The following is a 218375-nucleotide window of genomic DNA, read 5'->3' as shown; positions in this document are numbered from 1 at the left end:
CATGTAAATAGATATATAGATTTCCATTATCTCCATATTACAGTCAGAAAATGACCAACTATGGAGTTATAGTACTGATCTCAAAGCAGCCTTAGGACTCATGTCCACCAGATTCTGCATTCGGGAGCCCGCAGCGGAATCTGACCCTGCCTGCGGCCAAGGACAGTGCGGCTCTTCTGCTTACTCGTCCGGGTCTTCTATTTTCTCCCCTGGGGTAGTGCCGGCCAGCGCACAGCCGCACATGCACAGTTTTTTTTTCTCGTTTTTTTTAAACGTCACCTTTCCCCCAGTATCCGCGGCCCATCCGCAATTGAATTGCGGATGGGCCGCAGATTGTATGGCTTCCATTGACTGCAATAGAAGCAGTCCGTGCGAGATTTGTACTGAAATGGAGCATGCTGTAATTTTTTTTTCCGGACCAGAAGGTCTGCAAATCACGTCTGCATGCTTTTTCATTTGCGGATGCCCATGTATCCATATGGGCGGCTTGATTTGCGGATCGTCTGCAAATCAAACCCACCGGTGGACATTGGGCCTTAAACTGTGGGTGTTTGCAGAGGCTACTGGTTTTGAGGATTAGGAACTGTCGCAATATTTCTCTTGCAGGCTGTAATGGTTTGTGACATATATAGCACTTACACCTTTCATTAATTTGACCATCTAAATGCTTCCTGCAGTAATATTTCATGATATGAGATGCCAGCAAGCATATATCCTATTTAGTTTTATTTGTATACTTGTGCTCCGTTTGTGGCTTATATTTCTATTTATAATCTAGTCTGATCCTGTTCCTAAATTGTATCTCAAATGTGATTATGTAACTTTTATTGACTTGTGTTAAAATGAAGAAAATCTATAATTTTTACTTGCACTGCCCATTTTAATCCTATACTGCACAAAAAAATTGAGGTCATATGTGGCTTTTGATTGTGGTCTGCGTTAAGAGTAGCTGCTGTACACCACTGCCCTCTGGTGGCATCTGTGTAGGAAGCACATCCCACACATATTTGATCAGATTGAGATCTGGGATATTTAAAAGCCATGTCAACACCTTAAACTCTTCTCATGTTCCTCACACCGTTCCTGAACACTTTTTGCAGCGTGTCAGGGTGCATTATCCTGCTGAAAGAGGCTGCTGCGATTAGTGAATACCGTTGCCTTGAAGGGGTGTACTTGGTCTGCAACAGTATTTAAGTAGGTGGTAGATGTCAAAGAACCGTCCAGTGAATACCAGGACCTGCAATTACTCAGCGGAACATTGCCCAGCACATCACACTGCCTCCACTGGCTTACCTTATTTCCACAGTGCATCTTGGCGCCTTCTCATCCACAGGTAGGTGACACACACACACCCGGGCATCTACATGGTGTAAAGCAAAATGCAATTAGACAGACCGGGCTAGCTTTTTGCATTGCTCCATGGTTTTGTTCCAATGTTAGCATGCGCTTTGCAGGCTCTTTCAATGATGTACAGGGCTCAGCATGTCCTTTCTAACCAAACTGCAATGCAGGGCCCTGACTTGTCTTACCATAGGGCATCTGATTTGTCATCTCTTTCCCAGGTAAGTGGCACACTCCCCAACTGCTCACATGATGCAGGGGCAGAGTGTAGTTCATTGTTTGCTCTGCCCTCTTATTTTGATAGAGCGGTTCTATTGTGGTTCCTATAGAGCTGTTCGCACGGCAGAAACACGTTGAACCAGCTAACTGTAGAACCATACACTGCCCTCAGAGCCTACACTGTATAGGCAGCATAGTCTTTTAGGTTATTTACCATCATTAATGCGTGCATTAACCCCTTCCCGCTCCTGGACGTATATTTACGTCCCGGAGCGTCGGGGTACGTATGCAGAGAGGTCGCAGGGCGTCAGCTGTTTACTACAGCTGATACCCGTGGGAATAATCCGTGATCGGCGGTTTGGCCGATCGTGACTATTAACCCTCTAAATGTCGCTGTCAATCCCCCCCCCCCCCCCCCCCCCCCCCGCAGTGAGATTGGGGGAGCCGTGCAGGTGTCATGGCTGCCAGGGGGCCTTCTGAAAGGCCCCAAGGCTGCCTTAAGAGACTGCCTATCAAGCCATCCCCGTGGGGCGGCTTGATAGGCTGCTTGTCAGAATGCAGTATAGCATTACGTCATACTGCAGGAGTGATCAAAGTATTGCATATTATAGTCCCCCAGAGGGACTTAAAAGTAAAGTGAAAAAAAGAGCAATAAAGTTTTTTTAATAGTAAAAAAAAAAAGAATAAAAGTTTAAATCACCCCCCTTTTTGCCACATGTAAAATTAAAAAGTCTAAATGATCAAATAAAAATACATATTTGGTATCGCCGCGTCCGCAAAAGTCTGACCTATAAAAGTAGCACATTACTTAACCCGCACGTTGAACGTCGTCTGAAATAAAAATGAACAACGCCAGAAATGCACCCTGTCTCCCAGAAAAAATGCAATAAAAAGTGATCAAAAAGTCGTACATATTCCGAATTAGTACTATCGGAAACTACAGGACATTCTGCAAAAAATGAGCCATCGCTGAACTAAGTCGAAAAATAAAAGTTATTGCGCGCAAAAGATGACTGCAGAAAATAATGGAAAAAATTTGAATGTCTTTGAAAATAAAAAAAAATAGTACAGTAAAAAAAAAAAATAACTATATAAGTTTGGTATTGTAATAATCGTACTGACCCATTGAATAAAGTTATCATGTCGTTTTTGTTGGTTTGTGCGCCGTAGAAACAAGACGCACTGAAACACGACAGAATGTCTTTTTTTTTTTTTTCATTTTACTTTACTTAGAATTTTTAAAAAGTTAAGATAAAGAAAGGAGTTATGATTTTTTTTAAGGGGGGGAGGAAAAAACAAAAATGGGGGGGGGGGGGGGGGGAGTGCTGCGTCATGAAGGGGTAATGAGTGCTGGGCACCCATAACTGGCATCTGATCATTGGATACCCTTCCTTGGACCACTACATACCAGAACAACCCAGAAGACTTGTCATATTGGAAATGCTATGACCTAGTTGTTTAGCCATCATGGCCGCTCAGATGTTTCCAACACATCGATGCTTGACCTACCGTGTATATAGAGTGTATATTTTGTATGTACTTGAAAAACACAGTAACAGAGTGTGTAAGGCTGAAAAAATGTTGATCCCCAATGCTGATCAAGAGGAAGGCAAAAGAAAACCCATTAGAGGAGACAAAAAATCCTTCCCGACTCCAATCGGAATAATCCCTGCATCACCGACCATTCTGAAGTCATTAGCAATTAGAACATGGAATACTGTTACACATGTAGTTGGACAGTCAAAATTACTTCGCAGGTCTGTCTCCCTGCTTACAATCTCAGTTTTTAGTTTCTAGTAAAGCATTATAAACCACTGTGGACCTTATTTTATGACTAAGATACTAGAAAATGTATTTGAACTGTATTTGAAAGTCTTGTATGCAGAAAGTTTATAGCTTACTGAACACTGGTTTTTCCAAGTTGTCCTCATGACAGCACCGCTTAAGATTTTCTCTATCTTATGAGGGGGCAGAGGCAAACTACAGAGAGGTTAAAGGGGTTGTCCCGCGAAAGCAAGTGGGGTTATACACTTCTGTATGGCCATATTAATGCACTTTGTAATGTACATTGTGCATTAATTATGAGCCATACAGAAGTTATTCACTTACCTGTTCCGTTGCTGGCGTCCCCGTCTCCATCGATTAGACACGCTTGCGCAGTCCGGTCTTCTTTCTTCTGAATGGGGCCGCTCGTGCCGGAGAGCGGCTCCTCGTAGCTCCGCCCCGTCACGTGTGCCGATTCCAGCCAATCAGGAGGCTGGAATCGGCAATGGACCGCACAGAAGACCTGCGGTCCACCGAGGGTGAAGATCCTGGCGGCCATCTTCACAAGGTAAGTAAGAAGTCACCGGAGCGTGGGGATTCAGGTAAGCACTATCCGGGTTTTTTTTTTTAACCCCTGCATCGGGTTTGTCTCGCGCCGAACGGGGGGGCTATTGAAAAAAAAAAAAAAAAACCGTTTCGGCGCGGGACAACCCCTTTAAATGCCTGCCTAGGGCTGATGCTAGCACTGGAGCTCAAGGGCACGAGCCCTGAAATTCTAAACTAGTGCATCAAATGCTCAGGTGCACGCCGCACTCAACTGTATCAGTGTCCAATAGACATTGATGCAGTCGATAACTGTGGTTGGGGGTAATACGCGGGCTCCCTGCCCTACCATCTTCTGTCACAGCAAGGACTATTGATTAAAAAAAAACAGATACTTCCCTAATCCCTGATCAGAGCAGCACGTTTGTCACATCCCCTTCATATGTGAATGTCAGTCATGGTATCACATCTGCTCGAGTCCCAAACACCCCAAACACTCACCTAGCACACCTGCATGCATAAACAGATGGAGTTGCTATGGTACGTACCAGGTATTGGTGTGTATTTTGGCCAATATTCTTAAGCCCACGACATGGGTCACAGTTGTCTCGTGGGTCCCTACTCTCACAAGACAACTTACCCCATGAATCCTGCCTGCAGATGGGGCGATCATCCCAATAGGGACTGCTGCATGCTGGAACCTAAGGACCTGACCCTACAGAGAAAACGATCCAAGCAGAACAGGACACAGCTCACACCTACAAACAAGGGAATGCATACAACACTGAACAGGACTGTTCATACCACTTTGGGCCACCTGCACAGACACCAGAACACATCGCTGTTCACACCCATACACCCTGAATAGGACTGTTCAGCTCATGTCTGGCCACTTGCACAGACACGTAGAACAAATCGCTATTCACACCAGTACACCCTGAATAGGACTGTTCAGCTCATGTCTGGCCACCTGCACAGACACGTAGAACAAATCGCTATTCACACCAGTACACCCTGAATAGGACTGTTCAGCTCATGTCTGGCCACCTGCACAGACACCAGAACACATCGCTGTTCACACCCATACACCCTGAATAGAACTGTTCAGCTCATGTCTGGCCACTTGCACAGACACGTAGAACAAATCGCTATTCACACCAGTACACCCTGAATAGGACTGTTCAGCTCATGTCTGGCCACCTGCACAGACACCAGAACACATCGCTGTTCACACCCATACACCCTGAATAGAACTGTTCAGCTCATGTCTGGCCACTTGCACAGACACGTAGAACAAATCGCTATTCACACCAGTACACCCTGAATAGGACTGTTCAGCTCATGTCTGGCCACCTGCACAGAGACGCAGAACACAGAACAACATGCATAAATGCAAACAAAATGGTACTGGAAGTTTAATGAGGAAACCAGCACCCTCAAGCCAGAGGGACTGGTATTTATGTGCAGCTAGCTTAAACATTCCACACCTGTGGAAGTGTGCTGCTGGAAACCCGTAGAACTATAGGTCCCAGGATGCACAACCTGACAGTCTTCCTTTCTTTCTGCTCAGCACAGGATGCGCGATGTAGTGATGTCATAGCGCCTCCTACGCCAGGCTGGTAAGAGTGCAGGAAGGAAGGAAGACGCTGCCCTGATCAGAGATTAGGTGAGTAAATGTTTGTTTGTTCTGCGGCACTATTATTCCAGAAAGGGTACTCTCCTAATATAATGGACACTTAATGGGGCATTATTACCTTGCAAGGGGCACTCAAGGAAGGCATTATTACCATATAAGTGGGCACACAAGGGGGTGGCATTTATAAATGTATAGGCACTCAGAGGTGGAATGATTACCTTAAAAAGGCACACAGGGGCATTACTAATGTCTAGAGGAAAAAGAGGGCACTTTTTCCAGGAGTCACACTGGGCATTATTAATATCAAGGAAGCGCCTATGTGGCACAAATAAGAGCATTAATAACATGTTGTAGCATAAAGGGACACTTATTGGCATGTATGGGAATATATACTGCCATTGAGTATTTAACCTCTAATATTCAGTCCCTTTCTTCATTCTCGCAGCTAGATTAATCATTCCTAGACTAGGGCATTCCAACGCTGCCCCTACCTGGACGATGTGGATAGAGGACATGAAAATCTTCATGCGATACGAGAAATGTGGGCAGACGAAGATAACAATTCTACAATTTTTTTCAACACATGGCAGCCATGGATATCCAGACATCCTCCGATTTCAATGAGTGGCTCTCTTAAATCCTAGAATCTACAATACCCTATAATAACTGAGTCATGGTTAGTGCTGCGACAGAGCTTTTCTGAAGCTGCATAACTTGTTTGGCAGTATAAGTTCTCAGGTGTTTCTGGGATTTTAATGTTCCATAGTAAAACAGCAAGGCAGGCTTCTCAGTTAATGTTAAACTAGTTTAACATTAGGACACATAGACTTCCTCGCACCAATCAATTATAAAGTCCTGCAATGAACCCTCCAGCAGCAGTATTTCCATCAGTTCAGAGGCGGACTCACTTTCTTGAATCTCTGAGAATTTTATGTTATGGCATGATCTGTTTTCCAGATCCGCCATTTTGGCTTTAAGTGGATCTAGTTCCAATTCTACAGTGTAATGCGCATCACTGATGGAATTGGGCGACACTGCAAGCTCTGCCATTCTAGTTTCCATGTAGTTAATTCTATTTTCTGGTGCGGTAATAGTAAATGGGATGCATTAGGATAGCAAAGTCAGATTGCAGAGATAGTTGCAAAGCTTTCAGTATGGCTTTCATGGTAGTATCGGTGAGCGTCAGAGAAATAGATGTCATCAAAAATGTCCTCCATTGACGTAGTGTTAGTAGGTGGTTGCTTGGTTGTCCCTTCGGAGAGTCCATCCTCTCTTAGGTTTGCTGGGCTAGCAGAAGGAGAAGAGGGCGCTGCTGCCATGAGACCATGTAGATAATGATGAGGTTGCTGTTGTAGAGACAACCGCCTCGTTTCTGCGGGACTGCTCTCTCAACTGCGGGGTACAAGAGCCATTGGAACAGCGTGGCTTGTATGTAAAGCCTCGCTACTCAAGGAACGGGGCTGTCTCCCCATCTTAACTCTATTAAAATACAGAAAATAAACCAGCGCTCCAGTGTTTTGGAAGGTAGCAGTCAGAAGATGCAACTATTTGTATTGGAATTTTAGTTGTACAATGAGTATTACTTACTTCACAGGGGTGCTCGTTGGAAAGCACCCCTGGGTCCGAGATGGCAGGCAGAATTCAAACGATGTATAAGAAAATCTTTTATTTGCAACGCGTTTCGGCCGTGATGTCGGCCTTTTTCAAGCATAAAACGCACAGAACATACTAACAATTTATAGTGCATGTAGTTAAAGGACAATAGGTCATGGCCTGCTTAGATGACGTTGTAATAGGTTGGCTGGAACACATGAAGAGGATTGCACATCATGGAATGGAGCTGAGTGGCTGCTCGATGTATATGTGTATATATACATCGCTATGTAATAGATAGTATAACAATCTATATAGCCAAATGATGTTTGTGTGAAGGACACTGTAAAGTAAGTGATGTAGCGGTCCGAAGGTCCTGCGATGAGTATTTTAGTTTAACAAAAATTGCCGTCATGTCACGGGTGACGTGGCATATGGGGCGTTACTCTAGCGAGGGTAACGCCCCATATGTCACGTCACCCGTGACATGACGGCAATTTTTGTTAAACTAAAATACTCATCGCAGGACCTTCGGACCGCTACATCACTTACTTTACAGTGTCCTTCACACAAACATCATTTGGCTATATAGATTGTTATACTATCTATTACATAGCGATGTATATATACACATATACATCGAGCAGCCACTCAGCTCCATTCCATGATGTGCAATCCTCTTCATGTGTTCCAGCCAACCTATTACAACGTCATCTAAGCAGGCCATGACCTATTGTCCTTTAACTACATGCACTATAAATTGTTAGTATGTTCTGTGCGTTTTATGCTTGAAAAAGGCCGACATCACGGCCGAAACGCGTTGCAAATAAAAGATTTTCTTATGCATCGTTTGAATTCTGCCTGCCATCTCGGACCCAGGGGTGCTTTCCAACAAGCACCCCTGTGAAGTAAGTAATACTCATTGTACAACTAAAATTCCAATACAAATAGTTGCATCTTCTGACTGCTACCTTCCAAAACACTGGAGCGCTGGTTTATTTTCGGTATTTTACTGGTTTGTTTCCTATCCCGTGGTGTGGTTTTCTCACCTCAGGGAGCAACCATGACGCTCTCTTCAAGATGTCCCTGGTGACCGGTGCAAGGAAGCTCCATTCATACTGTGGATTGATACGCCATCCTGGATTCTGACGTACCGGAGCCCAAGCCCCGGCCCGGCGTCACGGGGTGAGTCATCTCTCTACAGCATTCTATATTTCACATACTTTTCATTTTTTTCCTTTCACTCTCTATCCACTTCGTGGAGCGCTACCCACTATATTATTCATCTTTACTCTATAGAATACGAGCGGTCTACACGCTCCAATTCTGAAGCTGCCTCTTAAATTTTGCAGCTCATGATCTTGGTCGTGCTCCGGCAAATGGGAGAAGTAAAAATTAATAAGCTTCTTCGGCTTGGTAGACGTCTGCTTCCTCCTCCTCCACATCCTGGAAGTCAAAGCCCGAGGAACTTTAGAATTCATTCCTGTAAAGTCACTTTGGGCCCTGGTGGATCAGGAGATCTGTACTAAAAAGCCATTCACTCTAGCGGACAAATCATGCCCCCAACGATGATTTTCTTTAATGCACACAAGATGCTGTCATTGTATGTTTTTCCGGAGTATTTTTTACCTGTGGATTCCAGATTGTATTGACTGGCATCTTTTTCTACAAACATTCTCAAGGGAGTGGTGCTGTGAGTCATGACGTCCAGGTCCCAGAGATACATACCCTTCATACATGAAATCAGCTGGTTAAGAGGGAGAAATGTTCGTCCGGCTTTCTACAGGATATATTCTCGTCGGAAATCGCGCGGTTTGGCCGCAGTGAAAAAAACGCGAAATTTCCGCTGGGAAAGTGCAGCTTCAAAACCCGTGGCACTCAGTCGTGGGTTTTGGAGTGGCTTGGCCACATGCTTTTCCGTTGTGGCTGGCTCCTCCAATAGAGAGAAGCGTGGCCTAGGAATCCGCGCTGCCTTTGCCGTGATGGATTGGCCGTTCTGTGTCGACAAAATTTTTGAAAAATCTCGTCCACATGGCTGGCTAACCTGGGGATTAGAGGCCGCAGGCGGATTTGCCACAGCGAAATTCCGCATGGAATTTCCGTGGCAAATCTGCCCTGTGTGAACCCAGCCTTAAAAAAAAAAATCTGTGCTCACAACCTTTTTGTTTAGTTTTTATATGAACTTAGAATTCTCTGCATGTGATACTTTTTTCATGCATTTTCAATAGGCTTCTCTACAGGACTGGAAAGATGCATGAAAGGGACATCCAAGAAATGCTTGTAAATGCATGAACATCGGGGTATTTTGTACAAAGCAAAAAAGTTCCTGAAAAGACTTGTGTGAAGGAAGCAAAAATACTCTTATTGCGATATAAAGAGAAAATCGTTTATTGAGCATTTCCAAACACAGAAGTGTGATCTCCGGGATCATTGGTAAGCGTTGAAAATATATTTTTAGTGGCTCAAGGCGGGATAGAGGTGATGGAGGTGATGGTAATGAATAAAATATCCAGTATGTGAAGAACATATAGCGACACATTTATAAAGGTTTTTACGCCAGTGTCTGGTGTAACAAATGTGCAAATGTTTTTGCACATGTGTATGTACGCAAAAATTTGCAACTTCTCTTTTTTGCGCTGGCTCTGTCACTTTTGAAAAGTGGGCGACGGATTTAAGTATAATTTATGGCAGAAAGTGGCACAAATCATACCACAAGTGTCCACCAGGTCAGACCTAGTAGCTTCTGCTAACATGTCTTTAATTTAGGTACGCAGATACAACTAGAAGCGCGTACTGGCAACAGAAATGCGTCAGTAGAAGCTGCCATGTTGTGGCTGCAAACGGATATTTTTAACGTGGATTAATAAAGTTTAGGATTTTAACTTTCCAAGCTGCGAGTGAGCTGGTGTTGTCTACCTCACATGGAACACCAAGACATTAGGATCCTATCCCTGTGGGGGGGGGGGTGTACAATCTGCCAATACATGGAGGTCACTAATCCTGTTGCTTCATGCTCTTTTAAGCTTAGGTTATATCACTTGCAAGTCTTGCAATGTTGTTTATGAATTGCTTTGTTCCTGCTCCAAGCTGTTTATTGGACAAATGAGCCAAAAACTGCCTAAGAAGGTCCAAAAACACCTGTCTACAACTGCTTTAGCAAAATGTGACCAGCTGCAACAGAAATCTTTGAGGTCAGTGGCATCATATGTCCTCCAATATCATGATGGTAAGTGAAGGCACCTCAGGGTGGATGGCTTGGAGCAAATCAGAGACATTGAAGGGGGGAGGGGGGGGACTCCACGGGACTACTTTTCAGAAGTGAATCCATGTGGATTTTCCAAGTTGCTTCAGTTGCTCCTCGGGGTCTGAACAAAGTGCTACTTACTGCACACAAAGTTTTTTTTTTTTCTGTCTAAAAGCTAATCTTGGTTTCAAGTCATTATTTCTTGTCCAAGATTCCTGGCCTGGTTTTTCCTTGGTTCATCCCTAATTCATCCTTGGCCCATTTGAGACCAATTTGCCTGGCTCGGTTTTGGCCCTTAAAGGTTCTTAAAGGATCCTGGAAATGAACTCCTTTGAGAAGTTTTCCTCTATGCAGGATCATTTGGGATTTTATTGTTTTTCTTTTTTCCATTGAATGGCATTATCCATGTTTTATTTCATCTATTCATCTCTTTTGAATATGTGTATAAATGCACATAATGGACATTTCTGAATATGGATTTGTGATCGATAGATACTCCAATATACATAAATGACCTTGCAGAACTCCCTAATGTCTTAGGGTTTTGTTGCCTTACTATATTCGATATGATGATTTAGTATGGTATTGGTTGACATAATTATGTATCTTCGAGCATGTGACACACTTTCTAGGCTGTACGTATAATTATTTATGTGCTGCTGAGCCCTTTGTGCATTGTGTGGTGTAACGATATTCTACTTTTAGATATGACGCTGCTCAGGTACATATATACATCTTTTATGCCTCCTCACGTATTGCATCAGTGTACAACTAGCATTCATTATGCAGACTGCGAATACCAACATTTGGACTGTTTATTCATCTATGCATGTATGTGTCAATGTCATTCGTTTCATGGATATAATGCCACTCTGTATTTTTTGTGCATGTTACTGTATGAGTGTATTGCACTTCGCATTATTATTGTGCTTATTATGTGCACCGCAAAGTGGTGACTGATCCCTTGATGTTTCGCCATTGTGGTTTTTTTTATGTTCTGTGCAACAGCACTAACATTTTTCAAACCTCTGCAACTTAGTATTTGGTAAGTGTGCTACTACATGTCGTTTATATGGGGTGTTGGACATGGATACTGCCGTTCACTGTTTCATATTCATAACCTTACATCTGTGCCAGCCATGCCATTGATTGGTTTGTGCTTACATTCACCTCTATTTAGGGGCCACACACCCAGGAACGTGTTACCTCCCTGACGAAGCTGCTACCAGCAGCGATACACACGGGGACTCCTCTGCATCAGCAGCCTCAGGCAATGACTTTACATTGGTTTGTGTTCGCCTCTGGCTATGCCTGGGTAATAACTCAGCCTTCTCATTAGGTTACCTGGATGTCACAAGCATTTGTTTGACGCCTCACTTATTTAACTTCTGAGCTCTGTTTCATGAGATAGGTGCAGCATTTTGGCCTCCTATTTTTTTGACATTTCTTGCATTGGAATGGTGTTGTCCTTAAAGGGGCTGTGCCAAGATTGTAAGTTATCCCTTATCCAAGGGATAGGGGATAATTTGCTGATTGATAAGAGTCTTATTGCTGAGACCCCCATTGATCTCAATATTGTGGATCCCGTGTCCCCCATCCTTCTCACTGTAAGGTTTCTACACCCTTCACAATGAGGAGGAGACTGAATAGAGCACTGGTCGAACAACCACACTAGTGCTCCATTCACTTTCAATGGGACAGCGGAGTTACCAAAGCCGTATGCTTGGCCAGTGCTCCCTTCATGCAGACATCACTGCTGGGGGTTAGAATGGGACACAGGATTGCTGTTCTGTAGATCAGCGAGGTCTCCCACCGACCAGTAAGTTGTAGTCTATCCTATGGATAGGGGATAACTTGCAATCTTGGTACTAGCCTTTTATGACAGTTTTTATGCCCATTTACTCCCGTATCTGTTTTGGAGTTTGCTTGACTTATACTGGGTTGCTCTTCCTGCCTTATATTTTGCACAGTAGAATCAATCCAGGATTGGACCAAAATGTCACATGAAACTTTGTCATTTCTCACTGACGGATTGATTAATACCTTAGATTTTGCATTAATTTTAGTGCTGGCTTCATTTTTTTCTATTGTTGTGCAGTAGGATCCTATCCATGAACAACTAAGGCCGTTTCCATTGCCGACAATACGTTCCCTGTGGGCATAGTGTAAAGGTCCTGTGTTAATGCACACATGCCAGGACCCTTGTCATGACTGTAAGGAGCCACCGGCCAGGTATGTATATATACTGTACTGCTGTATATGTAGGTATATAGGTCGCTGGCGGTTCATTTTTGGAATATCGGAATTCCTATGCTTGTCTATCAGAATTTCACTATACAGACAGAATTATGTATTTTCATTTGTCACATTATGTACTTTTACAGTATGTACAGCTTTATTAGAATTTTACCTTTAATACATAGCCTAACAATGTGTTTATAGATTGTCAAATAGACACTTCCTCAATTACAGGCTCAAATGACTGGGTAGACTAAAACTGTGTGGCATTATCATGTTTTCATAATGATAGTTGTAGTCATACATAGGCCCTCCGCATTATGGAGGAAACTTTATACTGTGCAAATCCAATTTGCTGTCAGTAGATGGCAGTACTACAGTCTGAAGCAATAAGTACTTTCTGTAACACATTTTACAGCATCATGTTAGTTTTTAGATGAGAGTATAACTTTACATGCAGTGTCTAATGTGCAAGCATAGGTTAAACATCCCACCTCGCACAACCTTCAAGGGTATTCCTGGATAGATTATCAGTAGTTGATGGATGGGGGTCTGCTGCTCGGGACTCCCCATCCATCAGCGGATCAACCGGCCTGCTACACTCTGCAGTCGACCGAATGGTCATCATCAATGGTCAGAGGAAGCAGGGGGAGAGCCAGCTTCACTCCCATTGAAATCAATAGGAATACTGTGCTGCTTCCCACTCCTCTCATGGTCAGGAAGCCGCATGCTGTCCTGAGCAGGAGGTGTAGAAACACAGCGCTCCTACTGATTTCAATGGGAGTGAAGTCCATGATTTCTCTGATTATTGATAATGACCTCTGCAGAGGGCCAGACAATCAGTTGATGGACGGGGTCCTGAGCAGCACCACCCCGCCCAATAGCTATCGATGATCTGACTAGGCGCATACCCATTTAATACCTAGAGTAAGATTTATAGGCCAGTTCAGTGGCCATTAGGTGAGATGTTCAGACCAGAGCAAGTTAATAGGAAGGCAACAGTCCGTGTGATTTGTGGAAGACAGTCTGAATGAACAGCATATCAAACTTTCTAGGGGCAGAAGAACAGGAAGCTGCGGCTATAGCGAACATGGACTTACCCCAAGTGGAAAAATATTCAACAAGTTTAGATATCTGCTGCTACTTATGTCTAACAGGGTCAGAATTTCATCATCTTGTGTCAACGGTGCAGGCTGTTGTTGAAGAATGAAGATGTAATGGTGTGGATAATGCCCTCATATAACACATGAAGCTCCTTAACAACTGAGCAGCATTCAGATCCCATAGACTAATGAAGTATTGTGTCTTACCATGTGTATCACCGTCTAAAGCCCCATTTACACGCAAAGATAATCACTCAAAAGTCGCTCAAAAGACACTTAGAGTGACTGTTTTGAGCGATCATTTTGCATAGCAACTAATGGGCACTAATGTCCATTAGCAGCTAATTAACATCATTTGTATGCTAATGTGCTGCCAGGATATGTATTTACGGAACAGCAGATGGTCTGTTCTTTAAATACATGCCCTTTGTTCTGCCACGGACTGCTGGCTAATAACAATGTTATCAGCGCTGCCCATGGAGTACTCAGTGTGCAGTCCCTGCTATCAGGAATGGATTTCATGCTTACATAAAAAATCCATCGTTTAGCAAAAAAGCAAACGATGATAGGATTTAGATGCAACGATTATCGCTCAAAAGCTATTGTTTTGACGAATTTTGAGTGATAATCGTTGTCTAAATGGGCCTTAAGGCTCCATTCACACGGGGCAGTTGGTTCGCAATAAAAACAGCACCAAAAAGTGTATTGGTGAAACCATGTATGTTTTTACTATGTTTTTAGTAAAATGTGACCACGAACGCACGCAGTTTTGCAAATGCACTTTTTGGTACGGTTTTTATTGCAACCAAACTTCCCTGTGTGAATGGAGCCTAAGGCTGCGCTAACACAGGTAGCTGTAAAAATGTGGCGTTCGGTAGTGTACCCCATCATTGCAATGGGTGATGAGGCGTGTTAAAAATCACTGAAACGCACTAAAGTAGAGGAGTCGGCATTAAAAAATTGTGGCGTTGGACACAGCTGCACTCGAACGCTGTCTGAGCAGCTCCGTTGAAATCAATAGAGGCGTTGTACAGCTTTTAAGCTCTGTAAAAAACAGCCTGTGTGAGAGCGGCAGAAGGGTGCTTTTACACAAAACTAAATTGTTCAAATCTGAACAATCCAGCGATCTTTTTATTTATTTTTTAACAATAATCGTTCCGTGTAAACAGCGTGAATGTGAACAACTGAGCAATTTGCGAGCGAACAAGCGAACCATTTATCTGCTTGTATAAAGGGGATGAACAAGTGAACTCTGTCATCATTCAGTCGTGTAAACAATAAATGGTTTCGGCTATAAGCACCGTGACAATCATCTTATGGCTTCTTCCAGAAAGGTAATGCATCACATCAGAAAGCAAACATCAACATCAAGGGGAAACTTTCAGATCAATGGGCTCTTTAACTCCATCTCTGGCAGTCTCATTGATATGAATGGAGTGGCAGTATACATTCTTTACCATTGGTCTTCTCATGCAGGCATCTTCGAGAACCCCATTCTGAAGATCAGTGGGGGTCTCTGCAGTTGGACCCCATTGATTTGTAAAATATCCTCTAGCTAGTGGATAACCTTTATTCTTGGCACGGCCCCTTTTAAGCTGGTTTCACAATCCCAGTAACGTACAGTAGATATAAAAAGTCTTCACGCCCCTGTTAAAATGCCATGGTTTTGTCATTTTAAAAAATCCGTCAAAGATGAATAATTTCAAAATTCTTTCCACTTTCAATTTGACCCGTTATCTGTACAATTTTGGTGAAAAGAAATGAAATATTTTAAGGCCCTTTTACACGCAACGATTATCCCTCCAAATTCATCCAAGCGGCCGAAGTGAGTCATAGCTTTAGTTTCACACGTAACTATTATCGCTCACTTCTTGTTAGCAATTGTTTAAGCTGGCTTTTCTGTCATCTTAAACGACCTCGTTAGTGATCGCGGGCTTCTTTTGCCGTCTATAGCTCCCCGCACAGCACTTCTCATAGGAAGCGCTGAGTAGGGGAGCGAGAAGCAGACAAGAAGCCCGCGAGCGACCAGCAAGTCTTTCATTGTGAAAGCACTGCACAAGCACTAACGACCTTAGCAGTGACATCAGTGCTCACACAGTCACTTCACAGACTGTCGGCCCGTGTAAAAGGGCCTTAAGGGTGGAAAAATTTTTTTAAAAAAGCTAAAATAATTTGGTTGCATAAATATACACACCCTAAAACTAATACTTCGACTTTATGAGAGAATTCAGCAGTAGAAAAATGGCCCTTAAGCCTAATGCTGCCCCCACCATCTTCACTGCGGGTTGGTGGTCTTCCGGTGATGCACAGTCGTGGCTTTACACCAAACATTCCTTTTGGAATTATGGCCAAAAAGTTCCCCCTTGGTCTCATCAGACCGTAACATGCTCTCCACATACTTCTGGCAGACTTGATGTAGGTTTTGGTAAAACATAGCCGGGCTTGTATGTTTATCTTTGTTAGAAAAGGCTCTTTACCGACCATGGCTTTTGCTGAAAAATGCAACTAAGAAAATATTAGGAAAATCCTAATAGAAGAGCTGAACTGTATATAGGGTTATCAGAATCACTAAAAAATATCCATGTGTATAGCCTCCTACACTATAATGGTGCCAAATCCCCAAAATACGCTAGTGTGCACCTAGCCTAAGTCCTATTTTTGATTTTCGATTATAAATACTGATGCAAAAGCCTGCATGGAAGTGGCCTGAGGTAAGACATTAGTTCTCCTTACACTTTAATGGGTTAAGTTTTATTACCCCAGCACTCAGCATGAAAGACAGATGGGGCAAGAGCTTGGTTTTGTCCTGCTTTGACTTGTCTTTAGAACTTTACGAATGATCATTTAAATGCATTGCATTTCCCAGATTCAATTACGATGTTGCCACGTTTATGCAGAAAGTAATAGGAATGGTTTTGTCTACTTTCTGTTCCGCTGCTGCCTAGAGGGCAAATACAAATAATGTGGACAACAGGCACAGCATGTAGGGCTGAAATGGAATTCTGCAGACTACTGACTGTGGAAAGTCACCGAGAAAACACAGAGGCTTTACAGGCTTGATTTATACATTTATAAATGAGCACAAAGAAGCAATATGAAAAAGATTTATTAAATGGATTTTTTCGAAACTTCCAATTACACAGAAATTTTTTTTGTTCAAATGAGGCTTTTTAGGAACAATTCTTAAAGAGGTTTTCTATTTTTTTTTTTTTTTTTTTTTTTTTTTTAATAAAGCTCAATTTCTGTATAAAGGAAAAGTTCTGCAACTTTCTAATATACTTAGCAGGTCTTGCTATGTGCAGGCCTGCAGCTTTCTAATTTACAATGCCAATTCCAAAAAAGTTTGGACGTTGTGTAAAATGTAAATATTTAGAAAAAAAAGAATGCAATGATTTGGAAATATAATAGAACCATATATTATTTACAATAGAAAAGATATCAGAAGGTGAAAAATTAACTCCTTTGGAAATTAATGGCAGCAACACATCTCATAAAAGTTGGGACAAGGTTGAAAAAGTCTGGAAAAGTAAGTGGCACTAATGAAAACCAGCTGGAGGGGCAACTCTCTACTTAGTAACATGACTGTATAAAAGAGCACGTTAGAGAGGCAGAGTCTCTGGAGCATTATGAAATGAAAAATCTAGCAAAGAGCGAGGGAAGGTTGAGCAGCTAGATTCCTACATAAGACAAGAATGAGACATTTCTTTCTCGAAACTCCAGCGGTTAGTCTCCTCACTTTTCAGACATTTACAGACTTGTAAAAAGAAGAGAGCATGCTCCACAAGGGTAGACATGGGCCTGTCCCAAATTTTGTAAGATGTGTTGCTGCCATCAATTTCTAAAGGTTATTTTATTACTAGAGATGAGCAAACCTACTCGTTTCGAGTAATTACTCGATCGAGCGCCGCGATTTTCGATTACTTCAGTACTCGGGTGAAAAGATTCGGGGGGTGGGGGGAGGCGTGGCGGAGCGGGGGGTAGCAGCGGGGAACAGGGGGGAGCCCTCTCTCTCTCCCTCTCCCCTCCCCGCTGCAACCCCCCTCTCACCCACGGCGCCCCCCGAATCTTTTCGCCCGAGTACGGAAGTACTCGAAAATCGCGGTACTCGGGCGGAAAAGGGGCGTGGCCAAGTAGGCTCGCTCATCTCTATTTATTACCATTTCATTAAAAAAATATGGTCAGATGAGATTTCCAAATCATTGCATTCTTTTTCTCTTTCCATTTACATTTTATACAGCGTCCCATCATTTTTGGAATTGAGGTTGCAAACAAGAATATTCTCATTTACTGATCGGAAATGGTGAGGATTTGATGCAAAGTATAGTATATTTAAAAATCTGTGGAACTTGGTTTATAGTGAATAAGCTTTAGTGACATAAAACTGGAAAAGTTAAATTGTTTATCAGACTTTCTAATGAATACATATTACATATACAATAATTCCCTAATTTCTGTCTGTTATCAGCTTGCTTTGAGCTGGTGCACTGTTGCTGACATGGCTTTTTATAGGTTTATCTGGACCCTTACGAGTATTGCATATTACACCAGTGTATTGGTACTATCTGTACAATGCATCAATGCCCAACTGCAAAGGTTTTAGTAAATAATACCCATTCCCCATGGTGAAAGGCAGGGGTGCTCCACTTTGAGTCCTCACAATAGAGACTCTTCAGGTAAAAATTAAGCACCCTCTGTAAGAGTGTTCCATTTGGCAGCTCCCAAAACTGTCATTCTACTGTATACATAATGGATATACAGTTGCAAGAAAAAATGAATGAACCCTTTGGAACTGCCTGCATTTCTGCACTGGTTACTAATAAAACATGGCTTGCTTATTATGTAAGTCACAATCCTAGACAAACAATCTAAATGAACAATATGTAAACAGCTATAGTGATTATGTCACACGGGCGGAAATTCCACGGCGGGATTTCCTGCAGAATTTCCCTAGCACACAGCGCAGAGAGGAGACACTGGGAGCGGATGAGCCGCAGGGCTGTGCAGGGGCACGGGACCGCATCCCGCTGCTAGAATTCTCGCAGCGGGATCCGACCCGGGCGTCTGTCGGCGGCCTTTGGGTGGTTTCACACCAGCGTTTGGAGTAATTTTAAAACGAATCAGTTTTTAACTGAATGTGGACTGATAACAAACTGAAGCAGAACTGATGCATGCATGGAAATACCTTTTTTGGGGTAGAGTAGCTGATTATTGGATATGCAGATATTTGCACACTCTACAAGTTTCTCTCTGGGAGGTCTGCCAGAGCTCTTCCTGCAAGCCAGCACAATGCACACAATACACACTCCTGGCTGGTGGGTGGTGGCTTAGTTTTTCCCTCCCCCTTCCTGTCCTATTCCCTCTCCTTCCCTCTGAGGTCACCTATTGTTTTGCTTTACAGTCTGCTGATAAAAAGGATCCATCTTGGAATATTCTGCAAGACGCTACCTAAAAATCTACATGTCTAACATCAAAATTCTGCATCAAAAGGCAGATTTTGATGCAAAATTAAAAATGGCAAAATTCTGTTACTAAATTCTGTGTCAAAATCTGCATTTAGAACAGCAGATTTTGGTGTGGATTTTGACTGGAATATTCTGCAGCATCCTGTGGAATAGTCTGACCTGAATGAAGGCACCCTAAGGCCTCGTTCACACAATGCATGCCGAAGTTACCCGCGCACAAAAAGCGCGGCTATTAAAACCCATGGTTTCCTATGGAAACGTTCAGACAAAAGAATTATAAGCACGTAAAAGAAGTGCACCTAAATACATAGGACATGCGTGATTGGAATTCAGCAACTGACATTACCAGCCGCGTAAAAAGAAAGGACCTGCCCTATCTTTGGTGTGCTGAGCACAGGAGTCTCCATAGACTCCTGTGGGAGCTGGAAAACAAGGGGGAGGTTGATTAGGTAAACATTCCGATTGTTTAGTGTCAACTTCTAAACAATGTGAGATGAAGGGAGATAAGGGGGAAGCCAGGCCGCCAAACACAGAAGCACATTTTAAATGTCCTGCTGTAAGCTGTTATTTCCCCCGGGGAGAAAAGGGCTAAAGGCCCATTTACACCAACCGATGATCGCTAAAAAAAAAACGCTAATCGGCGATCGTTTTAGCGATAATCATTGTGTCTAAATGTGCGGCAATCGTGTGTTTTTCAGACACTGCTAGCTGATCGTTAAATTCATTCCAACCTAAAAATAGTTCAGTCTTATCAGTTCTCCACGGGGAGTGCTGATAGCATTGTTTCCCGTGGAGAACAAAGGATCTGAGCACAAATAATAGCCTCCAGGTTCAGCTAAGGCTTCATTTGCACACTTAATTGCTACTGAGTAGCTACTTAATACTTTATGCAAAATGATCGCTCAAAGCTGTCACTCAAACTGTCGTTTGAGCGATCATCTGCTGGTGTAAATGGGCCGTTACAGGAGTTTACAGCGAGACATTTAAATGTGCAGTTCAGCTGTCGAGGGGAACCTATTTCTCTGCAATAGGGAGAGAAAGAGATGAGGGATAGCCCTGGGGGGCTTTCCGTCACATCTCTCTCTTTTTCCTCTCGGAGCAGCATCACCCATTTCCTGTGTTGTGCTCTGCTATGTTTTTAGCCACGCAAATTCGCTTGTGTGAATGGACGAATTGTAATGTGAAGCAACTTCAAGGAAAAACGTCCATTCACACTATTTTGTTGCGCAGGTAACTCTGGTGTCTTTTATGTGCGCATGTGAATGAGGCCTTAAGGTATGTGGACAGCTTAGTAGTAGAATATCTGTTGCATCATAGAGTGTAAGTTCTATAGAATGGAATGTATATAGCACAGCTCTTGGGAGCTTAAAACAAAGATGGCAGTTATGATGACATCATAAGACACATGCCAGTGACAGGATGTCAAAATTGGTGCAGAATGCCAAAGTTGGTTTTCTGCATGCCCGATCCTTTGTTCCAATGGGAGATAATTCACTGACAGCGGGTTTGTAAGCAGCTTATATCCCTCTCTGGGTATGGCTGTGTATGGGGGATGGGGAGGAACAGCTTATATCCCTCTCTGGGTATGCCTGTGTAGCAGAATATTTATTGTGCTATTACACTGTAAACTCTTCACAGCAAAGTTTCTTCTGTAATTTGATTGCAAGCTCTTAGGAGCAGGTTGTATAATATGTCATTTATTTTTATAGGGTTGGCTCTGCTGATCTTATAATTATATGGACATATTAAAGACAGCGCAATCTGATTGCTACATCTGGGATCAGGAAGGGCTTTTTTCCCCACGGAGGTAGAACTTTCCCGGGTTCTCTTCGCCTTCCTCTGGATCTAGGGTTTCGGGAACTTTCATTTCAGAACAATGGAGGACTTGTGAGCAGGCTTTGTATTTTCCACAAGGGTTGACCTGTGAGTCAGTGTGGTCCTTGTATAATTTATTAAAGGGACAGCAATAGTTGATTACAATGTTGCATATTAAAAAAAGAACATTATGGTGTTTGTTTTTTGTCAAGCTTTCTTCCAGTGACCATCATTACAGTAATTGCTTCACTCAATATTCCAATATTAGAAAAAGACTTGAAGGTCCTTTCCCCCTGGCTGAATTTTCTAGCCTCTGTAATAAGTGTTGATCAACATGCATGTTAATCAGCACTCGTTTAATTAATTAATTTTTTTACATGTGCCTAAAATCTGCTTACATCCAATACATAGGGGTCCGGCAGCACTCAAACACAGCTTTCCCAAATGGGCGAGGTAGATATATGCACAGCCACCAGTCAATGGGATCATGGACCTCCAATCCCAGGTCAATCCATAACAGTAAGGCAGAGGCGGCAGCATCAAAGGTGTAGAATAAAGTTGAAAATCCTTTTATGGCTTCCATATAGTAAAAGGCAAAGTTTCAACTACATGTCTTTTTCAAGGCTTGAAAAAGACATGTAGTCGAAACGTTGCCTTTTATTATATGGAAGCCATAAAAGGATTTTAAACTTTATTCTACACCTTTGATGCTGCCGCCTCCTCTGCCTTAGGGCGCCCACCCACTGGCGTTTGCGATTTTCATGCGTGAAAAACGCAGCGTCTTCCGCGGCGTTTTTCGCGCCTTTTCCATTAATTTCCATTGACATTCATGGGTGCATTAAGAGAAAAATAAGGACACATATGCAACTGACAGTTCCTATGTTAAAAATGGCAACGGACTGAAAAAAAAAACGCAAGTGGACAGGAACACATTCGATTCTAATTGCTCTTGAGAAAAACCGCAAAACGCAAAGGAAAAAAAAATCGCCAGTGGGTGGGCGCCCTTACTGTTATAAAATCTGCTTATAGGGACAAATTAGCATTTGTACAATCATTCATCCCTGTATGCCAGCTGTACATCTCCCTGTTTACACACAACTGATCCAAGATCTACAAATGTTAGTTGAAGATCAATGATTAACCAATAAATGAGTGTTTGTTTGTTAGCCCTTTACAAACAAATGTTATAAGGAATGTTTGTGCCTGATAATCGGCACATGTGAAAGGACCTTACCTCTCCAGTGCACTGGAAAGTGGAAAATACATACAGAATAGAAAAACTAACCCACTGGGAATGTAGAAACCAGTAGATACTCATTGAGCAGTTGGAACCATTGCGTTTATGTACATCCTCTACCTATCTCAACACTCACCTACATCGTCCACTCTACATGTAAGTCCCTTACTGCTTCCTTTCACTTGAAATTCCAATTCGCTACTATACCCCCAGTTTTCTTTCTACACTATGTATTGGCATATATGTGCTACTATAATATGTAAGTAAGGCTGGGCTCACATTTGTGTTGAAGGTCTGTCTATAATTCACATCAAATCGGATGGAATTTGCAACTAAAGTGCAACATTCATGTCAGGATGATAGAACTGCATCGCGTTCTAAGTCAAGTGCCGGTGGTATCAGCAGATCAAAGGTACAATCGATCCGTCAAATGTGACTAGAGCCCCGGGAAACTTCTATTTTGTAGGAAATCTATTTCCACATACTTTGAACTTGTACAGTCTGAAAATTTTACCATTTTGTACATTTTTTTTTCTAAAATGAATGTTATTTGCGTACAGCACAGAAAAACATGAAGCGATCCGGATCTTTGGGCCGTGGATTATAATTGATAGAAAACCTGACTGATCCTTATCGAGAGCAGGAAAACGGCAGCTGAGTGTATACAGGAATATGCATCAATGTGGATGAGTGTTCATACTACAAATGTGCTTTTCTGTTTTGAGGACACAAAGTAGTTTTTTCGTACTACATCTGGCACCCGCAGTAGAGCAGCAGCTGTGAAGGTAATGGTCCTGCAAGCAAAACACATGGAAGGACTCAAACATTTATCTACATTGTAATGAAGCTTGTAGCAGGTCAGCAAATGATACGGCACGGGACACACTACATTGTCTTTATTTTGTATATTTAATTACAATTATTAACAATCCCAGGCTGCACTGGTTGCCTGGTTCATTAAAAACTGTACAGTTGTACTTTCATTGTGTCAAAGTGGTAAAAAAAACATCCATCGCCCTCAAAGAAGTGAGAACATTCAGAATGGCTCACGATAGGATCAACAAGTGATAAATAACTGTACACCTTATAGAACTGTATAAAACAGAGTGAAATAACTGGCAGACCCGAAATCAAGCCTCATCGAGTTCACTTAGCACAAGGCCAACGGTATTTGTATAGTCATTGGTTCTTCTACAGGAGCCTTCACTTTTAATGTTAGATTTGCTATGCTTACAACCAAGTCCAGAACATAAAGGACATAATATAGAAAACAGTAACACACATAAATGGGGCCCTACACGATGGTGCAGGATTTTGGCACCAAGGACAGAGGGGCCTGGCATATGTTTTTCCCTCCACCAACTTTCTATGACTCTTATATTTGCCATCAATGCCGTTCCTCTAGGGAAGGGACATCCTGTGCAGGTTCTCGCCTCCTAATAGCAAAGGGCATGGGATCAACCAGGACTCCGCCCCCTCGCTCCGAAGGCCCCACAACAGCCGCATGCTGTGCCTCTATGGCCTCGGTATAAAATAGGAGTCATTCTCTGCCCCCTCCGCTCAGGTGTAAGCACAGGAAATGTTCATTAGCATTAGAGACGCGTCTTTGCACTTGCTCTACCAATACTAGTCTTAATGGAGTCCCAAAATGCATCTATAGGATCCCCTGGAGGTATAGAAGATATAAACTGTGTAAACTGCTCTTCACATTGCCTTTTGTTGACCATGCACTCCTCATAACGCAGTGTAGTGTTTTTGGTCTAAGATCTGCTCTTACACGATGCAGCATATTGCAGTCACGGTGGTCAGATCATTCCTTTATTACGAACATTCAGAATCTAGACGTTTTGACTGACAGACACATGGATATCTTCTCCTTTCTGTAGGATTCAGAATCTAAAACTGTTGCAAAAATTGGGTCTTTGTAGTTTCACACAGGTTTTTTTTCTTTTTCAGCGTTTATGTGGCAGTTTTTAATGCAGTTTTTTGAGCCAATGCCAGACGTAGATGCAAGAGATAAATGAAATAGAAGGAACACGAATATGACCTTCCGTTATGAGTCCACTTCTGGCTTTGGCACACAAAAAAAATACATAAATCCTGTCTGTAAAACAACCCGTAAACTGTCAGTCTCATACTTGTTCTTAGCTAGATTTGTCATGAAATTCTTGTATTTTGCTTCACAAATCTATAGAATATAATGAAAGAATCAAATAAATACTCTTTTTAGAGTCCTGAAAACTACATTTCTCACCAGGCAAGTTGATTCACCCAATGCTTCCCTATGGCAGGGGAAGAGATTTGCAATCTGGAGAAAATAAAAATGGGCAAATTTGCTCATTTTTAATGGTATTATTCTCAGTTAAGATCACGCAGTAGATTTACCTGCAGTCCTATGTAAAAGCACAAAACATTCCCATCTATAGAATATTTCTCCAGTGCAGGATAGAGCACATCCTAGTGAGCATGTCAGGGGCTGTTGGGAAAAGGCAGAGAGCACCGTACAGAGGAAATTGAAACTGCCTGCAGCCAGCGAAAGTGAGTACAGAACTGCGCTACAGCAAAGATGGATCGAAACCCAAAGAGGAGTTTGTTGGCATTGGGTCGTAAGTGAGGGTAGCCTCAGTAAAAGCAGTAAGTGTGCACACCACTGAAGACAAAACAGTCAATCAGCAGGCCCGCAGTGAGTATTTGAATGTTGGTTATTTGGACAGTAGTGGTGAATGCTGGCTCGAGTAGTCAGAACTAGATTATTAGGGACATTAACTGGAATTGAGCCTTGTTCAAGTTAAAACTACGTTCCTGCCCTACCAATCCACAAGTGGTGAAGTGTTACTACTTTGGTGACAAGACGCATTATTGTCTTTTATAGGCATTATAATTGCTTCATACTAAGAACAAAGTATTACTGTTTTATCATTGCGCATAAACTACTAATCTAAAGATTTAGTTAGCCATAGTCGGCAAAGGGTAAATCTACAGTAAAAGGTAAACTGTTTGTCATTATAATATTATTGATTTTCATTCCATTGTTCGCAAATAAATATTGTATATTTTGTAATTCCATCTGTGCATCATATTCTGAACCTGCATCACAATAGCATCTCCAGACACTGTTAATACTAGACTTGTCCCAGGGACTCCCCAACTATCCTAACCTATTACAACTGCAGTCAGAAGGAAACTTCTATGGCCTTGCAGCAATAAAAGTGGAGTTCTGCTTCTGGCTATACGCCCATTTACACGGGACGGGTGTCGGGCAAATGATGCCCAACACTCATCCCTGTGTCTCCGTGTTCCCGTGCTCCTGCAGGGGGCTAGCAGAGCTGGCTGGGTCATGGAATGGCCATCAGGGGGGCAGGGCAGTGCAGGATATTTCTCTCCTCTCGCTCCCCGCCCCTCTCCATTGAGATAACACAGCGGCCGTTCACTACTGAACAGCGGCTGTTTAAACTGCACGATGAGCTCTTTTATGCTGCATGAAATATCAGCAATGAAGGAACGATGAAGCTCATCGTGGAGTTTAAACAGACACCATTTAGTAGTGAATGGCTGCTGTGTTATCTCAATGGAGGGGGGCCTGGGGAGCGAGAGGAGAGAAATCTCCCGCACTGCCCCGCCCCCCTGCTGGCCGCAGCATGAGCACGGGAGCGCAGAGACACAGGGCCGAGTGTCGAGCATAGTTTGCCTGACACTTGTCCAATGTAAATGGACCTTAAAAGAATCAGTAATTTATAGTATCTTGCAGAAGGATAGAAGTCACTGAACAGGAAGCTGTAGTGTTCCAAAGTAACCTAAAGTTGTCTTTTCATGTTTCCAATTAAAACCTAGTTAAATTTTTCATCCTTCACTGTAGGATACGGATTCACAAGGAAATACATTTAATACATTTGATATGTCAGATATTAACATCAAAGTCCTTTTGAAGATTTCTGATTACTACAGAAATAAGGAATTCAATGTTTCCACTTTATTATCTGTCAACCCTTACCTGGCCAACTTCAAGTAAGTCAAATAACCACCAAATTTATCAAACGGTGATGTGTATTTTCCCTAAGAATTTCTCCGTTCCTTCCAATTTAGCGATTTTTGTGTGTGTGTGTGTGTGTGTATGTGTGTGTGTGAAGATAGTATGTGTTTCATACGAATACAAGGACGGGCACAAGGATCACATAAGCACAGAGCTGCTTCTTACCATTGGTGAATTGTTACACTGCAGAAAACACCATCAAAAGCACAAACAAAATTGTGAAGTGTGCAATCTGTGATCTAATGGGGTGTAGATCAGCTGCTAGCTGTGATACCAAGTGCCTGTGTTTTCTTGCTCTCAGACTATTCAACTAGACTGGAGCCATAGACTATAAAATTAGAAACAACATACCATTTGCTGACATCTCATGTTGTATATACAAGACAGTGTTACCATGTTAAACATAGCAGGCCTATCAAATGTCTGACCGTTGTGCTATCAAGAAAGGAATTATACATCTGCCAAATAGTGTGCATTCATTGTGTGCTGCACCATGGTGAGATAATGTTCTTTTCACAAATATTCTGTAGACCTTACCACATGCAATCAAATACACAATAAAAGCTCTGGGATTGTCTGTGTTCACAATCACTTCTCTGTAAATTGACCTAATGCTTCGTTGCATGGAAAGATCAGAGCTATTAGCTTGTGCCATTAGTTATGAAAAAAGCCGCCAAGGAATTCTCCTACATCTCTCAAAAATGGGATGTGAACATTCTTGGCCCTGAACCACGGTATTGAGCTGCTAGGCTGAGGATCTGCTTCCAGTGTCTTCTACAGAGCTTGGTCTCTAGAGGAATCGCTTTACCAACTGGCCCTGACAGCTTCAATGTCACTCACCAAATTCTGAGCTAGACATATTCCAAAGATCTGTGGGGGGAAAGAAAAACAGAAATTCTTGTATTAAGTGAAACCAATAACGTTTAACCTATTTGTATCCATTCTACTGAATAACATGTAGCGATTGTTTATATAGTGCCATCCTATCTCACAGCATTGTACGCAATGTAATCGCTCACATCAGTCCCTGCTCACTAAAGCCCCATTTACACACACAGATGATCGCTCAAAGTTCGTTCAACAGATGGGGAGAATAACAGTTTGAGCGATCATTTTGCATAACCTGCTCATGGGCACTAATGCCTATTAGTAGCTTATTGGCTTAATTTGCATGTAAATAAGCCTCCCTATGCTGTATGCAGAGAACAGCAGGTGGTCTGTTATCTGCATACAGCTCCATTGTTCTCCCAAGGGACATCAGCTGAAAACAATGTTATCAGCGCTCCCACAGAGAATCACAGCGTGAACGATGGATTTTATGCTGAACTAAAAATCATCCTTAGGCCAAAAAACAAACAATGGCAGCATTTACACTGAACCAGTATAGCTCAAAAGCCACCGTTTGAACGAATTTTAAGCAATAATTGTTGCAAGTAAATGGGGCTTAAGTCATTTCCCTCATACACACACACCCAATAGGTTTATTTGCTTTATATGACATCAGCCCTATCTATATGCTTTTGAAGTTAAAATTGGAGAGCCTGGTAGAAAGGCATACAAACATGGGGACAACATACAAACTCCAGGCCTTCTGCACATGAATCTGAGAAATCTGTGTCTTTGTACCAGCACTGAAATGTGTCGTGCCATTTTTGGAATAAAACTTCTGAGCATCATCATCTTGCAATCTTATGTTCTTCATCCATCTGGGGAATCTTAAAGCAGCGCCAGAAAGCATTGCCTCATCCTTTGCTTTTGGCTGCATACATATGTTTTTATCTGCAGAATTTGCTCTTTACTGTTTCCAGATGTTTCTTGTGAGTGAATTACAACGGAGGAAAATCTCATTCACATTCTACAACTGAGAACTACGAGGTTTAAAGGGTTTGCTACACCGAACTTAAGTGTATCTTATATATTACATTCTCGTGACATTTCTTGTTAACCTACTGGCCGAATATAAAATGCAACACTTTCCATTAAGACATGTTGAGGTTTGGGATGCAGCAAATATTAGGTGTGATCCTTATAGGTCAGTCGTGGGGTGACTTTGCGCCCCATAACTGCCCGGAATGAACGAGTAAACAGATAATGGCCATTGATTCCTATTTGGTCCCGTGTTCTGGCAGCGTCTTAGCTCCATCCTCCTACTGGGATAGACCTACATCATTGTCCCAGCGAAGTAAGTGTGTTTATGGTGGAGTGATAGCCGTCAGTCAAATGGACAAGTTGGAGTAGTTGAAATGAGTGATGACCAGAGCATATGTCTGGTTACGTCCCTGTTCAGATGAGCAATAGAGTAGCTAATGGCTCGGAATACTGCTGAGTGTTATGTACTAATTATTGTACACCCTTGTGTGTTCAAGTCATAAACATATATTGAACATTTTGCCTTTACACAAGTACCTACGCCTCCATCCTATTAATATGGATGGTGCTCTCTGGTGGGGATACCTTGATAATAAATGAAAGAAAACAGCTGCTGGAGGTCTGTCACTATGTGACTTACTCAAAGCAAAGTCACACTTTGAAGATAAACAGGGGACTGATGACTAATGCATTTCTTTGCAGCACTGAGTTTGTAATTCGCAGACTGCAGTGAACAAAGAGAATTTGATGTATAGTATGTGTTATACCACTGGCATTCATCCATGCCCAGCTGTAGCAGGCTTGAATCATAGTTTAACCGTTCACACTACGGGGTTATGCTGCTTGCCAAAAGCACACAGGAAGGGTGCTAAACGTGACTCCAAACTGGCAAGAAAATACACAGAATTTTGTATTTTATCACATGCGGGTGATACATAAATCCTCAATATACAAAGTATATTGATGCAGCATTAAAAAAGGACGGGTACAAGTAGACTAGTTGTCAAAAAATATCCAGCCCCTAGCAGAGGTCATCGTTTTACTGCAAAACTTGGCATGCAGTTACATCTCAGGCAGATATACAAATGATTAGAGTTGTGGGGTGATTAGGTGAACGGTCTTGTCACCGGAGGCCAAAAAAGTGGTTCCTCCTTGGCCTATAAAGGCTCTCGGAGGCTCTTCTTCTGCTTGTGTGGAGCTTGTTGACCACTAGACGCCTCTATGATCTCAGAGATTTCACTCAGTTAACAGATTTGAGAGGGGGGCGTATTATCGGAATTCGAGAAGCTGTATGGTCATATGGACAAATTATCCACAATCTGGACCGTTCTAAAGAGACTGTTAGGAGGTGTTGGGAGAGGATGCACAAGGGCATGGACACGCTCAATAGACAACCCGTATTGAGGATCGGCTGATCATCCGACAAGAAGCTCTAACTGTTTAGTTGTCCGACAACCAGAGTCAGGTATCGCCATTGTTACACACCTGTGTTTGTTGGAACCATTTCCAGGCGCTTGTCTGAAAGACATTTGGTCTCACTGTGCCCATTACATGTACTGCCTTTGACACCAACCGTCGCCTCCATTTGCAGTGGTGTCATGAACGATGAAACTAGACTGCTGTTGAGTGGAAACGGGTTGTCTTCAGTGATGAATTCAGGTTAAGTTTGGGCACCTACAGCAGCCGTATTAGTGTCTGGGGCCCTGGGCTGAGTGCCTCAATCTTGTGCTTGCTGTGGAGCTGCACACTGCCCCCTGCTGGTGTGATGGTCTGGGAGGCCATTGCATACGACAGTCAGCCACCACTAGTAGTGGTACGAGAGACAATGACAGCTCAGCGATGTGTTCAGAACATCCTACACCCACACATTGCCTTTCATGGCAGGACTTCCAAGAGGCATTTTCCAACAAAATAATGCTCGGCCGTGTGAGGAAGGTCTCCATAACATTGTCACACTTCAATAGCCGGCACCGGCACTAGATTTATCGCCAACAGAGCATGTATGGGACTATCTGGGACACAAACTTTGACAGCCTACGAATTTGTACAATCTAGAGGCTCAATTAAGCAAATGTGGACCAATATGCCTTATGATACCATACGGAACTGGTATGCCTGCATGCCCGACTGTATCATATCTTACATCCAAGCTAGAGGCGGCCCAACAGGATACTAGAGCCTCATACCCACCTGTATCACATCTTACATCCAAGCTAGAGGTGGCCCAACAGGATACTAGAGCTTCATACCCACCTGTATCACATCTTACATCCAAGCTAGAGGCGGTACAACAGGGTACTAGAGCCTCCATGCCCACCTGTATCACATCTTACATCCAAGCTAGAGGCGGTACAACAGGGTACTAGAGCCTCCATGCCCACCTGTATCACATCTTACATCCAAGCTAGAGGCGGTACAACAGGGTACTAGAGCCTCATACCCACCTGTATCACATTTTGCATCCAAGCTAGAGGCGGCCCAACAGGATACTAGAGCCTCATACCCACCTGTATCACATCTTACATCCAAGCTAGAGGCGGTACAACAGGGTACTAGAGCCTCATACCCACCTGTATCACATCTTACATCCAAGCTAGAGGCGGTACAACAGGGTACTAGAGCCCCCCTTTAAGTGTTCACTTTTCCACAATAAATTCTCCTTTTGCTCTGATATTGTAATCATTTAGTTATATCAACATTACAATCACACAGAGAAAGTTTTATTCAATTCCAAAAACTTCTAGGGGCTTTTTTTTTACACAATGAGAATACCTCAAAAGCAGTGAACGAATGCTGGATAGTTTATTCCAGCTATTGTTTAGTACTAATGCATAGAGTTAATGGTTACCATCCTGCAACTGCAGAGTAGACCAGGCAACAAGTCTATATTGTTTTACTTCAGAGCGCTCCTGCTTCATCAGCCATTTTTGTCTCCTTCTGGCAGCTGCAGACTGCCCCTACAGCACTCATATAACACTCTGTGGGGCTGTCCGAAAATTGCCGATTGTAGCTGGAGAGTTCCGAAGTAAAATTGCAGGTAGTCTTTAAGGTAAGGCGCTACTACAACAGTATTGTCTACTCCTAATCGGATGCAGGTTTATCCATTCATAAAAATATGGAAGTTTTTTTCCACCATCTTCAAGAGAAAAAAAGTTATGCGCCGCAAAAACAAAAAAAAACATTCTTTCAAAAATTAGGAAAAAAATGCCTATAAATGTAATTCCTGTTGATATTTCTTGCTGTTCTCCCACATACTAGTATAACAGCAGTAAGCTCTCATGCAGCGCCGTCATCTAACAGCTCCGCTGCATTCTCCCTGCACTGATGACTTCTTTTATACAATATAAGTTTTCTTATTACAAAAAAGAGAAAAAAAATCATTTTTTAAAGTAATTCTCAGGAACGGTTTGTGTTTATATTCTCTACGTTAATCATGCCTGACTAGATGATGTCTCCTGGCCAATTTCTTTGTTTCTACCATGCTTAATGATAAGTAGTTTCGGCTCTTGGAAGAAAAACCAAGTATCCAACTTCTTTAAAGTCCATCAGCTTCCAGCACTCAATATGCATTCGGTTCCTAAGCCAATCAATTCTTTCTGAAGCAGCAGGCGATCTAAGTAAGCCTCCTTCACATCTTGTTGGAGACCTTCATTTACCATATAAAGCAGGAAAGCTCCCAGCAAATACTTTAACCCCTTCTTCCTGCAGCCAGTTTTGGCCTTCCTGACCAGGCCCCATTTTCCAAAAATCTAACGTGTCAATTTAACCCCTTAGTGACCACCCATACGTGTTTTCATGTCCTGGGTGTCTGGGCTGTAATTCCCAGGGCCGTAAAAACTCGCTCGCCCTGGGGATTAAAGTTACGGGGTCTGTGTGGATGACAGCTCTCTGCTGGAGCTATCATGGAGGGCAGCGGTGTGCGACCCCCCCCCCCCCCCCCCCTCGCTCATGCGATCACCATTATCCAATTGATAATGGCGATCGCATAACAGTAAACAAAAAGTTAAATAAAAAGTTTCAGCTCCCCTCACAGACCGTACCCCGGCCGAGGCTTACCGAGGTAATTTAAAATCTCCCTGCTCCTGACTACCAAATGTAGCCAAGACCCTGGACATTTCATGGTGGGGTTGTGGTATGTGGTCCTTGGTCACATGATAACCGTTATCCATTAGATAATGACGATCATGTAAAAGTAAAAAAAAAAAATTAAAAGTTCACCTCCCCTCATGAATCTGATCCGTGAAGGAAGGTGATGTTGAAATTACTTACCTAAGGCCTCCAGCGATGCCCCCAAGCCGATCTTTATCTGCGGACTTTCCCCAGCTTCAGCGCATGCGCCCATTGGCAAGATAGTGGACTTAAGCGCAGAAGCTGGTTAGGGCCCTGGAAATTTAAAATCTCCTGGCTACTAAAGGTAGCCAAGAGCCTGGAGCAGTCCCCGGTCACGTGATCACCGTTATCCAATGGATAATGACGATCACGTAAAAGTTTTTTAAAAGTTGAAGTTTAATCTCCCCTCACCGATGCGATCAGTGAGGGGGGAGATGGAACTTCTTACCAGAGGCCACCGCATTTGAACCCTGATGCGATCATCCTCCCGCTAGCAAAATGCCCCTCGTACCAGGACATTTTAAATCTCCTTGCTCCCGGCTACCAATGGTAGCCAAGAGCCTGGAGCAATGACCCGTGGCCTTGTTGAGTGGTCCCCGACTCGTGATAAAAAGGTAGCGATCTACCTTAGGCCTGGCTCACACGACTGGATAGGAATTGCGGATTCCGCAAGCGTTTAATCTGCAGTAATATGCAGAGCAATCAAATGCACTGGATTACACAATTCCGCTCACATTAGCGGGTCGGAATTCCAGGATCCACTTGCAGAAAACAAAATGCAGCAGGCTCTATATTACCGCGAATTGTGCACTATGGTCGCTGTTATACCCGCAGCCCAAATGCAACTACATTGTGTACGGGCTGCGGGTACCCGTGTCATCGCTAAGTGACAGCACGGAAAATATAACCAAAAAAAGGTGTACTGCGCATAACAGTCTGCATGAGTACGCAGTACATTACGCGGCCGTACGCAGGGCCACAGACGGGCTCAGAGCTGGTTTCAACATACAGCGGTTTCCACATACGACTGTGTGAGCCCGGCATTGTTCAGACCGCTACCTGTAATATGTAATTTACAAGAAGTCCCGGGAACGCTCGCCTTCCTGCAGTTCCAGGAGCAGCTTGTTGAACATCTCTTGTTTGAGACTGACGCACTTCTTCCCCTTATAATCTAATAAAATGATTCAGTCATTGTATAGTGGTCTTGATGTGGTTATTAATTGGGCCTAGTCACATGGTAGAAAAGGTGTGGCCTGCCTAATAGATGGTTTACAATAACCAGTTTAAATCCATGGCATTGCAAATGCCTGATCTGGGGAAAAGCCTGTACCATTCTGTCACTGCATGGGAGTGGGTTTATGGTAGAACTATATAATGTGAGTATATGGTATAAATGACGGAAGTAAGTACAAAATTAAATACAAGGAAGAAAGTGATTAGGTTATTGGGTGAGTATCATTTCGTAAAAGGCATATATCTTACCAGGAAGAGCCTGCCCTGCCATTCAGAAAGCAGGCAAATCTACTATGCAAGGAAATGGGTAAAGATCCAAAATAGGCAGGTTAGATATAACATTTGTAGGTGATATGTATGCTTAAACTCTGACAGCAATGATCCCAATACTTCATGTAGAGTGAACAGTAGAAAGTTAGGAGCACCATGTATGGAAGATACATAGATGACGTTCTCAGCGCCATTTTTGAAATTGAGCCTGAATTTTCATCTGTGGTATTTATGGTCCTCACAACTTTGGTTTTATGTTCTATTGAGAGCATCCTGCGTACTATTCACACATACCTGCAGTAATGCAATGCCTATAAACACCCCAGCCACAATGGTTAGATTATCTTGCAGCCACTTCTCAAACTGAGGAACACAGCCCTTGGTATGTATGGTCGCTTGCTGGTCAAGTTCCTGCAGGACAACAAAACTCAGTTACATGTATAAAGGAATCCAAAAACATTTCCACAATATAAACCGTGTACAATGTCATATACTCTGGCCGATTACATGAGGCCCAACCCTATTCATTACTGTAATAGAAGAACTTTATACACGTAGATCCAAGAGAAAACCAGAACACACTGGGCCTCCGACTCCAAGTGCTTCTGTCTTGTTGCTGCAGCTAGTTGAGAAAATGACAACAGGAAGTGCAGCCATATTGGTTGTCACAGTGACTTTTAAATGGACCCCTCCGAAAGAAACTGCTGATAAAAGTGTTATTACTAGGGATGAGCGAGTATACTCGCTAAGGCACTACTTGCTCGAGTAATGTGCCTTAGCCGAGTATCTCCCTGCTCGTCCCTAAAGATTCGGGGGCCGCCGCAGCTAACAGGTGAGTGGCGGCGGGGAGCAGGGGAGAGCAGGCGGGAGAGAGAGATCTCTCCTCCGTTCCTCCCCGCTCTCCCCCGCAGCTCCCCGCCCCGCGCCGGCCCCTGAATCTTTAGGGATGAGCGGGGAGATACTCGGCTAAGGCACATTACTCGAGCGAGTAGTGCCTTAGCGAGTATACTCGCTCATCTCTAGTTATTACGCTATTAATTAACATGCTGGCAGAATGACAATTTCACCATCAGTTTCTGGGGCACTAAAAAATGAAAACACCCAATATGGCGGCACTTCTTGCTGTCACTTTTTGAAAACAGTTGCTGCAAGTAAATAAAAGAATTATCAAACTTTTACTTCTAAAATATGGCCATTTTATACGTATTTCGGGGTGAAATCCTCGTAAAATCTTTACCTTGTATTTTAGTCAGTGTAGGCTACATTAGCGAGGCGCCGTTACGCAATTTCAAATCTCTTCTGATTTCCAAGTGCAAGACTGCAATATTTGCAAACAGTTAACGACTTGTACTTACTGACTTTTGCCGGACGTCGTAGCCGCACTGAGTGTTGATGACATCTTCCTATAAGGGATTAAACAAATGAACACCTTAATGTCAACAAGGTAACACAAAGGTTTATTTTCTTTCTGCGTTTCATCTAAAACTTCGTTTATCCCATTTTCAGCTACCCTTGTATTCCTATAGTCTGCAGGAGTACTGGGAAACCATCTGTAACGTTGGTACCGCTCACACTCCATCGTCAGAAGTTATATAGCGAGAGAAATGAAATGCCAAGACTGGCCCCAGTATAATGTATTGCATCCAGTCAGTAGGGTGTGAATGACTGACGCCCTACTTATGAAGAATATGGGATTTATTAGAAGGGACGTACGGCAGGATCTTTCGTGCAGCAGGAGAACGGCACTCCGCAGCGCTCTCGGCTAGCATTGGCATCGGTGCAGTTGAAGTAGATATTCAGATTCCAGTCGTCAGCTCCAAACGCCCCACAACACTGCCACTATGGAGGGAAATGGGAAACAAAGCAGAGGTTACATGATAATGGACTACATGCCTTAATGCATTATTTTTATTCTCTTGTATGATGCAGGACGTATGGCTCATACGCAAAGCATGGACTTTGTACATTGGCACCCAGAGTCCCTACAGGTTTATATTATGGAGCCACAGGCATTCGGAGTGCCACTATGTAGTGCCTCTGTGACTCACCATATTCCCCATAGAAGCAATGCTACAGGTCATAAACTTTCCTCATGGCATTTATAGTAACATAGTATGTTAGACTAAAAACATGACATATGTCCATCCAGTTCAGCCTATTACCCTCCAATGTTGATCCAGAGGAAGGCAAAAAAATATAAGCCTTTAGAATTCTACACTTATCATATTACTGATCCACACCACATGGATGTGTAAGGCTCTGTTGAAGTCACACTTCCAGCTTCAGTTGGAGGTATATGTCTCGAGGATCTCCCTCCCCAATATAAACCCCCTAGGAAAGGCAGTGTTGTATCCCACTATAAAGGCATATAAACACTGCATAGGCATAGAGTGTGATATGTCACTTATAGCTCCCGTTCTAAAAAAAAAACAATTAAAAAAAAAGCCTATAGAGTAGTCTACTATGCTATGCCATTACGAATACATAAAGGATACCGATGTTTAACAATCCAATGGAAGGCAAAGGGACTCTTGACCTCCGTTAGATGAACGGAGTATTATGGAAACACTTGTATACACCAGGAGTTATTCCTGATGTACATGCCAAATGTAGCCTATTAGGGCCTACACACATGAACGGGTTTGTTTCCCATTATGCGGCCATAATAATCACAGTAAATACGAAATCAGGTAAAATGAAATCACCGATTTCAATAGTTTAGCTTTCAATATCGGGATTCTCGCCTGTTCGTTGTACGGGCGAGAAAGGATAGGACCTGCCCCACCTTTCCGGCTGTTCATGCTGCTTGGACCCCATGATATTGGTTCAGGCACATATACCTGTAGGTGTTATTCTAAAATGTTGCGGCATTTCAGAAATAACAGAATTTGAAAATCGGCTTAGAAAGAGGTCACGGAGACGGAGGTTTGCTGGCTTCTCCCGGCCGGATCGCCTAGATTGACAGGCCCGGTTTGTGTATTGGGAGGAACCTGTGAGTCTCAGTAATGCCAGGTGAGGAGGAGCCTGCAGGGTCCCACCCAGTGACTCAGAGACCCGCTCCAAGCCGATTTTCAAAGCAAGTTTTTTATGAAATGCCGCAGCATTTCAGAATGAAACCCGGATAGTTGCACTTTATGTGTTTGTCCTGAATTTATGTGCCCGTCCGGGTAGCATGGAGATGGTGATAGGTTCCCTTTAACCGGGGGATCCGGCACTAAAGGCCACGGTAGACTACAGTCCGACTCATATCAGTGGGTGTTCCCAAATATTTCTGATCTGCAGCATTTGCTATTCTGCTTTGGGAATTGGCAAGAGAAAATGTGGAAGCTGTGATCAGATTGCATATGGCACATATTTTCTATGTGAATTTCAATGTACAAGATGAGGTCCCAATTCCTCTGTATGAGTATACCTGCAGTGTTCTAGGTACCCCTCCTCACCCCAATAATGACGTCCCTGCTCCATCTGAACAATATATAACACATCATTTTAAGCCATTTTCTTCATAAAACAAAATTGGTGCATAGAGATAGATACATTCCTGTTTTGCCCTCTTTTATTAGTCTAGTCAATGGATTCTAATGATCCTACACAATTAGCAGATGCTAGCTGACAACTATTAATGGGAAGTCATTACAAGGCCCACAAGGGTTGTCACAGAGCTTTACATAAACTCTGAGTGGCATATAATTCTGCAGATTTATTCGCTCTGGGAAGCTGGGTGACACGTCGTATGGGCGCTGTAATGGCTGCCATTAGTAGTTATCACCCAACAGCTGTTATACATGTAGAAGACCAAAAAAAAGAGTTAAAAATATTTATTGACTCCTCAGGGGAGGATATGTCCGCGCATTTTTTATTGAGTCTTCCATATAACCCCGACAAAAGCCAATCTGTACAATTTAATATCAGCTCTGTGAACCCCGCAGTAAATTCTATCTTTAATTAAAATTAGTTATATAGTCGTGATGTAAAATATTATTCTCTCTGCAGTAGATGCCTAGAACAACATGATGATACCTGGATGTATACTCTTTGTTATACATAGACTTCAATGCGGTAGACAATGTAAGGGTATGTGTTTGCATATGTCAATTGGTTATGAAGGAAAAAAGGCGAAAAGACTTCTGTCAAAAAAAGGTATATTGTTGGCATACGGTTCCGTATAATTGACAGATCTATCAAAAAGGTGTACAGTTGCAGTTTTGGAAGTTTCCTTTTTTAAATTTTCTTTTAACCCCTTAATACCCAAGCACTGTAAATTTACCGTGTTTGGTCCTGGACTTTAATCCCGGCCAATAGCAAAAATACAGCGCTGGATTAAAGGGGTTGTCCCGTGCCGAAACGTTTTTTTGTTTTTTTTCAACCCCCCCGTTCGGCGCGAGACAACCCCGATGCAGGGGTTAAAAAAGATCACCAGAGAGTGCTTACCTGAATCCCCGCGCTCCGGTGACTTCTTACTTACCTGATGAAGATGGCCGCGGGGATCTTCTCACTCGGTGGACCGCAGGGCTTCTGTGCGGTCCATTGCCGATTCCAGCCTCCTGATTGGCTGGAATCAGCACGTGACGGGGCGGAGCTACACGGAGCCCCATTCAGAAAAGAAGACCCGGACAGCGCAAGCGCGGCTAATTTGGCCGTTAGACGGCGAAAATTAGTCGGCTCCATGGAGACGAGGACGCTAGCAACGGAGCAGGTAAGTGAAAAACTTCTTATAACTTCTGTATGGCTCATAATTAATGCACAATGTACATTACAAAGTGCATTAATATGGCCATACAGAAGTGTATACCCCAACTTGCTGCCGCGGGACAACCCCTTTAAGGCTCCTGCAATCTAGTATGAGCAGGTCGGGTCCTCAGCTGCTACAAACAGAGGACCCAGAGGAGAAGGCATAAGCAGTTTTAACCACACTTCTGCCTTCTCCTTTACAGGCTACATAGTTGTCAATGAGCGCCATGTAGTGGAGAGAAAGCAGAAGTGTTACTTCAGGTGTTCGACCTGGTGATCACATAACCGCTGGGTGCCCCATTGTAAGGCAGAGCTGGAGGATCTTAGCAGACCCAGACCAGCTCTGTTAGGGACTACAGTCACTACAGGGGGATGCTTTCCCCTGTAACTGCTGCTCCTAAGGACAACTCCGTTACAGCAGAAAAGTTTAAAAAAATTAATTAAATAAGCCCGACGTCTGTGGGAGACCAGGCTGGGGTACGGCAACAAGTCTGAGGGGGAAGGACGCCTCCAGACTGACACTCTGTTGGGTACGTGTAGTGGCGCTACACCACCGTGTTAGTAGTGAGGGAACTACTGTTTAGTTAGCGCCTTGACAGGCAGGGGTTAATTATATTTCATAGCACTAAGTGTATGTGCTACCAGTGGCTGATGTGATTGCACTGGATTTCCTTGCTACTACTGAATATTGAAGGAAATATTCATTTTCATGGACTGGCTGAGCCGCTGTGTTGCCAGTGCATCAGTCATGTCCTCAGAAGTAAATGGGGAAGGATGCGCAGAACACCAATACCCTTGGACCTTTCCCAACAGAACTTTAGCTCAGCGATTTCATGTACAATACTGACAGGCGGTGTTTGAAAGGGACACTATATTAATTGAATAATAATGTTGACTTCAGCAATATGCTCTGTAATCTAGGCCAACGGCCAGGAACGCAGTGGAGCAATACATTTAGGTGACATTAAAATAAAAAGTTTATGCCTGGAAAGTTTGAGGAACAGATGGAAATCCCGTTTCCTGCTAGATAATGCTCTATGTTTTAGATAATTATGTTACTAAATGATTGATGATTGCAAGTAACTATCTGAGGCCCCAAATGACTCCTGGCTCTTATTCTTGTGCTTAGATAAAATTTGTGTTCTTCATCTGTTTCCCTTCTCAGCAGATAGCTGCAGTTACCACAAGATAAGCTCTGCAATTTGGAGACAAGTCATCATTCTGGAAGAAATTCAACAATCAAGAGGAACTTCTAAACTTTAATGAAAACCAGTGCAAATGCTACGACCGTTCAGGCCGCTGCGCCATCAATATTCCAGGAGAACAAATGAAGGCAGACGGAATCTACTCTTTTCTTAGAGAGTACCTGCACTTTCACTTCGGGGCGCCCCTGCTTCATCAGCCGTTTTCAGCTCTCTCCGGCAGATAGCCCCACATAGCGCTATGTAAGCGCTATACAATGCTATATAGGTCCGTCTACAGCTGCTGGAAGGAGACAAAAACGGCTGATGGAGCAGGAGCGCCCAAAGTGAAAGTGCAGGTACTCTTTAAGACTTTTAGACGCAGCCAGTTTTGGCCTTCAGGACCCTAACTTTTTTTTTTTTTTAACTTAAGCCTTGTCACACCCTGACTATCATCTCTCCGCCATCCCTGTATGAGGGCTATTTCAGATGATCGTATATCATCTGGGTTTTCACGCCGAGCCGATATACGCTGTCCTTGTCTGCAGGGGGGGTGGAGGATGGAAGAGCCAGGAGCAGGAACTGATTTCCCATCGCTTCCCCGCCCCTCGCCACTATTTGCAATAGGAGGGGCTGGATGGGGCGGAGCTAAGAGCCTGTACTTAGCTCCGCCCCTGTCTCGCCCCCTCCTATTGCAAATAGTGGCGAGGGGGTAGAGAGGGGGCAGGAGCTCAGTTCCTGCTCCTGGCTCTTCCATCCTCCTCCCCCCTGCAGACAAGGACACCGTATATCGGCTCGGCGTGAAAACCGAGCTGATATATGGTCATCTGAAATGGCCCTGAGGTCAATGTTTTTCTGTGTATGGGAAAGTAGGAGAAAAACGGCCACATATAGAGAACATATGTACAACAACATGCCTTCAGCGTGAGATTACACAGGGTTTGTGGTCTGTTAAAGGGGTTGTCTCACAAAAAATAATAATCTAGTTTTTTTAATAATCTAGTTATATCCAGCCTGTAATTATTCACATTTTTTGTATTTACACTTAATAAAAATAATGTTTGTGTCCCCAGATATTCCAGCACTAATGTTAGAATAGTGCCCCCTGCTGTTTGTACTGAAGTACCTTTCTGAGTAAGGGCTCATGTCCATGACCGTGTTCTCACCGCATAGTACGCCGCCTCCACAGGCCAGTAAAATGTTGTGTGATCCATGCAGTGTTTTACGCATACAGCCATGTGAATAAGGCCAAATGACTCCCGAATAGAGCAGTAAGGAGTTTCCTGATAGTTTACATTGACCCATTGCCTGCATGGCTGAGCTTTTAAGTGACTGATCAGCTTACTAATAATGTTGCAGATATTGTTTCATATTATGCAACCTTGGGCCAATGCAAGGGCTTTGCCACATAGCAATTGGCAGATCGGTTGGCAGTGGTCCCCAACAAGTGACTCAGGAGCCACATAGGTCTCCTATCAGGTTACAGGCCACAATAAGACTTCATCAGTATCAGACTGGGGTGCCTAGGGCCCACCAACAAAATTCATACTGGGGGACGACTGGACATCTGCATGCAAATATTATGGATTTTGCAATTTGCACCGACAGGATACCATCGGGCGGCGGCAAGTTTAGCTACTGCTAAACTCCCTCCCACCTCCCTTATCCAGCAGCTCTTATAGTCTCCTATGGGAGTCTATGGGACCTTCTGGCATGTTCTGGCCGAAAGAGAAGTCCAGGCCTATCTTTTCCAGCCGTCTGTTTTTACGTACCAGAAAATTGCGCTTCTGAACTGATGCAATGGAATCCAATTTTCGGCCAGCATTTTATCACGGCAAAATTGCCATGATAAACCGCTTGTGTAAATTACGCCTCAACAAGATGGCCTGCCCATACCGACCGACCAGCCTATGTGTCTGCAGAACAAACCAGCCAGGCTATTATATGGATATATAGGCTGTCTGAGATGCTGCATGCAGTGCGGTGAGTGTACTGTGCCATGAACCACTCATGCAGGGTTAGGGGGCCCAATCTGCCTTACAGACCAATGGGGTATTCACCTATTTCTCTGTGGGTCAGTCAGAGCCTGGACTTCATCACTCACAATCATATTAACCCCTTCAGTGGTGGGTTTCTTACCACCCTGTCGTACCCACCAGGGCAGGTTTTTTTTAAATGGGCCAATCATTTAATTTCAACTAATTTTGCAGTCGCGTTCCAAGAGCCATAACTTTTTCATTTTTCCATTGACATGGCCATATGAAGGCTTGTTTTTTGCGGGACAAGCTGTACTTTCTGATGGCTTCATTTTTGGGTATATATAATGTATTGCATAACTTTTGTAAAAAAATTTGTTGGGCGATTGGGGGAAAAAAAAGAAACTCTGCCATTTGTTTTTTGGATTTCATTCTTACGGCGTTCAGCATGCAGAATAAATGTGATAACCTTATTCTCGGAGTCAGCACGATCCCGGCGATACCAAGTTTATACAGTTGTTCTAGGTTTTACTATTTTTGTACATTTAAAACTTTTTTTCTTCGTAAAGCCGGCTGCACACGGCCGTGACGGGCTCCGCCGCGGAATTCTGCGGAGGAGCCCGTCACGGCGCCCCCCCCAGGAGACCCCAAACTTACCTGCGGATCCGGCGTCCTCGCTCCCGCATGACTTTTCCCCGCCCACCGCCGCGTCACATGACACGCCTGGCTGCGTCATATGATGCGGCGGCGGTAGGCGGGGAAGCGTTTTCACGCTATCTTCCGCTGTGCTACAGCGGAAGATAGCGTGAACGGACGGCTTCCATTGACTGCAATGGAAGCCGTCCGCGCGTACAGCCGCGGCAAATAGAGCATGCCGCGGGTGAGGACGGGAGATTTCACGGTGCGGAATTCCGCACCGTGAGCATTGAGCTATTAGGTTCAATAGAACCTAATAGCTGCAGGCAACGCAGCAGATTTCCGCCGTGAATTATGCGGCGGAAATCCGTTCGTGGGAAGGAGTCCTAAAGGTTTGCTTTTGTGTCACCACATTCTAAGAGCCGTATTAATGATATTTCCCATTGCCGGAGCTCTAGAAGGGCCTGTTTTTTGCGGGATGAACTCCAGTCTTCATTTATCTAATTTTTTGGAACATGTAAAATTTTGACCGCTTTTTACTCCATTTTTTAAGGGGCAGGATTAACAAAATCTGTAATTCTGGAATTGCTTTTTATTTCTAGTTTTCACTGCATTCTCTGAGCAGTATAAATAATAAAGTAATTCTACAGGCCAGTGCGATTATGCCAATACCAAATTGTAATACTTTTTTTCTTTTTTGCTACTTTTTCACACTTAAAAAAAAATTAAGGTTTTTTTTTTTCCTCGCTGCATTCAAAGACCCCTAGCATTTTAATTTCTTTATCAACCGAGCTGTGTAAGGGGTTTTTATTTTGTGGGATGAGTTGTACCTTTTAGTAGTTTTTATTAGTACCATTTGTTGATCTGTGCAACATTTTTATCACTTTCTATTCCGTTTTTTTGTATGGTGAGATTGGCTAAATCAGTCATTTTTGCCACATTTGAAAATTATGTTTGCCATGCCATGCACCCTGCAGATTGAATAATACATTAACTTCCTTCTCTGGGTCATTACGAACGCAGGGATACCACATGTGTAATTTTGTTTTTAATTTTTTATCTTTTACAAAGTAAAGGGAGGAAGGTGGGCTTTTGGCATTTTTATTTTTTTATAATTTTTTTACAATTTTTTAAAATTTTTGTCTCTTTAGGGGACTTGCATAATACTTTTACTTTATTCTTCTAATACTCTGCTATGCTGAGGCACAGCAGGGTATTAGACAAGCTATGACGCTCATAGCGTAATTTACCTGGCAGACTTGAAGGCTATATTTAAGCCTCCGGGTGCCGCAGAGACCCATCAAGATCCCCTGATCACATTGAGGGGGGTCCGATGGTGACAGAGGGAGCCCCCTCACTGTCAGCCCTTTACATGCTGCGGTCGCACAGACCGTGGCATGTAAAGGGCTAAACAGCAGAGATCGAAGGTTTTCTCTGTTCAGCGCTGCAAGAGCTGGTGCCCAGCTATCATCTGACAGCCGATCACCAGCTCTCCCTGCAATGGGGACCATCGGCCGGCTTCTGACAAGCCGATGGTCTCCGTGGCAACAGTGCAGGAGTTAAAAAAAGAAGCGGGAAGATGCCAACAGGTCGGTTAGATCTTCCCGATTCTTTTTTTAAAGTCCTGCAGTAGTTCTCTGTGGGACTGTGCAGGCGGTGTGTGTGTGCAGGACATAATGCCACAGCTTATTGCATTGTGTTCTGCACGGTCCAATAGTGAAACATAGCCCAGAAATCTTCTAATCTTCTGGGCTATATCACTATGGGCAGTGAAGCTAGTCCCGGAAAATTTCCAGGACTGCGACTGAAGGGGTTACAGAGTAGCCTTGTCCAGTGTATAATGTATTCCCTTTCCACAAGTCTGTCACTTACGATTTACCTAATTAATGTACCACTCTTTCCTGATCCTCTTTTCTGCATCCAAAAAGCTTGTACTGCTGCCTAGTGCACTTATATCGGCACCCTGCTGAGTAATAAAACACTCTTCCTGGTTGCACATTTGATTAGTTTGGATCTTCATGTTTATGTAATTCCCAAGTGCATGGTGCAGAAAGAGAAAAGTCATGTCCAATCTCCGCAAGTTTGTTGACTCTGCCCCAGTTATGAATTTTTTCACCAACTCACAAAAATGCATTGGAAAAAAATATAAAAACATCAAATGTACAAATGAATTAAATCGGAATATTAGTGGAGCAGATAACGTCCTTGTCAAAGTATCGGACACTGATGGAGAGATGCAGCGCTGAAAGAGATCAGTACCCCTTTAAATGACAACGCCGCACGCCAGATAAAAGGTTCGGTAGGGAGCAAAGTGTAGTGACATTGCATATGGATTCACTAACGTTTTCACCATTTGTGCATTACTGATATGAGGATCCTATGTTACATACCGCAGAACTTTACAGACAGAATTGTGAACAGATTTGCCTAATTATAGGCTCAATTTTTCTAGATTGTTTGGTAAATGGTGCAACAATGATCAATATATTTTTCCATTTTTCTTTAAATAATTGAATATATACAGGGGGTGCACAAAAATATGGAAAAACTGTATGAAATGCACGCCTTAAATTACATGGAATTATAAATTATATTTCAATAAAACAGGTAGAGATCAATTTTAAGTGGAGGTAACATGACACAGATGCTGCCGGGCAGAAGTGGATATCTGCCTGAGCAACAAGGTTCCATTGGTCAGGGGTTTGAGCCACTCAGCTGCTGTTACCAGCTGGCTCCAAAAACCACCCAGAGCAGGGCAAAAGGTGAAGTAAACACAAATATGGCGGTAAAGCTCTCAGCCAAGTAGGGGTTAAAAGAGCAGCTCAGTGCTAATGATTAAAATCCTATGCATTTCGTACGGCGTTTCCATATTATTGTCCAAGAACAACTTTTTATCACACACGTCATCATACAGATAGGAAGATAGAAAACCAGGAATGTATTATTTCTGGAACGATGTTCGATGAATACACAAAGAACAAAAAAAGCTTTGTTGATAAAGTGTGAAATTATTTTGGTTCTTGGGGGGGGGGGTAGTTCTTTTTGTTTAAAACTTAATAAACAGACTAGTTACCTCACATGGAGAATGTTTGAGAAAAGAGGTAAAAAGGAACATTTTCTGACATTTCAAACTTATGAGTCAGAGTTATTATTACCATTATGTGATATGCTATTATCCTGGGCATCATGAACATTTCTTATAACCACATGCCAGACTATTACGTACGTATTCCTGGGTGAAGTCAATGAGGTTTTGCAGGTCAATATCGTCTCTGTATGCTTTGATGTTGCTGTTAATAAATATATAGAGCTGATCCTTAATCCAGTCTTTAAAAACAAATGCCAGGACGCCAGCTGTGAGCTCCAAGAAGAAAATAATCCCCAAGAAAACCGAAAACTGTAAAGAAAGTAGAAAGAGCCTTTGAAAATCTATATGGATAATATGTATACATTACATTGCTGAACCACACTGCCCTGATGCCATCATTGCATGTCACGAAGGGGTATTCCCACTAAAAACATGTATGACCTATCCAAAGGGTAGATAAGTAGTGCCTGAATGCTAGTGGGCACAACCATTGGGACCCCCACTGATCACTAGAAGAGCAGTCTCAAGTCTGCAGTGCTTCCTTACCGCAGAGGCCATGGTGAGCTTCAATAGAGTAGCGGGCAAGCATGCATGCGACTGCTTCATTCCAAGTTTATGGGGCTGAAAAACCTGGAAAACCTTCTGCGTTCACACAGATGTCGACAAGGAATTCATGTGAAAGTACCCATAGAGGTTGTTTGCTTAGGTACCAGCCTGCCACAGACTACTCAATGCTAAAACTGGCAAAAGAGGGCAGACAAGTGGTAACTAAGACGATATCCACATTTGTATTTGGAGGAAGGCTACATTCCAATCTGCGTTCTGGCTCCACTAGGCTCCACCGGTGGAAATCGGATATAAAATGCCAGACAAGATGTCTATAAAAATGGCGGAGGGCATGATGGAAGCCTGTTGCACCGCCATACATATATTTATATTCCACAACACTTTTGCTTGATTCAACCCAAATAATCAATCACTGTGAATCAGCCAACCCAAACAACCAATCACTGTGAATCAGCCAATCCAAACAACCAATCACTGTGAATCAGCCAACCCAAACAACCAATCAGGTTGCTGGAATTGTGAATCAGTCAACCCAAACAACCAATCAGGTTGTGAACCAAGCAGAAGTGCTGTGGAATATAGATATATGCCACCTCCATATATAGTCAAAAGGGTCCTTGGTTGCAGTTAGTTTCTGTCCTAGGACAAATCTGGCATTTTGTAGAAGAATCCAGACTTGACCCAAGTCAGCCATGTTAACCTTAGATAGTTAACTTTACTAATATAGTGTAACCAAACAGACTAATTAGGGTGGTTTCACATCTGTGGCAGGGATTACGCTTCCCTGCTCCGTTTGTGACTATAATGGGGTCCGCCCGATTTCTGCCCGGCCCCCCAGCATGTGGCACTTTTCTTCTGCTATTTTCAGCCAGATCTGCGGCAGACCGGCCTTACATGATGGTGTATTTGCCGCGGCCGGACCAGCTGCAGATATGATCATGCATGACTCACAAATGACTAAGATTGTATTTTCTTATGCTTATCTTAGGCGGGGAAGACTAGATCTCCATTTTTCAGCAGCAGGATGTCTGTATGTCCTCCCGCCTGAATATGATTACATATATCTCCTCTTTCCCGTATATGACTATGTTAGCTCTGAATAGTCATCAGCTGGGGTATGGTTTGCCTTTAGGCCTTACAGTTATACAAACATTTATTGTACTATGATAGCTTTATAGCTTCCTACCGGGCCAACAAATGAAGAACTTGACAGAGATTAAAGGGGTTCGTTGTTCTAATGTCAGACCCCCACAAACAGCTGGTGCCTCCATGTAGAGAGCAGAAGAGGGTATGAGATAGGTGTATGTAATGTGATATGACCACTTGTTGTTTGACGTCTGTCCTATAAGAACCCGTACCTGTGCCTAATCTTAAAGAATAAATGCGGTTTTCTTCAAAAACATTGATTTACATCGGGCCATTCAGACATGCGTATTACGTGCATGAAAAAGTAATGCAGAATGTCCAATTTTTGTGCGTAATATGCCTATTATAGGCCATAGGAGTTTTCAATATGCAATAAATATGCATGTTACAGAACCCAGTGAATCCATTGTAGCCATTGGGTTCTGATCTGTGCGGTATGTGCTAGAATCGGCACTTCCACTTTTAACCACTATTATGCTCTTAGGACAGAGCCGAACAACAGTAAAACAAAGCAAAGTGTGAACAGGCCCAAGTATACCCTTCACAAGTGTGCACAGGCCCAAGTATACCCTTCACAAGTGTGAACAGGCCCAAGTATACCCTTCACAAGTGTGCACAGGCCCAAGTATACCCTTCACAAGTGTGAACAGGCCCAAGTATACCCTTCACAAGTGTGAACAGACCCAAGTATACCCTTCACAAGTGTGAACAGACCCAAGTATACCCTTCACAAGTGTGCACAGGCCCAAGTATACCCTTCACAAGTGTGAACAGACCCAAGTATACCCTTCACAAGTGTGCACAGGCCCAAGTATACCCTTCACAAGTGTGAACAGGCCCAAGTATACCCTTCACAAGTGTGAACAGGCCCAAGTATACCCTTCACAAGTGTGAACAGGCCCAAGTATACCCTTCACAAGTGTGAATCGGCCCCGAGCAGTGGACTTTCATCTTTTTAGAATTCACTACTGATTTTGTCTAAATACATCCCAATCTGCTCCACACCGCCCTGGGGAAAAGGTCTAAGATGTGCAAACTAGTCGATCAGTATAGTAGGATCCTTCTTGATGCCCCGCACCTCCAGCTACATTGGCAAGTGGAGAGAACAAGCTAAATTTGTACAAGATTCATCAATCTGCAGACTTTGCATTTCACAGAGGTTTTGCCTTATTTATGACAACTGAGGTTTAGCGTGACCCTCGAGGCTTGGAGAAACCAGCATGGCAATGCGGCATCTGACTACCTGATGCACACTGTGTGTAGTATGTATTGGTAGGCTAAGTCGCTACATGCCGGATTGACTAGTCAGTGACGCTCATGTGGACAGCACTGACTAATCAAACCAAATGTAGCGTCTTAAGAAGATCTTCACCTATAAAACAGCAAAGAGTCATATACTCCCCTCTTCCCGCTGTGTCTAGGGCCACTGCTCTGCGTCTCCCCTTGACTTCGTGTTTACAGGCTGCCCCATCCATAGCAGAGGCTGCTGCAGCCAATGACAGAGGTCAGCCATTGAGCATTGAGCTGAGTCAATGACTGCAAACCCCTCTGACATTTTACTACCCATGGAAAACGTACCTAACTTTACAGATGCTGTGTACGTGCATGTGAGGGAAAACACTATTTCTGGCCATTAAATGACTTGTAGCCAGTATTTTTCCTTCTGCAGCCTGTATTTGTGATTTTCAATCTTCTCAGAACTTGTGGGAGGAACCTGGCTGCTGTGCTGTGTTCTTTATACTGGGGCACAGACTACAGATCCTGCTGTCTGTAGCACACAGAGAGGCACATCATGATTAGAGATGAGCGAGCGTACTCGCTAAGGCAAATTACTCGAGTGAGTATTGCCTTTTGCGAGTACCTGCCCGCTCGTCTCAAAAGATTTTTTTTTTTGGGGGGGGGGGGGGGGGGGAGCGGCAGGGGAGAGCGGGGAGGAACAGGGGTGGGGAGATCTCTCTCTCCACCCCGCTCACTCCCGCAACTCACCGCTCACCCCCGCTGGCACGCGAATCTTTTGATACGAGCGGGCAGGTACTCGCAAAAGGCAATACTCACTCGAGTAATTTGCTTCAGTGAGTATGCTCACTCATCTCTAATCATGATAGCTGATAGCTCCTCATTAAATACACATTTACCCCTTTAGCCTCCATTGTACTGAATGGCATACACAGAGGCGTAACTTGAAGCTTCTTGGCCCAAATGCAGAGTCTGTACCAGGGCCCCCAACTATAATGCTTTAGTACTGGGCTTCTCATATGGATAGGAGAGGCCTTATAGGACCCCTAAGGCTGCTGGGCCCGGGTGCAACAGCATCCCCTATAGTTATAGCCCCTGGGCATATACCAAGACCTTAACTGGTACCATTCATTTTAATGTAGGCTTTATTTATTAATAGGACAGTTCCAGAATGCTGCAGTCATCCACTGGATGCCACTGCTAAAGAAAGCATTAAGTGTCATATATATACAGAGCCCGACTGCATGAACTAGCTTGTAACCTTCGGGTAATGATCTGTGAGGGCGGCCTCGCATCTCAGCACGTCTTCTAGTGTCCTTCCTGACCAAACGATTTCATGTGTTTTAAGTGTTGAAAATGAAAGGAATGAAGATATTTTTTCCATTTTATATAATCTATTACAAATCATGAGTTCTAGCGACTGCAAAGGAACAAAGGATTGTATAAATACCAGTTACAGAAGAGGGCTGCACACAAGTGACACATTCTAGAATCCTTAGGGCGTCGTTCACACGGGCGATATGGGACCGCCGTGAGAAAATCAGATCGATATCGCATCGCTGGTCTGTGCGATATCGATGCGTCTTCTTGTGGCAATACCGCAATTTTGTAGCATCACATGCGAAGGATTTTCGGGGGGGGGGGGGGGGCTTGAAATATAAGCCCTACCCCAAAAATAAGCTGTAGCTGAAGAGGAGAAAAAAAAATACACATACATCACACCTTAGACGGCTAAGCTTCAGCCAACCACAGCCAGCGCTTCCAGAAGGCTGGGATTTTTCAGTCCCCAGACAGAACAGAAGATGATGATCAGTGCCGGGACCCGGGGAGAAGATGCGGGCGGGCTGACAGAGCGCCTAGGGTGATGTATGTGTATTTTTAATTATTTTCTGCAGTTAGGGCAATGCGATGCAACAGAGAGGAAGGCTCCATAGAGAAACGTGGGCTACAAAACCTCACGAGTCGCGGGCATATCACCGGATCCGCAAGGTTTTTGTGTCGGGTTGTTGCATGCTACAAAACATCACGTGTGAAGTAACCCACAGGAAACCATGGGCTTCTCATATATGCGATTTGTAGCAATGCTACAAAATCGTGTGACTTTGTCGCCCGTGTGAAGGAGGCCTAATGCCTCATGTCCGCGGGCAAAAGAAGAATTAAAATCCGCAGCGGATTTTAACTCTTCTCCTGCCCGCGGATCCGCACCCCATAGGGATGCATTGACCACCCGCGGGTAGATAAATACCCGCGGATGGTCAATAAAAGGGATTTTAAAAAAATGGAGCATGAAAAAATCTGGAGCGGGCCTGATTTTCCCCGTGGACATGAGGCCTAAAGGAGCACTTTGTTACAACTGATGTGGTGCAAAGTGCACTAAATAAAAAAATCCTGTCATGCTGCCTCAAGCTGTATAAGTGGAGTGTGCCTTAATGAAACATGGAATGAAGGGACTGGCACATGGAATGACGGGACTGGAATACCCAGAGAGGCTATCCAAATTGGGATTATTTACTCTAGAAAAAAGATATATGGGGCGATCAAATAACTATGTATAAATACATGAGGGGACAATACAAGGATCTCTCCCATGATCTGTTTATACCCAGGACTGCGAGGGTAACGAGAGGGCATCCACTACGTCTACAGGAAAGCAGGTTTCATCGCCAACACAGAAAAGGGTTCTTTACTGTAAGAGCAGTTAGACTGTGGAACTCTCTGCCTGAGGAAGTAGTGATGGCAAAATCCATAGAGGAGTTTAAAAGGGGACTTGATGTCTTTCTGGAGAGGAAGAATATTATAGGTTATAAATCTAAGGTTAATTGTTACTCCGGCTATACAGGCAGGTAGGAAATATTAGGGGTTGATCCAGGGAACAGTCTGATTGCCATTAGGGAGTCGGGAAGGAATTTTCCCCCAAAAGGGCTAATTGGCTTCTGCTCTCTGGTTTTTTTTGCCTTCCTCTGGATCAACAACACAGGAGGATAAACAGGCTGAACTATATAGATATTGTCTTCATTCAGCCTTACATACCTATCTTAGTTCTATCGGTGTGCTGTGTATATCGATTTCCGCATATGCAGTATACATCCGTATAGGTTAGAGTATATACAAAGTATGATACAACAGTCACCGTCTTCCAGATATTTAAAGGGATTTTATGGGACTTTAAAAAAAAAATTAAAAAAAAAAGATTAAAACGGCTTTAAAAAAAATAAAGATAAATTAAAAACTCACCTATCCCGGCTCCCCGTGCAGCGCTGCAGCGACGGACAGTCACTGCACCCAGGAGAAGCGACGGGCGGTCACGGCACCCAGGAGAAGCGACGGGCGGTCACGTGCCATGCATCTTGCACATGACCACTCAGCCACTCACAGGCTTCAGCGACCATAGAAGAATCACCATTGAAATCTGCATGACTGAGCAGTCACGTACGCAATGAACAGCACCTGCCGCTTCTTCCGGGTTTTGTGCAGTCGAGATAGGGGAGTATTCAATTTGTAGCTCCTTCTAACTTTTATTTTTGTAAGTCCCTGAAAACTCCTCTAAGTGTTATGTAGGTTTTTTTTCAAATGAAAAATGTGGCGAAAAACAGTGTTTTATCACTGTGCTCTTTTTCATGCATATGCCACTATGCACTCTTTATGACGCTCCTGAAAAGCCTTCCAAACATAAGAAAGCAGCCTTGTTTTTCTAATCAAATATAACCCTTATAACTAATACAAGTGCTACTAAAATATACTTACAAATTTCAGTAGGAAAGTGTTTTCTCGTAGCGCTCCAATGCAGCCAGCAAAACCCAGGATAAACATCACTCCACCGACTACCAGGAAGAGCCAGACGGGGTCAAAGCCACCAAGGTCCGTGATGGAGGAGATATTGGAAAGCACGCCCTGCCGAGGAAAAGACAGACAGAAGACCCAATTACCATACGTACTTACACCGCAGCTGTTCAAAGAAACCCTAGAGCCCCAGAACACAACTCAGAATGGGCCGCACTCCTCCATAAACCCCTGATGATGCAGCTAGTGAGCGCATTAAGGACCCTTTTTTTTTATTTCTAAGCTGAAAGCCATAGCCCTTTAGCTATCAATTGCCCCCATTTTGGAGGACAAACTATATGACATACTGGATACCATTATTTTTTTATTTTATTTGTTTTTGTTTTTTTTAAGTGGGGAGGGGTAGAATTAAAGAAAATCAGCAATTCCGCCATTGTTTTAGCTGTACCAAATATATATTTTCTTTAGGTTTTACTGCTTTTGCACAATAAAACATTAAAAAATTGTTTTTACATCACTACATTCTGAGAGGCATGTCTTGTTTTTACCACTGATGAAGCTTTATAAGGGCTTGTTTTTTTTTTATAGGATGAGTTATTGCTTTCAGTGTTCCCATTTTGGGCTGCATGGGACTTAATGATTAACTTTTATTCCCTTTTTGGGAATAAAAACAACAAAAATTATGCTACCATTTTAGATCACTTTTTTATAGCATTTAATATAAGGGATCAATAATGTATTATTTTTATAGCAAGGGTTCATTATAGTTGCAGTGATACCAGTTATGTACTTTTTTTTTAGTATTTTTTATTTTCCATTATAAAATATTTTGTGTTTGGTTTAGTTTTTCAAGTTTGATTTTTTTAAATTTTTTTCTGAATACTAATTTTAAAATTGTTTTTAGTCCCACCATGGGTCTTAATTAGTGATGAGCGAGCATACTCGCTAAGGGCAATTGCTCAATCGAGCATTGCCCTTAGCGAGTACCTGCACGCTCGGGAGCAAAGATTAGGCTGCCGGCGCCGGGCAGGGAGCTGCGGGGGGAGAGCGGGGAGATCTCTCTCTGCCTCTCTCCCCCTGCTCCACCCTGCTCACTGCCGCAACTCACCTGTCACCCGCGCCGGCAGCCAAACCTTTTCTCCCGAGCGGGGAGATACACGCTAAGGACAATGCTCGAGTAATTGCCCTTAGCGAGTATGCTCGCTCATCTCTAGTCTTAATGTATTATAGGAGCCTCAAATGACTGCATTGACAAGCATCCAAATAGGCTTCGCCTTCTGCAGGTCCTAGTGGGCTCACATCTATGGCAGGCATAGGGATTATCACCAGAACGCTTCTGCTCGATTCACAACCCGATTGGTTGTTTGGGTTGGCTGATTCACAGTGAGTGGTTGTTTGGGTTAGCATAGTATAACATAGTATGCAAGGCCGAATGAAGACAATGTCCATCTAGTCCAGCCTGTCTATCCTACTGTGTTGATCCAGAGGAAGGCAAAAAACCCCAGGGCCAGAAGCCAATTAGCCCTTTTGGGGGAAAAATTCCTTCCCGACTCCCTAATGGCAATCAGACTGTTCCCTGGATCAACCCCTAATAGTTCCTACCTGCCTGTATACCAGGATTGACACTTAACCTAATAATTATATCCTGTAATATCCTTCTTCTCCAGAAAGACATCAAGTCCCCTTTTAAACTCCTCTATGGATTTTGCCATCACCACTTCCTCCGGTAGAGAGTTCCACAGTCTAACTGCTCTTACAGTAAAGAATCCCCTTCTATGTTGGTGATGAAACCTACTTTCCTCTAATCGTAGCGGATGGGTTGGCTGATTCACAGTGAGTGGTTGTTTGGGTTGGCTGATTCACAGTGAGTGGTTGTTTGGGTTGGCTGATTCACAGTGAGTGGTTGTTTGGGTTGAATCGAGCAGAAGTGTTGTGGACTATAAATATATGCGCCCAGCTGCCATGACAATCCATCTACATCCTGCTATCATGTCATGGGGTGGCAGAGAGAGCCCATTTCATCGTTCCAACCACTTTTATGCCACGGTTGATATTGAACCTAGCATTTTCAGTAGTGTGTTAGCTGTAATACATACATTAAAGAAATAACCAAAGCACCGAAAAATGTATGGCAAATTGTGCCAAGGGCTTAAAGTTAATGTCTAAAACTTTTAGGTCCAAAAATCTGTACTGATTAATTTCATAATATATCTGTCAGGGAAGCTCAGTTTTTTATGTGATAAATGACACAGTTGGGGCTGCATATAACAACCACTAGGGGGAGCTAACTGCAGGTGGATTTGTGTAACTGTTTACAGCAAGTTCCGCCCAATGGAGGCTACAGGGAACCAATAGGATAAGCAGGGAAAGCAGTGCCAGGCATCTTCCCTAGGCTACCCTCGTAGCATGGTACATATGATCTGCTTTGTGGTCACCAACTGGCTGTCCGCTGGAAAGACTGCTTTACGTTTTATAGAGAGAGGAGGATGTATAACAGATGTAGCTGAGTGGAGGGAATGAAAGTGTTATGCATATGAACATAAACAAATTTGCTGGTGTTACCAGATGTTTGGCTCCTTTAAGAAAATCACATCTACACTCTCTACCTCCAAAAAAGGTACATACCTGGCAGCATATTCTTATATTTTTATGTCTTATGGTATCAAGTAACTAATGCAATACATACGGTTTGTGAAATGCTCAGATAACAAGCGTAGGAAAGGAACAGCATGGCACGAATGACACATTCTGAAATAGTGCTTTTAAAGACTCGATAGCGACTGATCTGAAAAGCTTAATAAGATAGACAGAAGAAACACTCTACTAATGAAGGGTGTTTCTGTGCTGACAATTGTTCCACCAGTCATCTTGAATAGCAATGAGTGTTGGATAGTAAATGCTGAGTGTGTAAACTGCTAAGGATCCATGTCTTTCCCTCACACCTCATTACTTCCCTGCAGTCTAAATTCAGAAAGGTGCAGTCAGCCAAAACTAGATTCACTATTTAATGTCTTTAAAAAAAGAACTCTGCAGTTCTGACAGTTCCATAAATACTTAAACACATGAAGGAGAAAGTTAGGGGGGAAATATTTTTAGTTTAGAATCTGGTTAATTTACAGAAGAGGTTTGTGAAGAAGAGCTTCAGGGCTACAGAGGAGGGAAGGTAAAAAAAACCAAGAGAAATGTCTGCAAAAGTCAATCAATCCGTTAATAGCACGGGCGGTCAATCGAATATACGTGTCGAGCATACCTGCAAAATGCAGGATGTGCTGTAGGTAAACTGTTCGAAGCACGAGTCAAGTTCTGTGGACTCAGTTGTGAAGGTACTGAATTATATTGTATGCAGTGGTGTCATGTGTATAACAAGCACGTGAGTAAAAGACGCATTTTAGTTACATTTTACGTTGAGAATGCAGCTTTGTCATGATTAACCTTTGTAATGTTCTACTAAGATAGAAGTATTACAAATGCTGTAGACTTTGAATGGTTGACCTTGTGGGCAGTGTGATGGGGATTGTTATACTATATAACCTCTTGCATTGGAACAATAAACCCGAAGAGCTTGGAAACATCACTTAAGTGTTTCTCATGTGTTTTCTTCTCCAATGCATCAAAATAAGAATTAAGCATACCTGAATGATAAGGCCACAATAACCATTGAGTAGAACCTAAATTAAGTGATTACTTTAATACAGTCAACAGATTTTGTATCTGTTGGTCGTCTGCAGGCAACGCCTGCAGCCCCAGTAGCTGGGACCCTGTGGCTGTCTCTTCTATTACAAAAGATAGAAGGCTGCCTGTCCACAGGCATTCTTGCATTGCGTTCCCCGCGGCGATAATCCGGCCGCGGGGAACACAATGCGTGCTTTCCATAGCGTTGCTATGGAAAGCGCAGCCCCCCTGTCCACAAGTGGAGAATCATAGCGATTCTCTGCTCGCGGGTGGCAAATCGCAGCATCTGACAGATAGGCTGACCGAGGAGATCCATCTGCGGGCTCCTGCTCCTGGGCGGCAGCTCATGGACAGGCAGCCTAAAGATTGCATTCTCATGGTTGAGTGCGATTTTTGTCAGTGAAAAACGACCGTTTTTCATGCGATTTTCATGTGCTTATTTATTGTGTTTTTCTCTGCTTTTCCTAGTTATTTTTTTCATGTGGTCCCCATGGTAACCTGCGTTACTATGCATCGCACTTGCATGAAAATTACATGGCATGTGATTGCAATGCGTTTTTTTAAAGGCTCTCATAGAAAATAATAGGTGATTCGAGAAAAGAATTGCACAATATTCAGTGATTTTGTTAACCTTATTAGCGGTACAAAAGAAAAATGGCTTGTGTGAATTAACCAAATCAAAAATATGTTTTTTTATGTGCAAGTTCTTTCCATTTTGGAATCAGACAGCACTCCTTCAGAAAAATCATCCATGTGAATACAGCCAAAGGCCGGGCACAGACGACCATGTTTACCACTCATAATATGGGCTCTGTACGTCTGTGTGCTACGTGGGCAATCAATTACATTGCCTTATGCAGTTCAGCTCACTTTAGCATGTCGGAATTGTGTAATACGCGAGCGCAAAATAGAACACATCATGTCCTGCGTATATACACAAGATAAAGTTGCTGCATCCGTGTCTGATTCTAAATGTTCAACATTTTTTATAAATGATCTGAAGGAGGGAATTGATGGGAAACTGATGAAATTTGCCAACAACACAAAGCTAGGAGGGATAGCTAACACCAGGGAAGAGAGAGAGAGTAGTCAAAAAGATCTAGTGGGTAGCGACTAACAGAAAGTTATTTAACAAAGTCCTACATTTGGGCAAGAAAAATGAAAAAGCACATACAGAATGGGAGGAATTGGACTAAGCAGCAGATGTGAAAAAGACTTAGCTATACTAATAGATAATAGACTGAACATGAGTCAGCAGTGTGATGCAGCAGCCAAAATGGTAAACACAATTCTGGGATGTATTAAGAGAAGCATCGAGTCTAGATCACGTGAGGTAATTATCCCACTCTACTCTTCCTTAGTCAGACCTCATCTGGAATACTGTGCCCCCCCCCTTTAAAAAAAACAGACAAACTGGAGCAAGTTCAGAGAAGAGTTACCAAGATGGTGAGGGGTCAGCAAATCATGTCCTATGAGGAACGGTTAAAGGATCTGGGAATGTTTAGCCTGCAAAAAAGAAGGCTGAGAGGACACTTAATAGCTGTCTAGAAGCATCTGAAGGGCTGTCACACTGCAGAGGGATCAGCCTTATTCTCATTTGCACAAGGAAAGACTAGAAGCAATGGGATGAAACTGAAAAGGAGACACAAATTAGATATTAGAAAAACTTTCTGACAGTGAGGGTGATGAATGAGTGGAACAGGTTACCACGGGAGGTGGTGAGTTCTCCTTCAATGGAAGTCTTCAAACAAAGCCTGGACCAATATCCGTCTGGGATGATTCAGTGAATCCTGCACTGAGCAGAGGGTTGGACCTGATGACCCTAGAGGTCCCTTCCAACTCTACCAGTCTATGATTTCTAATTGAAAAACTTTGTGCTCAATAAAATGTTTAGATTTTTTTCTGTTGTTGGCTATAATGACTCATTGGAGTTTCTAGGCCTTGTATTATGCAAAAACTGGTAGACGATACTGGGACATCTTGGGAATGCTAACACTATCCAGTATGGCAGCATGATGGTAATTTAGGTGCCTCAAAGTATGCCAAGAATAATATACTGCAGTGAGCTGTAAGGACTATAGACCTTGAGCTTTGGATTTTAAGAGTTCCAATCTCCATAGAGATAAGAAAGTTTCGCCAAGCCAATACCTGAATGGCGGCTGCCAGCATCCTTTCACCATTTTGAAAGCTGGCTACATCTATTCGAATTGAGTAATGATCAACAATGATACGTCTGTCCAGGTGGTACCTTTTGGTTGGTAAGTGCTGTTTGCCAATCACCGCACTTTGTTTTTGCCCTTTATTACACTCTATGAATTGCTCTGTTGTGGATATGATAGCTGCTTGAAAGAAAAAAAAAGGTGATCTGTGACCTTCGAAACGCATTGCCTAGCTATTTGTTTGACTTTTTTATCTGTGTTAAATACTGTCTGATGGAATAAATTCTCAGAAGCCATGCTTTTGTGACTGATAGGTGAACCTGGATTTAGAGAAGACCTGGCGGACTTCAAATCACTTATTGTTTATTGGTCGAACACACATAGTAGCACAGGGGCTTTCTTCCCTTCCTTGTCTTCTTAACATAATTCAATATCATGCCTTATCTGAATTGTTTTAATGTAAGATTTCCAGCGCCAGTCCTCTTCACATTTTAGGACCTTTTGTAATGGAGAGCTGTAGAACTATCGGGCTATGGAAAGGCGAATCTCCTCTTCGTGAAAATGATAGTGGAGACTGCGGCATTATGAAGCCCCCCATCTGCCATCTTGGAAATACCTGCTGCTGAGTATCGATAGTTTCAGCCATGCTTCTGCACTTACCACGAAGAGAAGAGACCATCTGGCTCTGCCCACGAGGGAAATGCATATTATCTCCGCCGCAGTGAATACTGCTCAGCGGAATGGGATTGCTTTAGGTCCAAGATCTGACAGCTATGTTGCTGCTGTTTTCTTTTATGGACACTTCTGGCCCCGGCGGTAGGTTGTATAGAGCAAGGACATGACTCCATTATTAGAATAGTTAGCGTTAAACTATCACTGCATTCAACTATTTTTCTATTTCCTGGTGTTTTTATGAATGATATCTTTTGTTTAAAGCTTGGTTGAATAAAATCGGACACAGAGGGGCTTATTCACCAATATTGTCTAAAAGTAACAGCACAAACTGTGACTAGACAGTCATAAAATATGCCACATTTATCACTGAATGATAAATCCGTCAAGTTTTAAGACGGTCCAGTCCAAGTTTAGATCCCCTATTAGTTGGCTCATTTTTGCCCCAAATTTTGGAACTATTCACTGCAATTTGGCGCAATGTTTAAAGCCCTGCCCTTTTTTGCACAAGTTGGAAAAACTATCCAAAAGTGACTAGGTACACGAGTGGCGCACGCCTGTAAGGCCGTTTTCTGTTGTAATTTGCACCAGAAAAGTGTTGTATTTTGGATGGTAAATAAACCCCACTGCTTTCTTTTCTATCCAGCAAGTTAATATTCCAGTAATAGATTCATCCAGCTTCCTTCTCTCCACTAAATGGCTCCTTCTCTCTGCACCACTGGACTGGAAAATTTGTATGCCAGCTGTGATAACCGCTTTGTGCATTACAAGAAGGGATGCTCTTCAACAGCCCAAACCCTGACACATAAAGAGCATCAACCACACAGGGGTCCGGTGAGCAGAAAGCTCTGCAAATAGGTCATAGCTTGTATTCAAGATACAGACAACGCACGCCCCGTTCCTTTAAGCCCTTCACTCTTATGGTATTATAGGAAAGGCACAGAACAGCTGGTTTGGCTGCTTTCATAAACCCAGTGACTCGGGGCGGCGGCATACAAACAGGTGATCTATTCCCAGCCGAGGGGAGAGTGCACCTTTCATCGGTTCATAAAGGACGCAGATGAGCTAAATGACCAAAAATAATAAAATCAGAAAATCATTTTCTTAACAAAAAAGCAAGAAAAATCACATGCAGTTTGTTTTTACAATGGCCGGATTTTATATACAAGTGTTTTTTATTTTGTATATCTTTTTTTCCTAAAGAGTAGCCTATGAGAAGACCCCTGAAAACCCGCCAGCCCCAGAGCATGCTGTGAGTTCGAAAAAAGACCAATGGATGCAGAAAATACAGCAAGAAAAAAGTGCAATTTTTGTAGGGCTTTCCCCATTTTACTGCTAATAAATTTGGAACTATGTGATAAAAAAAAAAAAACTTTAAAAATTGGAGGTCCTGCAGAACCTTTTATGCTAAGTTTAATTGTACCGTCGTGAACTTTTCTGGTTCCAAGGCTAGCTTGAAAACTTTGCTTGAAGGGGGCCCCAAATCAGTCATTCTCCATGGAAGGAAATTTGGGCCGCTGTAGCATCTACCCAAAAGGTGATACAAACCGGATATTTGTACCCTGTATTACACTAGTGGTGGTCACTGTTCTGGTGAATTTTCATGGGCTTTGTCTTACTTTTATAACAGCGTCTGCATCAAAATTGTGGTGAGAAAAGTCATTTAGGCCACGCCCATTCTGTAAAGCCACGCCCTTTCCCAATGACTCCACGCCCCCCTTATACTTGGCAGAAAAGAATGGTCTAAAGGACGTGTTCACATCAGCATTAGTCGTTCTGTTCAAGCTTCTGGAGCCGATTTTCATTATAACTGGACAAAACAGCGCTGCATGCAGTGTTACCGCATCCTGTAAAACACCGAAGGGAAACCGAACAGATCCCATTATAGTCCGCTGCGACAGCGCGTTCCGTCAGAAGACGGATCAGTTCAGACAGCGGATTCCGGCTTCCTGCTAAATCCATAGCACAGATGTGACCATAGTCTAAGCCCTGCTTCACACGGGCGTTAGCGTACTTACATGCGCATTGCTTTTTTTTGCACGCATGTGTGTAGTTTACTGTATTTCTTCATGCAAAAAACACGTAAGCACGCTCCATGATTTCAATGGGCAATAAGCATAAAAACCGCACATGCTGTAATTATTTGCACGATGGAAATGTGTGCAAAAAGCGCATGCGACCAGGCCCAATGAAATCAATGGGTTCTATTGACGGTGCGCACAGATGCTGCAGGTATAATGCACAGTGCAAATGCACTTGTGTGAATAAGGCCCTATAAGTTCCATATGATAAATGAGGTGCAAAGCCTCCAAGACAGTTTTCTGGTGGAATCTGTACCAGAAATCTGGTATATTTTCAATAGTAAATCTTTTCCTCAAAGGACACTAACCAAAGTAAAGTCCTCAGTTTAATAGGCACTGCGGACTAGAAATCCTCAACTAAAGGCCCAATGTCCATGGGCGAATTTGAATTGCAAAATCCGCATGGAGCACCCGCGTGGATGATGGGGAAGCCACCTATAGGGAAACATGGCCGTTCGCAACTGAATTAAAGCATGTGGATTTCATTTGCGGACCTTTTGGTCCGGAAAAAAAAAATCACAGCATGCTCCATTTCAGTGCAGTTCCCGCATGGAAGGCTTCCACTGAAGTCAATGGAAGCCGTCCGACCTGCAGACCGTCCACAAATGACATTGCAGATGGTCTGTGGGTTCCGTGGGAAAAACAGGAGATTAGAAAAAAAAAATCTGTACTGCGCATGTCTGACGGCGAGCCATGTGGACTATCCGCAGTACAGATAACCCGGAAGTAGAGGGGTCTGCACAGACGCCGCCTTCACGCACAGGTACGAAGGGTCTGCCGCTGCAGTCACAGGACGGATTCCGTATGCGGAATCCGACCCAACCGTGGACACGAGACCTAAGGATGTCTGGTCTTCCCTCAAGATGGATTGTTACTCCGTGTTATCTGGCTTCAGCAGAAGGCCTCTACCGCAATGCATGAAAGCTATATGGCCCCTTAGTGCAGAGCTGTAAAGCCCCAATGTGCTGCTATATAAACGGTTTGACTCATTCTGTATGTGCGGGCGTGTTCTCCTGTAGTAGCAATACTTCTAGGGGGAAAATACTTCAGTGCATACAATGCAAACTGGTAAAAACTGGTGGGTTCATATGGAGCACAGAGGAGCGATCAGCTGCTGCAGCCTGCGATGTCCAGTAAACAGGCTTCTGAAGCATGTCAACATCAGGTCACTAGGAAGACCTGCCAGCGCAGGAGGTCAAAAGGACCCAGGAGGGGAAAGTATAACCTTGTTTTGTTATGTTTTGTTTTAGGGAACATGTTTTTTAATTATGTTGAACAATCCTTTAAAACATATTTTTAGGAATTTGTGGTGATATTTTTTTTTCGATTCTCGCTGTGACAAACTATTTAAAAATAAAACCCTGAAATCCTGCAGTTTTTACACTGACCATTAAGCCCAATTATAAGCTGTAACATTTTGTTCTGTGGAGAAAACTTTTCAGCAATCATCTCATTCTCATCACAGGCAGGATTACAATGAAAAGTCAACTCTATACATAGATAACACAAGAGCCATCACTCACAATCACTATAACCCCGACTGGTGTCAAAGCATGCCCACAAAACTCTCCCATAGAAGTCATACAATGTAGCGGAGCTTACACACTGAACGATTCAAGAGTTCTGCTGTAAAGCATATGTCTAAATGCTGTTAGCTGCGGCTCGGGGAAGATGGCAGCCCTCATATTCATCTACAGAAAACAAAATCTAAAAATCTACATTTAAAAAATTAAAAACATTAGAAAAAAAGGAATGTTTCACTATCAAGTTTCAATTAGTAAAAGAATAAAGATTAGAGATAAGTGAGCACCAAAATGCTCGGGTGCTCGTTACTCGAGACGAAATTTTCGCGATGCTCGAAGGTTCGTTTCGAGTAACGAACCCCATTGAAGTCAATGGGCGACTCAAGCATTTTTGTATATCGCCGTTGCTCGCTAAATCTGGGCAATTCAAGAAAGTGATGGGAACGACACAGCAACGGATAGGGCAGGCGAGGGGCTACATGTTGGGCTGCATCTCAAGTTCCCAGGTCCCACTATTAAGCCACAATAGCGGCAAGAGTGGGCCCCCCCCTCCCAACAATTTTTACTTCTGAAAAACCCTCACTAGCAAGGCATACCTTAGCTAAGCACCACACTACCTCCAACAATCACTGCCTGCATGACACTCCGCTGCCACTTCTCCTGGCTTACATGCTACCCAACCCCCCCCCCCCCCCCGCACGACCCAGTGTCCACAGCGCACACCAAAGTGTCCCTGCGCAGCCTTCAGCTGCGCTCATGCCACACGCTGGCCTCATAGCCACACCACCCTCATGTCTATTTATAAGTGCGTCTGCCATGAGGAGGAACCGCAGGCACACACTGCAGAGGGTTGGCACGGCCAGGCAGCGACCCTCTTTAAAAGGGGCGGGGCGATAGCCCATAATGCTGTACAGAAGCAATGAGAAATCCAATCCTGTGCCACCTCCATCAGGAACTGCAAACGTGGAAACTTCCGCAATGGGAATTCCGTGTGCACCCACAGCATGGGTGGCTCCCTGGAACCCACTGGCTGTACATAAATGTATCCCATTGCAGTGCCCAGCACAGCTGAGGTAACATCAGGTTTAATGCAGATGGGCTTTGGCCCACACTGCATGCCCCAGTCAGACTGGGGTTCTTTAGAAGTGGACACATGGAGTTACAACTCCGTGTGGACCGACAGCATGGGTGGCTACCTGGAACCCACCGGCGGTACATAAATATATCCCATTGCAGTGCCCAGCACAGCTGAGTTAACGTCAGCTTTAATGCAGGTGGGCTAAAAATTACTAGGATTACAATGTAGACAAGGGCCCAAAAAATTGGTGTACCAACAGTACAAATGTACTTCAGAAAAATTGCCCATGCCCAACCAAGAGGGCAGGTGAAACCCATTAATCGCTTTGGTTAATGTGGCTTAATTTGTAACTAGGCCTGTAGGCAGCCCAGTTAAAATAAAAATTGGTTCAGGTGCAAGTTTCAACGGTTTATTGAATTGAGAACTGAAACGTATAAACATTGTTTACTAAAGTAATATGACTGAGCCTTGTGGGCCTAAGAAAAATTGCCCGTTCAGCGTGATTACGTGAGGTTTCAGGAGGAGGAGCAGGAGGAGGATGAATATAATACACAGATTGATGAAGCTAAAAGGTCCCTGTTTTTAATGGTGATAGAGAACGATGCTTCCATCCGCGGGTGCAGCCTATGTATTGTTTAGGTACAGCTGCTGTCCGCTGGTGGAGAAGAGAAGTCTGGGGAAATCCAGGCTTTGTTCATCTTTATGATTGTAAGCCTGTCGGCACTATCGGTTGACCGGCGGGTACGCTTATCCGTGATGATTCCCCCAGCTGCACTAAACACCCTCTCTGACAAGACGCTAGCCGCAGGACAGGCAAGCACCTCCAGGGCATACAGCGCGAGTTCAGGCCACATGTCCAGCTTCGACACCCAGTAGTTGTAGGGGGCAGAGGCATCACGGAGGACGGTCGTGCGATCGGCTACGTACTCCCTCACCATCCTTTTACAGTGCTCCCGCCGACTCAGCCTTGACTGGGGAGCGGTGACACAGTCTTGCTGGGGAGCCATAAAGCTGTCAAAGGCCTTGGATAGTGTTCCCCTGCCTGTGCTGTACATGCTGCCTGATCTCCGCGCCTCCCCTGCTACCTGGCCCTCGGAACTGCGCCTTCTGCCACTAGCGCTGTCGGATGGGAATTTTACCATCAGTTTGTCCGCCAGGGTCCTGTGGTATAGCATCACTCTCGAACCCCTTTCCTCTTCGGGTATGAGAGTGGAAAGGTTCTCCTTATACCGTGGGTCGAGCAGTGTGTACACCCAGTAATCCGTAGTGGCCAGAATGCGTGTAACGCGAGGGTCACGAGAAAGGCATCCTAACATGAAGTCAGCCATGTGTGCCAGGGTACCTGTACGCAACACATGGCTGTCCTCACTAGGAAGATCACTTTCAGGATCCTCCTCCTCCTCCTCAGGCCATACACGCTGAAAGGATGACAGGCAAGCAGCATGGGTACCCTCAGCAGTGGGCCAAGCTGTCTCTTCCCCCTCCTCCTCATGCTCCTCCCCCTCCTCCTCCTCCTCCTCCTCAACGCGCTGAGATATAGACATGAGGGTGCTCTGACTATCCAGCGACATACTGTCTTCCCCCGCCTCCGTTTCCGAGCGCAAATCGTCTGCCTTTATGCTTTGCAGGGAACTTCTCAAGAGGCATAGCAGAGGAATGGTGACGCTAATGATTGCAGCATCGCCGCTCACCATCTGGGTAGACTCCTCAAAGTTTCCAAGGACCTGGCAGATGTCTGCCAACCAAGCCCACTCTTCTGTAAAGAATTGAGGCGGCTGACTCCCACTACGCCGCCCATGTTGGAGTTGGTATTCCACTATAGCTCTACGCTGCTCATAGAGCCTGGCCAACATGTGGAGCGTAGAGTTCCACCGTGTGGGCACGTCGCACAGCAGTCTGTGCACTGGCAGATTAAACCGATGTTGCAGGGTGCGCAGGGTGGCAGCGTCCATCTTGGACTTGCGGAAATGTGCGCTGAGCCGGCGCACCTTTCCGAGCAGGTCTGACAAGCGTGGGCAGCTTTTCAGAAAGCGCTGAACCACCAAATTAAAGACGTGGGCCAGGCATGGCACGTTCGTGAGGCTGCCGAGCTGCAGAGCCGCCACCAGGTTACGGCCGTTGTCACACACGACCATGCCCGGTTGGAGGCTCAGCGGCGAAAGCCAGCGGTCGGTCTGCTCTGTCAGACCCTGCAGCAGTTTGTGGGCCATGAGCCTCTTCTCTCCTAAGCTGAGTAGTTTCAGCACGGCCTGCTGACGCTTGCCCACCGCTGTACTGCCACCCCGCGCGACACCGACATCTGGCGACGTGCTGCTGCTGACACATCTTGATGGCGAGACAGAGGTTGCGTAGGAGGAGGAGGGTGGTGGTTTAGTGGAGGAAGCATACACCGCCGCAGATACCAGCACCGAGCTGGGGCCCGCAATTCTGGGGGTGGGTAGGACGTGAGCGGTCCCAGGCTCTGACTCTGTCCCAGCCTCCACTAAATTCACCCAATGTGCCGTCAGGGAGATATAGTGGCCCTGCCCACCTGTGCTTGTCCACGTGTCCGTTGTTAAGTGGACCTTGGCAGTAACCGCGTTGGTGAGAACGCGTACAATGTTGCGGGAGACGTGGTCGTGCAGAGCTGGGACGGCACATCGGGAAAAGTAGTGGCGACTGGGAACCGAGTAGCGCGGGGCCGCCGCCGCCATTATGTTTTTGAAAGCCTCCGTTTCCACAAGCCTATACGGCAGCATCTCCAGGCTGATCAATTTGGCTATGTGCATGTTTAACGCTTGAGCGCGCGGGTGTGTGGCTGCGTACTTGCGCTTGCGCTCAAACACTTGCGCTAGCGACGGCTGGACGGTGCACTGAGAGACATTGCTGGATGGGGCCGAGGACAGCGGAGGTGAGGGTGTGGGTGCAGGCCGGGAGACAATAGTGCCTGTGTCCTGAGAGGGGGGTTGGATCTCAGTGGCAGGTTGGGGCACAGGGGGAGAGGCAGTGGTGCAAACCGGAGGCGGTGAACGGCCTTCGTCCCACCTTGTGGGGTGCTTGGCCATCATATGTCTGCGCATGCTGGTGGTGGTGAGGCTGGTGGTGGTGGCTCCACGGCTGATCTTGGTGCGACAAACCTTGCACACCACAGTTCGTCGGTCGTCTGCACTCTCAGTGAAAAACTGCCACACCTTTGAGCACCTCGGCCTCTGCAGGGTGGCATGGCGCGAGGGGGCGCTTTGGGAAACAGTTGGTGGATTATTTGGTCTGGCCCTGCCTCTTCCAACCTGCCCTGCTGCTGCACTTGCCTCCCCCTCTGAAGACCTTTCCTCAGTAGGCTTAGCAAACTAGTCACCTCACCGTCCTGCGGCTCTTCCTCCGAATCCTCTGTGCGCTCCTCCCTCGGACTTACTGCAATTACTACTACCTGAGTGATAGACAACTGTGTCTCATCGTCGTCATCCTCCTCACCCACTGAAAGCTCTTGAGACAGTTGCCGGAAGTCCCCAGCCTCATCCCCCGGACCCCGGGAACATTCCAAAGGTTGGGCATCGGTCCCGACCAACTCCTCCGGTGGGGGAGGAACCATTGCTGCCCATTCTGGGCAGGGGCCCGAGAACAGTTCCTGGGAGTCTGCCTGCTCCTCAGAATGTGTCATTGTAATGGAGTGAGGAGGCTGGGAGGAAGGAGGAGCAGCAGCCAGAGGATTCAGAGTTGCAGCAGTGGACGGCATAGGACTCTGGGTGGTCGATAGATTGCTGGATGCACTTTCTGCCATCCACGACAGGACCTGCTCACACTGCTCATTTTCTAATAAAGGTCTACCGCGTGGACCCATTAATTGTGAGATTAATCTGGGGACGCCAGAAACGTGCCTCTCTCCTAATCCCGCAGCAGTCGGCTGCGATACACCTGGATCAGGAGCTCGGCCTGTGCCCACACCCTGACTTGGGCCTCCGCGTCCTCGCCCGCGTCCACGTCCTCTAGGCCTACCCCTACCCCTCAGCATGGTGTATTACCAGTAGTGCAGAAACAGAATGCTGTAATTAAATGTGCCGCTTATTGGCCTGTGGTTGGAGGCTGACTTCGCTTACGGAACGCACAGCAGAGCCAGGAAAGAATTTTGCGCAAGCCTGTAGTGAGACGTAGGTGCGTATGACTGAGCTAGTGGAATTCACAGCGCAGAAGCAGTCAAGTGTCCATAGGCCACTAGTAGGCCTTAAGTATTTTGCTTCTATTTTTTTAAAGGCTGAGCTGAGACAGCAGACAGATACTGTAGGCAGCGTATATATGTATACGATTTCCCTCTGGACGGGATGACGGCGGTGATGTAACGGGCAACGCAGAGCCAGGAAACAATTTTGCGCAAGCCTGCTGTAACACTTAGCTGCGTAATAATTAGGACTACTACCCCCAGCAGAGATGCAGTACACTCAAGACGGTCACAGGCAGCCCAAAGATAGTATTTTTCCCAAATTTGTTTGAAAAAGCCCACTGCCTATATAGACAGTATATCTCTTTCACCTTTCCCACTGTCCCTGCCTCACCAGTACTGGCCCTATACTATGTACAATGACTGCAGACTGAGGACGCAATGCTCTGCACGCCCGATATACAAAAAAAAAAAAAAGTGCAACACTGCTAAAAGCAGCCTCAACAGTACTGTACACGGTCAGATGTGGCCCTAAGAAGGACCGTTGGGGTTCTTGAAGCCTAATATTACACCTAACACTCTCCCTATAGCAGCAGCAGCATCAGCAGCACTTTCCCTGAGCTATGTCAGAATGCATCTGTGGCGAGCCGCGGGCGGGGCCGATTTAAATACTCGGGTGACACCTGATCTCCCCAGCCACTCACTGCAGGGGGGTGGTATAGGGCTTGAACGTCGCAGGGGGAAGTTGTAATGCCTTCCCTGTCTTTCTATTGGCCAGAAAAGCGCGCTAACGTCTCAGAGATGAAAGTGAAAATAACTCGAACATCGCGTGGTACTCGTCTCGAGTAACGAGCATCTCGAACACCCTAATACTCGAACGAGCATCAAGCTTGGACGAGTACGTTCGCTCATCTCTAAGATACGTTCCCTTTAAAGGGCCACTCCGATGATTTTTTAAAAATTCATTATGTAGCTATCCCCCCAGTATATATGTGGCTCAAATATAAACTGGAAGGTTAGTTACATGATAAATAAATAAATCTGTGTTACCCTGGTTATTTTTTTGTGTCTGAAACTCTTGGCCTCTTTTTCCTCCGATAGTCATGTGATCTCAATTCTGACCAGCTCAGATCTACTTGGTGTTATGGATTCATTTTCTAGTCAGATTCTCAGTTTGTGTGATGCCATTACATGGATCTAGCACAGCAATTGCCTACAGGGGGACACAAGCAGTCACAGTTACTGAGGATCACACAGCTACTGTCAAACGGTTATAATAGAGGAGATCACAGCTCATCCTTCTGATTGTATACGTATGGTCTGTAACTTATTTAAAAGACTATAGAAGCTAAAAATAATTAAATTGTACCGCAATAGGAAAAAATGGCATAGCTTTAGTTAATGCTGAGCTGATGCATCATGGGATAATATAGAACTGAAAGTTAAAAAAAATCTCAGTCAGAAGATCAGACAGTGTAAAGAGCTATAGAAAAAAAATACTAGTGTATAGGCACAACTCTCCAGAAAAGATGCAGAACTGTGGAGGTGCTTCCAAGCAGGTGAACCCACCAAAGGTGGGCACAGCCGATGTGTGAAGAGCTATATAAAGAAAAGAATTGTGGATTGGCGAAACTCTCCAAAAAAGATGCAGCATATTTTCTGGAAAGTTGCACCTATCTACCAGTCTTTTCTTTTTATACCTCTTCGCACATCGGCTGTGCCCACTTTGGTGGGTTCACCTGCTTGGCAGCACTTCCACAGTCCATTCACTCTTCACAGCCGTTCCTAGGGCATTTTTGGTCTCTAGACATTCATCTGGGACCAAAGCCTCCAATACCACCAGGTTTGCTGCAGCCCTCTCCTTCTCTACTTCTCCCCACAAGATCAGACAAGAGGCTGCACTGCATGGAAGTGGCTGCAATAGACAGAGAAGACCTCCGGAATGTGGCAGGTAATCAGGTGAGGGGTGAAAGAGGATGAAAAATGTGTTTTCACTGTAACGGCCCTTTAAATCTGTGACATACAGACGTCCAGTAGAGAGTTCATACACCTATATGGAATTGCTTTTACAGCTCTGTAAGATACAGTCATGGAACCATGCCGCCCATAGGGACCATATAGTGACGGATCACACAATCTGCACAGGGTACCCGGGCATAGTTGAACAACCGCTGCACCACTTTATAACCCTCAGGCTAACTTGAATGTTCTGTATCATTTGATATTAAAGGCTCTTTTACCTTCAAAGCTTGATTACTATGCACACTAAATCTAGGCTGAAATACCCAGAATAAAAGTTAATTTGTGCATCAGAGAATCTCAAGATGTCGAAGGAGGACTTGGGATGACACATGTCTAAGTTTCAGGACTCTACTCCTGCCTGGGCCTGTAGGCCATTTTCTATTAATTAACTACGTGTACTGTACTTTTAAAAGGAACATTTTTCGGTTGCTGAGATTTGCCGCAGGACAATTAATCATTTGCATCAGACGCTGGAAGAAGCAATTTGTTTCCTTTTGCTAGGAAGCATCTGACAGAATTTTGAATGATCATGCTGCAAATCTTCATGAAAAACTCCCTTTAATGTCATATAAGTAGTGCTGTCCTCATGTACCTCCAGCTGTGAGAAACAGGCGTATGTAAATAGATTACGCATCGGACCTTTGTAAAATGCTTACGTCAAGTATTTGGGCAGCCAACGAGCCGTCCAGTGAGCCTGTCACCTTGAACATGGTGTCCTACACCTGCATGCAGCTTGCTATAGATAAGGGGGAGCTGAACAGATTGATTTGGGCTTATAAGAGCTGCTCAACAAACTTGTGCTTATTGTGATAGCCCAGTTGATAAGTAGTAAAACTGCAAATTTCTTTATTTACCTAAAATGTCATTTTTGTGCTGACAAATCAGCAAACTTGCTTTTCCACTGTGTGCAAGGAGTCCCATCGACATCCATCATCATCTGAGTAAGACGTGCTGTGAAGGGGTCATTGACATGAAAAATGTGTGTCATGGGTGTGACAGCTCAAAGACGACGACATTGTGTGAGAATGAACCAAAGAGAGCCTTGGCCATGCACCAGCCGGTCTAACAACATGATTGCATGAGTGAAGCAACTGGTTATGGAAGAATGCCGATTGACTGTAGAAGAGGCTGCCTGAAAAGTTGGCATTTCCGAAGGATTTAAGCAGACCGTCCTGCATGAAGACCTGAAGATGTGGAAAGTTTCCTCCAGGTGGGTTCTGCGAATGATAAGGCTGCGCACGTGACAATGAGCCAGGCGATCTTGACACACGATGACAGCATGAGTGGTGTCTTCATTCCGTCTACTGTCACAATGGATGAAACGTGGATGCCATTTTTTGATCCTCAAACCAAACAGTAGTTGGCATAATGGAAGCAGACCGACTGCCACCGAAGATATTCCAGGTTGCCACCATTGCTCAGCAAATGATAGTGGCCATGTTTTGGGACAGCAAAGACATAATCCTCACTCACGGCGATGACCGCATCCTATGAAGGGGCCTTGATGATTTCTACCTGCATTGCAAAAAAAAGGGCTGAAGAAGACTACACATGGGATCTCCCATCAAAATAATGCTCAAGGTCATGGGGCGGCCCTTCTCCAGGGATACCTCCTGCTCCTGGCTTGCATGCCATTGCACCTTACAATGTTTTCCAATGATGAAGGGCGCTCTCCACGGTCACACAGTTTCCAGTTATGCTGCTCTCGCAGCAGCAATTTTCCAGTGGGCATGGATTTGCGGTGTTAACATTGAGAAAAATGTATACGTCAAGAGGGAGATCATGTTGAGTAACAACAATGCTTTCTGCTTTTTGGGGTAAGTAGGTGTTTTTTAGAAGAAAAAATCAGACCGTAGAACTTGAAAGCACCTCATAGTAAAAGAGACTGAGGCCAGTTTCACACGGCCAAGATTCTCGAACGTGATTTGTGTGTTGCGAGACACACGGATATGTACTCCATTCTTTTAAATGGTGTCATACATGTGATTTTTCCCCCACATCGATTGTCTCATCTTTGTGCATGCCCTCACATCGTATCGCCCATTGTTTTCAATGGCTGCAGCTCCTAGTAAATGTCTTGCTCACACAAACTGTTTGGGTGTGAGGGTTCTCATAGAAATTCAAAACTGTCCCCAAGACCTAGATTTGTCACATGGGAGTGTCAGTGGCAGACCTACAGTCTGTCAATCATACTCTTGGCCAACTTGCCTAGCAGTAACTGGCATTCCCTTCATTCCACCAAGGCCTAGGACAACCATCTGCATAGCACTAGATCCTCTCATCTCCAGCTCACATCCCCCACCCTCATAGAATGGTAGGGTTGGAAGGAACCACCAGGGTCATCAGGCCCAATCTCCTGATCAGTGCAGGATTCACTAAATCATCCCTGCCGATTAAGTGCCACTTCCTTACCAGGTACCCCACCAATCACAGAGGACAATGGGGACACCTGATCAAGCATTACCGACTGACAAGGAAGACGATGCAGAAGCAACGCGCTGTCAATGCAGCCGGGCTGGATGTCATCATAGGAGATGGGAGCAGAAGTGCCAAAGCTGGCTTCACTCCCACTGAAATCAACGGTTCTACGTCCAACTCCGGTGTTGGAGGCAGAATTGCTGTAAACAAACGCTGGCTTCAGCTCCCATTAATTTCAATGAAGCCAGCCATGGCCCCAACGCTCCCGTCCGCTATAACGATGTCCAGCCCATCTGTACTGACTGCAGGTCAGTCGTACTCATAAATACAGCCTTATGAAGGGGGGTGGCTGGAGACTTCTGATTGGTCAGCGCACGCAGTATAGCTTTTACCCCACACACTCAGTAAGCATTGAGAGAGAATATATGCATTATGGACACCAAATATGTAGATTATACACAACATTTTTGGCTGCACTACATTATCCACAGCTGCCTAAGGAAGGATTATAATGTTTTTTCTTACTGATAGGAATGCTTTATATGTAAAACAGTCTACAACCGTATTGATTCAAAATAACTTGGGTTGATTGGAAAATTCTTGCCATGGACATACTGTAAATGCATTTTATTCCAACCCATCCCCGCAGGCTGCTCCCTGTGCTATATATGATGCATTGCATAGACACAGCCCCGTGCCAGGCAGGCAGTATGTATTTCATGAAGGACCTTCATTTAAGCTTAATCCATCTTCTAAGGTTTCTACTAAACACAAAACATAGGTTTTCCTTCTCTTTATATTAGTTGGATCGGATCTGAATAGACTGGAAAGTGAAATTTAATTTTGTACTTGGCACTTTGTAAGCGAACAAATCGTGAATACGTCGAAATGAGAAATATTCCTGAAATCAGAGCACACAGAGAAGGGGTGCTGAAGTCATGGGCAGGTTTACAAAAGATGCCAAAATACTAATATTATTTGATGTTCTTTCATGAAAAATGGTCAACATTTTCTCTTTCCTGCTCGTTGCTTAGCCAAAATAATAAGTTTCAATTCATAACGTTTAATGTGCAAAGACAAACTAGAGTCATGTCGTCAGCGGTGGGCTGTGGACCACAATAAGCCGCACCCTTCTCAATTGTACTTGGTCAAAAAAAAATCTAAGGGATTGAGACCTCCAAAGCCCGTATTCACATGGCCCATTTTTGTCACAGTTGTGTTGGTTGTTGTTTTTTTTAAAAAGCTAGAAAATAGTTCGTTTTATACTTTTGGCAACAAAAAAAAAACACAACAAAAATGATACATGCAAGCACAGCTTTATGCCAGTTGAACAGACGTGTCAGGAATGGCGACATGCCTCCTTTAAGTAAATTCTTATTTAATGGGGAAGACAAGAATTCTGGACTCTTAGGCCTCCTTCCCACGAGCGTGACGGGCTCCGCCGCGTAATATTCCGCAGTGAAGCCCGTCACGGCGCCCCCCAGAGACCCCATACTTACCAGCGGAAGATAGCGTGAAGACGCTTCCCCGCCCACCGCCGTCGCGTCATGTGACACGCCCACCGCGTCACATGACGCGGCCGGCCGTGTCACGTGACGCGCCAGCCGCGTCATATGACGCGCGGCGGTAGGCGGGGAAGCGTTTTTTCATGCTATCTTCCGCTGGTTGCAGCGGGAGATAGCGTGAACGGACGGCTTCCATTGACTGCAATGGAAGCCGTCAGCGCGTACACCCGCAGCAAATAGAACATGCTGCGGGTGAGAACGGGAGATTTCACGGTGCGTAATTCCGCGGTGGAATTACGCATCGTGTGCATTGTGCTATTAGGTTCAATAGAACCTAATAGCATGGGGAAACGCAGCGGATGTTTGCCGCGGATTTACGCGGCGTAAATCCGTTCGTGGGAAGGAGGCCTTAGAACGCCGCTTTGTCCAGTTCCTTTGCCACTCCTCCCAGAAATTTATGAATAGATTATCAGCTGGGTATGACCAGTAGGTGGCGTGCCCACCAACTCTAACACGATCTAAGCAGTGCTGATATCATTAGACGGTGTGGGGACCACCCCTTTAACAAGGATCATGGTAACACCCACTTGTCAATTTCTAGGAGGAATAACAGAGGAATCACAGAATGTAGAGTTCTGATAAAAACATGCTGCAGAATTGTCAATTCACGAGGAATACAAAAATTTACTAAAAACAGACAAGTCAGGAATGCAGAAAGATCCTCTATAAAGGGAACATCTCTAGCATAGTATTTCATTTTCATTTCATTAGTGAGATGTAAGGGCCCATACAGATGGCTGATTTTCCCATTTGAGTGCTGTCCGTGGAGCCCTTTGGACCCATTACAGCCAATCAGACTATACACATGAGCATTTTTGCATGGTCCGATGGCCCACATGATAAAACTTGCTGCATGCCCTACTCAGGTCCGATACATACATCAGAATTGGTTATCCAATGTCCACAGCTTGAGAGTCTTGGGCACAACTCATCCTCGTCCGTCTTAATACAGCGCGAGTGAGAAACTTACTAAGACAGGCATTTCCGACACCGGCTTAGTACAATTTTTCCCGGTGCACCTAATACATGAAGAGGTACACGTCTCTTCAGTTATTAAGTTCATCCCCAGCAACTTCATGTGACTTCTCAGAAATGTTTGCCAGGTCCTGGCATACATTTCTGGTGTAAATGATACATAAATCGGTCGATCAAGGTCCCCTCCTTACAAGCCCCTTCTGCTTTTTGAAAAAGTGGTGGAGCCGGCGCAGAAAAAAAATAGTTACACATTTTTGCTTCAATGCCCACTTGCACAAAACTTTGCTAATTTTTTTTTTCTAACTTCAGAAATAGGTTTATAAATGTGCCGCTATGCCAAAAAAAAAGAGAGGCGGATCTTAAATATCATGAACTTGCATCTACTATTTTCTTTTTCTCTATGTAAATGTTATTTTATATATAAATACAAAATATGGAGGCTCAGCAAAAAATGAGCAAATTTCACCATACGGTTAGAAAGTAACACAAAGCGGATTTTGTACGGTCACTGTTCATTGATTACATAGAAGAGCATTTCATCAACAATGCACTGAAAAGTGTAAGTGGAAATGAGTCATTACATTGGCAACTACCATGGGGCCATGTGCCATCTGCTCCTTTTGGCCAAATCCATTAGCTGCCTGTGGCTTATAGATAAAAGCTGTTCTTTGCTGTCAGTTACAATGTCAGTGAGGCAGAAATGGTGTAGAAAGAAAAGTAAAGCGAAAAAAAGGTCTAAAGTCTGCAACATTGCGGAGTTGACATTGAAGGAGAACTTAGAGTAGCCCAGCTGGTCTCAAACTTTTTAAAGTCCGGATACAACTTCTGTATACTTGTTTGCAAATGAACTTCAAGAAGGAAGTTTTGTAAGAAAAACTTAAAAAAAAAAAAAGGGAAATCATTCCCAGTCTAAAAATTATATAGCAAATGTATCATAATATGGTAGTATAGTAAATCTCATACAGGGTGTGGAAACACAAAACATCTGAATTATCTATCAGTTTCAAAGAACTAATACTACATGATGCCCTTCACCTATATGATTAGTAGCTGACAATGCAATAAGCTGTGGTTCAGGCAGGGGAGAGTAGTCGGACAGTGCTGTGGCCACGTGCTGAAAGGGACACTACTTCGGCAACTATTGCCTTAATGCATTTAACATATAACAAGTCCTTCCACGTGACCAATAAAATGAAAAGCAATATAGAGTAAGGGCCGTGTAATGTACCATAGCGTAGTACATGTATACAAACCTTTTATATAAAAGGTATAAAACATAAACATGCTATCTAGGCATGTAATATAACCCCTATAAACATACAATATTTTAATAATGGATGTTGTATATGAAAAAAACTCCTATGGTAAATAAATACCATTCACAAATGCTAAATATAATAACAAAAGCATAATGGCCGTTCAAAAGGCTAAAAATGTTAATTACATTAAAATTGTACAGAGCAAAAGGCTGGCGGAGCGCCCCTGTATGAACGTTAAATGCTGTATGATATCCAGTACTAAAAGTCATGTATTTATATTGGGGTTGTATTACATACCAAAACTTCATTTTATGCATTTTTATGTCACATTTTGTTATTAGTTTTATATACACTACCGTTCAAAAGTTTGGGGTCACCCAAACAATTTTGTGTTTTCCATGAAAAGTCACACTTATTCACCACCATGCGTTGTGAAATGAATAGAAAATAGAGTCAAGACATTGACAAGGTTAGAAATAATGATTTGTATTTGAAATAACATTGTTTTTACATCAAACTTTGCTTTCGTCAAAGAATCCTCCTTTTGCAGCAATTACAGCATTGCACACCTTTGACATTCTAGCTGTTAATTTGTTGAGGTAAGCTTGTGAAATTGCACCCCACGCTTCTAGAAGCATCTCCCACAAGTTGGATTGGTTGGATGGGCACTTCTGGCGTACCATACGGTCAAGCTGCTTCCACAACAGCTCAATGGGGTTCAGATCTGGTGACTGCGCTGGCCACTCCATTACCGATAGAATACCAGCTGCCTGCTTCTGCTGTAAATAGTTCTTGCACAATTTGGAGGTGTGTTTAGGGTCATTGTCCTGTTGTAGGATGAAATTGGTTCCAATCAAGCGCTGTCCACTGGGTATGGCATGGCGTTGCAAAATGGAGTGATAGCCTTCCTTATTCAGAATCCCTTTTACCCTGTACAAATCTCCCACCTTACCAGCACCAAAGCAACCCCAGACCATCACATTACCTCCACCATGCTTAACAGATGGCGTCAGGCATTCTTCCAGCATCTTTTCATTTGTTCTGCGTCTCACAAACGTTCTTCTTTGTGATCCAAACACCTCAAACTTGGATTCATCCGTCCAAAACACTTTTTTCCAGTCTTCCTCTGTCCAATGTCTGTGTTCTTTTGCCCATCTTAATCTTTTTCTTTTATTGGCCAGTCTCAGATATGGCTTTTTCTTTGCCACTCTGCCCTGAAGCCCAAAATCCCGCAGCCGCCTCTTCACTGTAGATGTTGACACTGGTGTTTTGCGGGTACTATTTAATGAAGATGCCAGTTGGGTACCTGTGAGGCGTCTGTTTCTCAAACTAGAGACTCTAATGTGCTTATCTTCTTGCTTAGTTGTGCAACGCGGCCTCCCACTTCTTTTTCTACTCTGGTTAGAGCCTGTTTGTGCTGTCCTCTGAAGGGAGTAGTACACACCGTTGTAGGAAATCTTCAATTTCTTAGCAATTTCTCGCATGGAATAGCCTTCATTTCTAAGAACAAGAATAGACTGTCGAGTTTCAGATGAAAGTTCTCTTTTTCTGGCCATTTTGAGCGTTTAATTGACCCCACAAATGTGATGCTCCAGAAACTCAATCTGCTCACAGGAAGGTCAGTTTTGTAGCTTCTGTAACGAGCTAGACTGTTTTCAGATGTGTGAACATGATTGCACAAGGGTTTTCTAATCATCAATTAGCCTTCTGAGCCAATGAGCAAACACATTGTACCATTAGAACACTGGAGTGAAAGTTGCTGGAAATGGGCCTCTATTCACCTTTGTAGATTTTGCACAAAAAACCAGGCATTTGCAGCTAGAATAGTCATTTACCACATTAGCAATGTATAGAGTGCATTTGTTTAAAGTTAGGACTAGTTTAAAGTTATCTTCATTGAAAAGTACAGTGCTTTTCCTTCAAAAATAAGGACATTTCAATGTGACCCCAAACTTTTGAACAGTAGTGTATATATAAAACTGTGTGTCTGTTACCAATATATACTCATTTGATTTTTATTCTCATTTCTTTTGTTTCCACCTGCTTCTATCCTCCCCTCCCCCTCTCTTTGTTTCTACCACTAGTCATAAATATTCTTGTCACTGAAGAAGAGGCTTCATGCCTCAAAACGCATTTGTTTTTGCTGGTTGTGCAACACCGCAGGGGGGTGATCCAGGGCACCAGGCTAACGTGAAGAGCTGGGAGGGTGAAGTGTTGACCTGTCATGGTGGCACTTACAATGCTCTAGTCTCGGAGGGATGACACATAACCAAGGCCAGTGTAGATTGCAGCCAAGCTTCGACACTCCTTTGGCTGGGAGTGCCAATAAGGGGATGAAGGGGGTAGTAGTATATATCATGTCGTGACACCATTGTTTCTACACACCGGTAATCTAAGTGGCGGAGCAATACCACAGAGACTTGGGTATAGCACCTCAGTTCATTAGGAACGGTTAAAGCCCGGTAAAACTTTACTTGAAAAAACAGATAGTTACAGGTACAATTCACTTGCAATTACAGGCTAAAGCTCAGAGGTAGGGAGGATACACAGGAAACATATGGCCCTATAGCGCACATTATCTATATGTCATCGGTCCTGGAATTTGGGAACACTCCAGAGGAGGTAAAGGGTAGTGGTCACTCCACATACACTTTGGCAGACAAAATTATTCAGAAATATGGCTTAGCCTAGATGCACCCCGCACATCATCCATGTGGGTGTCACAATTAAGTACCTCTGTGTGGTGATCCTAACGGTAGAAGGCCACACAGGAAAAATGCCTGTAGTGTGAACAGCTACCTAGGGGGGTTGCGTGCTCTCTCTATCTGGAAGGGCCTCACCCCTCTCACATCCACTCTCCAGATGCTATGGGATATCTCTCCCTCTCCTCCATCTTCACCAACATGGAAGCTAAAGGTGCTCTGTGTTAGCACTCTGCTCCTGAAGATGGACCCCTTCCCGCTCTCAGACACTCACACATGTATCACCTCACTTGTACCACATGATACAATAGAATACATAGATTCAGCAGACAGAGCTGACAGGCAATGATTTTATGCAACACACATACAGAAATTGACATGACAGCTTTGCACAGTGCATCCACATGAGACAGCACATGTATGACAATTATGGAGGGGACCAGCATGTTATTCTGGGACATTACAGTCATATTAATAAAGAGAAGTCAGGTTATTAACTCCTGCCACTGGACTCTCTTCTCACTAAAAAGGATGCACCATTACTAGCTTTTCCTTTCACCTCCCACTGGTTTACCCCACCGGCTGCACCTATTTCTAGCACACTGCCCTAAACATAGTTTGGGGCTCCAATATACCCTCACCATAGACTTTTTCCCATTTAAAAGGGACGCTCCACTCATCTTTTCACTCTCTACAATGCAATGAAGTACCCTATGAATTTAACATGAACAAATATTTAAAGCGATGATATGCTTATGGAATGGATGTGCATATTACATATGTCCACCTTTCTATAAAAAGCAAAAGGAAAAAAAACTACGATAGGAAGTGGTGTGCCAATCCATGGAAGAGTGGGAAGTTAACCTTTTCAATCCAATTTTGGATTCAAGGTTTCCTAGGGAGCTTTCTCTTTCTGACATTATACAATGGCGCCATCTGCAGGCTAGAGCCAGTACTGGAGTATGTGACATGCTGGAGAGGCCCCTGACAACAGAGCGGCCAGTAATCTACAGTAAGAATACCCTGCCGGACGTCTTCCGACATCGGAGCTGTACAGCCTTCAATCAGAATGTCTTTAGACATCAGACAGTGGATTGGAAAGGGTTAGTACGGATAAAGGTGTATAACTGATCATAGTATTATACAGGGTGGAGCGCGGTAATTTGCTAATTTGGGAGTGAAATAAAAAAATAATGAACTTGTAAAAACGTTATTTTATATTTTATTTACATTGAACAGTAGTGGAATTTCAAGACGTTCTCTCCACCGGATTCTTCATAGTGAACTGAATTTTCACCCGTATAAAATGTGCGTGGTCCAACAATTGTCAGCACGGGATTATGTTACACGACGAACATCTTGTGAAGACATGCTTGCAACCATACCTCGCGACGCAATTGTGCTCTTTTCTGATGAGGCACATTTTCACCTCAGTGGGTGTGTAAACAAACAAAACATGCGGTACTGCAGCGATACAAACCCCAGAGAAGTTCACCAGAGACCTCTGCATTCAGACCGCGTCACTGTGTGGTGCGCCTTATCACCAGTAGGCATCATTGGTCCTTACTTTTTTCCGGCAACTGTGAATTCCGAACGTTACTTAACTATGCTGCAGGATTTTTTCCAGCCAGCACTCGAGGCAATGCAATTAGAGGATACATGGTTTCAACAAGATGGTGCCACTGCACACACAGCGAGAGTTACCATGAATTTTTTGAGGCAAACGTTTCCTGAACGGCTTATCTCTCTGAGGGGTGATCTTAACTGGCCGGCACGCTCACCAGACTTAGCCCCATGCGATTTTTTCCTTTGGGGTTACCTGAAGTCTAAGGTGTATTGCAACCGTCCCAACACCCTGGAAGACCTAAGGAACAATATTGACGCTGAGATTGCCAGAATACCAGTCGACATGCTTGAAAGAGTGCATGAGAACTTCCGAAAACGTATGCAGCAGTGTGTGGATAGCGAAGGTCAACATTTGCCAGAAACAATATTTAAAACCAAATAATTTGTAAATTCCACTACTGTTCAATGTAAATAAAATATAAAATAAAGTTTTTACAAGTTCATTATTTTTTTAGTTCACTCCCAAATTAGCAAATTACCGCGCTCCACCTTGTACAAGAGTGTGATAAATTGTAACTATTTGGGATGTTACTCTTTAAGGGCTGCACAGGGTTGTCTTGTTAGCTTTAGATGCAGCGACTTGGAATTGCATGCTACAATGTATTTTACTGTCATAATTACTTTTCAGTCCTTTTCCATTGTAGACCCACAATCATCATCCATTATAGGATGGCAAACATATCTTTGTGGTCCTATATTGTATGAATCAGCATCAAGGTTCATCTGCCATTCGGCTGCCCATTTCATATCACTGTGATTTTTCGGAGTTGGTTCAATCATGTTTTGGTGAAATTTGGAGAAGACAAAATGGAGACAAAGACATTTTACTTAGAGAATTGAACAGAAAATGTTTAGCCAAAAATCCAATCCTAGTCTGTAAAGCTCTGGCTTCATATACCGTATGGTCGGGACAGGAAGTACAATGCGTAGCATTAACATACCTTTTCACTCCATGCCCACAGGCCAACTCCCAGAAAGGCTATCCCCAAGAACTGAAAGACAAAAGAAGAGTGGTTGGTTAGACATCTACTACATCTCATACAGTCCGGGGGAAGAGCCGAATGTGTCAGTTGTCTATCTTGTACACAATGATATGTCATGGGTAAAGCTATGGTGCAATAACCTAGCTCCTGTACATCAGCATGAGATTAGATGCTTAGCAGACATCGGAAGTGGTCAAGTTCTGATTCTATTAAAGGTACAATTACTATTACAGGACGTCCTCCGCCCCCCCCCCCCCATCCCCCAGTCCTAGGATGCTTAGAATTTAGCTTTAAATTCTTTATTATTTCTACATTTGCAACAAAAAAGTGTTTATTATCTTAATGCTTCAAAGATAACAAAATGAAGGAACTGTGTAATTCTGCAAGGCTTGGTTAAAGATTTCCCACCATTTAGTTTCTACAGCTTCTATACAGACCTGTGTGTCTCAAAAGGTCCATTTACACGGGACGAGCTGATGGGCAAACGATGTCCAACCCTCGCCCCAGTGATGCTCGCTCTTATGCTGGCATTGATCACAGCATCGTTGGAATGGAGGCGGAGCGGGCCAGAGAACGTTCTTCCCTCCACCCGCCTCCATTCACTGTAAGCAGACAGTTGTTCAGGAGGGAATGGCTGCTGTTTACACGGCCCGTCGTGCAGTCGCTGCATGCATTTACACGGGACAATTATCCCGATCCCTGGGGGAATTTGAACATTTCTGAACTATAATAGTCTCGTATAAAAGGGCCATAAGGCCAAACACAACAAACCCTGTGTAATCTGATCCTGCGGATATATGTCCCCCCAGGTGTCCCTGCTTTATTCAAATTCTAAGCAAGGCATAAATTCATAGGAGTTGTACAAACGAAGACATTTGTGATACAACATATTGTAAGTTGCGTCATTTCTCACTGTTGGGTTTGTTCACATCTGGCAGAAGAGCTGGGGTTTTCTGCAGCAGAAAATTCCACATCAGAATTCGCAACGTTGTCGCATCAAAGTCAGAATCAGGACCGGCACCATTGGTGAGGATTTTAGCGTGAAATCACCTGCGGATCTGCAGTCAATATTGGCCTGCCTATCCTCTCATAATCAGCAGCCCCTCACTGCAGTGCACAGAGCCGCTCACCTGGCCACCACTACCGCGGCCGACGGTCAGGTGGAGCACCCACCTCCGCATTACCTGACTGGCGGCCACAATGCTTAGTAGCTGTTACCAGGGGACGGCTGCTCTGTGCGCTGCAGTGAGGGGCTGCTGACAGCGAGGTGAGGGTGTGATAGACATGATGATTATTTTGTATAAAATGTCTATCGATTTGTATAACGTAAATGTATTTTGCTATTGTAATGACTTTTAGCTCTGAGGAGTTTAAAGGACACACACACAATCTAATCATGGTATTTGCTCTGAGTACATAGAAATTGCACAAGAAGCCTCTAAGAGTTAAGGGCCATAGTGTTGTGTAGATCTGTGTTCAATACTGAGTGTTTACCTAGGCCCCCTTCCACTCCTCACACAAGCTAGTTAAACAATGATTTGTCAACTACACAGACATGACTGGAGCTAGGACAAAAGTCCATGCTACATCAGCACTTGGAAGAGGGTGGGCAGAGAGGTGGGAGATTCTATATGATCCGACAAATGAGAATCTTATATGTTACTGATGTAATCTGTTGCACGCCCATTGAAGGGCGGTTGTCATGTGTTCTAATAAAAGGCTTGAGCCTCTATACATTGTAGAGACTCTCCCAGTTTTAGACCAGCATTTGTGTCTGATCTGGTTCGATGATGTGTGCACACGATACAATTCGGAAGCGGCAAAATACCCCGAAGCCTGCTGGAGAAAATCATAATCCAGAACAGTGGCGTCCCTGGGTGGGCGAGTGGATCTGTGAGGTCACAGCCTGGAACGTACAGAGATCGGCAGATGGCACGCAGAACTCAGGGGCCCGAAAATCTACAGAACACGGTAAGATTGCTTTATGTAAATCTACCGATGTGATCTGGGTTCTGACTGCTAAATCTGCCTGTATCTGATCCAGACTGGACCTTCACTGAAAGACAGGTCTGTCCACTCGAAAAATCACCAGGTTACCTGTCTAGGGGTATTTTGTATGCTGTGGCTGCTATGTCTGAGACGGTTAAAAATTGTGTATACAAGACCAAGAGACAAATTCTGTGAGGGTTAATGTGTCGGAAGGGCGGACTCGGCTGTTTAGGTCTGAGGGAACACGCCAGACACTTGCTCCTAGGTAAACTAGTGTGAGGTTAGGAAAATTTATGATACGTATATCTACCTTTTATGATTGAGCGTGTTATGTTCTCATATGTGAAAAGGTATATACGTGTGAAGTATAGCCGTGCTTTGTGACGGCTGACTCCAGAAACTCTTGGTCATTGAAAATAATCGTCAGTCTCTGTGTATAGCTAAAATGTCCTGTCTAGAACGTGTACAAGAAGTGCTCTTGGGGATTACTAGACGGTGGGTTGTTAAAAAAGGTAGATGAGATATATACCTTGAGCCGTTGTGGGTATTCTCCAGTAATCCCGTCTGTCTGGTATTATAGAAAGAATGTGCAGTGTTTATTATTGGGGGGAGGGCTGCTGATAAGAGTGAACTGAAAGCTTTTTCCAATTAACCCTTCCGTTCCTTTTGTCTTGTAGAATTAATGTGCATTGTAATCTGAGTGGGAAAGAGAGGTTATATTGGAAGGATTTGAAGAAAGCAGATTTTACAAAAGAAACACTACTGTGTCCAGAAACTTCAAATAGAATAGAATAAGCAGGTAGCATAGAGTTGAGCAGATTGAGAAGGTTAGGCATAGACGCAGGTTGTTTAGAGAATGGGGAGCAAAGTGAGCAAGGACAAAGGTCATAGAGCTTGTGATTTGGTTGCTGAAGGGAAGGAAGCAGAGTTTACTGAACATGTAGAAATGTTATACAAAGAGAAGGATCAGGAAAAGTTGCAGAAAGAAATGTCAGGTTATGGACAGATAAGCAGAAATGAATATGGATAGGTAAGATAGGCTGTAGAAAGTTTTCAGAAGATGAGCAGGAAACCTAGCAGAAAGAAAGGTGTTTTTAGATTGCTAGGAGGAGGTATAACGTAGTTAAGAGATTCAAGAGGAGAAAGCATGTAGGGGGGTATGTGTATTGCTTATGAACAATGTAATGTCTTTGTGTTGACTACAGCCCCTCCCTGTAATGGCGGCCGTGCTTGCAATGTTTACAATCCAACATAGTGTGACTCTGCAGTAAATGTAGTGAGGCCTGCCCCCACCCTGAAGTTACTTCCCCCCATGTGCTCACTTTCAGGGTGTGTGATGTTACTTCCGGTCCCTCCCCATCCGGGACAGGACCTGGCCCCGCCCCTTTCTGCCTCTAGCGGCCATTTTGCCTCACCTGGGAGTGCTGCTGCCCCTGGCCCCGCCCGTTCCTCCGGCAGCCATTTTGCCTCACCTGGGAGATCTGTAGCCCCGCCCCTTTCTGCCTCTGGCGGCCATTTTGCTGCACTTGGGAGGCCTATATTCCCCAATGCCACAGTATCCAGTGCTAACATCATGATTGTCTGAAGTAAGGTTTTGTTTGACCAGACTTTGTTACACTCCAAGATGTGGCCACTTTGGATGTGTGATAAGTTCAGGGAAACAAACCTTTGTGAAGATGCAGCTTGGGACATAGTAGATGACTAAGCTGGTTTATAGTGCATGGAAGATTGGAGTTGATGCATGGGGGGCAGAGACCAGGAATACATGACAGGGGACGCTCTCTCATGTTCCCAGGGGCTCTGTTTTCCACTGCCCGCTTGTCCAATGGATACTCAGACAGATGATGTTATGGAAGGCTCCTACAGATGAAATAATTTCACTATAGTCACCCAGCAAACTTTTTCATGCAATTTGGTGATGTAATTTTACTTTTTATGTGAAGAAAGAGGGACTGAATTGCCCAGAGTAGGATGTTAAAGAAAAACTAAAGAATACGGATGAATTAAGTCTTTGGTATATTCTAGTGTCAGTCTACACTGAAGCTATAATTATATTCCGACAGGAGAGTAAAAGCTAAACGTAGCCATTCCCTGAAATACTATTACACTGGGTGACGTAAAATTTGAATTGTGTGGCGCCCCCTTGTGTTAAAAAATGCTAACTGCAACCTGAAAAAAAAATAAAAAATTTTCTAAGGAGATTTTCGCTCAGACTTCGCTGCATACAATGTCACCTTGACCTACAAAGTGTTTGTTTTTGTGCCTCTTGGTTTACTAGTTTTGAACGCAATTACTCTTTTTTTTCCATTGAGTATTCCGGTTCAAAAGGGGGGAGGCATAGATGATCTGGGTCATAGATGATCTAGGTGTTGTAGATCAGCTATTGAGCTTTTAAAAAAAAAAAAAAAAATTATTTTGTGCTACAAGATTCCGAGCCATGTGAAATAGAACATCAGCACGATTATTTAGTACTAATTCGGTAAGAAACTGCAGATATGCAAACAGTAACCAGAACCTCTGTTGATAATGCATATGTTGAGCTTTTTGCAGATGGTACCAGAGTGAGGATTGATGACTCCACATCGGATATGCAGTGGTCACACAACAAGATGTCCTAGAAGCAGAAGCTCTGCCTCCGCATGTCACAGTACAAGAAGCGGAATTGAAGGCCCTCACTGAGGCGAGTAGAGTGGCGAGAGGTAAGACGGCAACCCTTTACACTGACTCCTGGTATGCATTTGGCATAGCTCATGATTACGGCCCAATATGGAAGGCCAGACAGTTTTTTTACCTTAGCAGGACAACCAATTGAGAATGGTGCAGCTGTACAGAGTCACATGGAGGCCCTGCTTCTACCTGACAAAGTTGAGAGTTCGCACCGATTCCTACACTGGAGAGGCGAGAGACGACACCCTCGCTGACAGCATAGCAAAGGCAGCGGCCCTCAAGCCGTGGAAGAAAGAAGAAAAGATACTGACAGCATGAGTCAGTGGTAAAAACTTTGGACATTGAGAAAAAATTTGGACTTTGATATGCTAAAGACTTTTACAGTTACAAGCCAGCACGGAAGGAAAGAATAAATGGACTAATATGGGAGCAGCAGAAACAGGACAGCGTGTGGTGAACAGTCAACAGCACTTGCCTACCACAGTTCCTGTATCCCATGATGGCCCAGCTGATAGACGGAAAGACCCACCTAGTAAAGCAGCAATGACGAAGCTTGAAAGAGGTTGGGCGACTTCTAGGTTCTCTGTAGCTGCTGCATCATTTGTCCGGTTTAGCATGATCTATGCCATGGGTGAGACAGGGCAGAAGTAAATTTGCCACATCACACTTGCCGGGACCACTCTACCCATTTCAGGGATTGCAGATTGACTACGTTCAGCTCCCACTTGTTGGGAAGTATGAATACGTGCTTGTTGTTGTTGATGTCTTTGCAGGTTGGAGGCTGACCCTGTTACCAAGGCAAACAAGTAGGTAACCGCAAAGAAGCTCATGAACGAGGTAAACTGTGAATATGGGGTACCAGAAGTGATTCAGAGTCAGACAGAGGTATAAACCTCGCAGGTGAATGTAACATGTCATGTCTGCTCTAGGTGTATCCCAGGCCTTTTACATACTGTACCACCTTTAGTGTAGTGGAAAGGTGGAGAGACGTAGTGGCACGCTAAAAAGTAAGATACTTAAAAATGACGCCACTTTGGAAAGACTGTCATCCAATAGCCTTATACAGTGTTAGATATGAACCCAGGGGGGATCATACATTATCTCCCTACGAGATTGTTTGGGCTAGCCCCAAGGCTAGGTCGTTACTATCCTCAGTAGTTACAATTACAATCTGATGTGTTGACTGAGTATGTGATTTCCGTTGTTAAAGAACTAACCAAAGCCTATGCACAGGTGTTCTCTTCCAGACTCAGAGGCAGACACTGGGACACATCTTGCAGCCTAGGGATTGGGTGTGCGTCAAGAAGTTCCTCAGGAAGCACCCTCCTGAGCTCCGATTTGATGGCCCCTACCAGGTGCTTCTGACTACTGCCACAGCTGTGAAACTAGCCGAAAGACTTACATGGATCCACGCTTCATACTGTAAGAAAGCTTCAGATCCGGGAGACAGTCTTAGTTGTGCCAAAGACATTACTCTGGTTAGGGCTAGTGAGAGAGGAGGGTGGCAACTGGAATCCTTAGTCGGAAGAATATGAGGGTATGGTTACCTTCTGGTATAACTCGTTCAATGCTCAAGTAGCCGCATATTCCTTCGACTATTGTACTGTGGTCCCGTGTCTAGGCGCAAGATCCCACCGCAGGCCAGATTTAGCTCAGTCCAGCTGGTTATATGACTTACATACCCGGGGAATACAATATGTTCGCGCCACTGATAACGTCTGGGGAGAAGACTGCCATTATTGGGGATTAGTGGGATGTAACACAGGAATAGACTGGTCCTATAAACCGCGAAGTGCCTTAAATAAGAAAGATAGGAGCGGGAAATCCCTAATTAGTCGTATAACCCTCCTTGAGAATAATAAGGACAGCAGGTATTGGAAGGCTGAACTTAGTATGTTGCTTGGTTTTAATGCGGTTTTTACATTAACCATGGGAGATCCAAGCCCGGGGGACGGAGGGACTTATAGTCTGGGGACATACCGGTACGGGAGGACAGATCCCTTAGGGAAGTTTAAAATAAGGGGTATGGTAGATGCACCCGAATGGAAGCCTTCACTTAGTCCCGTGCCCATAATTAACCCCCTCCGCCGTAAGATAAAGACCTTGACGAACATGATGATCATAGCCGACCCTACCTTTTGAGGACACCTTGACAGTAGCGACTGGCTACTCTGACCAGAATCTCTGGTTGGAGTTGATAAGGTACAATGCTAACAGGAGCAACAAGTCTAACTGTTGCGTGTGCGGTAGTGCCCGACTACACTCGGGGATGGTCCCCCTAAATCTCCCTGTAGATGCTGAAGAGTGGTTTATTAGTCTCTTCACGAACATTTCCGCTAATTACACTGTCCGTAAGAAATGGAAGAAGGAATACTCTATAACTACTTAAGTGTTTTGCACCGGAGAGAGTATTACTGACTACCCTGGAAACTACACCTGCCGGGCAAATAGGCAGGGTGGAGGGAGATTTTTGGGGAACTCACCAACGGGTATTGCTCCTCCTACGGTACGATAGGAGGGGAATGGACACAGAATCAGGTTCAGTCCTTAGGAGACGTTTACTGGCTTTGTAGTGACATGAGGTAGAGGACCCGCCTGGAGGGTAATTGGACAGGGGAGTGTGCCTTAGTAAAGCCCTTATGCTCCTCCACACCCTTTCGGACAACATTGAGGATAATGAGGTTACCCCCAATAGTTACTTTATCTCGATCCAACTCAGTCTGTGTTTTGTGGTTATCCTGTCATGTTGGTCTATCCTTGTTTTCCGCATAGGTACGGCGGTTCCTTCCAGTCTTGTCACTAGGTAGTGTAGGGTCAGGGTGAGGCGACCTGGACGTGTTCACCATTAGGACTATCTCCAGGAGGGACATTGGTGTGGGTGAAGATTAGGGAGTCCCACGCCGTGCGTACCTGTGCACGCTACTAGTATTGTAACATTATGCTAGAGCGAGAAGAGAGACCCCTGGTGGTAGTTTTGATCTACACGTATACATTGACATCATAGGATAGCCAAGGGGGGTACCTGACAAGTTTTAAAAATTAGAGACCAAGTTAAAACTAGAATCGAGTCCATTTTCCTGGTCATTATGGTAAATGAACGTTGATTGGATTAATTATGTTTTATTATAATTAACAGTGGTTTATAAATTATACTAGAGACGCCTTATAGGGACTAGTCGACCAATAGGACCTACCTCGACTATGACTTTTCAAAATAGAATGACCTTAGATATGACTTTAGCTAAAAAGGGGAGTGTCTGTAAGATGATAGGGGAGACTTGTCGTACCTACATCCTAGACGACACGTGACCCGCGGGTAAAGACGCACTTGTCATTCAGAAGCTGACCGCACTAACTAAAAAGAGCTAACTTTTGGGACCAGCACTCGCCATGGATGAGCGGGTGGTAAAGGATCCTGGCACAGACGGGCGTCGCTGTTGTATGTGAACTGATGATTACATTTTCTGTTCTAGTCTGCTGTGTTATCCTCTGTGTCAGAGAGACCTGTGAAACTGATGCTGGAAAAGCCGCTCCCACCATGAGTTTGCTGAATGCATCCCCAGAAGGAGTGGACAAGTCCTACACCCCCTTGAAGACCCTAAAACGAACCTTCAACGCGCTCCAGTTATAGGCTCATGCGCAGAGAACTGTGAAAATCAGATAGAGAGTTAGAGGATAGACATTTTAAGGGGGGATTGTGATAGACATGATGATTATTTTGTATAAAATGTCTATCGATTTGTATAACGTAAATGTATTTTGCTATTGTAATGACTTTTAGCTCTGAGGAGTTTAAAGGACACACACACAATCTAATCATGGTATTTGCTCTGAGTACATAGAAATTGCACAAGAAGCCTCTAAGAGTTAAGGGCCATAGTGTTGTGTAGATCTGTGTTCAATACTGAGTGTTTACCTAGGCCCCCTTCCACTCCTCACACAAGCTAGTTAAACAATGATTTGTCAACTACACAGACATGACTGGAGCTAGGACAAAAGTCCATGCTACATCAGCACTTGGAAGAGGGTGGGCAGAGAGGTGGGAGATTCTATATGATCCGACAAATGAGAATCTTATATGTTACTGATGTAATCTGTTGCACGCCCATTGAAGGGCGGTTGTCATGTGTTCTAATAAAAGGCTTGAGCCTCTATACATTGTAGAGACTCTCCCAGTTTTAGACCAGCATTTGTGTCTGATCTGGTTCGATGATGTGTGCACACGATACAATTCGGAAGCGGCAAAATGCCCCGAAGCCTGCTGGAGAAAATCATAATCCAGAACAAGGGGAATGAGAGGCAGATATCAGCTGTGGCTCCCAGTAGATTTTGAGTCAAAATCTGAACTGCACTATAGAAGTCTTAACGGTTTAGGCTACATTCACAATCATAATTGTTTCCACCATTAATGTCCTGAGTGAATGGACCCTCTATATCTCCCCCTTACAGGTCATGTTACATTCTGGTGACTGCTGGAGGTTGCGTATTACTTTTATTCTGCTTATTTACACAGACAAATATATCTATCTCATATCTATCCATCTCATATCTATCCATCTCCTATCGCATATATATCTCATTTATCCATCTCCTATCGCATATATATCTCCTATTTATCCATCTCCTATCGCATATATATCTCTCATTTATCCATCTCCTATCGCATATATATCTCCTATTTATCTATCTCCTATCGCATATCTATCTCATTTATCCATCTCCTATCGCATATCTATCTCATTTATCCATCTCCTATCGCATATATATCTCATATTTATCCATCTTATATCGCATATATATCTCATTTATTCATCGCATATAGCATATCTATCTATCTCACACATGGAAAAATATGATTAAATAGTACATTCACAAAGAAGCACACGACGCAGCCTGAGTAGTAAGATATGAAGATGTTTCCACACTCCTTGCCTCAGTCTAGTTATATAGGGTTACAGGAGAATAGACCTGTACATACAGCAGTGTATGGATTTACTTCGATGCCTAGAATATGTCAAACAATCACCTCTGCGAATGTTTTTAGCATCTACAAGGACACTCCCTGCAGCACAGGGATTAATTACTCCAATCCATTTCTTTCAGAATAATGACACATCTTTTGGCTTTACTTCACTTTTACAAACGCTAGCAGATTGGATTGTTGCGCCAAATGTCATCATTGCATAATTTAAGAATTCGCAGTGTTGTAGCTTCAACATTTTTTTGCAAGTAACTCGAAACACCAGATTTGTGCTGAAACGTATTTCCAGATGTCCAGTCCAACTACAAGCCAATTAAACAAGTGTAATGTTGCTGCGACGAACGGGAGGAAAAGACATTTTATTAGCAAAAGAAACGGTAAATGTGTTTGTGGGTAATCCGGTATGAGGAATCCGGCATCTACAGCACATTGATGAGCTAGCAGATTGGAGGCCAGCTACCCCCCAGCATCAGATGCCTAACCAGACATGTACTTCTAGAATTGTACTCCATTATTTACTTTTTCTCATCTTTTTCTCTTTATATCCTTTTACTTTTATACAGCCATTAATATAGTTTCTTACAAAAGATTTAAACATTTTACTTAGAAGTTGAATAAAAAATAATTATTTACCAAATCTATCCTTCGGCATGGAATATGTTTTTATTATCAAAGCAAAGGAAAATTATGCCAACACCCACAGATTTTCGGTATTCGTGTATCTTGACGCCACCGGAAGGTAGGGGCGTGACGGAGCTTACCTAGAGGGATGGCCCTGTCACACCCCTACCTCCGCATTGGCTGTTAGTGACTGTGTTGTGCCGTGCCCCCGCAGCAGTGTTACTCACCAGGCGGCCGGCTCGTTGGTCTCTGGTACAGCACAGCTCTATTGGGTGCAGCTTGTGGTGCGGCAGCGGCCTTCTCCGAGGCCTCCCACTGCAGGGCCTGAGGAGCGGGGAGGCCCAGCAGCGTTGGGAAGCAGCGCCGCGGACATAGGAACGGCGGAGGCTGCAGCGGAGCAGAGGGGAGACTGCAGCCGGCTCCAGCTCAGAGTCCAGAGCGGCAGAGGCTCGAGTGTGGAGCGCAGCAGGTGACAGAGCGGCACACTGCGCAGGACTGGGGAGCGGAGGCGCTGAACCACTGCAAGAGACCGGCGCAGCACAGACAAGTAGAGGCAGAGGGGAGCTGAGGAACGGCTTAAAGCGCACCGCCGGGGGCTGCAGAGCAGGCGGTGGTGAGGTGAGCAGTGCAATCGATCCCACGGAGCTGAGACAGGGGGACATGAGCCTTTTAGTGCAGCGCTGTGGGCCGCAGCGCAGCCGGGGAAGTTGAGCATCGCGAGCAGGGGAACAGTACGTAGCCTATTTTGCTGAGTGCTGATGGCTTCTGCCACAAATCGAGGATAGTAGGACCTTCAGCTCTTGAGCCAATCGGGAGCTAGGGGTGTGAGAGGGGCGTTCCTCCCGTCAAACCCATAGCTTCCAGTGGCGTCAAGAAACCCTAATACACAGATTTTCATTAGCCAACTGTATGGCAATAGAGTGCCCTTCTGGCAAACATTTGGCTAGCATATGTCAGTATACTGTATATTCTTTTTAACTGTATTGAAAGGAAACCCCACCAAACAGTAATGCCACGTGAGCCAATGGTATTCCTCACACCTGAGCGCTACATGTATATTCTTGTGTCCCAAAGCAGGGTTAGTACGAGCTGCTCGGAGGATCATAGGTCACAAATAATTCCACTTATTTGTTAACCAGCCAAAGAATTTATAGCCCTTCACAAATACATTGAAATGTCACCTGGGTTAGTGTATATATATATATATATATATATATATATATATATATATATATATATATATAAATAACTTGTCACGCCTCTTTATTACCGATTAGTAAACTTAGCATGCTTTTTTTATTTCTAGTTGTTCATTTTAGTGTACATATACTAATTTTAAAAATAAAAGGACAGCAATAAGTTCCCCATTTTGTATCAGATGTTTTGATGCAAAATTTGTATAGTCCTGTAATACAGGGCAGATATGGCGACGGTTTAGGTTGGCGGCGAGTCATTTTCTTCCTTTTATATATATATATTTTTATTTAATTCTGTATTTTTTTCTTATGTCTGTAATTGTTTTTTTTTAACATCTATGTCTTTCCATAGAAAAGTTGGTCGGTTTCCCTGGCCACGAGCAGTAAACAACCAGAGGGCAGAGGAAGCAATATCTGGAGAACAGGGCAATTTGGAAATAAACATCTTATGGATGGAGTGCACCATTTTGTGATGTTAAACACATTGAAATAGAATTCCTGCAGTAGGAATACCCCATTAACCCCTTAGTGATACCTATTATGTCATTTTACTGAGCTCACTAATAAGCTTTAGGCCAGTTTCACACGAACAATGCGATGTCGACATGAGAAAATTGCAGCGACATCGCATCGGTGGTCTGTGCGATATCACTGCATTTTCTCACTGCGATATCGTGATTTTGTTGAATGGCTGGGATTGGCTGAGCCTAGGCGCTCGAGAGTCAATCAGAGGCAGTGCTTCCTGGAGGTGGAGATTTTCAAATCCCTGATCAGATGCCTGAAGTCAAGTGCCAGGGACCTGAGAGAAGAGGTGACAGTGCTTCTTAGGTGATGTATTTGGTTTTTTCCTGCAGTTAGGGCTTATTTTAGGGCTTTTACAGTAGGATTTCCTACTGTAAAAGTTGCATCGCACGCCATCAAATCCGCGTTATCGTGCAATGCGATGCAACGCATAGGAAGGGTCCATAGGGAGAAACAGGCTACAAAACATCGCAAATTGTGGTAATATTTAGCAACTCACTTTTTTTTTCTCGCAATGTCTCAGGCTACAAAACATCGGTAATGTGAAGGAACCCATAGGAAAGCATGGGCTTCACATACATGTGATTTGTAGCACTGTCACATCGCACGCGACCCATACAAATAAATGCCACGACAGAAGGGCAGGCGGCCATATGTAGTGCTGTGCTTGGTGTGTCTGAAAACCTGGAGCTTTGGGACATTGTATGACTTGCCTTTATTACACTCCCGTTTCCAAGCTGTCAAGGGAAGTGAAAAAGTGTGCAGGATACATCCATTTGGCGCACTCCTGGTACTCTACTTTTTTGGCCCAAGATTGTGCTGTAATTCTGGCCCAATTTGCTTAGTAAATCTCCCCTACTGTATCACTGTCTGTGACACATATATTGATGTATTGTATGGTGATCGTGCTGGACATTTGAGGCCAATAAACATCTATCCAAATGATTAGTTAGGGCACTGGAAACGCATTAGCTTCATGAATCAGTTAGAATACTGTATGTGGAGAAAATCCTTGCCAAATTCAGCAGTGAATGGATTCTGCTGTGAAAACCCATGCCATTTCTGCAACAAATACTGCAGATTTGAGAGTCTACAACATCCTGACTCTCTTCCGCTGTAGATTGTTCCCACCATGAGTGAAAGGTGTTTGTTAAACCCCAGTCACTAACATTATATTCTACCTCGTGAAGTGTAGCCAAGCAGCAAGCATCAATGGTCTGATCAGCTGATGAGCGTTGCTGGTTAGGGCGCAGCCAGGCAGCTTTACAAGGCATTCTGCTCAGGGTAGCTCTGCACTCACATAAACTCCTTGACTACCCCACAGTGAATATACAGAAAGTTGGTAGAGTTAAAGAGATATATTTCCATCTCGGGAATCCTGATTTAATGTGTTCGAAATCGCAAATCAACGCACTCAGGCATAAGACATTTATTTCCAAAATGCTCTGTTCTCCAGATATTGATTCCTCTGACCTCTGGTTGTTGCCAGAAAAACGGACCACCTCTTCTATGGAAAGAAATAGAGCCTCGCGGTAAGAACTAGTGTGCCTGCGCTCCTGAGATGCCAGCCACCAGATTTAAGAAAGGAGCAAGAAGTGTGCAGATGCCGGCTTCCTCTGCCATTTCTTGCCATAGAGGAGGTGGTCGGTTGGCCTGGTAACAATCAGTAAAGAACCAGAGCGCAGGGGAATCAATAACTGTCATATCTGGAGAACGGAGCATTTTGGAAATAAATATCTTTACGGGTGAGTATTGTTTTGTGATTTCAAACTCCTTGAAATGGGATTCCTGAGATGGGAATATCCTTTAACACACTGAATCACTCCCAGACCTAATGCTAACAATGGGACCACATATAGAATTATCTGGAGACTAGAGATAATCCTCTCCCTCTTACACAGGGCACCGAGGACAAACATTCATGAAGATTACAAAACAGTGTTATTAAAGGGGTTTCAGGGTTACGCAGGGTTTCCGGAGTCAGTGTTGCATGCCTCGTGTAGGTAATGCCTGTGATTGGCTGCAGTCAGTCTGTGACATTCCAGTTACAGGGAGCCATTTTTTACTACACTGTGATTATGTCAGGTGGGTCCCGACACAACTGCCAAAAACAGCAGACTCATGGAAGCCCCGAATTGAATGGATTCTAGTCCCTGCTTATTGCGCACGCACATATGACCTTGTGAAGCCGGTCTTAGCAATAGTGGAGAAAAAGTGGTTTTTCTCAACATAACTCATCATATTAGCAAAGTTTTTCCTAAATATGCACAAGACAATAGCAAAAGATTCTTTTGAGCGTGCACCTTACCCCATATGCTTCCATATTATCTACGCTTTTTCAAACTGATTTATTCGCCTGGCATCTTGTACGGATAGAAACACATAGCTATTTTCCAGGCTTTACAGAGTCTATATACGTGAATGCCGCAATTATAATGCTATGGGTTTTGAATTACCGGATCTAAACGGCTCAAACAATAAATGCTGTTGTGCCGTCTTTACATAATAGAAATTGCACAGAGTACAAGCGCTAGAGAAGTCTGAAATGGAAATACTGACAGAATTTGTTCAAGGATGCCTGTATGGTACTTGTCATGAGACGTTGTGGAGGACGACGCCTTGTGCAGGCAATGCTACAGTATAACAGCAGTAATTGCTTTTCTGTAATACGGAGTATTGGTGAAGTTATGTCCAAGTGATGGTCAAGCCCGATCATCATGTGGCCAAACCAAAAACTTATGATCTCATGATGAAAATGGACAAGCTTTCCAGGGCATTTCATGCACACTGGGAGTAGAGGTCTTCCTCTCATGACAAGCCATTGTGTAGCGTTTGAAAAGTAGCAGTTTGTTGTTAGATGAGGAGTACTGTTGTATCTTGTCTACACCGGAAGCAGGGGTGTAGACATGGGTTGGCCAGGGACAGCAGTAAGGAAGGGCCAGGCTGACAGCTGTACACGCCCCTCTGGCATGTATGCTTCCTAGCGGCTGTTTCACAGTTGGCCTCTGCGGCATACCATGTCAGCTGCTGGCAACCCTGTGACTCTCCTCCTGCCGGCGGTCTCAGACTTTTACAGCTGCCGGCTCCTGCCAACCCCGTTAATGTCCTGCTGCCAGCGAGGTGGCATCTCCGCTCACCACCTCCCTGTCACATTTGTGGAGGTCTTCCATGGCGTCCTCCATCCACGCTGATGCCGATCCCCACCATCCACCATCTCACATAGTCCCATGCCGTCTCTGCTGAGCTGCCTCCGAACAGCACTGTGATGGCTCATCAGCACTGTTGCTCTCCCCATTCTCCCTGCAGCCGCTGCAGAGGGGGACTGCTCTCACTCTAGCAGCAGTAGCAGCTGCAGCTTCAGGACTGTCCCAGCTTCCAGCGATATATGTCTGTGTGGGGTCCGGGAGGATGAGGCAGGAGGTCCACCTCTGGAGGGCACATCTGTGGCAGCCAGTCAGCCACTGGGGCGTGTTCTTCAACTTAGCACTGCCAAAGCATGTCTCCACCCATTATTCTGGTGGAGACAAAATACAACAGTATCGGTTCCAGCTCTGCTTTGACCATACCCTCGTCCAATGGATAATTATGCTATTCGCCGTTTAGTCACTCACGATACTCAGCGACCCCGAAAGGCAAACTCCCTCCATATTTTTTGATTGGTTAACTATGTTCAGTGTGCAAATAGTTCAGCACACAAAAAAAATCCACCTATAGACACTCGGGACTATTTCTTTTGTCAATGGGCAGTCCATATAATGGACCAATGTGTTGGGACCTCCAGAGTCAATCGTTATTGCAGCTGTCTGCTATGGCCAACAGATGGCATTTAGAGGTAATCGGGAACATCCTTATAAGATCTGACCCTAATACGTTTCTATACTAGACAACCCCTTTAAATGCAAGATGCCAAGCGCGCCCTCAGTTCATCATATCTCTATTGTTCTTGTGGCATAGTCTAGAGGAATAGGCGCAACTGCTTTTTCTATAAAAGAGATTTCAACAGCGGCATAATTTGAAGCTGATGGGCCTCAAAGCAAAATTTGGTTTCCTTATATGGGGGAGAGAGACCTTATAGGTCCCCCTAAGGCTCCAGGGCCTGGTTATGACTGCATCCATTACAGTTATAAGCCTGAATGTCAATGATTACATGCCAAGTTTATAATTCAGCATTATGCTAATAAGGAAATAAAGGAAAATGGATGCATGAGTCAGAACTGCTCAGCAGGAATTAAGGAAATCCTACAGATAGAAGTGCATTTTCTTGTTTATACCCTGGCAGATTGCCATGAAGAAAGTTATTTGTCCAGCTGCATCCTAGCAGTAAAGCCCCGCTATCAGCAGAGGAATTATAAGAACAGGTTCAAGTGTTGGGAAGACCTCATGAGTAATAGCTAAGATAGGTGAAGCATGAAGGGAAATTAACTTACTGCTAAGACAACATGCGATATTAAATGCTTGTATGTTGAAAACAACAAACATAGTCTATTTACACATATCTGTCATGTCGGAGGCTGTTCTGCATATGTAGATTACACTAAGCAGGACAGCTCAGTTCTGATAAACATATGCAGAACAGCCTCTGAAATCAGAGAGCGGTCCTGCCTAGTGTTAGAAGCATGTGTCGGACCTCGCCCAACGTCAGAGCTATGCAGGGAAGTTCGAACATTGGGCAAGGTCTGACACTGGATTGGAAAGGGGTGAAATACTTATTTTCTTTTCTGGGTATTTTGTGCAGCCTTAAAGGGATATATTGTCAGAAAATGACCTATTGTTTAAATAAAACTTTTAAGTGAATATGTTTAATATCACTGTATCCAGGCTCTATCATTGACACCAGAATCTAGTTTCCACCTCCCCTCACGACACGGTGACCTCTGCACAGATGCCATGGCGTGCCCACTAACCTTTCCCACATAGTAATTAGTCATCTCCAGTAACCAGTTTCCGGTAGTCCATGTGGCTGTTAACAGAGCAGGCAAGTATACAGCCCTATTATCATGAACAGAACATAGAATCTACAAATTAGGAACTGAAGACAGATTCCAAATAAGTTTGAAGATCCGGTTTTAATTAGTTAAAGAACAATCTAGAAGATAATTCCCTTTGAAAGATTTGCCCAGGATAAAAGCACATCGGCCTGTCTATCCTGAAGCGAGGTCATCGGCCGCTCCGGACGTCTCCGAGTCACACAAGTTCATGGATAAAAGTGCTGCTGTTTCTAAAAGGAAAAGCAGATCCCTTTTTTCTAATTCTGGATCCACATCCTCTACAACAAGCCCAGGAAACACATAAGCAGCGATAAGGATTTACATAATGTCATATATTCAGTGTAATACTCATGCATGATCATCCTTATTCTCTTCCTTTGCTATATGGATAGATAAGCAAGTCCTAGGATACTAAGTCCAGCTTACCGCCGCTCTCGCTGTGGTCCATATTCTTGCACTACATCTATGTAGGAGTTATTGCTAAGGGTTGGGGAGGATTTGCATCTGGCTATGTATTCGGCACAGCTTGATTTATGCTTGTCATATTTTATCAAGGTCAGATGGAGTCAGTGCTCAGCTTGTAAAAAAAGGCCTTTAAAAGTACTGGAAGCCATCAGTAGGGGAAGAAAGAACCGACTATGGAAATGTAAAGCCTTTGTATATTTTTGTCTGCTTGCAGACTTATGGCAAAATAAGCAATCTAGTCTTCCTTAGATGTGTCTGTACTTTTATAGTTGGGAATATAGAGTTGCAGAAATATAGAGATATACTATACTGGATGGCCATAGAGTTCACAGGGCGTAAAATCAAATGCAAAGCCATGCAATCTCTATAGACAACACCAATGGTAGCAGGAGTTGTAACAAAGAGCTTAATGACTAAATGATAGGAGGCCGCCGTTGCCACAAGGATGTTTGTGAAGTCTCTGATTTGCTAGAGCCGCCTCAGTCAACAAGTGCCATTTACTATGAACCTACCTGATGGCGGCATCAAGCGGGTGTGTTTTCTCAGCGCATTGTGCACACAGAATTAGTGCATGCAATACGCAAAGAATGAAACCCACTGATCTTAATATGTTCGTTCTCGTGCAAAAAAAAAAATTCGACAAATAGTACCTGCCTCGATTTTTTCTGCCGTTGCACATCAAAGGGCACTACAGTAGTCTATGGGAGGTGCGCAATACGCAAGGGGATGCGTGAAACGCAGCACAAAACGGGAAAAGAATTTGCACCTTATTAGCCTTTTATACTAGGCTGAGTGTGTGGTGCGCGCATACGAACAGGCCCTGCATGCGCAAGAAGGTATAGTACTATGCGCAGGCACACGCACAAATCTATCTGGTTCACTGCACAAATACGTTGTGTTGAGGCAAGTGTATTTGCGCATACGCTTGTCTGAAGTTCCCTTACTGTGTTCCACTTCACCAGGTTTTTGTTCCTTTTCAGAATTTTTGCCAGATGGTAGTTTGACAAATAGCCATAATGGAATGGGAACCTGGTCAAAAGAGACCAAAATGTTCACAGTCTAAGGCCTCATGTCCACAGGCAAATTCTGATCTAATATCCGCAGCGTTTTTACCGCACACGCGGATCCGCGCCTCATAGGGATGCATTAGACACCCGCAGGTAGTTAAATACCTGCGGATGTCATTTTTCCCTGCAGGCGTGGGTCCCGCGTGCAGGAAAAACTCCGGACATGCTCCATTTAGGTGCGGGTCTCCCGCAGGCTTCTATTGAGGCCTATGAAAGCCGTCCAGATCCACAGGAGACCCGCGCCTGAATTAAACTCACCTGCTCTGGGCGATGCGTGTCTTCCTTACTTCGCGGCCGGGAACTTCTTTCTTTGGCCTGTTGGATGTGCCCGGCGCATGTGCGCGGCACGCAGCCAGCGTGCCGAGCAGATCCGCCGGGCCCAAGAAAGAAGATCCGGCCACGAAGAAGGGAAGACCTGCACGGCCCGCAGCAGGTGAGTTTATTCTTATTTTAATGCCTCATGTCCGCGGGGCAGGAGGGACCCGCTGCGGATTCTCCATGGAGAATCCGTAGCGGGCCTGATTTTCCCCGTGGACATGAGGCCTAATTTTAAAAAAAGCCTGCGGTCCCATTCATGCTTCAGTCTGAATGCTGTTTTTAGTGATTGAACGGTACCCTGGGATGGAGAAGTTCTGTGTGATCCCGGCCTTGGGTGACTCGCAGACGAGCATATTGTGGCACATCCATAAGACAGACAAGTAACAGATAACATTCCCGCCGGGTCTCGTCAGTATTTGATCTGTATTTGTGGTTTTACTTTCCGAAGGGCAAATACGGATCTGCATTTGTCCAATAGAAACCAATACCAATGAATGCAGATACAAGAGGACAGGGTAGCACATTTTAAAACACGGCCATAAGGAGCAAAGCGGCCTAGGTTTAGTTGCAGGTACCAAAAATATAGAACCTCTTAAGTTACAATTTTGTTGAGTTTATTTTTCATTCGTTATTTAAAACACATAAAAGTTTTATATGCCAACAAAAATGTCTCCAAAACTTTCGAGCGGCGGATCATAAAGTGTGATGCCCTGACTCACCGAACATACGCTTCATCACTGCTTATTACAGCAGACTTACATCTCTGACACTGGTAATCTGCATACTCATTTGTAAAGGGTGGCTTGGTTTGATGAGTTTAATTTACTGTTTATCTCATTACACCGGCAATAGGGATTCCAGAAATAGAAAATGCAATTTCAGGTGCCTTCAGGCATCCAGCAAGAATGTGTAATTATTTTCTTGTGGCGCATACAAATAGATAAAAAGTGGGATTGAATAGTGTCTTTCTTTTAACAGAGCACCAGAGAGTTGTCTGACAAGTACCCTGAACACCAGCTATGATGTTGTGGGTAAATACGGTGACAGGGGAATGGAAGCCTAATCCTTCTTAACCCCATATTAGAGGCATGAATTAAACAGATTACCGCGTATCACACTTTATTACAGGTATAGCAGTAACGGCCAGCAACAAGTATTTTCTTATAAGACTATAGTTCTGTCTTTAAATACAACTGCAGAGAAAGAAATGCAAGAAGGTAATATTGTACAATTCACACTAAAATATACAGGATTTATTCCTTAGGGCTCGTACTCTTTGCGATTTTTGTGCAATGCGTTTTTAACATTAAAAAGTCCCATTGACAATCGCGTTAAAAAAACGTGGGGAGGAGCCCTCAGCGTGGGGAGGAGCCTTCAGCGTGGGGAGGAGCCTTCAGCGTGGGGAGGAGCCTTCAGTGTGGGGAGGAGCCCTCAGTGTGGGGAGGAGCCCTCAGTGTGGGCCATTAGGTACAGAAGGCTATGGAACATATATATTAGTCACCAAGAGCGTAAAGGGGCTGGAGGTTGTGACTCTATTTTCATAGTAAATGCCATTCAGAAAACACACACACACACAGACACACACACACACACACACACACATATACACACATACACACACACACACACACACACACACACACACACACACACACTTATTACAAATGATCTTCCCAATTTGAAGCTCCCATTACTCACATTTAGGGCTCATTTATACCAGCGTATATTGACCATCGTTTTCACGGCCGGCCGATATATGGTACCATCTGTGCTGCTACCATTACTGGCTACGTTGAAGGGGTGGGGCTTAGCTCTGCCCCTCCCCTCCCATTGTAAATAGCTGGGGGGGGGGAGAAAGACATTTGTTTGCAGGCAACTGGCAATTGCACGGGCATAGCTAGGTGAGGCACGTTCCTCGGATGCTGTTAAGGTTGACAGCAAGTAACCAAGCAATGTTTCAGCCAGTGTAGGCTACTATCAGTTGAAGAAAACAGCAGACTTCTGCGACAACCATCTGGAACACTTACAAAAAAGTCGGGCCAGCACACTGATCTCTGTGCAGCCGGCACATGCCAAGAACAGCATTCTCATTCATTGTCAGTGTGTGGGGTGGCTGGTGCAGCAATCAGCTGTTGAACAGAAGAACTGATTTCTGCAGAGCATCACTGGTCTGTTCAAGAAAACAGGGTGGTGATTTGTTATTGTCTTAGGCATCTGCCGCATGGGAAGAGGGGCTGAGCTGAGGACGGGTCCAGATTCTAACTCCACCCTCCAGCAGGATGGGTGATGATGATGTGTCAATGCAGCACTATTTTTTGCATAAAGGAACGGATTCTGTGAAAGGACCTCCAACACAGATGTAGTGCATCACTCACTCTTCCTAGTTAAGGTAATGGAGTATGGTTAGGCACTACGGTATATCTATAAAACCTCTATGTTACTAGACAAATTAAGGAGGAAGAATATTCAGACATGCGTCAATAATGCAGCAGATTTAGGGCATGTTCACACGTCAACATTAAAGAAGCATCAAAATCTGCACCAATGGCAAGGATTTCGATGCAGATTTGCACATGGGTTTTGGTACGAGTTTCAGTGCGGCTTTTCAGTTATGGAAAATCTTCCCCATTTCCGCTAATAATGCTTAATATAAAAACTAAATATTCTACTCCATTCTAATATACTTTATGTTTCAGTTCTTCACCATTTGGAAAAGAATAGTTTCTGTTGAGTAAAAGAAGACTGTTTACCATCCAGGAGCTGCAGACGTGTACATAGCTGCCCCCGTTCGTGTACATAGCTGTACATAGCTGCCCCGGCTCGTGTACATAGCTGCCCCGGCTCGTGTACATAGCTGCCCCGGCTCGTGTACATAGCTGCCCCGGCTCGTGTACATAGCTGCCCCGGCTCGTGTACATAGCTGCCCCGGCTCGTGTACATAGCTGCCCCGGCTCGTGTACATAGCTGCCCCGGCTCGTGTACATAGCTGCCCCGGCTCGTGTACATAGCTGCCCCGGCTCGTGTACATAGCTGCCCCGGCTCTCAGCTGAGAAGTGGATACTATTGTATCTCTCGGATCTTGCTCCAAGTACATCAGCAGCAGCTGCACAAATCTCTTTGGTAATTTGCAATAATGTATCATTCTGGAGTCCATGCTGTTTAGCTCAGAGTGCTTTGCCTAAACTGGGTATATTTGAAGAGGCGATTTCCTAAGTGATATATCCATTTTCTGAAGAAACTGAGGCACTCTCCATGATGCCGGTTGTATCATTAGCAACATGTTATAGGCAAAAATCACTGAAATCCCTGCAAAATATTCATAGCAAAGATCACATTTTATCCCTAAGTGTCCAAAGTCACAGCACGGAAAATCCTCTATTGTGGAAATTGGCAGTTATTGGGATTAAGTCACTTTGGAAATCACCTCTTCAATTGTATCCAGGTACCAGGTGAAAGCAGGACTAGCCGTTTACCATTGTGCAGCCTGTATATGCCAAGAACAGGATTCTCATTCACTGACAGCAAACAAAGGTTTTAAACATGACAAAAAGTTGAAATAAAGTACTGTTAGAAAAATGTGGCACTTCTCAATAACAGATTGATTAAAAGCACTGCACTTAGAACAAGCTTGTGAGTATATGATAGCCAAAGTGAAAACCAGCAAAAGTGCAAATCACTGTATTGACCTAAAATGTTTTTGTGCTGAAAAAAAAATTCACTGCAATCTACTGACCACTAGGGGTCTCACTTCCTTCTAATTCACTGTCCACTGGCTATTTTCGTGTGAAATCTGTCTCTAGTACCAGATACCAAGATGGATTCCAGGAAGTTGGTCTTTCCTTGCTACAGTCTCATGCTTCCTATAGAAGTCAATGGAGAGGAGAGAGGGAGAGGAGGAGAAGCTGTAGGAGGAAGACAGAGGCAAAGTAACTCAAAGATGTGGCTGCAACTTCTAGCAAGTGATTTAATGTCTAACAGCTACTGAAATCACATCTATGCTTCTCAAGCTGCTGTAAAATGTTCTCCGTGATTCTGTTACTTATGAGGATACATGGCGACATCATAGCAGCTCAAAAAAAGTATACAAAAAGTGCCTCAGGTAATACACCAAACTTCACTATAAATTGCCCAAAAGACAAGAAGGACCCCAGTAGAATACCCTTATTAAATTCTAACATTTATTGAACTAAATTAAAATTCTAAGGCCTAATTCCCACGGGCGGATTTCCGCTGCGTATCACGCGGCATTGCCTTGCAGCTATTAGGTTATATTGAACCTAATAGCACAATGCTCACTGTGCGGAATTCCACCCCATGAAATCACCCATAATCACCCGCGGCATGTTCTATTTGCCGCGGGCGTACACGTGGACAGTTTCCATTGCAGTCAATGGAAGCCGTCCGTCATGCTATCTTCCGCTGTAGCACAGTGATAGATAGCGTGAAAATGCTTTCCCGCCCACTGACGCCCGCATCATATGACGCGGGCCGGCGCATCATGTGACGCTGTGGGTGTGTCATATGATGCTGCCGGCGCGTCATGCGCTGTACTGTGCATGCGTGCCGGCACGGGATGCGGGACATCGGGCAGCGGATCCACAGGTGAGTATGGGGTCTCTGCGGGGGCGCCGTGACGGACTCCGCTGCGGAATTCCGCTTGCGGAGCCAGTCACGGCCATGGGCACTAGGCCTAAGAGGCATAGGGATTAAAAATACAAACCTCTGCCTATCAAACCTGGGAGCGCTGAGCCACCTATAATATATCATTCAATGCTGCTGCAATATGCTGTATACTCAGCTGCCCCCGCTCGTGTACACAGCTGCCCCCGCTCGTGTACATAGCTGCCCCTGCTCTCAGCTGAGAAGTGGATACTATTGTATCTCTCTCGGATCTTGCTCCAAGTACATCAGCAGCAGCTGCACAAATCTCTTTGGTAATATGCGATAATGTATCATTCTGGAGTCCATGCTGTTTAGCTCGGAGTGCTTTGCCTAAACTGCGTGTTTGATCATATAGAAATGCATTATAATCTACTGCAGCAATAGATACAGTTCAGCAGAACTACAGGTACACATCCCCCATGATGCTCAGCTGGCCAAAGGCACTATCCCGGCTGCGTGAGGTGTGTACCGAAGGTTCTTAACATCTAAACCTTTTTATTTTTAGCCCTGAAGTAATAATTCCTTCTGCTGTGTGATCAGACAAAGTAATTTCATGACTTAAAGGATTGCTGTAGACGTTGGGCTCCTTCACATGCACGTATGATGACGGCATATTAAGCACGCGTCGTACGCTGTACCAATCTGCCATAGACTCCTATGCTGCCGCTCACATATGTAGTGCGGAATACGCATGCAATAAAGATTGCAGCATGTTCTATCTTGGCGCGTGTTATGCGCACATGCACGCCAAGACAGTGCATAGAGATTGACATAGTGTACTTGCGTGTTGCGCAACTGTCTCATGCAGGCGGCATGCAGCTCATATGAAGCGCTCCTAGGTAACACAAAGGTTACAAGCAGTTGTTTTTACATATACTGTTATGTATTGCAAGAGTGGATCCCTTTGTTTAGCACTAAAGGTGACCATTCATCTTATAGAGCTGTCAGACAGCTATTCCTTGCAACCCCTTCACACTCATGCATCCAAGTGGCCGGTCTCACAACTGCATAGGAATTGTGGATTCCACGAGCGTTTGATCCGAGGTAATATGCGGATCAATTAAATACATTGGATTACACAATTCCGCTCATATTAGTGGGTCAGAATTGCGTAATCCGTTTGCAGAAATCAGAACGCATGTTTTATTTTACTGCAGATATCAGCAAGATAGAGCCCAATGTTCTCACTGGTAGTACATATACCAGCAGCCCATACAGGTATCCGCGTCATCGCTATGCGTTCGCACGGGAAATATAAACAAACAAAAAAAGGTGCACTGTGCACGAACGCGTGCATGACTACGGGATCATGCACAGTACATTACGCTCATAGTACATAGGCTCATCGGCTGGACTAGCAGCTGGAATCCGCAGCAGACCTCTAAAAGCAGATTTCAGCCTTAGGGCTCGTTCACACGGGCGTGAAGATTTTCACTCGGCTGTGCGACAGCCACAGCACGGCCAAAAATCACGTGAATGGGTGATGAAACTCCCGTTTTAACACCTGTACAGACGACCGAGTGCGGCGATTATACGTCGCATCCACAATACCACCGGGTGGGGTAGACCGTTCAGCTCTGCTAAACTGCTTCCCCCTCGCTGGCTATTGGCAAAGGCAGAGGGTGGAAGCTAGTGTGCTAAAGGAGCCCCCTCCACCCCTGGTCAGCTGCCAGCAATGGGAGGGGGCGAGATGGGACGGGAGCTTAGCATACTAGCCCCTTTCTTGTCCCCCTCTCATTGCAGACAGACAGCAAGGGGCGGAGAGGAGGCAGCAAGGGGGTGGGAGTTTAGCAGACATGCTGCTGAACTTCCTCCCACCTCCCTTTTCTCCAGCAGCTCCAATTGGAGTCTTTGGGACGGTTGGCATTTTTCGGCGGGGAAAGACAGTTCCAGAACTAGCTTTTCCGGACCGCGTAAAAACCGCCAGCAGGAATACGCCCCGTATGCACTATCTTTGCTGGCTGGGAATACGCCCATCTGAACTGATGCATTGGTTTTCAATGCATCAGATGGGGAGCGTATGCCGGCCGGACGTGAAAACGCAGCCGATATACGTATGAAAGAAGCCCTAAGAAGGGAATAAGCTACTGCCCGACATCTATAGTGGCGGCTTTTCTCCTGTGAGAACAAAATGATATGACGTTGCAATCCAACATACCCGATCCTGCTCTTTCCCGACATCTATTGTTGTAGGAGAGTCAAGACAAACCCCTATACTTTAGACGATCGACTGGTCCCACCAAGTTTGTTGAGTTTTGCCAATAATGGGCGCCTTTAAATACATTTAACACTTTTCTATTTTAAAGATGAAGTGAAGCTTTATTCTTCCTTTTCTATGTTTCAGATGATTTATATATACACATGCCAAACAAATGTTTGGATCGGTCTCACATGTTGACATATAACCTGTCAGATGCATATGCTACGAGCAGACACTTCAGGCATGTGTTTGACCCATGGGAACCTATGTTAGTGTTACACGATACGTCTCAGCTCTTTTTTGGAATACAAATGTATACATGGGCTTATAGTCTCCCAAATAAGTGAATTTACACGTACCATATTACTGGCAGGTGTAGCTTTATGGACACCCGATATTATGATTTTTATAAAGTTTCATTCATTTTTCTTTCATTCGTTACAGAATTTCTGCTGGCAGTTTTTTGTTTAATATGCAATGAAGAAAGAGCGTTCGCCCAGGAATTCATCGTCCATCTGTGTTTTAATAATTGGGATAATCTGTTCCAAAAAATAATTATGCGATACGGTACATGTTATAGGATATGTATGTGCCGTTTTATTCATCTCCAGATAACGGAGCTATGATGAATTCTATTAGCTGAATGTAATCTCCAGTGGTTCTGGACATCCGCTAGAGAGATGTTCCTCGTAGAAACTCCCCATTCTGGCTAATTGATGAGATTCGGGCGAACTCAACTATTAAATGGGTTTTCACATCTCATAAAACAATGGCGTACAATACAATAGTGAAATACAATCATGTTATCTGATGCAAAAACCTGTTAAAAATCTAAATTCAAGCCCTTATGTTAGCTTAAATTTAAAGCTACAGTTGAAAGAGAATGCTTTGGAATTACCTGGATTTATGCATTAGTTACTAAGAAAATGTGGCCTGATTGTTATCCAAGTCTCAAATATAGACAAAAACAATCAAACTAATAACACACAAGCTGCATACCGTTCATGCGTTTTATTGTGCACACATCCACAATGCAGGGAGAAAATGTAAGTGAACCTCTGTATTAAGGACTTCGCAAAGAGCTACCATAACTGGCAAAATGTGTTTCTGTTAAGGAGGCGAGATTGGAAGTGTAGGTGCTATGCCCATTAAATAAAAGCACAGAGGGCAGAGAGGGGGCGGGAGCTCAGTTCCTGCTTCTGGCTCTTCCATCCTCCCCCTTCCTGCACACGAGGACAACGTAGATCGGCTCGGCATGAAAACCGAGCCGATATACGTTCGTGGGAATGCACCCTCACACTGTAAAAAAAAAATCTATGGCAGAATTGATGCGTTTTCTCTCCCTGCGATCATTAAAAAAAAAAAAAAAGTTTTGCAATATAGTCTATATACCCAAAAATGGTACCAATAAAAACTACAGCTCGCCATGCAAAAAACAACCCCTTATACGGCCGTGTCGACATAAAAATCAAAAAGTTATGGCTTTTAAAAAAATGAAGAAAAAAAATCCACCAAAAATCGTTGAATCCTTAAAGGGGTGGTCTCGCGAAATCAAGTGGGGTTATACACTTCTGTATGGCCATATTAATGCACTTTGTAATGTACATCGTGCATTAAATATTGGCCATACAGAAGTTATTCACTTACCTTCTCCGTTGCTGGCGTCCCCGTCGCCATGGATCCGTCTAATTTCGGGGTCTTCTTGCTTTTTTAGACACGCTTGCGCAGATGGGTTTTCTCCCTTCGGCTCTGCTCGGCAGCATCGTCGTTTTAGCATGCAGATGTGATTTTTTTCCCGGCGTGCGAGTTGCACGCATGTGAAGAAATCGCAGCATGCTCTATTTTTCTACGGATTCTATAGTAATAACACCTGGGGAAATGTCTGAGGCACTGACAATACCGTAATTATATCACCTGTGCAATACTGAGGAAATCCACAAAACATGACCTGTTGGGGTCCTTGAGGACCTGAGTTCGGTATCCCTGCTGTACATGGATGCTGGCTATGATTGCTAGAGGACTATTGGACCCCTTGCTGTACTGGACGAAGCGTGGTTTCATTTATGAGGTCATGTGACTTCAGAGTATGAGGTACTGATCTACTGAAAATCCCCACTTGACTCACGAAACACCACTGTGACCAGAAAACTGTCATTTTATGTGCAGGGTCAGGAACAAGCATAAGTAGGCACAATTTTCTTCGAATCAATTGTGAACATCGTGGTTTATCTTGACACGCTTTAACAGTTTTGCGACCAACTAACAGCAGGTGAAAGAATGTACTGCTTTTTCAGGCAAGATGGGGCAAAATGCCACACCTCCTGCAATCCAATGGCATTAGTTCATTATTTATTTACGGAAGAGTGAACTGTGCTGCAAGGGGTTATGGCTACCACTTTCTCCAGACTAGTCCACATGCGATTTTCATCTGTGGGGAAATTTAAATTAGAAGGTGTACACTAATAATACGCACACTATGGATGAACTAAAGGAAAACATCACAAACACTATCCGCAGCATCACCGTTGAAGAGCTGCAGGCAGTATCAGCCAACATGCTGTGGCAAGCCCAGAGGTGCATAAAAGTGATCAGGGACCACTTCCAGCATCTGTTGTAACATGTGGGTAAATCAATAATGCGTTGGGGGAAAAAAAGCCACTTGCTCGTTCTTCCCATCACAGTATTGTTAGAACTTACAAAAGGGAAAAAGAGATGAACAGCGCTCCGAAGAAGTAAACAGCGTGGAACAAACTCGCCTGGCGTAGGGAGGTCGCCATGGGAAACTGAAGACAGCCCTACACCCCATAACCTAGATTGCCTTGTATTATAAAGCATAATGAAGAGGGAGAACTTCCTGTCCATTCAGGACAACCGGGTCTGGAGAGCACCAATCATAGGCCTGGTACCAAGGTCCAGGGGATGAGCATCGGTTGGCAAAGGAAAGAAGAACCTCCAACCAAAAATACCAATGATATGTATAGAATAAAGTCAACCTTCTATTCAGAAGGGGCGTATACTGATCGGGTTTTCACATCTGGCAGATATAAGCTGCCCCTCCTCTCTGCTGCAAGGGGAGGAGGCGGGAGGGGGGCAAGTGCACTGAACTTAGCCCCGCCTCCACCCCTCCCATTGCAAACATTGGAGAGGGAGTTCAGTGCACTAGCTCCTGGCCTGTCCTGGGCGTGAAAACCCAACTGATATGGGTCCGTCTCAATAAGCCCTTTATTCACCAGAGTATTCCAAAGAATGAACTTACTTTTTCTTTCAACTGTAACTCTCTTCTAAGAACCTGCAAAATAGTTGTGATGTTATTGTGCCGAGGCCTAGATGATCTCTAGATAAACACTTATTAGAATTCAAGGTCTGTATGAAAGGTCTTCAGGCAGATGGGAGGAATGTTTTTGTTTTAGGTTAAGAAAACGTTGGCTCCCTCTGGTTCATAACAATACATATTACTCATAAGAGGAACAATTGGGCCTTCCTTTTCCTACAAATTCTTTCCATGTAGAAGTATTTCCATTTCTCCAGTAGTTAATTCTGTTTTCTTGTCACATGTCATTCTACAGATTTAGCTTTGATATAACAAAGTATTGTCTTAACTATTCTCAGCTTTCATTGTATCATACATACATTCTCCTAGGATCTTAAAAGGGATTATTCAAGACCCTTATAGATTTGGGCAAGGCAGGCAGTGGTCGGAAATAACAAAAGAAGCATTACATACTTGTTGAACATCAGTCTCCTGCTGGTCTGTGTTTACTACTTTGGCCAGTGATTGGCTGTAGCAGTCACATGTTGTCAACTTGATGTTATCACTGCAGCCCGGCAAACAAAGGCTGACAGGAAACACCTGAGCAGCGGGGAAATCAACAGGTAAGTAATGCGTCTTGTTATTTTAGTTCACTGCCTGCAATTGTCCAAATATTTAGCCATTTTAGATTACCCCTTTAAGATTTAAGGCATCGCGTACCTTTTGCTTTAGCTTTTGTAGGGTTTTTTCTATAATACACTGCAATACTTTTGCATTATTCATTTTTATACTGATATGCCCTAACAGTGGCTGCGACAGGCATAAGACAGGAAACCCCTTCTCTGTTCTCTGATCACTGGACTTTGCCAATCCCAAAAGCTGGACAATAATAATTCAAATTGTTTGATTTGGTTCTGTACTTATTTTTTAATGATTGTGGATTTTTTCATCCTATTGTCTGAACATGACTGCGGGGCTTCTAAACTTGCCTGGGCTGCAGTTAACAACATTTAGGGCTGCTTTACAGCAGACTTATTGGAATATTAACACATTGGCAATAGGTAACCCATTGACTTATATGGCAGAATGTTCTGAAGCCATTATGCAGGGAGGGGGAGGAGGCGAGTTGTGAATAATAGATATAGGTGTTACCTTTCATTGTAATCCTGCTTGCGAAGATCTTGGCACATACAGCACTGGATGGAGCCATTACAGAGGCACATGGAGACTACATGGCTGAATGTTATTGTACACATGAGCACTAACACTTATTGACCTTCAGCACTTGTTTTTATTACAAACATTATTCACCGTTTATATATAAATAAGAAGGTTTCTGTTCAGCAACAAAAGAGACTGAAAACTGAATATTTTTCACAGCGGAGCGGTTGCTACAGTTCTATAGCTAGTTAGTCCATCAGGTTTAGGCCTCATGCCCACGGTCGGGTCGAATTCCACCTGCAAACTATCGCAGCGGAACATAGACCTAGTGCCCCCCAGAGACCCTATGCTCACCTGTCCGGATCTGCCGCGAGTGTCTCGTCCGGCTTGCCGCTGCTTTAGAATTCTCCCCGCTGTCATCTCCCTGCTCAGCTTTCAAATCCCCTGCCATCAGTGCTGTGATTGGATTGAGCGCCGGCCAATCACAGCCGGCGCTCAATCATTCACAGCACGGACGGCGGGGGATTTGAAAGCAGAGGAGGGAGATGACAGCGGGGAGAATTCTAAAGCAGCTTGTGTGTGGAAACTGGCTTTAGAATTCTCCTCGCTGTCCTCTCTGCTCAGCTTTCAAATCCCCCACCGTCAGCACTGTGGAAGGAAGCGCTGTGATTAGATCGAGGGCCAGCCAATCACAGCCAGAGCTCGATCATTCACAGCCAATCACAGTCGAGCAGAAAGGACAGCGGGGAGGATTCTAGCAGCTTTCTGCACCGCCGCTGGGGACACAGATGCCGTCTGGGAGGGGAGTATGGAGTTTTTTTTTAACCCTTCTCTGACTCGAGTACAAGCCGAGGGGGGCTTTTTCAGCACAAAAAAAGTGCTGAAAAACTCGGCTTATACTTGAGTATATATGGTATATAACTTTTACTGCAAGGCCTTTGAAGGTGGCGGGAATTAACCTGGAGGAGTCCTGCTTTTCCCACGGTCAGTTGTACATGGCGCTTTCAAGAGTTAGGAATAGAGAAAATCTTTTTGTTTACGCTCCTGATGAGAAAAAAACAGAAACCTTGTGTAGCAAAAGGCCTTGCTGTAAAAGGTATATCATAAAAAGGTTACATGCAAGGATCATTGAATTTGTCCATTTTAAAGGGGTTGTCTCGCGGCAGCAAGTGGGGTTATACACTTCTGTATGGCCATATTAATGCACTTTGTAATGTACATCGTGCATTAAATATGAGCCATACAGAAGTTATTCACTTACCTGCTCCGTTGCTAGCGTCCCCGTCTCCATGGCTCCGTCTAATTTCGCTGTCTTCTGGCGTTTTTAGACACGCTTGCGCTGTGCGGTCTTCTGCCTGGTGAATGGGACCACTCGTGCCGGAGAGCTGGTCATCGTAGCTCCGCCCCGTCACGTGTGTCGATTCCAGCCAATCAGGAGGCTGGAATCGGCAATGGACCGCAAAGAGCCCACAGTGCACCATGGGAGAAGACCTGCGGTGCATCGTGGGTGAAGATCCCGGCGGCCATCTTGGTGAAGGAAGATGTAGGAAGAAAGAAGAAGTCGCAGAGCGGGGATTCGGGTAAGTAATATATATATTTTTTTTTTTAACACATCCCTTGGGTTTGTCCTGCGCCGAACGGGGGGGCCTATGGAAAGAAAAAAAACCCGTTTCGGCGCGAGACAACCCCTTTAAGTTAATACATTCACATAACATTAATCAGCATCGTGTCCTTCCACGTATTTATGCGTACGTTCTGATATCATCTTTTCTTACTTAAAATATCACGTTTGTATGAGGTTCCCAGGCTAGTCATTAATAAATAGGTTAACCCAGCACTACAGTTTAGGGTCAGCACATAACTGGTACCCTCACTGTCTGGGTATGGCCCTTGAGCCAGCCATAATCCAACTACAAACTCCACTTTCTAAACCGATAGCCCTTTGACACATTAGGAGTCTATGAAGGGCAGTCATAAACACCTTTGTAAGGGCCCAAACCACTTGTTGCAGGTTTCTATTCACCTCTTTATAAAAACAAGTCCGATTGGTTTCACGAAGGGAAAACGATTCTAAACCATTCTGGCTATCACATAGAATACCATTTCTCACAATCAGGTTTAAAGGGTTTTCCGTGACTTAACTTTTAAAAAATGTTTTATCTGGGGCAGAACTAGAGCCCTTTATAAGAAATGTGCCCCGCATTAACATTACAGTATGTCACTCACTAGAGAATAGGGTTGGGACAGCGACACAAACATATCGATATTTTTTATCTATTTATTTTATAAACTAATCGCTGAACAAACCATCGATTATTGTAAAATATCAGTGGAAAACTATCGATATTTCCATATATCGACTTTTTTAAATTGCTGTATAAAAACAAAACAGGTCTAGGGTTAATAAAGCAACAATCAGCAAAAAAAAATATTTTTTTCTTTTACAACTTTAAACTGTTGAATTTCTTATTAACTTCTAACTATTAACAACACGAAAATATATTAAAGTCACAAATGAAAATAAAAAATTACAGATGAAACATAGAATTAAAATTAGGAATATGAAAAGAAGTTTTTTTATTATTGGCCCCAATAATTGTTATCCAATGAGCCAACAAACAGACTGAAACAAGGTCCTGCCAGCTACAAGGAAGCCAGAAGCTGGCCGCTGGACCTGACGGGATGTGAGCATGATCTGTGTGTGTGTTTGTGGGGCTGCGTGCCCTGCATTTTTTCAAGTTGCCGCTGAGGGACCAACGGTCTCCATGGCAACTTATAAACAATGCAGGGCCTGGTAAAGCGAATGCAATTGTAATTGCGTTAGATGGGTCTCCTATCTTTTCTATGGGCACTGCGTTCGCGTTAGACGCTGAACACACGACATGTTGCGTCTCCTTTTCTGGATGTGACCTTCGTGCGTTCAGCGCAGCCCTCCATCTGCATATGGAAATGCTTTCATTCAGAAAGCATTGCCCACAACCATCGCATTGGATACAAGCGTTCAGAGCCTGCGTCTGACGTGATGAACAAATGCATGTGGAGAAGGGGTCGAAGACCTCACTATTTCTGAGTCTTTTTGCCTGGAGCAAACCTTATTGGTGACAAAGAGTCACCTGACACTTTCCAAAAGTTTCTAAAACTTGTTTATAAGTTCAGTAGCAAAACTACATCCTGTACAAAGGAAAGGGCAGAGTTTATAGAATATAGTCACTAGACCACAAGACACGTTCCTTTTTTTTTTTTTAAATCTATGATATATTGCCTTAAACAATTGATGTTACCGATATATCGGACATAACAATATCGATGAAAAGTATCGCCAAAGCATTAGCGATATATCGGTTTTCGATGTCCCAACCTTACTAGAGAATCTCTAAATATTATGAGTAGGGGCACATAATTAACTGAACTAAGCTCTGTAAGAACCCTTGGGTGTAATCCATCTGGGTTCAGAGCTTTGTTCATATTTACTTTATTTAACATAGCTAGGATCATATCTACATACAGCCAATTAAGTATATTAATTGATATATTAACCGCAGTGGCAGTGACTAGATCAGCTACTACTTGTACAGAGCTAAAGGTCCCTTTACATGGGATGATTGTCTGGTGCATAAGCACCCAACAGCTGTCCCATGATCCATCGCTCCTGTGCGTATAAGACAGTTATTCAAGTTAAAGGGGTTGTCTCGCGAAATCAAGTGGGGGTATACACTTCTGTATGGCCATATTAATGCACTTTGTAATATACATCGTGCATTAATTATGAGCCATACAGAAGTTATTCCACTTACCTGCTCCGTTGCTAGCGTCCTCGTCTCCATGGTTCCGTCTAAATTCGCTGGCGGCTTGCTTTTTTAGACGCGCTTGCGCAGTCCGGTCTTCTGCTCTGAGCACGAGCCGCTTCAGTGTGCTCGCCGCTACAGCTCTTCTGCGCATGCGCAGACGAGCTGTATCTTCTCGGGAGCGCGCTGGAGCGGCCATTCTGCTACCATCCTCTGTTAGAGGAAGGTGCAGAAACTGGAGCCGCCCAGCCGAGAAGCCCAGCCCAGCAGCCCAGCCCAGCCCAGCCGCCAAGGTAAGTGATGGGTGACGGACTGACGGGGGTGACGCGTGACTGACTGCCGCGCTGGGCCCGGGGGCCTAGCGCTGGGGAGCCGGGGGCCTAGCGCGGGGAAGCCGGGGGCCTAGCGCGGGGAAGCCGGGGGCCTAGCGCGGGGAAGCCGGGGGCCTAGCGCGGGGAAGCCGGGGGCCTAGCGCGGGGAAGCCGGGGGCCTAGCGCGGGGAAGCCGGGGGCCTAGCGCGGGGAAGCCGGGGGCCTAGCGCGGGGAAGCCGGGGGCCTAGCGCGGGGAAGCCGGGGGCCTAGCGCGGGGAAGCCGGGGGCCTAGCGCGGGGAAGCCGGGGGCTAGCGCCGGTTACCTGCTGCCTGGCGGTGGGTGACTGGTCGGCCGCGTTCAATCCCGGGGTCCGGTCGGCGGCTGCGGGGCGTCTGGTTGTCAGGGAGACACAGCTGGTAGCGTCGCGGGAGCGCGCACGTCGGGCTACAGCAAGCGACGGGAAAAGAGCCGGCGGCCATCTGGGGGAAACTTTTTATAAGTTGCTGAAACGCTGGAACTGTAAGTACAAACCAGCTAGAAAAGTCATTTACAGGGGGGGCTTAGTAATGTATGCTTAATTAGGGGGACTGGGCAAAAAAAAAAATTTTTACTGCTTCCTCGAGACAACCCCTTTAATGGAGGTGCAGCGGGCCGGGGTCATTCTGGCACGCCCGCCTCGATTCACAGAAGTCCTTCAAACATTGAGTGGCTCCTGTTTATACGGCCCAACAAGTGAGCAATTTCTTGTTCAGTGCCCGGTCAGCGGCCGCACGTAAGTCAGCGATACTTGCTCCGTGTAAAGTGCCTGGAAATAATGTAGTAGCTTCTCTCCATCCCCAGAAACCAACTGCTCATAAAGGGTCCTACACGCTCTGTACCTGTTTTTTGCATTTATATACTACAAGAATTTTCATATATGTTTTTTTTTTTACTTTCTAGCAACCATTTGTATTTAGTTCAGGCAGCCTTCTATTGTTATTAAACGTTGATTATACCGCACAGCCAAAGGGAACCAGCAGGGTTTTCTAACAGAATAGTTTATACTAGAAACATGCAAGAAGCACAATGCTAAACTTTAATTTTAACCCTGTGTTGACTCGTAGTTGATTTGCTGCAGATTTTCCGTAACATAAAAAAAAAAAAAATGCTTCATTTAGTGCCGATTTTGATGTGGATTTTGGTGCGGATCCAGAGCAGATTTCACCCCTTCAATTCGAGCCAAGTAAAGGATTAACTCATTTATTTACACGAGTTAACTATAGTAATGCCCCCACCTCCTCAGTGGGATTCCACTTGAGAACTACAAGTACAGATAAAGTTAATAAAAAAAAAACAAAAAACATTGCACCCTGCTAAATACATTAGTACCAAAAAGTGCATTTATCTACAATCCACATGAATTCACATTCAGATATGTGTTTGGAATCATTGACCTAAGAAATGTTATTTCTGCTAATCAAAGTCTTTACAAACTGGAAGCATTCAGAAACAGTAATTAAAATAGCTTTAATTTTTCATCTTACAAGAACACTGATTGCCAAGGATTAAATTATAAAAAGATACCAGTAAATACAGAAAATAGAAATCTTGGCATGCTGGCGTCCAAACTAATTCTGTATCTACAGTTAAACACTGCGGAGTTCATTTACACACTTGGCCAAAGTGGGTGATCATTTACAGAAGCCATCAAAAGTAGGCAATTATGTGTAAGTGACTAAACAGACCTCGTTTATCACCGTGGCTTACTGTTATTCTAGAATATCCAGAAGATGCCTTCCACCACATCTATATGGGAGAAGCAGGCTTGTTCCTGAGGAAGAACAAGTACTTCACCTAAATTCATATCTACTAGAATCTGATTAACTTCTTCTGTGAACGAAAGCCCTTGTTGACCCGGCGTCCCCAAGACAAACACAAGTGTAGCTGTTGGATTCTACAGATGCTTGGAAGGCACTAGAGAAATACATTTCTTCCTTCTGGATGATAGTTATTTTGCAGAGATTTTTCCTCAAGGAACATTGCTTTAAAGACTGCTTACTATAAAAGAGTATATCCTTAAGGAGAGCCCATCCAAAATAGCATCTTACAGCCAAACAGAACTACTAGACTGACAAGGAGCAGAAACAGCAAATCAATGCCATCCACAGAGAAGTGTCAGGCGTTAGGCTAACAAACCAATCATGTTTCATGGCATTTAGGGCTTATTTGTGCGGAGTGTCTGCAGTGCAAAATCCGCAGGAAATACTTCCCATTTGGGGCAGACTTTAACGCAGAACTTGGTGCGGAATTCATCCCCTCATATAAAAGGGTGGAATCCACACAAAACATCCGGTGCTGGAAAATTGACTTGTTGCAGATTTAAATTCCACGCCGCAACGCAACTTCTGCAGAGGATCTTCTCCGCAGCTTGTGGACAACATTTGGAAAGTCTAATGCACTTTGCTGCTACTGTGAAATGCTGTGGATTTTCCATGCCGAAAGTCTGCATAGCAAATCCGCCCCATGAGGACATAAACTGGGTGACATTATAGGCACCTACAGGTGGTGTCAGAAAGATACATCTCCTTCCTTTCAGGGGAGAGCTATTTTTCAATAAAAAAAAAAATAAAATAAAAAAAATTATACACATACACACACATTGTTAACATTACTTTATTATTATTAGTACCGTCAATAAAAACACTTCCAATCCGCTATCGCCTCTGAAAGTCACACAAGAGGATCGAAATCTCACAGAAGGGATGCGGGGCAATTTTGTATGAAAATCACAACAGATCCGCGGGTAAAACGCAGGTTGACAAGCGTGATATCTCGGCAGGTTTCTAAGCCAGATATTGCGCTCGCCCTTGTGTAGGTAGCCTAGGTAAATAAATAATCTTAGAATAGTTTTTTTTTCATTTTGTAGTAAAATGTGTGCTTTACTGCATAGTTTGCTTCATACCAGGAGCAAATTAAGTTTTTTAACCACACACAAACTGTAAGACTAAATAGACTGTGCGAAGCCGAGTAGTTCTGCTAGTAAATTATAATTTGGAGCTCCGTTTTAACTCTGAATTCAATAAAATGATTTTTCCGTCCACTTCAAAAAACGTGCAAAATATTGCAATATATATACCGGTATGTATATTGAAATAAATAAAATTGCTAATTACACAAAAATCTGTACGGGATTGACATGATTTACAGTCAAATTTGAATTCAGCACCTCAAAATTAGTTGGAAAAAAAACCAAAAAAAAAAAACAGTAAATACTTCATCTGAGTCATGAAAAAAGATTAAAGTTGACGAACGTTATTTAGAAGGAAAAAAAAAGGTCATTATTAGAGCTTCTGCAGATGTTTTCTCTCCATCAGACCTTACTCATACGGGCGCATACATATTCGGCTGCCGGAATACGCAGTGTATTTATACCTGTGTGACGGAAGCCTTATATTCTAATGGTTTAATAGAAATATAATCCCTGCATTGTATATGAATGACGGAGTAGAGTCATGGCCAAAAGTTTTGGGACGGACACAAATTTAGGTTTTCACAAAATGTTCTGTTTCAGTTTCCATAGTCGCAATTTACATTGACTCTAGAGTGTTACAAAGAGTGACCAGATGCAGCATCAGGAAAATTACCTAATTCACGAAATCCCCATTTCCATTGAAATCCAGCCTTGCCACAGAATGACCTAACAGCCAGCTAGTGCTAGGACCGTCTCCTAAAGAGGGTTCATGTACAAGATTGGTTTAACACCAGTGCAGAGCAATAGGCAGCTGTCAGTGCATCTACATGCACACACAATGAGGCGACGGCTTTTGGAGGCTGGCCTGGTGTCAAAGAAAGGGCTTCTATCCAAGAAAAACATCAGGGACAGACTGACATTCTGCAAGAACTGCAGGGACTGGGGTAAAGTTACTTTCTCTGATGAAGCCCCTTTCAGACTGTTTGAAGAATCTGGAAGAAGGATTGTCCAGAGAAGGTAAGATGACCCTGTGTCATGCCAAGAGTAACGTATCCTGAGACCATTCATGTGTGGGGGGCTTTTCATCCATGGGAGTGGTGGGCTCACCCACAGTTTGCCTGAGAACACTCCATGAAGAATGGTATGTAAATATCCCCCAAGAGCAACGTCTGCCAATGATCGAGGAGCAATTTGGTGATAAACAAGGTTTTTTCTAACATAACAAAAGTTCCATGTCACATAATGCGAAAAGTGATAACTTGTGGGTCCGGGGCCAGGAAACAACCCGGATCTGAATCTCACTGAGGACCTGTGGTCAATCCTCAAAAGCGGGTAGACAAACAAACACAGAAATTGCGGTAAAATCAAAGCACTGATTGAGCAACACTGAGTTGCCATCAGTCAGGATTTGGCCCAGAAACTGACATCCATCATGCCAGGGAGAATTGCAGAAGTCTTGAAAAATAAGGGTCAACACTGCAAATTTGAGTTCATGGCCGGGCTCACACAGACGTAAGTGTACAATGCTGCATGGGCCAGGCAGTGTTTCACCACTGTGGAGCCGACGGTAGCCCGGTGTACTGACGGGTACGGCAGCGAAATTGTACTGCACATGGCAGCGTATCTCCCACACCCGTCATGCACAGTCCACCGGTTTGGTTTTTTTTGTTTATATTTCCTGTGCCGTCGCTTCGCAACAGCACATATACATACTGCCTATACGGAATGTAATTGCGTATGGGAATACGTATATACGCGCCCATAGAGAACCATTGGCTCTATTACTCTTATGTACGTGGTAAAACAGAACAGCAAACTTTGTGGAAACCAAAATTTGCGTCAGCTCTCAAAACTTTTGCCCATGACTGTACATTACCAATTAAAGTGGCCAATAAAGAATCAGTATTCATGGATACATTATTGTATGAGGATACCGTGCTTGGTTCAGCAGTTTTGCACAGAATGGCTGATAATTCTATAGCTTGTATAGATAGTTAGTAGATGTGAGTGTGGATGCGAGTGTGACTTCTTTGCATTCTTTTTTATTACTTTAATTTTATTTTTTGGTCCCTTAGATCTCTTTAACCAGTGATGTATAAAGAAATGAAAGATGCCTTCCCATATCCAACCACTCTCCATGTGGCATCGTTTTAATGTTTTCCAAAAAAAAAAAAAGACCAGAAACTGATCACTTCACGTCCTCACTAGAGATGAGCGAACGTGTTCTTAACGAACACTTACGCTCCCGGACACCGGCTTTGCCGAGGACTTCAGTGTCCGCGCGTAAAGCTTCGGGGGGCGCCGGGGGGCGGGGAGAGGCGCGGCGGCGCGGGCGGCAGCAGCGGGGAACAGGGGGGAGCCCTCTCTCTCTCCCTCTCCCCCCCACTCCCCGCCGCACCCCCCCCCGCGCTGCCACGGCGACCCCCGAACTTTTTTCGCCCGAGCACGGAATTGCTCGCAAAGTTCGGTGTTCGGGCGAAAAGGGGCGGAGCCGATCACGTTCGCTCATCTCTAGTCCTCACCAGATCCCGGCTGTCACTGACAGCCATTTCTTATTCTGGCAATGTGCCATCTAGTACAATGCTACCCTAATGCAGGGCTTGCTGAAACCTAAAAAACGTACTGTATTCCTTTAACTAAAAAATTCTAATAAGATTAAAGCCAACATTTTGCTTCAGGTAATTAGGCGCCAATCAGTGTTCAAACTTTGACTATTTGCACCCACGATTATCCTCAGGTAGCATAAAAGCGAGTCGGCCTCCATAGCACTTGTTCTACTGATTTTCTATTATGACTCACCAGATCAAACAATTCAGAAGAGCAGAACCCCGGCCGCTGCGAAATAACACACATTAATAATACATGCAGATGTTTTTACGGTTCCATGAAAAAGTTGCTGCTGTGAGATAAATTTACTGAAGCAGAAGAAGACTTAATATTAAATATCTGAAGACCAGCGGGAATTTGTCAGCTCCATCTACAGTATATAGATAGCCTATAGCTGGCCATACAAAATTAGGGATCCACTGACATAAGGGCAACCTGGCTAATCTAATGTACATAAGGGCAACCTGGCTCTCCATTGGGGGAATATCAAGTATACCTAATCCTTGATCGCACCAAACAGCGAGGTTGCCACTGCTTCACTTTAGAGATAAATGCAGCTAGAGAGGTCTACGGGCATGCTATCTCCGGCAGCGAACCAGCCAAGCAGTGTATATATGGAGGAGACAGGGAGATAGCGGTCCCCAAATGAGCATTATTCTGAGAGTTATTTTGGGTGTATGGCTCATTTAAGCATTTTAATCTATTCATCTCATAAAATGGTTCTCTTTGAAATAAAACACAAAAAAAAAATTATTTTGTCAATCTAAAGACTACCGGGATCTTTCCTCTGTTCTTCAAACATGCATCCATCACACCCATCCTCAAAAAAACAGCCCTTATCTATCCTTTCTGTCCATCCATCGCCCCAAATTGCTGATTCCTTTTGCATCAAACTCCTAGAACAGCAGGTCCACCTTGAACTGTCCTCCTCCCATCTCTTCTTCAACTCACTGGTTGACCAACTGCAATTCGGTTTCCAACCCCAATACTCTACCAAAACTGCCCTAACCAAAGTAGCCAATGATTTGCTAACTGTCAAAGCCTCAAAACATTACTCCATGCTCCTGCTCCTGGACCTGTCCTCAGCCTTCGTCACAGTCTACCACTCCCTCAAGTTACAAACTATCTCTTCCCTCAGTATCACCAACTTGGCCCTTTCCAGGTTCTCCTCGTATCTCACTGACAGAACATTTAGTGTCTCCCACTCGCATACCACATCCTCGTCTTACCCTCTCTCTCTCTGTTGGTGTCCCGCAAGACTCCAAACTAGGATCCCTACTCTTCCCCATCTACTCATATGGCCTAGTACATCCTATGGCTTAACTCTCTGCTATCCAGAATCTCAGTGTCTACCAGCTCGTTGTCTTCCTACTGTGGAACTACCTATCCTCAGCCATTCAGACTCTCCGACACCCGAGAAATCTTCAGAAGGAACCTGAAAACACACCTTTTCAGACAATCCTACAACCTATTGTAATCCCACAGCCACCATAACAGGAGCACCTTCTACCCCCATCTACTGTCTCCCTCCATGTACACTGTAAGACCTCTCGGGCAGGGTCCACTCCTGTTTATCGTTCCTGTTCTATATATGTAATATGGTTATATATGTAGTAATATTTGCAGCTTATGCCCATTTAGACGGAACGATTATCGTTCAGAAAATCGTCCAAACGAGTAAAACTGAACCATACTTGTTTACTTTAATTGCGGGCTAGCGACATGCTAGAATCGTAAGGTTCTTGCTCGAGGCTCAGTTTCAGCCACCAATAAAAATCAGCGCCGGCTTGTTCACTTCTCGTGCAGTTTAAACACTGATCGTTTCAGATAGGAATGTAACACACTGAATGACCAAAGTGTGGAGGGGAAAGTCAGTGCATCCTATAACGTGAACATGTCAAAAATCAAACTTTCTCTCGCCGTACTTGGGAATACAAGTTTAGAACCATCCTTGACACTTTCAAGACAGGAGCCAACATTGCGAAAGGCTTCATCCATCACTGGAGAAAACTATAACAGAGATAACATGCAGGCCTGGTGATCCCCTAACACCAATTTAGAGACTATAAAACTTTCACGCCTCTTATCAGTGGACTAATTAAGTATTTACTCCTCTGCTCATCCTGTTCTGGTATTGTTGTAAGTGCAAATTAATCACAAAATGTAATAAGGAGGACTCAGGATTATACATATGACTGTGCATCATCAGTGGCGCCCATTTACCTTCACAGTCTCTATCTGAAAAGAGAGTGTTTTTTGAAGATCTCAGCAGTGATTCTAACTCAGGGATTGTAAAGATTCAACATAATAGGGTGTCCCTTATTACTAGCTATCTCTAGGTCAGTAAGGCCCGCCTCATACGGGCCTATTTGCATGCGCAGCGAATAGAGCCCATTGATTTCAGTGGGTTTGTTCACCCATTTTGAGTGCGCATTTCGGTCATGCCAGAAAAAAACAAACAAAAAAAAACATTTTTTATTTTTTTTTCATATTTGCGCACAAAAGGTCCCCATACAAGTCAATGGCAGGGGTGTGCAAATGCATGTGCTATATGCAAGGAGATGCGTGAAACACTGCGTAATTGTGTAGGAAAAAGAACACATCTGGAACTCATTAGCCATTTCAATCTATGCGTTGTTGTTGTGCACAAAAAAACCTGCCTTGCAGACGCAAAATGTACAGTAAGATACACCGATGCACACAAAAGAGCAACGTTTGTTCTGCAAAAATGCTACACCCATGCGCGCAAATACACTCCGGCTCGTGTGAAGCCGGCCTAAGAGGCGACTCAGGCTATCATGGTATCTCTTACACACGAGTACACAGCAAGAACGCAATGACAATGAGTACTTGCTGTGTGCCACCAACCTCTATACACTATCTTGGCAGGTATGCCCTCGTAATATGCGTCAAGACAGAACATGCCGCAATTTTTGTGCACGCAACTAGTGTGAGCGGCACAATGAAAGTCTATGGGAGATTACTACTGCGTATTACATGCACAAAAACTGCGCAGGTAATATGCAAGAAGCCTGATCCAAGGTAAAACTCTCGCTGACAAGACAGATGGCAACTAACATCTTTTATTGCAACAATGTTTGCTATGTTTTTCCCCTCGGTGTCCATGAGAGAAGGCTGGAGTACCAAGTACATACACTCCAATGAGCAGCAATAGTTTCCTGAGCTTTCTGCTTGACTTTCTGATTTCGCTGAACAGTGGGTCTACGTAACAAATGTCATTCTTCTACCACAAAACCCATCAACATAAGTCAGTGAGTTGTTGTGACATTCTAATAAGAACACTTGATTTGTGGAAATGAACTAAAAACATTTGAACAGCGGCTGAACTCTCTCCTCGGAGCTCCTCATTCACCCAGGTCTCCGGGTCCTCTTTGTTACGTGTTATTACAGCTTTCTCCACTATTTCCTCCCATTATCATTTCACTGCAAACTTCCTAAGAAGAACTAATGTTTATTTAGTGATACTATGGGGAAATCATTCTACAAAGTGAAAGTGCCCAACAGAAGCATTAATGTTCTCTCTCCTGCCGCTGCTGTGGAGGCAGTCTCACCTCCTGGCATGGTTCTCTCACCTGCCGCTGCTGTGGAGGCAGTCTCACCTCCTGGCATGGTTCTCTCTCCTGCCGCTGCTGCGGAGGCAGTCTCACCTCATGGCATGGTTCTCTCTCCTGCCGCTGCTGTGGAGGCAGTCTCACCTCCTGGCATGGTTCTCTCTCCTGCCGCTGCTGTGGAGGCAGTCTCACCTCCTGGCATGGTTCTCTCTCCTGCCGCTGCTGTGGAGGCAGTCTCACCTCCTGGCATGGTTCTCTCACCTGCCGCTGCTGTGGAGGCAGTCTCACCTCCTGGCATGGTTCTCTCTCCTGCCGCTGCTGCGGAGGCAGTCTCACCTCATGGCATGGTTCTCTCTCCTGCCGCTGCTGTGGAGGCAGTCTCACCTCCTGGCATGGTTCTCTCTCCTGCCGCTGCTGTGGAGGCAGTCTCACCTCCTGGCATGGTTCGCTCTCCTGCCGCTGCTGCGGAGCAGTCTCACCTCCTGGCATGGTTCTCTCACCTGCCGCTGCTGTGGAGGCAGTCTCACCTCCTGGCATGGTTCCCTCTCCTGCTGCTGCTGTGGAGGCAGTCTCACCTCATGGCATGGTTCTCTCTCCTGCTGCTGCTGTGGAGGCAGTCTCACCTCATGGCATGGTTCTCTCTCCTGCCGCTGCTGTGGAGGCAGTCTCACCTCATGGCATGGTTCTCTCACCTGCCGCTGCTGTGGAGGCAGTCTCACCTCATGGCATGGTTCTCTCTCCTGCCGCTGCTGTGGAGGCAGTCTCACCTCCTGGCATGGTTCTCTCTCCTGCCGCTGCTGTGGAGGCAGTCTCACCTCCTGGCATGGTTCTCTCTCCTGCCGCTGCTGTGGAGGCAGTCTCACCTCATGGCATGGTTCTCTCACCTGCCGCTGCTGTGGAGGCAGTCTCACCTCATGGCATGGTTCTCTCACCTGCCGCTGCTGTGGAGGCAGTCTCACCTCATGGCATGGTTCTCTCACCTGCCGCTGCTGTGGAGGCAGTCTCACCTCATGGCATGGTTCTTTCTCCTGCCGCTGCTGTGGAGGCAGTCTCACCTCATGGCATGGTTCTCTCACCTGCCGCTGCTGTGGAGGCAGTCTCACCTCCTGGCATGGTTCTCTCTCCTGCCGCTGCTGTGGAGGCAGTCTCACCTCCTGGCATGGTTCTCTCTCCTGCCGCTGCTGTGGAGGCAGTCTCACCTCCTGGCATGGTTCTCTCTCCTGCCGCTGCTGTGGAGGCAGTCTCACCTCATGGCATGGTTCTCTCTCCTGCCGCTGCTGTGGAGGCAGTCTCACCTCATGGCATGGTTCTCTCACCTGCCGCTGCTGTGGAGGCAGTCTCACCTCATGGCATGGTTCTCTCACCTGCCGCTGCTGTGGAGGCAGTCTCACCTCATGGCACGGTTCTCTCTCCTGCTGCTGCTGTGGAGGCAGTCTCACCTCATGGCACGGTTCTCTCTCCTGCTGCTGCTGTGGAGGCAGTCTCACCTCATGGCATGGTTCTCTCACCTGCCGCTGCTGTGGAGGCAGTCTCACCTCATGGCATGGTTCTCTCTCCTGCCGCTGCTGTGGAGGCAGTCTCAGCTCATGGCATGGTTCTCTCACCTGCCGCTGCTGTGGAGGCAGTCTCACCTCATGGCATGGTTCGCTCTCCTTGGAGCTTTCTGCCGTGTTGTAAATATAGTGGTTTGGCATGTGAATATATAGGCATTAGTGGATTTTCCATTGACCTAGATACAACTCTTTATAGTGAGCAAAAAAAAAAATAGGCTGGAATCACATGATACTTTTATTTATGGCTAATGTGTTGGTGATGTCATTGAAATGATACATGCGAGTCCAGGTTTATAGCTACTTTGGTCGTTCTTTTAGTGGGGTCTATATATAATTTATTATATTATATATGCTTGCTGCAGCATGTTCACATCATATGTAAATACACTGTAAAGAAGTCCCCCCCCCTGCAGACAAATGTACCCGTACACCTCAGGGAAAGGCTATAGGATAAACCAGGTAAGGAGCTGATTTGACATTTATCGAAAAAATATCCGCACAATATACTGTAATTGTCAGCACTGCTGGGCCCATTTACATCGGCACGGGTGTGATTCAACAGACTGCGCAGCCTAATTAGTACTCAATGTTATCGATTAACACCACAAAAATCGCACAGTTCAGTGTGTGATTTCGTGTAAGCGGGGTGCACATTTGCACACCCCCATAGACTCCTGTAGTGCCTTGGGTGCGCAAACGCACACAAAAATAGAGCATGTCACATATATTTTCTTGCGCGTGAAAATTGAGTGCAAAAGTGCAGAATGTGAGGGATCCCATTCAAATCAATAGACTCTATTCTCTGCGCAGGATGGGATATATTAGGCAGTAAGTGAACAATCACTTCTCAGGGTAAAAGTGTAAGGCCGGCTGCATACAAATGAATTTGCATAGCGGAATCTGCGGTCAGGGTCTGCACCGTGGATCAGGAGGAAATGCCATTTGTGGCATGCTATGGAAAGATTGCTTCTTCTTGCACACTCGCAGAATCTAATTTGCAATTTCTGTAAGTGTAGGAAAAATCGCAGCATGCTCTATTTTCGTGCAGATTCCGCACGGACGGCTTCCATTGAAGTCAAAGTTAAAGATACGTACGATAGAAAGATCTCAGAACACAGAAGACATACACATCACTTATTGTGTATGGGGCCATGTAGCCACAGACCGGTCAGAGGGCCCATGCTGACCCTGTCCACCACCGACAGAACCTACAATGGGCATATGGACATCAGTACTGGGTCATGGAGCAATGGAAGAAGGTGATCTGGTCTCAGGAATCATGGTTTCTTCTACATAATTTGGACAGCCGTCTGCATTTGTGTCACTTACCTAAGAAAGAGATGAGACCAGGATGCACTATGGGAACAAGGGCAGCGGGATTCTCTGGCCAAAGTTCTGCTGGAAAACATCGGGTCCTGGCTTTTATCTGGATGCTATTTGATACCTACAACCTACTTAACCCCTTCCCTCCATATGACGTAAGGGTACATCATGGTTGCCGGGTACTTCCTGCAACTGGAAGTACCCTTACATCATGTGGATAGCGCGACATCAGAAGCGATGCGACCCCTGCTGTTAACCCCTTCCATGCCGCGATCTATGTAGATTGTGGCATGGAAAGGGTTCACAGAGGGAGCGCACTCCCTCTGTGACATTGCCAGGCTCTCGCAATACAATCGCAGAGAGCCAGCTGGTTTCAATGGCAACAGGACATCAGATACCAGCGTCCTGTATTGACATTGCTTATGATCACTGTAATAAGCGATAAGGCATTGCAGGAAAGAAGTTATGCAATGCCTTATCATAGCGATCAGATGTTTTGTTTTTTAAAAATTTTGAGGCTTTTTCTCATAGTAACATAAAAAAAACAAAACATATATTTGGTATTGTCGTGTCCGGAACGACATGTACAATAAGTTGCACACACTTGGTATCCTGCACGGCACAAAGTGTTAAAAAAAATGCTAAAAAACTGAGGCAAAATGCAAAAATTTAGCATTTTGACTCCCAAAAAAACTCAATAAAACTGATCAAAAAAGCTGTATGTACCCCAAAATGTTATCAATAAAAACTACAGCTTGTCTCGCAAAAAATAAGCCCTCACAGAGCTCCGTCCATGGAAAGATAAAAAAGTTGCAGGACTTTGAATGCAGCAATTTAGAAAAATGTTCCCCACCCCCAAAAAAGGGTTTATTGCAAAAAAGTGGAAAAACCTAAAAGAAAAAAAGAATTTTGGTATCGTTGTAATCGTACCGACCCGCAGAAAAAAATTAGTGTCATTTGTGCTGCATAATTAATGCTTAAAAAAAAAAAAATTAAAATCTATGGCAGAATTGATGCGTTTTCTCTACCTGCGATCATAAAAAAAAATTTAAACAACGTATTAAAATTGTAAAACTTTTATATGTGCCCAAAAATGGCACAGATAAAAACTACTGTTCACCATGCAAAAAACAAGCCCTTATACGACCGCATGAACGAAAAATAAAAAAAGTTATGGCTTTTGAAAAATGGAGATTAAAATCTGCCAAAAATCGTTGCGTCCTTGAGCCCAAAATAAGCCGTGTCCTTAAGAGGTTAAACATTGTTGCAGACAGAGTACATCCTTTTGGAGGTAACAGTGTTCTCTAATGGCAGTGACCGCTTTCTGCAGGATAATGCACCCGTTTTGCCATATTGCAAAATTATTTATGGTCCCAAAGGACCAGACACTTTTTAGGGATTTCACCCATGTAGGGGTTTTACTGCCCTATTTTTTTTTCTTCAAACTACCAAAATTCTTTTCGCTTTGTTTTTATTTCCATGACATATAAGGCTATTATTTTTTTTTCACTGACTTTTTTTTAACCCTTTATTACTTTTATTGGGGGTAAAAGCTGTAAAAAAGTTCTCTTTTAAATGTATAGCTTATTTTTAAAATTACTATATTGATGAGTACGCAGAGGACAGCTGCAGACGACCCGACAAGGCAAGGTTCAGCAGGGAAATTTATCCAAAAGGCATGGATGGCTCAACAGGGAGAGCTGACGGCTGGAGTACGGGAGGTCCCAGGTTCGATTTCTGACAGTTGTGTACCTGATCCTGTGCAGTAAATGTTCTGTTGGGTGTCTTTAGGTTGGAGAAACAGGACAAAAACTAAAAGCGGGGATGAGGCCTGACCACCACACAATTAAAAAACACTGAATTACGCGAGGCTGAATACAACATAGAACATGTGAAAATTACTATATTAAAAGGCAACTTTAAATCACAATGTCATAGAAGACTTTGGGAGTACAAGTTTATAACCATCTTTGACACTCTTAAGGAATCAACATTGGAAGTGGATTAATGCATCAGTGGTGAATATGAGAAGTCTAGAGCAGAGATAACACACAGGCCTGGTGACCCCCTAACACCAATTTAGAGACCATAAAACTTTCACATCACTTATCAGAGGGCTAATTATTCACCCCTCTACACATCCTGTTCTGGTATTGTTTTAAATGCAAATTAAATCACACCTGTGCCTTTTCATCTATCTGTCTGTCTTCCGATCTACCAAGCCTGAAGCAGGACCCTAACTAGGTTTGAAGGCTCGCTATAACATCATGTATTTTTGTTAGGCATTAAAAGGTATCGTATCTAGAAGATTACTTGGTTTCTTTTGCTGAAAACAATCACATTTTGCTCTACTGGCTAACACTGCACCACATTTTTTTTCTTTAGTCCTGTGTTAGAGACTGTTTTATGTCCATAATGTCAGTTTTAGAGTGTTGGACCCACAGTGTCTGTAATATTACAGCTACCATGTACTCCTATGGAGTGCAGAGGTGTTTAAAACTGAACAGTAATATGCCTCAGTATGTCCACTGCCGTGCATTCACACCTGTATGTTACAATCGTATAACTCGTTTCTGACAGCAGATATTTTATTTAACGTTTAAGGAATTTGGGATTAGGGAATTTTCAGCAACTCGCTAATATACAATTTATTACCTGTATCTATTGTCTTACAAGTTGGAGCAATTAGGGTCATTGTGCAAGATAAGCCCCAGATTCCCTGCAGCTGCCCTATCAGTGGTGTTAGAATCCGAGCTCTCTAAAAGGGTCCCTGGAGTCAGCGAAGTATGGAGAGAGGACGTGCATCAGCACAGGAGCCCCTGTGATCTCTCCATTCAAAGAACAGGTACCGTTAAGCCCTAATCTCTGTCTAGAGCTATTACCCGAATCTCCTCAGCTTCTATCACAAGTAATTTTGGTAATAGACATGTATTAGCACATTTCTGCTAACAATCTGTTTCAAGAGGCTACAAGGTTTATTCTATGTCCAATATGATGGAGTTTAAGGATTAGCCAAATATGAATTTATTTTCAGCCATTGTAAATGAGGATGATCCTTTGGCGGTTCCACATAATTTGCAAATAATTTGGGGGTTTTTTTCCTTAAAAAGAGAGCAGGACAGGAAAACTGAGAAAGGAATAACACACAAAACAGGATTATAATTATTTGGTTTCGGCTCTGCACCCTCAAGCAAATTACATGATATTCAAATTCTAAAAGGTTACAGGTTTTATCTCCAAGGAGAAGATATGTCTGCCACGGACAGAAAATGAAAGCTTCCAAGTAATTCACTCATCTGTTCCAATATGTAGAAACTCCAAGCTGTATAGGTACCAAACTAGTGCAAAACTAGTCTAGCCAGGAAGCCACTGAGCTACAACTAGCTGTCCAGCCACTTACAACACATGCAGTCCTCTGGATCAACACAGTAGGATAGACAGGCTGGACTAGATGGACAATGTCTTCATTCGGCCTTACATACTATGTTACTATGTTACTATGTCTTAAAGGGGTGGTCCGAGGTATAATATCTCAGTGCAACCCCTTCCACCTTATCCTACTTCCCTTTTACGACGTATCTTCTGCACGGACGGTGATTGCGTAATCTGCAATTCACATCCATTCGTATGAGACTGGCCTTACAGTCAAACTAAAATCTCCAGGTCCATTTCCATGTCAGTTTTCCCATTTTGTGTGTAATAGTAACATGTATTTCCCTGCCCATGTGTAGAACCTTACAGTATTCTTGTATCTAGTCGCCACCAGAAGTGTGGGTGGTGACAAGATACAGCATGCTTGACAGGCCGGCCACTCCCCCTCTCAGGTCCTGCCACTCAGTAACAGCACCTTACCTGGCGCTCCAGTGGCTTTGCTGGGCTGGACTTCCTGCAGTGGGCCGCGGACCTGGATAGTGAGGACCAGGGGCAGCAGAACGGCTTCCCTGGCGGCCTGCCTGCACTGGCCAGCGGCTGGGAACAGTGATGGAGCGGCGGCATAGCGTTTTCCCCGGCAGTCTCCCTGCACTCTGCAGCGGCGCCGGACACTCAGGAAGCGGCGGCAAAGTGGCTTCCGCGGCGGCAAAGTGGCTTCCCCGGCGGACTCTCTGCATTCTGCAGCGGTGCCAGACACTCAGGGAGCGGCAGTGGCAGACCGGCTTCTCCAGCGGACTACTTGAATTGGCCAGCGGCGGCGGACCCTGAGGGAGTGGGAAACCTGCAGCGGCGCCAGCACAGCGCTGGCTGACAGTGAGTCACAGAGGGAGAGAGGGAGACGCGTAGGCTGGAGGGCAGCGGGGACACTAACAAAAGTGCGGGGACAGCGCTGGGTGACGGTGTGGCTGGCATGGTGGGTTAGGGTTGGTTTCAGTGTTGGGGTTAATACTGAAACCAGCTGTAAGCGTAACCCTCCATCCCAGTATTAACTAAATCCCCACGCTCCTAGGATTTTCAAGGCTTGAACCAATCAGAAGCTAAGGGTGTGACAGGGGCGTTCCTGCTGTCAAACCCCTAGCTTCTGGTGGCGTCAAGATACAATAATACCGAACCTTGCATCTATCAGTGCTAAACCTAATTTGCCACTTTTCTGTTTAAGGCCCCAACTTATCCAGATCCATTTGTAACTGCATTCTGTCGTTGACCACTGAACAGGCTTTCAGATGTAATCCGAATATAACCTCAATGAGCTAACATCAGAGCAAACGGCTTATACAGTAGGTACATTCTCCGACTCCATGATAAACAAACATATGCATGCTCAAACTGACAGTGAATGCATGTCTGATGCCATAAAGAGATAGCTTTACGCGAAAAAAAAAAAAAAAAAAAAAATAGATTAGATCAACTCTTGATTTCGCTAGAAAAATAAAAGTGTACAAAATCTTCAATGTGTAAACAAGGCATAATTTTCGGCCTTTCATTATGGTCAAAAAGCCTAACAAAATCAAGTTGCCATTTAGAAAAGCCCTAAGTGTTTGAGCAGAATGTATAGGACTTAAGGTTTACTTCATTTTATTTGGATAAACCCGTAGTGGCAAACCTATGGCGCGTGTGCCAGGGAGCGCACATAGAGACCTCTCTACTGGCACGTGTGCCGACCGCTGCTCACCACAATAGTGATTGCCAGCCAGCCAGCTGGATGGTAATCACTTAGCGGTGCGGATCCCAGTGGACACTCTGACATCAGTGTGTGAACCCAGGATCCTCCATCCCTGGACTTCTCCTCTTTAGTTCCGCAGGAGAGGAGAAGAGAGGAAGAATCCAGGTGCACACACTGTAGTCAGTGTGCACAAGGCATCAGCGCCAAGAAGAGGAGGAGCAGCGCTGACTAAAAGGAAGAGGTCATTATATGGGTTGGGGGCTATTGCTACTGGGCTATTGTGAAGTTATTACTACTGAGGTCACTGGGGGGGGGGGGGGAGGGGTCACTATTACTACTGAGGCCACTATTACTACTGAGGTGACTGTAGGGGTCACTTACTACTGAGGCCAATGTGAGGGACACTAATACTAGTGAGGTCACTCTTCACGTGGCAGCGTACCTCAAGCTGACTTAGGGTATGTTTACACGTGGCGGAAATGCTATGGAATGTTCACAGCGGAGATTTCCATAGCAAAATTTACAGGATTTCCGCATCCAAAATCCGTGGATTTTGACTAGAAATCAACTGCATATGCTCAGCTGACTTCATACTATGCTGCGCTCCCCTCGCCTCCTATGTAGGTTTCCTCAGTCAGCGCTGCCTGGCTTCCGTCTCCCAGCGGCCAAGTCAGGTGTGGCCACTACAGGCCGCTGGAACCGGAAGCCAGGGAGCTCTGACAGCGGGAACCCTTCACAGGTGAGGGAGAGCGCTGCATAGAATGAAATCAGCTGCCGATATGCAACTGATTTCCAGTCAAAATCCGCACCTATGATACTCCAGAGCTCCAGCTAGGAAAAAAAAAAAAAACACACAGCGTTTCTTCCTGTCTATTTTGAAGCGGCCTTGTCCTTTTCAGAATAGCAGAGGCAAAAATCTTACGCCGTGATAAGCCCCGCCCCCTGATGTGTTGGCACTTTGCGATAAAAAAAAGTGGGTTTTGGGTTGCAGTTTGTGCACTCAGTCTCTAAAAGGTTCGCCATCACTGGGATAAACCATTTCCTAAGCTGAATGCCACTGACTACGGTCATCGGTGTTCACCGAACTACAGCAGGGTAGTAACACCACTGAAAGTCATATTGTTCAAGGCCTATAAAATACATGATTTGAAGCAAACCAAACTAGTCTTTATCCATATTACTCTGTTTCCCTGAAAATAAGACCTAGCATGATTTTCCAGAATTTTTGAGGATGCAAAATGATTTTTCAGGCTTTTTAAGGATGCTTAAAATATAAGCCCTACTCCAAAATTAAGCCCTGCTAACAGTTAATTAAAAGTCAATTTAAATAGGGTTCAGGCAGCTATACATGTAGAAAAGTTAAACCTTTTTGAACAAAAATTAATATAAGACACGGTCTTATTTTTGGGGAAACACGGTATATACAGTATATTTAATATATGAAGCGTCTAGATCAGTAATATAGAAAGTGTCATGTCTTTTCAACAAGCTGTGCTTTCTTCTCCCCACACATTTTTCAACAAGAATGTGGATTGTGGGAGGAATGTTGTGATACATCTTACAGTCCGCTTCACGATGGGACGGCTAGTCAGTAACGCCTTTGTTCATTAGGCGGGTCGCTGCTATACAGATCTGCCTCCGGTATCAGCAGATCAGCTCCCATGACATGTGCAGCGGATTCAGTATTGATCTCATCTCTCCAGACTCCCACAATCATCCAGATGTTTAAATGTATCAACCAAACATTAACTTGTAATATGAGATGTAGATTGTCAAACACCCACCATTACCCATTACACTCACGCAATGTAATATTATGCACTGGGCTGCCCGGAATTAGGACATTAACGGCTGATCATTAGTAGTGCAAAGTTCATCTGCGGAATATGAAAACTCATTAAAACTACACAGTTCTATTCCTCTGATAGATCCGTCCATGATGTATCACAGCCGTGTGAGAAGCCATAGTGTATGTGGAACACAAATCTTGTTTTCCTTCCATTTTGACCGATTTACTTGACATATATTCAGATTTTTTTGTAAATAAGACTGCGAGGCCTGAAGAAGAACGATCTGTGGTTGGCCTTTTGCTCACATAAAATGTGCAGCCAGACTTTGTCTTCGAAATGTATTAGTAAATAGAACTCATCATCTGTTTTAGGCAGTGCGGTATCCCGCGGGAGCAGACAGACGGATCTTCGCAGTTAGCCTATCTGGAGAATCGCGGCAATTCACAGCATGCTGCGATTTGCCGTCCGTGAGCGGAGAATCACTAGGATTCTCCGCTCGTGGACAGGGAGGGCTGTGCTTTCCATAACAATGCTATGGAAAGCGTTAACTGCGTTCCCTTCGGCTGGATTATCGCCACAGGGAACGCAAAGCAAAAATGCCCATGCACAGGAACCCTTAGGCTGCCTGTTCACGGGCGAGGTGTCCTTGCGAGGTCTGCAGCGATAAATCGGACAAAGAGCTCGCAGGACATGATTTCCATAGGATAACTATTCAAAGCGCAGCCTACTGCACACGTGCGGAAAATGATCGCAATGATTGCTAAACCCTCCTTCCCCACAGTGGAATATTGCTAGTGATATTCTGTCGCGGCCGTGGACAGGCGGCCTTTCTTTATTTGATCTTCTTTACACTAAGGCCTGTCTCACACATGCGTTCCTGAACCGCGTTTGAGTGGTGTTTTTGAACACGTCACAGCTTTTGACAGCGCATTTCAATGCACCCCATCATTGTGATGGCTGATGAGACGCGTTAAAAAGCGCTAAAACACGAGAAAAATAGAACGGACAATGCCTTACAAAAAAAACAAAAAGCACGCTGAATTTGAGCACGTGTCTGCGAATCTCCATTGAAATCAATGGTGGCATTGTACCATGGTTAGCACCATGCTTGGGAAGCTGCGGTAAAAAGCGGCGTGTGTGGGGGAGTCCAATACAATAGCAAAGCTGTGGCAGCATGTAATGATGCGAAAAAAAAGGCTTCTTGATTAAAGGAGCATATTTTATTGTTTCACAGTTTTAAAAGAGGCGACATTTCAACCTAAAAAACAAGGCCTTTTTCAAGCCAACAAACTAGTAAAAACACGGTTCAAACTCCATGTTCCGTTGCTGGCTCCATGTTCCGGAACATGGAGTTTGAACCGTGTTTTCACTAGTTTGTTGGCTTGAAAAAGACCTTGTTTGTAAGTCGAAACGTCGCCTCTTTTAAAACTGTGAAACAATAAAATATGCTCCTTTAACCCCTTGAGTGGCGGGTTTCCTACCACCCTGTCGTGCCCACCAGGGCAGGTTTTTTAAAATGGTCTAATCATTGAATTTCAACTAATTTTGCAGTTGCGTCTCAAGAGCCATAACTTTTTCATTTTTCCATTGACATGGCCATATGAGGGCTTGTTTTTTGCGGGACAAGTTGTGATTTTTTAAACAGGGGGGAGGAAAAAAAGAAATGGGGAAAAAAGAAAAAAAGGGGCCATGTCATTAAGGGGTTAAATAATGTATTAACTTCCTTCTCTGGGTCATTACGACGCACACGGATACCACATGTGTAATTGTATTTTTGATTTTTTACAAAGTAAAGGGAGGCAAGTGTTTTTTTAATTTTTTTAATAATTTTTTAACTTTTTTTTTTTTTCAATTTTTTTTACTTTTTTTTTTTTTTTGTCCCTTTAGGGGACTTCCACAGGGACCCATCAGGACCCCTGATCCCATTCCGGGGGTCCGATGGTGACAGCCCTTTACATGCTGCAGTGACAGCCCTTTACATGCTGCAGTCACATAGACTGCAGCATGTAAAGGGTTAACACAACAGAGATCGGAGGTTTTCTCTGATCTCTGCTGTAAGAGCTAGTACCTAGCTGTCCTCTGACAGCTAACAACCAGCTCTCCCTGCCACAGAGACCATCGGCTTGCTTCTGACAAGCCGATGGTCTCTATGGCAACTTGTAAACAAAGCAGGACATTGCCGACATATTGGCAATACCTTCTGCTGGTTTTTCAAAGCCCTTGCTTTGTTCTCTGTGGGTCTGTGCAGGCAGAGCACACTGTCACAGCTTGTGGCATTGTGCTCTGCAGCTCCCATAGTGATACATAGCCTGGAAATCTTCCGGGCTATGTTGCTATGAGCAGTGGAGCTCGTCCCCAGAAATTTTCCGGGCGTGCCACTCAAGGGGTTAATCAAGAAGCCCCCCCCCCCTTCCCCACACACACACACACACAAGTTTTCTTTTCTGGCGGAGTCGAGTGAGTGCCATGGTTCTTTTTTGCTAATTACTGTGTGTGTGGGAGTGACCTTAGACCTCCTCTAAGCTTAGGAATACTTCTAGATTACCAATTAATGATCCCAGACAGCGCGCGACCAAAAGACCGACGTCACTGCATGAGCTAAAAGTCATAACAAGTTATGCATATATTGAATCAGGTGACTCTTGGTCACCTGCATCAATATATTTGTCTAAAAGGACTATATATTCTCTGACAGTTTGAGAAATAAACGGAATCATGCTACTCGTATTAACCCTTAATATGGAACAGCAAGAATATACATATAGCGCTACATTTCGCTGACAGCGGTAAATGTTGCTCAAGGTATAGGAGATATGGATTTATCATGGAAGGGAAGTGTAAGATGAAGACCCTTCTAGAGAGGATGAGGTGGTCTATGGTTAGCATCCAGCTGGATCCAAATGTCATCAGAAGCTCTTGTACTGTTCATGCAGAAGAGCCTTCAGCTCTTGGAGTCTACCTATAAGTAAGGCCATGTCCACATCTGCATTAGGAACCTCTGATCGGAGGTGCCGGCATAGAATGCGGGAAGAGAGAGTCCAGCATGAAGGACTTTTTTGTCCAGTAAAATGCTCAATAGCTGAACAGACAAAACAAACACCATTAAAGTCAATGAGGTCCGTTTGGTTCCATCATAAGACGGCAAGGGGCAGAACATAGGAAGAGAGAACACCTGAAAGCAGGTGTGAACACAGCCTAAACTACTCGATTTTGTATCTCTTGCAGAGCACGTATGTAGACAGAAGTATCACACTAGTATACGGTGACGCCTCTAGTATTATTCTGCTAATCTGTTACAGTACTAGGTCACCAAGATATTGCAGCTAACAACTATAGCACTCCAGACTGAAGTTATTTTAGTGGTTTTTGCCTTTTTTTTTTTTTTAGCACAAATTTATAAAAAGCAGAACATGTGCACAATTTTACAACCTAACAATGTCAAGGATCTGTAACCATCCTGGGCTCTTGTCTTCTACCCAAGAAGGAGGCCCATTTAAAAAATATGTAATCCGACAGATTCCACTTGCTTCCATATATGAATCATACCAAACATGGTGATTCACATTCGATATTACCCCATCTAATATTGGAGAGTGTGGCAAGTGGGGTTCCTTGCCTGCGGATCACCGAACTCTGTCAGTAATATGGGCACCACACGGGTAAACAGGCTCCAGGAGACTTGATTTCTTTTAAAATTGGCACCTGCCAGCATTTATTCACAGCAACAATACAGCATATCACAGTCCATATAGAAAGTCCTGGGTTTACAACCCACATGGTCCCAGTCACTACCCCTGCCCAGGGTGTCTGGAGGCGTCCTCCTCTCTCAGATGGGTAACTGGCTCAAACTGGTCCGCACCAGAACCCAGGCTCCTTCACAGCCTCTCACTGGACCACACTGGAGCTCTGGCTAGCAGCCCTTCTGCTCCACTGAGCTATTACTTTTCCTGAGTGTGGCAGGAACTGATCTTTTTATCTTCCTGCCACACCCACAGCGTTAACCTTCTTTGCAGTACCAGAATGCCTGCCTCTAGCCCTCTCCAGGTCACTCTGCATACTGCACCCCCACAAGAGATTAATTTTACAATCAGCTACCAGCTCTAATCCAGCTGCCATAAAAATCCTGTGTAACCCATCTACATTTATAGAGTATAACATAAAATCCAATATTCGGTTAAGCCGGCGTTGGAAGAGGAAAAATATTTTCATGGTATTTCTTAGAAATTAATCCAAATACGTCTTTCAAGAATTTCCGTATTACGGGACATTCTGACCAGATATATATCAAGTTACCTTTGGCAAGACACTGACACCAACACACATCCAAATTAATAGGATACGATTTAGCTAGCCTGGCAGGGGGTTCAACACCATTTTAGCTGGAGTTTACATGTAGTCTCTAGATGATTTATGCAATATATGTATTTAGTGGACCACCGCAAAACTTGGTGCCAACTTTGTAAGGAAAAATGTTTTCATTAAGACAGTTTCCCAGTTCATCATATAACTCATTTTGTCGCTCTACCTACAGCATAACATGTCATTATAAATAGAAGAAATGCCTCCTTTAATAGGATTCCCGAATGTATCAGTGAACTCCTTGTAGTTAATCTTGCGCTAAATCATGAATCTTATCAATATCAAGCCAATGAGCACCAATGAGTGCTCTAATCTGCATATACAGGTAAAAGCTGAATTGGGAAGACTATATGAAATACATCATTCAGAGAATGGTCTAAGCTGCCTATGAGCACATATGTCCATCAGTGATCTTACACTGAGTTTTATACCAGGGATCCCAAAAGAATATTAATGAAAACACTGAGAGGCTAATTTTTATAGCATTTTGTAATTATTGAAGCTCTTTGAGCACTGGCCCCAGGCTTTGTGTTCTCCCTTAGTTAGGAGGGTCCCCGGCTGCCCGCTGTTCTGTAGGCTGAGGGAGGTCCCCAACAAATCACTCAGCCAGGCAACTATTGCACCGCAACCCATCAGCGGTAATTGTGCACCAGTAGTCCAGACTGGCCATTTGCGGTCAGATTAACGGTGGACCATGCTGCTTCCTCGACACGGTTTACAATAGGAGGGCATGATGGGGTGGCGTTAAGTTCCGCCCCCTCCTACTGCAAACAGTGGGGAAGGGTGGAGAGGGTGCGGGAGCTCAGTGCACTGCTCCCGGGTCGCTTCCTCCCCCTGCAGAGAGGGACAGCGTATATGGGCTGGGCGTGAAAACCCGGCCGATATAGGCCGCCTGCAGACGGCTGTGTCGAATCCCGCTGCGAGGACCCAACCTGTGCCCCTACAGGGACCAGTGCGGTGCTGAACTCTCCCACAGCTCCGGCTGTTTGATGTGCTAGCTGCCGGCCAGCCTGCGCATGCGTAGAGTGGAGTCAGCGGCCCGGGAGAGACATTTCAGTGCGGGCCTCTGCGAGACCCGCACAGAAATAGAGCATGGCGCGATTTGTTTTCCGCATGCATTTTCACGTGAACAAAATCATGTCCGTCTGCATAGGATTGTGTATTGTAATGCAATTCTATGCAGGCGGGCAGGGGCGGGAATTCTGAAAAAAAATCCCACCCCAGAATTTCCGCCCATGTGCAGGGGGCCATACGCACGTCGGAATAAGCCCTCAGACAGATAAGCTGCTCCGATATCCCAATTGTGCTTTTGTCAAGTAAGCTACAATGACCTCACTACTGGGTTTTAGTCGTAAGTCGCTGTGACATCACAACCATGTTACTGTCATGTAAAGAGTTAACAGCTGCTGACATCACATGTGCGTGAACATAAACCCCTGTGAAATCACACAAGTTTCAGACAATACTTTCTAGTCTGGTAAGTTATTGTGATAGAAGAGTGTTTCAGTCAGGTAATCTGCTGTGACAGAACTAGATTAGGTCAAGTAAGCTGAGGAATGGATATACAATATGGTCTATGTTCACACTGTACCAATCCTAGGAGAAATTACCCTTTCAACACAACAGTTTTAGGGTGCCTACCTACTATCGTCACGTTTTGACTGCGAAACTCGCAGAAGTTTTTTTCTCCAGGTGTCTATGGGACTAGTTAATGTTAAAATTGCATCGCGACAAAAACCGCAAATTTACCGCAAAATCCTGATTTTGTTGCATCGCGATTTGACATTAAGTCCCATAGACACTTGGAGAAAAAAAAAACGCTGTGAATTTCGCAGTGAAAAAGAACTGTAGTGGGTAGGCACCCTTATGGCAAAATGCTATTCGTCAAACTGAGGTTTAATAAGTTCGTTATCAGTCCACAGTCTCCTTCTATCTGCACCTGCAGCCATGTTTTGGCAGGCATTAGTTAAGATTGAATGCCAGTCACCCTAGCATTCACCTCCCATTACAGAAAAGCTGTATTTGCATGTTTTCAGTATGACACATGATAATAACATCTTTACAATGTGTTTCACATGAGCTATTAAACGCCTTGCAGGCCAAAATAATCAACAGAAACAGAAGAGAGTCTGCGCCATTCCCTAATGTAATAAATAACTTTGTTCATCCCAAAACCATCTGTTTTTTATTTTTAAGTGTCAACTATTTCCCATCTAATATTGTCCTCAACCCAAAGCCTCACAACTTCCTAGCTGCTTGCTCGATCTTAGTCCATTTACTTCTACTGCTTTACCTCAGTTCCAAACTGCCCATAACGTTCTATTCTGTCATCAGGTGCAGAATTTTGGATTCCCTATACAGAAAGTTGACCTCCAAAAGTAGGACACAGAAATTAGGAGCTATTCGATCAGTTCAAGGACAACGTCAGCCAACACCCTAACAACATGCCAGAATACAGCGTACCGATGGACTCAGATGAAGAGTTCAACTAAAAAGCATCATTCCATAATTCACTAGAGAAGCTTGATCATTAGCTGGCAGGTCTAACGGGGTTGTCCCACTTCTAGCTGTTTTGCAACAGGAAGCCAACAGCTCCGTACATTGTGAAGTACCCCGCTTTGGGTCTGCAGGCTGTGTCCCATTCACTTCAATAGCACACAGCCTGCAGTACTAACCCTGGCCACTGTGCTACATACAGAGCTGTCTGCAGCAAAACAGCTAGAAGTAGGACAATCCCTTCAACTGATGAATGATCCAGTCCTGTTACCAAACGCTTATGTGATGGTTATACTTCAGAGAAATTATTAGACAAGGAATGCAAGATATTTCCATTGACTTCTATGGGAAAAGAAAGCACAACTGACACAAAGTCACACGATGCAACTGAAGTCATAAGACACTCTTGCACAAGGTCATCGCGCCCTAGTCTAATAGGAAATATTGTGGAAGGGTGTACAAGAAGAAACACTGTGAACCAGACAGATACATGAAGATTATAAAGGAAGTGAGCAATGTGCTTGTTTATGCAAAGTATAATTTTATGATGTTTTAGGACTAAACTAACCATAGGCATGAGAAAACTATTGGCAGATAGCCATCGGCCTCAACCTCCCCAAAAATATTCACGCTCATTGTCAGCCAAGAGCGCATGTTGTTTCCCATTGGGGAGAGGGGAATAAGCCACAGCTAGACACCATGTATCCCCTGTAAGAATAAAGGACCAGGCATTAAAGGGGTTGTCTCGCGAAAGCAAGTGGGGGCACTTCTGTATGGCCATATTAATGCACTTTGTAATGTACATCGTGCATTAAACATGAGCCACACAGACGTTATTCACTTACCTTCCCTGTGCTGGCGTCCCCGTCTCCATGGTTCCGTCTAACTTCAGCGTCTAATCGCCCGATTAGACGCACTTGCGTGTCATCGCGTAGCTCCGCCCCATCACGTGTGCCGATTCCAGCCTCCTGATTGGCTGGAATCGGCACGTGTGATGGGGCGGAGCTACGCGATGATGCGTAGAAGGGGCGGAGCCAGAACGCCGCTCGTGCCAGACCGAGCCGAAGGCAGAAGACCTTCTGCACAAGCGCGTCTAATCGGGCGATTAGACGCTGAAGTTAGACGGAGCCATGGAGACGGGGACGCCAGCGCAGGGAAGGTAAGTGAATAACTTCTGTATGGCTCATATTTAATGCACGATGCATATTACAAAGTGCATTAATATGGCCATACAAAAGTACTTAACCCCACTTGCTTTCTCGAGACAACCCCTTTAAATCCAACATGGCCAGTCATTTTTCTAGAGTATTTGCTGTCTGGTAGCCCCCATACACAAAAGATGGAAGTGATGCCATATTACTAGGATATGCCACTGCTTAATGATCGATGGAGGGCCAACCTCTGGAAACCCCCTCCAATCCTCTTCAAAGGACCAACCTCTGGAAACCCCTTCAAAGGTGGCCATAGATTATTGTCTGGCAACCATGTCTTCTGACCCAATCACATACAAGTGCACTTTAGCTTGGCATGCAAATGTTCCAAATGGAAAAAGGGGAGTGAGCCGCTGCCAGACACCTTTGGTGGTAGCTTATTTTGCAGAGAACAAAATGATTGGGCATGATAACACCCAGCTGCCTGATCCTTCCATCTCCCAACATATGCAATTAGAGAAGAGTGAAGAAACCCCCCATACATATTAGATGATTGGCTGATGCCGCCAAAACTGAGGCATTCAGTCAAGTGTATGACTAGCCTAAGGGGTCTGTCTACACTGTTTTCAGTAGCAAAAAGGAAAATTGGGAATGCATCTGCGAGTTAGAATACAGGCTGTGACTCACATCACTAACACCCCTCGATCCTAGATTCTGCACCCAGGGAAAGTGCGAAACTATCACAGGTATTGAAATGAGACACAGATTACAGAATAGGAGGTCAACGACAGAGTTACAACAAAATAGTAACCTTTTTATTAGGAAATAACTGAAAGAACAGTGTTATGTAGTTCAGGCCACAGTTCAGTAAATAATTTCCCTTTCACTGTACCATGGTGCGAACCTGACTATCACTACCTAAGGCTGCATTCAGACGAACGTATATCGGCTTGGTTTTCACGCCGAGCCAATATACGTTGTGCTCGTGTGCAGGGGATGGAAGAGCCAGGAGCAGGAACTGAGCTCCTGCCCCCTCTCTGCCTCCTCTCCGCCCCTCTGCACTATTTGCAATTGGGAGAGATGGAACGGGGGCGGGGCTAATTCGCGGAACTTAGCCCCACCCCGTCCCGCCTCCTTTCATAGCAAAAAGTGCAGAGGGGCGGAGAGGAGGCAGAGAGGGGGCGGGAGCTCAGTTCCTGCTCCTGGCTCTTCCATCCTCCCCCCCCCCTGCACATGAGGACAACGTATATCGGCTAGGCGTGAAAACCGAGCCGATATACGTTCGTCTGAATGCACCCTAAGGATGTTAATGATGTTATTTGCATACTAGGAAATAATAATTCACACTTCATACTGGATAATAATGTTTGCAACTTACACTGGCGATAAGGTAACTTAAACCTCAACACAGTCCATTAGAACAGCAATCGCTATATTTGTAGTTAACAAGAATACTGTTTGCAACAGGTGAATTGATAAAACTCTCAGGCCTCATGTCCATGGGCGGGTTGGATTCTGCATGCGGGAGCCAGCAATAGAATCCGACCCTGCCATCAGCGCGTACCTCACATTTTCTACACTGCAGATGGCTGGCCAGCAGGGTACGCCGTCAAACATGCACAGTACAGATTTTTTTTCTTCAAATCTCCTGCTTTTCCCGTGAAATCCACGGCACGTCTGCAATGTTAACGGATAGGCCACGGATTGGATGGCTTCCATTGACTTCAATGGAAGCTGTCCATAGGGAATCCGCACTAAAATAGAGCATGTTGTGACTTGTTTTCCGCACACGGAACCCAAAAAACAAATCCGCATGTGTAGGTGCAGATGCCAATGCTTCCCTATGGGCGGCTTGAAATGCAAATCAAATCCGCCCGTGGCCATTGGGCCTAATATTGTGGTTCAATAGTTCCAGGATGGATTCTGGTAAAATTGAAGGTTGCAGTCCTCTACTGCGTATACGTGCCTTACCATAAACTTATGTACAAAAGGGTGGCGTTTATCATGTTACCCAGCTAGCAGGCCTGCTTAGACCCTAGAAAGTCACTGTTGATGTGCACACTGTTTGGCTATTAATGAGGCCGATCTCACTTACAACCAGATGCTGCAGAAATTCTCTTGAACCATTGTATCTGTGGCGCAGTTTTGAAATCTCCACTGCAGATTGTTGCTCCTCAGTCAGCAACTGCTCCACAGATTTGGCTCTCACTGTCTCTGTTCCTGTCTCTTGGCAGATCAAGGCAGTATTGACCATGCAACTAGGAGTACTCGCTTCCCTTCAGCTCCACCTACTGTTCCTATGGTTCTCCTGCAGTGTCCCAGAAGCAACTCTTCATTGCAGCGCACAGGTCCCCTGCACTCTTCCCCTCTGGCACAGCATAAAAATTCTTTATCTAGTGCTCCAGAACCTTCAGGACCTTTCAAAACATGTGACCTCCGGACAGCCAATCAAAGGGCAGCACACAGGATCAATATCTGGGTACAGCTTTAAAACTGACCACTAGAGGTTAGTACTACCCCAGCTCTAAGGCAAGCTTAACCCTTTAGTGCGAGTCACTTACAAAATGACACAAAGGCAGCCTATGCATTTGCGCATGAAAATAGCACATGTTGAACTAATTAACTTAATTGCCCACTTCAATCAATGGGAGCATGCTTGCATGTTTTTTGTGCGCGCAAAAAGTGCAACAAAGCATGCGTTTGCGCATGCAAATACGCACCACAAATGCACTTATGCCGATGTGACACCAGCCTTATGTTGTCGTTAGTTCACGTACGTAGGGCTTATTTAGACGACCGTATATCGGCTCGTGTTTTTACACCGAGCCTATATACGGTGTCCTTGTCTGCTTGGGGGGAAGAGCCAGGAGCAGGACCTGAGTTCCCGCCCCTTGCTATTTGCAATGGGAGGGGTGGGACGGGGCAGAGCTGAGCGCTGGTACTCCATCTCGCCCCCTCCTATTGCAAATAGTGGAGAGGAGTGGAGAGGAGTGGAGAGGGGGCGGGAGCTCAGTTCCTGCTCCTGGCTCTTCCATCCTCCTCCTCCTGCAGGCAAGGACACCGTAGATCAGCTCGGCGTGAAAACGCAGCCGATATACGGTCGTCTGAAATAGCCCTTAGACCTACGATCTGGTCAGGACTTACAATCATATTACGGATGCATTGTAGCCTATCTGAATGATGCCTGAACATTTTTGTAATTTACAAGGAAAGTCAACGGGCAGAAGGATCGAAACATTAGCATAGAATGCATTTAGCTCAATCTGGAGAAACAAAAAGTAAAAAACTTCTTTTTTTTTTTTTTTTTTTTTAATAAAGTGAAGAAATGGATCCAATAATGGATGTAAACCTACCAGAAATATACCAAATGCTTAGTATTTTTTTAGAAACAGCATGACTCACAGCAATAAAAGCTATGCAGGTAGTTCGGAGAGTCAAAGGCATTTTCCTAGCCTGGAAACAATTTTCAGCAATATAGTGCTCGAGTGTAACATAAAAATGGCAGAAGCAGCTGTATATTCAGAGTCTGTCATTCGGTGTGCTCCGCAGAGAACGACATGCAGGCTACTGTTTAGAAGGTTGGTTTTGCTGATGTTAACATTACTGCCGTATTGTAATCAATGTGACGGTTTTTGGACTATTCTGCTCTTCCCAAAAACACATAAAAGCCTGTTTTCTTATAATGTGCACATATGGAAAACAGTTATTGCTTCCCAATGTACAACCATAGGAATTTATGTCCTGCGCAATATGAAAATCTGCAATCGTATCTATATTGGGAGGGGGGGGGGGGGACTGTTCTTTTGCTTTATTATTACATTTTTTAAAATTTTATTAAAGATTTTCCAGGACTAGAAACAACTCATTCATCAGCCTTTCTGGGCACGAAAAGTAACAATTCGACAGAGATTTATGGAGTTGGGGTTTCATTTACCCACAAACATCCCTGCCGGCAGAGTTCTGCTACACGACGCATCTATGCTATTTAGTTATGTGCGTCCAGGCTCCCCCCTCCATTGATCTTTAACGGAATAGGTCAATGAAATCCTCTGTGACTGTATTGCTTTTTCCATGTTGTAAATAGGAGAACTAAAGGACCAGGTCAGCTTCACCATTGATCGATCACTCCCTTGGTATCCGGCGTGGACTACACAGCGACTTTAACCGGGAGCTATGATGTAACCCATAGGATTACACCACATTCAGCTACACGTTATGAAACGCTGCTGCATGACTTATGTATCAGGATAAAGAAAGGCACTTAAAAAGGTTTGTTCCGCCGTAAACCATTTATAGTATTAAGACAGCCATTAATAGTAGATAGACAGGTGTTCATCACCCAGGACCACTGCTAATCAGCTATCCACTGGGCCCCTACACTTGTACAGTGAGCTGGTTTCTGCAGGAAGCAGATAGCTCTGTTCTTACTCCAGTGGCCAAGCTCAGTATTGCAGGCCAAGTTCCCATTCATTTCAATGCCTGAAAATACCAAGCCTGGCCACTGCAGTATAAGAACAGGGCCAACTGCATGAGTGTAGCAGCCTGATGAACTGTTGGTCAGTGGGGGTCCCAGGCAACGGACACCTGTCAATCTACTATTGATGACCTGTCCTGAGGATATGCCATAATTAGTTTACAACTGGCAACCCTTTTAACAAATCCTGCAAAAGCCCTGAAACTTGATCTAGTTTGATTGGCGCTTCATGGGAGAGGTAGATGTGTAACTCAGGCTTAGGGCTCCTTCACACAGGTTTATTCATGTGCAGAGTTTGCACGCGCAATACGCAGAGAAAGAAGAACTTTTGTTTTTGAGGAGTTCATTCTCAATGGGTTAGTTTGCGCACACATGCTTTAATTTTGTATGAATTTGTGCACCAAAGGTACCCATAGAAGTCTATGGGTGTGTGCAAATATGTACGTGCGGGTATGCGCAAAACACTGTGCATACCTGCGAACATCCCATCTAATTTGGCTTGATAGCCATTTAAATAAGTGCGGGGGCGATTCTCCTACCCACGTCAATCAGCGTTGCCTGCACAAGTTCGCACAGAAATTGTATAGGCAGGATTGTGAAGAAAAAAAAAAAAAAACGCACTCCTTCACTTGCGCTGGAATGAGCATTTTTGCGCTTACATTTGTGTGAAGAAGCCTTTAAGGTGTAACAGGCTAAAAAAAAAAAAAGATGCAATTCCTTTGCTCTTTAAACGTGTTTAGCGGGTCGCTTACATTGAATATGGAATAAACGATGAAGTACAAACCAAGCCATCAGTTCTCTATGTGCACGATGCATCCGAATGGCTCACACACAATAAACTGGCTAAACGTGTTTGGGGTGTTTTGCAGGCTTTTAGAGTTTGGCAGGTTCTATCCAAGATGTAAAGAGTAATGGCATAGCTTACCCCATCCTTCTAGGACTGTACAACCAGCTCTACTTTATTAGGTCAAAGGGTCTTCTGGAACTGACATTCTGATGGCTTGTGCTTGGGCCAAGGACAAAGGATAACAATGTATTTATCATTTGTTTTTCCAAATCGAGGAAATAAATCTCCTGGAGTCAAACAGGAAGTTGAAACGTCGGTTATTTAAAAATTGGAAAAGAAAGCGCCTGACAGAACGGATATAACAGGGATTAACAAAATGACATTTGTTCCTATTTGCCAGGATCAGCTAGTAAAGAAAACAAAAACCATACCAGGATGCAGAAGAGCATATAAGTCTCCTCGCACCTTCTAGGGGTTCTCCTTAAGGAGATACGATCCCCTTGCTGACCTGCTGCACGCTGATGAGGGGCAATCAGCCTGAAACAGCTGTCTGTGCATGGTTATTCTGTTGTTGGCTCCTAATTCCCAGTTATTGTTACAAGGGGCTGCTGATAAGTCTTTGGCTTTGTGTTCTTTTTTTGTTTCTATGGTATCGAATGTTACATCACATGAAAGCCTTATGTGTCTAATATAGGTTTTCACAATTTTGTGTTTGTAGCTTATGGCAGCAGTGATCTAGGCACGCGGGAAAACAAAATGGTGGAGTCTAAGGCGATGTTCACAGCAAATGAGAGCAGAGGAGTGATAAAATTCTTGTTTCTGCAAGAAAAGTCCGCGAAGGATATTCATGGTGATAAGTCGCAGACATTGGGGGATCAATGCCCTTCATACTCTACAGTTAGGAACTGGGCTGCCAAATTTAAAACGGGCCACTTCAGCACCAATAATGAGGAACGTCCTGGACGACCGAGAGAGGTTGTTGTTCCGGAGATTGTCAATGCTGCGCACAACGGCTGCCTGCAGACAGGCGGGTCAGATCCGGCGGCGAGAATTCCCGCCGCGGGACCCGACCCGAGCGCCTGCAGGGACCAGCACATACTCACCCGCGCCCGCCGGCTCCGGCTGTTTGATGTGCCGGCTTGCCGGGCAGCCGCCACATGCGCAGACCGGAGCCGGCAGCGGGTGAGTGACATTTCTGTGTGGGGCTCTGCGAGCCCCGCACAGAAATAGAGCATGCCGCGATTTGTTTGCCGCACGATATTTCGCGCGCCCAAATCGCGGCCGTCTGCATAGGAATGCGTTTGTTAACGCAATCCTATGCAGGCTACCAGCAGCGGAAATTCCGCGGGAAATCCCACCGCGGAATTTCCGCTCGTGTGCAGGGGGCCAACCTCATACTGGAGAATCGGCCAATTTCAGCTAAAGGAAGAGCAGACATCATGGGGATTTCTCATGAACGTGTTTGTGTCATTATCCATGAACATTTGAAGATGAAGAAGCGATCTGCAAAGTGGGTCCCCAAATGTTTGATAACAGATCAGAAAAGCATGCGAGTGAAAACTTCCCGGTCCATTTGTCAGCGTTTCCGGACTGATAAGAACTTCCTGGATCGACTGGTCACTATGGATGAGACCTGGGTTTATTTGTATGACCCTGAAACCAAGGAGCAGTCAGAGGAGTGGAGGCACAGTGGTTCTCCTCACCCAAAGAAGTTCAGCCACTAAGGTGATGGCGTCTGTGTTCTGGGATAAGGAGGGCGTGCTGCAAGTGGACATCCTTCAAAATGGATCCACCATCAATGCAAGGTATGACATTGAACTTTTGGACCAATTGAAGGCAGCTCTGAAGGCCAAAAGGTGCGGCAAGCTGTCCAAAGGAATCTTGTTTCTGCAAGACAACGCCTCCGCTCCCACTGCACAAGCGACCACGGCAAAACTGGTGGAGCTAGGCTTCCAGCTGGTTGACCACCCACCTTATTCACCAGATCTAGCTCCCTTCGACTAGCATCTGTTTCCAAACCTGAAGAAACACCTCAAGAGTACCAAATTTCACACCATTTCTGATGCCATGGCTGCTACGGATGACTGGTTTGAGTCACAACCAAAATCCTTCTTTTTGCAAGGCTTACAGAACTTGGAATACCGATGTAAGACGTGCGTTGACCTCAGTGGAGAGTATGTGGAATAAATGTAAAGTTTCGTCTTCCTATCTCGTTTCTTTCTGGGTAAAGCCAAAGACTTATCAGCAGCCCCTCGTATTAGGCTTGTTTAAAAAGTCTGATACTGACTTGCAGAAATGCTGCCTTCCAATAGGTGGCGCTGCAGAGGTATTGTTCCATTGCCCCATTAGGATCCAGAAGGGCAAGGTTTTATGGCGTAGTGTTGAATCTGGTTCTAGTGCATGTACAAAGCCTTCAGTATATTGTATTATTTCTCCAGCCACACAATGTAATTGATAAAAGGCTAACTGTATGTAGAACAGAACATTTTGGTTTCAATGAAGTTACTATTTTGCTTCCAACCATGCCACAAGATGAGATGTGAGGAGCTGATGGTGGGGTTTATAATACACAACACCCATTCTGATGCCCATGGGCCTGCTTCTTCACATGGAGGGATCACTGTGGATTTAAGTACCTTTTTTTTCTCTGAGTAACTAAGCAACAGGATGAAAAATTTATTTTTATGTACCTGCAGCGTCACAGTTTTTGGAAATAGAATCTGCGGTGACCGGAAGCTACAGAAACTGATAAAGCAGCTCTAGCATGAGAACTGTAACAAACAGCCCCTCAGATCTCAGCTCCCTGGCCTTCTTGTAATACAACATGAAGTGGAATACAGAGCAAAGTCTTAGCTGGGGAGTAAATAAGCAATAGAGATGAGCGAGTATACTCGCTAAGGGCAATTGCTCGAGCGAGCATTGCCTTTAGCGAGTATCTCCCCGCTCGAGATGGAAGGTTCGGGTGCCGGCGCGGGGGAGCGAGAGAGAGATCTCCCCTCCGTTCCGCCCCGCTCTCCCCCGCAGCTCCCTGCCCGCTGCCGGCACCCGAACCTTCAGTCTCCAGCGGGCAGATACTCGCTAAGGGCAGTGCTCACTCGAGCAATTGCCTTTAGTGAGTATACTCGCTCATCTCTAATAAGCCAGTAAGGGTATGTTCACACTGCGAGATCCAACATAGATTTTTCCACATGGACTCTGCCTCTGAAAGGCATGGCAGAAATCCACAACTGCGCTGTGCGTTTCTGCTCTGTCTATGTAACCTATGGCTGCTGATCAGCACGTGGATTTAGCCCTTTGGACGAAGCCTAGGGTAGAATTCCCCAGTGGATGTGACGTGGAATCTGCGTTGAGAAGTAACAAGCCACTTTTTCTTTTCCCCAGACATTTTTTTTGTCCACACATGGATTTGAAATCCACGCATAGAAGAAATCTGCACCCTAAAAACTATGGCATGGATTCCCATTGAAGGTAATGGGATGCAGACTTGTATCAATGTGTAGAGAAAATAAGGTTTCCGCACCGACATAGAAGGGAGTTCTTTACTGTAAGAGCAGTGAGTCTGTGGAACTCTCTGCCTGAGGACATGGTGATGGCAAACTCACTAAAAGAGTACAAGATGGGCCTGGACACCTTTCTTGAGAGATACAGTATGACATATAATAACTTCAGAAGGATCGGTGATTCGGGGATTATTCCAAATTGCCAGATTAGAGCCTGGAAGGAATTCTTCCCCTGAAAGGAGGAAAAATTGGCTTCTACCTCACTGGGGGTTTTTGCCTTCTTCTGGATCAACATTGGTGTGTGTGTGTGCGGGGGGGGGGGGGGGTAATAGGCTGAACTGGATGGACATGTGTTTTTTTTCAGCTTTACGTACTATTTTACCATGCAAAATTGGCTCGGATTCTGCATCAAATCAACATCAAAATTCTGCCATGTAAACATATTATGTGCAGGAATACCGTTTATTAAAGGGGTTGTCAATGGCAATTCATAATAAAACAGCTTAAACACACCTCTCCTGGCTGCCTGCATGCACCACGCCACAGCTCCATCCTCCATACCTGGTCTGTGCTTACAAGCTGCAGTCAGCCTCTGTACTGGGAATCACCACCTGCTGCAGCCAATCAAGAACCAGTGTTTCAGCACCAACATCTGATTGGCTGCAGCAGCCAGTGATGTCCTGGCTGCAGCAGCCAGTGATGTCCTGTCAACAGACTGCTAGAGCCTGTAAACACAAACAGGGTACAGAAGACAGGGGGTACATGCAGAAAGCCGGGAGAAGCGTTTATAAGCGGTTTTATTAGGTTTTGCCATGGGGAAAACATTTTAAAAAATTACCTTGGACAACCCCTTTAAGACAATAATACTAGTAACATTTTTTATTGGGATACGATAACTACTTGATGGGGTGTCCTATAAGCCCTATAACAGCATACGGATGTAAAAGAGAGACGTCCCATGCTCGGAAGCGATAGAAAAGCGTCTGGTCCCCCAGCGATCACTCTTAGGCCTCCCTCACAGGCGTATTTGTACAGCGTTTAGCGCTGCGCTAAACGCTGTACAAGGCTCCTATTCATTTCAGTGGGGCTGCTCACACAGGGCTGAAAACGCAGCGTCGTCAACGCATGTTCCATTCCTGGCCTTTTTCAGCCCTGTGTTACCAACTGAAATGAATGGGCAGCAATTTCAGCGATGCCGAAAACGCGGCACAACTTGGTGCCACTCTTTTGGCAGCGCTAAACACCCTAGCTACACTGCCTGAGTCAAAAAAGATTAATCAATGCTCACCTTGCAGGTGATGCCAATGTCCCCGGTGGCGCTCTCAGATTCTCAGCCAGCAGGGGAACGGTTTCTCTGGTGACGGGGATTCGAAATCCCCTCCTCCAATGAGAGAGTGCTTTGACTAGCTTAGCGCCGCTGAGTGACAACCCACTCAGCCAATCACAGCCAGTGCTGGATGCGTCCAATCACAGCCATTCATTAATTGAATGGCTGTGATTGGACGCATCGAGTGCTGGCTCTGATTGGCTCAGCCGGCTGTCACTCAACGGCACTCAGCCAATCAGACGGCTTCACAAGGTCCTGACAGCGGCGCCGGGGACAGCGACTTCTCCAGCTAGGCGAGTATTGATCTTTTTCTTATATCCGCAGCCTTGGCTGTGCTGAAAACGCTGGCATAACGCTGGCATAACGCATGCCAACGCTGCTGAAACCGGGCGGAATCTGCAGTAAACACAGCGTTGAAAAACGGTGCGTTTCTGCAAACCCCTGTGTGAGGGAGGCCTTACAGGTAAATAGCGGTCGCATCGATGAAACAACTCCTTTAAGGCTATGAAGTCTGCGTCCCGCACAGCTAGGACACGGCTTCAGTCTCACGCTACAATGTGTATGTTTTTGTCAATTATACGTTCCACATATATAAATTAACAAATAGAATGACTGCTTTGAACTTTGCTTTTCAGGGTTTAAGTACAGACAGGGATGTACGGCTTTAATGTGCTTTCCCTAACCAATAGTTAAAAAGAAACACACGGTATAGAAATAATAAAGTACGACATAACCACTAATTGTTCTGGACACGTTTCATGTGGCTTTGCTGATATTCTGAGCCAGAGATTACATTTTCTGAAGCTGATGGAACTATGAAAACTACTAGAGAAGGGTTTGGCTGTGTAGTAGGCAATAATTACAGAATCTTTGATCAAAATGCCTTTTTAAGCACTTAAATCTACACAGAAAATAAACCTGAGAAAACCACAACTTCTTGCAGACCGCGGCGGCCACATATGGAGCTGGTCTTCCCTAACCCGATGCCGCCCAAGGAGCCATAATGTCTGCAGCCAAAGTGAACATTCACTGTTCGTCTGTGTGTAACCTAGAGGAGCATTCATTATATTAATCTATACCATCTATATTCACACCATACAATCTACAAACACAATTTATTTACAGGGTAATTCCAGTGACTAGCATGCGGCTTCTCTCAACAGATGTTCATAAGTGGTAACTGAGAAGCAGCCAGAGGAGGGGTTGTACATCCAAGGCCGCTATCAGGGCTATCTGGGCTCCAAAAAGCAAAAAAAAAAATAAGGGGAAACCCCCGTATACACATGCATTACTATCTTGCACCGCAGCAACATTACTATCAACCGCAATGACCAAAAATTAAAATCTCGATTTTTCCATACTTAAGGCAACTTAGATTTTTTTTTTCTGCTAAAAAAGCCATAAGAAGAACAAGACACTTTTTTATTTACATCGAGGAAGGACCATCGCTGTCTGAATGGAGGTGAACCGGGCCAGGAATTGTTCCGGTCCATCTTCCTTCATTCACAATAAACAGGCAGTCATTCATAAGCCTGTTTACATGGGACGATCTGTTTTCCAGTTTTCTGCATGCAGAAACTGAACGAGAAGAAGTGAATGAATTCTCATTCGTCATTCAGTCGTGGCATGCTTTTACACTGGACGATAATCGTTCCGATTTCCATTAAGGGGGTAATCTGGACAGTTTATCAGCCCATGTAAAAGGGTCCTAAGGGATTGCTCTGCATGCAATTTTCTTACGTAAACAGATAGGGCCCATTCCTCTACACAAGCACAGCAATTCCTTAAATGCTTTATTAGGGACAAAATCTATTTCCCGTTGTCTTCACACATCCCCCCGTCAGCCAGCTTCTGTCACATCTCTGCAATGTTGCCCTCCCTAGTATATTAGCTTAGCTGTAGTTCACCTCAAGCAAATACAAAAACACACCATAAGGCCCACCCACTGCGAGACAAGTTAGAACACCCACTGCGGAGACCCCCGATCCCAAGAACAGGGCACCCATGTCCCCCTCCTCACTGCAGGCTCATTGCACCTCCCACAGTGAGGAGGAGATTAAATGGAACAGCAAACGCTACATTCATTCAACGAGACTACCAGTGATAGCCAAGTGCTTGTACTTGGCCAATTCCATCAGCATCGTTAAAATGAATAGAAAGGAACCGCTCATTTGTGACTGCTCCATTTAAGACACAAACACACGGTACCCCCCGTTCTCAGGATCAGTGTGGGTCTCAGCAGTGAGACCCCCAATCAGACTTTTATTACCTATCCATTAGTCGTCCTACATGCTATCTAGTTGTCGTCATGATGGCCACCACTCACGGTCTAGTTGTCGTCATGATGGCCACCACTCACGGTCTAGTTGTCGTCATGATGGCCACCACTCACGGTCTAGTTGTCGTCATGATGGCCACCACTCACGGTCTAGTTGTCGTCATGATGGCCACCACTCACGGTCTAGTTGTCGTCATGATGGCCACCACTCACGGTCTAGTTGTCGTCATGATGGCCACCACTCACGGTCTAGTTGTCGTCATGATGGCCACCACTCACGGTCTAGTTGTCGTCATGATGGCCACCACTCACGGTCTAGTTGTCGTCATGATGGCCACCACTCACGGTCTAGTTGTCGTCATGATGGCCACCACTCACGGTCTAGTTGTCGTCATGATGGCCACCACTCACGGTCTAGTTGTCGTCATGATGGCCACCACTCACGGTCTAGTTGTCGTCATGATGGCCACCACTCACGGTCTAGTTGTCGTCATGATGGCCACCACTCACGGTCTAGTTGTCGTCATGATGGCCACCACTCACGGTCTAGTTGTCGTCATGATGGCCACCACTCACGGTCTAGTTGTCGTCATGATGGCCACCACTCACGGTCTAGTTGTCGTCATGATGGCCACCACTCACGGTCTAGTTGTCATCATGATGGCCACCACTCACGGTCTAGTTGTCGTCATGATGGCCACCACTCACGGTCTAGTTGTCGTCATGATGGCCACCACTCACGGTCTAGTTGTCGTCATGATGGCCACCACTCACGGTCTAGTTGTCGTCATGATGGCCACCACTCACGGTCTAGTTGTCATCATGATGGCCACCACTCACGGTCTAGTTGTCATCATGATGTCCACCACTCATGGCTGTCACTTTTAGAAATTCAGTATCTGTGAGGTCAAGATAATTTAGAAACAGTTGAATATAAAATATATATATATATATAGTCCCATCAAACATATTGTTCAGAGCATTTTAGCACAAGGTGGATTTTGGCGCGGGTCCATATGAAAAGCAGCAAAATTTTTCCTCTGCACATCTCAGTATAGATTTGCACCAAAATCTGCATCAAAATCCACAGCATTTGCAGAACTGCAGCAGATTTCATTCCTTTAATTGAAGGGATGATGTTTCCTGTGGTGAAATGGTGTCATCTATGATGCAGATTTTTTATAGTTACACAAGCATAGGATTTTTTTGTATTTACAAATTCTAAAAAACATTTCTATCCCCAATTATTCTAGGACTAATGTTACAATAGTGCCAGCAGCTGTGTCCACTCTGTGCCCACCTCAATTAGGCCTCCTGATCAAGGGGCCGATATATGCAGTGGAATCCGCAGCGGGCGTCTTCACTGTGGATCTGCAGCAAATAACACCCATAGCATGCTATGGGAAATCGATTTCTGCAAGCGGAGGAAAGATCGCAGTATGCTCCATTTTTGCGCACATCCCATGCAGATGGCTTCCATTGAAGTCACTGGAAGCGGTCTGATCCGCGGCCCTTCCACAATCAACATTAGCGATGACACGAGAAAAGCGGGAGTTAACAAAAAAAAAATCTGTGTAGTGCATGTCCAAGCCGTGCGGACCATCCGCAGCACAGATGAATATGAAAGTAAGCAGGTACGCGCGGATGCCAGTGCTCCCAGGGCTGGATTCTGCTGCATGATTCCGCATGCGGAATCCAGCTCTGCCGTGTGCAGGAGGCCTTATTGCTCCAACTGCTCAGTCTGGCTTCTCCATCTGCTCAACTGGGAGGAATCCCTGAAGTTAGTGAACAAGTGATGAGTGAAACAATGTTACTGCAGAGTAGCAACAGCAGGTGTGACCACCATGGAACATTTACTGAGGTGGATGCAGAAAAGCTCCTCAATAGAAACAGCAGGTGGCGCTATTCTAACATTAATCCTGGAATATCTGGGGATAAAAAATACTTTTAGTAAGTGTAAAGAGAAAAAAAATATTTTTTTTGCCAGACATGCCCTTTAAAAAAATAAAAAATAAAAAAAAAGTTCATACAAGATGCCAATTCAGCAACTTTTATTTCTAGCAGAAAAACACAATGCACATCATGAAGTCTACAGACAACTTTTCCCATGCTGAGCAGGGCGCACAGTGCAGTTGGTGTAGACAGAGAACCCAATCCCGTACAATGTAAATGACGGGTAAACTAGGAATCATCAACGCTCCAGAATACGGTTATAATCTGGTTTCGTCGGTGTGGTTAGCCGGCCCTCTAGCAGCTCCAGCTCTAGAACTAATATTGTACAAAGGGATTGTTCTACTTCTTGGGGCCGTGTCCTACAGTGTTTCTATAGAAACAGCATATATGATGTGACAAATGGCATGAAATCAAGAGCAGAGAATTTATGCTGAATATCCCATTTCTGTCCATGTTATAGCCTGGGCAAACCAGCGCAGGAAATTGAGGTAATCTCCATTATATCCTGAGGATTATTCTCTACACACAAACGGCTGCTTTTGAACTAAACCTCCGAGAGGATTTATCAGAAGCCACTCTACAAAAGGGAAAACGCTACAAAATAGATAGGATAATACAAAATTAAAACCAATCTGTTTCCTACGCTGTCACTGGTTTGCCATACAACGGTGCTAAAACCAGAATAACCAGAAATTCATGACAGCCATCTACTGAGAAATGAAAGCTTTATAGTTCCTAAAAAAGGTATAAATTGCTGAAATAAGATTATACACATTTTTTCATTTTGGGGGATTTATGGAGTTTACACAATGCAGACTGATGCTTTGTGTTTTCAGTAGCTTTGCTTCATAGACTGGGTCAGGTCCAGCAGAGGGTGGGGACTATTAACGGCGGCTCTATTGTACTGCTAGAAGCCTAGATAAGGCAGGACAGTTAGGGTACTGTTACACGGGATGACTGTCGGGCACTTAAAAACCCAATAGTCGTCCCAACGATGATCGCTCCTATGCTTTTACACAGGAGCGGCCCTCGCTCAGCGATCTCTTTCAGCCAGCCGCCTCCATTCACAGTGAACAGGTAGTCATAGATGAACAACTGCCTGTTTACACCGAGGAAGTAGTCGTCATTAATTGCTTTGTTTAAGATCACTGACACTAAGCAACTAATTAGCGATTTCTCGCTTAGTACCCTGTTGGGTCCTGCTTTTACATGGGACGACCATTGCTGGAAATCGCTCTTTTGAGGATTTCTCGGGCAATATCAGTCTATATATAAAAGTACCCTCACACTATATACACAGGGATGGCTCTACATCCAGCTGCCATGTCCTTTCCTTTCACCTCATCACTTCCTTGGGATTGTATGACTCCATGACATTTCTCTGTCAATTAACTATTAATTTCCATTGTCATAAAGCACACACCCCGTTCTAGACTGCCCATACAGGAAGGACGTGTGTTATCCCACTATGGTCGCTACTGGGAAAGGTTTTAGGAATAAAAAGTAATTAGCTAACCATTAAAAAATATATACAGGTTTTCTACAGCCTTTCATCTAAATACTACGAACATTTAATACATTACATAAGACGTTCCTTTTTAAGCTGCCTTCCAAAACTGAACAAAAGGCTATTCCAAGTTTGTGCCTAATAAGATTATATCATTTAAAGGGGCAACTAGTCCAAAAAGACAATGTGACCGTGCTGCAGGGGTGTAATGGAGGGAACAGTAAGGAATCAGTTTAGGTACATTTGCAGCTCCTTCATTTTAAAAGGTTCGTTTACATGAGACAATTATTGCTCAAACGACCTAAATTGAGCGATAATCATCCTGTGTAAATGCAAAGAAATGGTTGGTTCTTCCTCCACTTTTCATTATTGCTGCATAAAAACCATTGCTGGATCGCGGGGTTCTTGGAGACGCTCCCCGCTCAGCGCTTCACATAGAAGCCCGCGATCCAGCGGTGAAGTCTGCTGTCTAAATGCTCTGTACAAGCGCTAACGACCTTAGCGGGGACATCCGCTCTCGTGCAGTCACTTACACGACTAACGCCCCGTCTAAAGGGGACATAAGGATTGTCCAGGTCAAGGCAGTCACAACCTACCCAATCAGTAAGGGACGGCATAGCCCAGCAATGTGCCATCAGCTACTAGGGGGGAACCTCCTTAGGCTTCACTCACACTTTAGCTTTTACACTCCCTTCAATCAGTTTTTATAGTGGGGTTTTTTGTATCAAGCATTTTTTTTTTTTTACTCCTAACATTTTGAAGGTGCTTTTTTAAGATCTATTGAAAAGCCTATGGAATAAAGTCAGATTAAAGAGTCAGATCCAGAGCAAAGCCTCCAACCCCCAAAACAATGAATGACATTAGACATGTACATGTGTTGAGCTGTCTAACATGACGGCATTAGTGGGATAACTACATGGAACTTATTGCTGTGCAGCCATAGCTTAGAGGAAAACTGCAAGTGATATTGATCGGAGGACTACTACTGATGGACAGTCGTTCTCCCAATACAGCAGGAGGACTGACAGATCTGGCAATGAACAGCCCTGCCGATGCCAGATTAAAAGATGCCTTATTGCGCTATGCAACCCTTCTCAGCTGACTGGCCGAGAGCTCCTTCCACATACTCCAGGGACAAAACTGATGGACGCTTCTCCCCGAGCACCATGTGCAATACATAGGGAATATACAATATGCTCTGCCGGGTTCATACAAACGTATTTGCCCGTCCCAACTCTAGCCCCCGATGTACAGGGCGCCCGTGCCAGCTCCTAGCCCCGATGTACAGGGCGCCCGTCCCGGGCCAGCTCCTAGCCCCGATGTACAGGGCGCCCGTCCCGGGCCAGCTCCTAGCCCCGATGTACAGGGCGCCCGTCCCGGGCCAGCTCCTAGCCCCGATGTACAGGGCGCCCGTCCCGGGCCAGCTCCTAGCCCCGATGTACAGGGCGCCCGTCCCGGGCCAGCTCCTAGCCCCGATGTACAGGGCGCCCGTCCCGGGCCAGCTCCTAGCCCCGATGTACAGGGCGCCCGTCCCGGGCCAGCTCCTAGCCCCGATGTACAGGGCGCCCGTCCCGCGCCAGCTCCTAGCCCCGATGTACAGGGCGCCCGTCCCGCGCCAGCTCCTAGCCCCGATGTACAGGGCGCCCGTCCCGCGCCAGCTCCTAGCCCCGATGTACAGGGCGCCCGTCCCGGGCCAGCTCCTAGCCCCGATGTACAGGGCGCCCGTCCCGGGCCAGCTCCTAGCCCCGATGTACAGGGCGCCCGTCCCGGGCCAGCTCCTAGCCCCGATGTACAGGGCGCCCGTCCCGGGCCAGCTCCTAGCCCCGATGTACAGGGCGCCCGTCCCGGGCCAGCTCCTAGCCCCGATGTACAGGGCGCCCGTCCCGGGCCAGCTCCTAGCCCCGATGTACAGGGCGCCCGTCCCGGGCCAGCTCCTAGCCCCGATGTACAGGGCGCCCGTCCCGGGCCAGCTCCTAGCCCCGATGTACAGGGCGCCCGTCCCGGGCCAGCTCCTAGCCCCGATGTACAGGGCGCCCGTCCCGGGCCAGCTCCTAGCCCCGATGTACAGGGCGCCCGTCCCGGGCCAGCTCCTAGCCCCGATGTACAGGGCGCCCGTCCCGGGCCAGCTCCTAGCCCCGATGTACAGGGCGCCCGTCCCGGGCCAGCTCCTAGCCCCGATGTACAGGGCGCCCGTCCCGGGCCAGCTCCTAGCCCCGATGTACAGGGCGCCCGTCCCGGGCCAGCTCCTAGCCCCGATGTACAGGGCGCCCGTCCCGGGCCAGCTCCTAGCCCCGATGTACAGGGCGCCCGTCCCGGGACAGCTCCTAGCCCCGATGTACAGGGCGCCCGTCCCGGGACAGCTCCTAGCCCCGATGTACAGGGCGCCCGTCCCGGGACAGCTCCTAGCCCCGATGTACAGGGCGCCCGTCCCGGGACAGCTCCTAGCCCCGATGTACAGGGCGCCCGTCCCGGGACAGCTCTTAGCCCCGATGTACAGGGCGCCCGTCCCGGGACAGCTCTTAGCCCCGATGTACAGGGCGCCCGTCCCGGGCCAAGTCTGGTTCATTTTAAATCAATGCAAATGTCTGGAACACATTTTTTGAGTCCACACACTAAGATTGAGAATGGGCGAGTGCACGTATACGGAGGGAAAACAATCCGAACAAAGTTCTATACGTTATAAATTCCCTTATTGTAAGCCTTGGTCTTCAGGGCCACATCAGTATGACGTTGGTGTAACGCAGGAACCATCTCCATGCAATGTGTAGAGCTCAGTGAGGGGACTCATCAGTGTGGTTATGCCAGTTACTAGCATTGAAGAAGATGGGGTCTGGAGCTGTAAAGTGTAGCTGATTTACCGTTTCTTAATGGTAAGCTGATCAGTCGCATGCTACACTGATTTTTCAGACATGAATTGCTAAGCAATCCGACAGCCTTGAGAAATGTGACTCATCCGGTTTGAGTGGCAGCCGTCTGCAGCGCCTCCAAATCCGTAGATTAGCAGAATAAGTGTCAGGCCTCTTCACACAAGCGGATGCGTTTAGACAATCGCCCGTACGCAGCGTATATTCACGTGATTGACCCCCGATCATAATTGTCGTATTTAAAGCCAGGCGCCGCTATGTGTATGTAAAAAAATACACTCCAGCAATGGCAACCAATAATCGGAATAATATGCTCAGAATGACAATTAATGCCTAATTAGGGTGACCGCTGCACACAGGGAAACTCCCTCCCTTCATTCAGCTGCCGTAGAAGTCTACAGGTGCTCGCTGCGTAATTCGGCAAAAGATAGGGCAAGACTGGACTTTTCTTTTCACGCATCGTAGCAAAAAAGAAAAAAAAAAAAAAAAAAAAAAAGACGTCCGCTAGAGATAGAGCAGGTCCAATTTTTTTCTCGCGCAAATATTCTGCATGGAAAAAACACGTACATCTGAATGAAGCAACTGAAGTCCAATGCAACGCATGGCCGCCTTTTATGTGCAACTTATTTATATGCGGAAATGTCTGCGCAAATACGGCCGTCTGAATAAGCCCTAAAACTCTTCAGGACTTCTTTTATCATAAGTTACCGATCAGTCCCATAACCGATACCAGCGCCCCTATGGACCCCACCGACATAACGTGAGGGTCACCAGGTTTCACTGAGGGGTCGGTCATTTTGACTGCACAATTAGCACTACATGCCCCACTATTTTTGCTGCAAAAAAACTGCAGATCTACAACAGAAGTTCCTAAAGCGGCTGCTAACACAGACCTCATCACAGCCTCCGTCAGGGGGGTCCTGTCAGGGTTTTCAAATAAAATCCCATAAACAGCCCCCGTGGACGGGACTGGAACTGAACCTATCTAGGCGATTAATGAAAACTGCTAAAACAGAGACCAGTAGATCTCCATGTCAGCAGGTTCCTGTTCAGGGAATGGCTGAGCACTGCCTCTGATTGGCTGAGCGCTGTGACCAATCTGAGGCAGCGCTTTCAGGAGGCAGGGATTTTTAAATCCCCAGCCAGAAGAAAATGCTTTAGAACAGTGCAGGGGAGTCGGGGAGAAGACACGCCAGAGAGGTAATGCATTATTATTAATTTTTTTTCAAGCAGCTAGGGTTTATTTTCTGGGAAGTGCTTATATTTCCCCGAAAATCCCTGCAGGGGTTGCCTTCACCCAATTGAAAGCAATGGCATAGCATCGCGCTCCACTGCCACACTGTGACAGATGTGGCAGGGGATTCCTTCATCCCCGCGGGGAGCCCCATCATCACTGAACACTGGGACCTTGGTGGAGCAGCTGCTCCAGTGAACAGGCAAAGTTTCATGCGCTGCACATATGAAACTTTGCCCGGTCACGCGTTTGATATTGGACCAAGAAGCTCTGACCCACATCGCACTCATAAACCTGTGACTGTGCACACGATTGCGATATGTTTTGCGTGATCAGAGACATCACTGTGCATCTTCATTGCGTAAAAATCATGTTATGCCAAGAGTAAAAATATAAAACTGAACTTGTATTAGATTCCATCTACATGTGAGTGTGATGCCACTTTTTTTGGCTCCTGTAGGAAATAATTCTTTGACAGAATCTCCTAAAAATAGTACAAAAATAAAAGATCCGGACGTCCTATTGGTGTGAGCGAAAAATCGCTCATGTTCATTTACGCATTGAAAACAATGAGTTCTTTGCGCACGCAATGTCTGTGCATCTCGCAACGCACGGAAATGGTTTGTGAATCTCGCCCATGTGAATGCACCCTCAGGGCTCACACCCACCTGCGGTTTTTTAAACGCTGCGATATTGCTGCTTTTTTAACGTGATTGTCAATGGCACTTTCTAATGTTAAAAATGCATCACAAGTTTGTGCTTTGCGATTTATGTGCAATTGACAATCACATTAGAAAACGCAAGCGGGTAAAAGCCCTTGGGCTTCATTGACACAAGTGTATAAACGGAGACCTTGTTACTGCCGACCAAAATACGCGACCATCTGAGGCATTGGTTTCCAATGCATTCGGTCACACGGGCGAATATACGGTGCGTAAATACATCTGATCCTCCAAAATGGATCATATGCGAACGAAATACGGCCGGCGTATGTACAGTGGCTAAAAAGATAGTTCTGGAACTAGCTTTTGTCCGATATATGGCGGCGGCTCCCCTAGAGTCCTATGGGAGCTGGGAAAAAAAGGGAGGGGGAGGCATTTCAGCAGCGTCCACCGCTGCGAAAAGCTTACAGGTGCCTCTATATAGGCATTGGAAGGCATTATGAGGATTTTTGCAGAGCGAGGGCTTTACGGGGTGCCATGCTAAAAACATTGCTCCCGGTCGTGTGAATGCGCAAGAAAACACTGTCTGCGATCATGGAAAAACAGCCAATTCATGCAATTTTACGACGCGGCCGAGAGAATGCAAAATTGCATACGGTCGTGTGAAAGAGCCCTTACGAAGAGCAGAACACATACTGTACATATTGTCATAAAATTAGTATACAATTATAACATAATAGCCCACAACCTGCTAGTATTACTATGATAGAAAACACGGAACCAAGCCTTCCGCTGGTAGGCCCGCTAACAGACGCGATGCATAACATTAGGTTATAATTATGCCTAATTTCCACACAACTCATAAATGCATGCAGCACCTTATAAATAAATGATAACAAGTGTCTGTCACCGAGCAGCGGCGCCCCAGATCCCTGACAGCCTCTCCGTACACTATAGATGGCGGCTCCCATACAGTATATAGGTGCAGGCCTGAGCACACACCATCAGGGGCTAGTAGATGGACCATGCTTTCCACACGCCGTTGTTTATAAGCCGGCCGCACATCATACTAATCGCATACATGTTTGATGGAGACAAATGTGCATATTAATAGGGGGGATAAATGGGGAAAGCTGCCGCCTCAAACATCTCATCTGCGGGAACAGCTGACACTTATTAATATATCAGCCAAACATATCCAATGTGTTTATTGGGATATTAGCAGTTTTCTGAAGGCACAATGGAGCGGGTTTGGCTGCGTTTTTACTTGCGGAAGTCATCGCTTGTAGTCCAACGACTGAACGCTGCAGCAAGATTCTTCCTCACCATGTGAAAGGCATTTTTTACATCCCCCCACATGGCTTGTACTGTAAATGTGGCGGTATTTCTGCAGCGACGGGGGCGGGGGCGGAGCTAAGGTCTGAAACTGCTTCTGGCCCTTCCATCCACCTCCCCCTGCAGAGAGGGTCAACGTATATCGGCCGGGCGTGAATACCGAGCCGATATACAGTCGTCTGATTAAGCCCTAAGGACGTGTTCAGAAGCAGACGATGTGCTGTGGACTTTAGCAGGTACGTTGGAGCAGATCTGCAGCAGATTTAACTGCTTCAATTTGAATTCAATTGAAAGGGTGAAATCTGCTGATCGCATCACATTTTGGAACCACGTCTGCAGCAAATCACCTCCGTGTGACCATATTCTAGAACTGTGTGGATGTTGGCGGTGCTATGTGAACCAAAATTCCACAGCAATGTCCTGTACAATGAATGGGGTTTTACACGCACTATTCACTTAGGCTACATTCACACGGGCGAGTGCGATATCGCGCTTCTCAACATGCATTTTACGCACGGATGTAAGGCGCTTTTCAGGGAGGGGAATTTATTCAGTTTTTAAATCGCTGTGTTCAAAAGAATGGAGTTCCTATTTGCGCTCACCTGCGGGCACACGGGCGGATCTGCATTGTGGAACCCGGAGGCGGGTCCGCAGCAAATAATGTCCATAGCATGCTGTGGGAAAGGGATTCTTCCTGCACACGAGCGGAAACCATTTATGGCGAGCTGTTCGGACCATCCGCAGTACAGATGGGGATAAAAAAAACAACACAGGTTCGCCCGGACGCCGCTGCTTTCGGGGGTCGGATTACGCATGCAGCCTTATAATGGACAGAAACCACCGTAGACGATGGTCATGCTGTGTAATGTTGGATCTGTAACGTGCCAGATTTGTTGCAGAAATATCACGCAATGCGATAAGTGAATTTGGCTGGGAACATTTATGGCGTATTCTGGCCACGGACACGTGTATAATACAGACATGTGTCTCGGCCAGACCGCGGTCTGCTGACCAAAAATATGAACATTGTAGATGAGGATCAGGACCCCCGCAGTCAGGGCGGGACCCTCCATACAAACCCGTAAATGGCTGAATATGCTGGGGTGTTACTGGCCTAAGGGCGTCTTCACACTGGTGAGAAAATCATGTGAGTGAAAACGCTGATTTATGAAACCCAAGCTTTTCAATGCTTTCCTTCACATTTGCGATGTTTTCACTCACGCGAAGTTGAGTGGAAAAGAAAAAATTTTTCGTATGGCGCCTCCTTTTTAACGCATCACATAGCACGAACTTGCAATTTTCGTGCGACGCGTTTTTAACATTAGAAAGTCCTATTAACTTTTGTGCTAAAAAAAAAACGTGGCAAAAATCACAAACAGAAAAAGCAGCACTGATTCTCAAAAATTACAGGAAAAAGTCATGGTTTTGCTGCGGTTTTCTCACAGCACAATCGCATTGGCCAGAGTGAAGGAGCCCTAGGGGGTTCACATGTAGCCAATTTGCTGCGGATTTTATCAAAGATTTTACTGCAGATTTTACCATTTGAAATTTAAAATAAAATGAAGGGGGTTAAAAGGGGTCAAATCTGCCCCAAATCTGAGCGCACCCTGTGGCTAATTTCACATGTTGGGCTGTGAAACTCGGTGGTGCAAGGTGTTTTTGTGTTAAAAATGCCTCGCGGCACTTCAGGGAAGTAGCGATCCTTTGTTGCGGCCTTTAGAATCCCATCGCGCTCCAGTGCACCTCGCATGTTGTGTGAGGCTTTGCTGCCCCATTGAAAAAGTGGGATTTTGCGATGTGACGCGTTCCAGAGATGGGAAATACAAAAAAAATTTTTCCGCAGGCAAAAAAATAAGAAATAAATTGCTTCAAAGAATGGGGTTCACATTTGTGTGAAATTTGCGCGTCTTGCAACGCACAAATCTCGCACGATTTTCTCAACCGTATGAAAATGGCCTCAGGGTTTGTTTGCGGGGCGGAGATGCTGTGGAATGTCCACACCATTGGTACGGGTGTTGACTCAAAATCAGCTGCGTACCTGCAGCTAAATTCAGAAGAGACAGCGCTCTCCCCCGAAGTCTTCACCTACCAGCGCACCCTTACATCGTGTACCCAGCAGCCTCTAGTGAGCGCAGCGCTTCTGGTCAGGTGAAGCGAAAGTGCAGCATTTCTGCCCCAAGTAAACACACCCTGAGAGCGGCTTCGCACGGGCGTACACATTTTTGCACCAGCTCAGCACAATGCATTTGCGCCGTGAACGGGGGCACTTTTGCGTGCGAAATGGTGCGTTTTACTGTAATTTTTTGCATACGCAGGGTATGTTCACATGGGTGCGGTACAGACCCTCACTGTGATTTAAAAGACTATTTAGCTAATTTGGTCCAGAGGTGTTCTATTTCACGTGTCCCGTTGCGTGCTGTGTGCGCATTTGTGCACCCTCATATACTTCTATGGGGCCTTTTGGAATGCAAACGCGCACAAAGAAGAGCAGGTTCTATTTTTTTGCGCGAGTTAGTAATGCGCAGACAAAAAGAGGAATGAGAATGAACCCATTGATATCAATGGGTTCTATTCTCTGTGTTTTGTGCGTGCAAATATGTCTGTGTGAAGCCGCCCTGAAGGATATTTTGGGAAGATTACATTTTGTCTCCCAAATCTGCTGTAAATAGGAAAAGAAACAAGTTTCAATGATTTTATTTACTTATTCTGTCTATGTTGGAAACCTGTGTCCACATTCTCTGCTTATAGATTATCTGTCCAATCATATGACATAACCAAACGCCGGTGTCATCCACAACTATGTGAGCACCCACGCAGTCACCTGACCACATGGGGATACTCTCTACCAGTAGTACTACATACTCCCTACTACCGGTAGTTGTCTGCCCCAATAGATAGAAAAAGTGAAGTAGTTTCATTTATGTCCATATTTTTAATTAAACTCCCATAAACCCCTTTAGGACTAAATGAGACATCCCCTGGGTCCTGCAGCCCCCCAATTACCTGCTGCACTGACACGTCCGCAGTGGTGAAGTTACATTGACAAAAGGTTCTTGGTCCTGTAAACGCAGATGAGCAGCAGACACAACTGCTACAATGTGTACACAATGTATCACTCTCCTCACAGTGTATAGAACTAGGAGCACAATGTAGAACCACATTGATACAAATGCCATGCTGAAGTTGGTTTCTTGCTCCTTCACTTTTTTATTCAGAACCAAAGTTGGTTTCTTATTCACTATTTTTTTGTTTCTTTTTTCCCCTTGTGCATTACTGAACATAATGTATTTTTATACAATTGCATTGCAGGGAGTCGTCCCGAGGGGAGAACACATGAAAATGCCATAAAAAACGGGGACAAAAATGGGCGTTAATGTGTGCACATAAAACTGTGATTCAAAGGGTTAAATGAGTTTGGGCCATTGATCAAACAACGTCATCATACAAAGGGTGATGCCCCACATCCAATACAGTTGAGATTACCCTGGACCAAGGTGGCTCTGGGTATGAAAGCTGGCATTAAGTTGGGCAGACAGCCATTTCTTGCCGATTTGAACAAGTAACTAGTGGATTTGAAGGGTTACATGGATTTGGGCCACTGATCTAATGCTGCCACCACCAGAAGGCGATACCCTGCAAATATAGTGGAGTACAGCCCAAATTGGTGATGGGCATGAAAACTGCAGTTACTTACTCAAATTAATAAAAGGCGGCCTTTTGCTCACTTTAATGCCAGCTTGATACCCAGAACCACTTTGAACCAGCCTAGATTCAATTGTAATTGATGCGGGGGTTTCAGCGTTAGATCGGTGGCCCAACGCAATTTATTATGAAAATACGTTCTGTTTATTAATGCAGGGAAACACAAAAAAAAAAAAATTATTGAGAATAAGAAACCATCTTCAATGATACTATACGGTGGATATAACTCCATCCAGCTCCTTGTGCTGCACTCCAGGGGTGTACAGTCTGCTCTGTTACACTTATGGACAGGGGGATATAAAAAGTCTACACAACCCTGTTAAAATGCCCAGTTTTTGTCATGTTAAAAAATCTGACAAAGATGAATCAGTCCAGATATATTTCCACCTTCAATGTGACCCGTTATCTGCACAATTATACTGAAAACTGAAATCTTTTAGGGTGGAAAAAAATAACGTGGTTGCATAAATATGCACACCCTAAAACTAATACTTTGTTGAAGCCCACTTCAACTTTATGACAGCATTCAGGCTTTTTGGGGTAGGTGTCTATCAGCATGGGACATCTTGATTTGGTAATCTTTGCCAATCTTCCTTGCAAAAGCATTCTAAATCTGTTGGATTGTGAGGGCATTTTATGTGTAGCGCCCTCTTCAGGTCAACCCACAGATCTTCAATGGGATTCAGGTCTGGGCTCTAGTCGGGCCATTCCAAAATGTTGATCTTCTTTTGGTGAAGCCCTTCTTTTGCTGATTTGGTATGATTTGGGTCGTTGTGAAATTCGTCATGTTTTTAGCTGAGGCCTGAAGGTTTTGTATCAAAATGAACTTTTCATAATTCCCTCCACCTTGACTGAAGCCCCAGTTCCAGCAGCAGAAAAACTATCCAAAAGCCTAATGCTGCCCCCACCATCTTCACTGCAGGTTGGTGATCTTTTGGTTTTGCGCAGTGTTGGCTTTACACCAAACATGCCTTTTGGAATTATGGCCAAAAAGTTCCCCCTTGGTCTCATCAGACTGTAACATGTTCTCCACATACTTCTGGCAGACTTGATGTAGGTTTAGGAAAAACATAGCCGGGCTTGGATGCTCTTCTTTGTTAGATAAGGCTTCCATGTTGCCAACCTATCCCACAGCCCAGACACATGAAGAATACGAGAGAGGGCTGTATCATGCACTATATAACTAGTACTTGCCAGAAATTCCTGCAGCTCCTTTAATGTTGCTGTAGGCCTTTGGCAGCCTCCAGGGACAGTTTTCTTCTGGTCTTTTCAGCAATTTTTGAGGGATGTGCAGTTCTTGGTAATGTCACTGTAGTGCTAAATATAATCCACTCCTTGCAGACCATGGTATATGTAATGTCTTGGAGATGTCTTGGTCTCCTTCTCCTGACTGATACCTTCCAACATTCAGATCCCTGTGATGTGCTGTAAAATCGTTACCGACCCACCAAGAAAACATCAGGAAAATCTATCTAGAAGACCCGAACTTTATATGGGGGAACCAGAATCCCTGTAAATAATGGCAGCGGAGTGCTGACTACTATTGATCATGCGTTTAAAGGTGATTGGCTAACTGAAAACAGCCCCATCCCCAAATATAAGAGGGTGTTCATACTTAGGCCGGCTGCACATTAATAGATTTGTATTGCAGAATCCAGGTTTGGCGTCCGGACTGCAGATCCACAGCACAAATCGTCCATAGCATGCTATGTAAAAAACGCTTTTCCCAACTCACAGAAACCAATTGCGGTTTCCGCCGGCGGAGAAAAAAAAAAGTTGCAGCATTCTCTATTTTTCAGATTCCGCGCAGACGGCTTCCATTGTAACTCAATAGAAGTCACGCGACCCGCGGCCCCTCCGCAATTGACATTGTAAAAAGGTTGTGGATTCCAATTCATCGCCTACCGACGGCATTGGGAGGGGGAATGTGAAAAAAATATTCTGTATATGTCCGACGGCGAGCTGTGCGGACCATCTGCAGTACAGAAAAAGAAGAGAAACTACAGGTACGCGCGGACGCCGGCCGGGCACAGGGTGGCATTCCACCGCAGGCTCCCCTAATGTGGGATCCGACCCCCTTGTGTGCAGCCGCCGTACACAAAACACATGATTATTTTTTTTGTTACCCACACTAGGTGATTTGTTTTCCAATGGGATTGTGCAGATAACGGGGCACATTGGAGGCGGAAGGAAATCCGAAATGATTCGTGTTTGTCAGATTCTATAACACGACAAACCCTGGCATTTATCAGGGGTGCAGACTTTATACCCCCTCCATGAGTGTAAACAGAGCAGACTGTACCCCCCTGGAGTTCTATATGGAGGTCCTACTAACCCCAGAAGTGGAGGAGGAGGAGGAGGGCAGCACTTACCCAGAAGATGACATTGAAGGCGAATATAAAATACTTGATGCAGCAGCTGACCTCAGGACCCTTGTAATGCTTCCCGGACATTGTGCGGGTACATGAAGGCAGATCCCCGAGCTGGCTGCGGGGGAGATCAGGACTGAGAGCCCGGGAAGGAGCCAGCTGTAAGCCGTACTGCCAGGCCTGTAGCCCAGGGTCTTCCAATCACTGAGTCTTCTGCTGTGAGCCTGTGAGCGGGCGCCTCAGTAAGAGCCCATACATTGGGAACGCTGTGTGCTGGCGGCCGTGTGTGCACACCGGGGGGAATCCATCATCCGTGTGTATACGTGCTGGATGGATGGCAGCGGTCTGTGTGCAGCGGCTCTACCACAGGGTCACTTATCCATGCAGAGTGGACGTCAGTTCATGTTATGCCCTATGTGACGGCTTAATCCTCCGTCCGTCCCGCCCTCCCGGGTGATGTAGAGCTCCAGACTGATAGCAGCAGACAGAATAGCCGGCTTCCTCCACAGACCCTCCTTCCATCCTGTCACAGAGCGCTCCTCCCAGCCCCCTCCCTGCTCCACTAGCCCTCCGTGTACAGCCTTCCTTCTACGTGTACTAGTTACCTCATGATACGGTCACACAGCCCTATAAACACCGTACCCTGATAGATCCACCACAGGATACCTCACACATCATTCCATGTACAGTGCTGGCAGTGTGTAGTACACCCACATGTACTATTTACCTCATGATATGGTCATATACCCCTCCATGTACAGTGCTGGCAGTGTGTAGTACATCTACATGTACTATTTACCTCATGATACGGTCACACAGCCCTATAATCACCGTACCCTGATAGATCCACCACAGGATACCTCACACATCATTCCATGTACAGTGCTGGCAGTGCGTAGTACACTCAGATGTACTATTTACCTTATGGTATGGTCATATATCCCTCCATGTACAGTGCTGACAGTGTGTAGTACACCCACATGTACTATTTACCTCATGATATGGTCATATACCCCTCCATGTACAGTGCTGACAGTGTGCAGTACACCCACATGTACTATTTACCTCATGAAATGGTCACACATCCCTCCTCCATGTACAGTGCTGACAGTGTGTAGTACACCCACATGTACTATTTACCTCATGATATGGTCATATACCCCTCCATGTACAGTGCTGGCAGTGTGCAGTACACCCACATGTACTATTTACCTCATGATATGGTCACACATCCCTCCTCCATGTACAGTGCTGGCAGTGTGTAGTACACCCACATGTACTATTTACCTCATGATACGGTCATATAGCCCTCCATGTACAGTGCTGGCAGTGTGCAGTACACCCACATGTACTATTTACCTCATGATATGGTCATATATCCCTCCATGTACAGTGCTGGCAGTGTGCAGTACACCCACATGTACTATTTACCTCATGATACGGTCACACATCCCGCTTATCACTATACCGGAGTATACATTGTGGATTGTAATACAATAATATACAGGATACTTCACACAGCCCTCCCCTCCCTCCGTGTACAGTGCTGGCCCTGTATTATACACCCACATAGGCCATCTGCCACATGATATTGTCACACAGAGCTTTCAGTATCGGCACTTCCACTAGTTCAATATACGCTCATTGAAAAAAAAATAATCGCAGAAACACACAAGCATTTGTGTAAATATGCTGGCCGCAGCGCAGTGTATCTGCTCATGTACGAAGTTCAAAGAGCAACTTAATCATCATTTTGCCCGTGTGCACTAATTACGGTAATTTTTGTGCATGCAAAGCTAGTACATACACAAGCGTGACACAGCCTTACTGTGGAATTTAATGGCTATTTAAGCCTAAGGGCGCCCACCCACTGGCGATTTTTTTCCCTGCGAAATTCGCAGCATTTTTTTCTCTGCAGGGGTCTATGGGACTTGTAATGTTAAAATCGCGATCGCGCAAAATCGCAATTTACCGCGAAATCGCGATTTTAACATTACAAGTCCCATAGACTCCTGCAGAGAAAAAAATGCTGCGAATTTCGCAGGGAAAAAAATCGCCAGTGGGTGGGCGCCCTAATAAGGTCCGGCTCTCTTCTTTTCCTCCTTCGTTTTGGGCACCTGTCATAGACTTCTGTGGTAGTTTCGCTGTATAAAACACGGGAAAATAGAGCTGGTCCTATTTTTTTCACGCGGAAATGAGAATGAACCCATTGAAATCAGAGAAGCAGGAAAGAGAGGTCTGTACAGTTGAACAGAGAGGTCTGTACAGTTGAACAGAGAGGTCTGTACAGTTGAATAGAGAGGTCTGTACAGTTGAATAGAGAGGTCTGTACAGTTGAATAGAGAGGTCTGTACAGTTGAATGGCCCCGTCTCTGGTCAGAAGCGAACAGCAGCGGGCAGACCCCTATGACTATAATGGGGTCCGCCCGCTTTTGGACGGATGAATTGCAGCGCTTTCTCTTTCGCTATTTTCAGCCAGCTCAGCAACGGAATCTACGGCCGGAGGTTCCGACAGATGTAAAACCGCCATAAGTGATTACAATCTTAGAGCAAAAGAATAGTCTATTGTGGAAATTGTACACTAGAAGGGAGGTTCTAGTTCCCTGTTGTACCGCCTGTAGCTTGGATACAAGATGTGATACAGGTGGGCATGGAGGATCTAGTACCCTGTTGTACCACCTCTAGCTTGGATACAAGATGTGATACGGGCAGGCATAAAGGCTCTAGTACCCTGTTGTACCGCCTCTAGCTTGGGTACAAGATGTGAAATGGCTGAGCATGGAGGCTCTAGTACCATGTTGTACCGCCTCTAGCTTGGATACAAGGTGTGATACGGGTGGGCATGGAGGCTGTAGTACCCTGTTGTACCACCTCTAGCTTGGATACAAGATGTGATACGGGCAGGCATAAAGGCTCTAGTACCCTGTTGTACCGCCTCTAGCTTGGGTACAAGATGTGAAATGGCTGAGCATGGAGGCTCTAGTACCCTGTTGTACCGCCTCTAGCTTGGATACAAGGTGTGATACGGGTGGGCATGGAGGCTGTAGTACCCTGTTGTACCACCTCTAGCTTGGATACAAGATGTGATACGGGCGGGCATAAAGGCTCTAGTACCCTGTTGTACCGCCTCTAGCTTGGGTACAAGATGTGAAATGGCTGAGCATGGAGGCTCTAGTACCCTGTTGCACCACCTCTAGCTTGAATACAAGGTGTGATATGGGTGGGCATGGAGGCTCTAGTACCCTGTTGTATCGCCTCTAGCTTGGATACCAGATGTGATACGGATGGGCATGGAGACTCTAGTACCCTTTTTATAATGCTTCTAGCTTGGATACAAGATGTGATACGGGCGGGCATAAAGGCTCTAGTACCCTGTTGTACCACCTCTAGCTTGGATACAAGATGTGATACGGGCAGGCATAAAGGCTCTAGTACCCTGTTGTACCGCCTCTAGCTTGGGTACAAGATGTGAAATGGCTGAGCATGGAGGCTCTAGTACCATGTTGTACCGCCTCTAGCTTGGATACAAGGTGTGATACGGGTGGGCATGGAGGCTGTAGTACCCTGTTGTACCACCTCTAGCTTGGATACAAGATGTGATACGGGCAGGCATAAAGGCTCTAGTACCCTGTTGTACCGCCTCTAGCTTGGGTACAAGATGTGAAATGGCTGAGCATGGAGGCTCTAGTACCCTGTTGTACCGCCTCTAGCTTGGATACAAGGTGTGATACGGGTGGGCATGGAGGCTGTAGTACCCTGTTGTACCACCTCTAGCTTGGATACAAGATGTGATACGGGCGGGCATAAAGGCTCTAGTACCCTGTTGTACCGCCTCTAGCTTGGGTACAAGATGTGAAATGGCTGAGCATGGAGGCTCTAGTACCCTGTTGCACCACCTCTAGCTTGAATACAAGGTGTGATATGGGTGGGCATGGAGGCTCTAGTACCCTGTTGTATCGCCTCTAGCTTGGATACCAGATGTGATACGGATGGGCATGGAGACTCTAGTACCCTTTTTATAATGCTTCTAGCTTGGATACAAGATGTGATACGGGCGGGCATAAAGGCTCTAGTACCCTGTTGTACCACCTCTAGCTTGGGTACAAGATGTGAAATGGCTGAGCATGGAGGCTCTAGTACCTTGTTGGGCCACCTCTAGCTTGGATATAAGATGTGAGACGGGCGAGCATGGAGGAATACAGGTTCTGTATGGTTCCTGCAGCATATAGCTCCACATTTGCTGTAACTGAGCCTCTACATTGTGCAAACTCGTAGGCTGTTCTCCTCCAGGCAGCCACAGACGTGTAACAATGTTGTGGGGCCTCCTGTGAACCCCTTTTGTGTGCGGCCAAGCATTATCTTACTGGAAAATGGCTCTTGGAAGCCGGCATGAGAGGAACACATGTGGCTGCAGGGTGTGCTGAACATATGGCTGAGGTGGTATTGTCCCTCGTACCACAACTAGGGGGGACCGACTGTCATATGTGATGCCCCCTAGACCATCACAACAGCAGGGGGCAGTGTGACACTCAACAGCAAAGGTAGGATTAATGTGCTCACCTTTTGGTCCCCAGATATGAGTACGTCCGTCACCAGTGCCCTAAACAAAACCTGGAGTTAGAGGCGTAACCTGAAGCTCCTGGGCCCCAATGCAAAATCTGTAACAGGGCCCCCAACTATAATGCTTTATTCATAGTACTGGGCTCCCTATATGGAGAAGAGAGGCCTTATGGGCCCCCTAAGGCTCCTGGGCCCGGGTGCAACCGCATCCTCTATAGTTACGCCCCTTGCCTGGAATCATCGCTGACGGCAACCTAGTTCCACTCTGTAGCAGTCCAGTTTCGTCGTTCATGACATCACTGCAAATGTAGGTGATGGTGGGTGGGTGTAAAAGGCAGTACAAATGGCTCTAATAGACACATGGGCTTATCAGAAATCTCTCAATGGGCGCAGTGTGTAACGTGTCCTTCATAACCCTGCTAGATGTGCTATACATGCTACAGGGCTCAGCAGTCCTGGAATTTATTTTCATCTGATGACCTGTTCTCTGGATAGGTTGTCAGTAGTCGATGGATGTCCATCATCACTTGGGGGAGCGCAATATCGGACAGCGAAATCCGAACCTATATCACGCTTGTCAACGTGCCTTTTACCCGCGGATGCGAGGCATTTTTCATGCAGAAACGCCTCGCATCACTTCTCTGAAATTTTGATCCTCCGGCGCTTGTTTCACGCACATCGGAGTATCGGCAAGTGTTCCTTATTGATTTCAATGGGAAACATCACATCACGGTAGCGCGCACATCACACGGCATGATGCTTTCTGAGGGATACCAAAAAAATAGCATTGCTGTAAGGGGGGGAAAAAATAATAAATCGCTCATTAGTGTGACTGCTTTCAGAAGAATGGAATTCAGATTCATGTGAGCTTTGTGCATCTCGCAACACACAAAACTGACACAAGATTCGGGCTTGTGTGAATGCACCCTCAGGCAGCAGAAAGGCTAGGTGCAACCCTGTGTTTTTAATATCCCTGTCAACTCTTCATCTCAGCGATCGCCCCAGCCCTCTTGGGTCTTGCGATCTCCGTTACAGCACCGTTCTCCTAATTCTAATAACTTTCGGATGTATGGAGAGCCTGGGGGGTTCTCTGTATGCATCATGTTTTACTCATAGGTACTCATGATGTAAAACGGATAAGGTGCAGCTCCTGCAGGTCCTCGATGTTGCACCTGGCTTGTTCTCCCTCCCTCCCTACGCCCACACTCGAAAAAAGGGTGTGATGTAGACATGTGTTGCGTGTCTGCTCCGCTCCATCCTCCTTTTCATCATGTGTTCTCTGATACTTTGTATGATTTGGCTGCAAACAAAACTGTCCAAGCTATAATTGTTGTGTTTGTGGTTAGAGATGAGCGAACGTACTCGTAACAAGTACTTACGCACCCGAGTACCGCCATTTTCGAGTACTTCAGTACTCAGGCGTAAAGATTCGGGGGGCGCCGGGGGGTGGGGAGAGGCGCGGCGGTGCGGGGGGGAGCAGCGGGGAACAGGGGGGAGCCCTCTCTCTCTCCCTCTCCCCCCCACTCCCCACTGCTACCCCCCGTGCCGCCACGGCGCCCCCCGAATCTTTACGCCCGAGTACTGCAGCACTCGAAAATGGCGGTACTCGGGTGCGTAAGTACTCGTAACGAGTACGTTCGCTCATCTCTATTTGTGGTACGAAGATGATCAATGCTGGCCAAGTAGAGTGAATTTACATCTGCTTTCGTCCTTTTCGTGACTCTGTTCCATTTTTGGAGCAGATAAACAGATTTAAAACAGAAATAAAATGTTTCATTTTTTTCCCCATTGATTTTAATGGGGGTTCAAAAAACTGAAAGTTTTCTGTCTGCTTTTGTTCCATTAGGTAAGGTTTTAATTTTTTTGGACAGAAAAATACTGCTGCAGACTGCACTATTTTTCCATTAAAAAAACGGAAACCCCAAGGAAAGGGAAGCAAAGGGAATGTTTTCTGTTTGCTTTACCATTTTTTAAAACCGAATTGAAATCAATGGGGAAAAAAATGGAAATGTTTATTTCAGTTTTAATTCTGTTTCAAAATCGGAACCCTATTGCAGGTGTGAATTCACATGACTATGTCATGTATTTGCCAACTCTTGGAAAAAGTGAACATCTTCTGAACTCCACTAAGAGGCGGCGAATCTCCAGGGGTGCACTCCATACTCACCTCTTCCCTTTAAAGCACCTCCCTCTGCTCCTGGCAATCCTAGTGTAATGTCCTGCAGCGACCAAGACAGAAGGCCCACGCTGAGGAGCTGACGGGGTAGAGATGGCACTTGTCACGGTGGTTCTACCAGACTCCTCCCCGGAGGTTACCTGTATAGGGACGTGTAGTGGACCGTAGAAGTTGTCCCTTGTGACGCCACCGTTCCTTCACACCGTTGATTCTCCCACGATAGAAATAATAGAGACCATACACTGTTATGCTTAAATACCTCAATCACTGGGACCGGGCAGTGACTGGAACTTTACTTCTTATACTATAAGACTTCATATGCCAGTGCAGGAATGACAGGCAAGGTCAGGGAGGAGAACTCAGGATGACATCAGACCTTCAGGCTAAGTTATCTGTAAGGTTCCGCTCCTGGAAAGGGAACACTCCTGAGGAGGACGAGGGGAGGGAATACTCCACTGACACTCACTTGTACTCTGTAGCGTAAATACTGCATGGCAGACTCCTTTCTTCTCTCTCACTCCTTACAGACGGTTCCCGGAATTGGGGACCTCAGGATACCTCTCTTCTGTTCCATCCCTATGCTTGAAGGTACCCCCCCCATGTGGCCGGCGCTCTCACAACCGTTGAAGAAGATAGAAGATCACACCTAACTCTCAGTCACTCATATTTATAGCATTCAATACCATGTGACTAGACAAACTTGTTACATTTTCCAGACATATCCCAGCCACTTTCAGACATTAACCTCTTACATGCTGCAGCTGTGCAATACACATAAAAGCAGACAAGACACTTTGCACAGTGCATCCACACTGAAGACATGACATACATGACAATTATGGAGGGGCCAGATATATGTGTTTCGGGCCACTACACTAGCAATCAGCGTCCTGATGCCACCGGTTTATTCATTGATATCAGATATTCTGTGTGGCGCTACACCCGAACAACATGCCCTTATTTGCCCATAATAACTCGACTGGTATTTTTTGATGGCTAAGTTGACAATTGTCCATGAGCTGATACACAGACTAAGGCCATCTGCATACGGCCGGGTTGGATTCCGCAAACGGATTTCTGCCATGGAAGACCTGCGGTTCATCGTGGAAACTATGCAATTGTTTTTCCGCACGGATGCACAACGTATCGACCGTGCGGAAAAAGGATCGCAAGCAGGTGATGACATCAGAAATTAAAAGAAAGTCACCACCTCAATTGCGATCCTTAGTTCTCAGTTATTCAAATGCAGTTATACTCACAGACCTCTTCAGGCGCCCCGTCCAGCGTCAATCTTCATGAAGAACAAATAGTCAGGAGCACGAGGTTATCTTGTGCTTTTATTTATAGTGCTTGCTTCAGGATATACATCGGAGCTGGAGTACGCGTTTCTGTTCACACAGAACCTTGGTGACCAACCAGGTAAAAGTGCCTGGTTGAAATGTGCGCCGTATGCGCTCTCTTGGCCGGCCAGGCGCTTTTACGCCCTTTGGGAATACGCCCATGTGAACTGATGCATTGTAAAGCAATGCATCAGATGGGCAACATTTATTGGCCGGGCGTGAAAGCACAGCCGATATACGCTCATGTGAACAAAGCCTAAATCTGCAGAATCTGCATCTGGCATTACCGCACCTGAAAACCCCTCTGTGCAAACCAGATTTTCTCTCTTGGAATAAACTTGGAGACAGCACATCTCAGAAGCCGAGAAGCACATGAACATCCTGATATAATGATGTCCTTCAGAACACGATCTTGATTTGTAAATATCTGAGTATGATTTTTTTTATGTAGGGTGTTGAGAGAAAAAAACAACATTTTTAGATTTATAAGTGTTTTTGGGACACTATGAAGAAATTCAGATTACGATGGACGTTTTATAGGATTGGCTCTTTATTAAAGGGGTTGTCCCGCGCCGAAACGGGTTTTGTTTTTTTTTTAACCCCTTCCCGTTCGGCGCGAGACAACCCCGATGCAGGGGTTAAAAAAACAACCCGCACAGCGCTTACCTGAATCCCGGCGGTCCGGCGTCTTCATACTTACCTGCTGAAGATGGCCGCCGGGATCCTCTGTCTCCGTGGACCGCAGGGCTTCTGTGCGGTCCATTGCCGATTCCAGCCTCCTGATTGGCTGGAATCGGCACGTGACGGGGCGGAGCTACACGGAGCCGGCATTCTACACGAGCGGCCCCATAGAAGACTGCAGAAGACCCGGACTGCGCAAGCGCGGCTAATTTGGCCATCGGAGGGCGAAAATTAGTCGGCACCATGGAGACGAGGACGCCAGCAACGGAGCAGGTAAGTATAAAACTTTTTATAACTTCTGTATGGCTCATAATTAATGCACAATGTACATTACAAAGTGCATTATTATGGCCATACAGAAGTGTATAGACCCACTTGCTGCCGCGGGACAACCCCTTTAAGTATCTATTTTTATAGTCATTTTGGATAGCTTGTTATCAACCCTTTCATAACCAAGGGTCATTGATGCTCCTCTGTCCGGGTCACATTCTGCAGTTCTGGTATTCCCATGTGCAAATCTACATATACTTGAGGGCTTGTTTTTTGCAGGAAGGAATTTTTCAAGGTACCCTTTAACATACCGTATAACATATTGGAAGATTGCTAAAAATTTCTAAGTGGGGCAAAATAGGAAAAAATGCAATTGCACCATTTGAGGTGGGAGGTACCATTTTAGGATACAACTTTTTGATAGGTTTTTATTTAATTTCTGTTTAGAGGCTGGATGACCAAAAATTGTTGACCTGAGGGCATATTCCCAGGTGCATATATCGGCCGGGGTTTCCCGCCACTGTTTGCAATGGGAAGGGCAGTGGTGGAGCTAAGTTCCGCCCCATCTGACCCCTTCTCATTACAAATAGTGGTGAAGGGCGGAGAGAGGGCGGGAGCTCAGTGCACTGCTCCCAGCCTGGGCCGCCTCTCCCCCCTGCAGAGAGGCACAGCATATAACCCCGCCCAAATATACACATGTCGGAATAAACCCTTATGGGATTAATAATGTGATATTTCATAAATTGAACCTTTACAGAAGCAGTGATACTCATTTTATTTATTTAATTTTTTGATGACTCCGAAAAGTTTTTTTTTTTTTGTTTTTTTTAAAACTTTGCTTATTTTAATCATTTATACCACGTGTCAAACTCAAGGCCCGCGTGCTGAATCCAGTCTGCTTCATTATTTTATGTAGCCCGTGAGAAGGTCCGGACGCAGAAGAACTGGCTCTTCATTATCCCCGGAGGCGCCATCTTGGATTCTGAGGTTCATGTACCTCCAAACCGCTCCATTCAGCAACTCACAGGTTGTGGTACAGCTGTGACAGCCCTACTCAGGTACCCTAGCTACCCTCCAAGGTTAGAGGCTCTCTGCTAAAGAGGTAGAAGGGGAGAAACTCCATCATAATGAATCGTGCTCCATAGCCATGTTAGGGCTCTTTCACATGCTGCAGTTTTTTTCCCCACACTTGTGTAAAATACACATGTGAAAAACACATCTGAATATCCCAATCCAAATGACGCTTAATCTGTGTGTGTTATGTCTGTAAAAGATCCCTTTGTGGTTGTATTATTTGTCCCTTTATGCAGTGTTATTATTGGTAATGTTGGTCCTGGTATAGTGGATTTTGTTGAGTGACAGTATGGAGGTAATTACAGTATTATTACAATCACCAAGGCTCGTATATTTTTCATCACTTCTACAAAATAAAATTTTTTTAACTGTGCACATTTTTTAAAATAAACTTAATTATCATTTATTACGTGATTCATCTACATCCACAATGTGATCTTTGGTATACTCCATTCCAAAATTATTCCATGCGTGTCTAAAACTGCAAAGCTATTAGGTGGTGCTGTAGGCCTGTCCTATTAGTCATACAGCTGTGGCATGCTTGGGGGCCTTTTCTAGGGGGCCATGGTTACCCATCGGCATTCAGTGATTGCCCCCTCCCTCTGTCTAGTCACATAGATACCATGGTCGCTATTCACAGTGGCATCTACGGAGTTAAATGACAGGGCTCAAAGTCTTTCTGATCCTAGACATTACAGCGAGAGCTCGGCTGTCAGTCAGCACAGAGATCATGAGGCGAAGGACACATGTCATAAATGCCCGTTATAGAAGCCAAAGACAAGCCAGTCTATGATGTTGATTTATATCATGGAGGCAAAATAAGAGGAAAAAAATTAGAAAAAAAAAAAGCTTCCTGTACACAAAAAAAGGAAAATCAAATAGTCAAGGAGATGTGGGTGGGCTGGTATATGGAACAGCCTGATTGCCGATGTGTTGTGAGTACGAAACCAGCTTCAAAATATGGTATTAGTCTTTCTTAAAGGGGTTGCCCAATTACCAAACAGCATTTCCCCTATAGCACCCACTGTGCTAAAATACAGAAAGGAGCTGCCCTTACCCCTTCTCTGCCATGGAGATCTAGTGCTGCAGCCCTTCCGTCCTCCTTTGTTGTAGAAGATGATGTTACTGGAAGTCAACTGGCAGCTGCAGCCAATCAGAGGCAGAGGAGGCGTAAGGACAGCGACTTTTGTTATTTTAGCACAGTGAGCGCTATATGGAGAATGTTGTCCGATAACCAGACAACCACTTTAACAACCACCGTATATGTACAGCAGCTGTCAAGGGGACTTCTGATGCGCTGCCTCTCTACCTGCTCTCTACCATGCGTACTTGCATTCTCTCTACCTTTTTGTTAGCTTCTGCCTCACATTGACTGCCACGTTAAAAAAAATGGAAACCTTGCATTCCGTTTTAGTTCTGTTGTTTAAAAACTAGAAACAAAAGTGCAGCAGTCTGAGCTTTTACTTCAGTTTAAAAAAAAACCTGAATGTAGTTAGGAAATTGAAGGTTTTCAGTTTCGAAGAATGCCTATGGACACAAAGACGGAAGCGTTTTCTTTCAGTTTGGCTGCTCCCACAACAGAACAGCTAGACAAAAATTAAAACACGAGTGTCAACTGGCACTTAATAGAAATAATTTTTCTACCTTTGTTTTATTAGGAAATAAGTCCCCAAAAAGTTGAAAAAAATATATACTGTTGTAGTAGTGCAGTACACAGAAGGGCCTGCAGAGGGCTGCAGACAGGACTTCTGCTGCTAGGGTTAACACCAAGGGGTGGAGCAGGAACCAGATAAAAGCCAGTTCCTGCCAAAAGCAAGAGGGGGAGGACCAGTGCTGCAGAGCTGAGGTGCTGCAGGCTGGTGGCCTAGCAAAGGCCAGAGTCTGACAGGGACGACAACCCTGGACTCACGCCTAACTTGAGAGAGACGTTGACTGAGAGAGAGCCAGATTCGTGGAGCTGGAAGGGCTGCTAGCCCAGGGTCTAGTGCAGACCAGGAGTTTGACAGGGAAGACGACCTTAAACTCCACACTGAGGTGGGGTGCTTATATGAACTGTGTTTGTAATTGCGGTGATGATAAATAAACTGTGGCTGGTGCCAGATAAAGTAATCCACGTCTCTGAGGTTTCTACATGTGTGGTGCGCCATTTTCATGTGCGAGAGGTCAGCGATCCCCAGGCAAGTGTACCCCTACTTGCCACACTGTATATTGGTTCTTTGCATTTGAATTCACATTCAAATAAAAAAAAATCACAGAGAGCAGCCATATACTTACTGATAAAGTGATACAAGGGGGCAGGCATATACCCCACTTATCCCCCAACATGCAGACAGCCAGAATGCTCAAGGGAGGAGCAAGAAACACATGTGCAGGACACTGCTGAGGCAGCCACTCACAAACCCTCCTAATACTGAGGGAGGTGGCTGCTTAGTGCTTATTCCTACACAAAAAAGTAGATATAAGGTGTCAGGTCACATAGTACATGTAATGCACCATGTAGGCTTACAACCTATTAGTGATGCCATATTTGAATCCAGCGGGTGTGGGGACCCACAATAAGCAAGAACCCGTGATGTGGGTTGTGGGCTCACGTATTATGGCCAAAATATCAGATAAACCTCGCATCCATCAGTATTTATTAGTAACATGCAGTGCAGCTTTGAATGCTGGGGGGAGCGCCGGATGCCAGTGCTGGTGTGATTCATCTGTGCGGTGCAGGGCAGCCTACTAGATTCAAATATGGCATGCACCATGTAGTCTTACAATCTATTAGTGACGCCATGTTTGAATCACATTCAAATAAAGTGTTAAGATGGGTCATCTATTTTGTTTTCATATGTAATATGAATAGACTTGAGAGGACAGGATGGCTATTGTGAACATTTGTGTTGACTTAGACCGCCTGCAGACGGCTGGGTCGGATCCTGCTGCGAGAATTCTTGCAGCAGGACGAGACCCAAGCCCCTGCAGGGACCAGTGGGGCACTCACCTCTCCTGCGGCTCCGGCTCTGTGATGTGCCGGCTTCCGGCCAGCCGGCGCATGTGCAGAGCGGAGCCGTCAGCCGGGCAGGGACATTTCTGTGCGGGGCTCGCAGAGCCCCGCACAGAAATAGAGCATGCCTCGATTTTCTAATGCAATCCTATGACAGCGACCACGGGCGGAAATTCTGCGGGAAATCCCACCGTGGAATTTCCGCCCGTGTGCAGGGGGCCATAGGCATATTTCTTTTTACTTTGTTAATGTATAATAGTTTTTTTTAACTCACGTTTGTATATATCCAAAAATAAATAATGCAGCCCAAAATTTGGAACTGTTGTAGATGCCAGCAGGGCTGTAGATAGAACACATGTGACCCCATAACAAAACTCAGAATTACCTTTCTATATATCAAAGACAGCAGCTATAGAACAGCTTTTATAATACGGCAGGCTCAGATACAGGAACTCCGCTCTAGTATTATTATAGCTCTAAACAATTCAGGCACTGGGTCATAATCAAATGCCAGTTCCACAAAGATATAGCACTTATAATGCAGTAATCTCAAACGATCACAGGTGATGTCTTCTGATTCATGTCATCTGCTTAATTTTTCTTATTTATCCAGGGTCCAGACTGCCATGATAACTTCTTCCAGCCACAGGTTGTATCTGTACACTTTCTCCATCCTGCTGCTGCTGCCAGTCTCCTACATAATCGTCACAAAGTAATAGTGCCCCCATATGTGGCTCCACAAAGTAATAGTGACTCCTTTGTGGTCCCGCAATATTAAAAAAAAAAAACAGAAAGTAATTGTGTTACTCTGTGGTTCCATTAAATAATAATACCCCTTACGTGGTTCCACAAAATAATAGTGCCCTTTCTGTGGTCCTCCTAAGGAATACTCCGTCTGTGGTGTCACTAAGTAATAGTGCCCTCTCCGTAGCCCCACAAATTAATAATGTGCTCTCTGTACCATTCAAAATTCCCCCTTGTGTGGCCTCCTCCCCTCCAGCCAGCAGCAAAAGAAAAACCTCTCTAACTCATACTACTGTCAGATGCCACACAGCTCATTGCAATTCTTAGTCCGATTCCTTCCCAAGTCTCCTGCTCTCCGTACTGAGAGCAGAAGACCTGGGAGGAGTAAGACCAAGCACTGCCACATGACATCCAGCAGTATGAGTTACAGGGTTGGGATAGGGGGTGGGACCATTTGGCATTCAGCCACCCTGACCTACAGGACCCATACCAACTGTATTTATTGGGTGCTATGTATGCTAGAAAAGAGAAGACAGAAGTGGTTACAAACCTGCAGGAGCTTTAAAGCTACACTGTACACTTTTAATGGTGTGGGTGTTAAAGCTCTCAACCCATGTGACTTGTCTCTGAGCTCCCATAATGCACTGCTCTCTAGGAAGAGGAAACCTGCAGAAATCTGAAATTAGGTCTAAATGTGAATAGGGACAAAAAGGTAATGTAACTCACAATAGAAGTAAAAAACTCACAGGGGCCCAAATTTTATGCAGATTTTAGCTACTTCCAATTTTATTATCAAGCCGAGATTTCCTTTAAGACTGATTCAAGAAATAAGAAACTTCACACTTATAATATACAACTGTGTCAGTTACTGGTAGGATCTGAACCACCTTATCTGAATGCTTAGAGCTCTTTTTGATGTCTCTCTAGGCCTGCTGATCTGTCCGAGCTTCTCAAGAAATACACTAAGGACTCACACGACAAGGTGCAAAGTACCAATTTTCTGAAGAATTGGATCAAGTGAAATGCATTTAAGGTGAGTGCAAGTGGAGTATAAAGTAAAGTCATGCTGGGTCATCCAAAGCAAGAACATCCTCTTAATAAAATTCCCCTGAGTCATACGCTTTTGTCAAAATACTCTTAAGCTGTCTCTGAGAAAGCTGGGTGACCAATATCCAATATATGTTTATATATCTCTACCTGGTAGCCTAGTGCAAATAAGGAGTATACACGAAGGTTAGGAGAGTATATTAAGAGGGTTAATATGTATCATCTGTATAGCTACATAGCTAGTAGTCTACTTGCCTCCACACTTGGTGATGATCAAGGATGTATTCCCAAAGAAAATGGGGCTATTGGATATGGGGTCTGAGGCGGCATAGGAGGAACTTGCAGCATATGTGGAGCTATTAACCCCTTAACGATGGCCCCATCGGGAAACTACGTCCTCAGAAAGTGGGCTTTAATCCTAGAGGACGTAGTTTTATGCATCCTCTTTGGATTAATGCCCACTGGCCTGAGGACGTGACAGCTCCATGCTGTCGGTGCCCGCAGGTAGCCGACAGCATGGAGCTGTCATCCCAGGATGCAGGCAGTCCCCCCCGGTATTGCGATCGGCGCTATCCAATGGACAGCGCCGATCGCAAAAAAGTAAACAAAACTGTGTAAAAAAGTAGTAATTCAGCTGCTCTGATGGATCGGATCCATCAGGGCAGCTGAAAACACTCACACGGCTTGACGGCGGTGTCCCCCGGAGATCTGGTCCTCCTGGACGCATATTAGCAGTTTACAGCGCTGCTGATTAGAGCCACCTGATTGGCTCTTCGGTGCCACATGACTACACAGCGTGCACGCGCATTGCCTTCAGCAGCCGTGCACTACACACTACAGTTAAGCAGACGTGCACTACACACTACACTTAGCAGAAGCCCGGGTGTCCCTGGCAAATATAAAATCTCCTGGCTCCCAGCTCCTGAAGGTAGCCGGGAACCAGGAGGTGTTACCGGGGACCGCAGTGAGCGGTCCCCGGGCCCGCGATCGCCGCTATCCATTGGATAGCGGCGATCGCGAAAAAGTTGAAAAAGTAAAAGAAAAGTGAAGTTTCACCTCCCCTCATGGATCGGATCCATGAGGGGAGGTGAAAATACTCACCCCCAGTCCTCTGCGATGTCCCGGGACCCGAAATCCCCGTCTGCGCATGCGCGCCAGATGATTGACATCGGGCGCGTGCACAGAGGGGCTCGATCCCCGGGAAATTCACAATTCCTCTGCTCCTGGCTGCCATGTGTAGCCAAGAGCAGAGGGATGTCACAAGGTGCTCTACAAACGTGCTATGGGGCCTAAAACACCTTCAAGGAAAATCTATGTTCTGAAAACCACCGACTACTCCTTTCGTTTTGGGCCTTGTTGTGCATCCAGACATAAGATTAGGGCCACAATGGGTATGTCTCTGAACACGGGAGAAACATGGGTATCAATTTTGGGGTGAAAGGCTTCATTCATGTGTGTGCTGTACAAAAAAAGCTGTTTTTAAAATGACAGAATTGACAAAAAAACGAAAATCACAATTTTTTCCTTTTGCTTGGCTTGAATTCATTCAAAAACTGTGGGGTCAAAATGGGCAGTACACCCCTAGATAAATTCGTTAAGGGGTCTAGTTTTCAAAATGGGGTCACTTGTGCGGGTTCTCTTTGGTTTTGGCCACTCAAGAGCTCTACAAAAGTGCTATGGGGCCTAAAACGCCTTCAAGCTAAATTTATGTTCTGAAAGACACCGACTGCTCCTTTCATTTTGGGTCCCGTTGTGCATCCAGACATAAGATTAGAGCCACAATGGGTATGTTTCTGAACACGGGAGAAATGGGGGTATCCATTTTGGGGTGTAAATCCTCATTTTCATGGGTTCTATAGGAAAAAAATATGTCTTTAAAATGACATATTTGCAAAAATATTACATTTTATTTTTTTCTCCCCTAAATTGAACTAATTCCTGAAAAAAACTGGTGGGGTCAAAATACTCATGACACCCCTCAGTGAATACATTAAGGGGTGTGGTTTTTAAAATAGGGTCATTTGTGGGGGTATCTATTATTCTGACACTTATACTTGGCTTGGTGCAGGAAAACAAAGTGCTCCTCAAAATGCTGAAAAGTAATGTTAAATTTGTACGTCCTCTAAATAGTTAAAAAAAACACAAAAGTTTTTCAAGTGTGCATTCAGAATAAAGTAAACAGATGGAAATACATATCTTATGAAAAATTTGTACAGTATGTTTGGACATATTTGAGATATTACGGTTGAAAATGTGAAAAAATGACAATTTTTTCAAAATTTTTCCAATATTGGTACTTTTAATAAATATACACAAATGATATCAGTCTCTTTTTACAACCTAAATGAAGTACAACATGTGGCGAAAAAACAATGTCAGAATCACTTGGATATGTAAAGCCTTTACGGAGTTATGCTACGTTGAACGACGCATGTCAGATTTCCAAAATTTGGCTCTGTCACTAAGGCGCAAACAGGCTTCGTCACTAAGTGGTTAAGTTAATTCCATATTCCTGGATGTGGTCATGTGAATAAATGGTGTGGTATGCTATTAGGCCCTGTAGTAAGGTATGGCCTTGTTTCTAGTCTGCATGTTCATGCAAAAAAAGAACAAACGTAAAAAATTATCTAAATTAAAGGGATTGTCCAGCAATTCAATAAAATGCAGCCTTTGGAAACCCATCATGAAATTAGAGACTGCATTTCTCAACCTGAATAAGGCGAGGCCACGGGTGGGCGGAGAAGCCCAATGACAACAGTTCAGCCCTGTAGTGTAAATTAGTCAGGTAAACAGAAAAGAATACTATGGTTTTAAGCTCACCCACACCCATCGCCCCTTTCCCTTCTGGTTCAAAGATGCATTCTCCCATCCTGGGATGGATTTCCACAGGCTGCACTGATGGCAGACGTTTTGATAAACTGCTGGACAACTCCCTTTAAAGGAATATTTTGGTTAGATTAAGTTAACCCCTTTAGATGGGATAGGGAACAACTAACCATTCGGTGGGGGTTCCCAACCACTCACGAGAATGTGGGGGGTCACAATTCATTGAAGGACCACAGTTCCTTCCCAATACAATGTGAGAAAGGTCGTGTTCAATGAGGCTAACAAAAATCTCTGAGCATAGCCCCTTTGCACAGATCGGATCAGGTAAGAACTGCGGTCCTCCAGTAAACAGAAGTCGGGCAAATGTGACTCCTGCATTTTTGTGATCAGCAGGGGTCCTATCAGTCGGGCTCCCACTGATAACTTCATCTAACTGAAATAACCCTTTAGGGTACTAGTGGAAAACAGTTATAAAAGGATATGGTGTCAGCATAAATTATCAGCCTTATACAGTTGTGATCACATGGGAAGGAAATGCTTCAGACTTTTCACATAGCTCGTACTGTAAATGCTGTGGATTTTTTATGTAGATGATATTTTTAAAAAAAATATCCTTTATGGTGAGGAAAAAATCCACTTGGCAACAGTACTATCCCCCCCTACGTGTCTCCGCCACTGACAGCAGCAGCATTGCCCACGTAACCAATTCTTCTTTAATGGCAGCAGCCATCTCTTCCCCATTGGCAGCTGAGTCTGCTTTCACTTCATCATCCCCACAACCTGGGCAGTAGCAGTCTCCCCCACACCACCCTTCCCCACTGGCAGCAACATTTTGCCCATTTCCACTCTTCCTAGATGGGCAGCTGCATCCCCAATCCACAACAGTGGGCAGACATTTTACAATGCTGGCAGTCCCGGAGGTGGGAGGAAGAGGGTGAGGAGAGGTCTCCATGCTCCTCTCTAAGGTTCATTTGCAGTATCCAAACCTTTGCTGATTTAGTCCCTGGGTGCAGGATCTTTTTACTCTTGGTCATGTGACAATGATATCGGTGTGGGTCCTTCACCCATTCTACTACAAAAACTATACTGCAGAGCTAACAGAATCTCTGCAGATTGCTAAAGTTCCTGCTTTGTGTGAATGCCCAGCATTGGCGGGGATCCGCGCCTCACATAATGCAGGATTATGATAGGGATCAGCCCTATTTCATTTGCACAAGCAAAAACTAGAAGCAATGGGATGAAACCGCAAAGGAGGAGACACAAATCAGATATTAGAAAAAAACTTTCTGACAGTGAGGGTGATCGATGAGTGGAATAGGGGTTGCCACGGGAGGTGGCGAGTTCTCCTTCAATGGAAGTGTTCAAACAAAGGCTGGACAAACATCTGTCTGGGATGATTTAGTGAATCCTGCACTGAGCAGAGGGTTGGACCCGATGACCCTGGAGGTCCCTTCCAACTCTACTGTTCTATGAATTCTTCTACATCTTTATCTTCAGTAGTTCATCAACGATACATGTCAACCGGCACTCATTAAACTGCCATTTACAAGCAGCAATCATCATGAGTATGAATTTAATATGATTGTTCCTCCCCATATACAGTAGTTTCAATCATTGTCAGCAGAATGATTTTGATGTCTATATCAAAGGTACGATTGATGACAAAAAAGCATTTGCTCATTTGTCCGCTGACCGCTGGGCATGTTTACACAGTGCAATGATCGGGAACAAAGGTTCCTACCAATGTTTGTTCTGCTGATCACTAACCCCTGTAAATGGCCTTTATCTAAAGTTTGAAAAAGTCCCTTTTTAACCTCCCTTGTAATACATTTTATTATTTCTATTTCAAGAGTTTTATTGAGCTATCAGTTAATAACAGAAATGTAACTCAGCAACTTGATATTAAATACTATCAAAATCAAGAGGAGCACAATAGCTACATAGGCAAGCAAACTGGTGGAATATAAACATATAACACACAGAAGTGGAAGTCCCCTAAGACGAGCAAAAATTGCTTCGCATGGCAGTCAGCCATCAGACCACGTGAGAGTACATATCAAGGCCACACCGGAGAGCAACGGGAGCATGAATGATTAATTCGGCGTTGATCAGGATGGCAGGGAACCACTGCTGGATTAATTACTTAACAATTGAACATCGAACCGTAAAGAGCAAGCAGTGCAGTAGAGGGAAAAGAAAGAATAGGTTACGGAGGAAATAAGGGAAAGGACATAACAGGGAAAATGAGGTAGAAAATGAGGGATGAAGGAAGAAGGAAAAAACAAAGAAAGAATGAGAATAAAGGCAGAGGGTATCTGGGCAGTCCTACATGTTGTGACTAATGATTATTGAGGGAGTATTATGTCAGGGCTGGGGAGAGGGAGGAGAGGTGCGGATGAGTCAATCCAGGGCTGGCAAATCTCAAGGAACTGTTTGTGTTTGTCTAGGAGTATACTACATAGCTTTTCATTTATGAGGAATCCATACATCCGGGCTCTAACCTCTGAGGAATGCACATTGGCTTGCTTCACTGCCAAAAGGAGGAATGTAAATAGGCGAAATTGGTTGCAGGATAAGGGTCGTGTACCATAATGCTGTAGGACCACCCATGGGTCGCAAAGACGCTATGAGCTAAACCATAGATTCTAGACCAGAAGCAAGCTGCCCGAGGACAAGACCCCCAAATGTGAAATATAGTACCTGAGCTAGTGCAACCCCTAGAACATGAGGAGGAATAATTTGGTACATAATGTGCAATCTCTGCAGACACCAAATAGTACCTCCATGATTACGTTGTAAGCTGATTCTAAAAAGGTAATGAAAAGTTCTCCGTTCCTCGTATGAAGGTGGAAGCACAATGTTTCAGCTGGAGGTAACAAAAAAGTCTGGATCAGGAGGATCATGGGAGAATTGTAGGGATTGAAAAGACACAATTCCCCTGCTAGTCATGAAATGCTGCAGCTTAGTGAATCCGATGGCACGCCACCAGCCATACGAGGAAGGGGAAGCTAGGATTCCTGCAAATGTGGATATAGGGGATATATAGGGATAGAAGGTAGCAGGAGTACTTTACCAAGTCCAAAACAAGGAGTGTCTCATGAGAGGACTGAAAAGAGGGGGTCGAGATTTTGAAGGTACCCAGAGGAGTGCGTGGGCATTTGGGAGCTCTAATAAGACTCAGAGGCAAGCAAAGCTAGTGAAGTGTAGAAGAGCAAGTTGGGCAATAACTGCAGCGTGATATTTTGAGATAACCGGGACCCCCAAACCTCCCTCTAATTTATGAGCATGTAACATATGCTTAGAGATACAGTCTAGAAAACCCCAGACAAGGGAAAGCAATTTCCTTTGAAAGTCACAAATAATGTAAGCTGTGATGGACACCAGGATGACCCAAAAGAGTAACTTTGGGAGCCAGGGCATCTTGATCATATTAATGTGTCCTAGCCAAAAGATGGGAAAGGATCTCCAAGTGTCCAACAGGAGAAAGAAGAATCAAATGGCGGGAGGTAATTAGCCCCTCTTCTGGAGAATTAAGTGCATGCAGTCCCAGGCCAAAGAATCAAAAGCTGTGTTAATACCCAATGGTAAGAAAAATCCTCATAGACCTTGCTCAGACATGATATAAGGGGTGTCAAACTCATTTTCACCAGGGGCCACATGAGGTTTATTGTGACCTTCAAAGGGCCGATTTTAAAGCCCCCTGTCCATGGACATGATTTCACGCTGTGTGAGGCTTTCCATAGCGTTGCTGTGGAAAGCGCCGGCCCCGTGTCCACGAGCAGAGAATCACTGTGATTTTCCGCTCACGGACGTCAATTTGCAGCATGCTGTGAATTGCCGTGATTCTCCGCGGTCAGCCTGTCTGTTAGTTAGGCTGACCGGCGGAGATTCGTCTGCCGGCTCCTGCTCCAGGGTAGCGGCTCCTAAGCGGAGATTAGCGGCAGGACTTCGCAACGCTCGTGGACAGGGGGCCTAAGACAGTATAGTGAGGGCTGGTTCACACCAGCGTATTTGCGTACATAATATGCAGTGAATAGAAGCCATTGATGTCAATGAGTTCATTCACATGATGTATATTTTCACACAGACTGACCTATTTTGTTACATACTATGAACCCCAATAGGCCATTGAAGTGAATGGGCCACGCAAATACGTGGTGAATGCGCAGGAAACCTATGTATTCACTGCATATTTGCGCACCATTTCAGTGGGCCCATCTGCATTTTTTTCGTGCCCAAATATTCAGGCATAAGCGATTTTCAATTGCGCAAATACGCAGTGTATTTGTGCGACCAAAATACGATTACAGCCTTCTTCTCCCTCGATTAGACGCGCTTGCACAGTCTGCTCTTCTGTTCTGTTGAATGGGGCTGCTCCGGCGTGCTCGCGCTGCACAGGTCTTCTGCGCATTACTACCCCCTCAGTAGTAATACCTCCATAGCAACATTAACCCCCCCCCAGTAGTGATAATAATAAGCCCCCCCTCAGTAAAAATAATAATAAGCCCCCCTCAGTAATAATAATAAGCCCGCCCTCAGTAATAATAATAATAAGCCTCCCCCACAGTAATAAGCAGCCCCCTCACAGTAATAATAGTTCCCCCCACAGTAATAATCGTTCCCCCAACCCATATACTTACCTCCTTCTTGCTGTCAGCGCTGCTCCCCCTCTGCTCGCGCTGAGCCCGAATGCACACTGACGTCAGTGTGTGCGCCCGGCATGCTTCCTCCCTGAGTCCTCTCCTGCGGAACTGATGAGCAGAGGACTCAGGGGAGGCGGATCCTGGCTGCACACTGACGTCAGTGTGCGCCGGGATCAGCGCTAACAGCATGATTACCAGCGGGGAGCTGCGGCACCCCAGCTGGTAATCGCTGCAGTGGTGAGCAGCGTCGGGACGCCGTGGGCCACATAACATGAGGCAGCGGGCCATATTCGGCCCGCGGGCCTTGTGTTTGACACATGTGATATAAGCTAAACGCACAGCCCTGCATATGTTATCCCCTGCTTGACGGCCTGGTATGAAACCTGTTTGGCCTGGGTGAAAAAGGTGGGGCAAAAGGGTATTGAGATGGGATGCGAGGATTTTTGGAAAGAGTTTAATATCTGTGTTTAACAGTGAGATAGGGTGATGGTTGAGATGGTTTAGAGGATCTCGATCATGTTTAGGAATCATTGCAATGCTGGGGATGAGAAGATGAATGCAAGGAGACGGCATCACTCATGGCATTAAGAATGGCTACCACGTGGGGGCATGTTTTATTATTTCTTTTGTGCTGTAATGGGAACGAAGTGTAAGGCTCTGTTCACATCTTCCATTTTTTAATAGATTCCTCTACAATGCCATAAACAGATTGAAAAATAGATGGCAAATAGTAATTAAGGTTTCTGTTTTTTTAACGACTCAGACGGATCTGTGCAAAAATGGAAACCTTAACCTCCATTTGTATCAGTTTTCTGTCAGATTGCATCCATTTTACCAGATCCAATCTTTAGCATAAATTTTTTTTTCTAGTTTCTCTCTGAGCATGTGCAGAAGAAATACAGATTTGTTAAAATGGAACAGATAACTGATGTAAATGGAAGACTTTCTGCTTACATTTTTTACCCATTGACAACAACGGAAGGCTATTTTCCTTCAGGTTTTTTTCTTTTTGGACGGAAAGACTGACCTGAAGAAGGAGTCAATCCAGCTCTGAAGTGCCTTGCCTAAATAAAGATTCTTTATCTGTCATGCTGACCGTCTGTGGCTCAACTGTTAGGCACACCACGGTCCTCTTTATATCTCGCTTGGGTCTCTTTTATGCATTAGGTGCATCTTATTCCTTTGGGGATCATATTAAGACATCAAGATCATCAAACATCAAAATTTTAAATTAGCTCATTCCACCTGTCACCCTCCGGCATAAAATAGCACTTTAAAGCGTTTTTTAAACCGCTTGCTACTCACCAATGTGATGAAATATGAACTTATAAAAATCTTCTCCCTAAGATGGCCGCCGGTCCTTTCCCAGAGATGCACTGCGGTTTTCTCCCATGGTGCACCACGGGTCTTCTCCCATGGTGCACCATGGGCTCTGTGCGGTCCATTGCCAATTCCAGCCTCCTGATTGGCTGGAATCGGCACACATGATGGGGCGGAGCTACGCAATGATGCGTAGAAGGGGGTGGAGCCAGAACGCCGCTCGTGCCCGGACCGACCAAAAAGGAGAAGACCCTTCTGCGCAAGCGCGTCTAATCAGGCGATTAGACGCTGAAATTAGACGGAGCCATGGAGACGGGGACGCCAGCAACGGAGTGGGTAAGTGAATAACTTCTGTATGGCTCATATTTAATGCACTATGTATATTACAAAGTGCATTAATATGGCCATACAGAAGTGCTTAACCCCACTTGATTTCGCGAGACAACCCCTTTAAACTACTCGTATACAGAAAAAATGGATTATACCTACCTGATAATCAGGTTTCCAGGAGTCTCCATGACAGCACCAATTGAGATTGCCTCCTCCTGATAGGACAGGAACACACTGAGAGGTTAAAAACTTCCCCCCTTTCCCACTTTCCTCAGTGGATTCTAACGAATTGCCGGGGTAGGAGCTCAACTTAAATTTCTTCCCTTAACCGGGGTTTTTTTGTTGATTATAAAATTATATTATATATATATTTATTTATTTTTTATATTATATTCTATAATTTATTTTCTATCCATTTAGGGGGGGAAGGTACGGGTGCTGTCGTGGAGACTCCTGGAAACCTGATTATCAGGTAGGTATAATCCATTGTTTCCCCCAGTCGTTTCCACGACAGCACCAATTGAGACGTACCAACTAAAGTTTATTAGGGTGGGATTGCTGCCGAGAGGACTTTGCGGCCGAAGGCCATGTCCTCGTCCTGCTGCACTTTTACCCTATAATGTTTAATGAACGTGTGGGTTTTTTTCCAGACTGCGGCCTTGCATATCTGCTCGACCGAGGCTGAGCTATGTTCGGCCCATGAGGATGCTACTGCCCTTGTAGAATGGGCTTTAAGAGCTAAGGGGATTTCCTTCCCGAGGGCCTTATAGGACTCTATGATGGCCAGGCGGATCCACCTGGCTATGGAGTTTTTTGCCGCTTTGTTCCCTTTATTTGGGCCACTGAACTGGATGAACAGGTTGTCGTCCCGTCTCCAGTGGCTTGTCGCATCTATGTAGCCTAGGACTGCTCTCCTGACGTCCAGGCAGCTTAGGATTTTTTCTTCCTCGTTTTTAGGTTTGCTAAAAAATGAGGGAATTATTACGTCCTGGGACCTATGAAAATGTGATACCAACTTTGGCATGAAGCCAGGGTCCGTTTTAAATATTAATTTGGAATCCGAGATTTTTAGAAATGGGTGGCGAATGGACAGAGCCTGAAGCTCGCTAACCCTCCTTGCAGACGTGATGGCTACTAGAAAAACGGTCTTGATTGTAAGCATTTTTATCGGTAGTGCTTCGATCGGCTCGAATGGTTCCGCTGACATGGCCCTTAGAACCCAATTAAGGTTCCAGTCTGGAACAAGTTTTATGGGTCTAGGTCGTAATCTAGCTGCTGCTGTCAAGAACCTGTTGACCCATCTATTGTCCGCGAACTTTGTGTCGCATATGGCGCTAAGGGCTGCGACCTGGACCTTCAGGGTACTTGGAGAGAGGCCCATCTGTAGACCCTCCTGCAATAATTCTAAGATCAAAGGGATGCTCAGGATAGAATCACCGGAATCCCTTCCCTGTCACCATGAGGAGAACCTTCTCCAAACCTTCTGGTAGATAAGGTGGGTCGTCTTTTTTCTGCTGGACATTAACGTTTCTACCACTCTTTGTGAGAATCCCTTCCCCCTTAGTGAGGATTCCTCAAGAGCCATGCTGTTAAGTGGAGTCTGTCTAAGCCCGGGTGGTTCAGTGGCCCCTGTGATAGCAGATCTGTCCAGGTCGGAAAGGTGACTGGGTCCTGGACACTCAATGTTGTCAGAAGACCGAACCAACTTCTTTTGGGCCAGAAGGGGGTCACCAGGATTAGCGTGCATACCTGGGTTCTGAAATGTTGTAAGACCCTGGGGATCAGCGGTATCGGAGGAAACGCGTACACTAGCCCCTTTCCCCAGACCTGGCCTAGGGCGTCAATTGCTGTAGGACGATCTCCTGGCCGGATGGAGAAGAAATTGCCTACTTTGGCGTTCTCCCTGGTTGCAAATAGGTCCAATTGTGGGGACCCCCACCGGTTGGTCAGGATTCTGAATGCCTCCAGGGAGAGAGACCATTCTCCTGGGTCTATCTGCCTCCTGCTGAGGAAGTCCGCTTTTTGGTTTAGCATCCCTTTTAAATGTGTTGCCGTGATCGAAAGGATCCGGCCCTCTACCCAGTGGAAGATTTTCTGCGAAATGTTTTGCAGGGCAGGAGACCTTGCCCCCCTGGTGCCGAATATGGGCGACCATGGTGGTATTGTCCGACAGTATCTTTACATGCTGGTTCCGTAGCGAGTTTCCTAACTGCTGTAGGACCCGCCATACGGCCTGTAGCTCTCTGTAATTGGAGGATTGTTCTTTTATCCTTTGGGACCACGGGCCCTGAAAGAACTGGTTCCCCACATGCGCTCCCCATCCCCAGGTGCTTGTGTCCGTTGTGATGTGCGTGGCTGGGTTTTGTAGCCAATGAACCCCTTCCTGCAGGTTCGCTGGGAATGTCCACCAACGCAGGGATGTTTTCACTGTGTTTGGGATATACATTTTTGTCCCTAGCGAGGACTGCTTTTTGTCCCATGCGGATAGGACGGAGGCCTGTAGAGCTCTGGTGTGAGCCTGGGCCCATGCTACTCCGGGAATGCATGACGTTAGGCTTCCCAGGAGAGACATGGCTTCCCGAATTGTGCATGATTGTTTCTGTAGGAAGGATCTGACCAGCCTTTGGATTTTTTGTATTTTTTCCTCGGGCAGGCAGGAGCATTGTATTTCTGAGTTGAGCGTTATGCCCAAAAACGTCTTCTTCCTGTCGGGGTCTAAGCTGGATTTTTCCCAGTTTATGATCCATCCTAGAGACTGGAGGAGTTCTAGCACTATCTCTAGGTGCTTTGTTAGTAGTTTCCTGGACTCTGCTATTATTAAAATATCGTCCAGGTAGGGTATTATTAGGATCGACTTTTTTCTCAGGTAGGCAGCTACCTCTGCCATAATTTTGGTAAAAATTCTGGGTGCTGAGGAGATCCCGAAAGGCAGGCATCTGAATTGGTGGTGTTCTATTCCTTTGCCCATATCCACTGCGAACCTTAGGTATCTTTGGGACCCTTCGTGGATCGGTATGTGGAAATAAGCGTCCTTCAGATCGATAGACGCCATGTAGGCCCCTTTGGGAATCAACTTTATCGTTGAAGAGATGGACTCCATTTTGAATTTTCTGTACTTGACACAGGTGTTCAAAGGCTTCAGATTCACTATCATGCGGTGTTTTCCGCAGGGTTTTCTTACTAGGAAGAGCCTGGAATAATGGCCCTGAGTTTCCTCATTTTGCGGTACGGGGGATATTGCATTTAGATGTTGCAGGTCCCGAACGTTTTGCCTTAGTAAGTGTAACTGTTGCCCTTTGCCTCCTGTGATAATGAATTTCCTTCTGGGGAGGGACACCAGTTCAATCCGGTATCCCTGCTGTAGGATCTTTGGGATCCATGGGCCTTCGCAAATTGCGGCCCATTGGTCCACAAAGTTCCCCAGCCTTGCCCCTACGGAGCTGGCATCAGGGTCTCTGCTTGGGCTCCCCCTGGTGGGGATTAAAGAGGATAGTTCTCCCTCTGCCCCCCTTGGGGTAACTCCAGCGGCCTGTCTTGCCCTTGCCTCGGTAGGCCTCGGGCTGTTGCCCTGGGGTTCGGAAGAAGGTCTTCCCTCTCTCTGCGGCTTTTCTTCCGGGAATCCCTTCTTTTTGTCGGCCGCCTTCTCCAGGATTTTGTCTAGGTCTGGTCCGAACAAAAACTGACCGTAGAACGGGAGGGCGCATAGTTTATTTTTTGAGGTCAAGTCGCCTGACCATGATTTCAGCCATAGTACTCTTCTGGCTGAGTTAGATCGGGCTGTAGCTTTTGCCGAGAGTTTAACCGTTTCGGTCGCGGCATCCGCTAGAAAATTTGTTGCCATGCGCAGGATCGGAAGGGAATTTAGGATCTGTTCCCTTGGCGTTTTATTGTTTAAGTGTAGCTCCAGCTGTTCGAGCCATACCCCCAGGGTGCACGCCACGCAGGTGGCTGCGATCCCTGGCCTAAGTATGCTTGCTGCTGCCTCCCATGATTTTTTTAGAAGGCCTTCGGCTTTGTGATCCATGACATCTTTTAATTGTGCGGCATCCTCAATGGGCAAGCTCGTCCTCCTAGCTACTTTGGCCACTGGGACGTCTACCTTGGGTATCTCTTCCCAGCTTGCGCAAACTTCCTCCTCAAATGGGTACCTTCTTTTTACCCCTCTAGCGGAGAAGGAACCTGCGTCTGGTTTCTTCCACTCCTTTTGGATAATTTTAATGAAGTTTTTGTGGACAGGGAAGGTATGTTTACGCCTCTCCCCTAGTCCCCCAAATATCTCATCTTGCAGGGTGCGTGGTTCTCTGGGCTCTTCCATTTTTAATGTAGCCCTGACTGACTTAATTAATTCTGTTAAGTCGTCCTGATGGAAAAGGTATCTTTTGTAGTCCTCATCGTCTGAGGACTCCTCGGCCGCCTGTTCCTCTTGCTCCGATCCGATAGAACTCTCGGAGTCGGAAGGCTCGTCGGGAACATACGCCTTTTTCTGGCGTTTCGCTGGCGGCGCCAGCTGTGACGTTAGGGCTGATCGAACCTCCTCCTTCACCAGCTTCCTAACGTCATCCAGGAATCCCCCCGATTCCTCTTTGACTAGCCTAGCTACACATGCCTTGCATAGAGGCCTCTGGTACGTAGCTGGCAGTCTCGTCCTGCACTCCATGCATTTTTTGGGTTTTGTTCTGGGGGGGATGTCTTTTTTATCCTCCTGACAAACAAAGAGGGGAAAGTATTTTTTGCGGGTAAATATGCAATTTTTCCATATACAATACATTGGATTTTGCATTTTGTATTTTTTGCCGCACTGGCTACTTACGGCCACTGAGGCTGAGGTTTCAGCTATCTCTGGGGCTGGAGCACTCATTACTGTACCGGTGCTGCAGACACTCTGCGACCTGTAGTGCTGGTCCACCTTCTGGCTTCTCTCAGGTTCCTTATTTTGAATTTTTGCGCTCCTGCGCTAAGCCCCGCCCCCTCCATGCGGCTCCTGATGCGAGCATGATGATGTCACCACGCTGGGCACGTGACGCCCCGCCCCCCGCCGTCAAAGGGCTTCCTGGAGCGCCGCGCTGTGACTATACAAGGAGGAGTAGGGGGACTGAGGCTCCCGCTTTGTACCCCCCATGGGCCGCCATGGGAGGAACCTGGCCCGGGGGTTACCACCCCATGTGGCGTCCCGGGAGTCGTCTGGCTGGGAAGGGAGGACAGGCTGACCCACTGCCCTCCGATCCACCCGTGAGTAGGCTTCCGGCTGGCTTCTCCACCAGCCCCTCTCAGAGATCCTGCCTCCTGGCAGGACAGGAAGACACTGAGGAAAGTGGGGAAGGGGGGGAGCTTTTAACCTCTCAGTGTGTTCCTGTCCTATCAGGAGGAGGCAATCTCAATTGGTGCTGTCGTGGAGACGACTGGGGGAAATCAACTTATTGGATACCACAATAAAAATTTCAAACAACTCAATACAGACATCCCTCTACTGAAAACCTATTGATAGGCCCACATACCTTAGATGGGACAGTTTCCATCCTAAACACATCAAAAAGTCCATTGTCTACAGCCAGGCCATCAGATACAACCGGATCTACTCAAACCCAACAGGCAGAGAGGAACATTTATACCATCTTACAAGGATCTTACATTTTTAAATCAGGGTTACCATCCCAGCTTAAATGATGACCAAATAACCAGAGCCACGAGGATACCCAGGAATCAACTACTCCGATACACAGAGAAGGACAAAAACGTCCGTGTTCTCCAATAGTGACCTACAATCTGCAGCTAGAGATACTAAGGCAAACCGCAAAGATATTTCATCATACCCTACACAAGGATGACCGTCTGAAGCATATTCCCGGACCCTCCGCTTCTGTGTTACAGGCAACCTCCTAACTTGAGGAACTTTATAATCAGTAGTCCAATGCCCTCTGACACACAAAAAGAAACTTATCCCTGAAATGTAAGGAGCTGCAAGACCTGCTCACATGTACTGACTGCGGACAGGATACGGATCCCCAACACACAGCAGGACTATAAGATCCTGGGGAAATTCACATGTTCCACTTCTGATGTTATGTAACTGATCGGGTGCAGTACATGTCCTGTGGGGATACTTTATGTTGGAGAAACAGGACAAAAACTAAAAGCCGGGATGAGATCTCACCACCACATAATTAAAGAAAGAAAGACCATATTACCTGTGGCCAAGCACTTTTCTAGCCACTAATACAACATAGAACATATGAAAGTTACTATATTAAAAGGCAACTTCAAATCTCAGTGTGGGAGTACAAATTTATAACCATCTTCAACACTCTCAAGACAGGAATCTACATTGCAAGTGGCTTCATGCATCATTGGAGATTATGAGAAGTCTACAACAGAGCTAACACACAGGCCTGGTGACCCACAACATCAATTTAGAGACCATAAAACGTTCACATCCCTTATCAGTGGGCTGATCTCTGTCGCGGGAGCTGCCACCGGGGAGCAAGACACAGCTGACTGTTCTCCGCACTGAGCCCATCTGACAGATAGGCTCACCGCGGAGAATTGCGGCAAATCGCAGCATGCTGCGATCTGAATCACACGAGCAGAGAATCGCTATGATTCTCCGCTCGTGGACGCCATGGCTGCGCTTTCCATAGCAGCGCCATGGAAAGCTTCAGACAGCGTGATTCACAGCAATGCATAATCACTTGTCAAAAATGTGAACATGGGCCTACAGCTCGATGCGGATTTGAGTACCAACTTCACGTTGACAGCGTACTAATAGTCCATAGTGACATACTGCATACCTACTGACCCTAGTATATAATGTAGATGCTTCACTACAAAGACCCTGGCCTGATAGAAGAACTTCAAGTGAATGGTAGGGTCTATTGTTACATCAGATAAATTTGATAATGACCCAATCTGATAACCCTACAGAAGCCCTAACTGTTCCTGGATAGGCGGGGTATTTCTAAAAACACCCTATCTGTTCCTATATCAACACTCTCAAGCTCAGAGAAACAGAGGGTGTTTTCACTGGGAAACCTTGTATCGCATAGTGTGTGATATGTTTTACTATCCCATTAAAAACAATGAGCGGTGCATTCCAAGGCACACGAAAAGATAGGACACGCCATGATTTTTTTCCCTCACCGCAAACATCGCTCATACATAAGACTCTATTTTTAAAAATGGGGTTCATATTTGTGCAAGTTTTGTGGTTCTAGCAACACACCAAACCCACGGGGGCTTCTTGGTCGTGGGAAACTGGTCTAACAGTCGTCAAAGTGATAATCTCTTCTGTGCCTTCACACATGAGTGAGGAAGCTTAGAGCGGACCATAGATTACTGTGAATGGAGGTGCGTGGCTATAGTAAACAGGCAGTCGTTCACAGATGAACTGCTGCCTGTTTGCACAGGAATGTCTTCACAACATTGCCACACTTCTACGGCCTCTCCAGTCGCCAGATTTATCACCAATAGAAAATGTATGGGACCTTCTGGGACGCCAACTTTGACAGCCTACAAGTTTGCACACTCTAGAGGCTCAGTTACAACAAATGTGGACCAACATGCTGCCAGATATCATACAGAACCTGCCCGTATCACATCTTGTATCAAAGCTAGAGGCGGTTAAACAGGGTACTAGAGCCTCCATACCTGCCTGTATCAAATCTTGTATCCGAGATAGAGGAGGTACAACAGGGTACTAGAGCCTCCATGCCCACCTGTATAACATCTTGTATCCAAGCTAGAGGCGGTACAAACAGGGTACTAGAGTCTCCATGCCCACCTGTATAACATCTTGTATCCAAGCTAGAGGCAGTACAACAGGGTACTAGAGCCTTCATGCCCATCTGTATCACATCTTGTATCCAAGCTAGAGGCGGTACAACAGGGTACTAGAGCCTCCATGCCCACCTGTATCACATCTTGTATCCAAGCTAGAGGCAGTACAACAGGGTACTAGAGCCTCCATGCCCACCTGTATCACATCTTGTATCCAAGCTAGAGGCGGTACAACAGGGTACCAGAGTCTTCCTTCAAGTGTTCAGTTTTCTACAATAAATTATCCTTTTGCTCTGATATTGTAATCACTTATTTATATCAACATTACAATCACACAGAGAAAGTTTCATTAGATTCTGACAACTTCTTCTACAGGAGTGATTTTTTTTTAAAATGAGAGTATGATTGGCAACTCATAATGTACTATGGATGTCTGGGGAGCAAATTTTTATATTCACCGGGCGCGTCATTTCTGCGCTGTGTTCCTCCGAAGTCCTTGTGCGTCAGCAGTGTGACTCCTTCTGTGTGCGTATCTCCCATTCATCCCTATGGTAGATACGTGCGCAGGAGTCATGCTGCCAGTGCATGCAGACTTCCGAGGGGCACAGCACAGGAAACTCGTTCCCTGACCTTTTGAGCCCCATAACATAGTTTATGGGGCTGAAAAGTCATGGCAGGTTCTCTTCAACTACTGATACGTATACTCCATTTAGTTCTCACTTCATTTAAGATTCATAACTGTTTAAAGATGTTCAACTTCATGTAACAGTCAGAAACTTTTTGAGGAGGTGAATGGATTAAAGAGGATTGGATTAAGAAATTCAGTTCTGCTGGAAGGATTAACTATGTAAACCTACTGAGCTCTATTGTTACCAGTGTTGTCCTAATCAGACTCTTGATAAGGTCTTAGAAAGGACAGAAGAAGCTTGAAAATTCCACATGTGTAGTTTAGCCCTGTTTTTGTTGCCTCTGTTTTCACAGTGCCATTTTGGTGCAATTTTGGTGCAATTTTTTTAGGCAAAACTAGGATTTTTTTTAGAAGAGCAACAGGATTCACACATACAGTTTTCTATGTGGATTTTGATGCAGGCAATAGATACAAAAAAGAGAAGTATCACCCTTTATATAATGCCTTTCAATCTTTGACTTTGGCAAAAAAAAATGCATCAAGAGGTATATCGAAACTGACTGGTGGAGTCAAATATATTAGTTTTGGCCAGCCAATTCTTCTTCATCTGAGCCAGACACAAGTGATGACACAGTTGTGCACTTTGTGTACCTGTCTTGTATAAATAGCCAGACAAACATTGCAGTGTTTATTTATCTGGTGTGGCAGTACATCCCGCATCACAACTGATTTTAGCACATACAGATTTGATTCCAGTTTCCCTCCAGAATTGCAGCATTATGACAGACTGGTCATATGTGAGGTACTAGTGTAGTATGTCTCCAGCAGAAGTGGGCTCAGCTGCAGCTAACGCCCAGGGTGTGACTTGGGCAATACCTGGAACTGAGCCCACTTCCCAATAGCTCCGTGCTCAGCGGGAGCTGGCTGTTACTGATAGCCGGCCTCCCACTGCATCAGTGGGTAAAAACTCTGCAGAGGGAAGGAGCTTCCTCTGTTGTGTCATTGCAGCATGTAAGGGGTTAACAGCTGTGGTCGCTATTCCGATGCACCCGCACTGATGCAGCGGGAGCCCGGCTATCAGTAACAACCGACTCCCGCTGCTGGAGTGTGTGAATCTCGGGGCTGATGGCAAAGCGGGACGCCTGTATGTGGTGTCCTGTTGCCATGACAACCCGTCGATCCTCCGCGATTACATTGCGTGGGTCCGATGACAAAGCAGAGGGAGCTCCCTCCCTCTGTGAAGCCTTTACCTGCTGATGCAGCAGGAGGCTGGTTATCAGTAACAGCCGGCTCCCGCCAAGCTCAGAGCTTTTGGGAAGTGGGCTCTGCTCCAGGTTACGCCCTGGGCATACGCTGCAGCTGAGCCCACTTTCATTGGAGACATACTACACTAGTACCCACATGTGAATAAGCTCTGAGGCTAACTTCAAACGGGCGAGCACGGCATGGGGCCGTGAATCCCGAACCCTTATCGAACTCACCATCCATATGAAATCCCCATGGTTGCAAGGTGATTTCATGGGAAAACAGCCTTGCATCACTTCAGGGATGCAGGGATCCTCTGCTGCGTCTGTCACAGCTGTGGCAGAGGATCACAGAGTTCCTTCTATTGCTTCCAATAGGGCCAGGACTGCTGTCGCCGGCCCCCATTGAAAACAATGGGGCTACGTCGCCAGGCTGTACGGAAGGGTGTGTAGTGACTCCCAAGATCGCTCTCTCTATGTTACTAGGACCTATCTCACACACAAAAAAGGGGCTATTGAGACACTTCATTTCGGCTATGCACCATATTATACCCCAGTATTGGAGATGGGGGGGAGCGATCCCGAGGGTTGCATGGGTGGAGGCCCTGGAATTTATCAAATACATGGAAGAACTTAGGAGCTCCGATTTGGACATGGGCTTGGCACAAGCAAGCAGCCTTGACGCATGGGCTCCCTGGATAGACTTCAGAGGTTCACCTGTATTTCATAAATGGCTTACTGACGGCTCAGTGTAAGAGTGTTCATGACAACCACTGGTGGACTCGAGGGTCAATGCTTTAACTCTTTTGTTAGAAGGCCGAGAGATTCCTACCTCCTACCCCCCCCTCCTCTATCCCCTCCCTTTCAATGTCTTATCTTCTTTCTTCCTCTCTTTTTTTCCCCCTACTTTTCTCTTTCTATTTTTATTAACGCGTATCTTTTTCTGTTTTTGCTTTTTATTTGTTGTTTAGAAGTTAATATTGGTTTAAGGCAGATTGGTTTCACCAATGTGCTCACCAGGGGGGCTCGCCGAAAGACACATATCATAAGTTCACATCTCATCTTTATTTTCTCAGTATGCGATGCTCACGACCGATCCCTGGGGAACTACATTTAGATCTGAGTCGGTTATATACTTGTTTACTGTATAATCTGACTGGCTGATGATTTCACGGCTGGCAACAATATAATGTTTTGTTTGATTTGTAATCCGAGTATGCAATACGATGCATCGCATTGCTTTCCACTCATGTAATGCAACTTTAGGATTGCCTATGTATGTGGTGCTAAAGAAGGAAAATCCAATAAACATTTTGAAAGAAAACAATGGGGCTGCGGTGCGAGATAATGCAGCCAGATAGAACATGCTGCGATTTGTTTCTGGCTTAGCATCGCATGACGTTGGCATGCAGGAAAATAATCACCTATGTGTATGACCCCATTTGAAAGAATGAGGTGCATATTTGTCTGAGATTTGTGCATTTCGCAATGCACAAATCTTGCGTGATTTTCTTGGTCGAAGTGCCTTGAAAGTTGATCCACCTCATGCAGAGATTATCCAAGGCTGTTTTAGAGACAAGGGGTGGATATTTCGAGGAGTCCAAAATTTTAAATGATTTTCAGATTTCAACAGTTAGTTGGAAGAATGAGCAGATTTTTTTTATTTAACCCTCTTAAAGGGGTTGTCCCGCGCCGAAACGGGTTTTTTTTTTTTTCAACCCCCCCCCCGTTCGGCGCGAGACAACCCCGATGCAGGGACGTACAGACAGCTTACCGGAGCGCTTACCTTGATCCCCGCGCTCCGGTGACTTCTATACTTACCTGTGAAGATGGCCGCCGGGAACCTCTTGCTTCGTGGACCGCAGCTCTTCTGTGCGGTCCACTGCCGATTCCAGCCTCCTGATTGGCTGGAATCGGCACGTGACGGGGCGGAGCTACACGGAGCCGCTCTCTGTCACGAGCGGCTCCATAGAAGAACACAGAAGACCCGGACTGCGCAAGCGCGGCTAATTTGGCCATCGGAGGCCAAAAATTAGTCGGCTCCATGGAGACGAGGACGCTAACAACGGAGCAGGTAAGTAAAAAACTTTTTATAACTTCTGTATGGCTCATAATTAATGCACAATGTACATTACAAAGTGCATTATTATGGCCATACAGAAGTGTATAGACCCACTTGCTGCCTCGGGACAACCCCTTTAAGAACCAGGCTGTTTTGTACCTTAAGGACCAGACACTTTTTAGGGATTTTACCCATGTGGTGGTTTAACTGCCCTATTTTTTTTTCTCCTTTAGCTACCAAAATTATTTCTGCTGTGTTTTTTTTTCCGTGACATATAAGGCAAGTTTGTAAGTGATGGTTTTTAGTTTTATTGGGGTAAAAAGCAAAAAAAATTGTTTTTTTTTAAATTTATAGTTTTTTTTTTTAATTAGTATATATATGCTAAAATAAAGTATGGGAACGGGTTCCTCTATTTGTTTCAGACATTTTGATATATAATATGAATGGTTTGGGATTACAGGGCGCTTATAGCGACGGTTTTGGTTGGCGTCGGCTTTGTGTTATTTTCTTTCTTATGCATATATTGCTGTTTTATTCTGTAACGTTGTTTTTACTTAGATAGTAAAAAAATATAATTACATACAGTACATATGTCCCCCATGATGTCATATAAGACCTTTGGGGGACATTCACATGTTTTTGTTTTTTTTACACTTTTCCACTGTAACAGGGGCATCTATAAGAGCCCCAGTTACAAGGGAAAACATCCCCTGTAGTGACATTAGTCACTGGCAGAGGAGATCAGGGTCTAGTATGACCCTGTAGCTCTGCTGTAGCAAGGAACCCCAGCAGTCACTTGACCCCCTCGGCTCCCATAGGGGAAGTTACACTTCCTCTTTTACTTTCAAGTACACAGTGCTCATTGAGGAAGGAAAAGGCAGAAAGGGTTAAAACCCCTACTGCCTTTTCCTGCGGGTTATCACCTGTGACTAACAGCTGACAACTGTCCTGCCTCCGATTGATTGCAGAGGACAGGAGGCTTAAATCCCCACCATAATTTAAAGGGGTTGTCCCGCGCCGAAACGGTTTTTTTTTTTTCAATAGCCCCCCCCTCCGTTCGGCGCGAGACAAACCCGATGCATGTGTTGAAAAAAAAAAACGGATAGTACTTACCCGAATCCCCGCGCTCCGGTGACTTCTTACTTACCTTGCAAAGATGGCCGCCGGGATCTTCACCCTCGGTGGACCGCAGATCTTCTGTGCGGTCCATTGCCGATTCCAGCCTCCTGATTGGCTGGAATCGGCACACGTGACGGGGCGGAGCTACGAGGAGCAGCTCTCCAGCACGAGCAGCCCCATTCAACACGGAGAAGACCGGACTGCGCAAGCGCGTCTAATCTGGCGATTAGACGCTGAAAATTAGACGGCACCATGGAGACGAGGATGCCAGCAACGGAACAGGTAAGTGAATAACTTCTGTATGGCTCATAATTAATGCACAATGTACATTACAAAGTGCATTAATATGGCCATACAGAAGTGTATACCCCAACTTTGTTTCGCGGGACAACCCCTTTAACTATAGGCGGGGCTTTAAGCCCAGAACCGGGCGCCGTATATTTACCGAGCTTGGTCCTTAATGTGTTAATAAACATGTAGATCCCAAACCATCAATATTGATGTCTAGATCATTTGAATACTGCATTTTTAAGAGGCTTTTCCAAGTTTCTTCTCTAGATACATAGGTAGATAGACATATTAAAGCCTTAACCAGCTAAGAATTTTGACTGAATGTTGGTTAGCCTAAGAGAAAAAGACCTTACAATTTAGCCTGAGAACCATTTAGACAGGAGGTGCGCTAGTCTAATGGCTATATCTCTGGTTAGAATGGGGCTATAGCTGTGGATTTGGTCTTGTTTCTCAGCTTTCAAACAATATCAAAACTGCAACAGTAGCCTTTTTCTAGCTGGAGATGCATGAAACTGCAGCTACCTCTTCAGTCTGTGCAGAGGAGATTTATAACAAGGCACTTGAGGACATGAGCCAAGAGTATCCAGAAAGAGGGGGGCAGCATTTTGCAGCTAAAATTAATAGTTTTATTATGTTTGTGTACGTTTAGTGCTGCTGACTAGCTTACTCCAAAAGTAGTTTAACAGCACTAAAATCAGCACACAGGTGTTTGTGTTCTGATAACATCCAGAGCTGCTGTACACCTTCTGGCTTCTCCATTCTGCATTGCAAGGCTCCCCTTTTGTCTCACACCGAAGTTGTGAGGAGAAGCTCCCTGACATACAAGGATCCAACCTTCAAGAAAAGGGAAGATAAGGTGTGTGAAAGCACAGGGGGATTGGAGTTTACTGTGCTGTAGTGTGTGCGTCCAGTATATAACATGTTGAGGGTATGTAAGTATATATGCATTTGCTTATGTGAAAAAGGATCCTTTTACACTGAATAATTATCCTTTAGATTCTCTCTGAATCACAGGAATCTGGCCAATAATAGTTCAGTGTAAATGCCTGTACAAGCTTAACAACAAATAATTTGTTTCTTGTTTGGATTCTGCAGGCATGAAAATCAAATAACGAGTGGCCTGTGTAAACAGTGACTGCCTGTCTACTGTGAATGGAGGTGGGCAGCCTGGAACCATCTCCATTCGTAAGCCGTTTTCTTTCACTGAGCGATGATCGGTCCTGTGTAAAAGTGCAAGAGCAATTATCACTGGGACAGCTGTTCCTTGTAGAAGGCCTGGGATCTGCAACTATATACACATTTGTGTGTATGTATATATATTTTAAACACACACTATATGGACAAAAGTATTTGGACACTGCAGAAAATCAGCAAATATGCAAATACTGAGTTTGCCGAACGGTATGCTGGGAAGGGCATGGGTAAAATAAAAAGCTGCTCATTTTGTAATAACTATTCATTCATCGGATCGAGTACTTGTGGGACGAACTGGAGTGACGGGTACGAGACCGCCACCCATGCCCATCTTCACAACAATCTCCTCTCACAGCCTTGCTCGAGGAATGGTAAACTATTCCAACCCAGACTTACAGAGAACTTGTGGAAAGTATGCCAACGTGTTGTCGCTGTAATACAAGCAAAAGGAGGGCCGACACATTACTAAATACCATAATAAGGCACTTTTTCTGAAAAACATGTAGTGTCCAAATGGTGTATATGTATGTTTGTGCACTGTGGGTGACATTTATTAATATCATACTTGCCAAACATACTTATTCAAAATGAAACCCCCAACAGAACTGTAGACCTTAATGAGTCAAGTGAAACCACAGACTTTAATGAGCTATTTTTGGTCAACAAACGTATGTAGTTGACTATGCTATTCTGCCCTCCAGAATTAAAGGAGATGTCCCGAGGCAGCAAGTGGGTCTATACACTTCTGTATGGCCATAATAATGCACTTTGTAATGTACATTGTGCATTAATTATGAGCCATACAGAAGTTATAAAAAGTTTTATACTTACCTGCTCCGTTGCTGGCGTCCTCGTCTCCATGGTGCCGACTAATTTTTGGCCTCCGATGGCCAAATTAGCCGCGCTTGCGCAGTCCGGGTCTTCAGCAGTCTTCTATGGAGCCGCTCGTGCCAGAGAGCGGCTCCGTGTAGCTCCGCCCCGTCACGTGCCGATTCCAGCCAATCAGGAGGCTGGAATCGGCAGTGGACCGCACAGAAGAGCTGCGGTCCACGAAGGTAGAAGATCCCGGCGGCCATCTTCAGCAGGTGAGTATGAAGACGCCGGACCGCCGGGATTCAGGTAAGCGCTGTGCGGGTGGTTTTTTTAACCCCTGCATCGGGGTTGTCTCGCGCCGAACGGGGGGGGGGGTTAAAAAAAAAAAAAAAACGTTTCGGCGCGGGACATCTCCTTTAAGCACTACATGCAACGATTATCACTCAAAAGCCATAGTTTGAGCGATAATCATTGTGTGTAAATGCTCGCATCTTTCACTCTTCCGCAGAATGATGATTTTTAGGTGAGCCGGAGAGCTGATAGCAGGGACCGCATGCTGTGTTCTCCACGGGGAGTGCTGATTACATTGTATTCAGCTTGCAGCCCCGTGGCAGAACAAAAGAGCTGTATGCAGAGAACAGACCACCTGCTGTTCTCTGCATACAGCTCCTGCGGCTAATTTACATGCAAATGAAGGTAATAAGCTGCTAATAGGCATTAGTGCCTATTAGCAGCTTATACAAAATGATCATTCAAACTGTCATTCTTCTTATCTTTTGAATGAATTTTGAGCAATCATCTTTGCGTGTAAGTAGGTCTTATAATGGAATATGGAAACCAAATCCAAAAGAGACACTTCAGTTTGAATGCATTTTCAGTGATTCAGACTGAACCCTGGGATGAAAAGACTAGGCACATGATAAGGCAGAACCAACTGTAAATATCCCTCTGGTTGAGAGAACCATCTGTCAGTATCCTCACTCCTCTTTAGAACCCCATTCACAGTACACAGGCAGTCTTTCACAAGTGAGTGGCTGCCTGTTTAAACTGCGTGATGCAGCGTTAGACCATTGATGATTTTATGGTCTACATGAAAGATCTTTCGCTGCATGTGTTCACATGGCACAATTATCGTGCAAACCGCTTGATTTGCACTATAATGGTGCCATGTAAAAGGGCCTTAAGGCTTCATATGACCCAAGGGGAGAGAGTAACATGGACTTTAGAACATGTTATCATCCCTGCCTTATCAATCAGAGAGCATACTTGCTCTCTGATGGTCACATATAGGAGGTCTTTTTTTCAGAAAGGCACTTGCTCATCTAATCACTTATCTAGGCCTAATCAGGCTCTTCATTGACTCCTGGTTGTTTATTACCTCAGATGCTGCAGTCAATTCTGATTGCAGCAGCTAAGTGGTATTACAGAAAAAAACAAAGATCTGGTACCGTGTTAGCCAGTAGAGCAAAATGTGATTGTTCCCAGCAAGAGAAACTACGTAATCTTGTAGATATGATACCTTTTAATGGCTAACAAAAATACATGATGTAATAATAGCGAGCTTCCGAACCAACGCAGGGTTCTTCTTCAGGCTTATGGATTGGTTCTGAAGAGGCATGCATATGTATACATACTTATGTGTGCCTCTAGTAGTGACCTACAATCCGCAACTAGAGGTACTAAGGAAAACCGCAAGAAAACTCCACCATACCCTGCACAAGGATGACCGTCTGAAAACCATATTCCCGGACCCTCCACTTCTGTGTTACAGGCAACCTCCTAACTTGAGGAACTTTATAATCAGGAGTGCATTACCCTCTGACACACAAAAAGGAACTTATCCCTGTAATGTAAGGAGCTGTAAGACCTGCTCACATATACTGACTGCGGACAGGATACGGATCCCCAACACACAGCAGGACTATAAGATCCCAGGGACATTTACATGTTCCTCGTCCAATGTTGTGTACCTGATCATGTGCAGTAAATGTCCTGTTGGGCGTCTTTATGTTGGAGAAACAGGACAGAAACTGAAAGCCAGGATGAGATCCCCTCGCCACACGATTGAACACAGGAAAAGAGAAATACCTGTGGCCGAGCACTTCTCTAACCATGGACATAACATAGGAGATATGAGAGTTTTGATATTGAAGGGTGGTTTCAAGTCACAAAACCACAGAAGAATTTGGGAATATAAATTGATAACCTTTGACACGCTGAATACGGGGTTAAATTATTCCCCAGGATTTATGCGTGAATGGGAAGTGTGAGACATTTTTTATTATACAGATAAGACCCCCATCAACAGTAATTCAGGGACCATAAACTTTCACTCCCTTATCAGTGTTTAGCTAAAAATGTTTGTGTATCTCTTGTAGCAATTCAAGCCTGCTGACTTTTCCCCCCAACAGTAATCTAGGGACCATAAAACTTTCACTCCGCTATCAGTGCCTAGACAAAAAAAGTTTGTTTGCTGTTGCAGAATTCCTTTTAAGTGCGAACCAATCACAACCATATCTGTGCCTTGTCATAAGTATGTATGTTATAAGTATGTATAAATATGCATGCCTCTTCAGATCCAATCCATAAGCCTGAAGAAGAACCCTGCGTTGGTTCGGAAGCTCGCTATTATTACATCATGTATTTTTGTTAGCCATTAAAAGGTATCATATCTACAAGATTACGTGGTTTCTCTTGCTGAGAACAATTACAGAAAAAAAACCCACATTTTATTTTACACAAAACTTTATTGGTGAAAAAAAGCAAAAGAAAAAAAACAACACATAATTGTTATCTCTGCGTTGTACAACCCATACTATAAAATTAACAGTACATGCCATAAAATAACCCTCCAGAATAACTATTTCTTCATCATGCTTCTCAAAAACAGGAATAAAACGTTGATCAAAAAGTCAGTGGTAACCAAAATACTACCAATGAAAAATACAAGTCATCCCATATTAAACTAGCTCTCATGCAGCTATGTAAGCAAAGAAAAAGTAAAAATACTTTAGGTCTTCAAATGCAGCAACACAGAAACTGATTCTACAGTAAAAATAAACCTTTTTACTGTGCAAAAGTAGTAAACCATAACAAAAACCATATAAATTTAGTATCACTGAAATCATAACAACCCACAGAATAAAGGTAACTTATTATTTACCAATCACTGAAAACGGCCATATACCTACTGATACAGGAGGGCAAATATATGCACCACCTCAACATGCAGGCTGCCAAACTACCAAATGAGGGAGCCAGTTACACCTGTGTAGGACACTGATGAGACAGCCACTCACACTCATCGGTGTCCTACATAGGTATAACTGGCTCCCTCATTTGGTAGTTTGGCAGCCTGCATGTTGAGGTGGTGCACGTTTGCCCTTCTGTGTCAGTAAGTATATGGCTGCTTTCAGCGATTGTTTGCTTTTATATTTCCCTTTCTGTGATAAATTATATTTAACAATTAATACCAAAAAATCATTTGGAACTGCTGTGTTTTTTACCCCCTCCCCTCTCATAAAAAAATGGCTCAAAGTTATTTAATACATCATATGTGTCCCAAAATGGTTCCTAGAGAAACTACAACCCTTTCTGTACAGCTGCTCATGGGAACACTATGGACATGCAACAGTGCTCAGTTCTGTATAGAGGGATTTATCACTAATAATAATACATAATCGTGAAATGCTGTTTACGTGGACTAGATGAGCAGGCGAACAGCATTAGTGAGATAAATAACGCTGAGGAAAAAAAGCAGCTTAGTAGGCTTATCTTTCTAATTAACCCCTTGAGTGGCACGCCCGGAAATTTTCCGGGACGAGCTCCACTGCTCATAGCTACATAGCCCGGAAGATTTCCGGGCTATGTATCACTATGGGAGCTGCAGAGCACAATGCCACAAGCTGTGACAGTGTGCTCACTGCCTGCACAGACCCACACAGAGCAGTTGCAAGGGCTTTGAAAAAACAGCAGAAGATATTGCTGATATGTCGGCAACCTCCTGCTTTGTTTACAGGTTGCCATAGAGACCATCGGCTTGTCAGAAGCAAGCCGATGGTCTCTCTGGCAGGGAGAGCTGGTTGTTAGCTGTCAGAGGACAGCTAGGTACTAGCTCTTACAGCAGAGATCAGAGAAAACCTCCGATCTCTGCTGTGTTAACCCTTTACATGCTGCAGTCTATGTGACTGCAGCATGTAAAGGGCTGTCACTGCAGCATGTAAAGGGCTGTCACCATCGGACCCCTGGAATGTGATCAGGGGTCCTGATGAGTCCCCGTGGAAGTCCCCTAAAGGGACAAAAAAATAAAAATAAAAATAATAAAAACACTTGTCTCCCTTTACTTTGTAAAAAATCAAAAATACAATCACACATGTGGTATCCATGCGTCGTAATGACCCAGAGAAGGAAGTTAATACATTATTTAACCCCTTAATGACATGGCCCCTTTTTTTCTTTTTTCCCCATTTCTTTTTTTCCTCCCCCCTGTTTAAAAAAAATCACAACTTGTCCCGCAAAAAACAAGCCCTCATATGGCCATGTCAATGGAAAAATGAAAAAGTTATGGCTCTTGAGACGCAACTGCAAAATTAGTTGAAATTCAATTATTAGACCATTTTAAAAAACCTGCCCTGGTGGGCACGACAGGGTGGTAGGAAACCTGCCACTCAAGGGGTTAAAACAGGTTATAATAGCTCTATGAGGTGAGATGGAGGCAGTTCCAATGACTTGCACTTTAGTGGGATGTATGCTCTCTCTGTCCTACACAAGATGACACCGTTATCTAGAAATGAAACTGAATGAAAGAAAATAAATTCAAGTAGTCAGCTGTAAATTCACTGAAAACCATAGAAAGTGGCTTGTATTTAGTAGTACATGATTGTGCTTGATTATACAGCACTGCTCAGCTCTACTCTGATACATTTATCCATTTATTTTCAGTTTCTACATCTACTGTCATATTAAAATATGGTGGTTTTATTGAAGGATAGCAAACTTTGAACCTCAACAAGGCAAACCCAAAACTCCGGGTATGCTTTAGCAATTCAGCTAGGTTAAAGTTATAACAGGAGTGTACATGTCATATTACATAGGTCGGTTCAACCACAAACTGCAAAATAGCCTTACTCCTTACTCAGCCTATCCTCTGAATCTACATGTCCTTTTTCCTCTTCTCTGTTTAACGCTATCAAGCTACATTCCTCTACCAGTTGGTGAAAGCCATTACTTTTCCAACTTCTCCCCAGTATGTAAGTGAATCTTGGCAAAAGCACTTCCTCTATGTCACTAAATGGATCTTTTTCTCTTGGGCCATCTTCTACTCTCCACTCTCCAATGCAGCTACATGTAGGTTACAGTTAACCAGGGTCATTGCCTGTCGGAAGTGCAGTGTTTGAAACCTTACCCTAAATGCCCACACTACTTACCCCCTCCTCTGCTCTTATGTCCCATGTAGATGGGATGACAGTCACCTAAATGACTGCACGAGAGGTGATGTCACCGCTAAGGTCGTTAGTAGAGATGAGCGAACGTACTCGTCCGAGCTTGATACTCGTTCGAGTATTAGCGTGTTCGAGATGCTCGTTGCTCGAGACGAGTACCACGCGATGTTCGAGTTACTTTCACTTTCATCTCTGAGACGTTAGCGCGCTTTTCTGGCCAATAGAAAGACAGGGAAGGCATTACAACTTCCCCCTGCGACGTTCAAGCCCTATACCACCCCCCTGCAGTGAGTGGCTGGCGAGATCAGGTGTCACCAGAGTATATAAATCGGCCCCTCCCGCGGCTCGCCACAGATGCATTCTGACAGAGATCAGGGACAATGCTGCTGGTGCCGGAGCTGCTATAGGGAGAGCGTTAGGAGTTATTTTAGGCTTCAAGAACCCCAACGGTCCTTCTTAGGGCCACATCTAACCGTGTGCAGTAGTGTGGAGGCTGCTTTTTGCAGAGTTGCACATTTTTTTTTGTATATCGGCCGTGCAGAGCATTGCGCCCTGCAGTTATTTTACATACTCCAGGGCCAGTAGTGGTGACGCAGAGAGAAAAGACATATACAGTGTATATAGGCAGTGGGCCTTTCCAAAAACATTTGGGAAAAAAAATCTATTTGGGCTGCCTGTGACTGTCCACAGTGTACTGGGTCTGTGCTGGGGGTAGTTGTCCTAATTCATACGCAGCCAGCTAAGTGTTACAGCAGGCTTGCGCAAAATTATTTCCTGGCTCTGTGTTGGCTGTTACATCACCGCTGTATTCCAGTCCACAGTGCAACAGTTTGCAGTTATTTTACATACTCCAGGGCCAGTAGTGGTGACGCATGGGGGAGAAGACATATACAGTGTATATAGGCAGTGGGCCTTTCCAAAAACATTTGGGAAAAAAAATCTATTTGGGCTGCCTGTGACTGTCCTCAGTGTACTGGGTCTGTGCTGGGGGTAGTTGTCCTAATTCATACGCAGCCAGCTAAGTGTTACAGCAGGCTTGCGCAAAATTATATCCTGGCTCTGCTGTGCGTTCCGTAAGCGAAGTCAGCCTCCAACCACAGGCCAATAAGTGGCACATTTAATTACAGCGTTCTGTTTCTGCACTACTGGTAATACAGCATGCTGAGGGGTAGGGGTAGGCCTAGAGGACGTGGACGCGGGCGAGGACACGGAGGCCCAAGTCAGGCTGTGGGCACAGGCCAAGCCAGTGCGGTGGCCAGGGGTAGAGGCAGGGCCAGACCGAATAATCCACCAACTGTTTCCCAAAGCGCCCCCTCGCGCCATGCCACCCTGCAGAGGTCAAGGTGCTCTACGGTGTGGCAGTTTTTCACAGAGACGCCTGACGACTGACGAACAATGGTGTGCAACCTTTGTTGCGCCAAGATCAGCTGGGGAGCCACCACCACCAGCATGCGCAGGCATATGATGGCCAAGCACCCCACAAGGTGGGACGAAGGCCATTCACCGCCTCCGGTTTGCACCACTGCCTCTCCCCCTGTGCCCCAACCTGCCACTGAGATCCAACCCCCTTCTGAGGACACAGGCACTACCGTCTCCTGGCCTGCACCCACACCCTCACCTCCGCTGTCCTCGGCCCCATCCAGCAATGTCTCTCAGCGCAGCGTCCAGACGTCGCTAGCGCCACTGTTTGAGCGCAAGCGCAAGTACGCCGCCACGCACCCGCACGCTCAAGCGTTAAACGTGCACATTGCCAAATTGATCAGCCTGGAGATGCTGCCGTATAGGCTTGTGGAAACGGAGGCTTTCAAAAGCATGATGGCGGCGGCGGCCCCGCGCTACTCGGTTCCCAGTTGCCACTACTTTTCCCGATGTGCCATCCCAGCCCTGCACGACCACGTCTCCCGCAACATTGTACGCGCCCTCACCAACGCGGTTACTGCCAAGGTCCACTTAACAACGGACACGTGGACAAGCACAGGCGGGCAGGGCCACTATATCTCCCTGACGGCACATTGGGTGAATTTAGTGGGGCTGGGACCGAGTCAGAGCCTGGGACCGCTCACGTCCTACCCACCCCCAGAATTGCGGGCCCCAGCTCGGTGCTGGTATCTGCGGCGGTGTATGCTTCCTCCACTAAACCACCCTCCTCCTCCTCCAACGCAACCTCTGTCTCGCAATCAAGATGTGTCAGCAGCAGCAGCACAGCGGTGGGCAAGCGTCAGCAGGCCGTGCTGAAACTACTCAGCTTAGGAGAGAAGAGGCACACGGCCCACGAACTGCTGCAGGGTCTGACAGAGCAGACCGACCGCTGGCTTGCGCCGCTGAGCCTCCAACCGGGCATGGTCGTGTGTGACAACGGCCGTAACCTGGTGGCGGCTCTGCAGCTCGGCAGCCTCACGCACGTGCCATGCCTGGCCCATGTCTTTAATTTGGTGGTTCAGCGCTTTCTGAAAAGCTACCCACGCTTGTCATACCTGCTCGGAAAGGTGCGCCGGGTCAGCGCACATTTCCGCAACTCCAAGACGGACGCTGCCACCCTGTGGACCCTGCAACATCGGTTTAATCTGCCAGTGCACCGACTGCTGTGCGACGTGCCCACACGGTGGAACTCTACGCTACACATGTTGGCCAGGCTCTATGAGCAGCGTAGAGCTATAGTGGAATACCAACTCCAACATGGGCGGTGTAGTGGGAGTCAGCCTCCTCAATTCTTTACAGAAGAGTGGGCCTGGTTGGCAGCCATCTGCCAGGTCCTTGGAAACTTTGAGGAGTCTACCCAGATGGTGAGCGGGGATGCTGCAATCATTAGCGTCACCATTCCTCTGCTATGCCTCTTGAGAAGTTCCCTGCAAAGCATAAAGGCAGACGCTTTGCACTCGGAAACGGAGGTGGGGGAAGACAGTATGTCGCTGGATAGTCAGAGCACCCTCATGTCTATATCTCAGCGTGTTGAGGAGGAGGAGGGGGAGGAGCATGAGGAGGAGGGGGAAGAGACAGCTTGGCCCACTGCTGAGGGTACCCATGCTGCTTGTCTGTCATCCTTTCAGCGTGTATGGCCGGAGGAGGAGGATCCTGAAAGTGATCTTCCTAGTGAGGACAGCCATGTGTTGCGTACAGGTACCCTGGCACACATGGCTGACTTCATGTTAGGATGCCTTTCTCGTGACCCTCGCGTTACACGCATTCTGGCCACTACGGATTACTGGGTGTACACACTGCTCGACCCACGGTATAAGGAGAACCTTTCCACTCTCATTCCCGAAGAGGAAAGGGGTTCGAGAATGATGCTATACAACAGGGCCCTGGTGGACAAACTGATGGTAAACTTCCCATCCAACAGCGCTAGTGGCAGAAGGCGCAGTTCCGAGGGCCAGGTAGCAGGGGAGGCGCAGAGATCAGGCAGCATGTACAGCGCAGGCAGGGGAACATTCTCCAAGGCCTTTGCCAGCTTTATGGCTCCCCAGCAAGACTGTGTCACCGCTCCCCAGTCAAGGCTGAGTTGGCGGGAGCACTGTAAAAGGATGGTGAGGGAGTACGTAGCCGATCGCACGACCGTCCTCGGTGACGCCTCTGCCCCCTACAACTACTGGGTGTCGAAGCTGGACACATGGCCTGAACTCGCGCTGTATGCCCTGGAGGTGCTTGCTTGTCCTGCGGCTAGCGTCTTGTCAGAGAGGGTGTTTAGTGCGGCTGGGGGAATCATCACGAATAAGCGTACCCGCCTGTCAAACGACAGTGCCGACAGGCTTACACTCATCAAGATGAACAAAGACTGGATTTCCCCAGACTTCTCTTCTCCACCAGCGGACAGCAGCGATACGT

At 45.1% G+C, this 218375-nt stretch overlaps 1 protein-coding gene and 2 long non-coding RNA genes across 3 annotated transcripts; 2 read left to right on the top strand and 1 right to left on the bottom strand.

Annotated features, from left to right (window-relative positions):
- Positions 1 to 26307: 26307 nt before the first annotated feature.
- TSPAN5 (tetraspanin 5) lies at positions 26308 to 170475 on the bottom strand. Its single transcript, XM_066574014.1, has 8 exons — positions 169992 to 170475; positions 80874 to 80924; positions 52013 to 52159; positions 45458 to 45628; positions 35421 to 35546; positions 35063 to 35110; positions 34002 to 34118; positions 26308 to 27095 (listed from the first exon to the last, which is right to left on the bottom strand). Exons 1-8 carry the CDS (start codon positions 170070 to 170072, stop codon positions 27030 to 27032), a joined length of 807 nt encoding a protein of 268 aa, XP_066430111.1. The 5' UTR covers positions 170073 to 170475; the 3' UTR covers positions 26308 to 27029.
- LOC136572965 (uncharacterized) lies at positions 70463 to 91189 on the top strand. Its single transcript, XR_010785832.1, has 2 exons — positions 70463 to 71204; positions 86805 to 91189. It is a non-coding gene; the product is annotated as an uncharacterized lncRNA (long non-coding RNA).
- Positions 130981 to 146301, top strand: LOC136572966 (uncharacterized). The gene is made up of 3 exons (XR_010785833.1): positions 130981 to 131350; positions 131697 to 131814; positions 146081 to 146301. It is a non-coding gene; the product is annotated as an uncharacterized lncRNA (long non-coding RNA).
- Positions 170476 to 218375: the final 47900 nt, after the last annotated feature.

The sequence above is a fragment of the Eleutherodactylus coqui genome, chromosome 7 (genome assembly GCF_035609145.1).
Source record: "Eleutherodactylus coqui strain aEleCoq1 chromosome 7, aEleCoq1.hap1, whole genome shotgun sequence".
NCBI lineage: Eukaryota > Metazoa > Chordata > Amphibia > Anura > Eleutherodactylidae > Eleutherodactylus > Eleutherodactylus coqui.
The sequence above is the reverse complement of the archived record's forward strand: the minus strand, read 5'-3'. Positions and strand labels throughout refer to the sequence as shown.

What these genes read in the sequence shown, in the direction of transcription:
- TSPAN5 (XM_066574014.1), bottom strand. Translation starts at nt 170,072, where the DNA reads ATGTCCGGGAAGCATTACAAGGGTCCTGAGGTCAGCTGCTGCATCAAG. An exon ending in ACGACGTCCGGCAAAAGTCA is followed by an intron (nt 34,119 to 35,062) that starts GTAAGTACAAGT and finishes GTTGTCCTGCAG; the next exon opens with GAACTTGACCAGCAAGCGAC. An exon ending in TAGGCATTGCATTACTGCAG is followed by an intron (nt 27,096 to 34,001) that starts GTATGTGTGAAT and finishes TTCCCCCCACAG; the next exon opens with ATCTTTGGAATATGTCTAGC.